This window comes from Aquila chrysaetos, chromosome Z, assembly GCF_900496995.4.
Source record: "Aquila chrysaetos chrysaetos chromosome Z, bAquChr1.4, whole genome shotgun sequence".
Taxonomy (NCBI): domain Eukaryota; kingdom Metazoa; phylum Chordata; class Aves; order Accipitriformes; family Accipitridae; genus Aquila; species Aquila chrysaetos.
In genome coordinates, this window is record NC_044030.1 from 31,618,528 (window position 1) to 31,906,885 (window position 288,358).

At 42.3% G+C, this 288,358-nt stretch overlaps 8 protein-coding genes and 1 long non-coding RNA gene across 26 annotated transcripts; 5 read left to right on the forward strand and 4 right to left on the reverse strand.

Annotated features, from left to right (window-relative positions):
* Window positions 1-34,213: 34,213 nt before the first annotated feature.
* On the reverse strand, window positions 34,214-114,615 carry GAK (cyclin G associated kinase). 5 transcript variants are annotated; one of them, XM_030004733.2, is made up of 28 exons: window positions 114,261-114,613; window positions 106,747-106,808; window positions 105,353-105,412; window positions 103,278-103,392; window positions 102,696-102,838; window positions 99,380-99,505; window positions 98,147-98,236; window positions 79,378-79,513; window positions 78,658-78,770; window positions 77,975-78,086; window positions 75,781-75,904; window positions 68,266-68,315; window positions 68,020-68,168; window positions 65,724-65,846; window positions 62,259-62,392; window positions 60,794-60,988; window positions 59,614-59,731; window positions 57,061-57,140; window positions 56,515-56,708; window positions 54,470-54,628; window positions 53,204-53,674; window positions 51,035-51,205; window positions 44,496-44,630; window positions 44,013-44,132; window positions 40,389-40,601; window positions 38,814-38,962; window positions 37,235-37,411; window positions 34,214-35,589 (listed from the first exon to the last, which is right to left on the reverse strand). In XM_030004733.2, the coding sequence occupies exons 1-28, from the start codon at window positions 114,400-114,402 to the stop codon at window positions 35,488-35,490; spliced, it is 3,963 nt and encodes a 1,320-aa protein (XP_029860593.1). In that variant the 5' UTR covers window positions 114,403-114,613; the 3' UTR covers window positions 34,214-35,487. The 5 variants fall into 5 exon arrangements, with proteins under 5 accessions (XP_029860593.1, XP_029860592.1, XP_029860595.1 ...); XM_030004732.2 differs by having other exon boundaries at window positions 53,204-53,677; window positions 114,261-114,612; XM_030004735.2 differs by lacking the exon at window positions 44,496-44,630 and having other exon boundaries at window positions 53,204-53,677.
* Window positions 114,616-117,221: 2,606 nt separating this feature from the next.
* LOC115336590 (S-adenosylmethionine synthase-like) lies at window positions 117,222-150,337 on the reverse strand. Of its 3 annotated transcripts, none has more exons than XM_030003848.2 (10): window positions 149,762-150,337; window positions 140,764-140,858; window positions 136,102-136,179; window positions 132,179-132,301; window positions 131,174-131,286; window positions 130,371-130,514; window positions 128,894-129,112; window positions 127,339-127,521; window positions 124,571-124,704; window positions 117,222-121,269 (listed from the first exon to the last, which is right to left on the reverse strand). In XM_030003848.2, the coding sequence occupies exons 1-10, from the start codon at window positions 149,782-149,784 to the stop codon at window positions 121,167-121,169; spliced, it is 1,215 nt and encodes a 404-aa protein (XP_029859708.1). In that variant the 5' UTR covers window positions 149,785-150,337; the 3' UTR covers window positions 117,222-121,166. The 3 variants fall into 3 exon arrangements, with proteins under 3 accessions (XP_029859708.1, XP_029859710.1, XP_029859712.1); XM_030003850.2 differs by lacking the exon at window positions 149,762-150,337 and adding an exon at window positions 145,277-145,524; XM_030003852.2 differs by lacking the exons at window positions 140,764-140,858; window positions 149,762-150,337 and adding an exon at window positions 145,277-145,524.
* Window positions 145,653-159,922, forward strand: TMEM175 (transmembrane protein 175). The gene is made up of 10 exons (XM_030003847.2): window positions 145,653-145,889; window positions 146,461-146,499; window positions 148,234-148,331; window positions 150,340-150,391; window positions 151,663-151,698; window positions 152,923-153,006; window positions 153,649-153,813; window positions 155,149-155,227; window positions 156,879-157,020; window positions 157,567-159,922. Exons 1-10 carry the CDS (start codon window positions 145,719-145,721, stop codon window positions 158,228-158,230), a joined length of 1,530 nt encoding a protein of 509 aa, XP_029859707.1. The 5' UTR covers window positions 145,653-145,718; the 3' UTR covers window positions 158,231-159,922.
* Window positions 159,923-164,293: 4,371 nt separating this feature from the next.
* Window positions 164,294-166,729, forward strand: ATP5ME (ATP synthase membrane subunit e). The gene is made up of 4 exons (XM_030003853.2): window positions 164,294-164,424; window positions 164,624-164,678; window positions 164,978-165,076; window positions 166,593-166,729. The coding sequence occupies exons 1-4, from the start codon at window positions 164,389-164,391 to the stop codon at window positions 166,616-166,618; spliced, it is 216 nt and encodes a 71-aa protein (XP_029859713.1). The 5' UTR covers window positions 164,294-164,388; the 3' UTR covers window positions 166,619-166,729.
* Window positions 166,730-169,600: 2,871 nt separating this feature from the next.
* Window positions 169,601-170,196, forward strand: LOC121232658. The gene is made up of 2 exons (XR_005931521.1): window positions 169,601-170,033; window positions 170,118-170,196. It is a non-coding gene; the product is annotated as an uncharacterized LOC121232658 (long non-coding RNA).
* A 4,796-nt stretch (window positions 170,197-174,992) lies between these two features.
* Window positions 174,993-197,497, reverse strand: PDE6B (phosphodiesterase 6B). The gene is made up of 22 exons (XM_030005205.1): window positions 196,675-197,497; window positions 194,188-194,340; window positions 193,762-193,851; window positions 191,996-192,136; window positions 190,844-190,918; window positions 190,692-190,756; window positions 189,560-189,626; window positions 189,367-189,414; window positions 189,036-189,185; window positions 187,898-188,041; window positions 187,243-187,308; window positions 186,486-186,632; window positions 184,802-184,909; window positions 183,699-183,808; window positions 182,604-182,691; window positions 181,926-182,026; window positions 180,501-180,608; window positions 179,681-179,744; window positions 178,857-178,931; window positions 177,839-177,922; window positions 177,401-177,557; window positions 174,993-176,263 (listed from the first exon to the last, which is right to left on the reverse strand). The coding sequence occupies exons 1-22, from the start codon at window positions 197,083-197,085 to the stop codon at window positions 176,205-176,207; spliced, it is 2,511 nt and encodes an 836-aa protein (XP_029861065.1). The 5' UTR covers window positions 197,086-197,497; the 3' UTR covers window positions 174,993-176,204.
* A 13,402-nt stretch (window positions 197,498-210,899) lies between these two features.
* Window positions 210,900-218,053, forward strand: LOC115336569 (purpurin). Of its 2 annotated transcripts, XM_030003815.2 has the most exons (6): window positions 210,900-211,031; window positions 211,946-212,063; window positions 213,526-213,662; window positions 215,167-215,279; window positions 216,378-216,590; window positions 217,823-218,053. In XM_030003815.2, exons 2-6 carry the CDS (start codon window positions 211,947-211,949, stop codon window positions 217,831-217,833), a joined length of 591 nt encoding a protein of 196 aa, XP_029859675.1. In that variant the 5' UTR covers window positions 210,900-211,031; window position 211,946; the 3' UTR covers window positions 217,834-218,053. The 2 variants fall into 2 exon arrangements, with proteins under 2 accessions (XP_029859675.1, XP_029859674.1); XM_030003814.2 differs by lacking the exon at window positions 217,823-218,053 and having other exon boundaries at window positions 216,378-217,646.
* Window positions 218,054-221,332: 3,279 nt separating this feature from the next.
* IDUA (alpha-L-iduronidase) lies at window positions 221,333-270,233 on the reverse strand. The gene is made up of 14 exons (XM_030003813.2): window positions 270,052-270,233; window positions 266,761-266,901; window positions 236,336-236,418; window positions 235,611-235,718; window positions 234,847-234,942; window positions 234,072-234,274; window positions 233,467-233,646; window positions 231,650-231,866; window positions 230,844-231,059; window positions 230,107-230,228; window positions 228,744-228,869; window positions 228,049-228,125; window positions 227,161-227,261; window positions 221,333-224,983 (listed from the first exon to the last, which is right to left on the reverse strand). Exons 1-14 carry the CDS (start codon window positions 270,171-270,173, stop codon window positions 224,883-224,885), a joined length of 1,893 nt encoding a protein of 630 aa, XP_029859673.1. The 5' UTR covers window positions 270,174-270,233; the 3' UTR covers window positions 221,333-224,882.
* Window positions 224,882-263,584, forward strand: SLC26A1 (solute carrier family 26 member 1). 11 transcript variants are annotated; one of them, XM_030003803.2, is made up of 7 exons: window positions 224,882-224,997; window positions 225,364-225,464; window positions 228,237-228,341; window positions 243,322-243,429; window positions 246,268-246,350; window positions 256,625-257,275; window positions 258,628-263,584. In XM_030003803.2, exons 1-7 carry the CDS (start codon window positions 224,990-224,992, stop codon window positions 260,146-260,148), a joined length of 2,577 nt encoding a protein of 858 aa, XP_029859663.1. In that variant the 5' UTR covers window positions 224,882-224,989; the 3' UTR covers window positions 260,149-263,584. The 11 variants fall into 11 exon arrangements, with proteins under 11 accessions (XP_029859663.1, XP_029859665.1, XP_029859662.1 ...); XM_030003802.2 differs by having other exon boundaries at window positions 224,954-225,073; XM_030003805.2 differs by lacking the exon at window positions 228,237-228,341.
* Window positions 270,234-288,358: the final 18,125 nt, after the last annotated feature.

Below are 288,358 nucleotides of genomic sequence, written 5' to 3' on the forward strand. Positions count from 1 at the left end.
ATGTATATGAGAAGCAGCCATAAAACTGCTATAATTGCCTAGTAAGAAGAGAGCATGCATAGATGACTAAAGTTCATCTAAAGGATGGAAGAGGAAGATAAGACCCCTGAAGAAGTAAACGACCACCAGAGACAAATCTGAGCCTGTGCAATGATAACATATACATTTTAGAATTGCTGACACAAGCTTTTTGAATTACTCTGCCTCACTTATGCATATGTATGTTTTGTATTGAGTAACCCTATGAACATGTATATTTACATTGTATAAATTTCTGGTAAATTGTGCAACTCTGTGCAAGTTAGGAGGAGCGATCCGCCTTGCACCCAGCGCTGTAATAAACATACCTGCTTTATAACTCTCCGTGAATTGTAGAGTTTGTTTCTGCGTGTCAATTTGGCGACCCAGGTGGGACCTTCTCTGACCGGCTGCGGGACCTGCTGAGGACAGGACTCCTCCGGGCGCCCCCAGGATTTCTTGGGAGGACTCCCCACTCACCCAGATCACCGCGGGGACAGACAAGGACCATCATCGGTGGACCAGGTATGTTATACTTAAGTAAGGAGATACCTGTAAGTCATGAGGAGACGTCTTACATGAGGTAAAGAGCATTGGTGCTCGCCCCTGGAAGTCCGGGTTGGAGTTTGAGCCTCCATAAGGTGGTGGCAGGGTGAGTTTTGTACCCTGACTATTAGTATCCTGGGTCCAGTCCTGGGTCCTCCTAGTCTTGGTGATGGGAGTGGTATGTGGCATTGCCATTATTGTCATCAAATGTAAAAATCCAGTACTGTGTATTATAATTTAACTGATATTGATCGGTGTGGACCTCTGGCAAATGGTTAACGGTTTACGATTTATGCTACATGTGAACTTGACTATTGTTCTAATTGACATATTTTGTGGTGTGAGTGAGAAGTGTTACGGGCCCTTTTGTGTGACCGAGTGCCTGCATTGTACGAGTGAGACGCAGCGCAGCTGCAAAGCGAGTGTGGAGTTCTGATCCATGGTTCCGTGTTCTCCATGAGGAGAGTGGCCAGAGACGAACGAAGCATATGACAGACTTTGGAACAGTATTATTCGAACCAAGTGTTAATTTTTGGTGTCCTATACACGGACCTTGGGATTTCTCATGTAATCCAATCTTTATTTTCAAGTGCTTTGGTTGTGAACAGGACGTCGAGTACCCAGGGTCAAGGAAGCTGGTCTGACTGGGATGAGATCGAGCGTTCAGGAAAACTTAAGCAGGTGATTTGTGGGAATTTGGGAAATATAAAGAATCAGTAGAAGGGCGCGATAAGGGCAAGTTATCTAGTTATTGCATGGGAGGAAACACAAAAAGGGAAAATATAAAAAGCCCTCCAAATGGAGCACGAACTAGTGTCTGTCCGCTTTGTAAGCGTTGTTGATTGTTTGTTCCTTCGTGCTAGATGTTCCAATTGTCATAAGTACATTATTTCCTTCAGTGGAAGGCAGGAACACTATCTTAGTAATTGCCTAGAGTTTAGTTGTATCCATTGCAGGGCAAGTACATACTTACACGACTTGCCCTGGGTTAGGTTTTACTGTTGTCAGTATAATCAGGTCATATTCCTTGGTTAAGAAAATAAGTGGACACCATGGGTCACGGACGAAGTGGTGGAATACTAAAGAAGAGCCCTTTAGGCTGCATTTTGGCCCATTGGAAGGATATAGGGGGACCGCCGAGCGGGGGTATGGATAAGAAAACTTTAATAAAGTACTGCAATCAGTGGTGGCCCTTGTATAAATTAGAAGATGGAGAGAAATGGCCCTTTAACGGAATACTGAATTATAATACCCTTTTGCAATTGATGTTGTTTTTGAGGAGAGAGGGGAAGTGGGATGAGGTCTCGTATGCGGACATGTTCTTTACCCTCCGAAATCACCCTGAACATCAAACCGACTGTGGATTGGCAGTCCCACAGGACCCAATGGTGTTAGCTTTAGAGAAGGAGAATAAAAAAGAAGGAAAAAGAAAGTTGAAGAGATGTTGCTCAGCATGTAGCATAGGGCAGAGATGTATGAAGCCGGGGAAGATGAGAGATCCTGAAGCGGGGGATCTACCAGAATATTATAAACCACCAGAAAGAGGCTGGACCCAGCAAAGGGCACAACAAGAGGGGAGCGATGGTTCCGATCCTGGAACCCCTCCAGGTAGTCCGGTATCCTCTCACACCCGGAGTAAGAAGGAGCAAGCAGTATTGCAGGCGCCCTTAAGGCAAGCAGTAGGACCAGGGGGAGATCCTATCCTGATACAAGTTCCCTTTTCCTCATTTGATCTCAAAACATGGAAAAATGTGGCGAAAAGTTACCAAAGTGACCCCGTGGGGGTAACCAAGCATTTCCAGTTTCTAATAAAACAGCATAACCCTGATTGGAGTGATATTCTGTTGTTACTAGACCCCATGATGGAAACTGAAAAGCAGCTAATCTTAAAAACGGCCCAAGATCTGGCTAGTGATCATCTTAAAGGTACGGGAGAGGACATAAAAGAACACTTTCCCTTACAAGACCCACATTGGAACCCTAATAGAGGGGTCCACATGAGGTTATTGAATGGATACAGGGACTGGATCATAAAGGAAATGGAGTCGGCCATCCCTAAAACAATCAATTGTTCAGTTTTATATGCCGTTTGGCAAGGCCCAAAAGAAGCCCCCTCGGAATTTCTGGATAAATTACAGGACACTATGAGGCCGTACACTCCTCTAGATTCAGGATCGGAGATAGGAATCCAGCAGCTAGTGTCTCTATTCATTAGGCAGTCAGTGAGTGATATCCAGAGAAAGTTACAGAAACTGAGGCTGGCAGAAAGTAGAAATTTGGAGACTCTACTAGATGAAGTGTGGCGAGTGTTTAGCAATAGAGAAGAGAAGGACAGAAGGAAAGACAAGCGAGCGTTGGTAGCAGTGTTGCAAGAGAGTAAAGGATTCAGAAGTGTGGGACCTAAGAGACCTTTGGGAAAGGACCAATGTGCGTGGTGTAGACAGAGGGGACATTGGAAAAACAAGTGCCTGGAGAGACGGAAAGGGAAAGGAAGGATACAGGCCCATGTCAAGGAGGATTGACGGGGACCTGGGGAATCTACCCTAGCGGATCCACTGGTTATATTAAAGCTAGGGAAACAACAAGGCATGGAATTTCTAGTCGATACTGGGGCAACGTTTTTGGTTTTAAATCAAGCCTTGACACCTGTAGATGATGACTTTGTAATGGTAAGGGGAGCTACTGGCTGAAGTGAAAAGGCGTATTTCTTAAAACCTCTTAAATTCAAATTAGGAAAACAACTGGGGATACACAAATTTTTATATATGCCTAATTTGCCAAAGCCTCTGTTAGGGCGAGTCTTATTAGAACAATTAAAAGTGGAAATAAGATTTGAAAAAGAAAAAGTGGAACTTCAAGTGGGAAATGACCAGTTACTTGAAATTTTGAGTCTGGCCCTCTTAAATACTCCTGTCAGCTCAGGAATACCTGAGGAAGTCCTGAACCAAGTATATCTGGGAGTATGGGCCTCAGAGATACCAGGAAAGGTGAAAAATGCTCCTCCAATAACAGTCAAACTCAGACAGCGAGTGCGGCCTGTAAGGATTAGACAATACCCCCTTAGAATGGCAGATAGGGAAGGAATCCGACAAGTAATAGACTGGTTCATCAAGTATGGACTATTAACGGAGTGTGAATTGGAATACAACACTCCTATTCTACTGGTCAAAAAGTCAGATGGCAATTATCGAATAGTACAGGATCTCAGAGCTATTAACAAAATTGTTGAGGATCTGCACCCTGTCGTGGCAAACCCATACACATTATTAACTAAATTAGTACCTGAATTGGCTTGGTTTACCGTATTGGACCTGAAAGACGCCTTCTTTTGTCTATCTTTGAGCCCAGAAAGCTGGTTGCTGTTTGCATTCGAGTGGGAAAACCCAGACTCTGGAAGAAAGACACAACTAACATGGACTGTGTTACCACAGGGGTCTAAGAATAGTCCCACTCTTTTTAGAAATCAGTTAGCCAAAGATTTGGAACAATGGGAGCGGCCACATGGAGCTGGAGTAATATTACAGTATGTAGATGATCTACTGATAGCCACCGAGAGAAAAGAACTGTGTATAATATGGACAATTAGTCTGCTAAATTTCCTCGGACTTAATGGTTATCGAGTCTCTCCACAGAAAACCCAAGTAGCTCTACAGCAAGTAACTTACCTTGGATATGAGATAACTGCAGGCCAACAGACCCTCGGGACAGTGAGAAAGGAGGCTATCTGTCAGACCCCCCTGACCGCAGACAGCTGAAGAGCTCTGCACGTTCCTAGGAATGACAGGATAGTGTCACCTATGGATATATAACTACAGACTTGTGGTAAAGCCACTCTATGAACTGTTGAAATCTAATCAAAAGAACCTTATCTGGAATAGAGAAGCAGAAAGAGCGTTCCATCAGCTAAAGAAAAAGCTAATGGACGCCCCTGCTTTGGGGTTACCAGATATCACCAAGCCCTTCTGGCTGTTCTCTCATGAGAAGCAAGGAATAGCCCTAGTAATCCTAGCCTAAAACCTGGGACCATACCAAAGGGCAGTGGCATACTTCTCCAAACAGCTTGATGAAGTAAGTAAGGGTTGGCTTAGCTGCCTGAGGGCGGTAGCAGTGGTGGTGCTGAATATTCAAGAAGCATGTAAGTTTACACTGGGCCAAAAGATTACAGCACTGTATCTCATACGGTATCAGTGGTATTGGAGGTGAAGGGAGGACACTGGCTCTCACCACAAAGGTTCCTTAAATATCAAACCATCCTGGTGGAGCAAGATGATGTGGAAATAATGGTTACTAACATTGTCAATCCAGCATCTTTCCTTAGCGGGACCACGGGAGAACCGGTGTCACATGACTGCTTGGAAATGATTGAAGCAGTCTATTCCAGCTGACCTGACCTGAAGGAGGAGCTGCTAGAAGTTGCTGAAGATTCCTGGTACACTGATGGGAGCAGCTTCGTTCCGACAAGGCGTCCGCAAGGCAGGATACACAGTAACCACTGCAGATCAGGTAATAGAGTCCAAAGCCCTTGCCCCGAACACCTCGGCACAAAAGGCAGAAATAATAGCTCTAACTCGAGCACTGGAACTAGCTAAAGACAAGAAAATTAACATCTGGACGGACTCCAAGTACGCCTTTGGGGTAGTCTGAGCTCATGGAGATGTATGGAAGGAAAGAGGACTCCTATCTACCCAAGGGAAACATACAAAACATGCTGAAGAAATTCTTAAGCTCCTGGAAGCAGTACAGCTGCCCGAGAAGGTGGCTATTATGCATTGTAAAGCTCATTAGAAAGGAAACACCACTCAGGAATTGGGCAATGCCATGGTGGACAGCAAGGCCAAAAGAGTGGCTGAGAAAAGTGATTTAGGGGTACAGTCTTTGCTCCCAGACGGTAAAAGACAAATTGATTGTGAACCCAGGTATTCTAAAGAGGATCAAAAACTAATTGAAGACTTGGGTGGGAAAATCAAAAAAGGTAGATGGACTAAAACTTCACAAGGAAAAATAATAATACCACTTGCATTGTTGTGGGCCGTAGTCATGGCAGAGCATAGAAAATCCCATTGGGGAACAGAGGCCCTGTATAAATACTTCAGTCGGCTGATATTCACCGGAAACCTGTATACCACTACCAAGCAAGTAACACAGCAGTGTGAGGTATGTTTGCAGAATAATCCCAAGACAGCCCCTAAAGCCCAGCCTGGACAAATAGGGAAAGGAAATTATCCAGGGCAACAGTGGCAAATTGATTTCTCAGAACTCCCAAGAAAGGAGGGGTTTCGATACCTGTTGGTCTTGACGGATACCTTTTCGGGGTGGCCAGAAGCATTCCCTTGCCGAACCAATAAAGCTCAGGAAGTAACCAAAGTACTATTGTAAGAAATAGTACCGAGGTTTGGGGTTCCCACAGTAATCTCATCAGATCGGGGCCCACACTTCATTGCAAAGGTTGTTCAACAAGTTAGCAAGCTCTTGGGAGTAGATTGGCAGCTACATACCCCTTATAATCCTCAACTGAGTGGTCAAGTAGAGAAGATGAACCACCTCATTAAACTGCAGATTGTAAAATTAGGTCAAGAGGCCTCAGTCATTGCCTTTGGCACTTCTGAGAATTAGAACTAAGCCCAGAACCAAGGAAGGGCTAAGCTGTTTTGAAATAGTGTATGGGAGGCCCTACATGATACAGGCTGGAACATCAACTCAAATCGTGAATGAAATATTAACTGATTATGTAATAAGCCTGCAAAAACAGCTTCGGGAGATAGAAAAGCTGGTCTTGGGAACTAGAGCCCGAGGTCTCGATGGGCCTGTGCATAGTATTGAACCTGGGGATTATGCATATGTCAGATCTTTTTCAGATTCACCTTTGGAACCGAAGTGGGAAGGCCCATTCCAAGTATTGCTGACCTCTCATATGGCAGTCAAGATTAAAGAACAAGCATCATGGATACATCACATTAGAGTGAAGAAGGCCCCTAAACCACGATGGGAATCAACACCTACTGGACCTTTGAAACTTCTCATCCAAAGACAATAATATGGGTTCTTGTAACCTTGTTGAACTGTGACTTAATAGATGCAGCCTTTAACGCAAATGCTTACGTATGCCTTGTAAAGAGCATTGTAAAATACACCAATATTAGTGATTGTTGGATATGTGGGCAAGCTGATGATCTTAATTCTCCACTTTTCGGGGTCCCTGTAAGTAACTGGATGGAGATAAATCTGTACGAGTTGTTTAACACTTCATACTCTTGTCGGACAGGGAACTCCTCATTAGAACAAGTAACCTTCAGGTTAGTATCGGTGAACCACTCTGTACAATACATAGGTTATAATATTTCAGGAGTCTCGTTAGGACAGTTTAACGGAACGAAAGAGGGCAACTGGACAGAAATAGCCTTGGTCAAGGGAGTAATAAGAGACTTTAAGGTAACCTATACAAAAACTGCTTCAGTGAATGAACAAATGTGGGCAGGGTACTTGTATGGCAGGAGCACTAACAATGTGTTACAAGCAATAAATGCCATGTGTGACCTACCAGATGGGTATTGGCGGCTGTGCGGAGATTTAAGAGCCCGAAAGCAGCTACCACGAAATTGGACAGGAGAATGTACTATGGGCTATTTAGCTCCTCCACTGCAAATGTTCCATAAGGATAGCATGAGGGGCATCGTAGGAGGCATTTGGAGAAAATTTAATAAGTGAGCTGTCTCTAATCCTCTGGTTAGTTACAGTACTGGATATCATAGTTTTGTTAGAGCTTTGCTCCCTACCCTAGGTGTGGCATAGCTAGAGCAGGCCATAGTAAATATTTCAGCAGAAATGGAAATAATAGCAAAGTCAACTGCAGATGCCATTTATCATTTAGACCAGGAGGTGAAATCCTGGAAGTGAGTAGTCTTTCAAAACAGAAATGGCCCTAGATATAATAACAGCTCATATGAAAGGGGTATGCGCCTTGATCAATACAAGCTGTTGTACTTATGTAGATTAATCAAGTAGAATAGAGGTTGACATTCAGAAGATTTGGGACCATGCCAAAGTCTTACATCAGGTATCCCTGGATGACACTTCGTTTGGGTTTTCTAACCTCTGGAAAAGGCTCACTTCTTGGCTACCTAATCTTACATGGCTTAAGCAGCTCTTTATTGTAATTGTTATGATTATTGTATTAAGATTATTAGTTTGTTGTATGTTGCAATATTTCATGTGGATGTGTAAACAAACCGGAAGTACCTATGACGAGTGGAAGAAACACAAATTACAGCAGAACATTGAAAGTGGCAAATACTTTGCCAAAACCCTTAAAGGGAATGGCATCATATAGTAAAAGAATTTGCAAAGGTAAAAGAAAAAGGGGGATTGATATAGGGAACTAACAAACTAGGGAACTAATAAGCTATAATAATTTTAAGTATTGCTTAATGATCTAGTTCGCCTTGATTATCTCTCTGTAACTTTGCTTACCAAGGACTGGTGTTTGTCAAGGATTAAGCTTGTCAGGGACCGGTACTCATCAAGGGCTGATATGTCAAACCAAGGAAGTGATAACAAGAACTGAAATATAGGTCTAAGATAACGTATATGAGAAGCAACCATAAAACTGCTATAATTGCCTAGTAAGAAGAGAGCACGCGTAGATGACTGAAGTTCATCTAAAGGACAGAAGAGGAAGAGGAAGATAAGACCCCTGAAGAAGTAAACGACCACCAGAGACAAATCTGAGCCTGCGCAATGATAACATATACATTTTAGAATTGCTGACACAGGCTTTTTGAATTACTCCGCCTCACTTATGCATATGTATGTTTTGTATTTTTTGTAAATATACCCTATGAATATGTATATTTACATTGTATAAATTTCTGGTAAATTGTGCAACTCTGTGCAAGTTAGGAGGAGTGATCCACCTTGCACCCAGTGCTGTAATAAACATACCTGCTTTATAACTCTCCGTGAATTGTAGAGCTTGTTTCCGCGTGTCAATGCCAGTCATCTAGCCTTCAGGGCAGGCACTGAGAGAAGGAGCCAAATCAGGGCACAGCTGAAGCAACAGCTTTGCTTTACACATGAAAACTGACCAAAATCCCTCCTCCCCCTAATTTTGCCCCCTTATCTTACTGTTTCCTCCTTTAATCCTACTCCACTTCTTATTCCTAAGGAAAAACTTGTGCAGCCATGCTCTTATGTTTGAAGGTCTCTCAGTGATACTGTGTTCTTCCAGGTTTAATGAGAACTTGGAAACAGCAAAGAAACTCTATCAGTGCCCCCACCAAAAAACCCCTCTGTGGTGTAAGCTGAGCCCTTAGCGGGTGCCAAAGAACACAGAGCGGTGGGAGAAAGGGGGCATGATATGAACGTCCCAACCAGAACACGCGCAACAACCATGTTTGCATCTTGGTCACCGGGGAATCCAGCAAGTGCACCCCACAACTGTAGGAAACAAGACTGCCCCTTTTCCTGCTTAGTTGCTCCCTCTCCGTGACATTAGTACGTTTGTCCCCAGCATGTAAGTGACAACGTCAGCCCCCTCCAGCCCTCCTTGTTTGCCTGATCTGCCTAGTGCTATAGAGCTTTCTTTAGTTACATGGTCTTCGTCCTACTGAGAATTTCTCATGGTGCAGAAGTCCTCTTTTCCTTGGTCCCTATGAACAATGGTGATAAACAATTACAATGCTGAAGTAAGAAAACATTCTTCCACAACATATGAAGTTACTGAAATAACCTTCCTAAGTAAGAAATCCTAGCCAAGCTTTTTTTTTTTATCTTTATAGCCTTCTTGCCTTACATCTGTCCCTCCTCTGAGCCCAAGTCTTTATTTTAAAATGAACTAACTACAAAATTCACCTGCGGGTGCCAGTTGTTCAGTAACACTGCTTTTGATTTACTTTAAGCCTAGATATTTGTTAATAGCTAAACACCACATTCTTTATGTTAAAAAATATCAACACGTAATGTAAGCACTTCTTGTTTCAGAAACCAGCTGCCTCTCCGATACTTCCCACCACAAATACTTCTTTCCAGGAGATGGGTCCTTATGTGTTGCTTTTCACTGCTGGGAAATGCCATGCTGTACCAAGCTAGCATCATAAACCTGCTCATCTCAATGCCCAGGTGCTATTCAACTGTTTAGCCTCAGAAAGAAGAAAATGAGAAGGGCTAGCAGGCCTTAAGAATGCAGGCTGTTTGCCCATTTGCTAACTGAAGTGTGCACTTTGTCAAATTCGGTAATGTAGAGCCACGCCATCACCAAGGGAGGAGCTGAACCTATACAAGGGTCCTTAATAAGCTGTGTCAGTGGCTGCAGAGAGGTCAGGAAACACTACTTGTTACAGTGCAGGCACAGGAAACAAGAACGTGTCGGTGGGCAAATTACTATAAGCAAAAGTAAGTGTGAGGGGTGAAGAAACAGTAACTTAGCTGTCTTTAGTCACCTAAGGTATGAATCAGCATCATTAAACTGCAGCATCAGTAAATTCTCAAAGAGGTTTTCAAGTGTTTATATTTTCAGGACAAATCTCTTCTAATACCCTGTAGCTAGAACTTCTTGTTTTGATAACTTCATCACCAATTAGCAGCCTGCCAGGCAGTCGTACCCCACTTTCTCCCCAGTGGGGAAGGGCTTGCTCCTCCTGGGTGGGCCAGAGTCATTCTGCATTGTACCTGGGCCCACTCTCTTCCATGCCCCGAATCAACTAGGGCTCCAAGACTATTGCTTTGGGGGTTTCCCCAGCTTGCTTCTGCAATGGCAGGGTGCTGCATTTTCAGGGTGAAGCTGAGAGTCAGTTGTTGTCTGCCCTGGGACAGCATAGGGTAGCAGAGTACTCATCCTGTCTGGGATGGTCACAGGGAGCCAAGCCTGGTGCAGTGATGGAAGCTGGTACCTGAAACAGACAATCTGCATGACCGCATTTGAGTTACCTGTCTCTGTGTTAGCACCTGCCCACTGCAGACAGGCCAAGAAAATGGTGATTTGCCAAGCAGAAAAACAAAACCATCTAGGTTTTCTACAATTTCATTTCTTAAGATGACTGGACCTCTTGCTTCCCCTGCCATTGAGGCATTTATGAAGTCTCATGGATTCCTATTGTCTAATAAGAGAGAAGTTTGCTTTACTGCTTCCAGCCTTTCACAGGTCTTCCCCACTTTACTCAGCCACCTATTTCCTCAAGTCATGCAGCATGGCTGCTTCTCTGCCATGTTTCTTTGTACTTAACAAGGGGATTAAAACATTAAGATGGACTGACACTGACATACAGAGACACTATGAGCCTGTAAGTCCTATATATAGAGGAAATCAGGCAAGGAGTCCTTACATTCGATTGCAGGCTGTTAAGCTTATCTGCACTAGTAAACTGACAAAGTTTCCTTGTCTGAGCTTTCTTTTGATGTTCAAAACAGCTTCTGGCACATCCATCAAGTAAAATGAGGCTTAAGCAAGACCTCTCCCTTACTTTAGCTATTCTTAGTGCCTATTTTCTCAAAGTGGAGATGGAGAATGAGGCTTGGGTCACAGCAACACTGAAACTGGCTGAGCTTTTAGAAGATTTTCAAAGTTCACCAGTGTTCCTGATAGCAGAAAGAAAAAAAAAAAGTTAGAACTATTTTTGTGTCCATTTTAATGACTTTTGAAAGCTTTCAATGAGCACAAGGATTACTGTAACTAAGAATCAAGAACTAGAACTGTCAGGAAGATGAGATTTCTATATAGCCCCTAGTAAGAATGGTTTTCCATTCCTTGAATGCCTCTACTATTAGGACAGGCATCAGAGTATTCCCTTTTATTGAAACAGAAGTCTTCCATTACCCACTCCATTTTAAACTGCAGCAGACTGAACTGAGAGTTCAATTATCCACATATCCAGAACATCAAAACCACACAGTATAATAGCTACAACAGGAGGTCAAGATTTTTGTCTTTGTTTTTCCCTCTGTTTTGTGTGGGTTTTTACTTGTAACAGTGATTCAGCTCAGTCCCAAAAAGCTGTCTGATACAACTCTACAAGGAAGAACTAATTATGACAAAACACATCTCTTTTTTCAAGCAAAATGGCACAGCAAAATAGGTGAAGAGGACACCCCTTAGCCACTGAAACCATCCCTTTCCCATAAAACTGTCACACTCGATCTTCCTGTTATTTAGGCTTCTTAGGCTGTTCTGAAAAAATGACTTGCAGTTGCTAGAAAGCTGCTGATTTCCACCCTCAACATCTTGGTGATCCCTTGTTCCTGTGCCAGCACTGCATGTCATCCAGCTTAGCTCCACTCACTCCTAGTGGGTTTTCCATCCCCCTGCACTGATGACTTTGTAGAGGACACTGTCATTGCACCTCAGCCCCTTTCAGCTGTGCTGCATCCGCCAGATTATCATTTGTCACACTGGGCCTCATTTCAATATTGCAAGTGACCAGCACTGCACACAGTGTTTCAAAGGAGGCCTCGATAGGTTGCTTGTGACTCTGAAGAGTCCCTTTCCTTTCTGCTGGCAATGGCTGTGACATAGCTGAAGACCTTCTCCACAGTTGTGCCCCACCAGTACTCTGATCATCTTGTAATTGGCATGCTCTCACATGTTTTGTTTCTCCTACACCACTTCTGATGTATTTCCAGCTGATAACAAAGATTCTGGCTGCTGGTTGTCAAGAGCATAATCTTATCACTTTAGGCTACTGAAAGTCATGCTGTGTCATCAGTCTCATCTCCTTAAATAATCCAGTTCTAATTCTTGTGCGAAAAATCATTAGTAAAAATGTAAACAAGTTATGACCCATTGGACATCACAGACCAGACCTGTCCCTGAATGGGCTATTGCAGTCAGCACCTACCGCCTCTGTCCTTCCTTCCCTAAATCAGGTATTCCTCAGCATCCCAAACTGAGTAACAGTAAGTCTGTCTTCCTCATTTTGTTGTTTTAACATGACTTTACTGAACAGACATTTTCTTTCTTTCTGAACCTCACCATTTCCCTTACTAGATGAGGAACATAACCCTCTCCCCTGAGAACAGGTTTCACCACCACTGTGCTTCTCTCCCTGAACATTTCTATCCATTGTGTTACCCCGGTTTTGTCCGGTCATATGTCACCTTCCTGAGTACTGAATGCAACAACAAAAATTATTCTTTGGTTTTTCCTCAAACTATAGCAATAGCAATCTTAGTAGTTAATAACAGCTTAGAAGTCCCTTATTGGCTTGCGACTCTATCATCTGGAGAAAAATGTATCAAAGTCATCTTGGTTTTCTTTAAGTAGTTGAAGTATGAGTTAACAATGGAAGCAGTCATAAAAAAGACATTTAAAAGAGGAAAGAAACACAAACACCCTTAACAGTAGAAGTATGGAAGTTTAGAGCTGCAAAGAAAGATACCAGGTTGTGAGTATGATGCTTCAGGATATATTATCTATCCAGGTACAGCAGCACCTTGCTATCAGCAGCTTGTTGCCTGCAATACTTGAAGAATATTCAAAGGTGAGAGAGGAGAAGATTTGTCATGGGAGGAAGGGGTTTGGGGAGAGCAGAACATTGTGAAACACTGACAGTCAAAAAGAATGAAGCCATTCTATGCGGGAGGCTCCAAAAACATGAAGAAATAATCAGTCCCATCACAAAGCCATGGTTCCTAGGAAGCAGGCCTTCCTTCCATATGGAAGAATATAGTGTTTCTTCAAAGACTGTACACTGCCTATGAACGTTAAAAAAAAAAAGGCAAACAAGAAAAAAACACGTACGATGGCCAAACAGTGCCATCTGGGGACTGCTGCCATAAGAATAGGATGAGAAAAAGGCTGTGAAGTTAAGCAAGGACCTGCTTTTCCCACTTAGAATGAGCAGAACTTTATTCTGTGGAAGGTTTTGATTTTTGCATGGGGACAGTCTCAGGGTTGGGCACTGACTGGCGCACACTGCTGCATTAACAGCCAGGCTGCTCCAGGAAAGGAACACCAACACACTTCTAAATGCAAGAGCCATAGTCAAGCAGCAGCTTTGTTATATTTTCTCAATACAAAGATTTTTTTCATTTGAAGTTTGTAAGGAACAGGAGACTACATGGAAGTCAAGAAAAGGACAATATGACATAGCACCAAGGGAGAAATGCATTCAGACCTTCCTGTTTTATTATGCTACCAAACAGGATTTTATTTTACAAAGCCCCCAGAGCACAGTGTTCCCCCATTTAAATCAAATATTTTCAAATGAGTCCCTGAGATTTGCTTAAGGACTGCAGTGAAATGGCAGCAGCTGACAGGTACCTTTTTGATGAGAGCAAGATTCTGCTAGAAATCCTGCACTATTTTATCACTGCTGGGAGTCGCTAAAATGAAGGTGGTCCACTTCTTGGACAAGGCACAGGTGTTTCCACTGGTGTCTCACCCTATGTAGAGATGGGACACAGCGAGCACCACCATGTAGCTGTTTATACAAGCAGGAGGAATATGCTTGTTTCCCAGGCTGGTGCAGCTGATAAAGATGGGAGCAGAGACCTCTTGGAAGGACAGTTGCATTGTTTCAGAACTGGCATTGGGCAAAGAAGGGTGCAGGAGCAAAGCACCTGGTAGTGCCTTCAGTCAGCCAGAGATCCAGTCTAGGCTCTTGCAGGAATGCAAGCTTGATAGCCACCTGGAGAATGCAGGGAAGGTTTGCAGGCTTTTCAGCAGAACATAGAAACCCCGGAGATGGACCAGATCTGCTGAGGTGGGTGTTATGCAAACACAACACAGAGTGGCTGCTTTTATCCCAAAGTCGTATATACAAAAAGAAATAGTGAAGTAACAACTGCAATAAATTTTTGCATTTCTTTCCGAGGCCTTAGATTTCTTTGAAAGATTATGAGTATTATGTTAAGGCTTTCAGCTTAAGCTGGATCAAAGTTAAAAGAGGAACCAGAGAATGTGGTCTTCAGCAAGAAGCTGTAGAAGTTTGTTCTTTTGTTTTGTTTTTTTTTTTTACTCTCTAGTAGCTCAAACTGACTACAAGATAGAGAGCCAGGCTAGTTCTTGTAAAACCAAAGTAACAAAACCAGGTTGCATCAGAAGTCTGTGCAATGTTTGGCTACCCATCTGTGGTATTTTAACATCTTCAAGCTTTCAAAATGTTCAGTACAAGTATTCCCTTCTGCTGTATTTATAGAATTTATATCACATGCTGTTTATTGTCTTTAATATTTATAGTGTATTCATTTCAATTCACCTGCTGCAATACACAGTTCATTTTCAATTCATTACCTCTAATTTCAGTTCCTTTGCAAAGTCTGCCTTCTTTTGAGCTAACCCTTGGAAGTCAGTTCTCATCTACAGACCAGGGCCTGGGAAATCTGCTTAAACAACAGCACATGCTCTGTATCCTCATGAGCCTGCCTGACAATTAGGGTCACCACAGAGCTGACATTATGCCTGCTGAGTATGGAGGGAGAACAGCAGGCACCAACCTCCTTCCCTCTTACCTATGCAAGGAAAGTAGAACAAATCACCCAACCCTGACTGCTGGAATGAAAGCACCACTTCTCCACCTTCCCACTCAGTCTGAACAAACAAACAGAAGTGAAGTTTTGGCCATCTCTCTGTTGTGGCCATCTCTCTGTTGTGGCCACATTGGCCATGGTGCACTCCTGAAGACATCATGAGCCTTACTGGAGACAGCTTTTTGTCAGAACAGGCACTAGACAACCTGCTTTTGAGGAAACTCATTGTCAGTGAAACAGAAATAAAGGCATAGTAAATGAACTTTCTCCAGCTTGAGGCAGTTTTCAGGCAGGGCATGCAGTTCCTGGCAGGCACACACATCCTCCCAGCACTCAGTAATTCCCCTCAGCTGCAGCCAGAGCCCCCCAAGGTCTTTGGAGAAGTTTCCCTCAGCATCCTCTCTAAGATACAGCTGTGGGTCTGTTCACAGGTGCTCTCAAGCCCACACAAGCTCTCTTGTACACTCCATCACTCTTCCTCCTTGCACCCAGCTCCCTGGACAGCTTGACTCCCCTCCAGCGCATTTAGCTGTTGTCACATAGGTGCTGCATCCTCTATTGTCACAAAACAGTGTTCTTTAAAAGGTGTGTTACCATAGACAAGATGTATGCCAACCAGCAAAAGATGCCTTTTGCTGATAGAGCTTCTTTGCTTGCTGGAGTTGCAAAGTCCGTGCAATGCAGGTATACCAGGGGAACTAAACTAACAAGAAAGCTTTAGGTTGGACCCAATATAGACTGTCAAAAAACCCAAGTCTTTTATTCAGTTCTTCAGATACAAAAGAAATATATATCCATTCCTTTAGGAATTAAACCATTGACCTTTTGGAATGTCAGAGAGCCTAGAAGTAGGACAGAGGGAGAATGATTATCATATCATTAAAACAGCATAACTCCCAAATCTAGTTACTGTTAGATCTGACACTAGCTGGGGAGAAGGAGGAAGACAGGATGCCGTTGTCAGAGCAGGATCTCTTTGGAGGGGTTGGGGGGTGGTTGCACAGAACATCCAGTCTGGCACAGGTTTCTCTGACATTTAGTGAGGCATTTGACTTATTTCTGCATGATACCTGAAACAAGTGGCATCCTTACTAAGGTTGTTTGCAAAATGCAGGAAGCAGCACTGACCCAAATCAGGAGGTTTTTCTCCTTGGGAGAACCCTCATAAACATGTTTCTGGGACAGGTACTCAGACGTGGCATGTTTTCCTCTGGGCACTGGAAGTCCCAGTGGTGGTGGGACGCCGGGTAGCACATATGTTGCTGCCAGAGGGGTTTGTCTCAGGGAGCTCCCTCAGCTCCAGGGCGGGCAGTGCAGAGCCCCTCACCTGCAAGGGGCTTCCCCTGGCCCCTGCAAAGCTCCTTGAAAGGGCACATGCAGACACCCCCCACCCCACCCCAAATTCATAACAGGTGTACATGCACCCCATGACAAGACACTCGCAGGTCCCTCTCCCAGCCCACTGCTCAGGAGAGGGTGCGGTGGGCACCGCTCAAGTACACCGCTTGTGCCAACTGCTCAGCAACCTTTGATCATCCATTTAAAGCCAATTTCCTCTCCAGGGCCTTTGAAGGTAAGAGAGCTCAGTCCACGCCTGGGTTTCAGGTGGTACAAGAACATCCCTTGTAACAGCGTAGGTGTGGACAGCCCTCACTGAAGGTGACACAGGGTTGCCAGTGGCTGCCTTAGCCTGGGACCCAACCTCATGGTTCACTGGTGGGACTTGGTGCTAGGCCAGGGCTTGGCCGCTGGAGGTGCCTGGCTGCTGCGCAGCGTGGAGGGCTTGCGCGTGGCAGTGGAGGCAGGTTTGATGCCCAAATGTACAAGGAGCTCTCTTCAGAAACTTGGCTTCCCCAGATGGCCTGTGGGTCAGCACGAGCCAGCTTCTACAGCAAAGGGAAAGGTGGGGAGAAGGCAGCATTTTTGGGAGCCCATTGCTAAGGTAACTGCATGTTCAAGCCAGTAGCTCCATGCCCTAGCCACTAGATTGCAGGATTACAGCTGAAAACAAAGCAGACACCTCTGAGCCACACACTACCTGGTAACGTGCAGTCCAGGCTGTATGAGCAGGAACAAGTTTTCCCAGTTTGCAGCTGAGTCTGCCTGATTCGACAATACATCGGGAGAAGCAAGGACAGGATGGGTGCTTTGCAGCAGCAAACAGTCCCAGCTGTTGCTTTCTGCGGAGTGCAGCGGCAGACCAGGGTGCAGCTGCTTGTGTAAATGAGGACCTGTGCCGTTTTCATTCTGATGGTATCCCACAAGCTGACAGTAAGTGTCCTCCCAGGACTGAACTGGAGCCATTACTGGGAGCCATCCCAACTGCAGTGATAAGGCAGACATTTCCTTTCACAAGCCAAGAGCTAGTCATCGTTTATTTATAGGTGGCTTCTGTTTGCTCAACACTGTATTGCTGGTAACCAGATGACATTTAGTAAAGTGACTTGACCCTTGTGATTAAAAAAAAAAAAAGAAGTTTCTTTCTGCCTTTACCTGTCACCTGTCCCATGTGAGAAGGCATGCCCTGGACAGGCTGGAACAGCAACAAAGATCAGCTATTTTCACAGGAAGATTTGACCATTGTACATTTCACGAAAAACTGAAATTATTTTGGAAATTAAGGACTGCTAAAGAATTTTTGTTTCTGCTTCCGAAAAAATAAAACCTGTGTTTGTACCCAGTGAGGCAGATTCCTTTACCACAAGTGGTGTGATGTATTTCCTTTGGAAGAAACTAGACTGTACAGATACTGGCAGATACATCCCTGCCCATTTCTAGGCTGCCAGGAAGCAGAGCATGGCATTTGCAGCATGAGAAAAGCTGCTTCACAGGGTTTCTGCAAACAACTTCCAGTCCAAGCTGCAGTCCTGTTGACTTGACAGCAGAGGGGTGTTCGCAATGGGGAGCTGCTGTGTCACGCTCAAAGGGGCAGAGCTAAGGCTGAATAAATATTCAGACTCCTCTGTGCCTGGTTTAGCAACTGACTCGTGCTTTGAAGGGAGTTCTCTGAAATACTTACAGGATCACCCAGAGGGGTCCCTCCAGGTGAGAGCTGCTGAATGCCAGGGTTCAAAATGCCTGAACACCTTGGTCAGGGAAAAAATGCTGTGTCCAAATTCATTGTCAAGCAGTTCCTCTTTTTTTGAAAGTTACTTTGTTTGATTAGGGTTCAGTGACTCTTGCAGTATCTCATACGCTAAGTACTCAAACACCAACACGAACCAGAGATATGAGAATAGCTTTGCACTCCTAGGACAGTTTCTGTGAGTCTGCTGAGGAACTGCTGTGTCTCACAGCACTGCAGTTTTGTCGTTATTTCATCTTCTCACCACCCTGTATTTCCAAGGAAAAAAAAAAAGCAAGCCTGTAATGCGGTCACAAGGGGAAAATTGTCCAGATCATCAGTAATGTTGCATTTGGGTTGCCAAAGCTGTGGGAACGATGTTCCCACATCCCAGGGTGCACGCAGGGAGCAGTCTCCATTTGGAAGCTGTGATTCATACACTTCCGTGCATCGTAACAGAAGTGCTTAAGGAAGGACTGGTAGTTACCCTAGAGGTCGGTTTCCTAAATGAATATACAGCACTTCTGAGATCCTGTGGTAGTGATAGTTGCAGATAACCAGCTACCAAGGCATATTTCAAGGCAGGTTTGTGTTTTTCTGCACCTATACTGCCCGAGGATGCACAGGGAGCCTTTGCATCTCCCTCCCTCCCAACTGCTGTTTGCTGATCAGCTCTCCTTTACAGGTGTACCCAGGATGGGAGAGTATCCTGTAGGGTAGTGTATTCCTACATCAAGATCAGGCTGGGAACTCATGTAATTCTTGTTTCTGTGCAACTCCTACCCAGAAACCTACTGAAAAGAGGGAGAAACAAAGCCTCTTTATTCCCATCAGCAGAAAGGAGATTTTGTAAGCTACTAGGTAACAGGTGTGAGGGGGTGGTGAGCAGCTACTACCTTCATAAGTTGGTTTGGTTTTTTTTTTTAAACAGCTCTTTGGCTTGTAGTGTTGCTTGGAACAACTGAACATGAGTATTAGCTCTGCTCCCTGGGGCTCTTGGTGATTAATCCACATACAAGGATCCAGAGCAGAGCTAAAGACTTGTCTAACAGCTTTAAGCTTTTCCTATATGATGAATAGGAACTACAAGGCAGTTCATCTCAGAGACTATTATGCTATCAGTACAGCTCTAGACCATTTGAGACCTGCAAACAGGCTCCCACAGAAAGCACCAGAACATCAACTGGCCTCAGTGCTTAATGGGAGCTTGGAAGAAAGCTGCCAAGTTGAAGAGGAGTGAGCCTCTGCAGGGATGTTTGTTGGTCTGTGCTGTCCAGCTCTCCACTGCTCTCATTTAGAGAATCCCTTCCCAAGAAGAACCTGGTGTGACGGATGCAGCAGCTTACCACACCACCTCAGATACTGTGCTTGTGCCTGCTCCCATGCAACAGTATTTTAGGCATGTGGTGAGAAACATGCTGCCCTGAGTTAGCCACATGAAACAGCCTCCTGTTTGCAAAGCAAATCCAAATCCCTAGGTCAAACACTCTCATCAAGCAGGGAGGAGAACGAAGCAGTGGGTTTCCCTAGAGGTTTTTGCTCCACCAGCCTGGTGAAAAACCCTCTAGCAGGAACCAGTTCCCAGTAGTGGAGGAGCAGGGTCACATGCACCTGAGAGAGAAATGCCGCTCTGCAATGTTAATTAGTGTACTACTCACCAACGATCCCCTGTCCTCCTCCCCAGGGGAGCTGGATTGAGATGCAGCTCATGGAGGAAGGGTACACAGCTCCTAGTAAACATTTCTGAAGAGGCAGAGGCCCCACCGCATGCCACCCAAGGCCCATCAGCTCCTTCTTGGGGTGTGGTGGGACTTGAAGACCCCAGCTCCAAGCCAGAGGCTGGCAGCAGAGCACTTTGGAGACTGGACCAGGCGGGAGAGGCCCTTTTTCCTAACTCTGAGAGCATTTGGAAAAGGAGAATTGACCTCCAGACCTGGGAAGTTTTCTTCAGAAGGCTTTCTTAGTGCTGAAGTCAGTTACTTCACTCTCCCAGCAACACCCCTGTGGGCTGCCCTGGCAAATGACCCCCCAGGCCATTTGCAAGGCAGGAGGAAGCCATCACCCACCTGCAGCACGAGGCCAGTGTCCAGGATTCACACGAGTGGGGCAATACCTCAGCTCCAGCCCCAGCATGTCGTCCAAGGAGGGGAAGATGGAGCTGAAGCCTACCTGTGATGCTCTCACCTCCATCCAACTGGGAGGACAGGTGAGGGGGGAGGTGTGCTCAGTCTCCAGAGGAGTCTTACAAGATGAACTGGGGCCATCAGGATACTACAGGAGCTTCAATTAAAAGTCAGTCACAAGGCAGCTGAGTCATGTCTGTTTCTCACAAGTTGCAAACTCCCCCATCCTTCTTGCCCTCCCCGCAAGCCAATGGCAGGGATGACTTGGGTAGCTGCTCTCTGTGTCTCCTCTCTCCCTGCTGTGATGAAGAGGAGTGGAGCTGGAGTACTGACAACCCATGGACAGTGCTGGGACATGGCCTTGCGGGTGACTGCCAGCTCTTCAGGACAGAGTGTGATGGAGCAAGAAGATGGAAATTTCCAGGCCACCATGAGGACTGGCTAGGTTTCACGGGCCATTCAGAGACGTGAGAAGTGGCTGAACTTCCCAGGGACGGCAGCTTTGGTGACCTCCGGGGGAACGACTCTTGCCAGGCCAGCAGTGACCCAGGAACTGCATCAGTAATAGCATAGAGGACAGAGATTGTATGGATAACCGTATCAGAAATACCAAACTTGGGTATGGATGTAGCAAAACTGGAGCCAGTGGAGAGCAGTAATTTGGAGGGAGTTGTTTATTTAGGAGGGAATTGAGCTGAGAAAGGGAAGGACAGGGGCACCAAAGAGGAGGATCAAGTAACAGGATACTAAGGTATGCAGTCAGGGCTTTCCAAGGACAACTGCCACACAGCCCTGCACATGACCACCACAGCCTGGAGCAGAAAAATAAACCAAACCTTCTTTCTGATCATACCACATGTGACTGACTGCAGCCAGGAGGATGAGGAGGAGAACAGGGAGCACAGGCTGGCTAGCAAGGGAGCACCCAGGACAGACAGATCAAGCATCCCAATGCTCAGACCCATTCCAGACCTGATGGCCTCAACATCTTCCTAACACCTGTCAGACTGCTAATGTTGTAGTCTTAAATCTCCACTTTTTCTTGTGGACACATCTGCATATGAGTGCATGCATGCTCCCCACCTCCCTGTGCACACGTAAGCCCTTGGCAGCTTCAGATGCATGTGCAGGGAAGCAGGGAGACCTTTATGTTGTGAGACACTCTTCAAGGACCTCTTGTTAGGTTGATCACATCAAATGTTGCAATAATATAAAACCATTCCTTCCAGGTGCAACTTCAAACTGAAACTCTAAAAATGGATTAGAAGAAAAATAGTCTCCGTTATCAGACTTGTCAGGAAAGCTGAAACAGAGGGGAAGAGGTCTGCTTGTATTAACCAGAAACAGAAAGAACAGATGACCAAAAGGAAACCTGGAGTCAAAGCCATCTGATGAGAGGAAACTGATTACAAAGCCTTTCTTAGATCAAAATGCAAACTGAAGTGTGAGCAGCAGTAAGCACCTCTTTAAGTCAGCCTTCAAATGTTCCTATTTTCATACACAATTAGCCTCACTAGAGCAGTAAGAGCTGCCTGAAGTCCCCTTAATGTAATCATAGCTTGTGGAAAATTTCCTCTTGCATCTTTGTTACAGTTTCTCCCACAACATTTCTCTCTGAATAGGTGATCATTTCAGTCAGAGTGGGAGGAAACATCTGGGCCCATCTGGCTCAACTGAAGTGCCTTGTTCCAAGAGCATAACCCATCATTTTCTGTTCAGCTTGTTGTATTTTCATTTCTGTCTGAAATTAGGACACACTTGGAAACGCTAATTATTTCATGAACCATCTAACACCAGACTTAATATATCTTTTGTTGTTGTTGTTGTTATGCAGAACCCTTACTTTCAGTTCTTTTGTCCACCAATACCAAGGTAGTGCTGTTCGGCTTATCTCATTTCACAGCCACTAAAGCCTTCCTAGCAATAAAACTGGCGATGCATATGGCAACGTGCTCTGCATATCAAACACATCTGTTCACTGGCAAATTAAGTCTCTGTGTGCTCTGGCATACAGAGAGCAAGCGAGGAGGAGGCAGATCATGCTGTGCGGATGACAGAATGGAGGTGCTGTCAGCCAGTTGCCACCACCCAGACCCCCTGACTGACAGGGTGTATCTCCCCAGGGCTCTGCATCATTTGCAACCCAACAAGCCTTGCCCCTAGCCATGCAGCAGGACTCCAAAGTACATACTTAAAACCTGTTCTGGGGCCAAAGCATACTCAGTGCTAGGCACAGACCTTACGATATCAGGCCCAGCTGCCAGGCAGCTCCTCAGGCAGAGGGTGGGAAGCTTTAAGACGTGCCATGTCCCACAGCTTAGAGCAATCGTCAGACACAGGGGAGCGGGAGGAGAGCCTGTGGGAAGTGCCAGCCCTTCTGCAGCGTGGAGGAAGGACAGGGCTGAACAGCAGGGCCTTTTGCACTATTGCATTAGGCAGAGATGTGTCTATTGCAGAAGAGCATGTAGAAGTCTTAAGCGCGACTTTGGACCATAAAGAGAACATTGTGTCCCTTGCTTTGTAGCTGTTGTGACAGGAAAAGGATCAGGGGCAGATAACAACTCCCTCTCCAAGACGTTTGGGACGGGATTTACAGGACACACAGCAATGGCCTGGTTCCTCTGGTCTCCTGCCCAAGCATGAGGTATGGCAGGGGGAAGGAGCAGGAAAGCATGGGTCTCCAGAGGGCTGGCTGAGGGCACCCAATTACTTTTACTCAGTCCCTTGCCCCATAGCAGATCCCTTCTCTCATGCTGAACTATTAAACCTGCGTTTGCATGGTTGGCTGTCCCCATGTTTCAGGCTCACACCATCACAGACAGTGTATCAGGGAGCTTTCCAGAAACGCCAAGCTCTGATCTGCCCTGGAGCCACAGGAGCAAATGCAGCAAGACCCTGTTCCAGGGGCCCAGACCTCACAAGGCAGGTGGATCTAGGACAGGGTCCTTGGCGAAGCAGCATGCAGATTCCCAGGTGTCATATGCCATGTTTCCAAAATGTCTACCCTGAAGTCAGAGGTGAAAGACTGCACCTCTGCAGCAGGTACCCAGAGGTGAAAGACTGCACCTCTGCAGCAGGTACCCAGCATCCCAGAGCCACCCTGTTCCCTGCAGCAGCCCCGGCAAGCCCTAGAGCAAGCTCCTGTGAACAGTCCTCCCTGCAGCAATGCTGAGCCAGCTCTCTTGTCAGATTTTGGTGTGGAGCCTGCAGTGGCAGCAGCACAATCAGTTCTGCCTAGCAAGGTATTTCTGCCAGCTCGCACACTGCAGCCACCAGTCTGCATAGCTGCAAGGTGCTCATGCAAAGCCCCACAGTTCCATTAGCCAGCAGTGGCTCCCACCACACAGGATGCGCCTAATCCTGGTGACTGTGCAGACCATGACGTTGCAAGTAGAGAGGAGGGAAACAGCTCGTGCCATCTCATCCTCCATGTCCCTAGGGCTGAAAGGTCCATATTGGCATATCTGAAAGGAGGGAAGATGCTAAGTGGATGTGTTATTTGCTAGAGATCAATTACGGACCAGTGTAAACAGCTGATCTCCTACTGAATTCACGTTATTATGCAATTTATTAGAGGATTATTGAGACAGCTCAGCTGGATCTTACTAGCACCTCAATATTTACTCTGCCCTTTAGCAAAAAGCAGAACTGCAAAGCAAACTTTCTTACTAACCTCGCCTGCTGGGAAGACAGCACGTGCCACAGAAAAGCTCTCTCTACTCCATGAAGGTTTATGGCGTCCCACAGACCCACACCTGGGCCCAGCTCACAGGCATAGCCCAGGCAGCACAGCACCCACACATCACCAAGGAGGCACATCTGCCCAAGCCAGGTACCCAACTGCACAGGCCGGTGTTAGCTGCGGAAGCCTGAGTTGTAGGTAAAAAGCTAGGTGGAGGTATGACTGCAGTTATACTTAACGCCAAGGGAACCACATCATCTTTCCAAAAATGCCGTAGCAAGAAAAATAGAAAAATCACTACTATTTCAGATGACTCCACACAGGAATTGCAGAGATGGCAATAAGCAGATAATTCTGGGAAAGCCACATATCTGAAAACAAGGCTCTGCCTCAGTGCACGTTCACCAAGAGCGCCACGCTGCTTTCTTGTTCTTGCTCATTGCTCCAAAACTGAATGGCTTCAGCATTGATAACTGGATGTGTAAAACAAGGGCAAACATTATCTCAGACACAGTCAAACATCTGAATATAGGAAACACACAGGCCTGTAGGACCCATACTAAAGGTACCAAACCTGAGATTTTTTAGAAGCTATCTAAATAATCAGAAGTATTGACCTCCCATTGCAAAGGCCATGGTATTGTAGGTTGTTTGAAGGACTTCATTCCTCCTAACTCTTGGAAATTCCTTACAGGGGAAGGTGGGCGTTTGCTCACCACAAACGTATCAGTGGCACACAAGAATTTCTGAAGTTTCAGGTTTTAAGAGGCCTTGGACTTGCCTTTTCTCACCTAGAATTGTAGCCTGGTAGCTCAGCCATGCTTGTAAAAGACCTCAAGCTTTGTAACATTAATTCACTATACTAGACCTCAAGTCTTGTCAGGCCTTGAACCTATCTTGGCTTGACTTCAGCCACCTCTGCAAAATTAGTTAAGATGCATCACTGCAACTTACCATAGGATTAGACACATGTTGTCTAGCTTGTCCTAGCTGCAGCAGCAAAACTGTCTAACAGCCAGTATCTGTTCTTGTTCTGCGGTTTTGAGTTGGGTTTTTTTGTGCTATTGTTTAACTCCTTTAGCATAAATTTTGTTTAGCTTGTGCAGTTGTGTTGTTCTCCCTTCCTAAGAAATCATGTCATATACAAAGAAACAGCAAACTTGAGTAATCCTGGTATAACTAACCCTGTGGACCCACAGGAGAGGAGAAAGTATAATCTATTAGCAAGTGTGGGGTTAAAACGTACAAAGATCATCTTAAAGGTACCCAAGAGCAAGAAACAAGAAATTGCCTGCTACCAACAGAGCACTTCTCCTGGCAAAGGATACAGGATGCCAATGAGCAACACACAGGAAAGGCTAAGGCAAGATTCTGACAAAGTACCTAGTGCTAGAAGTAAAGAATTGTACTTTTTAGGATAAACTTTTTACTCTTTTCCCACATTAGAGGAGCCTGCTCAGAAGCAAAGCTGTGCCCACAGATGAAGTCAGGACATGTCCAGCTTCTTGGGCTCTGAGCAAACACGTGCCTTTGTTCACACAGGGACTGGCAGCAGCACTACTCCCGTGTAGACAGCCCCCGGCACCCTTTATAATTCTTTCCTCCCAGCCACGGGCACCTTCTGCAAGCTCTCCTAAACAGGCTTCAGGAAACTTTCATTCATAAGACTCAAGCCATTTCTGAGAGAACGGTAGAAGAAAAATGCTTGGTTTTGCTCATGTTGAACTCTAGCATCTTCCTGGGAGAAAGTGCAGGGGTGGGTCTGGCAGGAGGACACATATGGGAGCAGCAGGTAGATGTGTGCCTTCTCCTGTGCATTATCCAGTGGGGATCATTAAAAATAATGCAGCCTTTGTCCAGTTAAGGGATGCAAAGTCCCCCAGTGTTCTGCAGACCTGGAGCTGGATAAGTGCATGGTCTTTTACCATCTCCTTCCTTGTTTGCTTCTGCAAAAACAACAAATACCTGTGCTAGGAAAAGTGCCTTTGGGAAATGCATTTCAGTCTATCTATGGAAAAGAATAAGTAGTATTAAATGCCATCATGGATCACAGCAATAGATCTTCCAGCCTATGCTAATCTTCCAGCAGATGCTGATCTTCCAGCATCAGGAGTAATTTTCTAATACTATTTGCATAGTGCTGAAATTAAAGCACTGCATTTATCATTTCTGAGTTGAAGCAGACACATTATACCTGACAGCAACAGAATTAGAAATTGAAGCTAATCTAATTTTATTTACCATACACAAGATGCTTGATCATATTAAAGATGCAGTTTCCAAGCATTCCTCCAGGTAAAACTCAAACTTCGCTTTTAAGGTCTTGTTGGTATCAACTCCTTGTGAACTGCTGTCTCAATAGGCTGAATTTTATACCTTCCTGCATGAGGGTAAATAAATGCAGATCAAATTTTTTTGAAGCTCCTGGCATCTTTCTTCAGACAGGATAATTCCCAGGACAGAACTTAATTCAGCACCTGAGTTTAAGTACTTACCATACTGACCAGATGGATTTTGAGGCATTCATGGTGCAGCATAGGAATACTGGTGAGAGATCAGTCTCTTCTATGAGAGCACGTGTCGAGGATGCCACCCCTGAGACTAGTGCTTGACAGTGCAGGCAGGCATCCTTTGCAGGCTGTCAACATCACTTAGCATTTTTGAGCTTCATAATGAAACTGACAGGACCTAACTAGCAGGGATCAGGAGAGGAGCAGACCCAGTGGAAGCACAGAGCTAGGGAACACTCCTTCACAGCACATGACATTCCTACATTAACAAGCACCAAGTAAAACCAGGTCTCCCGTTTCCCCCCTATTTTGAGGCACTTCCATTCTACTTTCTACCTAAGTTGTTCCACAAACACAATACTTCTCTTTCCAAAGCCAGCAAGGTTTAGGCTGGTACTCAAAATTCACAGCTATGTAATTCAGTTTGTTTCATACAGTAGAAATAAACAGATTTAGCAGTTGCAATCTTAAACCTTTGAAGAGGCTTGTCATTTAAATTAGCTTCCTGAGCATGTTGGATGAGCTGTCCCTTCGGGTTTCATCTGGCACACTAGAAGTCTGCTGAATTCATTGCATATTGTTTGGCAGGGAGGCAGCACACCGATAATCCCACCTCCTCAGAGTGCAACTTGCAGAGTGCTTCTGCTGTCTTGTTGGTCACCTGAACCATGCACAAGGAAGCAAGCAGCGAAGTTCACCAATTGATAACAGCCAAGTGAGGCCTTACTTAACATGAGTCCCTGAGCACTCACACAAAGATAACTACATAATTCTTCGGTCTGCCAGCAGCTTTGCACACCAGAGAACTTCACAGCCGTTATTTTGTGCATGCCCAGACCTTTGATGAGGAGCTGAACCCACTTCAGGAGAACAGCCACCACTGTTTTACAGATTACAGGAGATGAAGAATCCCTTACAGTCAGTATTAAAAGGGATCCTTCCAGTTCAAGTCTTCACCTACCTACATGCTCCATTTTCCCTTCTTCAGTGCTTTTTGCTCAGTTCTGCCATAGAGGGTAAAAATCTGCCAGAAGTCCTCCTCTCACCCTCACAAGAGGTGGTGCTGAGGCAGGGCAAGTCGTATCCTCTTCAGCACTCCATCATCCAGATCAGGTGTCTACAGTGCAGACTTGGAAGGCTTTGGCTCAGATTGGTACAGGCTACTCTGCACACCACAGTACACACCGTGTTCTGCACAGTGTTTCTGCTGCCTTTTTTTAATCCCCCATTTGTTCTTGCCATTGTTTGCTCTGTTTGATATTGAACTTAAGGCCATGCTATTTCTTCATAACACATTCTGCCTACCTGGTGTAATTATTTACGGACGCCTGCCAGCTTAACACTGCAGGATTTCCATCTGCTGTGGACTGTAGTCCCAACTCAGTGTTTCTAAATACAAGGCAGAGTAGCCAGAGGTTTTGTATACGGCAAAGAAAAATGCAACTGACTAATATTCTCCTTCTTCACTGCAGCAGTAAAGGCCTGGAAGTAGGTATCAATACATTTTTCAGCAGCTTTGCACTTTAAGAGTAAACAGACTAATAGAAAAACTAGCAGCATTTCTGTATGGGATACAGGGAGAAAGATTATTAGGTGAGAAAATGCTAGAAAACCTATCTTAAGTTCTTATAAACCCATCAGACTATTCAAAGTAGCAAGCAGAATAGGAAAAACATGACCAATGGCAATGGCCTTTCCCTAACAGAACTTTGCTGTGCTTGCTTCTCAGCTTGCTAATGCTTCTCTTTCCTGTGCCATGCTTATCCCACCCATCCTCCTCTGGTCACACCCATCCATTCTCCCATATCCTCCCTGTTTTCCACCCTTCTCCTTGGGTAGTAATCCTACTGCCCTATGGTAATCCTACACTGCTACGCTCTTATTTTTTTTAAGGAAACTCTCTCAATGTCACCAAGTGGCTTGTTCCCAACTGTAAATGACCTCGCTTCCCCCATTCTTGTTTGAGAGCATGGAGTCCAAAGATGCTTCTGGGCACTTTGTTAGCACTGTCCCAGCAGCAACTCACCCTTCTCCAACATTCCATCACAGACTTCCCAGATCTAGTCCTTCATCGCCACATGTCCCACTCCCTCACCCTCCCTACAGGCTGCTCATTCCTTCCTCCTGCCTCAGTCTTGTCCAGTTGTTCCTGCTCTCCTTCGCTTTGATTACTGTCATGCACCTACACAAGAGCTTCCCTTGGGGGACAGGATGGCATTGCATTGCACCAGGTCCTGTGCAAGAACCCCTCACAGCCCAATACAGGCAGCAGTCTAAGAAATTCAGCTCCCAAACCACAAAGCACACTGCAGGGACTCCCCTCCAAGAGGAGAAGAAACACTTCTGAAGAGACACTTGGTTTCAAAGAGGTTTAGTCAACCTCAACATACTGATGAGAAGCACTTCTCTAATGCTTGCATATTGTTCTGAAACAGCAGTGGAAATGCTTTGGGTATTCGGGTCATTTCTCCCTTGCTAAAGAAAGAAACATGCAAAGTCATTTTGTTTGTTTTAATTGATCACTGGTTAAGTTGTAATACATTTCAAAGCAAAATATTCTGTTCAAGGACATTGTGCCAAACATTGTATCTACTTTTAAACAAGGCTTAATTTGACTATATTACCTTTATATACATACAGGTATAATTTTCATTTCACTAGTAGCAAAATTACTCAGTACACTGCATTTCTTGAAAGACGGCAAAAAATTGGACTTGAATATCTGTTCTGTCCTTCCACACACCCCAAACCAGAAAAATCACAGGTATAGAAAGTACAGTCACAACTACAGGTATTAAAAAAAAAAAAAAGGACCTCAGAGCAAGCTAAGTCCTTATCAGAGATGACAATCGCTTCTAGAAGTCTACACTGCAAATATACAGTACATTCCACTAAAGAGTTTCAGGAGTTCTCACAATGCCTCTTAATCCTCTTTTGGTAATAAAAGCTACATGACAACATGTACCCTTCATAAAAAATGACTGAATTTGTATTTTTGGAGCGTATGTTGGAAGTTTAATGCAGTCTAAACTGCAGTCTACAATAAGCTCACCCAAACAGAGAGCAAGGAAGCACTGCAAGATTGATCAAGATCAGAACCACAGCTCAGCTGAGTCACCCTTTGCTCCCAGTCAGTGGGCATCTGGTAGCTAGAGCTACTCTGCACCAGGGACAGACTCAAGGGGTGACAAATGATACGCTCCTTCTACAGCTTTCACAGGTCAATGACCTGCTCTTGACAGAAAATATCAACTGACTCATAAAGCACAGGCAACTGTACAAGACTAATTTGAACTCATTTATGAAGCATTCTTTACATTGCAATTGTTAGACAATTAAGGACACAGCTAAGGAGCAACAAGGTTTCCACTTGTATGCTACCCCTGAAATATTTCTGTGAGCAGCAGAGAATGCAATGGCCAATGACTATGCAAACATTCTGCCGCTGCTGGGGAAACTGCAGTCTGGCCTTGGGAGGTGGAACGGTGCATATAACCCAGCAGTCCCAAAGGGCAGCTGAGATTTCAGTTATACTCAAGCTCTGCTTTGCGTTGTGCAAAACATTAATCCTATGCATCCAGCTCTAACATGTAGTCTGCATTCAGGAAGGAACCACTACTTTGTGCTTGGCAAGACAACATTGGAGGAACTTCCTAGAATTAGCAAGAAAATGAAGGTAAGCAAGGCATTTTTCACGAGCACTAGTTACCCTCACAGGTGCAATGCCAAGGACTTTGCCACTGTTCCAACGAAATGTACTTCATCAGCACTGTTGTAGGTTCTCCATTCTGTACTTGCTGAAAGAAGCTATCATTGATTATCACACTATCTGAACTTTACCTGAGTGACAATGCAGAGGAACTTTTCCTCCCAGGCTTGATGTCTGGGGATCACTATCCACTGACAATATTGAGCATAACCCCATGATTTAATAAGATTGTAAGTGCTTAACTGCTCATTTTCTTTCTCCTCCCTGCTGTTAAGTTCAAGGAAATCTGGTAGCACTAGGAAACACCAAACCAAGGTTAAAGACACCAACTAATTGCCTCCAACATGGTCAAAACACCACTTCTTCATTTGGCAGGTTCTAGCCACACGAATTCTTAACACCAATTCTTCACAGATCTCTGTTTTAAAAGTTAAGTTGCCTGACTCTCCAGATCTAACAGCAATGTAACATAAGCAACTTAATTCAGAAATAACTAGTGGAAACCTGCCCTATCATTTTATAAGCCCTACTTTATAGCAACTTCTGCAAAAAAAACCCAAGCACTTGGTACTGCCACTTGCCTGTAGCCAGTCAGTAGCACTTCTAAAAGGGCTGGAAAAGCAGGCTACAAACCAGGTTCTTTCTACTCGTCTAGACCTGTTTTTAGCAGAGGTAGGTAGGAATAGGTCAATGAAGAGAGAATTGGAAAACAACATTTGAGATGTAGGTTAGAGTCTGGATGTTCTTCTCTACTCTTCCCGTCATCTATGTTGCATTGTTTTTTTTTGCTGTTACAATAACTATGTGAAACTACTCACTTTTAAGAACTGGATCATGGTAGGCTGCAAAGAAGGCATGGTATTAGTCAGTTGTCATTAACAGACAAAGGAACTACAAGCATGGGCCAAAAGGCACAGTGACTGGCTGCAAGAGTCAAGGAGATGCTTCACAACAGAACTTCAGGTGCCATGCATGAAGTCTGGTAGACACATTGTCCTAGTTTCAGCTGGGATAGAGTTAACTGTCTTCCTAGTAGCTGGTACGGTGCTATGTTTTGAGTTCAGTATGTGAAGAATGTTGATAACACTGATGTTTTCAGTTGTTGCTCAGTAGTGTTTAGACTAATGTCAAGGATTTTTCGGCTTCTCATGCCCAGTGAGTGAGTGAGCGGCTGCGTGGTGCTTAGTTGCTGGCTGGGGTTAAACCACGACACACATCAACCCACTGGGAACTCTCAACCTCAAGCTTTGCAGTCAGCAGAAGCAGATACAAAGTCTAGCTTTCAGGGCATGATTTCAGTTCAACACTTCAAAATTTAGCTGTGCAATGAATAATAAGCATGAATAGAAAATATACATTTTAAGCCCAGAGAGAATTCACAGTATCTAATCAAGCCTCAGCTTAATCAATTTTTCTGTAGCCTATTCTAAAAGCTTTTCAGCTTGTGGACATTAAGAATACAGCTACAGTGAAATATATGTGTAAGCGTTTGAGTGCAGTTCTATCCCATACAGCACACAACCAATTAACAATGAAGTACAGAGCATGAGAAAGGCTGAAAAGCCCTCAATCCATTTTTTTAGTATTTTTTATGACTGTTTTAAGATGAATTCAAACAGAACTTCTGGACTTTTTCTTCCAAATGACAGTCTCCTTTAAAAGCAACATTAAGACTCGATATATGTTTATATAAAACTTACCATAACTTCCCTCTTCCCAGATTCCTGTAACTAAAAAATTTAATATATGAACCTTACACTATGAAACACCTTTAGTGGTCCTCATGCTGCTTTATCTTCTAAAGAAAACAAAACTTCAGTTTACTATGTTCATGTTCATCACTTGAATTTTTGAAGTTTGTTTACAGGGCCTTACTGAAATCCAACTTTTTGCACATTCTTGTATGCAACACAGCTAAATGACACAGTTACACACAAAAAAACCCCCAACAAAATAGTTTCATTGTCAAGATTTGAGAGCTTACCAAACTAAGCCTCTCCCAGATTCTTAGCACCAAAATTCAACTACATAGAAAGGAGCAGGATAGAGGAATCAGCCAGTTCCCTCAATGAGGACCAGAGCTGATTAAGCCATAAAATAAGTTGAGGGGTCCCATTAACTTGACTGAAGTTTCAGTAATCATCAATGGCTCTTGAAAGAATCCAGAGTCAAACTTCAGTATTTTCTATAACTTTCAAAAGGGGAATGAATTTCAAGATATCTTCAGTTCCAGATAAAACACTTGCACTCATGTTTCCCTGCACGCTTAAAATCACATGTAAGGTTTTTCTCCACTGTTAAAGAAACCTTTGCAAACAAGAGTAGAGAAATAAAAACAGAGAAATGTAGGCATCGTCCAGAAAATGCTACCAAACATACAAAGCAGAGGAAGATATGTTACTCCCTGTTTTCAGTTTTAATTTTTTATATACATATTTAAGAAAAGAACAGTTAAAAATGCGTCCCTCAACATTAAGTTGCCTGTATGTACTGAATGGAATGTGGGTTTTTAAAGTAGTCCTTCCTTACTGAAAGCAGCTCCCTCAGAAATGCTTTATCTCTCAGCTGTATATAGGAGTGCAGTCACAGTCATTATATACCTGTGTATGTCTTTTTAAACCTATTATTAGATATCATTTGCCCTAGAACTGTAAAAAGCCATGCAGGTCTCCAACAAACCTATCCTACCAGCAGAAGCCTTTAATTTCCATGGATGCAGACCATGCACACAAAGAATTGGTGAAGTGCCCCAAGGAAAAAAAAATTAGCTCTTACTCTAAATCAGACAGCCAGTTACCTGATTTATGAAGAAATCTACTGAGATTTGAGACTGCTTCAAAGCATTAACTGAAATACAACTGCAGCTATGAATAAACTGAAGTTGCCAGGGGAGGGGAACTTCAATCCATTCCACTCCTACCAGTTCGATGCCAGTGCCAGCAATAGAAGCCCAGAGCCTGGACAGGGATCACAGGTCAGCAGCAGAGAACCTGGAGAGCAGCACAAAGGAATTCCAGCCATTAAGTCAGCTTCACTGGGGGCCCAACTCAAATGCCTCTATGCAAACGCATATAGCACGGGGAACAAACAAGGAGTTGAGACACGCGCACGCCTGCAGGGCTATGATCTTATTGGCATCATGGAGACATGGTGGGATGGCTCCTATGACTGGAGTGTTGGAATGGAAGGATACAGGCTCTTTTGGAAGGACAGGCAGAGGAGACGAGGAGGGGGTGTCACTCTCTATGACCAGCTGGAGTGCATAGAGCTCAGAGACATGGATCTGCTCAAGCAGGTCCAGAGGAGGGCCATAAAGATGAGCTGCAGAGTAGAGGTTGTACAGCCTAGAGAAGAGAAGGCTCCAGGAAGACCTTATAGTGGCCTTCCAGTACTTAAAGTGGGCCTACAGGAAAGATGGGGAGGGACTCTTTAACAGGGACTGTAGTGACAAGAACGAGGGGTAACAGTTTTAAACTGAAACAGGGTACATTTAGGTTAGATATTAAGAAGAAATCCTTTACTGTGAAGGTGGTGAGACACTGGGAAGAGGTTGCCCGGAGAAGTTGTGGATGCCCCATCCCTGAAAGTGTTAAAGGCCAGGCTGGATGGGGCTTTGAGCAACCTGGTCTAATAGAAGGTGGCCCTGCCCATGGCAGGGGGGTTGGAACTAGGTAATCGTTAAGGTTTGGTCTATGATTCTATGAATAATATATAACCTTCCTGATCCATAACTGATCCTGGCTTCCATCTTAAAAAAAATAAATCACAGTAGCTAAATATATCTGAAGATACATACACAAAATCTTTTATCAGAGGTTAATAAGTAACTGTGTCAGTCTGAGCTTAGAGACTACAAACTGCAACCTGTGTTCATGAGTCTCTAACCCATCAGCTCTCAGGTTGGCATGGCAGTGGAAAAGCTCATCCACCACACTGTTCAGGTGGCATTAGAATCTCATGTTTTCTGTTCAGATATTGCTGAACAGAACAGATCTAGCAGCTAAATGGCTACCTCTGATGATAGTACAGATTCCCACTCAGTTAAGCATGCAAAATGTACAAAACAGCAAGATGATCAAAAATATCCCCTTGAATGTCTAACTGTACTGTTTCAAAAGACTGCTGCCGAAGCTTTAATATCACAACACTAATTTCCAACATTTTCAAACTTGATATGAAAATTGCATTTTGTTATTAGAGAGAGTATAACAGTCATTGGTCATTTGCATTCATTCACAAACTGCCTTCTGAACAGGATAAGAAAACATGGCAAGTTTTGCTATGAAGTTTTGTCTCTACTCATCTTGCACTAGCCAGTGCTTGGAAGGTAGATGAGCAGGAATGCAACAGTCTACGAATACAGCCCATGTTTTCACATACACTGATGTCATGCATATCTCAAAAATACAAGAAGTTCAGACATGCAGCAAAATGTGTTAAAGCACTTTAAATACTCTCCAGATGATAACGAGTAATGTAGCATTTACTCAGAAAAATAAAAGCAGAGTAAAATGTTTTGTGCTTACACTTCAAGTTTCAGAATAACATTATTTCTATCAGAGCATCTGAAGTCCAATGGAAGGAATGTTCCACTGAAATTGGAAGCAAAAGACACCATTTAAAGAGCTAGGAAAATAAGTACTTGTCATAGTACTGCCTTCCAAAGGTTCATAATAAATAACGAAACAGCAGGAACATGCAGACCTTAAAGTCAAGATTTGTTTCTAGATTCACAATATGTAAAAAAATTTAAAAAATCAAGAACAACCCTGGCTGACTATCCCACATTTGGTGTCTTTTTGGCTAAACAACTGTTACTTTATTGTAAGAAACGCAGGTATTGTCTGAAAACATTATTTACAGAATGATTATCAGACTGATTACATAAAATACAGATGAAAATATACACCTTCAGGTTTGAGATAAGCCAAGCAAATTCACTGCTGATAACTAAAGCACTTTGAATAAGGTGACAGGCACCAAACATCAAAATTGGATCACAAAACTACTGAAAGTAACAGACAAATTTGGGAAGGTAGAGGTAAAGCAAAGATCAATGAAATTGGAATGATTTATAATTAATACTAGTATACCAGAAATCACGGAGCTTCATTGAAATTCTGTTTTACCATATTTAAAACTGAAAGGAAATCTTTACTCCCAGACTGTGATTTCTTGAAGTACTGAGCAGCTGTTTTCTTAATGCATCTATGTAATGCTTTGTACTCTACATCTTACGAAATACATCACCACGTTTAAGTGCACGATTAGAAACTGTGCTAAAATCATGGAAAAGCGCTTCATAAATCATTGGTGCAATAAAGTCACAACAATGCTCAGGTCCAGTTTTCAGAAGTAGTTCTGTAAAAGGTGAAGTTTTAGAAAAGGGACTTTGATCCCTGGTTTTCAAACTCTGACCATGCATCACTCAATTCCATGAAGATCATTTTGGCATACTGCTCATAAGGTTGTCCTGTGGCCTGAAAACAAACAGAACGTATTAGAAGCATAAAAAATATCAGGAATTACGTAACTTAAAGATCTCACCCCTTTTACATTTGCCATCTTATTCAGCAACTTTAGACTGCTGTGTGAATATAATCTTTCAGACACACAGATCTCTCCAATCTTTTCCAAAGTTTGCCACAAGTATTTTAAACAAAGCCAAAGCCTTCGTTTCCTTACATTAGTTCAAACTTTTACTGCAATTAATAAATAACTGAAACTTAGCTAAAAACAGTTTTCCAAGCTCTTTTCATAACTAGTTTTAGTTAATATTAGTTAATGATGAAATTCAGTCATTTTTGGAATTGGTTCCTGACAGACCTTGCAGTAGCGTACAAGAAAAAGTTTAAGCACTACTTAAGATGACTCCTTTTGGATAGGATTTCCTGGAGAGGAATCTGTTGCCAATTGTGAATGATGTTAAGATTCAACATTAACAACATAGCACTTCCTGTGCATTTGCCTCCATACTCAAAGATGGCATGCTCCTGACTCCCTGTCTATTTCACAGCAGCCCTGCCTCTGGGCCAACCCAATACCCATCGTTAGTAAAGATCCAGTCCCACAAGATAAGTCATTTTAACAGGTTCTTTCCAACACAAAAGGGAAGCCCGAGAACCCTCTCCATTATCCTTCCCCTTCTCCTGCTGGTTGGCTTTTGCCAGCTGCAGTACTTTAAAGACATTTTTAGGGACTGCTTGAACTCAAAGTGGCAGAAAAAAAAAACAAGGAAGAAGAAAATACCTCAAAAAGACCTGTGTTCTGACTCTGATGTGTTAAGGGGCTTACAGAAAGCACTGAAAAACCACCACAAAGGTGGAGGAAGCCACATGGCCAAGAACTGCAAAGGATGGACTAAGAAAAGAATGAACAATGTCTTGTTTCTCTGTTATGGATACAAGATGACATAGGACTTAAACTACTGCTCACTGAACCACCAGTGAAGTCAAGCCTGAAAATTTAAACCAGGTATATTCAACACTTATCTTTCTATCTAAAACACAGCCTAGAGCAACAACTCAGAACAAGAAGCTACCTTCATACAGTGGGAGACTAACAAACAGCAACAGAATGCATTAAATACTTTAAAAAGACAACTGGAATGTCATATTCATCAAGTATTTTTCAACTGCTAATTTATTTACTCTAGCAAAGTTTACATTTTCTAGTTCCCAGTAAAGTTGTTTAGTAAAGGAGGTTCAGTAGGTTTTTCCCCAGTTTTGCTGTGGCAGCCTCTGAGTCTTCATACACTGATGATTTGTTCTAAAAGACATGAAGTATCAGCTGGTAGAAATAAAGCAGATTCCACTAATCAGCTTCCAACGTGCCAGCAGTCAGTCAGAACCCAGCATAACTGACTGGTGCTCAGTACAACCTTCACAGGATCTTTCATTTGTTAACATTTATCTGTTGAATTCTGTGCTGTGTCAGGATGACAACAAAAATCCTGTACTACCTGAATGCAGTAAGACACCAAATTCAGAAGACAATGTAAGCAAAGTGAAAAGCATCTAGGGTGCCGATCAAGAAGCAAGGCTGCAGCATCTGTCAGTGACTAGCATGGTGTAGTAAAAGTAGTTTGCATTCCTTCTAAAGGGAAGATCAGAGGAACACACTCACCTTATCTGGATGAACTACAAGCACTGCTTTCCTATAGTACTTCTTTACTTGTTCAGGAGTTACTAGATCTGCCATGCTGACTGGTTTCCACTTATTTTCCCCTTCCCAAAGGACTGTATGAAGAGTGGATATTAATGCTCTGATATTTCTCTCCTTTCCTTCAATCCATTCAAGAATCTGGGAAAAACAGAATGTATAGAACTGAACGCAGCACTGTAAGCATTCTTAGTCTAACTAGAGACATAACCATTCTGTGCAAGACTACAAGATTAAGACTCAAATACAGCTGTTTTGCTGCATTCACCCCCCAAGTCCAACTGTCTTACTACATTCTTCTTTCTGGCACCCAGATCATTAGCCATGCAAAAAGTGGTATTTTGCATCTGCCACTAGGGAGTAGCTCATTGTTATTAGTTTATTGTAGCAATTCAGTCACTGCAAGAGAAATTACCAAGATAGTTACATATTACAAAACACTGTAAAATTAATGACAAGAGAATTGACAGGAGTAATTAAAAACATCCATTACAATTACACGAACTCCCTGTCAGGGCACAACGTTAAGTTTACTAAAATTCTTACTTGATTTGTACAGAAGTTTCAGAACACACATATTAATAGTTAATGTTTACTTAAGCAACCTGCAGGGGTGCACAAAGTAAAGTGTTCTTTCAGATATCCCCATGAAAGTTGATGAGAATAACCAGCCATTTCACAGACTTTAACAGCAATATTCAAGCCCCTGTGACATAGTGATACAGTGTCTTCACTGAACACTGCGTTACGCAATATGAAAATCTCTGCCCTCTATCAGCAATGAGTATGGTAAATGAAAATCTGTATTTATCTCCATTTATGGTGATTTGTGTTAAAAGGTACCCATGCAAGCTGTGCATGCTCTCTTCAGGTAAGACACTTTATGAAAATGAATTTCAGCATCCCCCCAAACTTCTTTCATAAACTTTTCTAAAGCACCATAAAGACTCCAAAACTGGGAGTATATTAATATGTCATGTTATGAATGAGTAATACATAAAAAGTCTGAAGAGCTGATCAGGTAGCACCCCACAGACTAGTTCTATAGCCCATCTCCAGAACTGCATCTTTTAGTAATTTCTTAGGACAGCAGTAGCACTTGTTAACTGGTAAATGCAAGTAAGCAGTCACCCTGAAGACAGCTATTCTCACCTGCCTGGTTTTTTAAAGTGTAGTTCTGTATTATCAGCCAAATCCATCTTTTCTAAGGAGACCTTTGCAAACACTAGAGATAAAGAACAGTTCTGGCTTCAAGAAATGGACTCTGACAGGAAAACAGGTTCTTAAATTCTCCAAGCTTAGCTGAAAAACAGGAACTTGTGTTCCATCCACACACTTTGCGCTACTGTCACTGCTGCTTCATTGCCAACTGACTCTTGCTCATGCTAATTAACTTCTACAGTCATATGACTTAAATACAGATAAAATTTCATTCTGCTTTATCAGTTTGCTCTGTTAGTCATTGGATCCTTCTGCTCTGTTACCAGCAGTTCTAAGCATAAGCTCAGATTTGCACTTAAATCAAAATCACTGTTAAACAAACCTTGAGTTTCAAGGGATCCATATCTTTAGACATTTCTTGTTTTCTCATCTCAGCAATGGTCTTTGGTCCCTTTTTATCAGATTTAGCTGAAAATCCTTGATTAGATAAGAGATCCTCGAAGTCATTTTCTGAAACTTTTGGCTTTTGACCTATGAAAGGAGAAAAAAAAACATTAAATGAAAAGTTACATAGGACAATACATTAATGGGGGAAATATATTGCACTTAGATACACCTGCATGACATTCTCACTACCATGATAAATATCCTTCAGTGGCTTGATAAACACCACAAGATGAACAGAAGAATAGGAATAAAAGAGATCACTGACAAGCATTCAGTCCAGCAGAACAGATAACCTCATGTGCATACATGTGACTCAATACTTGCACGTTCTCTTTTTTCAAAAATGGAGTAGATTTGAGGGAGTACACATCTACCTATTCATGATTTTGGAAATGCTTCCATTTTTCCTTTGTAAAGTAATTCTAACTGCTGTGCAGCAGTTTTTCAAGTGACCACATACTCAATACTCTAGTCAGATGTATGTAGTCCACACTTAAATAGGTTGAAACTTACGCAGAATAATGAAGGGATAAGATATAAACATGAATAGTTATTACAGAACCAACAAATTTTAGAAAGCTGTAGAATAACTGAATTCTGAAGAGGCCTCTGGATGTCATCTAGTCCAATCCTCACTCACAACAACTAGTAAATTTCTCAGGTCCTTGTCCAGCTGAGGTCCACCTGTTTTCAGGGATGACAAATCACAACATCTTTTGCTCCGTTTCAGCATTTCATCATGCTAATTGAATTTTTTTCCCCCTGTTCTCCAGTCAGACTTTCCAGTGCTGCAACTTATGCCACTGCCTCTCCATCCTGTCACCTCTTTCCAGAAAGAGATCAACAGAATCATTTCAACTTACTACCTGCTGTTCACTTATACGCCAGTTAAAGGGAGGCATAATCCTAATACCAACACACCAGGAAAATAAAATTTTCAAAGAAGGTTAATGTAGAAGAGGCCATTCCCACCCCTATACCTCTAGGTTTGCCTATTTGGTTGGAACATCTTAAAGACTGGTTCCAAGAATGATTCCACCTGCTCCCATCCCCATCCCTGTTTGAAACACAAGAATTTCCAGTAAGTTTAACCTCAGTCTTGTAAGACTAGCTACTATTCTTCAGCTAAGAAAAACGTTGTATCCTTTTACCTGTGTATCACAAGTGGACTAGCATGAAGCAACATTATCAACCATCTCTCCCTGGATAGACCAAGTTTACCTTTCTAACCCAGTGATACAAAACCAGTACCCATGTGGGTGAGTGAATGTAGCCTTGAGACTTTATGCCCAGACTTGCAAATATCTGGGCCACAGTCAGCTTGTCTCTGTGGTATTCTAGTGTAGCTTTGCAAAAGCAGGACACCAGATTTGCCAAGCTCTTTTCTGATTTCTACTAAGATACAACCTAAACGTAAATAAAAGATCAAGGTACAAGAGTTTCTGCAGTTAACAGCACATCTGATTAACTTCACGCAGGCCGTTATAAGTAATGCCTTCAGAAAACTTACCAAAGCTTGGGGTTCTGACTCCTCTTTCTTCTCGTCCTCCAATAACACTGAAGTTTACTGTGTAATTTGGTTTAGCTGCTGTGCTGGATTTAGTCTGGCACTGCCATGAAGCACTTTGCGGTTTTGTGGATTTCTGCCACTGATTTCCCAACTTCTGAGATGGAACAGTCTTCTGACCAAAGCCACTACTTGAGAGCCCACCACTGGAGGAACCTAACAATAAATAACTAAATTAGCTGTTCAGCTTGGTACCTGTCACCTGTTTAATACAAATCAGACAGTTTGGTCTTGACATCTAACCACACAGTTTACAGTGATACCACTATACAAGAGAAAGTGTGTGTAAAATGAAGTCTTATAAACAAGTAACTTGGATGGCAGGAGCTAGAGCCATTGCTGAAAGTCTTCCGGTCTCTTACAACTCAAGTTCTCAACCGTCAGTTTTAGCAGAAGCATTTGCTCTTGTCTGATCAGCCAGGCATGTGTAAGGCCACAAAATAATTTGGCAGTGACAGTTCTGCCTCCCAATTCATCACACTTCAACGTCTGTTAATATGCAAAAGACACTGAAAAACTAATGATATGATGAAGAAAATGTAATATATTGAGAATGTTTTCAAATGAATGTTTTCAAAGTCTCCAGTGACTTCTTGCACTACTGCTTAAGAAAGATGAGAAGATTATTCTACAGTAGCATTATCAGGGAATGTTGCACATGAGTAAAAAGAGCACTGAAGCCTGCAGGAGATATTGCTGTAATCACTCTGGTGTGATCTATAGGCTTCTGTCCATCAACACAATATTGACTCAAATTTTAGTATCCCATTTCCCTTCATTAAACCAGTATAAATAATACTGCTTAGCAGCTTCACCCGATACTCACTTTGGGAAGAACACACAGGGCCTTTTCTCCACTCTACAATACTCATTGTAAACAAATCGATCAGAAAAAAGTTCCAACCTTTTAAATTCATTATTCAGCTGCTTGTCTCACTGATGAGAATAAACCTGAGTTGTTTTTTTTTAATTCTAAACCAAGTCACCATTAAATTGCCCTTGATTGACTTCCTTTGGAAAGATTCCTAGAAACTCAGTTCCCTTGACAAGCTGCATATACCCATAGGATAAAAAATAGCATGATAACTGAATTTAGATGCATCTAGATTTTTTGGAAAAGAAACGTTTTATACCACACTTACAGCATCCTAAAACAGATTAAGACCTCTTCATGTTGGAAGCATTCCCTAAAAATGATGGAACACAAATTCAAGACTAGCGGTCAAACATGGTCCCACACCTGAAGCCAGCCAGGAAGTGTAATATGAATGAAATATTGACACTTCAAAACCTGAAATCTTTATCACTTGGTCTTGAATGACAAACTCATGATCCCATCTCATTATTTCTTAGAGGAAGGTGAATTAGTATTTTGATCTCCACACACATTATTAATCAGCTGCTGATGATTAGAACCTAACTTTCAGCTCAAACATATCCCAAGCCAGTTTAAACTTACATGTTCTTGTTTCTATTTTTCCCCCCTTTTATTCACCCTAAAGCCTTAGAAAAAACAACCAAGCTTGCCTGGGTACACACAGCAATGTAAACTCAGTTTCCTCCTTCAGAACTGGTTCCCCACACCTCAGCTCTCCTGACAGCTCTCTTTTGTAGCTTCCACTCATAGGTATAACAGCTTACACAAGAGTATGTCTCCCCAGGGCCATGTACAAGATACCATACTATAGCTCTAAATACCACACCTCGTAAAACCTAGTATTGCAATAAGAGACCTGATAAAATCTAGGATTGCACTGTTTTTTCATTAAAACACCTAATTGCATAGTCAACTCAGTCTTCAGTCATTTCTAACCTGTGAAATTTACAGAAAAAAATCCCTGTTACTAGTCAGAGTACATGACCTTGCACAGTGAAAAATAATCTCATTGTCCTACTCTTTAAAAACATTCTACATTCATTATTTCAGTCTTCAAGGCCAACAAATTCTTCCTGTAGGACAAGCCAATGCCTCACTATCAGCAGCAACTTTTCCAACACCACACTCCTACTTTCTGGTACAAATTCATTCTTAGAAATGAAGAGTGTGAGAAAACCAACTATCACAGAACACTACTGGTATCCTACCACAAGCCTAATACACTACTACTAAATACCTTTAGCTATTGTTTCTTTTCTGCTTATATAGCATTCCCAATTAAGCAGCCTTCACCCTCATAACTCGTCTTCCAGAATAATGACTTGTATGTGAAGGCCAAAAGACTCCTATGAAAAATACAACACCGACTCTAAACTCCAGTTCTTACAACTCCCTGAAAATTCAGTTCAAGCCTGAGAAGGTTAACTAGCACAGTGGTATCTGGCTACTTTTTAATGCAGTCTTTTTTCCTATTGAAAGTTACCTGGAAGACTAATGAATTGATCTAAATCCTGCTAAAATCAGTACAATTTCTTCCACTGGTTCAGTGTGCACTATACCTACATCTCCAAGTTATTTTTGTACTGTCACACTATCTATAGACTTAACGAGTCCATATTAACATGAATTATTAAACTGGAAAATTTTTGTAAATTGTTTACTGCAGACCAGCCTTATTGATACTGCTTCAACACTAGAATTTTGCATGTAATTATGCACAGGCAACATAAAGAAGACAAACATTGTATGTTACCTTGTGTTTATATAAGATAATTTCACCAAGAAGGCACTCAATTCAATACACAATGCTAACTGCCAAGGCAACAGGATAAAACATCTGTCAGCTCCAAGCTAAGGGAAAAAACACATTTCTGCAATTCAGCAGCTCAGCAACTATGGGCTGTTCCAAATCATTCCTTGGACTCTTGGCAGCTAGTCATATTTAACAGCTACAAATCAGCCATTTGCTATGGCAGTGTGGTCCTGAAATGCAAGGACCTCAGCTCTTTTTATTGCCCTTAGTTTTAATGCTGTTTGAGAAGGCTGCAGGGCTAATTCCTGAGTCTGGCATGAATATAACATCCTGGGACAAGTGTTACTCTGCAATGTGTCTCATCTTACATAACTTCTTGTGCACACCACTGCAAACTGACAAACATTCATAATGCTCATGGTATTGGTGTACAAGTATGGGCTTGATTTGTGATCATCTTACAAATATGACAGATTTGAGTAGCAGAGCTATGAAGGCCTACTGAATTCGAAGGAAAGTACTGACTTAAAAGGACACAACTGTCACTTTGGATCTAACAAAGAATTTAATCCAGCTTTCATTTAATATCCTTCACGGCACAGTATCAATGCTAGATAAGAAACCTCATGCCTAGTTACTGAATCACAACTCCTGGTTTCTCTTACCTTCTCAACTAGATTCTTAAGCATTAAGTATTTATACTGTTTCTAAATCACAGCTGTGATTATCTTCTGAATATTATTCTGGATGTTTCACACAGTCTCTGTAAAGATTCAATCTTGTTACTTGTCTGTTCTCAGCAACTGCCTAAAGCTAGTTGTTAACAATTAAAAGGAAACATTTCCCTTTATATTAGCTATCAGTTACATTTATTGGCACAAAAAGCAAATTAAACCATAGAGGCATTAAGTATAGGCTCTTAAAAGTAAGATATTACCTGGAAGACCAGATCCAAGATTGGCAAGATCAGCAAAAGGATCAAAGTTCTGAGATTTAGCCTGGCTGAAAGACAGGCCTGAAGACACACTGGTCTGGCTCCCTGTGGTAAAAGCTTGACCTGTATAACAAGAAAACACTATCATGTACTTGGTGTATTTGGAATTTGAGAGAATGAATAAAAGTACTATTTCCACAGCACCTTGTGTAAACCTCCCCAGCATTCTGCTCCATGACATCTTTTACCTTGACAAGAATCACCATTACTATAGACAACTGAAACTATTTGGCTCCTCTGTCTTGAACTTATTCTGAAAAACTACAAGTGCCTTACTAACGGGGTATTTAAACACAAGAGCATAGACTCCTTTAAGCAAAGCAGCAAAAATGCATGAAGACATGTTGACCAGTTTCAGGTGATTAAACTGACCAGGTTTGGAGTATTTCTTATTCCCTCTAATAGAAGAATTTCATTTCATAATACCTTCAAAAAGAGGCTTCAACTGTGGTGACGCTACATTGCTGGTTGCTGAGGAATCTGCCCAAGAATCCCATCCACCCAAGAGATCTGGGTGGCTTGTAGAAGATGGTATTTTAGGTGGCTCTGGTGTCAGATTCCCTACAGAAGAAAAAAAAGAAACCCTTTTGATTATTCTTTTAAGGAAACAATCACAATAATGGATCTTTTGCCAATACCAATAGAACATTGTCAGCTACAATGCCTAACTACATGGCTTGCTTAAATTCCTCCATAACACAGTCATGCAGTCTTCAACAGGACTCAGAAGGGTTTTACCACTGGAATTCCTTCATTTGTATTTGACACATCCCATGCACTTCATAGAGAAGATACTTTCATGCACAAGCAATGCCACAAATTTAACAGCTTAAGTCTCCTGGGCAAAAGGACTAGCTAAGGGATGGCTTCAGGGCACACTGTTCCTGACAACACAGCAGGTAACCAGAAAGCAGCAGTGCTTCACGAAAATGTGCTCCATATCACTCAGCAGTCTGGGTGCTACACAGGTGGAGCCAGGTCACTTCAAACTGCAGGTTTGCCTACCCCAGGCCTCATGTGACAAAGGGAGCTGGAGTTCTTGACAAACTAATAGCCCTTTTCGGTTCAACCCATGAATGAATGCATGCAATTAAAGAGCAGGATACAGGAAGAGTGATCTTTTCTGGGAAAAGATTGAGAATCAGTAGCTCCACGGATAAAAGCTGCTTTTCTATGTGCAAAGCAAAGCCACCATGCCAACTGAAAACAGATAATGAAACAGTCACATTCAAAAGGATGCAAGTGTGCTTCCACTAACTTCTAGAAAGTGTCACATCAAACATAAGGTTATAACTGCAACCCCTGACGCTTGCAAATGATTCCCCCCTTTCTCACTCATACATAGTATGAGGTGAGCCATCCTCAGAATGAGAGGCCGTAGGTATGGAACACTCAAAGCTGCATGCCAGCCGAGCATTCCCTTTGAGCACAGCTTGTAGAGACAGTGAAGCGGGACAGCTTTTGAATGTAACAACCCCTTCGATGCTATGACAACAGTCTGTGCTATAGAGAGAGGTGATATTTCAGCAAAACCAGTATGTTTAGTGGTACTCTAAGACATTTCAAAGACCTAGAGTTTGGAAAGCTAGCCCAACCATCCTTACAAAAATAGCGACATTTTGATACTTCGGATGTTTTGACTGCTACATCATGGCTTTTCACTTCTCTCAGCTTCTCAACTTTACATGCTGAATATTGATACCAAATCAAAGAAGCTATTTTATCCTATTTGAGGAAATAATTTGAAGCAAATTAAATATCCCCTCCACCACCTCAGTCCACTAATTCTATTTATACTTAGATCTTACAGTTGCAAAGAGAGCAGACCAAATACTCTGCAACAAATGTCTGACAAGAGCCTGTATTACAGCAAAGTCATCTTTGCTGCATGTGAAGGAAAGCATCAGAATAAAATGCACAAAGTAGCTGCCAACATCTTCTGAAGGTGTAGTACAGTTTTCAGCCATTTCTTCAGACTTAAGCCTCATGCCCCTGCCTCTGAAACCATGGGAGAAACACTATGTATTTGCCTCAGTACTCAGGACCCCAGCTATCTGCTACACAGCAGTGTCACTGGCTATAAACGTCAAAGTATCCAAAAGCATCTATTCACCAGTTTAGAAATTTGCTGTACTGTATGCCACTCCCAAACGTTAAGTGGGCCTTGAATTAATATTAGTATTGATTTTTAAGCTAGAAATAATTGTGGCTTATGATCTCTGCTATTACAAGATTTTTACAGGGGCATGACGAAATTTACCACCACTTACGGAACTAACTATGATAAAACCAAGCTGAGAGAAGTAAGAATAAAGTAAACTACAGCTGAATGCATCTGAAAGATTGAGAACACACTATGTGAATCAGGTGTTTTACAACTCCTGGTTTAAGAGCAGTGAAGTTCATCACCTCCCCCACCCTGAAGAAAGCAAGGAGTAGCCTACTGCTATGTACAGCAGTAAATTTGCTATGAAAGTGCAAGCTCACATACATCCACTACACTTCTACCACAAAAATCTGAAACCTACCATAAAAATCTGAAACAATGGAGTACAATGTGCAGCACACTGAACAGATAAAATGTTCCTCCTGGAACTGTTTATTCTTATGCTATATTCTTTCTGGTTGTACAACTTGGGCATTACAATAGATTTTATCATCAAGAAATAGCATTACCAACATGATACTCTGACTTCTACATATTCTGAAGAGGTATGACAAGATCACATGCTGAATCCCTTATTTTTGTAACCTGGCACAATGGAGTTCATACAGACACTTAAGGTAAAGGAGCAGAATATCTACAGAAAGGGTAAAACATGAAGCATAGCTAAATATTCCAAAAGTTGAAGCAATTGAGATCATGGGCAAGCAGACCCATACCTGCTTGTCCCTTTAGTTCTTCTTTAATGCGCATGTTTATAATCCTTAGCCACACAGCAGTAAAGCACTGGAGGTCAGGGCATAATTCTTTACTAACGCTGCTCAAATCAAGCTAAGATGTAAGAATAAGTTGGTGGTAATCAGATCACACTTTCCAGCTTCCCAAAGTAAGAGACCTGCGTTTTACTGTATTCCAAATGCAACTTCACATTAGGTTTTATTTAACTTGTCATCTCTACAGGAAATCCTTTAATCACAGAGGACAATAGGACTTTCTGTGAACCAAGAGGCTGGTTTATTATGATGGAAGGTTTTTTAACCTTGTCTAAAGCCTGACAGAGAATGCAGTCATCACAGAAACTAACTTCTACTCAGGAGAAGACTACATTGGTCACTCAGTTTCTTTTGATCACGTTCCACATCTCCTGCTATCTTTTGCTCAGATCAGTTCATTCTCACAGAGGGAAACACATTCCTGACTCGACTTGCATTAGAGATGACCTGCTACTTGCATACCCCAATTATGTTCTCAAAAATGCTCACTGAACAGATAACTACTAAGGAAAAATGGATACTCCTCGAGCTACAAATGATAGCTTGTGTTTGCAAGTGCGGCCACTTTAGAAAGGTTATCAATTCTGGAGTGAACAGTCAACCCACCTACTAGCTTCTCTGCCAAACTACTAGAGCTTTTTGCAGAAAATTATATTACCCTGTTAATATAGTGCTGTTTAGCAGCAACTGCTCAACATTGTCATATTACAGGACAGAATGCTTTAACAGACCAGATATTCTTTAAGAACTACCTTTTCTACAAATTGCAATTACATTTTAAAACTCCTGTTTTAAATTTCAAGCCACATTGAGAAATACAAGCCTAAAATTCTAATTCTTGAATTTCTGTTCACTGAAACAGCTTTTCTCCTGGTATCTATAGACATTTAGTAATTGCTTACTACCAAAGAAAGCTTATCCATCACTAAAATTTAATTCTAGACACTTATTACTGCTCCAACAGCAGATTCAGCATATCTCATTGCTGCAGTTTATTTTGAATGAACACCAACATTACTACCAATTTATTTTTAGTGAGTTTAAAGTTGTTTCTCACTTTAATGACCTCATGTTTGCACTTTCTTCTGCTCGCTCAACACAATTCTTCCAAATATATCATTTGAGAACACACTCTCATTTGCCTTTGTTCTCCAATTACTAGTTATCATGTCCTTTCACTCACACTCACTCATTCATATTAAAAGTATTATAGCTGTTAATATTCCTAACTTCCTTGCGAAAAACTGATATCTGTGACTGAATGGAATTCTAAAGGCTCAAATAAATAGAAAACCTGTCATCTGAAAGGTAAACATAAAGGAGCATGAAATATTATCCCAATTCCTCCACTTACAAAGGGTTTGTAAAGCCTGCCTGGCAACAGTGAAATATTGGGAAATCACTGTGAAATGGTAGACTGAAGAGAAGATGGGTCCATTTTAAGTGCCTTTTCTCTACGTTGACAGAAAGCTCCAAAAATCACATTAAAATAGCAGGTACACTAATGCATTTACCAGGGTGCAAGTTATCAACCAAAATCAGAAAGAGTAAGCATAAAACAATAAGCATTGAAGTCAGATGTCAGAATATTTTTTCTTTTTCTTCTGTACTTGCTAAAATGTTACTAACAGCTGGACATTGACCGTGGTTTCCTTGAGGTTGCAGGTAAACATTTAGAGGGCAGATAAACTCACATTTAACAATTTTTCCAACTTAAATTAAGGGTTCTCTGTCATGTGGGGATTGGAGCACCTCTGATATGAGGACAGGCTGAGGGTGCTGGTATTGTTTAACCTGGAGAAGAGAAGGACTGGGGGTGGGCAATCTTATCAATGTATATAAATACTTAATGGGAAGAAATAAAGAAGACTGAGCCAGACTCTTCTCAGTGCTGCCCAGTGGAAGGACAAGAGGCAACGGGCATAAACTGAAACACGGGAAACTCCATTTAAACATAAGAAGTTTTTGCTCTAAGAGTAGTCAAACAGTGGCACAGGTAGCGCATAGAGGTTGTAAAGTCCGCATGCTCAGAAATAATAAAAATCAGCAACGACAAGGTCCTCAGCAGCCTGCTCTGCTTGACCTTGCTTTGAGCAGTTCAACTAGATAATCTCCAAAGGTCCCTGCCTCTGGAGTGAGGCAGATTTTGGCTGAGATGATGCTCCATGGATCAGTATTGATCAAATCTTCTACTGAGCATAAGAAAATTATCATCTGTTTGGTAACCTCATACAGTGACATTAATAGCGTCACACCTAAAACTGGCAACTATACAAGTATATAGTAACAGCTGTATGTTTTAGTTGTATCTACAGGACAGAAGAAAAATGTTGCAAAGAAAGCAGCAAGTGGGATCTTCTCAGTAGAATCAGACACAGTTGGAATATAATGCTTAAATACATGGCAGAGAGAGCAATCAGCTGGCCAGCCTTTTATTTCACGGAGGAAGCCCTCATCTCAGCCAAGCAAATACTGCATCTTTTTTATCCAGTTTCTCTGTAGCTAACACTTGGACTGCATCACTCAGAGGCAAGGTCAACTAGATTGACTGTCCAACAAGAAGGGGCAATTCAAAACCATATGCAATAAACTCTGGGAAGATAACAGTCTTGGATTCAGGGTGAGGAATGTGATACCACCATTTCTAACTACCTCCAATTTATAAGTAAGGGTCTTCAGCGGTGGCCTTTGTAAGGAGAGGCCTGGGCTGCTCCATGCTGGGCACAGCCAGCTCCAACAGACCCACTGCAGGACACAGCCAAGCCCCTTAGCCAAGATGGTGGTGCCTCTGGGAAAACTTATGTAAGAAATGGTAAAACACGCTGTATAGCAGCTGTTAAAGGAGTAAGAAAAGTGTGAGAGAAACAGCCCTGCAGACGCTAAAGTCAATGGAGAAGGATGAGGTGCGCCAGGTACCAGAGCAGAGATTCCCCTGCAGCCCATGGAGAAGACCACAGTGGAGCAAATATCCACACTGCAGCCCATGGAGGACCCCACGTAGGTGGGCATGCCCTGCATGAAGCCACAGCCCATGGAGAGAAGCCCACACAGCAGCAGGCTCCTGGCAGGAGCTGCAGCTGCCGCGGGACCCACACTGGAGCAGTCTGTTCCTGAAAGACTGTACCCTATGGAGATCCATGTTCTTGAAAGACTGTATCCCATGGGAAGCACCTATGCAGGAGCAGGGCAACAGTGGGGGATGAAAGAGCAGCAGAGAAGAGCTGTTACAGACTGACCAGAACTCTAATCCCTATGGAGAGGACCCATGCTTTTCTCTGAAAGTCAGATTTTAAAAGCAACACTTCTGGCTCTACCACTCTAACATTTTTGCAAGGGTATGTTTCTTTTTAAAGAATGAGCATGCTTAGAAGCTCTATTTAGTAACACTTTGGAAATAACGTGCTTAGGATGGAGATATGGGAAGACCGAACATATCACAAAGCTTTTTGTTTAAAGATTAATAGATTTTAAAATAAATGCATGAGGAAAAGGCTTCATCAAGAATACATCAGAGAAATTAAATGAAACAAATAAGATTAGAGTATTACATAATGTACTCTAAGTCCATTACCAGAATGCATTCAGGTCAAGAAGGTCCAAGCTAGCCTCAGCTTGCATTTTAAGAACTGGCTATACTATTAACTTGGCTTGCTGATTTCTTTTCCAAGGCTTCCAGAAAATCTTTAAAATCTGAATACAATCAAAATAGCATTCTGCCATCTAGAAAGTAAGTTTGCAGGTGTTTGTGTACCCTCAGTTCTAAGAGCTCTCAGAGGAAGCTCCAGCTCCTAACAGAAGGTTAGCAATGCTAGAAATCCTCTCGCATCATAAATATTAGCATGACATTATACAGCGAACCCTTGCTACTTGGTACATTTGTATCTGCATTCCCAGAAAATGGAGCTAATTAAAACAGCAGTCACAACAAGTGGATCTATTAAGACACTAATCCACCTTGACTAAGCTGAAAGACAAATTCACAGAGCAGCAGAAACCGTTGAGAAACATAACACCAGAAGCACACTTACCTAAATTTAAGAAATCTGAGCTGGAAGAAGGTGGAAGTGAATTGTGTGTGGAAGGAACTGTACTAGCTGTAGATGTTGAGCTTGGGTTAAGAAAGTCCCCAAAGAGGTCTGGACCAGACAGGGCTTGATTCTCTGAACCTGATGACATTGTGAATGGGTCAAAAGGATCAGCTAAAAAAGAAGCAGAAAACAAAATTATGACAAATTTTAGAATAAACACAGTTGAAAAAGCCTTACTCCTCTGGGGGCACAAAAAGTAGAGTTCATATTGGTAAATGCAGCAGCCTTCTGAGAATTTTTCACGGCAAAGAGTCACCATCTGTCCCTTCTTCTAGACATCTGTATTTTCATGTTGGTACAAAAAGTATTTCAGCCACACACAACATGAAAAGCTATGTCTTCAAACACAATTCCTTACCAGGGCTGCGTACATTCAATAACATTGTTAATTTCACCCATGTAAGAAACACCTCAAATTTCAGTGATCATCCGCATACAAAACAGAAGAATTACACTTGTTAAATGCTCTAGAATGCCAAACTATCAAAGAATTTAAACAAACAGACTATTAAACTACTAAAAAGGATATTAAGTAAAACATTCATACTACCACTGTGACTTGAAGGCATTGGTGACTCTGGGGCAGAAAGTGCGTCAACTCAGGAATGAAAACCAACAGAAGCAAGGCTTTCAACAGGTCTCTATTGATCACAACGAAGAAAAAAAACTAACTGGAAGCGTATTTATAGTCAGCATGGGGTAACATGTGACAGTCAGCTGGAATCAGAGCTCAAGCTCTTTCCGCTTCTGCTGCCCTCTACCGTCAAAATCCTCAAGAGCCCAGGGACTCCTGCCAGATTCACTCAGAAGCTGACGAGAAGGAATAATCCTGCCATAGTGCCCTAGCACATCCTGAGGTGATGACCACATTGTACAGGACTTGATAACACTTCAAAAAACAAACCCTGGAATGTCATCAAGCTATCTTACTATAGCATCACACATACACATAACCTCAAGTACAAGTTTTGATGTGCAAACTGAAACACAACAGTAGCCAAATACTCTCACTTCTGCAATTATCTTTCTCTTACCCAATTCAAAGGTAGAATGAGATACATACAGGAGTACTGCCCAGGTGTTTTATGGAGTAGATAAGAAATGCATAGTTAAAGAAAAAAAAAAAAATAAAGCTTCTCCTTTATGTAAAAAAGGTAAATTAAGTGATTCCTCATTGACCACAGTAACAAAGTTCAATACTGACTTGCTTCAAAAGAAAAATATTTGAAATCATCTAAATGTTCTACAAAAACACTTTCCAGCAGTATGTAGATTAAAACTTTTAGTCCAAATAAATTATCTTTGTGCAAATAAGCTAAACCTTGTAACAGTTTCCCAGATTATTTGACTAATATTCCCAAAAATCTTACTGTTAACTTCAGGCAGAGAATTGCTATTCCCAAAAGTGTAGTCATGTGACAGAGCTAACTGTCCATTGGTAAGAGGAACAGAACCTCTAAACTAAAACGCCTTGTTTTAAATACCAAGTAGATGGCAGTATAACATTCTCCTTCAGTGTACAGACCTGCCAACAACATCAGTAAAACCAGCAAGAAAACATCTTTTAGCAGTGCCGTTATCCTTCTTGTTTGAACAGTAATCTACAGGATTACCAGTTGCCTAGCAGTCTTACATGATTAACACTCAAAAATCCCACACAGATGTTTGACCTAAGCAGCACAGCTCTGTACCACATCTAATGCTATTGCTTTACGTAAAGTGCAAGAAAGCAGTAAGTTATCTTGCTAAGGCATAGAACTGTAGTAAGTTATTTACACATGGTTTTAGAAAATGATCTAGCATGTAACATTTGTAGGGGAAAGCTATGGATTCTTCAAGAATACTGAACCTACTTTAAATTAAAAATTTGATACTTTTCTGTTTACATCGTTTAAAGCTAATAGGATATTGGCAACATAACAAAATACCTGGATAATATACAGCAATTTCTCTCTTTCATGCAGTAAAAACACATATTCTATGCAGATTCTTGCTATACACCAATACGTCTTCAGTGTACAGATCAAAACATGGTGCTCAGAAGCACAATGCAAGCAGCAGTTTTCATCTGCAGGCCAGCCAAAGAGTACTGATGTTAAATTTACATACCTGAAGACATGACTGCTGTTGAAGATATACCCTGAGTAGCAGCTGGACACTGACTGCTGAAAAAGAAATCTGCTCCTTGTCCAAGAAGATCTCCAGTGGGCTCTTCTGAAATCTGTGATGCATTACCCACAAATAGATTGTTCAACAAGTCTGCATTACTTGATGAAGAGTTTATTTCTGAGATAGGTTGTTTCTGTTCTGGTGAAATATCAGAGTCTAGTCCCAGTAAGTCTACATTCTCTTCAGGAAGAGATTTTTGTAGCAGTGCAGATGGAGCTTCAAAATTGGCTTCAAAAAGCAACTCTCCTTCTGGAGGAATAGAGTCTTTTTCATCAACAATTACTGCACTTTCTTCACCTGGAAATGTAGGGAATTCCTCATCTGATGGATCACTCTCCTCCCTGTCATCAGATAGTTGAACACGATCATTTTTAGATGAACTGTCGTCTATTCCACTTTCTGGACTTTTTCCTTCTTGAATAAAAAGAAATAACAGCTTTAGATTACCAGGATTCTTCTGCCAACTAGGATAAGACAGACTTATATGGTGAGATCATATGAAATCAATCCTTAATTAATCAAAGCTCACAAAAGAACTGATGAAAAAAACAACTACTAACTGTTGCCTACAACCTCTTTGTACAGGGCAGGCAAAGGGACAGTTCACTACCCCACTTGCCACTCTGCAAGGGCAGGTATTATGAATTTTTCCAAAATGAGACTGACTTGGACATTCACCTCAGGACATCATACCACTTATGACTTAGAGGATCACTCAGTAACTGTCACTCCACTTGATGACAGCATTCAATGACAGCATAAGCAGTTACTGACATTTTTGCCAACAAAGGAGAACCCAAAAAAATGACTTACGCACTATAAAGTTAGATTTTCTCAGTCCATATGTACTGATCTGGACCCCACTGGCTAGTCTACTTTGTTTCCTCTGTTCCTCAGCCAGCCTAAGTGGGGCTGTGGGAATGCAAAGGCTTCCTTGCAGATCTTTAAGGTTAAGATTTTTTCAGAAAGAGAAAAATTTAGCTCAGCATTTAAGTTACACACAATACAAAAAACCATTACTTGGTGCTTATCCAAATGAAGCAGAATGACCACTCATTAACCTGCAAAGCTCATTCTTTAAATAGTTTTTTCTCATAGTCTGGTGAAATAGTGACTTTTGCTGCATAAGAAGGCTTAAGCACTCATTGGAAGGTGTGTAAGGCAACAAACATACAACAAATAGTTACTTCAGAAGAAAACCTGTACCTTTCCAGTCCAGAGAATGAAAGAAGTTATTTGCATCAGTACTACTGCTGTGTGGGGATTCTGTATCAGTAGGTACACTTTCTGAAGACTGCTCCAGCTGGGATGCTTCTGCTTCATATTGTGCAGTTGAACCTGGTTGTCTAGGCAGCTCTGGTTTCCCTATAAAACGGATTTTAAGCCAGAACCCTTAGAGAGAAACTTCTAAAACTCAATCCTGGTCAGAGCAGCTGGTATTTGACTTGCAGACTGACTGCTATAGCAAGACAACTGTATCTAAGTACCTATTACTGTACAAAGGCAAATTCCCATCCTCACCCCCCCATTTGAAATTAGCATTATTAACTTTGTTTCAACTGCAAAAGCTGGTAAGACCCTATCTTCAACTATAACATTAAATTAAATCAGACTCACAGCAAAACACTCAAAAATTCTATTTACATTTGTAGGAAAATGTAATTAACACCTCACTTGTACCAACCATCCCCTAAAATACGCAAGAGCTACAAACAACAGCTGCAATAAGGAACAGAACATCAGAAAATAGCAAATGCAACTACAGAAAAAACCCAGAGTATAAAGCCGGAGAAGAACATGGAGTTGTTAAACATCTCAAAGGAGTTAAGTAATACACTGTGTGCTGCGATTAACTACTTCTTATATTTCTTATTTTACTAGGATCAGAAATCAAGTGACTCTTGTGTAAGACTGAGTTTGGCTGAGTTACCTACTGCTGTATCATCTCTCAAACAGGAGGCTTCCTCAAGGCAAATAAGACAACCCCCTAAATTATTAAGTGTCCATCCACTGTTTGAAAAGAATGGGATGAATGCTTGGGAGAAAGCTACTTGTCTAAATCTAAATACCAAACTGGCAGAGCACTTTTTCACCCTCCTTCCATGTACTCAGTTGTAGCTTACAGAGATGCTGAAAAAATAGTCTCAGAAAACATACATGAAGATTGTGATTAATGAAATACTGAAAATTCAATTTTAATTAGGCAAGTTTTATAACATCAGTTCACAGCACTTCCTCTTACCCTATTCCCTTCCCACCAGCTTTAAGAAACATTTTCAATGGAACTTGAAACTCTTACATTTCATTTATTAATCAGAAAATGCAAGTGACTTAAAAAAATAGAGTAATTTTTACAGATCCTTATTATCAATGAAACACCTTAACTTTAGTGAGCTAAGACTTGTGTTCACAGTAAGATTTTTCAAATCTGTATAAACTAAGTTAAATAGAAAATGACCAAAATCATAATACAAAGTAAACATACTCTGCTTTAAAAAAAAAAAAAAAAGACAGCAGCAACTACCTTGTATCAAAAAAAAAAAAATGTAATTAAGATGTACCATATCAAGAGCAGAAAGTGAGATCTCATGTATGGTGTACTAAAACCACCACAATAATCTCCATCATGCTTTTTATTCTGGAAGCACAGAGAAGGCTTAAGAGCCTTAATGAAAATGTCAAAGCTAATTACTGATACCAGGAGAAGAAGATACTGAATAGCATTAACTGGAATTAATGCAGGCATCTACAGATGAAGCACAGAATACATAGTATTAAAAAAATTAAATGTCTGCTGGATCACATTAGGAAAAGTTGAGAAATTGAATTACAACATTACTTGGCTATATATAAAAAGGACCTCAATTAAACCATTTTTAGTTAAGACCATTTGTGAGGAATGCTCAGATGATTTTAAGTGAAGTGATAATGGTGCCAGTTTAGCCAAATATAGTTCTTTCAAGACATTTTGCCTACAAATCCTGGCTGTCACAATCCTGTTTGCTAAAATCCATGCAAAGAGCATATTCCTAGCTTTAAAGCAAGCAAATGTAAGACAAGGATAATTATAATCCATTATTGAAGGATAATTTATACTCCTTCATAAAATGCAAATTTTTAAGTGATATTTACAAAAAACACCTTTTAATTTTTTTTCGCTTAAAGGAACGTCAGAAATTAAACAAAAGCCTCAAACACTAAGTACATTAGAAATGTTATCACGTTTTCTCGTTTTTTAGTAGATTCATTACCAAATTTTGATAAAATCTCTTGTTGTTCCTCACGGGTGGAGAATAGGATCTTGGGATTCAGTCCCTTTATATTCATGTTATCCCACGGTGGCTGTTCACAGCTAGGTCTGTCTCTGGGCTCCACCTCTACTTCCAGATTGACTTGAAATAAATCAGGATATTTTTCCTGTATGTCACAGGCATCCAGATCATACCTGCAAAGATGCATACAAGTAGATTCTTGATACTGATGGCTAACTAGATTAGATTCACTGCAGTCCAAGACAAACTTTAAAACAATTAGTATAAGGCTTAAAACATGCTGTATTTGTTTATTTTTTTCCATATATTTTAAACAGGTGGTATTTTGGTACTGAAATTTTTTTTGTGTCATGAACAAAACCTTCAGTTTCCTTGAGGTGAGAAAACAAAAGAATCTTAGAGCAATCAAAGTCAGCTACTTCCTACACTGACTATATTTCCTCCCCCCACCATATGTTTGTTTGGCAGGTTAAACAGTTTCAAAGAAAACTTCTTCAAGTCTCCTACAAAAGGGTGTCAACATACTTGGCAAATTTCACTGTGGTGGCATTTCGGGGCACAAAACCTGTATGGAACTGAATCTGAAACATCTTCATTGAAGCCATCTGTTGAAAACAAGAAATACAGGATAACTGCATAAATCCACATGAACAGTATGCACAGTGTTCTGCCTTTAATATAACGCAAAGTATTTGCAGCATTGAAATATTTTAAAGTGCTTGTTTTGCTACCGTTTCAGTTTAACTCCATGTATACTTTATCATGAGAGATTTAAATGCAGTTTAAAGACTGAATGCAGATAAATCTATTACTACCAGAAACGAACCAAAAGACCTTGAACCACATATGTCTCATCATTAATCTCAGACTACCAGTTCGTTACATATTTCCAGACCCTGTTATAGATGCTGAAACTGCATGACCTTGATTACTTTTCTGAGTAACATACACTCAGAAAAACTCATTGTGCAATACACTAAGAGATGCCACATATAAAGGAGTCCATTCAGAACAGTTTTAAATGTAGCACATTTAAAAGGACACTTTATAAGACATGTAAAGACTTCTTTTTCCTGTGCAACTTCAAGTCAACCATGCATCCCAGACAGAATTATAGGGCTTTTCCAAACTGATTCATTATAACTGTTCAACTTTCCCAACTCTTTCTTCTGCTGACCGAAAAACTACTTCCCATGCCTGATCAGCATGTGAGAGTCCAGAAAATGCTACTATAGTGAGATTCATGTAGCTCCTGGTCTTGCACAAATCCAAATTACAGCAAACTGGTAAATCCACAATGTATTTGTTCCCTGGCTTTAGTTACAACACACGTGGAATAGTCTTGTGAGTCCTTACAAAGCAAGTCATACAGTAATAGTCCAGTAAATATGATATAATAAAATTCAATTATGAAAGCTTTCCTTGTAAATAAGCATTTATTGAACATCATAAGCAGAAGTCAAGTAACACGCAAAGCACTGCCAGCAGGTTGAGGGAGGTGATCTTTCCCCTCTATCCAGCACTGCTGAGGCTGCATTTGACGTCCTGTATCCAGTGCTGGGCTCCTCAGTACAAGAGGGACATGGACATACTGGAGAGAGTTTCTCTGATCCATCCATCTCCAGTCTGAACTACACACGAAAACCTGAACACCCTATTAAATCAGTTTTCTTAATCCCTTGCTATGCAAGGCATTTCCTAGAAGATAAACTAAATCCTCTCAAATTAACTGTGAGCAAGTGGGAGACATTCACAATGCCCAGCTCTAGGCACTTTACAGCAATATTGAAACATGGTAGTTGATCTCCGTTAGAGTTCTGCAGAGAGCTTCGGGGGCAATTTAGCGTGCATAAAACTAAGGACACATGGAATGTATTTCCATTAAAGCTCCAAACCAGGATCATCACACTCTTGATGTATCACGTCATAGCAGATGGATGAGAAAATTCTCACCTTTTCCAATTAGTGAATAAATCCCAGAGAAACCATATCAAAGAAACCCTATCATCAGTGAAATGGAGATTGCACAAAGAGTATAAGCTAACCTTGGCTGAATTTTCCCCAGTTGTATGCCTTCTTCACTGATGACCTTGAACCATACACTAGTTATTTTTGTGCATTATAGAATCATTTCACTGAGCTTTCAGTTTTAGGGTATTCTGGAAGATCTGGCCCATAGCACCCTGGGGACACTAAGAAAGTCTTGAGCCTCTGCAACATGACAAGATTTGATACTCATCTTTATACATACAAAGTAGAAAAAACATAGGGAAAACCATTTGTTTCAGTAATAGTAGATACATATGAATATGCTTGTTTGCCCCAAATGTATGGAAACTGTCTGAAGAATATCTGGATCAACTTTCACAATGCTCCAAGTTATCCTAAACTTTGCACTATCCCTTCCTACCTTTTACACGGACCTCCAAGTTTAATTAGGGTTACTCATCGGGAGTAAAAAGAAAAAAGCTTCTTTTTTAGAAATTTGAAGATAGTCTTCATCAGCAAGTTTTCTGTGATCTTGCAATACATTTGCATGCATAGGTGAATTAAAAAAGGAAACATGCATTCTCCCTCGGAGAACAAAGACCCATAAGAAAATCAGCTATAAAAACTCTACCTAGCTCTAGAAACAGGGTACAAAACCACATGGATTTTTCTAGCCTGTTTTGTAAACGCAGTCCCCTGGAATTCCACTTTTCTATTGAGTGTATTTTTCCTTTGGTTGCAATTTGTGTGTATGGAATTAAAAATTTCTGGCTTATTGTGCAACTTAACAGATAATAATCACTGCCTCAAAAAACTGGCTAGAGGCTTTCCATGCAAATATAATAACTCACTACTAAAGTAATTTCCAGAAATGCTTACCAAAGCATCTACATGCAGAGCATTAAGAATGGATATACTTATTAGGCTTGAAAAGGCTGAATTCCCAAGTACATGAAAAACTCACACATTTCTTTGAACAAAGAATAGCAAATAAACCCACGTACTTACTGAGATCACAAACACAAGTATGATTCAAAACGCAACAAGAAAAAGCAAATCCTCCATGTAGGCTCTTAAATTTATCATTACCTTGGCTTGTAGTCTGCCTCCTAGTGTTGACCTGGCATGATAGATCACAATGAGAACATCTCCCTGGACTGTTATACCTAGTGGAATTACTGCTTTCCCATCTTCAATTTTAAACTCCCTGAAGAAAAAATATAACCACAGTTAATTTAATCTAAAAAAAAAAAAAAAAAAGGCAAGCTTATTACCTTATGTTTAGTTGGGTTTCTCCAAGGCCTTCAATATCAACCCATAAAAATCTGCTTCAAGTTCTTACTTAGAGAGAAGGAATTTGCTCTGAATGATCAAAACTTAAAAGCTGCTCTAAAAATAACAAGATTAACAGTTGCCTACAGCAGAGCAACAGACATATTTAGACCCATAGTTCTCAAATTAAATACGGGAGAAACATGTCTTCAAGTTGCTGCTGGGAAATGCAAGAGACAGGATATTATGAAGAAAGCTGTTCCAAAGAAAGGTGCAGAAAGATACTGTAGCTGCACTGCTGTGGTATGTTAGGACTCCCACTGAGGGACAGTGGTAGAGAAAAAAAAAAAAAGGAAAATGTTATTATAACACCCCCCAGCTGTTTCTCTTCCTGCTCTCTTCAAAGTCATTAAACTCCTTACAGGGCTTGAGTTTATAGGAAAGCTAGGAGGACTTCAGTATTCTCTCATCTTTCCTCTGTCTGCAACTATCTACACCTAGCATTGCTAGTACCATTTCCAATTCCTGTGCTGTATTACAACAGCAGACACCAGAGCCGTAGAGGGGCTAATAAGCACTCCCTTTACAGTTACCATGCCTGTGGGATCCTTACTGTTTCTGTGACTGAGACATGATGTTCAGTTCAGTACATGTACACAAGGAATCAATCTTCCCAGTTTACACCACACCGAGTGAGAAGAAAGAGGGTCTTGCTCACCTCTGCCTCCCAGTGGCCACTGTGCCACCTCACCATCATCCCCACTTTCTGCAGGAACAGATCCAAGCTGCCATTATAACCATGTTGTCTTTTCCCCATGATTTACCTTCCAAGATCAGTTAAAAGGGGATAGAGGAGCTGTTCTGTACATTAAAGAAGCTTTCTGCTCAACTGGCACATGCAAAATCATGCTTTCTCCCCACCTTAAGGACTTCATATTTAAGTTAGTACAGAAAAAAATAATGCGCTGTTTCAGAGCAAATCATAACCTGTACTTACTTCATTTTGTCATATTCTTGGGAAGTAGTGGTTACTCTCTCATCTCCCACATAAACTTCACAAAAAGGCCTGCAGCCATTACGCTGCTTACTGAAAAGAGGAACAGGAGTCATGACGATTGATCTGACAAGGATGGGCTTGCTGTGAGGAATAATGGGTTCTTCAGCCATCATGTCACACATGTATTCAATGTATCTGCCAAAACCAAACGGTACTCATTTAGCCAGAGAACCAAATTCTAAAAATGGGTTAACAGGTAGGTGAGTTACTTCTGTTCATATCCAGCCACTGAGCAGTGACAAACGCTAACAATAAAACACTGGGAACACTTAGCAGCACTTCCAGTAAACGGATTTTCAAATCCGATAGAATTTCACAAAAAAGGAAAATTAAATAGAAACATGGAGAAATATTTACAATCCCTAGCCAGCCTCTCAGTTTAAGGACAGCAATACAGTTTCTGTGCGAAAGCCTGATGGCTGCATCACAACAGAAAAATATACTGCCCAGAAAATTGAATACAGCGCTGCATATGAACTTATCTGCACCTGTGTCCCACCTTCCAGACAGCTCCAGACATTGCCTTAGGTCGGTAGCTTTACATACATTAACTTGTAGAACAAACTAGCCACTCTTTCCAAAGGCCTTAAAATGCCAAACTAGGAGAACTATTTATTTTGTATCTTACACTTAATGGATAAAAGTTGCACAGCAGTTCTGGAGCTAGTAACTCAAAGGCTTTAAGTTTATCCTCATTAATAAAAGTTATATTTAGAGGACTCATTAAATATACTCAAAATAAATCTGTACTACAGCATAATCCATCATTTATACTTAACTACTCCTTACTTCTCACCTTTCTATATCTAATCCTTTTTGTAGGAAACACCCTCACTACCAGTGTCACTTGCTACTGAGGCTTCATTGTTATAAGATCTATCAAATTAAATCAAATATTCAGTTTAAAACATTTGTCAAAGTATATGAAGGTCACCTCTGCATGCACTCCTTTAAAAAGGAGAAGGCATTCTTACCTAAACAGAAAAGATTGACAGAAATCATTACTGGTCTTTCCACAGAACTTGCAGTGTTCTGACATAGTGAATGAAGCCCATTGTAATAAACTTTTAAAATATGGAATAAGTCTTACACATGTGGAAGAGGATTTTATACTTAAGAGCATTCAAAAGCACTGCATACCCTTGTTTTCATTCCTAACATTTCTTCACTACAGGTCATATTCAACTCACTTTGAGAAGAACATCATGAGTAACTTAAGGGCTCACAGAATTCAGAACTACTTTCTCTACTCATGATACATCTATTTTTCCAAGTATTTTGCTGTTTGAACACAGACACTATTGAAATAGTTTATCCTCCTAAAAAGCATCCTGTAAAAATAGTAGCATATTCATAACTGCATAAACTACTTGCTTCAACAGTACCCTACAGACTGATACTGTACCTTTTATGAGAAGGCCAAATGCCAGGAGGACAGCGTTTCATACTGAACATATAAACTGCAGCTTCAGCAGTAGTGAAGAGACGACAGAAACACAGAAAAGAACAAACTACAACAGCAGACGCTGCTCTTCCATCCTACAAGAAAAAGTGTAACTTTGTTATTAAACCTAGTGGAAAAAGCATTACAGAAGTTACTGAAGAATATGCTATCTCCTTATTTAATGTTAATGAAATCCTAGGTCTAGTGCAATCACTAGATTTGAAGTTTGTATCTGAATGTGAAATGTTTTCATTCAATTTTCACACAATACAAAAGATACTACATATTACCTGCTTGCTCAAATGTAATTGCTTTACTTTAACACTGTTTGAAATTTTCAATTGACATTTATTACCTTACTGTCTCTAATATCCATTTTTAAGTTTGTTTCCTGGCTGCTACCTGAAACACCAGTTCAGTGCTATTTTTGGCTGGACTTCTGCTACAAGAGAAGTCCTAAGATTCAGAACAACTAAGCCACACTAAACACTTTAGTCTTCTGACTAAGACTGCCCGAGATTTGTGCCAAGCTATTAAACTAAGAGAAGGAAATTAAAACAATGAACCTCTTTCCGCAGGGACCACAGCTACACACATCCCATACTCATCCCTACACTATAGAAGACTGAAGATTCGGAAGAGGTAATGGTTGACAGAACAGAACCTCTCAAGTTTTTTTTACTAACAACATGGAACAGATTTTTTTGTAGTCATTTGGCATGAGTGTGGAAGTGAGGAAGAAGGAAATGTTTTTCCTCAACCTGTTTTAACAGGCATTTCCTTCAAAGCCAGGCTTCTATTCTTACCATTACTTAGATCAATGAAAAGAAGGTCTGCCAGCTCCATAACAGCGAGATCTTTAAAGAGCAGTTCAACAGATCAATATTATTACTGCTGGTGTAACTAGCAAGCCCAATGATTTCCAGAAGTCACTGAACTAGTCTATGATTCTGTGGGCTGGACCCTGCCTTTCAGTTAAATTTCACACAGATGGAACAAAAACATGGTCCCACCCTGAGAGCCTACACTTAGGACAAAACATTAATGAATACAAGGGAAGAATGAACCAATACTGATCAGCACAACAAGCAGTGACCTATGTACACTTGCATTACAAAGCCACTTCCACATTAAAGCACCACACCAAGCGGAGAAAAATCATCGTACAAAGAGGTCAGCAAACGAGTCACAGCAAACCCTTTGCAACCATGGCATGAAGTCAGAGGACAACTTTACAAGACTTTAAAGACTACTTTACAACCAGAAATACAGCATTCAAAATAAAGAATATCTTATTCATTAGTAAACAAATCTGATGACAGAACCTTGCACTTCAGAAAGAAGTTTGATAAGTTGAGAATGAGAGCAAAAGAAACACTCCCATACAACGATGAGATGGTAAGAATTTCAATTTTTCCTTGTATGGTTTTACAAGGATGATGATCTTGGCTACCAAAATAAACAATCCTCAGGCATAAACAATCATTAAGGCAGCAATAAAAAAAACCCCAATTATTGGAAAAAGCTAGATTTTGAGCATAAGTTTTGTCCCAAAGTCTCAAAAAACTAGAGGAGTTTTGTGCCTAAACTATTTTGAAAAGAAATAACCTTCATAAAATAAATAAAACATAACTTTTCCTCATGTGTGCATAATTAGCTTAACTTGGTTCATTTAAACACAGGTCAAATAAAGCTATCTGAAGGAACACTTAAGCACACTGAAAGAGCTGCAGCATAGCCAGTTGCAAGTCTCTTTGCCATTAAGTTCTTAAAGCTGTGCAACGTTTCAAGGATGACCATCACTCCATGGCCCCAAATAATTACACAGAACAAAGTGTTACTGCAGATGTCAAGGAGCTACTCCAGCCGCTGGCATATGTAGCTACAGTCTTACAGTATCAGCAGAACAGGATACCAGTTAGAAACGGATCCCCGTCATTGCCAGTCCAGAAAGACTTAACCGTAGCTGAAGCGTGGAGCTGCCATTTAAATCTTGTTTTCAACTGCTTGCTCTCAACTGGATCACTCAAATTACAATGTAAAAAGTTAGCAATTCACTGCATTATTGCAAACCTCCCCAGTAAAGATCAAAAAAACAGGAAGCCCTACCTGGTTCTGAATCCCAGCCATTTAGAGGCAGTTTCACCATTACAAGAAGCAACTCTTATGTTTTGTTATCCAAGAAAGTGCATTAGACTAAAAAAAATTCTATCTCTACCAGACAAAGCTTTCTTTTTAACCTAGATTTCCTAGCTTTTAAATCTACAAAAATTTCCAGCTAGATGAATCCAAGACACATATTGCAGCTATCATTCATTTCTAGTAGTTCTGGTATATGCTCTTCACATCACATCTGGCATGCAGCCATATATACACAAGCTTCCCTCACACCTGAAGGAATGAGTTAGGTACCTTAAAGGAAACATTTCAAGGGAAAGATGTTACAAAAACTGGTGCTAATTCTTCACATCTGCTTCTTACCTACTTGATCAATCATGTGATACCAAGATACTGTAAGTATCACTTTAATATAGAATTGTATCCCTAACCTCACAGCAGCACTGAAAATCCCATCAGTTTTCAGGAGCTGGCATTAACTGATTTTTTCCTCATAAAACTGTTTAAAGAAGTACACTTCGCTAGATTAACAAGTCTTTAGATTCTGATGGTGATATTCCATATAGACTACTATAGCACATGAAAGGACTGGTTTTGAATGCTTTCCAGCAGCATCATACACATTGTAACAACTGTCATGTTTATCTTTTTACTGAGCAGGAAAAGAATGTCAAAATTTTGCATGCAATTCTCTTACACAAACATAATAGTAACCTCATGTTTTCAAATCTTGAGCATAGTAACTATTCTTTAAATTCATTCCTCCCCCCTCCCCCCCGTTGGACATGAGGTGGCTCCTTGAGAGTTTTACTGCTTTGGGGGGTTATATCAAGGTTAATGATACATTAGAGAACAGTGAAAGTTACATAGCAACCTGCCACCAGCAAAAGCAAGTGCCACCAAAAGTCTCATAGTCAGTTTCTGCAATTCTGCAGATACAGATTACATTCTAAATGGACAGTAGTAGGAAATGCAGTGTATACCCAGCTGTCACTCGGAAAACATGAACAAAAAATAGAGCAAACACTGAAATAGTAGAGCAGATTCTTTCTCCCAAAGGCTACTTTGCCTTAATCCCTCCTATATACTGCCTTCCATGCTACACGCAAGTAAGCAAGGGCTACATTACCCTACTAATTTGCATAAGGAGAAAATTTATGCAAATAACTTTGCTAAGGATGGAATTGCCCCCAAGCCTCACAGTAAAGCAAGCCAGTAATATTCACAAACTGAGTGGATACTAGCATCCTTATTCACAATTTAAAGCTGGATTGAGCAAAGCACTTCAGACTTAAACCAACTTCTTACAAGGCAGTGCACAATGCAAACATTCTTCTGGTCTTGTTTTAGCCATAAATGCATGTTCTTGCATATGCTATAAAGATTCTGAAGATTTGGTGCTCGTCTTGCTGGCCAGCCACATTCAGAAACCTGCAATGAGAGACAGCAGAGGTGAGAAATGAGATTAAGTAATCACATACATTTGCACAGCATAAGCTGTGTATATGAGGCAATTTTACACTTTAATGCCACCTTCAGGTAGAAATTATGCAAGATGCTCAAGAAAAGTAGTCTCACCACTTTATGGTGTGAAGTGCAATAAAACTCCAGTCCTGTCTGCAGTCTGCTTCACTAGAAGTAACAACTCAGATTACTATCTGAAATTTTCTTAGAGTAAGGAACAAAGTAAAACAGCTTTCAACTTATTTGTGCACATATTGTTAAGCAAAAAAAAAAAAAAAAACCAGGAAGACTTGGTTTGCTTTTACATTTGTCCTTTATTCAAAGAGCCTCTACAGTTAAGTAATATTCCTTCTGCAGTTAGTGCTACAAAACATTACTGAATAATCAGCTTCACTGCTGAGAGTCTATATTCTTAAAATCAGCTGTCCAGTAAGAATGCAGAATATGAAACCTGATCCTTGAGCACATGCAACACCTAAAGATTAGATGTTTGTTAGATGTGACCAAGGAAACAACTTATAAAGCAAGATTTTTCTATTTCTTTTTAGCCAGGACCACAATTGCTGAATGTGGAAGACCAAATTCTGCTATCAGCAACATGTTTTCTTACCCAGATAAAAAAGTTCAAGGGTTACTCTGAGATGAATTACCTGAATCGACTGAGTATCACAAAAATTTCTCAATTAGATTGTTTTTGTGCGAAGCTCAGGAAAAAACGCTGAAAGAAACGGTCTGGTATACAAAGTCTCCTACAGCTATTCACTGTATTCTAGTATTTTAATTAAAAAAGAGGACAGTTTCAGAAAGCATCACTTGAAAGACTTAAATTGTACATTCTTTTGTTAGTGCAAGCTTATGCAAACTCACCAGTGAACAAATAAAAGCTAAGGCAAGCAGTCCTTTATATTCCTGTTCACCACAGGATTCAATGTGGGCTTCAGTACACCTCAAATATTAGAATAGCAGTGAAAGAATCATATTGCAGCATTATACCTACAAGCTAGAAAACAATCTACAAAAGCAGGTGTATTCAAAAAAGCAAGAAGAACTGACTTTTTTCTGATTTACCATTTACTTTCTGCTCAAACACTAGTTTTGTTACAAGATGTATACCATACAACATTACCTTCTTTTCCTTCGGCTACGTTTTAAGCTCAAAATGTTCTGATCATCAGCAGAATGATGGAAAATGCACAATCTGAGCAACCTATTCCAAGTAGAACTCAAAACTAGCAGAGAAGAATTCAAAACTACCATTAACTTTAACCAAGGGTACAGAAATTTGTAAAAGTTTCATACAGATAGGATACAGCAAGAAAGAAAGAATATATAATTTCATAAACACCTACTAAGCAAAGTGTCAGAATTAAGAATTTCAGAAGCTACTTTTCTCTGATCAATTTTAAGGCTTGCCATAATCATCTTTTGCAGGCACTAAGGAAAAACTAAGCTTCCTTAGCTTCCTCCATGGCTGCTCTCATCCATCACTGAATAATGAAGTTAAGTCAGTCAGTATTGCTCATTGTGCATCTAGATTTCAAAGATAGACAGGGGAAGTTTCCCTAATATATTTAAAGAGTTTGTTTTCCAAGTAGAATAGCTGCCTTTTTTTGCTTTTAAACAGAAGACAATGTTTTGCAGAAACATTCTAAATACTCCCAGCCAATAAAGTGGGCAGGAATCTACAATGTTCACTATGTCAGCCTCAGTGGACTTTTCAGCAATCTAGTGCTCAAAAGCATTGCTGAAGATTTTGTCTTGAGGTACCTGCTCCAAATTATCATGCAGAAGGTTTCCTGTGTGATTAAGCTTTGCCTTCCATGTTGAACAGCCTCTGCCTGAACCTCATACTGAACCAGATGCAGATAAAAGTTGATTGCTTCCACCCAAAGAGGCAGTAATTGTTTTTTCAGGTGTGACAATACTTTGTCTTTAACTGATTAGTCTTTAATCAGTTAAGTTTGGATTGAAAGACAAGCACAATATAGGTTATTCTTTGACCTTATGTTTATACTTACTCTTTTGTCATCTTTTTGATTATGCAGCCTACTTTAACATATTTCACAATAAAAAACTGAAGGTATAACCAAGACATTGTGTTGAAAGACCTTTTACAGAAATACACAAGAACTATACACACCCTATTATGGAATCTTGAAGGCCTGTATGTTCTTGGAGAGAGATTGTACACAGCGTAGTGGCCAGGATGTTTAGAGTCCAGACATAAACGCACATCTTCTATGTTATTTTTGATGGCAGATTCTACACCTTCAGCTGGAAAGGACATCACTGAAGACAGAACAACAAACACCAGATGAAGTATTTACTTTTTTCATATATTAAGAACAATCAGAAATTATTCTTAAGACAGACATAGCTATCATACCAGCAATTCTGGAAGTGATGTATGATATATCCAAGTCTCCTTTTGCATAACTGAAACAGAACACATTGGAGTTAATACTATGAAATGGAACCATTCAAGCCATAAGTCTAAAACCCACCACCACGAATAAAGTTTCATTTCTTCCAGCTGAGGCTTGTTACCTCATGCTTCAGACTAGAGTTTTCAGACTAGATGTTGTATTTGAACAGTTACTCATTTACATTGGTTGCAACAAAACCATCTCTGGCGATTTTGTACAGATGCCTTCAATGTTTAACTCATTCCTCTAGACCCTGCTCTTACTGATAAAGGTTCATTCATTGTAGGTATCAGTTTGAAAGCCTAATGAGGATGCATTAATATCTTTAATGAAGGACATCATAATGCTTAGAACAAAGATCATGTGTTGAAACATTACATTTTAAATTATGTAACTCTGGCATGTTACTCTCTGGCCCAGATGGCCATGCTTCCCAATTTCTGGATTCCATATGAATAGAGAGAACCTGAATCTCTTTCCTCATTTAAATCTTTCCTCCAAAAATTCACTTCCAAAACTCCCATAGTAAGCAAGCCCTTAATCATTACTTATCTCTTTCATATGTAGTTATGCACAGTCTTAAAGAGCAGCCTTTTTGAAAAATAATCTATCAGTGATTTTTTTTTTTTATTTAGCTCCATTCCCTTCATCTCTCCCTAATCACCCACATTATGCCAACAATTTACTATTTTAAGACCACTATTATTTCTTTGTTTCTGGGTTATCTGCTATGTAGCAGGACAAAAAAGCTCAAGAAAAAGACTGAAGAGCCCGCAGTGCAGCCCAACACCCCTGAGTATAATCACATAGGTCTGCACTCCTGATTGGCAAAATAAGAACAAACGTCACCTATAGAATTTGATTCAGACACCCCTAACTTAAATAAGTCAGTAGCATATCTCCAAAATATCAAAATATCATCACAACACTATGATGCATGTTTAAGGAATGCAGAAGCACTATCAAAGCAATATTTTTATATCGCTGCCAAGTTTCAAGACACTGCTTGAAAGAGCAGACCTAGGACACTGCACTCAAATTCTGAAACATCAAGAGAACATTATGCTTTGATTCTTTACTGCTTGCTAGTAAACATGAAGGAGGCTGGGGAGATTCATAAAAGATTATTGAATTTACAAGGATTAGGAAGAGGATTTTAGGTAAGGCAAGAACAACTGTTCTGAAAGCAAGGACATTAAACAGTATTTATGCAAAATGCCGTAATCACTGTCCTAACAACGATAATGACCCAAGGTCTTGAGAAAAATGGAAATCACCACAAGGAAGTTTGAGAGTTTCACTAGACAAAGCACTAAAAAATTCAGCCTTCAAAAATCTTGCATAAGAAGGTAGAAAAAATGGCCAACTAAACTCTATTTCAAAATTTTTTGCACCTTTGGAAGGACATAACTTCATCATGTAGCTCAAGTGGTAACACTGTTGCAAGTGAACTTTACATTCACAGATAATCATTTCTTACTAAAATTAGTGATGAACATAGTCCTTTATATGATTGAGAAGTGTCAAATGTTATTTGTTGCTTACACCCACCAGCTTCAAGCAACAAAACATGCAGATCATTCTAATGATATCAACTTTTTTGATATCAAGATAAAGAACCACCTAATACGATAGCCTGAGAACAAAGAACCATTATCTCTTCAATGCTGTAACACTGAGGTTAAGCAGCAACTTGAAGCCTGTTAAACTGAAAAAGCTTCAGAATGTTTGTGCTGTCTTAATTAACATGTAGCTGCTAAACTGCAAAATCAACATAGGTATCCTACAACATGTGACCTTCCTTGAACTTCATTCTGAAGATTTCAGAGCTTCAGTAGTAAGACTTGAACACAACATACTCTGTTTTTAGTGGAGTGTTTCACATCAAACTGGTAACTGAGATTGCTTTAAATGGCAGGAAGGTGAAAAAAAAAATGCATATTCTTCACACTGGTAAGCATTCCTACACATTTCAAGATACAACCCTGTAAATAAATGTCAGGAATAAGGTCTTTCCTTTCATATTGTTAACAGCAGAAATTTCATTTACATAGCGATGTTGCCGGGAGGTGGTAAGAGTAGAACATGCAAACAAATCAAGAGATTGCATGGAGCACTTCTGGCTTGTGATCCATATGGAAAACTCGGTGTGCTTTTTAAGGCTCTAATTAAGCCAAACAGAAAAGTACTTTGACACCAATATTTAGTCACTTTTCTGATGATACCAGGCTCCTTCAAGGCTTTTTAGTGAGAAGTCTAGTGGGAAATGTAGCAAACAAAATGTGAATTCTCATTTTGCAGAATAAATACCTAAATAAAATCAGAAATTTTAATTAGATATTAAAAACTTTTCACTGTGTATATGGTTGGCATTATTAATCTTGTCAGAGAACAGCTGCATTTAAAAGACCATAACTAATATTAAACAAAAAGATCATTCCAGCAAATTAAGTTAAAAACAATTAAATTAATATTAACAATTAAATTCACAAAATAAACTAGTTAGCATGCAGCACAAAATTCTGCAACAGTGCATAGTTACCTTGTATTACTAACAGCTGAAGATGGGAAAGAATAAAGAATGACAGACTGACCAGCACAGCTACAATGTGAGCACACAAACCATTATCTTCAGTTAAATAATGCTCTAACACTAAGCAGTCTTCCTCCAGACATCTCTACACTCACAAGAGTAGAAAACCACCACCATTTTTGCAGTTTATTTTTTAAAAGCCAGGACGAAATGCAGCACTGAAGTTCACATCAATCTGTTCCCGCTTGGGTTTGCTTCACAGAACTGAATTCATCATTCAACTACCTAGTACAACACAAAGGTCCACGAAATAAAACATTAATGCAGCAAACCAGAAACAAAATTACCGTAGAAACAAAGAAAGCTAGCAATAAAAGGCACCTGATTGTTCCCTAGATTACTAGATCATAATCTCTTCAGTGAAAGAGAATGTTCTGACAAAGCAAAACAAAAGTGATCATAAGTTCAGCATGCTGCTTTCGATACCAGTGAAGACCAGATACTTAAAACATTTATGTATGTTTTTTGGCAGGGCATCTGTAACCTGCATGGATGCAGACCTCAATAAGCATAAAAGCTGGTCAAGGGCACAGCAGCATCACGAGCAAGAGGTGGATGAGCTGAACAGAGGTATGTTGAGGCCGCATGGCTGCAGACTGAGTTATCAGGCACACACGGGTACATCTGCTGGAACAAAGTTCCCTTTGATGCAGACGCTGCTCTGCCGTATTCAGGCCCCTTCACAGAGCAACATGCATCTGCTCTTAAGTGCATGTACACCCTAGTACTTTCTTTTAGGTCAGTTTGTATCAATAGAGGGCTGAACCCCTGTTGGTCTGTGTTCTCTCTCATGTAGCTATAAACTGATTCTGCCTGACATGAATCTGCAAACAACTGCAACACCTGCAAGTGAGGTGGCCTGGGGGACAAAGAAGATGGCCTTCATTCACTCTTCTGTTCCTAGTAGCCTGTGACATGTGTTTTAGTTTTCAGACTTTATCACTTATTAGGATAAATAAGAGACCAAAATTTGAATTAAGATAAAGGCAGCTATGGGAGAGAAGAAAAAATTAACTTTTTTGTAGCAACTACCGAACAGTAACTCTTCCACTGTAGTTTGGATTCAGTGAAAAAGAAGTCTGTCTGCAGAAAAAGGAAATAACTCCACAATTCAGAAAAGCAATGGTAAGTAGGAAGGAGAGAGCCTACCTAATGAGATGACAGACTCCAACACGATGAATGCTTAAGTGTGGTGAGGAAAATGCACAACAAGAAAGAGACATTTTAGTTTTTCCAGAATGTCTGCTTCTCATGTTTGTTGAAGAGTTTTGGAAAGGCAGTCAAGGATGCAAAAGTAGAAGAGGTATTCCCATGTCCCTGATGGTACCAGCTGTAGCCACAACACAAGTTTGTAAAGGCAGAGAATGACCATGACAAACAGATATGTCCTATAGTAGATGCAAAAAGAGAATTAACGCTTCAGCTTGGTTAAAGCATAAATAGTTTAAGAATGCACAAGCCCAGTGGTGGGACTCTCAGCAGCATAGTGAATGTTAAATGCTAAGAACGTTAAATGTTAAAGAACCTGAGACTACCTTACGTTCTGCATAACATTAAGTATTGTTCACGTTAATTCATGTTTTGCTATTTCAGTGACCTGTTAAATACAGTTAAGATTCAAAATATTCATAAGACTTATCAAGGAATGGAAATTACAGAACTAAGGGCCACTAAAGAATATTGGCAAATTACAAGTGGAAGGAGTTTCTCTTTCAGTATTGATTAAATACCAAAAGAAAATAAGTACTGAAGTAACTGGTTCTCACTAGCATAATTATGTACTCAGTGAATTCCCTCCTCTTCTTTCACTCCCCAACCCAATGGCCAAATTCACTTAGGTAACACAAGAAAACAAAGTTGTATGAAGATAGAGAGTCCTCTACAAAACCAAGATTTGCTTGCGTTAGTGCAGAGCTTAAACAAAAATCTGACAGTCTCACATGCTCTGTCAACAGCGGTGATGCGCACAAGTCACCTAAATATAAACCCTTATTCAATCAGCCCAGTCCAAAACATCTGTGAGGGACTGATCCCCTCATGATGAACCTTGGGACTTTACACTGTCTGACAATCCTCTGTCAATCCATCACAGCCCATGGAAGTACTGCATCCCCCATTAGCTGGAGAAGGTCTGTGGCTCATTGATCTAATTTGGATATTACAATACTCCCACCCATTAAGAGCTACAAACCAAAACCACATCAAACAGTTACATTCACAAGCTACTCAATTCTAGTAAAAATCCACATGTGATGTTCTGTAATTAATACAGATAAGATGTAAAAGTAATAAGCTTTTCTTTGACTAATACTTAGTATGTTCCACAAGACATGCACTAAAATGTCTCCAACAGCACTCGCATTCCTGACAGAGGCTCAAACACTACCACAAAGTAAAGAGTCATGCCAGATAAGGTTTGAAGCAGTTTAGAGGATTCTAACAGTTCCTTATGTCCCATGTAAATTTAAAGCATATATGATCCTGCCATGGGGCTCTGTGTAGGACTCAAGAGCCTCAAGTTCCATCTCAATCATACTTTCCAAGTTCTGTCAAAAAAGGGATTCTAACTAACACGCCAAGCGTATTGTTCAGACACAGAACACTAACTAGGAACTCAGAAGTAGCATCGTAACTCTAAGAATAAGAGAGATGCAAGACTTATTTTGGGCAGTCACCATAATCTAAACAAACAATTGTAAAGAAGATCATGGGAACTAAACAGCATCTTTTCGGACAGCAAGAACTCACTGTCCTAGACTTCAGAAGCTACCAGATGAGCTCTGCAGATGCAGTTGGATGTACAGTTACTGTTTTATTCCTTGCACGCTACACTTAGTATGGAACCAAAGGAAATCACACAAAGCAAAAAGCCAGACACCTAGTAGGTAAGAGAAATTTAAAATAAGGTGCAGGCACAAAATAAGCCATCCCATATTGAAAAGTCAATTTTAGACAGTCCTAATTGACCACCAGAAAAGGGGAAAATGGCACAAGATGAAATTCAAAAAAGTAATTAAACTTCCAGTGGCCTTTAAGGAAGAAGCCACTTGCAAGAGCAGGAAAAGAAAACTTCTTCAAACATAACTGACTGATGGAGGCATAACAATTCATAAAGTCAAGTGGACACAAGAGCCCAAGAAAGTGAAGTGCAGGAGTGCTTCAGAAGCACGTAGTGTACAATCAAAATATAGTACAAGTAAGATCTAATACAGGAACACAGGCGTGGGAAAGTAGGGCTTATAACTTTGTCAAAGGTAGAGAAGAATTTAAGTGTTATCTGTCACAAAGGAAGAAAAGTAATCTCTGCTGCAAGACTTAAATCTAAGCAAAACTGGCAGAATTTAAGACAAGGAATTAAGTACCTTCACGTTTATAAATAGTAGAGCTGTCAAAGACAAGGAATCTGCAGAATATTTCCATGTTTTACCACACAGGAGATTTCGTTTAACAAGATACCACAAAAGGAACAGAAGTAGGACTGAAGTGGAGGGGAGAGGAAGATCAGTTCCACAGAAGGTAACAGGTACAAGGAGGTATAGAACAGAGGTCTGCAAGACAGCACATGCCAAAGAAATAAAATTGGGAGCAGTCACTTAGAAGTTGTAGCTCATCATGCTACTTCATACATAGAATTCCTACAGTTCTGCTAAGCTGCTAACAAGTTACCACTTTCATCATGCAACAGTTCATTTCCCTTGCACACCTCCCTGTCTTCTCTTGTCTCAGTGTGGTTTCCCTGGGGTGAAAAGTTTGATTCTAGTGTGCCAAAAGCTAAAGAAAGCTTAAGGACAAACCAAAGCTGCATAGCTTTTGTGACCTTTAAAAATAGAGGACCTGGCCTAAGCCACACATAGCAATTTCAAACAGTCTAAATGTAAGAGCAAACAGCTAAAAATGCAGCTGAAGGGTCTACAGATGTGCAAGATCTACAGATCTAACTTATCTGATCATTACAAAGATTTTAGAGCAGCATTACACAGAAATTACACTCAGTGACAGAAAAACATTTTGCAAGCAATAGACTTCACAAGCCATAGCACAGTATTCCAATTAAAGGGCCACAAACCCTACAGTGAAGGACACAGTTCAGTATTCCTTAGGAGGCTCTTGTTCAGTCATGGTATTCAGCAGTGACTTACCTGCTCTTCCTATAATTAAGAAAAACCTTTTACACTTTTTGATTATGAGTTTAAAAAGTATGAATCATACAGATTGATTAATATTGATCACATAGAGGTACTAGAAACATTTTGAATGGGACTGAAAATTTGATTAGAAAGAAATAAACACAGACTAGGTATCTGAGAAGACATACATAGAAACAGGAGAGTATTCTTCCATGTAATGCAGGGCACAGGAGACAAACAATGCAGATCCTCTCACTTTGCCTTGAGGGCATAGGATTCCACCTGAAAACTAAACTGGACAGACGAGCCCATACACTACTTCCCTGCAGTTTTTCTCACCTCCATTCCCTTTCACTGCTCCGTCTTTTTTTTTTTTCTTTTCTTATTCATTGAGGCCCTATCTACTAATTCAATTCATTCATTCTGAACCATGATAGTCTTAGTCCATACCTCTCCACCCTGCTCCAGCCCCCACCTGCTTATCTATCCCAAGCTTTCAGTATCTAGAATACAGCAGGTAAAGTAGTACTTAAGGACAGGCTTTTGCCCCCAACATTCTCATTTCCAGTAAATGATTGCTAAATTAACTTTTGTATTACTATCATTCATAAAATCTCAGGGCTAGCTACCAACTATTAGAGCTCATACTTGGAAAAGTATGCTAAATTTGATAATTTCTGGAATAAGCTCCTGACCCTTCATTTAGAACTCTCACCAGCAAAATTTTAATTTTTTTTTTTCTTTTTTTTACTCACTTGGCCACAGACTGGATAACTTTAGAAGATGTATCCTTAATATTAGTGAAAAATCGCTCTGTTCCACCCCTCAGAATATCAAAGAACCCTCCATAAGTCTGGTCACATTCCGCAACGGTCAGGCCTAGAGTAGTTGAATAAAAATAATTGCACTTTAAGTTGTATCCTGGAATGGGCTCCATACCAAAGCAAGTTGCCTACAAAACTGGAAGTGAATGCACATACACGCTACACCTTGCTGTTCTGAAAGTAAAGCATTTATTTCAAATTGCCAGTAGAGCAAAATACTGTCTTTTTTTAGTATCAGCCTCTTAAAGTGCAGCTTATCGTTAGCATATCTACTTAAGCACCCCCAGTAGAGACATTTTAATATAGGGCTTCAAAAGCAGCTGGCATAATTAAGTTACTTTAAGCACAACATCCCAGCTAGCACAGCATCCCAGCACAACATCCCTATTAATATGATTGTATACAACAAACAGTACTCATTCTTGCAAAACAGATGGCCAGACAGCCTTTTGATTATAATCCTATTAGGAAGCTGGATTCTTCCGCAGAAATTGATATACAGATAGCATTACTCTAATAAATATTACCCAATTTTAAAAGTTTCCCTGGAACATTAATATCCTTTGTCTCATTAGCAATTCAGCATAAGTAATATCAAGCAAGAAATATCGAGCTGGAAAGAAAACTGAATACAGTATGAAATATTCCCTTGATGTCTTCTACATTAATTGAAATGTTCCATATTCACATATGATACGTGACAAGATGGGTGCAGAAATTGCCTTTTAATAAGAAATTAGATGCAAATAAACCTATCAAGCTTCTCATTTTCTTTACTATATTAAGTGCAAGTATTTTCAACTGAATGAACTCTGGAATATCCATTTTTACAGAATGGGTATGTCAGCTTTTAATTGTGTCATTTTGGAGACGTGTTTTGGTTGACTCAATTTAGTACTGCTAGTCCAACTACTGTTTTTCCTCAGATGGAACCACAACTCCTTCTCCTCACCATTAATGTCCTATGGTGCAACCTTCTCCCGAAGTCCTCCCTGCACAATCCTCCCATAATTAGCTGGGCTCAAGGCAGTGCCAGCTATGGCTATTTCTGAAAGTACTGAGTTTAGGCTAAACTGAATTTAGGCTGCTGTTTTTTCCCTTTGAGGCTGTCAGCCATGAGTCTTTTGGAAGTGACAAAACTAAATAGCTTTAGACTATGATCACTGTCAGATGCGCTTCAACTATCACAGAAGGTCAAAAGTCTTTTGGGGGGGAAGAAAGGAGAAATACTATTTCTTCCTCATACAGGCTTTTCATAGGCCAAAATAAATACATGTCAGGTGAGTGACTCCTTAGCATTAATGAACTAGTGTGATCCATAGTCAAAATCCCTGCAATTGCTTCTGCATTTCTTTGTTGGACTACCTCCACCATTAGACACCAACAAGCATGTTTTAGCATAAAGTTATACCAAAAGACAGAAAATGGCTGCTATCTTTTGAAGTTGTAACATATCTGATGTCAAGCAGTTGTTCTGGGAAGGCAAAGACAACTGTCACTTTCTTACACCAAATAGTCAATATTGTGCACAAACTCAGGGTATGTACTGATTTCGGTAACTTCTGCCACAATGTAACAAGGTTTCAGTTAAAATACAGCACTTTTCTCAGAAGACTTTTAACAGTTTAAATTTAAACTCCTCTTAAACTCTGCTTTTTACACAAGACCCTTTCAAATATCATTGCCTCATTGAACCGGAAAGTTTGGGGTTTAAAATAAGTTATTTTTTATTCATTTGTCATAACCTGAAGAGTACTTTCTCTAAAGCTCTTGTTCTTAAGAACATTATTGCTTCTTGTATCCACCACTTTCATCAAGTTTTAGTTCACTTATTTCAACTCTCCCACCTCTAGAGGTCAATAATACATTTTAGGTTCAATTATTTTACACAGGAAACCAAATTTTATCTTGCCCAGCAATGAACTTGAGAAATTCACATTTGCATGTCTCAACATACAACCAAACCCTGCGAAACATAAAACAAGGTTAGAAACAGTGATTATAAATACAAAATAGCTAGTACTTGTGCAAAATGTCTAAAACCCCCAAATGATTTTTTTTTTTTTTCCACATATAAGATATGCAATTGGTTTTACTCTAGTATGATGTCTCTTTCTGCACTTACCTGCATTGTACATATTGTTGAGCTGTCCTGCAGGCTTGGAGCTCTGTGAAATGGAGGTCACAGATGTCCGAGGCTGAGTATTGTTTCCATAGCCTCCATTTTGTTCCAGGAGCTGAGAAGATTAATAATCACTATGAGTAATTTCTTGCCAATTTAGCCAACTTGTCATGCTTTGTAAATTACTTTTACTTGGTGAGAACAGGCAAGCTGAACCTCAGGAGAAAGGCAGGAAGTTAAGATACACTAATTGATTCATTTGTAGTTTTGTGTAAATTAAGCATCGAACAGAAGACACTAAGTGGGTTTCAAGTCAGTGCAGGCAGAGTCTTCGTATACTAGATTTTTCTGTGCAAGTAGTCAATTATGATTAAATGCAGCATGTCAAACAGAGCACTTCTGTACTAAAGAATGACCCAAGACCATGAGAAGTTTTTCAACAAGCAGAACTGAACTAGTTTCCTTTAACGTCATGCAAGCTCTGTGCTTTAAAAGGTGTACTTTCAAAGATCCTACAAGTGATACAGATCAATTCAATTGAATTTCAAAACAAGTTAGTGTGAAACTTTCAAAAGACTAAGGCACAGGGGACCTCTTCTGGCATCTGTTACTAAACTCACACTCACTGGATGAAAGATGAGAGAAAGGAGACCTAACCAATAATACTCCTTATGAGACATCTTTACCTCTGTGATGGGGGATTTAGGATTCACATTCCTAGCTGCTGCAATCTCCTGCAGTTGATTCACAAGTTCAGTTATTGACAATCTCTCCTCTGGGTTCACCTTCAAAGTGGAGCCTAAAAAAAGAGATTCAGACAATGTAACAGAAACCCTTCAGAGCCCTTCTCCCAGCAGAGATTAATAATTTCTTCACTGCGCTCCAGTGCAATAGGCAATCAAACACGTGAACAGAGTGGAGCAACTACAAATATCATTGTCATAACAGGTATCCACGAAAAAACACCATTTAGGATTAAAAATACTTCAAGGAATATATTTGAGGATCAGTTAATGAATAACCTCAGAAGTAACTTTATATCTAATACTGTTGGAGTTAGAGACATTCTTCCAGCACTGTAATTGAAGCTTCCAGTGTTCTATTTGAAATTTAAAGAAAACAACTTCTAAAGCAAATTCAAAGAAACCAAACCGAGACACTAGTTGCTCCTGTGGACTAATTCAGATCCTAAACAAGGCAGGCAACAGCACTAAAAACCCAAAAGTTTCATTTAAAATCCCCAAGTTTTTTGATAAAAGATTAAAAATTTTCATAAAACAAGAAGTTGTTGCAGTTAACCTTTTTCACCGTCACATGTCAACAGCATTTAACTGTCAGTAATACAACACTGTCGATAATAAGATGTATCCATAAAGACACCAAATTAAGTAACACTGTAAACTTACGAATGAGATCATGAAACACAGAATAGCGGGTGTCATTTTGTGGCATGACATATTTTCCATTGACTATGCGAAGTTTAGCTCCATCTTCAAATGGATGTTGCCTAAAGCACAGCAAGTACAGGATACACCCCAGAGCCTACACAGAGAAAAAGGCAGAAATATTTCACAGAATCATGGAATCATTTAGGCTGGAAAAAACCCTTAAGATCAGAGTCCAACCATTAACCTAGCACTGCCAAGTCCACCACTAAACCATGTCCCTAAGCACTACATCTACATATCTTTTAAAGACCTCCAGAGACGGTGACTCAAAACACTTCGCTGGGCAGCCTATTCTAATACTTGATAACCCTTTCGGTGAAGAAATTTTTCCTAATATCCAATCTAAACCTTCCCTAGCACAACTTGAGGCCATTTCCTCTCATCCTATCACTTGCTACTTGGAAAAAGAGACCAACACCCACCTCGCTACAACCTCCTTTCAGGCAGTTGTAGCGAGTGATAAGGTCTCCCCTCAGCCTCCTTTACTCCAGAATAGGCAACCCCAGTTTCTTCAACTGCTCCTTGTAAGACTTGTTCCCTAGAGCCTTCACCAGCTTCATTGTCCTTCTTTGGACACACTCCAGCACCTCAATGTCTTTCTTGTAGAGAGGGGCCCAAAACTGAACACAGTACTCAAGGTGCAGCCTCACCAGTACAGAGGAACAATCACCTCCCTGTTCCTGCTGGCCACACTATTTCTGATACAAGCCAGGATGCTATTGGCCTTGGCCACCTGGGCACACTGCTGGCTCATATTCAACCGGCTGTCAACCAGCACCCCCAGGTCTTTCTCTGCCGGGGGGCTTTCCAGCCGCTTTTCCCCAAGCCTGTAGTGCTGCATGGGGTTGTTGTGACCCAAGTGCAGGACCCAGCACTTGGCCTTGTTGAACCTCATACAGTTGGCCTCAGCCCATCGATCCAGCCTGTCCAGATCCCTCTGCAGAGCCTTCCTACCCTAAAGCAGATCAACCCTCCCTTCGAACTTGGCATCATCTGCAAACTTACTGAGGGCACACTCGATCTCCTCATCCAGATCGTTGATAAAGATATTAAACAGAACTGGCCCCAGTACTGAGCCCTGGGGAACACCACTTGTGACCAGCTGCCAACTGGATTTAACTCCATTCACCACAACTCTTTGGGCCCAGCCATCCAGGCATTTTTTTACCCAAACAGTATACAGATGTCATGGTGGCATCACAGCAGGCCAAACATTGGCAGTGTCAGTTGGTGACAGCACCAGCTGTCAGATGAGCAGCCAGGTGAGCAAGGACAGCGAGGGGAGGGCACAGAGGCTGGGGCTGCCCATGGTGATGGAGAGTGGCTGCTTTGTGCTACAGCTGGATGTCTAGACAGGGAAACAACTGGACCACAGCACACTCCCATCCTCTTCCTCCCTCCTCTGCCACCGAGCTGGAGAGTTGCCAACAGTCTACAGGAAAGATAACACCAACCCCTACCCCATGGTGGTCTTACAGGGAGCTAGAAGCTCCTGAAAGCCACAGGGAAAGGGAGGTCTGTACCCTTTTTCACTGGGTACCGTGGGACTGAGCTCCTGGCCCTAGCCCTAGTGATGTAGTGGCCTTGTCAGTAGGCAGAATGCTGGTGGTGGCCAGCATTTTTGGCCCAGGATGGGTGTCTCCCAGCCATCAAGGAGGCATGGAATGGACAACCTTGTTGTGAGGCTGGTAGATCCCCAGGCAGGGAGGATCTGCCAGTGGCAACAGAGTGGCTGCTTCAGTTAGTGGTTGTCCTGTCTTTGACAGCTGCAGCCCCAGACAGGGACATGAGCAGATGATGGCACACTTCTGTCCTCTTCCTCCTCCACCACTCAAAGGAGTGTTGCAACTTTATACAAGGTGTCCTGGGTTCAGCTGGGATAGAGTTAATTTTTACAGGAACCTGGGAGGTGGGGGGGCATAGCCGGGGCAGCTGACCTGAACTAGCCAAGGAGCTATTCCATACCATGTGACATCATGCTCAGTATATACATGGGGAGTGGGCCGGGGGGAGGGCTCTCCTGCTCTCGACTTTCGGTGGGGGAAGTGACGGAGCGTCGGGTCCCGGGTGGTGAGCAGTTGCACTGTGCATCACTCTTTTCTGTATACTCTTTCATTAGTACCGTCGTTGTTGTTGTAACTTTTTTTGCGTTGTCCCAGTAAACTGCCCTTATCCCAACCCTCGAGGTTCCAGGGTTTTTTTTTTCTTTTCTCTCCTCTGCCTCCCCCCTATCCCACCGGAGGGGGCGGGAGGAGTGAGCGAGCGGCTGCGTGGTCCTTTGTTACCGGCTGGGCTGAAACCACGACAGTCCTTTTTGGCGCCCAACGTGGGGCTCGAAGGGTTGAGATAACGACAGATCTGGCTAGAGCGTGTTGAAACAAATTTGTCATACGCATTCCTTATATTAGATAAATAGATGTTAGTCACAATGTTGATTAATTTGTTTACATGGTGGCGTTTTGTAAGTCCTTATATGCTCTATGTATTGCCTGTAGTTACGTTTCTCACCTCTGGGAGAGTGATTGGCATTATCATTTTGCTGTACTGGGCAATGTCGACTTGTGAAATGATTACATCACTGGTCATGAGGTTAAGCTGGTATCTGTATGAGGCAGTGATATCATTTCCATACTTTGGGCACCTTCTATCGGATTTTATTGGTAATTACAGCCAATCCATGGGGAAGTCAGGGGGGATACTTCCCCCCATCCCTTCACCTCCCTTTTCTCCTTCCGACTAATTACAACAGCTCTTGAGAACTTTGAATATCCTTGGGATGCACAAGCCAGTGTGCTGTTAGTGCTATGCCTCCTGAATATGTTTCAGGTCTTGTTTAGGGCTCCAAAAAGGCTCTTTAAGAGTACCACCCAGAGATCTGCCCCAAAGCTGGATATTCATGGGTGGCACGGCATGTGGGAGGATATGGGCAGGTATCTAGAGAACTTCTCACCCCCAGTGGCTTGGAAGTTCACTCCCGAACAACTACAGAACCCTCATGAAGTGGTAGAATATTTGAAAGAAAAATGCTGTGGCTATTCCAAAGACGTACAACTCGCTGCACTGTGCTGGGCCCTGGCCAGTATCTACCAAACACTGCTTGATATTAGGCAGCACCCTCAGGGAGAAAAGGGGGAAAAGATGGAAAACAGGACAGCAGGCACCATGGCTACCCCTACCCCGGCAACAGGCACCGTGGCTACCCCTACCCCGGCAACAGGCACCGTGGCTACCCCAACCGCAGTGACAGATACTGCAGCTAAACCAGAGAACCAACCTGTGCCAGTATCAGTCGCCCCTGTACAGAAAAAGAAACACACAAAGAAATCAGTTCGCTCAGTGAGAGATGAGGATGAACCAGGGTCATCACGAGAACAGGAGGAAGAGGCAGAACCTGAAATAATCACCCGATCTCTATCCCTGAGTGAGTTGCGTGACATGCGAAAAGATTTTAGCCGCCACCCAGCTGAGCACATTGTTACCTGGCTGCTCCGATGCTGGGATAATGGGGCTAGTAGTGTGGAATTAGAGGGTAAGGAAGCCAAGCAGTTGGGATCTCTGTCTAGGGAAGGGGGCATCGACAAGGCGATTGGGAGAAAAACACAAGTCCTCAGCCTCTGGAGGCGACTTCTGTTAGGTGTAAAGGAAAGATACCCCTTCAAGGATGAAGTTACATGTCACCAAGGCAAGTGGACCACCATGGAGAGAGGTATCCAGTACCTGAGGGAATTAGCCGTGCTGGAGGTGATTTATAATGATCCAGAAAATGCGCAGGCACCCATAGACCCAGATGAAGTCCAATGCACACAACCCATGTGGCGGAAGTTTCTACGAAGTGCACCACCAACCTATGCCAACTCATTGGCAGTAATGTCCTGGAAAGAAGGCCATGGACAAACGGTGGATGAATTGGCTGTCCAACTCCGGCAATACGAAGGAAGTCTCTCTTCCTCCCTACGGGCCTGTGTCTCGGCTGTAGAGGAATTGTCCCGAGAGTTCCAGCAATTCAAAGTGGATATGTCCTCCTCCCCACCTGTACAGGCCCGCATCGCAGCTATTGGGAGTAAGCATTCCTCTGCCCAAGAGAGAGGAGAGAGAAAGTACACACGACGGGCTAACCTGTGGTTTTACCTGCGTGACCATGGAGAGGACATGAGGAAGTGGGATGGAAAACCTACCTCAGTCCTGGATGCACGGGTACGGGAGTTGCGAGAAAAAGCAACCAGAAAAGAGGATTCTTCTTGGAAAACTGCTGCTCCAGTTTCCTGTGAGGAGTCCCCCAGACGCAGTAGATGGGCTGATCACATTTCTGATCCTCTTGAAGGGACTTCTGATTCACGTGTGCGAAAAGTGAGTAACGAATATTCTAACCAGGATTAGAGGGGCCCTGCCTCCAGCCAGGTGGAGGAGAGGGACAACCGAGTCTACTGGACAGTGTGGATTCGATGGCCTGGCACATCAGACCCACAGGAATATAAGGCTCTAGTAGACACTGGTGCACAATGCACCCTAATGCCATCAAGTTATAAAGGGGCAGAACCCATCTGTATCTCTGGTGTGACAGGGGGATCCCAAGAGCTAACCGTATTGGAAGCTGAAATGAGTCTAACTGGGAATGACTGGCATAAACACCCCATTGCAACTGGCCCAGAGGCCCCATGCATCCTTGGTATAGATTATCTCAGGAGGGGATATTTCAAGGACCCAAAAGGGTACCGTTGGGCTTTTGGTATAGCTGCATTGGAGACGGAGCTGTCTACCCTGCCTGGTCTCTCTCAAGACCCTTCGGTTGTGGGGTTGCTGAAGGTTGAAGAACAACAGGTGCCAATTGCTACCACGACGGTGCACCGGCGGCAATATCGCACCAACCGAGATTCCCTGATCCCCATCCATAAGCTGATTTGCCAATTGGAGAGTCAAGGAGTGATCAGCAAGACTCACTCACCCTTTAATAGTCCCATATGGCCCGTACGGAAATCTAATGGGGAATGGAGACTAACAGTAGATTATCGTGGGCTGAATGAAGTCACGCCACCGCTGAGCGCTGCTGTGCCAGATATGTTAGAGCTTCAATACGAACTGGAATCAAAGGCAGCTAAGTGGTATGCCACAATTGACATTGCTAATGCATTTTTTTCCATCCCTTTGGCAGCGGAGTGCAGGCCACAGTTTGCCTTTACTTGGAGGGGTGTCCAGTACACCTGGAATCGACTGCCCCAGGGGTGGAAACACAGCCCCACTATTTGCCATGGACTGATCCAGGCTGCACTGGAAAAAGGTGAAGCTCCAGAGCACCTGCAATACATTGATGACATCATCGTATGGGGCAACACGGCAGAAGAAGTTTTTGAGAAAGGGAAGAAAATAATCCAAATCCTTTTGAAGGCTGGTTTTGCCATAAAAGAAAGTAAGGTCAAGGGACCTGCACAGGAGATCCAGTTCTTAGGAGTAAAATGGCAAGACGGGCGTCGTCAGATCCCTATGGATGTGATCAACAAAATAGCAGCTATGTCCCCACCAACTAATAAAAAGGAAACACAAGCTTTCTTAGGTGTTGTGGGCTTTTGGAGAATGCATATTCCAAATTACAGTCAAATTGTAAGTCCTCTCTACCAAGTTACCCGGAAGAAGAATGATTTTAAATGGGGGCCTGAGCAACGACAAGCTTTTGAACAAATTAAGCGGGAGATTGCTCATGCAGTAGCTCTTGGGCCAGTCCGGGCAGGACAAGATGTTATAAATGTGCTCTACACTGCAGCTGGGGAGAATGGCCCTACCTGGAGCCTCTGGCAGAAAGCACCTGCAGAGACCCGAGGTCGACCCCTGGGGTTTTGGAGTCGGGGATACAGAGGATCCGAGGCTCGCTATACTCCAACTGAAAAAGAGATATTGGCAGCATATGAAGGAGTTCGAGCCGCCTCAGAAGTGGTTGGTACTGAAACACAGCTCCTCTTAGCACCCCTACTGCCAGTGCTGGGCTGGATGTTCAAAGGGAAGGTCTCCTCTACACATCATGCAACTGATGCCACGTGGAGTAAGTGGGTCACACTGATCACACAACGGGCTCGCATAGGAAACCCCAGTCGCCCAGGAATTGTGGAAGTGATCATGGACTGGCCAGAAGGCAAAAATTTTGGAATGTCGCCAGAGGAGGAGGTGACACGGGCTGAAGAGGCCCCGCTGTATAATAAACTGCCAGAAAATGAGAGGTAATATGCTCTGTTCACTGATGGGTCCTGCCGCATTGTGGGAAAACATCGGAGGTGGAAGGCTGCTGTATGGAGTCCTACACGACTAGTCGCAGAAACTGCTGAAGGAGAAGGTGAATCGAGTCAGTTTGCAGAGGTGAAAGCCATCCAGCTAGTGTTAGACATTGCTGAAAGAGAGAAATGGCCAGTGCTCTATCTCTATACCGACTCATGGATGGTGGCAAATGCCCTATGGGGGTGGCTACAGCAATGGAAGAAGAGCAATTGGCAGCGCAGAGGTAAACTCATCTGGGCTGCCGCACTGTGGCAAGATATTGTTGTTCGGATAGAGAAGCTAGTGGTAAAAGTACGCCACGTAGATGCTCATGTACCCAAGAGTCGGGCCACTGAAGAACATCAAAACAACCAGCAGGCAGATCAGGCCGCCAAGATTGAAGTGTCTCAGGTGGACCTGGACTGGCAACGTAGGGGTGAGCTATTTATGGCTCAGTGGGCCCATGATACCTCGGGCCATCAGGGAAGAGATGCAACATATAGATGGGCTCGCGATCGAGGGGTGGACTTAACCATGGACACTATCGCACAGGTTATCCATGAATGTGAAACATGTGCTGCAATTAAGCAAGCCAAGCGACTGAAACCCCTGTCGTATGGAGGGCGATGGCTGAAATATAAACAGTGGGAGGCCTGGCAGATTGACTATATCACACTCCCACGAACCCGCCAAGGCAAGTGCCATGTGCTTACAATGGTGGAAGCAACCACTGGATGGCTGGAAACATATCCTGTGTCCCACGCCACTGCCCAGAACACTATCCTGGGCCTTGAAGAGAAAGTCTTATGGCAACACGGTACCCCAGAAAGAATCGAGTCAGACAACAGGACTCACTTCCGAAACAACCTCATAGACACCTGGGCCAAAGAACATGGCATTGAGTGGGTATATCACATCCCTTATCACGCACCAGCCTCCGGAAAAATCGAACGATACAATGGACTGCTGAAAACTACATTGAGAGCAATGGGGGGTGGAACTTTCAAACATTGGGATACACATTTAACAAAAGCCACCTGGTTAGTTAATACTAGAGGATCCACCAATCGGGCGGGCCCCGCCCAACCAAGACTTCCACATACTGTAGAAGGGGATAAAGTTCCTGTAGTGCACATGAGGAGTATGTTAGGAAAGACAGTCTGGGTTAGTCCTCCCTCACGCAGAGACAAACCCATCCAAGGGGTGGTTTTTGCTCAGGGACCTGGGTATACCTGGTGGGTGATGCAGAAGGATGGGGAAGTTCGATGTGTACCTCAGGGAGATTTGATTTTGGGAGAGAATAGCCAGTGAACTAGGCTGTATGATATTTAACTGCTAAATAACCTGCCAATGTATGTCATTGTATCTATAGTGTCTATATGCCATATCAAGGGTATTACTGTAAGAATTACCCAAATGACTGAAGAATGGACTTTGAAACTGAGCCAAGAACAACAGTGATAGAACTTGAACTGGCGCCCAGCAACTTCCTCAAGATCAACATCTTCGACCTGCAGACCAAGGGTGTGGGTTGCATCAAATGTACCAGCCAGAAGTTCCAGAGACAGCATACAACAACCCAACACATCACACCATCTCTCTTATCCTGAAGAAGTGTTACAACAGATGGAGCCTCAAAGTCATGGACTAAATAAAATTGATGGACACATTGGAGGGATAACCCATTGACTAAGGGAATACTATTTGTATGTGTGTGTGTGTGGTGGGGGGTCCATATACATATATATCTATATATAAGACAAGGAAAGTTGTAATGAACGGGTTAACTTTGTTCATGAAATCGCATGTGGAGGTAGGGATATTCTTCACTTATCTAAGACCATGAGTACCGATGATTAGCATATGTAGAGAAACGTTTACAGAGCATGAATGGGACTTGAGTCACCTAAAGAACAGCTGAGGAAAACTTTGGCCTTCATCCCAACAACCACCAGAAGGCAAATTACGACCACTTAACACCTGATGGCACAAGATACCGAAGATACCAGCCAGCCTTCAGGTATCAGGGACTAAAAAGACTGTATAAATAAAGAGGCTCTTCCCCTGTTTGAGTGCGAGCTTGTGGCGGAGCACTGTCTCCCCGGCCACCCAGCGCTGTTTTGCTCTTTTATCGCTTGCTAATAAATTCGATCTTTTATTTAATACAAATTGGCTCCTCCAATTTGTCACGAGCGTCTATAACAAACTTGGTGCCGTGACTCGGATCCAGGTTCTTTGGTGCGGACCCTTGCAAGCGGGGAGGCGCCCTATCCCCGGATAGCCCCGTCTTGAAGAGGTGCCGCCGCCATACCCTGGACCCACGAACCCCTCTAAATTACGATAACTGAGCAAAAGAACCTGCAGGACCCCTTAAATTTTGTGCATGAAGACCAAACGAAGACCCCGGGAGCGAGTGAGTATATAAAGCGTGAGCCGTTTGGTTGGGGTGGTTATCCCGAGGTGCGATTGTGTGAGAGGTCTCTCTGAGATCACACGAGTGCGGACCCTCCAGTAGTGCAGTTCTCGTAGCCCGCGAGGGAGCGAGTCACGACCGAGGGGAAGTGAGTGTGTGTGTGTGGATAAGGGCACCTCGGAAGATGGGACAGAGGAAAAGCAAGCCCTCTGGACCCATGGGAATGGGGAAGGGAAGTAAGTTACCAGACATACCCCCGGACAGTCCCCTAAGCCTGATGTTAAGATATTGAGACAGTTCACCAAAGAAAAAGGATAGGTCTAAGGAAAAAGATGATTAGTTATTGTATTGAGATTTGGGGTGGAAAACCTCCCAGCAATCCTCATGTACTCTCGCCTGTGTTCGGGTCCTCTGAGGATTGGGTGTGTCAACAATTAAATATATGGGTAAACAATAAGAGACCACCAGCCAGCCCAGAGGAAAGTGAATATGCTGCCTTATGGATTTCCCAATCCTGGGAAATGTCATTCCTCTTTGCCTTAAGAGAAAACAGACCAGATAAACCTCGAAAAGATGATGAGGACCCCCTTTGGCCCCCTCCCTATGCCCCTCAGGCCCCTCCTCCTCAGGACCCACTCCAAGGCCAGGAAATAGCCCAGGCTCAGGAAGGGTCAGATTCGGAACCTAATTCCTCAGCCCCGGCACCCCCTCCCAGAAGGTCTGCACGTAATAAAATAATACAAAGAAAGGAAAGATTGTTCCTTCTTCGGGAAATGTTGGTGCCTGGTGAGGATGAACAGGGGGGACCGGGAACGGGGTATGTGGCAGTCCCCCTTAATACAGGGGATGTAAGAAAATTTAAGAAGGAAATGGGGAATCTGTTAGATGATCCCCTGGGGGTAGCCAAAGGGTTGGATCAATTCTTGGGACTGAATTTGTACACGTGGGATGAATTACAGTCTATCCTGGGCATATTATTTACCGTAGAAGAAAGGGACAAGATTAGGGGGGCTGGGATGAGACTGTGGGACCAGCAACATCAGGCTGGCCCAGCGACGGATCAAAAATGGCCCTTAAATCGGCCAAACTGGAATAATCAGGATCCGGCTCACAGGAAAAAGATGATACCCCAATGGAATGGCTTGATTGAACCATTTGAGGTGGTTATTAAGAACCCAGAGATTCCAGTGAGAGTTAAACAATATCCCTTATCTAATGAAGGGAGAAGGGGACTAAAACCTGAGATTAAAAGACTATTGGGAAAGGGGGTACTCGAACCCTGCATGTCCCCTTTTAATACCCCGATTTTACCAGTAAAAAAAAATCCGATGGTACCTATCGGTTGGTGCATGACCTAAGGGAAATCAATGGACTGTCAACCGGTTCCCGGTAGTGGCAAACCCACACACCCTGCTGAGTCAATTGGGACCCGAGAACCAATGGTATAGCGTAATAGATCTTAAGGATGCATTCTAGTCATGCCCTCTAAAGGAGGAATGTAGAGATTATTTTGCCTTCGAGTGGGAAGACCCAGACACTCATAGGAGACAGCAGTTAAGGTGGACTGTACTCCCCCAGGAGTTTACAGAATCCCCAAACTTATTTGGACAAGCCCTAGAACGGGTTCTACGGGAATACCAACTGCAGGATGGAGTTGTACTAATACAGTATGTAGATGACTTATTGTTAGCAGGAGAAAATCAAGAAACAGTCAGAAAAGAAAGCATACGGTTGTTAAATTTCTTGGGCCTTCAAGGCCTCAAGGTATCACGGCCAAAACTACAGTTTGTGGAAAAGGAGGTGAAATATTTAGGACACTGGATAAGCAAGGGGACTAAGAAGTTAGACCCCGAACGAGTAAATGGAATTTTATCACTGAAAGCCCCGAGGAGTAAACAACAGATTAGACAATTGTTGGGGCTATTTGGGTATTGTAGACAGTAGATTGAAAACTTTAGTGCGAAAGCACGATTTTTGTATCAAAAGTTAACTATGGATGGGTTGCTTAAATGGACCCCGGAGGATGAAGAGAGATTAGAGGGTCTCAAGGCCGATCTAGTTAACGCCCCTGTCTTGAGTCTGCCTGATGTGAGGAGACCCTTTTATTTATTTGTGGCCACTGAGGAGGGGACAGCATACGGAGTTTTAACCCAGGAGTGGACAGGGAAAAAGAAACCTGTAGGGTATATTTCCAAATTATTAGACCCCGTCAGTAGAGGGTGGCCCACCTGTTTACAAGCAGTTGTTGCTGTAACCCTGATAGTGGAAGAAGCAAATAAGATAACGTTTAGAAGTGAATTAAGGGTATTCTCCCATAATATTCGAGGAGTTCTCCAACAAAAGGCTGAAAAATGGATCACCGATGCTAGGCTTTTAAAATATAAGGGGATCCTAATCCATTCCCCTAAATTGGAGATCGGAACAACGAACTTAAAAAATCCGGCGCAATTTTTGTATGGGGGTCCTGAAGAAAAATTAACACATAATTGCCTTCAGACCATTGAAGAACAAACAAAAATTAGGCTAGATCTGGAAGAAGTAAAATTGAGAGAGGGAGAAAAGTTATTCGCTGATGGGTCATCTCGAGTAATAACAGGGAAAAGGAAGTCAGGACAAGCAATAAGAGGGCCCAAGCGAATAACTGTGGTACATGTTAAGGGACACCAAAGAAAAACAACCCCTGAAATTCAGTGAAGCCAGGTGATATGGTATTAATAAGAGCCTGGAAAAAATCCTCTCTCACTCCTAGGTGGGAGGGGCCCTTTCTTGTTTTACTTACCACAGAAACTGCTGTCCGAACTACAGAACGAGGATAGACTCATGCAAGCAGGATCAAAGGACCAATTTGGAGTTCTCATTGAGAGGTGACCAAAGACCCTGACAGCTTGAAAATCAAGTTCCGAAGAAAAGTGGAGGAGTGATACTGTCTTTTGTAAAAATCCTCACTGTATATGTTATCTTTATATGTTACAGGTGTAAACTTTGTAGAGAAAAGTGGTGGACACATTGCTCCTATGGGTATTCCCCTAGTGACATTTGCCACAAATGTTATAATTACGAACAGGAATTAATTGAGCAAGCATTATGTATGGGAATATCAACTGGAAAAATTATAAAAGACTCCAAAGAATGGTGGGATATTTTTGCTAAAGGCATAAACCCTGAGAGGTGTTGTCTTTATGTAAATGTGTTATGCCCAACGAAGACTGAAATAGTGCAAGTATCCCGCAGACGAACAGTGGTCAGAGTGGGGTGGGGAGCTTGGGAAGTGAAGGATACAAACTGGGACGCATATAAGTCAAAACAAAGTAAATATAAAGGAGGTTCCCCTGAAGAATACGACTGCTGCTGAGAAGATAGTATACCTCGCTGCTCTAAGCAACAGAGTAGGCAGAGAAGAGGGCAGAGACGTACTGCTGTGGGGATTAAGGTTGATGAACTACCTCCAGAGAAGGCTCACGGAGCCTCTTGACTTATTACTCCCAAATAAAACATCCTCAGAGCTTCCCCAAAGTCTCCCATCTCTCACCAGGGATGAAGACAAAAATCAAAATGATTATCAGCACCTTCGGAATACCTGTCGCAAGGGTAAAGGGACACCACTTTTCTCAAACTTGAGATTAAGCACTTGAATGATAGGACTGTTACTAATGCTAATAGAGACAACCCAAGGCAAAGGGAACCCCCACCAACCTTACAAATGGACGCTCTATAGGTGGGAGGATCAAAAAATACTACAGCAAGTAATTGCTGCCAGGGTCCCAAGCTTTAATCAATCCTTATGTCAGATCATACCCAGGAATCCATGTCTACATAACTTAGGCTTTTAGTTTTGTCCCAGTTCTAACCCTGGAAAGGAGTATTGCAACCATCCCGACTCTTACTATTGTGCTTATTGGGGTTGCAAAACTATAGCTTCTGATTGGATTCCTAGGTGAGGTACAGATAAATTCCTATCTGTAAGGTGGGGGCCTCATGGATGTACACCTGCTTCGCATGGTTGGGATGGAAGCCAAACAGGACTATAGAGTGGAAATTGCCCATATATTTATATTAATGCAACCAACCTGAAAGATCCTGCTTGGTTAACCGAGGGAACATGGGGAGTCAGACTTTGAAAACCAGGCGCAGATTAAGGGGGAATAATTACGATAAGGAAAGAGCTGGTGTAGGACCAAATTCAGTCCTCACAGAGGAAGATGATAGTAACAGTATTGTACAGACTGCTACTATCCTCCCTAATATAGACATCACTGAAGACAATATCTCAGGCGTATCAACAAGAATCAATCCATTGTGGGATATGCTCCAAGCCAGTTATCAGGTACTGAATGCCACCCACCCTAATATAACTAAGCATTGTTGGTTGTGTTACGACATTCGACCACCCTTTTATGAAGCTATTGGGGTAGACAGTAGATTTAAAAAGTCCAACGGAACAAACCCAGCTCAGTGCTTATGGAATAAGGAATCTGGACGTAAACAAGGGATAACAAAGTCCCAAGTATCAAGAAAAGGAAGATGTATAGGGAATGTCCCAAAAGACAAACGACACCTGTGTAACACAATTCACAAATCAAGAGAAATAACAGCTGAGTGGTTAATTCCTACAGATAATACTAAGTGGATTTGTTCCCAAACTGGGCTTATACCTTGTATATCCCTAAAGGTTTTTAATTGGATAACTAAATATTGTATACAAGTAACTGTAATACCTAAGCTTATTTACCATCCCGAAGATTTTGTTTATGACTATCAAACTACTCAGGCCCATCACATACAAAAAAGTGAGCCCTTGACAGCCCTCACGGTAACAACCCTCATAGCAGTCGGAGCCGCTGGAGCTGGTACAGGAATAACCTCCCTCGTACAACAAAATCAAAAATTTCAATCCTTAAGAATAGCGGTCGACGAGGATTTGGCTAGGATAGAAAAAGCCATGACAGCCCTAGAACAGTCTGTTAGGTCTTTATCAGAAGTAGTATTACAAAACAGACGGGGCTTAGACCTAATGTTCATGCAGCAGGGGGGGTTATGTGCAGCCCTACGGGAAGAGTGTTGTGTATATGTTGACCATACTGGAGTAGTTAGAGATACAATGGCCAAGCTACGGGAGGGGTTAGAAAAACGGAAGAAAGACAGGGAAGCACAACAGAGCTAGTATGAGTCTATGTTTAATTATTCACCCTGGTTAACCACCCTATTGTCAACTATTACAGGACCCCTTATCTTGTTGATCTTATTTTTGACTTTTGGGCCATGCATTTTTAATAAGTTGATCGCTATTGTTAAAGGGCGCTTAGAAGCTGCACACTTAATGCTGTTACGAAAACAATATGAACAAATAGAGGATGAAGGAATTAATCCTATCCTCGGGCGGACAAAAGAAGTATTAGATCGATTTAACGAACAAAATCAGGATAAAATAGAAAAGGGGGGATTGTAATGAACGGGTTAACTTTGTTCATGAAATCCCATGTGGAGGTAGGGATATTCTTCACTTATCTAAGACCATGAGTACCGATGATTAGCATATGTAGAGAAACGTTTACAGAGCATGAATGGGACTTGAGTCACCTAAAGAACAGCTGAGGAAGACTTCGGCCTTCATCCCAACAACCACCAGAAGGCAAATTACGACCACTTAACACCTGATGGCACAAGATACCGAAGATACCAGCCAGCCTTCAGGTATCAGGGACTAAAAAGACTGTATAAATAAAGAGGCTCTTCCCCTGTTTGGGTGCGAGCTTGTGGCGGAGCACTGTCTCCCCGGCCGCCCAGCGCTGTTTTGCTCTTTTATCGCTTGCTAATAAATTCGATCTTTTATTTAATACAAATTGGCTCCTCCAATTTGTCACAAGCGTCTATAACAAACTGGTCCATATACATATATATCTATATATAAGACAAGGAAAGTGGTAGTGGTTGATTGGAAAATGTAAAATCTGGGCATGATGTAAATGGTATAGAATAAGGGGTGGATAATGTCCTGGGTTCAGCTGGGATAGAGTTAATTTTTACAGGAACCTGGGAGGTGGGGGGGCATAGCCGGGGCAGCTGACCTGAACTAGCCAAGGAGCTATTCCATACCATGTGACATCATGCTCAGTATATACATGGGGAGTGGGCCGGGGGGAGGGGGCTCCTGCTCTCGACTTTCGGTGGGGGAAGTGACGGGGGAAGTGATGGAGCGTCGGGTCCCGGGTGGTGAGCAGTTGCACTGTGCATCACTCTTTTCTGTATACTCTTTCATTAGTACCGTCGTTGTTGTTGTAACTTTTTTTGCGTTGTCCCAGTAAACTGCCCTTATCCCAACCCTCGAGGTTCCAGGGTTTTTTTTTTTTCTTTTCTCTCCTCCGTCTCCCCCCTATCCCGCCGGAGGGGGCGGGAGGAGTGAGCGAGCGGCTGCGTGGTCCTTTGTTACCGGCTGGGCTGAAACCATGACACAAGAACATTGACCCAAGGATAAAGAAACACCTTATCCTGTACCTCTACACCTTATCTCATACCCTGTGATAGATAGCATCACGGTCCTGCAGGAAGCTGGAAGGTCCCCATAGCCACAAACAAACAGAACTCTGCAGCACCCACCATCTTTGTGTGAAGCTTATCACAGAATGGAAAAAAGTTTATAAATACAAATTTTCTGATTCATGAACACATTGGCTGGTTCTTCTTGTTTATGCTGTCTTTAATTCAGGCAATGTATTTAAAGCAGAATTTTAGACTATGAAATTGATTAAGCTTCCTAATACTGCTTGCAAATCTCAGGTTGCTATCATCAACTGCTGACTCATGCAACTCTATATATATTCCCAGTGCTTGAGAGATAAGCTTCACACTCCTTTAGAAATCATTAGTCATGATGTTTCTCTGAGGACAGAACATTTAGTAAAACATTCATTTGCTTGGCATGTCAATTACAGAGCTCCAAGTAGCAATACTGCTGCTAAGTATGTTTCTAAATAGGTTTGTGGGGTTCTTCCCTTTCATGGAAGTTTTCAGGTTCAGGGATTCTCCTATTCCTATCTTTTTAAAAATCATTACAATAAATCCATTTTATGAATTTCACAGTATACAAAAATAAGTAGTCCTGCAACACTGAACACGTTCAAGAACAGGATTTTTCTTATAAAAAGGCTCAGAAGTTTTATTTCATCTTCATCCTGTGCTTCAAGAAGACTCATTTTATTTGTGGGGACAGAATTTGGTCTTTTGTATTTCCAACAGATACATTCTGTTATGCAATGCACTGGCTAGGTAAGCACTTAAGTGTTACTCAATTTGTTTAAATGACACTAGGAGGACACATCATCCCTAAAACACTTGTTTTGATAGAGACTGGAAGAAAATAAGCTGAAATTACAGTCCCTTTATTTCCTACAATCAGAAGGCTATTAAACTCTTAAAACAAATAAAGTTTAAGATCATTTTCAGACAGGTTCATTCAAGCCTCATAAATGACAAAATCGGGACTACCACATCCTGGGAACTTTCAAGTTCCTTGGTGTGCCCAAACTTAAGACCTGTGCAACCTGACAAGGGAACACCACCAAAGCCAGAAATCAGTTTTAAATTCTAATCTCTGAATAGTCCAGGTGTTATGGATAGTTAGGATAATTTCATCTGTTACATAAGTTGGTATATGTATTTTCATATAAATTAACATATGAAATATACTGGCACAGTTATACTATTGTAACAGTACCATGTTCTTCCACCTGGCCTATAAAAGTTTGATAATAAAACATCCAATACCTCCAAGAAAATGTTTGCTCAGACTGGAAAATTCCTCCTCAAAGTTTCTTCTGAACCCCACCTTAGTTGCTTAAGTGTACAGGCTTTTATAGCCCCCACAAATAAAACAAGACAGTGAAGACATCAGCTAAGAAACGTGCTCACTGCCTCCAGTCCTCTGCGTGCACCATCCCCAACTGTCCTTGGTTGTCAATTCATCCCACGAACAGTTTCAAAGATTTGAATGTTATTAAAGTCTCAAAGGTTTGAGATTTAGTTACTCCAAAACACTTACTCAGTCTCTCAATCCAGGGCCAGAAATAAACCTGCATATATTAATTCTGTATTATTGTATAGCAAGTACATTTTTGTCAGTTGATAGTAAGCTCTCCGTAATGTATACACTGAAGGACCATATAGTCCACATTAATTAATCCAGCAGGGGAGTACAGGAAATACCACCTCCTCTGCCACAGAAATGCCTGTTTACAAAGAAGTAAGGCAGATCATAATTTAGTTGGAGGAATGAAACTACTCTTTGTGCAGTCCAAGACACCACGCACATCAGAAGACAGTATCCACAGCCACACGGCGGAGAAAAGCACAAAGGCAAGCAGCTGAACGCACAGGAAGTGAAGAGATCACTTAGATTTGATCTTTGCTTTAATTGCTAGAAAATGGTTTTCATTCCCTCTGCTTTATCTGTAACTTAGGATTATAACAGTGGTACATTTTGAATATTTTAAACACAGATTGTGATTCATTTTGGCTAAAAGGCAATTCCAGTTGCAGCAAGGCAATTCCGCAAAGCCAATACCATCCACATAGCCTCAGCATCGATACACTTAACAGTGTCGTGGTTTAACCCCAGCCAGCAACTAAGCACCACGCAGCTGCTCACTCAGTCCCCCCCCACCCAGTGGGATGGGGGAGAAAATCAGGAAAAGAAGTTAAACTTGTGGGTTGAAGATAAGAATGGTTTAATAGAACAGAAAAGAAGAAACTAATAATGATAATGATAACACTAATAAAATGACAGCAGTAATAATAAAAGGATTGGAATGTACAAATGATGCACAGGGCAATTGCTCACCACCCGCTGATCGACACCCAGTTAGTCCCCGAGCAGCGATTCCCCACCCCCCCTTCCCAGTTCCTATACTAGATGTGATGTCCCATGGTATGGAATACCCCGTTGGCCACTTTGGGTCAGCTGCCCTGGCTGTGTCCTGTGCCAGCTTCTTGTGCCCCTCCAGCTTTCTCGCTGGCTGGGCATGAGAAGCTGAAAAATCCTTGACTTTAGTCTAAACGCGACTTAGCAACAACTGAAAACATCAATGTTATCAACATTCTTTGCATACAGAACTCAAAACATAGCACTGTACCAGCTACTAGGAAGACAATTAACTCTATCCCAGCTGAAACTAGGACAACAGAAGAGCCCATTTCCCCAAGATGTTGCCCCAGAGCTGCACAGTCCCTTCTACAGAAGCTACCTGGGTCAGTCTGAGTGCTCACATGCCAGCAGGTAAAAAAGCAGCATGATAAAGTGACCAAAAAAACCTAGTAATAACTTTTTGACCTGCTGAATGAAGTTCTGAGATTCCAAATAAAAACTTCTAAAGTGCCGGTATTACATTTTCTCAATTTGTCTTTTGATACACTGCCAATACAGATAACAGCTGAACAGCTTGACACCTGCCTCTGCAAAAAAGATCCAATAAACTAAGTCCCTAAGCACAAAGTCACTGGGCAGTACCTCAATACTATTACACTATTACACAACTGAAAAAAGGTACAACTAAGGATTTAATACTTACCTTTAATTCTGGCTACAGGTTTTTCTAGTGAATGTTAACAGTTTATCATCCTTTCTATACAAAGCATGAATAATTTCTGCATCATTCTCATCCTTGCTATTTGTCAGTATTTTATCTAAATGCAATACCTATATATAACCATTTTGAACTCAGCAATAGGCTGTCCCAGGATTACATGCATGGCAGAGCATGAAAGGCAAGAATTTGAATCTAAGGACTGTAAGTATTCTGGCTCTATGGTGGCAAGCTCCAACTAGGCAACAGTTCTAGTGAATGTCAAAGTTCAGCATTGTCTCTCACAGTGGAAGTCAAGCTGGATCTGGGAGAAAATGTCAAATACTAATCTCATTCTTCTAATATTTAGATACACAGTTTTTACTTTGACATAAGACAGTCTATCCTATGTTTATTTTGGTGCCTTTATTTATTTAATCAACAAATTAACATGAAGACTGCAGAATCAGTTTCACTATGACATAAGCAGCTATGAGTCAGCAAGAGAAAGATTTCTTACCCAAATGTCCTGTTTTTCACCAATTGGAAAATTTGAATACAAGTCTATCATTTCTGGTGTCCTGTACATTGGCGTTGTATTCCTTGTGATCTGCAGAAGACAGAATTTCTTGAAAGAGAAACTTGAATAATAAGCTCTAACATCATTCAACCAAAGAAACAGCTCTCCATGTAGAATGGATAGCATTCTCACTTTGAAAATAAATTTCAGAAATACTTGTCAAGGCAGAAGCCATCAATTGAATCCTGCAATAGTCACAACAGCTTTGATATAAGGCCAGATAAAGACAGCAGTACTCAAATAACATTGTGATATTCAAGAGTCCTTCCAAACTGCAAAGCATGTAAAGTAAAACGACTGTTCTACAAGAGGCAAAAAGGGATATGGACACAAATACAGAAAATCAACAATAAACCAAAAAGTTAATTCATGCTCCAGTGTGTATTCTTCATTTCATCACACTTAATGACAGTGCAGACATATCCAGACAGTTAAGCTATGTTCACAAGGATCCCTGAAGAAACCTTTTCTACTATCTTTTTGCATAGACTACACAAGACAGTGGTACATCATCTTTTCTTCTCCAGAAACCAAATGATTGCTCTCCAAGGATGCTGGACTCCAAAACAGGGGGAGTTTAGAGAGACTCGTGATATCAGAAGTTGAAGACCCAAATTTTAAGTGTCACTGTATTTCTCCGTACTTAAAGGTCTGAGTCCAGCTGATGTATTACATTAGATTTACCAGCATTACTCTCAAGTCTAAACTAAGAATAAATGCACTTTGCAAAAACACACTGCGTGCTCGACACCATCACTGTAGTCCTAGCGGGACTGCAATACTGCCTATTCAAATTCTGCTGAGCAGACTTGTCACTTCTTTATATATCATTCAACTGAGAAAAACTGATGAGAAGGTGGGAATCACTTTGGCATAACCAATTTTTAACTTCCTGTTAAGAGCACAGTTAGAAGAAGCTCTAGTAATCGCTTCTATTTTCACACCAGATTGCAGAATGGACTCCACTCCAAGTTGAAGCAGTGTTTGTATATGCAGCTACAAAACAGTGTTTGAACTCTGGCAACACAAATACAAAAACAAAGCTTTACAAACACTACAACTGAAACAATCTTCAGTTGTCTTAGAAGACCCCTGAATCAATATTAGATTAATAGTAACAGTTAAACAAATCCACTTTTAATATAAAGATTAATCACATTAAAATAGTCTCACCTCTTCTTCAACCAGTGCTCTCTTTTGTGCAGACCAGTTGTAGTCAGGGTAGTAAGCTATAGTTGTAGCACTACCAAAGTCACAAAGTTTAATCGTCCCTTGGTTACTAATAAGCAAGTTTTCCACCTTCAAAAAGAGGTAGAATAATAAATTAAAGATGTCTTTTCTGTACACTAACACACATGCTTTTAAACATCAACACACTTGTGCATATATATAAAAAAATACTCACTTTAGCCCAGAATGTTGTTTACAGGAGCACAAAGATTGGAGACAGTACTGTAGATGTATATGGTAGCAATACAGCCAATTTTTAAAAGGAAGCACCAAAACCACTATGAGCAGGAAACATTCAAGAGAGCATGAAATAAACTCCAGGAAGAAAAATAATCTCATTAGTGCCTAAGAAGAGGCCAGTTTTTCAGAGGAACACTTGCAAAAGCAGTATCTTGGAATCCAAATCTTTTCATGCTTAAAACTGAACACTGTTAGCTTAATTGCAGTGGAGTGGAGGTTAGGACTGCTGTAGACACAAAACAGGAAGGCACTACTAGAGAAGCAGGCTGCTGGGGGACACCCAGAAAGAGGCAGCCATGACACTGTGCAGAGACAGAAACCAGCTATTTGAGGACCATGTGCTGCCCAAATAGTTCATCGTCATCCCTCCCTTTTTCTACTTCATAAAGTCTTACCTTCCTGGATTGCTAAGCAAAATGGGGAAGAAACTTAAGGGGAAGGTAAAAGTTGGTATTGGGCAGGAGTATTGTGAGGTCATAACCACAAAAGGGCTAAAAAAGAAAATTTGTTTCTCTGTATGAAGCCAGGAAAAGGTGTAAAAGTTAAGAGGCATATTAGTAACATTACAACACTACACTGCAGATAACTAGGTTTGTCTTCCCTTTCCCTTTGAAACCACATCTCTGGACTTCCTTCTGTAAAACCTTAGTTTTCAGAACATCTTACTAGCCTCCCTTACACAAGCCCCTTCCAACTTCTTCTGCGATAAAATAAATTTTGACTACCCCGCAGGAAGACATAAGCTCTGTTAATGATGTGATAAGAGTATCAATCTCAACGAGCAATCTGAATTCCCTTCTCTGTTGGATGACCTTTGCTTATCTCCATGTACAATAAGAACAGTGGGCATTCAACATCACATTAAATTTATACACTAAAAATAGTCACAGTAAGACCAGAGATCAAGCTTCTGTGCACACATGTTCTGGTTTTTGTGCTCTGGTAAAGGTTGCTAATAACATAAAGCATTCCAGCTGATTGTTCAGATTTTAACAGGCTCTATGACCTATGTTATGCAGACTAGCTGTGCACTGCATGGCAAACCCCGAAAAGATCAAATTCAGACAACTGAAATACCAGAGCAGCACTGATATTTTACAAATCGCCCTCTATCTAGCTTGGAATTTCTACAACTCGGAAACTAGCTGGATTCTTACAGTCCTGTACACACACATAAGTGCAATCTTTGTCTAAAGGGGTTCAGGAGCAAAGAATGCACTACACTGACAAGCAAGAGAAGGAAACCACAGGAGGATAGAAACAGCCACCACTAAGAAGTTGAACTTGTTTTTAAGCTGCACTGTAGAATTTCATGAATCCTTATTTTTTTAGTCAAAATAATTGAGAAAAACCTGTTAGGACTCCACCCTACCACACCCTTCCCCAAATGCTACACTAGCATCTCAGGTCTCATTTGAGGTAGGCTCAAAATTTTGACCTATAGGTTTTTATGCTGCTGACCTAAGTTCAGCCCTCTGGAAAGGGCAGCACAGTTAAATGAACCCTATTTGGCTCCAAATTGTAGTAAGGTCTCTGCCTGTTGCAGCACAACTATCATTTAATCTTGCTTTGCAGCCCCTGTAACATGAAACCAACATGAAACCAAATTCCTGCCTTTTTCCATATTTTATCCCTGCTGGGAACATACACTACTTGACAAGAAAAAACAGACCTTGAATTACAGCATTAGCTCAACTTCAGTGGAGCTGGCTATGTAAGAAATTGTACATTTATTTGTAAACAGTTTTTACCCCCTTTTCAGAGAAGAGATGCACCTTTTCTACAAGTTTTTCTAGGGGCTGGTGCATAGAAATTTCCATGAAGAATAAAAGATTTTATTCTAGAAAGTAACACCAAGAAAGGTCTATCCCAGCTTGGTTAAAATTTCTTTGACATGACCTAGAAGCCTGCTCAATGGTACTGAGGAGAACAAAACAAAACAAAAAAAGTGCTCCATCATCAAAACTACTTTTTATATTAAGGCGCTATACTACTGCCTAACATTAAAGCTTTCAACAACAGTGTTGAAAACACTTAGCACACATTTACTTTCAAAAAGTGGTTTAATTTTCCTTTCCCTGAAGTAATCAAGTACATGCTTACTTAAGGTGGAACAAATTTTCCTTTTTTTATATTCAGCTAGGATCACATCAAGCAGAAAACAGACATATGCGTGAAATTCAGACACTGTTTCAGGAATAAGAATCTTCTTTCTCTTATTTTGTTTATGTTTATAGAGACCACCTCTTTCTGCTAGGTTCAAATGTATTTGTAGTACAGCAGAAAATCACTGATGATTAGGGCTCCTTCAGCGAAGGTATAGCGTACATGTAAAGGTGAACCCCTGCTTTCAAAATACAAAATTCAAACACAGATTAAGTCCTTTCAAATCACCAAAGTTTCTAAGGGGATAACACTTTGTACAGCATAACCCTATAGCCTCTTGGTAAAGGCTAACAGAATGAAAAATTAAGAAACAAAAAATCTATCATTAATTATGCCTATCAAATTTTAAAATTCAAGTTAAAAACAAGCCCTAAAATGCAATACAAGTTGTTAGTTCTAAAACTAACAGCTTACTACACACTCAAAGGCTATGTAATCTTTTACAGAGAATCAAACATCACCTTGTCTTCTCATTCAAAGCTTTCTCTTCTATGTAGAAAACCTGCTCACCCCAAAACTGCAACTCACAAGTCGTAATTGGTTATTTTATCAAAAGCAAACTACTTAAAGACTAATTTAATCAGCAAACCATGATATACTGCTTTTCTGTCAGCTTGTTCACATAGAGTACAAGTAGTACTAACCACTAGCACAAGGAAAAGATGTTGTTTGAAGAGATAAGTATTTCAGTGATGACCTTCACTGACATCCAGCAGCCTTGGCAAGGCGATACATGTAAGCACTACACTCAAGAGCATCCACTGTATTTGATCAACAGTCTTAACACTGATTCAGCCCCACAGGTTCCTTTGCTGTTTAAAAATTCACTCTTTATTTAAACATTGTAACACACCTTTAAATCTCTGTGGATAATAGGAGGCTTCTGTTTATGCATATGCTGCACTGCTCTGCAGGTCTGATAAAAGATCTTCAAAACTGTGTCACAGGAGATAGGTCCTCTGGATTCAACTTTCTTTAAGAATTCTACCAGCTGTCCTGCAGGAAATCAGAGAAATTCATATAAGCATACAGAGAAGACCACAAATTCTGAAAGCTTGGCATGAACAGACAAACACTTTCTCTTTTAGGAAGATTTACAGTCTTGAGTTGTAGCATTAGGTGGATATTCTGCAAAGGGCAAATCCACACTGACTGCAGTGCCAAAGGAAACAGTGCTCTAAGGAACTATTCTTCCTCTTCCTTCCTCTGACTGTCTCAAACACAAAGAACTTAATGATTATCCCATATTTAAGATGAGGTTGAACTGTAGTCTCAAAGAACATGATCCTTATCCTATAAAAGATGAGGTTGAACTCTAGCTCCACTAAACTATGCTATCTTTAAGAGGCTTTCTAAGCTTCTAAGCTGTGAAGCAACCTGTGCAAAACAGCTGCCAAAAGCAATGTGCACTGCTGGGAAAAGAAAGAAAGTTTACCTTTACACAGCTCTGTAAGCAGAAGAAACTCTCCCTGTCCTGTGTCTGATTCTTCTTTTCCTATAGATGCAGCAGAGCAGAACTGGACAATGTTGGGATGACCTGAAAGTTTTTTCTGCAGATAACGCGTTCAAGGAAGACAACCACTGAGTTTATTGATACTACTGTACACAGAAGTTCACAGACATCTCATGTGAAATGTTAGCTTAAAACAAGAGAGAGCATTACAGCTGCAATTAAAATACTAAAGAGAACTGGGAAATCCATGCCTCAGCTGAAAAAAAACAGACTTCAAGGGAAGCCACTGAAGGTAATGTAATAAAAATTCAAAATAAAACATTAAAAAAAACCACTTGTGATTAAGGCTCTGAGGAGACTGGACTTCAAAACAGGCCTAGTTACTTCTTTTTGTCTTTTGACAATGACTGCAAGGCATTAGCAGAAGTACCAGAGAGACCTTTTAATTATTAGCTGCTTCTCGAGCTGGCTGATCAAGAAAGGGCTATTGTATCAACACCTATCTTTCCAAAGCAAGTATTAAGTATGTTATGTTTCAATTTTTAGTAATTAAAATGAAGTTCAAAACAAATAAAAGCTCTAAAAGACAGAGGAACTTATCCTCCCATCATTAGTAATAATTCTTCATAGTACAACCTTTGTCATGTTTCACTTCAATTTAAAAAATTCAAGGTATCATTTCTGAACTACATAAAGGGGAGTAAAATGTAAGTGATCTCAGTTCCTGCCAATGGAAGTTACATTGCATTATGCCTGTTTGTGTTAACCCTGATGTGCATCACCTGGGTCATATACCAAGACTCATGCCTATGAGACAAACACACATTACTTAGAAGATGCATTCACCAAGTCCGAAAAGAAAAAAGCAAAGACATCCTAAGTACAACAAACCTATTTAAAAAAAAAAAAAAAAGGGCAAGTTGGATCCACCAAATTAGAATGAATCCAAAGTACTATTTTATATCTTATATCTCCACAACCTTTTACTCAGAGCTGCAGGAATTAATTTCATTTCGCAGTTATATCTTGGAAAGTTAGCAACAGTTAACTCTCGTTCATGTTGTACATCTGCTTTAATGCACCTGAGCTGTGAAAAAACATCTAAAGAACATTCAGTTCTTTACTCTGGGCAAAATATAGTCAGAATAGCTAGAAAATACATAGTGCTATGGTAGTCCACTCTTTGCAAGTGTACTTCTAGTGAACAGTGTTTAGTGTAAGATTTTGCCAAACATTTCAGTAATCATGAAAAGAACTATCTGAATAGCTTAAATTAAGATCAGTGGTTTTGCCTGGTAACTCAAAATTAAGCTGAATACTCAAAATTAAGCTGAATAATCAGAGTGGAAAACAAAACAACAGCATACCACAGCTACTCACTGACTCTTGAAACAAACTAAGGGTCTTAGAACAAATGCTGGGGAGCAAATACTGAGTTTACTAAAGCCAAAGACTGAAAACACTCTGAGATAACATTATACCCTACCATCTAACATCACTGAAGATGAAAAGGACAGCAACAACACTGAAAAACGTCTGCTTCTTGTTTGTGATGCATGTATTCTACTGAAATTCCTTCCTTAATATTCAGTATTACTTTTTAAAGTCAGACACATCTGAGGCAGAAATTAAGAAACATTGAGAGTAAAAGCAAAATTTTGAGTAGTTAAAAAAGGAATAAATCCAGTGCATATAAGGGAAGTCTACTTAAGACCTAAGTATCATCTGAATAGTCAAAAGGTCTCTTGACCACAGTCACAGGACTGCAAGAAAGCCCAAATAAGAATTTCACTTCTTGCTAGACAAAGTACATGACAAAGTCTATACTACCTACAAAAGTTATCTGCACACATTAAATTCCTGCAATTTTTGAAGAACTGAACTTGCTGGATGCCAGTGCCATATTCATGACAAACCAGGAACCCACACCTTCCTCAGAATGTCAGTCCTCTTAAGCAGGAAAGAACTGAATCTGTAGAGCAATCCTCCGTTTCTCAGAAATGTTTGATATCAGACAATTAAATCAAAACATTAAAATATGTTCCAGAAAAGGATACCATAAAGCAAACTTCCTGAATGATGGCTTTGTTCTTTTCTTCTTCATTAGATAGCAATCGCTGTCAGAAAACAGAGTAATTGACAATGTACAGTTATTAAAACTTACAGAAAAACAGTTCACAAGTATTTTTTTCCCAGAACAGAAAGGATAAGCTACAGTCAAAAACCTAAGGAATTGTGATGGGGCAGTAACCAAAGTGGGCTTATTGTACATTTGGACATACTGGCATAAATAAAACATCAGATTTCCAGCTACCTGTACTGTTCAGGTTTAGTGACAACTGAGCAGTTGTAACATTTGATACTCGTCAAGTAACTGTACTGACAGTTTTCTGTTGTATAAAACACTAAAGTCTCCTGGCTACAGCATTGCGCACTGACAAGGAAAGATTCATCTTCCACCTCAAATCTTTAGGAACAACCTTCAATCCACTCCAACCAAAACTTCTCCAAATTATGTAGCCCAACTTTTTCAATGGTACCTGGGTAATCAGCAGCAAAATCAAGCATTACTATTTCCAGTATTGCTTGGATTTGGAGTCAACACTTCACTAGAATCAATCTGAGCAGTTGCTACAAAGTACCAGTTTTACAAAACAGAGGAAGCACAGTAATGGTTCACCTTTTATCTGATATTTTCAAACGGGGGTACTTCTAGATGACATTTTCAACACATACTATATGGGTTTTGTCACATGTTTTGTTACTGTAGGATGTAGTATGAAAAGGAAAAAGACCAGACCAAGTAATTACTAGTGGTGTAATGCCATCTCACCTCTCCCACCCCTCGTACTACTATCCTTTTCACTTTCCAAGATAGATGTCTTCATACTGATACAGCCACAGAACATCCCTACTCCAGAAATGAAGCCATCTTGCGGTGAACACAAGTAATGTAATTTTTTTTGCAGCAAAATATGACAAAGTAAATTACCTGGCTTTATTGTCCCTTCCATAACACTTCAGTTTTTCAGCTGTTAGATGATTATTATAAGCTTTCAGAAAACAAGAATCCAGAGGAGTGTCTCTGAGAAGTGCCAGGCTGAATGTTTGATCAATGCGTCCAAGTGTGGAGCATTATTTTTAATACTGATAAAACCCACCTTGGAAGTACAAAGGTAGGCTAACTGGTAAGCTAAATCTGCTCCTGAGGAGTGAAAATATTCCTGTACCCCACTTCAGGTAACTAGGAAAGATTCTTTTTAACCATGCAACAAAATGCTTGGGGGCAGGGTCATGAATTTCTACACCAAATACAGGTAGTGTGGTACAAACACCACACTACCATACTGGATTTTTCCAAATGACTTGTCAGTGGCATACCTCAAGGACTAAGTGCCATCAAGCAAAAAGACAGGCCTTGTATACCTGTAGTGAATTAAATTCAGTTTACCTTTAAAGCATAATCTTTGCCACTTCCAAGATCTTGAGCTTCATAGACAAAAGCAAAACCACCTACAAAAAAAGCAGATTAAGTCAGTTTTAATTTCAACATTCAGGCAAATAATTCTTTTTAATCTAATGGAGTTTGAATTTAGATACTTTCTGAATGTAAGAAGTATACATATTTTTCAGTGGCTTACCAAGAGTATGGGTAACCTACATACAAGAGCTAAAATACTCTCGTCCTTTCTTTTACACACGCCAGAAGCACACTGAGTTTGTTACTTTCCTGCATTTTGTTAGTCTGCACATGCAGATTTCCTATGAAGCAATTTTTTTTTTTTTTAATGCAGGTCCTTATAAAACCAAGATCCAGTACAGCCAATATTGCCTAATGTTTTTAATTAAACTACTTCTTGGTTTTACACTGCTATGCTTCCTATAAAAATAGCAATAACCAAGGGGGACAAAATGTTAAATATACACCTCCTTATACTTTTAGAATAATTGCCATGCTTCGGGCTTCGTGTTAAAAACAGAAAGTGTTTTCAAGCACTGAAGCGCACACTTCCAATAAGGGTGGTGCTGTTACTAAATTGCAATTTGTCATTCCATACAACACTTTTCCTTCCAAATCCTTTTGTCAGAATATCTGTTCCATCAAATACTACCAATATGCTCAAGAACATTGTACACATTTCTACAAAGTGAAAAAGACTGAGAAAAAGTTACAGGTCTGGTAAGTTTTCTCAATTGCTATATTATGTAATCTAACTGCATCAAAAGAACATATTTGTACAGTTCTACTCCATTTTAAAGATACTGGTATCACTTCCATTTCTTCTGGGAATGTCATCCTCATGGTTACACGAACAGTGTGGTTGCATATATGCTCTCCAATTATTGTAGAGTATCTCTAGTAGAGTAACAGCCAAAGTGACAAACTTCAATGATTTGCCTTTCTACTCCTATAATATAAATTCTGTTTTCATTGAACTACCTAGCAATGTTCTCTAGCAATGATTTGGAGAATAAGGACAGAAAATGTCAGTGAACTACAAAATTTTGCTGGTCAAAATGTCTAAGAATAGGATAACTAACAAATGAGCCACCACAGACAAGAAACAAGTTGACAAGGCACTTTTTTAAAAAGGTGCAGGATCCAAATCAGTACGGTCACATTAGTACCCAATACCTTCTCTGTAGATGAGGAATATTAACATGAGGCTGAAGTGAACACAGTGTTTGCTTTGTGCAATTCAATCAAATACAAGGCTTTTCAAGAAGTACTCTGAAAAGTTTTACATGGCAATTAACCATCACAGTGTTCTCCAAGACTCCTGAATGGTACTGCCCACACATCTTGTTCCTTTGCCAGTAGCATCCACAACATGAAACAAATAAATGACAGGCTCCTGGATATTGCCTTTCCTTTTGGTATCTAAAGGGCAATTATACACAAAACCAGCAAAACCATGATCCCAGTTGCAGGGAGGACAAGCAAAGCAGAGTAACTAGTGCACCATAGAAGAGTTAAAGTCAATGAGAACACTGAAGACAACAGACAGCGAGGGCTGCAGTTCAGTCCCACCATACATTACCCATGTATGCACTGTCCTTATCCATTTACTTTGATTCATTCTGTAAAATCAGGTTTGGTACTTCCCACAACAGGAAGTTCCCTTAGCTTTTCTAAAGCCCCCGGTGCAAGTGTTCTGATCAGCAATTACAATCAGCATTTTGGGCACTGATGGGACAGGGGCTGGAGATAGAATGAAGTCCACACTTACCGCCACCTTAAGAGTATTACCTGAAGACAGTTTCTGAATGAGAACATATGCAAGAAACACATGGTTCTGGACAGTGCTAAGCAGCTGTGACTACCGTTTACAGATTTCATGGAGCTGGTGAAACAAGCAAGAAAATCTGCGAGTCATGCTTCCATTGAAGCTGGGTGCTGGGAAACCATGGTTTTTGACTGCTCTTTCCAACCAGCTCCCTATTCATACCTAGAGGCATGTCCCAGGTTTCAGAGTCCACTGTTCCAGTGAGTTGCAAGCCCCTACACCAGTGTACAATCACTGGACCACACAGCTACTGCCTCCATGTCTTCATCCTACACAGATCCCACAGACATTCTACACAGTGAAAGTACTGCTGGCCCTACAGAAGAAAGTCTTTACATTCATCTTGATAAGTATTTCTTTGATTTTATTCTAGTAACCCTGCAAGCCGCATCCTGAAAATATATGCTTCAATTTACAAAATGAGGGGCTTCAGCTCAGCACAAATTTCTAGTACATAAAATTACTGCACAGTTAGTTTTCTGTAAGGCACTCGAGCAAAATGGTGACAGAGGCACCGCAGATTACAGAACAATTATTCTGCAAGCTCAGCTCAGCTGAGTACACTGCCAAGGGTTCTACCAGGGTTGGAATGGGGCAAGTGTACTTTGCATTTCAGGTATACACTTTGCTAGTACCTCTACAAACACAAATGTCCACAGACCTACATACATGCACTCCAAAACATAACTATGCTTCATTCAAATGCATCAAATTGCCTCCTGGAAAGTACACAGGTGAAAGCACCTATGCATCAGAATTAACTCAAATCAATTCAATCCACCATTTTCAAGCATATATCTGATTAACAACCAAGCTGATCCAAACTCTGAAGAAGGCCCCTAGAAGCATTGCTACATTTCCAACTATTTCAACAGGTCTGATAAGCCTTCCTGCAAGCTCTTCCTCCAACATACAAAATGCTTACAATATAGACCAAGTTGCACATTATCATTAAGGTTAATCCTGTTGACACTATAAGTACAAAGGAGTAAAAGGAAGAATTAGTTTACCTGACTAAAGATTATAGTAAGTCTTCAAAAAAGATATATTTCAAATTTCCACAGAAGTGCTGATCATCATAGTCCTCCCAAAACTCTAGACATATCCACAGTTGCCCTAAAATTTTCTCTCTCAGTTCCCAAATAATCTTGAAATACATGCCTAAAACTGAACCACATTATGAAAACTACACAAGTTCATTTCTTGATGGAAAAGCCTTTTTTTTTTTTTTAAACACTCAGAATTACATTACAACCACCTCAGAAAATGGTTCCTTACAAAAGATCTAGTCAGAGTTGTGAGTGCACTGCACATCATTTGTACATTCCAATCCTTTTATTATTACTGTTGTCATTTTATTAGTGTTATCATTATCATTATTAGTTTCTTCTTTTCTGTTCTATTAAACCATTCTTATCTTCAACCCACAAGTTTTACTTCTTTTCCCGATTTTCTCCCCCATCCCACTGGGTGAGGCGGGGGAGTGAGCGAGCTGCTGCGTGGTGCTTAGCTGCTGGCTGGGGTTAAACCATGACACAGAAGAAAACTGGTTTTCTTTTTCTGTAAACACAAACTTACACAGAAGACATTCACTATAGAGCACCACAACAACTCATGAAAATGGAGCAGCTGAAGTACAACAGTCAGTCCTGGAATCAGTCTTGCCCCATAGCAGACTCAGAGAAACACAGTAGAGCACAAAGCTTACCAGCCCCACCTTCCTGGCCCACGCTGAGACCACCTCATGACTTCCTTTGCATTAAGAACTAACCCTACCTCAGTTGCTTTAATAGCAAGCACTCTACACTTGTCCTTACACCACCACAGGCATTGGTCCTGTCAGTACTTCTTTTTTTCCAGTCAAGAGATTTGCCTTCTCCCTCAAGTTAAACCTAGGCATCACGTAATATTGATTAAGTTCACTGCACTATAAATCAAATTGGATTTAAAACTTTTTATTTTTAGCCTGTCCCTGTTCTTCCCACCTTCACTGATTTTTTTTTTCAGACAAACGATTTCAATAAAATGACAGTTTTCCTATTTTGTCACCTAGTGAAGCATCAAAACTGGGACATCAACCACAACATAAAACTGCTTGCTACTGTAATGCATTGTTTCATTACATACTTAACTAGTCATGAGAAAGGGAAAAGCAAAAATGAAAGCCAGCAGCATCTAGCATCTGAAAAACAAATTTGCAAGGTTGCTTGTCTTTGCAAATATGCCTGCTTTCACGAGCAAGAAACAAGAAATTTCTGAAAACTACTGTTCAGCCTGCTGTGGTCACTTGCTCTCCTCACTCTGTCCCAAGGTCAAATGTGCAGGCTATATCAATCATTGAATCAGTTGAGGGACTGAGATGGTCCTTACTATCTGGCACAGGTTAATACAGGAATCCTGACATTCCTGAACAAAGGTGAAGGACAATCCAGGATGTCAACTGAAGAAGCAGAAAGTCAGCATAAAAAAGCACATACTTTTCACACAAACAGCAAGGAATCTGACAAAGACTAAAGTTTAAGCCACCCTCACCTAACCCTATAAAAACCAAACATATTAGCAAGCGTTTGGAGAACTCTTATCACATGTAGCTGGACTACGCGTGTGCAGACACCCTGGTGAGAGCAGATGCCCATGTTGTAATGGAGACAAATACAGAATACTCAGACAGACAAGTGACTTATGGCCACAAAAGAGAGTGCTCTCTGTCACAAAAGTGTGACGTAGTTACATTTACTAATATTCACTAATTAGGTACACAATCAATGACTATTCTACTTAAGCAAAACTGTGTCTGTGAACTTAACCAGAGGACCCAAAAGAACCACAACACCTGAAGCCAGCATCATATGAAGGGCAAGTAGGGATTAAATGTAAAGGCCCCAACCCATTTCCTCTAAAATTTCTTAACTGCAGTGAGCTACTGAAATGCCCGAGTAGAAAATACAGGAGACCATGTTCAGCCCATCCTGTTGATACACTTAGTCTGTTTGTGCATTTGGAGGTAGTATCAGTGCTAGAGATCACCACCAGCCTGTCCCCCCCCGCCGCCCCCCGCTTGCTCTCAGCTTCCTGCAGCAGCACACCATGTTTTCTGTTAGCCCGGTCCTAGCCCTAGCGTGGCACCTCTGCAAAATGAACGGGGAAATGCATCCAAATGAACTGTGCAGCTAGCGTCTCAGCTTACAGCATGGCCCAACGTGTATTTGCACCAACACAGGCAGCAAGCCACAGAGCTGGAAAGAGTTGCAGGGTGCAAGAACAACTGAATTTATGCCACCATGATATGATACTGCATAAGGGTAATCCACAGACTCTGTTCACACCAACCAAACCCAAAGCAGACCCTATGACCTTACAGAAAAGGCTACGCCTCTGCATTTGCAGATCACTCACAGTTCACCATGGATTTGAAATCTAAATTCAGAAAGTAGCACTTGACTTTCTAGTAGGGAATTTGGCATGAAAGAACTCATTTAGAACAAAAACAGATTCTGTATTTGTAAGCATGGAGGGGAATGCTTATAAGCCACTATTATGCAAGCATGTATCAGAAGGTGTCAACCAGGTTCAGAGCTCAAACACAAACGCGATTTGAGCAAGAAAATAAATGATATGCTAAAGACAAATTCAAGTCTGAAGACAGCAGGAGAGGCTGGACTTCTATATTTTATACGTATTTTATATTTATACTGAATATGCCCTAAAGGTTGTTTTAGCCCAGCTATGTTGGCTAGGAAGTCTTACTTTCTAGCAAAAGCAAGCAGTTAGGCCCAATTTTACTTAGTGAAATACAGAGAACACAACATGAAATAAAACCGTAATAACGATACAAACATAGAACATGAAGCAGTGGTTACAAATAAATTCGCAAGAACACTAGACTTAAAGCATGCGCCCTTTTGCTTTATATCATCTAACCTGGCATCTCTCCCCTTACGTTTTAGAAAGCCTGTGTCAGATCCTGGGAAACAGTGAGCTGCTGCCAAAGTAAAGTATGAAGTACTTGTTTCAGAACCCAGAACTAAACAGCAGATACGTCTCAAACGTAGCTTCCTGCCCTTCCTTTCCTTCGTTGCTCTCTGGAAACTGCTGTGGTCACTCCTGGCAGGAATGTCACAGTATCAGCAGCACCAGCCAGTTCCCTTAGTGTTCACCTTGCAGTCACACCATCTTAAGTGCTTACGTTTCACTCACAACTCTGACTAGATCTTTTGTAAAGGAACTGTAAGTAAAGGCTGAAGGCAGAATAGGACTTGACATTTAGTACTGTTTTAAATGCAACTTACTACCTAAAAAACTTCAAGGTTTTGTCTGAGATCACAGGCCAAAAGTGCTGAAGCATTAAAGTCACAACTTATTTGCCCTTAAGAAGATAAAACAGTGGTAAAGACCAATGTCCTGTTGTTTTACACAAGCCAATTTTTGTAAGTTTAACCAAAGCAGCTAATCTTGAAGAATCAAATTTTCCTTCCATGCTGGTCACTTAAGATTGCAACAAAAAAAACCTACACAAGCAAAAAAAAACCCAACAACAAACCCCCCCCCCCCATAAGTCTATTTATAAAACTACTTAAATACAAGACAATTAAAAGAAGCAACTACAGAAGATAACTTCAGCAATGAAAAGGATCTCTGACTAGAGCTTTGGGGTATTTAACCTAAATAACATCACCCACCTGTACAAAGTTAATGAATTATGTAACTGCATTAATATGGACAAATTCACATCTCAGTCTTTTGAGACAAGCTTTCGATGTCTCTTCTGCTTGAGGAAATAAAGTAATTGCTCTGACCACGAGCGCAACAAGATCCAAATTTCTGCTGATTTCCAAGTAATTTGCACACACCAAACATAGCACCTATTTTAAGACAGACTAGCAAGTCTACTACCGTGATGCCGACCCAAAAATTCACTGAAACTGAAAACTGCCCAGACAGTTAATTCCTACGCTCCAGCTAAGCCTATACGCAGAATGAGACCAGCCTCCTGACATTTGCGTTTAAAGTTACCGTACTTTCCTGCATTTCACAGTTTTCCAAACAACCCAAAACGGCACAGGCAAACTTGGACCTCTGCATATTACTATGCATTGTCGTTTTTTAAAAAAATACATATGCAATCCAGTATTTCCATGAGGTCTCAGTCAGATCATAAGCGCCTTTGAGAGTTGCGTTAAGCGGTGAGAGCTTTCTAAATCATAAAGCGAGGTGAAGAAGTTACCACAAAACACGCTGGCTCTCCGAGCATTCCTGAAGCGGGCAAACACCGCCAACACCGCGCACCGCTGCTGTGCCGGGCCCTCCCGAAACACCTCCCGCGGCTCTTGCGTTAACTCGGTGCACCCGTGACCCCGAACTGAAGCAGCAAGGGGGAGGCAGACAAGCCTTTCCCACCGGACGTCTGCCCGCGCAGCAGGAAGCCACCGGCCCCGGCCCCGGCCGGGCACCACCGCACGCCGGCCGCCCCAAGGCCTGCCGCCCCTCGCCGGGCGCGGCCTGCCGAGAAGGAAGCCCTCCCGGCCGAGGAGGGGCAGACGGGGCAAGGGGGAACGGGAGGCCCGGGGCCCGAGGGGACGCCCAGCCCAGCCCAGCCCAGCCCAGCCCAGCCCAGCCCCGCAGCGGCGGGTCCGCTCCGCCCCGCCCCCGGCCTGCCGCCGCCGCCGCCTGCTCTTACCCTCCGCGATGACTCGCTTGATGCGCAGCTTCATGTCGCCCATCTCCACCGTCTGCCCCACGAAATCGTTCTGGTCGCGGCTGGCGGCCCCCAGGGAGCCGGGACCCGCCAGGAAGTCCAGGGCGGACTGGAAGAGCGACATGGCCCCAGCAGGCGCTGCCCGGGGGCGGGGGCCGGCGGCCGAGGCGGCGGGGGGCAGAGGAGAGGAGCGCGGCAAGCGGGGTAAGTAGGGGCGGCTGCGCCGAGCTACCGACCACAGCGGCGAGAGGCCGCCGCCTCCTCAACCACCGTTCGCCCCGCTCTCGGCTGCTTCCGGGAGCGCTACGTCACGTCGGACCTCACGGTGCCACCTCCGACCGCCCCGCCCCTCCGGCCGCCGCCGCCGCAGCCAGCCAGGGCGGTGGCCGGACGGCCCCGCCCCGCCGGAGGGAAGCCCCGCCCCCGGCGGCCGCGGGGAGGGGCGGTGCTCGCCTTCCCGCCTTGCCTCCCGAGGGGGCGGGGCGAGGGTGATGCGGGGCCCCGCCGCGGCGGGGCGCAGCGGGCCTGCCGCCGCTGGAGCAGAAGTGCCGGGGGAGCGGGCCGCGGCGGCTGGGCCGTCCTCGGGGATAGGAGCTCGGGCCGGGAGAAGGGACGTCGTTCAGCAGGCAGCAGGTTTTTTCCCGCTGTTGCCACTCAGCGGCTTGGCAGTCACCAAGAGGTAACGTGCCTCGTGTCAGTAGCTCGGGCCTACCTACATAGGCGGCACTCGGGCAGGACGCGCAGCTTCCGCCAGAGAGTGCTGCTGCAAGCCCGGCGGGGTCCGCCTGCCCTCGCGGCCTTCCAGCTCCTTCGCGTTTCCCTGCAGCCCTGACAGGCCAACCCCCGCCCTTCCTGCCTTCCCACCGCCCGCACCCGAGTGCACAGGAGGAGGTGGTGGCGGCGGCGGCGGCGGTGCCTTCCCGGTGTGTCACGGCACGGCAGGTACGTGAATGTCGCCGACTGCTGTAATCCGCGTAGAGCGTTAGCCTGGGCGTTCAGGTGCGAGGCTGACTTCTCCGTGTGTTCGCACCGGCAGATCACTAACGGGCCAGGCCTACCTGCTGCTATACGGCCGTGTGACCTGCGACAGCAGATCACTAAAAGCAAGGCTGCTTCGAAACCTTTTGTTTCAGAAGGAATACCGCTAGCTAGGGCTCTCCTTCAAAAAGTCGCATCTCCTCGCTATTGCAGTCTGCTACCTGACAGCAGCCATCACTTTGAGACGATCCCAGACACCCCCAAATTCTGTAAGGTTTCAGGTGGCCATGCTTACGTTCTCCTGCAGAGAGGAGTTTTACTTCCCCGTCAACTTCCATGAACTAAGAACTTGCAGTCCTTCATGCTGCTGTGTAAATTACAGGGGCATGGCGTCTTGTGCTTCCCTCACTGTTCTGTAATGGCTTACCAATCAAGAAGTGTGGTGTTAAAGGCCAGTAGATTTGTACAGAGATCCCATGTTTTTGTATCACTTATTAAAAAAAAAAAGTTTAAATTATCAAAGTCAGATTATATGGAGAACTTCCTTCTATCTGTTACAGCGGTCAGCTGCTATTTTTCTCTTGCAATTCTCCCTATAAGAAAACCTCTTTTGCTACCATGAATCATACTACCATCTCCACTTTGAGAACAGCACACTCCCTGTTCACAGCAGGAGCATCCTACCTGCAAGCCCACTTTGGTTTGTGACTTTTCCAATTATTTTTTTCAGGCAAAGGCTGGAATCATTTTGGATGAACAAACACTGATAGTTAGACATGCTACACCATACTGTTCTGCTCATTGTCCCTTGTCCTGTCATTCACCTACATATTCCTCTTCAAACACTCATTCATACAAGGCCACTGGAAAAGGAACAGGATCTTTTATAAGGAATGACAGAAGCAATCCTTCTGTGTTTGCAGGTCTAGATTTTTTGTTAGTAACTTTCTTACTCCCAAAAGGAGGACTCTTGTCGCAGGTGGAATATGAGGCAACTAAAACTCATACTTCAGCTTAAATGAAGACAGGTTTCTGGCATACCTTCACTAACGGACTGAGTGACCTGGGCAAAAATGACCTCTTTTTTTGGGTTGCTTGTGGGGTTTTTTTTGCCAACCAGCTTTAACATGGCCCTCTTCCAGTGCTAAGCCTCACATTTACCTCAGCACAGAAGAGTTGGCCCAAAGGCTGGAAGAAACAGCTGAGGATGACAGGGCAGCAGGACTATTTATTTCTTTCAGCAGCAGTACAGGCTTATGCCTGCTTGAAATGCCCTTAAACCTACTGTCTGAGAATCTTGGTTCTCTATCAATGTGTACATTTTTAATGTATGAAAATTAGCAAATAAAATTAAATCAGTGAAAAATGACTGTATTTAAAACTTTGCAGTTTTACTACTTACGCAAGAGAGATTTGACTGTTGAGAAAGGATCTCGGCACAAATAATCCAAAATTTCAGTCCAAAAATCGTATGCAGATAGGCACCAAGTGGGAGGTCTGGTACTAAAAGCTTGACCTAAAGATTTGTACAATTCCTCTGGTTGCTTGAAATTGCTCAGATAGCACAGTCATAGCCTACAGTGGGAGTTTGTCGTAAGAAAGATTGCAGGAGCAGTAACTATCTGTTACACATGAAGGAAGTGTAAGAAAAAATGTAGGATAAGAAGCAGGAATGTTATATTTGAAAAAATCGGGATGGATTTGGCACTACAACTACTGCAGGTATGTGAGGAAAGCCTTGATGTAGATGCAGTTTTTCGGGCCAAAAAGTTTAGAAGAATGCCTGGGTAATATTTTACTGACCTGTCTTTTTAAATATTCAGGACTATACCAGAAAGGTCAAGCAGACCACTAAGTAAGATGCAGTTTGAAATCTGTGCAGCTGTCTAGAAGGCTCTCCATTAGCGGGGCTGACCTTTTTATTTATTGCTGAGACGGAAGTGTGGTAAAATGCTCCAGTTTTCAACAGTACTTGGCAAAAAAGAGTAATGTTGTATTTTTATTTATGCAGCTTGAGAGGCCTATGGATTTTTTTTGAAGTTGTTAAAGGCAGTAAGGCTTATCCATTTATAAGCTGGCATCATCCCTGTTGAAAAGCACAGGAAAACAAGGTTGTGCCATCTGTTACTAATTTGCATCCCAGTTCTGACAGCCACACTGGACTGCTGCAGGATAGTTGAGCTCCTGATGAAAAAGCTCTGCTCCAGCCTTCCTGTTTTAACTCTCATCCAGTTCTCTTCCTTCTACAGCCTCACCCAGGATGAGGCAAGGGTCATTCTGTCCAAAAATCTTGCGTGAGGAAGGTGGTAAAGAAGGGATTTCCTTTTGTATTATAAGGTCAAGGCAAGGCAAAGCTATAAGCTTAGGAATTATTACATGAAAAGTTCATTCTCTCTATTAGCATGTAATAAAAGATATGCACTTTAATTTCCATTCCAGTAATTGCTTTCAGCTCCTTAGGAATAAAATTAATTAAATAGTAATGAATTAGCATTCTACTTTGCATTTCTCTATATAGCATTTAATCAAAATATAGCTAGGAAAACAGCATATATAATAATGTCTGCATGGCTCTAGGTAGGGTTTATTAGGTTCAGCACAGCTGAAAAACTATTTCAAAAGTACACCTTGGAAGGAAGATTAAATACATCTCCAGGGTTTGTATTTTTTAGTGCAGCTGCTCTTGTGATGTACTCCAAAAGCATAAGTCACAAAGCTAATCCTGACACAAAGCAAACAGAACGGGATTGACCTTTCTTAATTTAATGTCTTCATTTTGCATGCAGAGACCCTTCATCTCTTCTGAGACCAGAAGTATACAAAAAGCACTTTCAGAGCCGAGCTGGCACTTCTGTTTCATTCATTTTCTTCCCTAATTGGCTAGTCTAGGTTTGAGTGAAACTATGCCCCTTTGAAAGATTTAGGTTTAATTCTGCCTCATGCAATCCAGGAAGAATCATCTATTGGCTTTTGGAAGTGCCCATCCAAATTCACTATTTGAAAAAATCATTTTCTAGAACAGCCACTAATACCTCCACATGTTACAGTGTACAGTACACCCAAGTAATTTTCTGCAATACAGATTCTTCATTCATGTAGCTTTTTTGTATTAGTTGAATATCTGTACAGCCTTCTACTTTGGATGAAGTTGCAAAACACAATGCATAAACTATTGTGGTCTTCTTCTGATGTGCAATTATAATTTTTTTCTTAGACTATGAGCCATTATATTCTGGGAGATTTTTATAACATAGCATAACCACATATTTCAAAGAAGAGCCTGTTCCTTTGATATTAAAATAACAAGTTTAATAAAGCAATAGTTGCAGCATTTGGAAGTAAAAATATTTTGATTGATCCTTGTGTATGTAGGCTACATTATAATTTAGCTAAACTTTCAGCAATAACTGCCATTTTAATGCTTATGGCTGATTTGGGCACCCTTTTTTATTTTTGAGGTTCCAGCTCTATTGATTGATTTCTAGAATGATAATGCGAAAACATGCCAATCGTTCAAAGAAAATTACTTCACTGCTTTTGTGGAGCAATAGTTTTGTCTCTGACTTCGGATTAGATGCTACAAATTTAGCAGAGATAGCTTTTCTCTGTTTGCTTGTTTCGAACAAGGCATATGTCTTTTGCTGTTCTTGAGAAAAAAGTTTATGTAGGGCAAATTAGCTACCCTATGTAAGTAAAACTAATTCACTAGTTATTAGAAGACTTGCTAAAATTTGTAGGCAGTATCTCTGGAGATTGGATGTATACTGTACCTGTTCCAATCTGTGGTTAGGGATTTCTTCTGCAGCTGGGGCTCCTAGCTACTTTGAAACATAAATCAACAACAAGGGGAAAGAAAGATTTGTCATCTGGAGACAAAGACTATCCAACTCCTTGAAGAAAAAGTCTGTAGCTTTGATCTCAAGTCTATTTATAGGAAGCCAGAGAGTAAGGTGAAAGTAGTGTTGTAGAAACGTGTTATTACTGTCTGAAACACACAGTGGTCCAATTTGCTCCTGTAGGCTCCAGCTGTCTAACAGAAAGGCCTAAGCTCTGCTTTTTTTTTTTTTACAATGAGCAATGATTAAGAGCCACCTCCATTGAACAAATCATTTCCTTGTTAAATTTAACAAGAGACTTTTTCTTCATCAAAATGCTCTTCGCATCACAGCTTCTTACCAAAGCACTGTTCAACTTTGGAAGTATGTATGATGACAATAAAATTGATAATTGTAATTGAGACAGCTGTAAAATTGAGACTATATGCCCATTTACTGAATCCTCTTTCAAAAGGTCATTATAGTCAGTTTACTGTACAGTGATCTCTGCAATCCCTTGCCATTTAAACATTGTACCCCTGTATTACTAAATTGGAAGTTATGCTGACATTTCAAATTTTTAGCAAGCTACTTTACTATTCCCTAGACAATACCAATTTGAACAAATTTTATTAAAGGTTAATGACACGTTTTATGCATACATGGCCCTATGCATACTAAACTGGATTAGTTTCAGGTAAAGGCAGGGTCCAGGGTCCTGTGATAAAAAGGAAAATTCGTCATTAAATAGAAAACTGGAAAAAAGCCCACAAAAAAATTGCAGCTTTTATTCCAGAAATGAATTTAGTTTTTTACAGAACAAAAAAAAAAATGTGGGTTTTGTAGGTCACAAGACTGACTGCAGGGCTACTGTGCTAGATCAGGTTAACTGTACCAGGCCCGGTAAGGCGCAGCTACAGCCATACAGTGACCTCACTTCAGCTCTGGTCTGTCAAAGGAGCAGTGGATCGATTGGTCTTTACGTGAAAGCAAGCAGCTTTTGAAAACTTGCTTGAGACTAATGTTATATTCAACTACTTGCATTTGATTAGACTTACCACTGAAGCCTATATTTTTCCCTTATTGGGGATGGGGTAGCCATATTGCTTAATTGTCTCTTAAAATTCCATGATACTAAGTAAAAGCGGTTACAGCATTCCAACATTCTATCTTAGTTTATGATTTGATGATAAATTTGTTTGCCAGAATTGCTACTTTCTGTATACAAGCCTTTTCAGCTTCTCTAGTCCTTGAAGAGAAGGTAAATTATTTTGAATTCTCTCTCTCCATTTTGTGCTTTCAGCCAGAGAAGTCAAAGGAAGGGAATAATCTACAATTGTTTTTTACAATTTTTTTTAACATTTCAGAAATGACCAAATGAAACTTAATTGAAACTTTATATAGACAATTTCAATTCACGCAGACATGGAAAATTTCAGTTTGAGAAGGAGTAAATATAAATAAATAAAAGAATTACAACACAGGAGTTCATCAGTTTTCACAGATTCACCTACAAAACTGTAATGTTAAAAGCAAACAGATGACACTACCTTATAGCTAAGTATATTTAGGGTTACAATGAACAATGTTCCGAAATGTTTTTTTTTTACTAATTTGCTTGGACTAGAAGGACCATAACTAAAGCTGTAGTGATGGAAGTACTGGCCCAAATAATTATGGCAATTTGTGCTAATACTGCTTTCCTCTTACAGGGAGCTGTTGGAAGTTACCTCACCAACTTCCATCTACTTCAGTACAAAGTTAACTGGGTAAGCAGTAGTGGGCTTCCCTGGCAGAACAGGAATGACTTCAACTTCCACAACCATCTGTGCACTTAGTATCTGATAACAGCCAAAGGCCTAAATTGTTCACACATTACCAAAGACAAAGCTGAAGAGTATGTTAGATAGACCAGCATGCATTTAAAGTGTGAGGCCACTATGAAAGTTAGAAATTAAATACGAATAATTTTAAGTAAATCTATTAACTACAGAATGCCATTTAAAAAACAGTAGATACAGTCTTTTCTTGAACAGCTTGAAATTTTACCTGATTATTAAACCACCTGTCAGTTACATGAAACATTCTGAAAATCTTAATACACAAGCTTTTTGGGTATTTCCCATGTAAATTCTTCTCTCCCAAAGTGCCCATAGCATGCTGTTTTTTGATAGATTGGCCTCTTCAAATCCAGCTCCCTTAATGAAAAGAAAAAAAAAGCAAATCTTACAGTTAACTCTACTCCAATGTATATTATGATTTAGACACATCAGAGGGATAATCAGTATTATCCCTGGAAGAAAGACAATAAAACCTAGGTGTTGTTTCCTTGCGCAATCACACGGATTTACAGCAGGAAAGGTAGTGAGCTGATGGTTTCAATTTTAAAGTGACTAGAAACAGTCAGCTTTCTTCAAATGTATCAGAGATGCAGTAAGTATGCAGTTAGGCTTTATAAGCATTACAGTGCAGAAGCATTACAATTGGAATAAAGTTCAACTATACCTGTGCAAGCATCAATGTGTTTTCTGTTATTGCAAATGTAATATAGAATATTTTCTAATGCTACTGTGCCAGAAAGACAATGCTGATCTCAAAAGAAGCAGCCAAAGATGATAATCTAGCAGACTGGGTAACTGTGGAAGTTTAACTACTTATATAGATGCACAAACTCACCATTTAGAATAGGGCTTAACACTGATTATGGCTAGATAAATAATGAAGGTGAAAGTCATGATTATTGCTTTTTAGCCTGCATAATACAGCAGATTGAAGCTCTGCTAAATGATTAGCTACAGGTATCTACACAGAAGTTTCTCTTCATTTCATGAAAGGCCTGAAACATTTTCTTCTACTTGGGCTTTCTTCTATTTGGTGTTATGTTTTTTAATTATCTTTGAAAGCACACTTAAAATAGATTATATCATCACCTGCTGGAGAGAAAATTGGTGGAGGAATGGCAAAGTAAAGAAAGAACCACAAATACTAACAGGGTAATGAATACGTTTTAGATGGTGAAGAGATTACACATTCTTGCACTTACAGGGTCATTTATGAGGTACAGCAGCTAAGTTTTGTTTCAAGTAATATTTTGTGCAACATGATCATATGCTGCAATGGCTACTACAGTCATTTGTGCTTGACCCTAATACAAAAGCCATCACAATGTGAGTGCTGACTACATGAAAAGAAAGACATCATGAAGTACTTTGGTGCATAGTTGATTAGAATGGATTGCCAGCACCATTTACAGGATTTTAAAAATTGTGAGGTAACATTTAACAAGGAAGCATTCACTAAACAATGCTCATGTTTTTGCCTGCTTTCTTACTCCCTTACTGCCTTCACCACTTCCAGGGCTGTGATAATGCATTTTAAAAATGCAGCATTTTTGAGCACACCGAATCAAGGAAAGTGTCTGGGAACCACCACACAAATTACTGATGGCGATGAACTGTCATAATGACAAAGGCAAAGAAGAGATTTGATTATACTTGTGAACTGATAACACTTGGAAAACATTACGTAGCAACAGAAGTTGCCATAATGCCTTGCATTATCTCTGACTATTAAAAATATGTCAGCTCTACCCTCAGCGTGTATATTCAGGAAGCATTCTGAAAAGGAGTACAAAAGGCTGGCTACACCAGGAAAATGTTGATGTAGCTTGTCAGAAATGTCTTTCCTTTTTTTAAGGGAAAAAAAAGAGACTTCCTATTCACTGATGTTGACATTTCTCCCCTCAGAGTCAAATAAGCTCAAGATTCCTCTGGAATATAGAGACTAGAATGACATTAATAGCTCTGGATTTAAAAGAGAAGTGAATCATTACAAGCATGTTCTTCGAATAATGAGATATCTAACATGTACGTTTTAGCATTTTGGAACAAAGGTCTTAAAACTTGCATTGCTGAAAGTGACAAAGTGGTTCCTTTCTGCATGGAGTCAGCTTCTTGCTGGTAGCTATCTCAGGCTTGAGCTCCCATGTTGTATTTCACAGAGTTTAATAAGGGGTGAGATTACAGTGTGGCTACTCCCTTAGAAGAGCAAAGAGATAGTGTTTCTCTCCATTAATTGCATATTTCATGAAACTTTTAAGAAGTCCAGCCTGTCAAGTTTGGTGAAAATCAGCCAAGAGATTCCAAAGTTCTTCAGGACTGAGATAAGCCTGTACCATTAGGTCTTAGGAAGCTGTACTACAAATAGGCAAGAAGCTCTACCTCCTAAGAGTTCATATAAAACATCATATGAGTCAGTCATGAAAGGGAGAAAAAGAAGGAAAAATACTAGGGTCAAATTACAGCTCCCTGGAATGTAGGTGGCTAACTGCTGATAAGCACAGGTGCTGATCTGCTTTTCTCCTCCAGCCCTTTCTTCTCTCAAAGAAAAGGGTAATTCCCATGCTTCTTTAAGCGTAAGGATTATGTTTGCCTAAAGACCTGCTTTTTCAGGTTCAGAAATATTCCAGAAAGGAATATGGCTGGGTTGGCTGCAGGAGGCCATGTAAGTAGGATTGGATTTTCTTGTCCTCTCTGACTGTATGATACTTCTGATCACAACTGAATTTTCACTTAAAGACAGCTCATCTCATGACAGGATTTTTATTCTTTTTCTGTTTTTTAAATGCATAGAATATTTCAGTGGCTTACCAAATCTTAAGAGAGCATTTAAGAAACCTAAATTCCTTTTTAATTAAGTTTAGTTGACTTCAAACAGGCTGCAGAAGAATGCATGACAGCTACAGACAGGCTCTCAGTGTTCAGTTTTTCTGATGCAGATAAGGTAGGTTACACTTACACCTCATGAAGAAGCTAGTTACTTGAGGGTGTTCTTTTCTCTTCTGGGCTAATAGCCAAAATCCCCAGAACAGCAACAGCAAACACCATACTGTCACTATTGTGGTAGGGTGACACTCAGCTTCTGTACATGAGCAAGGGCAAATGACAGCACAGAACATTCTACTCATTTTAACGGGATTGCTTGTGAAGTGAGGGCACCAGAACCTTTCCATCTTGTGGCAGCTGTCTCACAAGTTGTTGCCACCTAAGGATCAAAGGCAGGGAGACCATTCTTAGCCTGGTACTTCTTTCAGAAAGAGCCAGTATTTCTGGTGCCTTCCAGATAAGGCAGGGATTAGGAGTCTTACACATCCTGTAAACAGACTGGAAAGCCTAACTACATCTACTGTTAAATTTAAATTTTACTTTACCAAGCACACTACCACCTGGCTAGTGAACTACAACGTAGCACACTACCAGGGTTACTGGTGTAATTTGGACCCGTCTTACTTATTAGTACATTTTGTGACCAGATTTATGAATTGGCCCTTGTATGTTGTACTGGGTACATGGGTCAGGCAAAAGCAGAAATGACAGCAATTAGAGATTTATGATGAAGATGACTTTCATGAGGTTAGGAGCCAGAAACTTTTTAACATTAAATGTTAAAGACAGCATTGAAAACATTATTCTCTTCCGTAAATACTAATAGCACACAAACCTTATGATAGCTCCAAGGCGTAGATCAAAGTTTTTCTGCACAATCTCAAGCAGTTCTTCTTCAGATCTGTCTGATGTTCCATAATGAAACACTGAGATTGCAAGAGGATGACTCAGACCGATAGCATATGATAGCTGTAGAACACATGCATAACAACCCAAACACAGTTAAAAGAGTCCTTCCTATTTTTTGCTTAAGAGAAACGAAAGGCTCATCTTATGTATCAGGGGAAGGTTTCATGCACACCTTTTCTGCATAAAGAAAGCTAGGAGAAACTTTTTTGCTATTTGTCTTTTATGTTAGAAAGTTATCTGTTTTCCTTGGAGAATGCTCAGCCTGGTCAAATATCAGACCCAAGTGACGTTCCTTAAAAGCAAAAGAGGTACTTTCTAATCATCCTCAGATACCGCCATTCTGTGTCCTTCAGCCTCAGCTAGACAAAAGGATTTCATGCCTTTGAGACTGGAGACTCTGAGATCTACAAATATTTCTGGGGTTTTTTTCTGAGGCAGAGAAAAGATTATCTAGGACAAGATGAGAAAAGGCTCCATGTTCCTAAAGCACTCAGACTTGTATTCCCAGAGTAAGTTATTTCTGTGCACTCCCTGGAACTTCATCCAATATTTCCATTTGCTTTTTAAAACACAGCTATCAGAAGCAGACAAAGTAACCCAGGAAGTATTCCCTGTAATTTCACTTCGTTCAAAGGAGGACAGAGGAGCTCTATAGCTCCTTTCTGACATCCAAGAATCACATTAGCTTTTTTTTACCACAGCACTGCACAGCACAGACAGGTTCTCTGGAAATGTATTTGCTTTTATCATTCAGTCCCTTTCCAAAATACAGTCCTGCTGCAGTATAGGCTAACATACACTTCATTTTCTTCCATCATGGTGTATTTGGATGAAAATATGTTTTGCTTTCACTGGTCTTCCTCATTGTGTCTGCTTTCTACAGATTTCAGGAAGTAGTAGTCCAACGGCTCAGATCTATTTATATACTTATTAGTAACCAAGAATTGATTTTTGTTAGAAACAGCCCTAATCATGACTGTCTTCCCCTTAGCTAATTATGAGATCATGCTAAGTCTGTTTTTCATTAACAAATAAGCTGACAATTCTATACCACGCTAAATAAAGCCTACATGGTATCTGTGGTAATATACAGCTGATAAGCCTGCAGTTCTCTCCATTATCCATTTTGCCCTTTCAGTATGAAAAGGTGGTTAGCACAAAAACAATATCTATAGCAGAACCAGATCAGTTGTGAGTCTCAGTGCAGGCTGGCAAGGTCTTCCTGCAGCACACAGACACTAATGGGCTGGAAACACTTTGCATTTCCACTTGATACATTTTTCCTTTTGTTAATCTTTAATCCAGCCTTCTATCTTCACAGGGCATTTGCTTTTCTGCTCTCCCATCCTCCTCTTCACCTCCCATCTTACCTTCACTGCTAATATCTGACATCTCCATAGTTTGCTGTTAAAAAAATCAATCTTGCCTTATCTAGAATCAGGCTTAGGTATTTAAGGAGGGTCTCTGGGAATTACTGGAATAACAACATTCCCACCTAACTCAGGAATTAAGACAGCAATGTGTTCATAAATGCCAGTCAAAATGTGCATACCAAGAAATCAGAAATTTGTCTTCTGTCCCCTCAGAAAAAAAAAAAAATCAACAATTTGTGAACCATCACTATTTGTGCTTGGCTTATTCCCAATCTACCCTTTCCTTGACTAACTCCAAATCTTAAGTTTAATCAGGTATCAAACACAGCACAACATCTAAAGCAAGGGGCCTTGTTCCTAATTGGGATGTTTGGATAATATGATGTCATTGATTGTAACCACATCCAGTGGGCCTCTCCTCTGATACACGGAGAAAGTAAAAGGTTTTAAACACACCTCTGCAGCAAAACATCAGCCAGATCACTGTACTTTTTACTGTAGTAATTTGTTGCACTGGGTTAAAGTTACTACACAGCAGCTACTCAGAATAAGTATGTGTATAAACTAGTATTGCAAACTGCCTAGACAAACTTCAATTGTTTAGCATTCATATTGGGTTCATGTTTAATGATGAAAGTGTCTAGGGGTCAATAAAACACATCTTTCGACTTCTTAGACTTATATTCATGCACAAGGAAGGAAGTGCATTTCTTCTGAGCATGTAAGACTGATGAAAGTTCTTGTTTTAAACTCTTAAAAACAATTGAATTTTGCTTTTAATCACACCTTACACCATAGTAGTATACTAGGAACACACAGTAGAGAACTCATGGTAACTTTAAGGTAATTTCAAATACAGTTTAATATGGTTTAATTTACAACTAATATGACCATATAGTACAGCAGGTTGCACAACTACGTCTAGACACTGCTAACATAACCCTATAATGTACTGTGCAGCCCAGGTTGGAGTACTGGGCGTGCGTGTGTGTGCAGAGGATCACTAGACTTGCTGGAAGTAAAAGCAAGGATGATGCAAAGAAGTATCCAAACCAGGGATGGCAACAGAGTTGCAGAAAGAATACCACTGTGAACACACTCCTTGCTTCAGGACCATCCTGGCCTGTGTCTTTGGCTTTCCTCATAGGGGGACCCCTTAATACCACACCCCCAAGAGGAACTTCCTGGAGCCCCAATCTAGTATGAGAAGAGCTTTTCTGAAACTGGAGCGGGGCTGTGATCGTAGTATGTGTTCTGAGGGGGTGACCACACATGAGACAGAATTTCTGTTATGGTGTATTACTTTCACGGTTGCTTTTACCTGGATTAGTACTCTTTTACAGAGACCAGCTTTCACCAGAGATTTTGCGATCCAACGAGCTGCATATGCTGCAGAACGATCAACTTTGGAGGGATCTTTTCCAGAGAATGCACCTCCACCATGGGCTCCCCAGCCTCCGTAGGTATCAACAATGATCTTTCTGCCAGTCAGTCCAGCATCACTCTGCAGGACAAACAATTGAATACATTCATGAGACACAACAGTTTACCCAGTCCCATACTGGGTTATTGGGTATAGCTTTGTTTTGTATTTGCCACAGATAGACCCATTGTTCACAGTGTTCACCTTCAGATGCAACTGTTTAATTAATGAATAAGGTCTACATGACTGGAGTATTTTTCAGAGATGTATTAAGCCATCTGTGCTGTAGTCACTTTTGAAGACTGATAAGAATGTGGCACAACATCACAAACATTGCACTCCCTTCAAATAAGCAATCATTAAATACTGTCTCTGGATTACTGGCCAATGACTTCACTCAGTAACACTTGATGGAGGCCAAGAATTTAGAAGGACAAAAGCCCTCCTGAAGAACAGATCACATAAGACCTAAAAGGTTAACAAGCTTCACTTAGATACACATACTAAAGCTGCAGCTCAGTGTTGCCAGCACAAGAGTACTGAGTTCACCTTAATGGTTCACAAGTGGCACAAGGACCACTTGGTACCCAAGTGCCCCCAATAATGGAGTCCCACCCTCTTGCATGGACTTCTGTCTGCCTCCTACAACTTGATGAGCTGATCCAACTTGTCCAACCAGCAGAGAATTAACTGCCTTTCTGTCAGATTAGCAAAGCTGGTGATGGCAAGCTGATAAATGAACTCCAGAGTGTTGAGAAACTCCATTCTGAAAGACGATAAACTGTGTTAATCCACTAAACCCCAAGTAAGTAATACAGGAATAAAGCTGACATTTATTCTTCAGTGAAAGCAGGATCCCTACATCATTCCAGTGTGATCATAAACACACCTTGTAGTTTTAGGCCTTCATGGAACTCTTTATACAAAATTAGACAGTTTTGTGTAACAAAATGTTTTACAATTTCACAGCAATGACCTGCTTACCTAGTACCAGCACCTGGAAAGCAGAACACATGTCAAATTCTAATGACTATTGAGACTTAATACATTTAAGATCTCCCTTGAAATTAGTTCAGCTTTCTGAATAATTTCAATGTAGAAGATCAGATCTGTTGTAATTTCTGTTTTGATTTTATTGTGAAAGTGAAGAGATACTTGCAGTTAGGCATTTTAGCGTGTAACTTAAGAGCTGGCTTTTGGTCATTTAAAATACTTTCTGGAAGCAAGACAAAGATCCAAGAATCTGTACATTTGGCTGTCTACGCAGGTACAGCTTCAGTTTGCTAGCTGTCCAGTAGGAAAACTCCAGCAAAATGCTTGAAGCTTCCCTGAAAATGTACAGGCTTTCTTGGTTAAATCAGTTCATTGCACTTTTGTTCAAGAGAACATTTAGAAGCATGTGGCAAAGTAGAATACAAGTCTGTATAGGCCGTCCTCTTTCAAAGTACCATACCTTAGGACCACCTTCTACAAACTTTTCACTTGGAAGGAGATGATAAATTGTGTCCTCATCAAGATACTTCTCTGGAATGACTTCTTTAACAACTTTCTCCATTAGCTCCTTCTGTATTTGTTGTAGAGGTACGTCTGGGGCATGATGTACTGAAATCACAAGTGTGTGCACTCGGATGGGCTCCACTGCGCCATTACTTTCCCTGTATTCCATTGTGACCTAGAGAGGACAAAAAAGGGACAGTGAACACTCAAGGCCAACAGCATCAGTTTGAAAACTGACAATGAACCTCACAGTTATTTTCTGCAGAAAAGAATAAACAGATAAAGGCAAATGGGATGAAAAATTATGGATTGTTGCCAATGCTTAAAATCACTGTAAGGAAAAAAAAAATACAGAAAGTACTGAAGTACCACTACCAAAAGACTTAACTGAAGGATATTACATGTATCACCACAGAGAAGGAAAACAACAACAAGAAAGCTACAGAAGCCTAAGATTTTACCAGCAGATGATAAAATCATTCACGGTTTCGCATGTTAACATAACTTCAAATATTGAATCACCAAAGTAAAGCCAAAATAACTTTTGGAGGACCCTGCTAAAATGAGCAACTGTAGATCATGATATGATAAGCTTTGCTACCTACTGCATGGCTTTTATGTACACGCAAATATATACTGGCATTGCTCCATTCTTAGTATAGGTTTTCTTACAGACTAAGAAGGCCTTTCTCCTTTCCCACCCTTCAAAAATTCTTGGATAGATACATCATAAAGAAATCAGTCTATTCACATGTTCTATGCACTGCTGACAAAAGGTAGGGACACAATCCATGTTGCACTGCAACAACAGCGGCAGTATAACTCAATGCAGTTCATCCCCACTAAGCAACAGAAATTAAGACTGAAACACCTTGCTGTCTTGGAAATGCCACACGTATGGCTTTCCTTTCCTCTCCTGCAGATTTCACAGCCTGGAAGACACAGAACTGCCTTTGAGACTGCCAAAGTGCCTCACTCTTATAGTAGGCTCAGTGACTCATCCACTCAGCTCTGCAACACAGCTGTCAGTGGCTCTGACCACTGATCAGACACAGTATACGTGAGGTTTGAATCAAGAACAGCTCTGTTTTAACTGAGAAACCACAGCACTATCCCAGTCCATGCTTCTGGAATGCTGATATTTATTCGGAAAAACCAGCTGATTGTCAGTAATTTGTTAATCTGCTTAATCTCCAGGGGAGAAGAAGCAAAATACAAGTGTTAGTTTGAAGAAACCTGCTAAGACACTAATAGAACAGTTTAAACAAACCATGTGTGCTACTTACAAATGTACCTTATGAAACTCACACCACCGTGGAACATGAAAATGACAGCACCATTTTTGACAAACATGAATTTAGATTTAGTAGCAGACAGGGTAAATTATTTCTATTGTTTCTTACCCTTACAGTTTATACAACTACGTTACGAACCTGTGTTTTCCCATCTGGTCTAACCCAGGGCCATGTTCCATTCCGTTCCAGAGCCTTTATGCTTGCGGTCAGTTTGTGTGCCAGGAGGAGTGTTAAGGGCATGCATTCCTCAGTTTCATCAGTGGCATAGCCAAACATCAAACCCTGCATTGAAAAACAGGGAACTACATTGAAAAACAGGGAAATAAGCCACTCATTTCCACGTTCTCTTTCCATTTCTGCACCTGTCTTTGCCACACAGTACTTTAAAACTGCCCAAACCTAGAAAGAGACAGCAGTAACATGCAGAGTGAATACACTTCGACATATAGCCAGCCTGAAATAACATTTGTGTATCTGCAAGCACAATCACAGCCACAGCACAGTCTGGTTCCCAAGAATGGCTCTGCCTTAAGCATCCATAAGAATCCATTACAATGCTTAATAGACATAAAGCTCATAAAGACTGCTCAGTCTTCTCCCCATGCATGACAACTAAAATAACATAGCATTTGATGCCTAAGAAGTAAAACCAGGCTACTCAAAGGACTTGAAAGACTAGAAACTGACACCAGCTGATAAAAAGCTTAATTGTAGCTCTATCCAGTAAGGCCACTGGATATGGGAAAAGCCACTTTCCCTGAAACTAGTGAAAGCTGTGTTACTTTTTTTCACTTCTGATGATTAAGAGAGTGCACAGTGTTAAGCTGCTAATTCTTACACTTTGCACAATAGCTTTTAAGGAAAGGCTCTGGTCCAATGCAATTCTAACTGCTTGTGCATAAACTAAATTTGAGTAAGTGCCTGGAATTAAGTCCCATTACCTGATCCCCTGCTCCAATGTCATCATCACTCTTGCCATGGGAGACGGCATGCTTGATCTCTTTACACTGTTGTTCTAAGGCCACTAAAACTGTGCAAGTCTTATAGTCCAGTCCTAGTGAAGGGAGTTTTGTAAAGTTAGGTCATACATTCTTGAGAGTTCACAGACTGGTAGAGAAGCTTTTAGGGATTATCTAGTTATCTTGGCTAAAACTTTTAAAACTCTAAGCATGTAAGCTTCCTATACAACATTTTGTATTGCTAATAGAAGCAGACAATCAGCACATTTCAGTAACAGTCCCGGGTTGTGGGCAAGTTAGTGGTATTAGTTCAGACTTGAGCTCTTGAAACTGAGAGGATAAGTGTAATCCTACAAGCTGCCCCACAAAAGCTTGTTACATTGCTTATGATGACTAGGGTTCAAACCATTTAGGTATTAAAGCTGGGAGAGGACTGTGGAGAATGTTACCAGAAACTGGGATTCAGTTTTTCTTGTAGTAGGTTCTAGGGTTCAATAGAATTAGAGAAAAGCTGTATATATCATGCATGAAAAGGGAAGACTGAAGGGGAATAGTCATTTAACGGGTTCAACTGCTGAAAGGAAGCTACTTTGGGAAATATTTTAAGAACACATAAATAATTCCCTTGGGTGTGAACTTCAAGTGTCATAGGCTTATGCACCCCAAGGACAAGGAACATCAGTGTTAAAGCTTTCACTGTACAAACCTGCAGATCTAACCACCTTCTGACATTTGTGCAAACACTAGTTCTTCTGCATCAGAGAACCAAGAGGTACCTGGCACTTTCAAGAATAAGTCTTTTACAAGTATGCCACCTTAAAACAGCTCCTTCAGTACCAGGCACTGAAAAACGCATATCAACATCTGTGCAGTTTTCTCCAAGGCCTGGATACACATTTCATTTTATTTTCCGGAAGATCATAAAAATATTACTTTGGCCACATGCAGAACAGACCCAAGAATGAACACATGAAGGATCTCACTCACCTTTGGAAGAGTCATCATACCCTATCCTCTTAAGGGTCTCTCTTACAATTTGTTGGTAATCTACTATAGCTTGGGATGTGATCTCTCCACAAAGCAAAATCATTCCAGTTTTTGCTACACACTCTGCAGAAAAAAGATGAAACATCAGAATTTTACTGCTGCTATTTTACAGTTACACAGGGAGATCCTGCAGATGGTTCTATGAACAAAGGATTAGTCATAGGGAAAACTCAATGTAAAGCCTTAGCATACCTATAGGTCTGTGTGCAATCACTCTTCTCTTCAGCTGATACTGAACATTAAAATGGCCGCAAGTGTGTGTGGGAGGGTGTCCACCTTACCCAATTACCCTATCTCCACAGTGGCCAGCAGCAAACGTCTATAAGAACATGTCAAATATATAGTGCTATTTCTCCAAATATATCCCTGGTCTCCAACAATTTCAGCTCAGGGTCTTCCTGAAGCTAAGGGGACATCATTTATTAACAGTGTTACCAATCTTTGACAGATTTTTGTTACAGTAATTCACCCAGTTGCCCCTGGCAACCATGAAAACTTTTAACATCTACAGGATCCTGGAGCAAGAAGCTACGCTACTTCATTACAAATTTTGTGCAGAATCATTTCATATTTTATTCGTTGTTTCAAGCATCCACCTGGCCTCCAAACTTTTCCATTTTATGTTAAAACATAGAGCAAACAATCACAAAAATTCACCACATCAATACGGCCTACAACTCTATAGCTCTATTTCATATTCCATTCAATCCTCTCTTTTCCAGGCTGGGAAGGCCTAGGCTATTCACTGAAAGACACTGTATGGCTATGATCATATTCATTACTCTTGCCATACAATCTTACTATAGCCTTTTTTGGGGATGGGGAAAGAGAAACAGATTGCATGCAGTATTCAAGACAGGCAACCATGGATTTATATGACTTAATGATGTTCTCAGTTCCACTCTTCATTCCTTTCCCAGCAAGCCCTAACAGTCAGCTTGGGTTTTTACTGCTACTGAGCACCGACTCTTTTCTCAGAAACATATGTCTATTACAACCCCAAAATCCCTATTCTGAATGCTTGCAGTGAACTGCAAACCTTACTTTCTCTACATGGGGCTAAGATTGCTCCCTTCCCCCTTGCATTAGCCTACACTAAATTTCATTCATCACATTTATCTTCCAGTCACCACTCATTTGAATAATTTTATCTGATTTCAAGATTAAGTATTACAGAAAGGAATATAAAATTGCACAAATATGGACTGCAGCATCACATAAAGACAATCAAGCCATCTTTAACTGGCAGCTAACCTTAGATAATCTAGACAAGCAGTTGAGAATTTAGCATAGGGCAAGCTTTCTCTGCTTATCTGCAAGAGGAATTAGTCTATATTGAACAATTAAGCTACATCCTAGCTGGCATGGTATCTCTGAATTACACTGTGGACACAGTGAGAGTCCATAATAATGCAGTAGCCCTAAATGTATACAGCACATCAACCCCAGGTTATTGTGTATCCCCACTACAGTGCAGGGTATCCTGGTACCTTTGTTTTCATACCCAGTCTTGTGCCCCTGCTCTACTGACCAGCAGCGCTGTTCCTGTCTGCCGCACACCAGCAGACCACCTATGTGTGCAAGGCATGCATGGTGCAGTGAATCCTGCACAAGGGGAAGAGACCGTATGTTACAGGTGGGAGGCAGAGAAGAACGGCTCTTAGCTTTTCCGTTGTGGTCATTACAAAAACGGGAAGCCTTTCTGGAAGAACACAAAGTTGGGGACCTGGGGCTTAGAGAAGTGGAAGACTAAGGCTGCAGTCACCACCAACGGTCTCTAGAAACTCTTCCAGACCCATTACAGCTAAGCAAAGCTTGATGGTGATGCAAGACTTCACGACATGATGATGCTTTTTTAGTATCAGGATAAGAAAGATTCATCTTCCTACCTTTGACTGCTTTCTGTTCTGACTGAAATTTAATTCAACCAAAAGAAAACACAGCTCAGGAGCTGCACTACAGCTGTAACTTACAAGTGAGCCCAAGCAACACCCCCATCTGCTCTACCCAAGAGAAAGTTACTGTATTAAGGTTTTGGGCTCTTCACTGGGGGGTGATTTCTTACATGTTTAAGTATCCGAAAAAGAATATTTTGAACACCATTAGTAGGTTGAAACTTCCACCTTCTCTTTTGTACTGTCTTCTTTTATGGGTAGTTAAAATTTGTCTCTTGAATCCCATTTGTTGGGCACACTGGGAAGGACTTTTTTTTCAAGAAAGCATTTGGCTTCACTTAGACAGGAAGTAGAATAATTAATCTGCCTTCTGCTTTATGCTACTTGCAGCCAGTATTCTCTCGCTTGACTTTACTGCTACCCAGTTTGTTGGCAGCACAAAGAGACACCAGCTCTATCCTGCTGAAATGAGGTAGTGCCAGTGTAATAATTCAGAACTTCATATGCAAAACTTGCTGATCCAAAAAGTCCAAGCAGTAAATAAAACTCAGAGAACCACAGATACATTTTTCTAATGGTAGAATCTAGTTTCAACATGCCTGTGAACTATATTTCATAGTTTTTTAAAATACAGTGTTACAGTGACTTAGTACTTACATAACGCTTTGAGATTTTTTTTTTTTTCTGAAACTTTGAGGCAAAGCCTGCACAACTAAACAGAAATTCTAATCTTCACCCACTAAAACCTGTACTGAGTGCCATAACTGCTTTCTGTTCTCCATGCCACTACTTTTTTAGCAAACTCTGTGTCTGGTCAACCAATTTATCTTTCCAGACTTATGCTTTAATGTTATACAAGTTTTCTGACTCCAGACAGCAGTTTTGGTATGTTTTTTTCCCAACAGGTTACAGAAATCAGGCATTTATCTATGTAATCATGTCACATCTCAGGCTTCTTTTTTGGTAAGACAAACTGATCATGTTTCTCACATCTCTTATGACACATTTTTCAGTCCTTGTCATTTTTGCAGCATTTCGCTGTTACCATCTCCAGCTTTTCAGCAGTTTTGGAAGCATAACTACCTGCAATACTGAAATACATGCTTCATCAAGTCTAACACGTATGCTAAACCCTCCCCCCCAAGTCTCCTCACTGCTCACATTTATGCATCAAGGATCACATGAGGTTTTTCAGATGAAATCACTGTAGATCACTGTATTTGTGGGATGCAGCTAGTGCTCTGTGCTGTAACTATGGCCTCGATGGCTTGTTCTAAGAAAAAAATGACTGCATTCAGAGATCTCTTTAGACACATTCCCTTTCTGTGTCCATTCCCCCTTGGCAACCCAGCTCATTCCAATTTGATGATATGTTAGCCTCTGGAAGAGGTGATGTTGCTAGTGACAACATTCATGTAGAACACAGGGTAGTCCTAATAGAAAGTCCCACAAAAAAGGCAAGCCACTTTGATCAGAGTCACATTCAAATGAACTGTGCATTTACCTTCCTGTGAACCAAGGGCATCACCCTGCTTCTGTAAAGGCACATTAAATATCTATTTAGCACTTCCAGATTTTGAGTTTTATTAACACCTTTTACTCTATGAAGAAATGCATCTTGACATATATCTTTCCTCAATTCTCTTTTTCCCTCATTTTCTTAGATTCCTCATTATCACTAGCCCTGTCAACAATAGTTTTCCCTGATACCACTGGCCTCTCCTGATCTATTTCTTACATTTCATTATTTTTAATTGGTACTGGAGTACTACGTATTTCATTTTTTGCAGCTTTTTTCCTGCCATCCCTTCTCCTCTGAGTCAGTGTGCCAGAGCTGGCCTCTTGACTGACTGTGGAAGTGTTGACTGCCAGCCAGCTTTGCAAGAATTTTGGATCATGGGATGTTATATCAACATGGATTACTTGTTGTACTTCATTAATTTGTTTTTCTATCTGTATTGTACTTACCACAGGCAACCTTGGCATCTGGATCAATACTGAGATGAGCATCTAGAACAGCATCACTTATCTGATCGCACATTTTATCTAGAATGTAAAAATAAGACAGACATAACATTTCTTTTTGTGATAAAAACAAAGAAGTGATTTCTTAATAAAACTTCACATAACATTTCTTTTTGTGATAAAAACAAAGAAGTGATTTCTTAATAAAATTTCATTTCCAGTGTGTAAGAGACTTCTGTTTATAGACCATCTGCCAAGAGGCAATTTTAGCAACTTATATTCTGATAGGTATGCCTTACTCTGTTTTCACTCCTCTCCTCAAGTCAATCCTAACTGACATTTTACTATCATCTACACAAGCCAGCAGCCTCCCAGGTGAGGGGAAAATGAAAAAGGCCTGCAAAGGCATCCTGAAATATTAGTTTCAGGAGAACAGAAGATCCAGGTAGTAACGTTGGAAGAAGTATTTAAGCTAAGACCTTTCTGTAGGGGTCTTGCATTCTTGCCCTCCCTATTTTAAACTTTGCACTGCATTTTCTGTGTGAATTACCAATTTTGATCTACATCTTATAACTGTCAGAGGTCTGCACTCAAGGCAGTGTTTATCCCTTCAGTATCTGCAGTGGGGATCTCTGAGATCTCATCTTTTTGGATGACAAGAGGCATTGCTCTCCCTACAAACAGGTTCATTAGACTCACTCCTGCAATTATCCACAACCGTCTGGCTTATTTGAGTTTAGAAAAGCATCTGCAAACATTCTCTTAGGGACAAACATTGGCCACTCACAAGTTTCCACTGTTATATTTCTGAGTTTTGGTCTTTTTTTTAGGACAAAAGCACTGGAGAAAAAAGGTTTTCCCTATTCTGTCTTTAGCACCTATGACTTATTGTCCAAGTAAGACCTGAGTATGCCAAACGCATTTGGTTTGTTAAAAGTTAACGAACAATTTAGGAGACAAATTGAGATTCTTTGTCTCATCAGGGTAACTGAACCAGGTAAAAGCAATCCATACTATTTCTTCAAAAGTACAGGTTTGAAAGCTTGCATATCTGCAGAACCAACATGAGGAACGTGAATTAATCTTCACCCACCACCATTACAAAAAAGGGTATCCAAAATACGTTCAGCCACACAACTACACAGCTGGATCTACAACACTGTCTATCAATAAGCCAGGTGCCTATATTGTTTGCAACAGCCTCTATAATTATGTATGTAGTTGCCAATCTAAAATAACTTCTCTTGCAGGATTAAGTACCATTACATACATGCGTAGACTCAAGGGCCCAAAGAGGAAGTTATGGAAGAAGCATAACTGAATGTCCATCTTAAACTATTTATTTACTTTTAAAGATAATCTGGTCTGGAAGCAAACAAACATCACAATGAAATTATAAGGTAAGAGTAGGATTATTCTGTACCCTGAAAGATCTGTAATTCAATGCAAAGATTAAGCGCAAATTGAATTTTAGTATGAGAACTGTAGAGTAATATCTTCCAGTACAATCTAAAAGAATGGAAAATTGAAACATGCTAGCCTGTAGCTTTGAATGGATAAGCCATTGTACCATCAATACTAACTCACCAAATACAAACTAAAAATAGGCTAAAACCAAAGCACAAGTGCTAAAATGTATGTGCCCCTTTTATTCAAACAGGCTACAGTGATCTCAATGTCAGCATGAGGTTTGTTTATGGAGGTGCACAGGTCTCTTCTTCACTGGCACAACTTTCACAATCTGAATCAGCGAATTCTGTACCTTTATGTTTTTTGTGTTTTCCCCAGTCAAGCTGTCGTGGTTTAACCCCAGCCAGCGACTAAGCACAACGCAGCCACTCACTCACTCCCCCCCCCCACCCAATGGGATGGGGGAGAAAATCGGGAAAAGAAGTAAAACTCGTGGGTTGAGATAAGAACGGTTTAATAGAAAAGAAGAAACTAATAATGATAATGATAACACTAATAAAATGACAACAGTAATAATAAAAGGATTGGAATGTACAAATGATGCAGTGCTACAGGCTTGGGGAAGAGTGGCTGGAAAGCTCCCTGGCAGAGAAAGACCTGGGGGTGCTGGTTGACAGCCGGCTGAATATGAGCCAGCAGTGTGCCCAGGTGGCCAAGAAGGCCAATCGCATCCTAGCCTGCATCAGAAATAGTGTGGCCAGCAGGAGCAGGGAGGTGATTGCTCCCCCGTACTCGGCACTGGTGAGGCCGCACCTCAAATGCTGTGTTCAGTTTTGGGCCCCTCACTCCAGGAAAGACATTGAGTTGCTAGAGCATGTCCAGAGAAGGGCAACCAAGTTGGCGACGGGCCTGGAGCACAAGTCTTATGAGGAGCAGCTGAGGGAGCTGGGGCTGTTCAGTCTAGAAAAGAGGAGGCTGAGGGGAGACCTTATCGCTCTCTACAACTACCTGAAAGGAGGCTGTAGTGAGGTGGGTGTTGGTCTCTTCTGTCAGGTGGCTGGAGATAGGACAAGAGGAAATGGCCTCAAGTTGAGGCAAGGGAGATTTAGGTTAGATATTAGGAAAAATTTCTTTACTGAGAGGGTTGTCAAACATTGGAATGGGCTACCCAGGGAAGTGGTTGAGTCACCATCCCTGGAGATATTAAAAAAGCGAGTGGACAGGGTACTTAAGGACATGGTTTATTGGGCTTGGTTAATGGTTGGACTCGATGATCTTGAAGGTCTTTTCCAACCTAAATGATTCTATGATTCTATGCACAGTGCAATTGCTCACCACCCGCCGATAGATGCCCAGTTAGTCCCTGAGCGGTGATCCCCCCGCCCCCACTCCCCAGTTCCTATACTAGATGTGACATCACACGGTATGGAATACGCCGTTGGCCAGTTTGGGTCAGCTGTCCTGGCTCTGTCCTGTGCCAACTTCTTGTGCCCCTCCAGCTTTCTCGCTGGCTGGGCATGAGAAGCTGAAAAATCCTGGACTTTAGTCTAAACGCGACTTAGCAACAACTGAAAACATCAGTGTTATCAACATTCTTTGCATACTGAACTCAAAACATAGCACTGTACCAGCTACTAGGAAGACAATTAACTCTATCCCAGCTGAAACCAGGACACAAGCTGAAGCCAAACATTTAACTGTGCATTTCATAAGCATTTGCAAAGTAAGTCAAACAATTTAGAGGCTTGAAAAAAAGAAAAATGACAAAAAGGCGTGCCAACTTGATAGCTGTAAAGCCTGTCTTCAGCTATTTGTGTTGCATTGATCCCCAGCTCAAGCATTATCTTACTGAAATTTCTTGCTAGTATATTTACTCAGAGAATCAGAATCCTGGTCAGTTACTTAAATTATATTGCACCTTCACTTATAAAAATTGACCACAGTTTGAATACACAAGGACATAAGGTGAAAGACAGAAACATGTGGTCATAATTTCAGACCCAGAAATCATTTGTGCAATCAAGAATAAAATCAGTAATGCCAGGTTCCAAAGTTTGTCATTGGGCTAGTTTGTCAACAACCCTGAGGCGAGGCAAACTGAGTCCTGAAGATTGCAAAATTGATTCACACTAGAGGGACTGATACTGGAGGAGGAATAGCATAACCTGGAACAACTGATAAGTTTTATTGCCGTCAGCTATTTGCACCATTACAACATATAGTGCAGTGTTTTAAAGCAAACAAGTAGTTGTGGTCATTCAAGATAAGAAGTTACATGCTGCAGTGGTCTTGCAGCTGTTGGACTGTTCAGTAGAGGCTGAGCAGACAGACTGATAAAACTGGTCTCATACCAGGTGCCATTCCCACCTAGCGAATAAGAATCCTGAGAATACAGATACACAAGAAAAACTCAGCTGCAAACCCTCAGTGTTTGACACCACCCTCATTTTCTATTAGGTTTTTTGTCTTTCCTTCTACTATGCAAAAAAGTACGAGGTAATGCTATTTTTAGTCTTGACATTAAAATGCTCCATTTGAAGGTTCTGCCATAAAAGGAACTGTTGTTACCTTTACTGTAAATTCGAGTCACTAGTATGTCTGCTGGAGGTCCGAACTTCCTCCAGTCCATCAGTTAACACAGCTTCTAGATACATATTTGCGTAAACAAAGCTGTGTGAAAAATAGCTGAATTTAATGAACAGCAATTAGAGCTGAAGCACTGTCTTGCAGTCCCAGACCTGGAAAATACAATGGCATTGTACAGCCTACCGTGTACATGAACTTGTGTTAGGGAGAGCAATGTGGCAAAGAGGCATATGTAGTATTATAGCAGTATCTGGAAAACAGCTCTGCTGAAAATCAATGCTTAGTATTCCAAATGTTTCAGAGACTCAGAGTTCAATGATCACCTATAATAAACATGTGCATGAAGTAATATTTTTTCATTACAGAACTAAAACTGGAATTGTAATTCCAGTATATGTGGCAGCTCCAAGTCTACCTGTAGGAGACCTCTCCATGCTTTTTTCTCTCAAGCAAAAGTTTAAAGTTGTCTATGCCAGATTATATTGCATACTAAACAAATAAGACAAATTCTTGTCTAGCAAACAAAGACACTAATATGAAGTCTATTAAAAATAATTAATTGGTTCTTTCTTTTCTCCATTGGGGGACATATGACTGAACTTTCATCAGATAGCATTCTTTGGTGCAAGTATTAATAAAAGCAAAGATTCAATCAGCATTTTTACTTACCAGAATGTCCTTCAGCAACAGATTCGGAGGTAAAAAGAAATCGTTTTTTCTTTTTTTGAGGTATGAATTGACATGTCTCGGTATCTTTAGTGAGCCTGCAAATGAGAAAGACCCAAAGCAACTGCACTACAGAACAAGCCCAGGCAGAAGTGGAAAGGTTAATGTACCTATGCAAACAGCTGATGTAATTGCTTCTGCATGTTTGTTCCTCAGAAGTTAATAGATTAAGACTGATCTGTGTGGATTTTACAATGCACTGCTACAGAAACTCCTTTCATAAGACTCTGGTGTTTGGTTAACCATGGTCCTGCTAAACTCTGCAGAAGTGTTATCATTATGTGAAGGGTGAACACAGCTAAGCCAGAGTTCAGTGCTTTTGCACACTTCCCCAAGCATCCGTTCTTACTCTTTCTTCTAAGTGCTAATTAAAAAGCACTTCAAGATAGTAACATAGCATAGAGATACTATCTGAATTTGTAAGGGCAAACGACGCTTTCTCCTAGGCATAATATCCATACGTTGTACTCAGCTGCAATAGTGAACTGTCCAGAAATGTATCTCTCTTTACGTGAGAACAGATGTTCGTAACAGCTCCAGGTCGTAAGCTGTGGTCTTCTTCCCAAATACTATTTGTGTCAGTGGCTAAGTGAGGAGCTGTAGAGCAACCAACAGCATGCTCTGAGAAACAGCTATGAAGATAGTGGGTTCATAATAAGTTACTTTGAATTCTGAGACTAAAAGCTATGCCCTAGCCCAACGAATCTTAAACTTGTCAATGGTCAGGCTCTCACAATTCATTTTACAGACCCCTTTTCTCCTACCATTTGCCTTGATGAAGAGATACTAGTAGGAAACAGCTGGACTCAAGTATCCAAATTAAGCGAAGAAGCGCTGCCCCCTTCGAAGTGCTGTTCACCTTTGGCTTATTTCAGAACGCAGTGCAACAGCACACCAAAGCACCCGAGTACAGCACAGTGTCGCGAACCTAACTAGGAATGATAACAAGTGCATCTGGTCTTAAAAACCCTTGTCCTGCTGAGGAGCTCTACACTGCTGCAATACATTATGTTGAGCTCAGCTTCTCTAAATCAGTAGTCATTTCTGAAAATGTTGCTCCATAAGCACAATAAACAGTAACAAGAGTGGTACAGAGATGCAGGTACAACTGAAGGCTTTACTACTGGCCATCACAAGCAAACCACATCTGCTACCAGGCCACCATCTCACAAGAGACTGTGTGTTCATTCTGCAAAGAAGTCCTCACTGCTAGGGAGCAGCATGCCTTCACTTCAGGACACTTCCCAGTAGTGAGGTATATGAGGTAATAAAAGCAGTAATGAAGGCAAAGCACTTGCACAAATGAGACAAAGCCAACCCTCAAAAATATAAAGCAAAATTGTAATTCAGCTGCAAGAATGACTGAAGAAGGCACTGCGTAACTGTGGTAACTCAAGTGGTGTGCTGCAACAGACGAGTCACCCTCGGTGAAAACCACCACTCTACAGAGTGATACATGAAGAGGTGACTTGGTTGGAGGAAAGAGACCATCTGCACCCCTTTTGGTTTTGCTTTTGCCTTTTTTTTTAATCCTAGGAACAAAAGTTTTCAACACTAACACCAAAAACCACCAGTTCTCAGAGAACAATGATTGCTTAAGTGTATGTGAAGGACAGCAATAAAAAGGAAGACTTTAAACCACAGTTAATGATTACCAGAAGTGCCCTATGAAATCCATTAACTCATCTATTCCATTGCCTTTCTTTAGCCTGAGAATTTATTATGATACAACACAAAATTAAACTAGTCATACAGACATTTGTGTGCCTGCAGGTATTTCAATTCTGTGTATTAAATATGCTCTGAGCTCAAGTTACATGTTCCATAAAACACTTCATACAAAGCATAGAGAAACATTCATATGAAGAATTTCAATCTCCTCCATCGTTAATCCATTATGCTGCATTCTAAAGTACTTGTGCTTTACATTGTATCTTATACACTATTCTCATTCAACATGTGCTCCTCAGCGTGTTTTATAATGCAGGGTATACGTACACTCCAACCCCAGCCTTGAATGTGAAAGAAAAAAAAAATAAAGGAAAGAAAATACAAAGAACAGTCAACATTTGTAAGTGAGAAACCAAAAACATGGGGGCAAGAGACACCAGAGCAGAGGGAAGAGGGGCCAGGGCAGGACAGAGGTGAAGGCAGGAGGATGCTGGAAAAAAAGGAGGCACAAGAGAAGTTGCCTGAGCAGGACTAGAGCAGACAGACGCCCATGCAGGGGAGATGCACAAAAGAAGACACAGCCAAAGGACTGAAGCTAGGTAGCAGGGAGGAAAGGTGTCCAGAGGGAAGTTGGGGTGTTTTCTCTAAGTGATCTTTTGTCTTCTTTATTTTTCAATCCTAGAATCAGTTATTAGAATTTTGTTAATTGGCAATAAATAGAGACAAATTCCCTGCAACAAAACTGTTCCGTTGCCTGTGATAGTGAGGCTGTGTTTTACAAGGCAGCTGTCTCAGCCAAGACTCATCTATCACTGGTGAATTTGTTCAAGGAATACCAATTGCTTCTGCAAGAGTCACATTTTCCTTTGCCTCTTTTGCTGATGTTTCTTGACCAAGTGTAAAAAACACCATCAGTGTCTCCAGATTCAGGAAGCTGTTATGGAAAATGGAGAGATGAGCTGGCAGACCTTTTAAAAATGGGATCACTTCAGCAGCTGAACTTTCAATATTGCTCTGCATCCCAGGACGTCAGGAAAAAATTACTGTTGGAGCCACAGAACTGTACCTGTCCCAACTGAAGTCCATGCATATTCTGCTTATGTTTGGCACACCAGTTCAGTGTTTCAGCCAAAGGCTTGCCCCTTTTTGTTTTACAGATTTATTTTTGCCACAGTTCTACTATTTTCTCTCATTGTCTATACAATACTTCAGTTCAACTTGCTTATGAAAAGAGATTGAGTTCTGAGATCTCACAGCTGAAGTGGCTCTTGTGTCTCAGCCACTTCTTCTGTAATCAGTTCAACACTGTGTGCTCCAGCTCAGACCACTCAGGTCAGCCCCAAATGAAAATGTCCTTAATTCACATATCTGCCTCTGGAAACTTCTGCAGAACAAATGCTGTCCTTATAGGCAAATGTATTCAGGCCTTTTTCTCTGGACTGTTTCTGGCACTCCACCAAGATCTCCCAAGGTGATTTCCAAGCCCATTCTTTGCTAAGGCCCATTGCTAGTGCTATTGGCTGCTGCTTTTTTCCAGGTGAGGCCTCCCAGCTTTTCAGCTCTTTCCTCCGGCCTCTTCTTGCTTCTGTGTGCAGCCAAGATTCTCAGCTTTTCTCACATTCTTCTTTCCAGGAAGACCACTTGAACTGTCAGGCATATCACACTCTCAGGCTGATCAGTTCTGGCGTATAGGCAGGTCTACAGCATTGACCCACTTCCTTGCAGACCACAACTGGTTTAAGAGCTGACTTCCACCAGATGTAGAAACACCTCTCTTGGGCAGAGTCTGGAGCACAGCTGAGTGATTTCAACAGGTTTCTCCAGCTATTGACTAGATTGTATTGTATTATTTCTAACTCCTACTCATGAATTTCAGAGATTTCCACAGCAGTTCTAGCATATCTGCTGGACTCTTCCTTCCCAAAAGTCTATTACAAATTCATGCCAATTTGTAGTACGTACTCAGCTGCATATTTCTGATCTGGTGTCTGTACTCTTAGCTTCAGTTCCTACAGGAACTGAGGAAAATTGGTTACCATTTACTGGAGGCAGCATCCTGTACTACAAGAATGCAGTATCATGATGTTTTTCCATCTAGATCATCTTGGATATCTAATTCCCATCAGTAAGCTGAGCCAACTGTTTATGAGTTAAACTGCATTCTCAATGTATTTTCAGACTGGAACTTGTGCAAACCTAGAACATCTTCATCCCATCAGCGTGTGTTTTTGCTCTCTGCAATTTGAGTTCTTCACACGATATTTGAATTCTTGGCCTCCTCTCTGGATTTCTCTTATGAAACCCATTATTTAGTGAATAGCCTTGCTAGAAACCAAAAATACAGAGTTTATGATGGCAAAGACACTGCCATGCAAAAACCTATCACAAATTCAGGTATGTTTCCTTTGGAGACTGTGCTTCTCTTTCAGTTACAGCAAAAGACTTTAAAAATGCAACCATTTCTCTGCAATAAAACCACTTTGCAATCATGTTTGAATCACTTCAGTTAGAGCACAACTTGACTGAAAACTATAAGCCCTATATATTCGAAAGAGACTATCATTATAGTATGAGGTATATATGTCAACAGAATAAAAACCTGAACATAAACCAAAAGCCTCCAGTTCACAGCTCCAAAGGACAGAAGGCACATAAAACAAACGCCAAATGGCTTCAAGAGATGGGAAGTTTGTTAGGCTGGTAAACAAACAAACAAAACCAAAAAACAAAATTAAAAAAAAAAGTTACTTTGGAATTCAGATATGGATTTTAAAATATGACTTACAAGCGGAGACCCTCCAGACACTACAGCCTCTGGTAAGTGTAATATCCTTGGTGTATACACATTAGCTGTAACGAGCTTTGGTGGCGCCTAACACACCATTTATAACCCTATTTCTTCCCCCGGGGCCCACCAACTCGCGTCGCCTCCAGCAGCCACCAACTTTAAGATTTCAAGACACCAGCACAGACACTTCCAGACGTAAGGAACACCGCCCTTTCTTCACGCGTTATCTGGTGACTTCCAACAGCGGCACCGGTTACCCCCGGCAGCACTCGCCCACCTCCCCGCACAGAGGCCCAGGCGCCCGCAAGTCCGGTCAGGCGCCCGGCGCTTCCCGCCTCACGGAGCGCCGCGGGCGGGGGAGCACGGCGGGCGGGGGAGCACGGCGGCCGCCCCGCCCCCGCGGCCGCCCCAGCCGCCGCCGGCGGAGCGCAGCGGGGCCATGTCGGCTCCGCGAGCCGCGGCGCCGGGGCCCGGCGGCGGCGCGGCGGAACGCGAGCCGGTGCCGGTGCGCGGCCGGGGGCTGGAGCTGGAGCTGGGGAGCAGCACACAGACGTCGCACCGGCTGCTGGCCTACAGCGATGCCCTGCTCTCCATCATAGCCACGGTGATGGTGAGCGACCGGCCCGGCCCGGCCCGGCCCGGCGGCGGCGCGGGGCCTGCCCGGCCCGGCCCGGCCCCGCCGCGGAACCCGGGGCGGCAGGGTGGCGGGCTGGCGGCGCTTGGGGCGGGCCGGCGCCGCGGGGGGGGGCCGGCAGGGCGGCCAGGCCCGGGGCCCGCCGTCGGGCGGGCTGAGGGAAACCGCCCCCCGCCCCCGGCAGCCGCAGCTTGTCGGGGGCCGGCCGGATTGCGCCTCTGCCCTGCCCGTGCGCCTGTGCGCCCGCCGCTTTCGGGGGGCCTCGTTCGCCCGTTCCCCCCCCCCAGCCCTGCTTCTGCAGCGCTGCCGCAAGCTGTGGGAGCCGTGTGCCGGCGAGCGCGGCGGGCCGTCCCGGGGCCGCGGTGCTGGGGGGAGGGAACGGCGTTGTCCCTGTGCGGCCGAAAAGTGACTCTGTCCTCCAGAGCTGCGGGCTGTCAGGAGCTACGTGATCCAGGAGTATTCGCGGCCGCCTCAAGCTTTTTAGGTTTTAATAAGGCTCTCAGTAAGGAAGAGAATGTCGCGTACTAATAAGGTTTTGTCATTTCAGATTTTGCCCGTGGCTCACACAAAAATACATCCTGATCAGGTATCGTATGCTTTTTGTTTTGTTCCTTCTCGTGTCTTTGTGAGTACATGTAACATCTTAATTTAGCACCCTTGCTTCATTTCAAGTGCCAGACTTTCAGAAAGCCCAAGCAACCAGAAAAAAAAAAAGCCAACAAAAATTTCCCCGGGGGCGGGGGGCATAGAACTTGGGGTGAAAAACTTAAATACTGAAGATCTGTGTAGTCTGCAGAAGTTGTGATATAAAGCCCTGAATGAGCCATATATTGTAGGCCATAGATTTTATCCAGTTACTTTTGTATGAAGAACAAATTGCCCATCTGACCAAAATATCTTTCAGAAAGCATCTGCTCTTTTTGGTAACACATCATCACTTAGAGAAGCTGCTTATATAGTGCAAGCTGAATACTGGTTTTAAAATCAGGTTAAATAATAAATGTAATCAGAATAAGCAAAGGAGGAAAAAGACGAACACAAAAAATAAACTAATTCTGAAGGAAACAGGAATGTTAGGAAACACAAATTAATCATTTGAGAAAGTTCACAGGTTTTTTAATCACATTTTATTTTTTGCTCTTAAAAACAGACCTAGATGCAAATATTCTGTCTCATTTAGTTTAGGAAACTCAAGTATGATCCATAAGACAGCAAATATGTCACCTAAGTATTTAAGCTATTGTGATGGTACGTGCAAAATTTGCTGTGGTTAAGCCCTCCCCTTCCTCATTGTTAACAATCATCACATGAAAACCTGTGTGATGCTTCTACTCCAGAAGTTAGTGCTAAGAAAATAAAAGAGGTATTTTGTGGCCAGCCCTCCTCTGAAATGTATTATCACAATAACAGTGATGAGAGAGTGCATAAATGAATTGCAAGGTGAACAGAGCATTGGGAAGCCCTTTTACAGATTGAAGAGATGTGTTGCTCCATCATATGCTGCTAACTACACATTTCAGCATACTCGGAAGTGTCTAATAAACCAGTTCCTCTGCACGGTAGTAAAAAGATTGTTGGAAGAGAACTGCATTCTTGGCAGTCATTTGCAAAAAATCTCTCACATGACTGCATGTCCTTCCTCATTTACAGATACTGCTAATAATTTCACAATGTAACGTTGTCGTGGTTTAACCCCAGCAGGTAACTGAGCACCACACAGCCACTCACTCACTCCTCCCCCACCCAGTGGGATGGAGGAGAGAATCAGGAAAAAAAAAAGTAAAACTCGTGGGTTGAGATAAGAAGAGTTTAATAGAACAGAAAGGAAGAAACTAATAATGGTAATAATAACAATAATAAAATTACAATAACAAAAGGATTGGGATATACAAAACAAGTGATGCACAATGCAATTGCTCACCACCTGCCGACTGGTGCCCAGTTACTTCCCGACCAGCGATGCCCCCCAGCCCCAGTCCCTCCAGTTATTATACTGGGCATGATGTCACATGATACGGAATACCCCTTTGGCCAGTTTGGGTCAGCTGTCCTGGCTGTGTCCCCTCCCAACTTCTTGTGCCCCTCCAGCCTTCTTGCTGGCTGGGCATGAGAAGCTGAAAAATCCTTGACTTAGTCTAAACACTACTTAGCAACAAATTATAATATCAGTGTGTTATCAACATTCTTCTCCTACTGAACCCAAAACATAACACTATACCAGCTACTAGGAAGAAAATTAACTCTATCCCAGCGGAAACCAGGACAAACATTTAACTTTCTGTTTCCTTTCTCTGTCTCTGGGCGTCACTTTCTATTTCAGAAACTCGGTGAAAGTATTCAGCAACTTCTTCTAGCAAAAATTGCAGTCTACTTGATGACCTTCTTAATAGTCACAGTGGCATGGGCAGCTCATGTCAGGTAGGAACACAGTGTTTAACTCCAAAGTGAAAGAAAAACCATTGTTTAAAAGGACAGGAGTTAACCATGTGACTGATACATTTCTGTCTTGCTGATATATTTCTGAATTGTCTTTTGTTGGGTTATATAAAAAAATCATTGTAAAGAAATGCTACCCGAAGCCGTGAATAACTACTCTTACACCACCGGCACAGTGATACAGAGAAAAACAAGCATTATATACTTTTAAATTAGAGTTACTCTTCATTTTATTTCATATTCTAATTATGCTGAAAAAGCATGACTTTGTAACTTGTGTTCTACACAAATGGAGGAACTGATACAGTACATCTGGCCTAAAACTTGTCTTTCTCAGTCCTCAGCAGTGCTGGTCACAAAATCAATTGTAATGTTGCAGATGCTGCATTTTACAGAGCTGTGGACACCACCACCTGCCCGTGTAGTGGTAGTTAAAAGGAAATTGACATGCAGGCATCATACTGGAATCAGGGCACTTTTTGTTTGAATTTTGAAATTTACAAATGTCCCTATACTTTTTCCTTAAGTAAGTGGATTGACTGCATTCTAATAGAGGTGTGGAACCTGTAATTCAATACTTGAAGCTGATACTTCACATCAGTGCTTTTATCACATTGTTTTTCTTTGCTCGCATAAGTAAATGCTGAGGCACAGTCTTTGAATACTTTAGGGTTTTGTGGAGGGTGATCGGTTCTATCGATTCTAAGTGACACTTCCGTGGATCAGGAATTTCATTAGCAAGGTGTGGGGCAGTTTGGAAGAAAAACTTACTTTCTTTGCATAATAATAACTATGCTGTATCTTAAGGAGAAGTCATTTTAAGCCTTAAAGTTCTGAAAGTACTCTGGCCTTAACAGCATGAACTTGCCTCTGTTCTCCCAAGTAAAACTCAGAGAAAATAAAAAAATAGCTCTTCACAATGGCATATGAGACGAAGAAAAATCTGAGACTCTGGGTGGACTCTGAACATCTGGATCTGCTCTGGAAGATCTGTGCAGTGCCACCACAGGGCTCAGGTCCCTATACAGCATTGCTTCGTCTGACAAGCTAAAAGTCAGTCTGGTGCCTATATGTTTTTTATTTTGTCATCAGAGTCTCAAATGGACTTGTTCATGTTCTTGTGTGAGCAGTGAACAGTGCCTGCTGGTGAAGGTCTGCCTTTGGTCATGCTTCAAAAGCATTTGCTTGAGCAATGAGCACAGGTTGTCAGTCTTCAGTTGGTTCTAGGCCTTGCCTGTGTTTAAGTAAATAGGTGATTAATTGACAGCTAATGATAGTTGCCGTGTGGCTCCCAAGCCTTGTGCAGCTCACTTGCAGTTTGCTGGCTGTCCTGTCCTGGGTGTATCAGGTGGCAAGAGGTAGAGCTGTTCTGAAACAAAACTGCTGTGGGAGAAAGCAAACCAGTAGCCTACCCTGTGACTTGGCTGCATTTCATCCTGTAGTGAAGTGGCAAGTCCTCCAGAGAGTCATCATCAACTGCTGCTCCCGAATCACCCCCATATCTTCCATTTTCCAAGAAATTATATCAATTTGTAGCTCACTGCCTTGTTAGTTTTTTGATATGTGACTTGCTGTGTCAGAACTGACATCTGGATCACTTCTTCATAGATGAATTGGCTGTTAACAATGGTGAAATTTACTTCAAAGTAAATACATAATTTCAGGTGTAGAGGAAGGATAGAGTAGGGGGCGGAAAAAAAAACCAGTTTGCTACATCATATGCCACTTGTCCTTCAAACAGAAATGAGGTTCTTAATAACTGCTCCATGATTGAACTTGACTGTTCATATCTAACTTTTCAAATTTTCCTTACAAATTACCTCCATGTTTGAGCTAATGAATTTTGGTAGCACTGGGACTACTTGTATAAATTATAGAGCAAAAGAAATCGGGTTCCCCTATAATATCATAAAAGTACAATTTGTATATGGCATTGTAAAACGTATTTTGGGAGCTGGCTTGTTCATAATATCTTGTCTTGCCTTGACAGGTTGTTTCAGGTGATAGAGCTTATAGATGATGTCCTCGCTCTTCTAAATCTGGTGAGTCTTCTCAGACAGGCTGGATGTTGAACTAGCAAGTACAGGTCACTTTTTTTTAAGTCTGTATGTACATATCCAAAAGTTTCTAATTTAAATAGCATAATTCTACCAAATATCCAAGTCAGGAAGCTACAGAGAGCTTGAATTCCTCCTTGCCAAAGTGGCTGATTGGTAACTAACTTGCTTTTAACTTCCACATGTTTTACTGTAAGCCAAAAGAAGCTCAGCATCAGGTTAGTCTGAAGTTCATCTGAGGGAACTGAAGAGGCACCTATGGCAAAAGTTTTTGACTCTGTTCATCTGTGTCCACCTGAAGTATCTGTCCTCCAGGCTTAAGAAAATTAAATGCTATACCTTTTGTGGCAAGAAGTCTTAGTGGTAGGTTTGAATTACAGTTACATGTTCAGTCATTTCTCTATTTAAGTTGCTCAGAAATTCATTCTGAAGCTTATTTGAAACAGAGGATTATATGATCTTTCAAAAACTACCACTGAGAGACCAATCTCTGAATCAGTGTTTTGAGCTTTACACTTGCCTAAATCTTATCTCTTAAAAACTCTTCATTTATTTCAGTATGTTTTTTAACGAGCCACCCTGTAATATCTCGGTTACTAATAGTTGTAATGGGATGCTGCAATAGTGAACGTATTTTTGCTTTCAGCTAGAGCTTTGTATTTTGCTATATTGTTCAAAATTCTGTTCTCTGACAGTGTGCAACCACACAGTTAATTTAATTTTGTTAATAAAAATAGTGAGTTTAAACTCCATTAGATAACACTACAGGAAATTATGTTAGAGGACTAGCTTAAGGCATGTAATTCTTATCTAATGTAGCTTTCAAAGCAATGCATTTCTTTGTGCTTGAGGTGGTTTTTATAATTTGCCTTTTTTATATATGAAATACTTGTGATCAGAGATTAATGTTTTTGACAAATCAGAAACACCTCTTTAGGAGGTATGGTACTTTTGGCATTGCTACTTTAGGAAGAAGTTTGTTAACCGCAACAAAACTTTTACCTGTGGTATGGGTTACAAAACTGTAGTGTTTTCTAAATAAGCCTGTACAGTTTGGATAGCAAACATGGAAGGTGTGTATAGAACTAGCCATTTGTTACAGTCAAAGCTCAGCAACTTCAGAAATGTGGGTTTTCTTCATGATGCAGCAGGAGCATTTGATCTGTTTGTGTTGCATTCTCTAGACATGTCTTTAATGAAGAAATTGCTTGCTTTGTATTTTACCTAGTGTTTCAGTACACTTTTTTATTTTTTAGGCTTGTATGATGATCATAACTTTCTTGCCATACACAGTAAGTACTTTTCTAAAATTTGACAGTGTTTAAATTACAGGGTTTTTTCCTTTATTTATTTGGAAAGGCTTTACCAAAGTATTCAGAAACCCGTGAAAGTGTTTTTATAGTATAAACCCTGAATCCTTTGTAATAGTTAAGCCTTACTTTTTTAAAATTCGTGAGGACATGTTATAGCCTTCAATTACTGCATGTTATAGACCTGGCAGAAAATGGGTATTCTAGAAGAAAAAATTGTAATCATGGAAAGTTGTAGTTTCCCAATCATTTCTTTTTAAATAGCAGCTGTATTGAAAAATGTGGAAGTGGCCTGATGAGAATTTTGCATTTTGTAAGGCAACTAAAGCTGTGTTTCAAACTCCTCTTTAGATGACAGAAGATTTTCTTTTTGTAATCTAGACAGAGTTTTTGGTATCACTTTTGACTTACTTAGCAAGGTTGAATCTGGCAGCCAATCATTCATTTTTTAAATCTGCAAATTTGATGTTCTGCACAATTTCTGGTCAGATGACCTTTAGACTTAGCAAGAATATTTGCAACTGAACACCATATTAGCAGAACAAAACAGTTGCTTAAAATACATCTTGACTTTTATTGTATATGTAGAACAGATTTATATGACAGGCACCTGTTTTTCTGTGGATATATCTGTGTTACATATTAGTCTGCAAAGAATAAGGCTGTGGTCAGTAAAATGATCTTTATGAGCAAGAGTACATACTTTTTACTTTGCCTTGAGCTGAAATAATTTTTGGAAGGTTGTCAATGTTACCCTAATACTACTCCCTGTTTTCCCCCCTGCTAATGAAGCTGCAGAAATTAATACAACAGGGAGCCATGGAGGTAGAGAAATTGAAACATTCAAAAAGGTATCCTAGTATCAGGAATTTTCACAGCTATGAACATCTTGTCTACTGAAAACACTGTTAAACTTTATGCTCAGCTACAAGCCAGTCTGTAGTTATTATGCAGATGTAGTGTCAGAGAGGTTAAAGTTTTGCGGTATCAACATATGAGAGCAAAGCCACCTCTCCAGATGCCTTTGGTTGGGATCCCTGCATGTATTTGTGGCTTGAAATTGCATTTAGTGGAATTATGTTGAAATGCAAAGTGTTATTTAGGTTTTTGAGTTTCAGTATTAAATGAAGAGTGCTTCCATTTCTCTACTGTTATTCCTACTTTGCTTCTTAATTAAATATTTAATGTAGTTGCATTTTTTTCCAGTTTTCCTTAATGGCCTCCTTTCCAGAGGTACCTTTTGGCATTTTCCTGTTCAGTGTCTGTGCTGTTGTCATTGGCCTTATACAGGTATTGGAGCTATCCATTTACATTTTCACTTTTAAATAGGTTTTCTTAGGTAGAACTAAAATTACATTTCTTAACTGTAGGTATAAATCGCTAAATGCCTCTTCTGTTTGTATAGCATTCTTTTTCAAAGTTGTGCCTGTTGTGATATTACAGTATCTGTATATAACATGAAAGTTTGCATTGCCACTGTCTTGTGAAGCTGTTTTATGCAACTAAATCAGCTCATCTCAAAGTCCACAGAATAGTAACTCCTTTCCCACTCTTTAAAAATGCCTTGGGGAAATGCAGTTGACTTTTCCTGCTGAGGTTCTTACTGAGCCATGCAGCGATAGCTGAGTGAACATGGGCTTTCAGCCTCAGTCCAATGGCACTGGTTTTCTCCTGGTGCAGTGCCTTGTCACTTTCTGTTCCTTATTGTTGAGGTCTTCATTCCTCTTCATATAAGGTCATGACAAGCTCTGCAGAGGAGACTAAAATCTTGACATGCAGTGTATTGTGAAATCTCAGAGTTTCTAAGACCAGCCTTCCATGTGGGAGTGAGGAATAAGGTTGAAAGTGTTGATTTATAGTTTTATGGTTTTGTATTTGAAATGCTGCATATAATTGTATGTAATAACTTCAGTGATGCTCTTCTCCTTGCAGGCTGTGATAGTAGTGTATGGATTCTATCACCCACACTTACTGAACCAACAGATACAGGTGTCTGAAAATCAGAATTTCTATAAAAGTCATATCTTAAAGATTATCCTAAGAGGACCAGTTTTATGCTTTTTAGCAGCCATCTTTTCTTTTTTCTTTATTCCTTTGGTAAGTTCTCCCACTTAACTGAAAACTTTGATGCAGCAGTTTGTATTAGTTGTATTTAGGACTGTGTATTAAAATAATGATGTCCATGTTAAATATGCAGACTTTCTCAGTTGCCAGTTCTCTGGTGTTGTAATCACGGCTGCTATTTTGCATTGAAGGTGTTCAATTCACAGATACCAATCTGTGATTTGATCCATGAGTTTGGATAGTTTTGAAAGAATATTCTGCTACAATATTTGCTTTCCTTGCTCTGCCTGATTTTTTTTAATGCTTCTCTTAATTAGAAGCAGGTCTTCTAAACTGTAACTTAGCATCTTGCTCATCATAAGTAAGTGAGATAATGTGGCAGGTTACATGAAATAAACACCACATTGCACAGACTAAAGACAAATTAATATAATTGCTGCACTAACTCAGGGTGTAAGAGCAAATAGAATAAGCAGATCAGTTAGCCAACCTGCATCTCAAAACATATGTTTTTGGCTAAGGCCTGCTCTTATACAGCCTTTTTCTCTGCCATCTTTATTAAATGGCAGTGACTTGCTTGTACTTATTAATAGCTTTTATCTTTCTCAGAACCCTGCTTGGAACTGAAACCTAGTTTTTTGACTTATCCTGAGCTTCCTTTCCTCTGTCTTGTTCTTTAGGAAAAGGTGGATTTAACTGAACTTTGAGAAAGATTCCATGGGAATTAGCAGTGTTTAAATAATCCCCAAATTTGGGAGGAATCAGGTTGCTGTTGATAAAAGGGACAGTTATGAGTTCAAAAGTGAAAAAGCCTCATTTTAACTGAAAATACATTTTCCTCTTAAACGCTTCTTCCCTCTTCTCCCTCACCTTGTTCAGTAGTGCATTTTCTTTTAATATGAATAACAGTGAAATGAGTCTCCAAGTTGCTGTTGTGCTTAGACCTGTGCAAAGCCTGTGAACCACTTAGGACCCACTGAGGTGTCTTTGGGACACAAGTAGTAGAATTAAAGAATCACAGAATATTTCAAGTTGGAAAAAACTCATAAGGATCACATGGGATAGTTCTCCAACTTCCAAAGAAGTCATTACAGCATTTTTGTTAGCAGAATTATTTCCCTTCTTGTTTAAGCTTGCTTCATTATTGGTACTAAATTACCTATCTAAAAGCAGTATTAGGTTGCACGTGCAATATTCAGGAGGTGCATGTGCATCTCAGGTAAGCGTTTTCCATGTCATAAAGTCAGCATTTGTTTTTCTCAATGATATTACACCTAAAGATTGAGAGTAATAGTTTCATACTAAACTTGGAAGGTAATTTATATTTTGATAACTAAATTTAAACTGTGTTCATTTTCCTCTCCATAGTCTTATGTACTCCTTGGGCTCGTAATCATTTTTCCGCATCTCACTCGATTCATTACATGGTGTAAAACCAAGATTGTTGGTGAGTAACAATATCCATAGGAGTATGTTCAGATATGTTATTAGGTTGTCAACATGTTATCCAAACAGCCTGGAATTAAGTAATTTTAGTTCTACTTCATTTTCAGTCTTGGAACGTAGTGATTTGGGGGTTTATTGCCATGCTTGCAAACAGTTTCTGCCTCACTTCCTGGTTTCCCTTAATTTGTGACTAGATTTATGTAAGGCACAATACGTTCAAAGGTCATTTCTGAGTTCAAAACCTCTCTGGTTTGTCCTGAATATGCACGTGCATGCACACACACACAAGTACATGAATGATGGCAAGCAGAGCACCTATAAATCAAACTTTTTCAGGGTAATTAACTGTTTAGGGTGTTACATCTCATTAGTCTAACTGCTGTGGTCTAAAGATGTGCCTTCACACATGGCTTAAGTCAGCCTAAATCCATGCTTCCTTCCCTCACACTCCTTGGTTATGTTCTTTCTGCCCTCCTTGTGTCAGCACTAACAATTGCACAACCACACCAACAGCCAGAACTGCCCTTAAGCTCTGCTGAGAAGGAGGTTGCCAGTGCCAAAATAAAGGAGAAGGTGGTATCATGCAACCTACTCAGCTAAAAGATGGAGTGTCCCTCTTTGAGAGCAATATAAACTGACTACAAAAACACTGAACAGATTACGTCTTTGGAATTGGCACTCCCGAGGTGAGTCAGAAGAATAACACCTTTGTGCATCTGGTGCTACTGTTCTGCCTAGGACAAGTCTGTCTGTCTATGCTGCAAGTGGGAACATACTTTTGACTCCCCCATGTGGCAGCAATAATAGATGGGGAGGCAGAAATGCTCTGAAACAGCTAAAGCCAGGCTGTCAGAGCCAGAGAATAAACACATACAAATATTGCCTGTGCCTGCTGCAATGGGGGACTGCAATTTGCAGTCATGTCTGTGTACGTCTCACCCCATCAGATGGCTGACATAAATTACTGCTCAGTTGACTGATTTGTGATTACACGTGCTCTTCATTCAGTTCCTCTCCTTACTTCCTCTGGAAGCTGTGAGCTTTTTCCTCGTCCAGTCTATACTCCTGAAGTGGTGCAGCTTGGCTAGCTGGGCAGTTCAGCATTCAGTCCTTAGGGATGTGTTTGACATCATTGCCTATAAAAGCTCCAGAGCCCCACCTTTTAACCAAAGACTGGATTTATTTTAAAGCAGGGCATGTGATGTCCCAGCGCAGCCCCCATGCTCCAGTGAGTTTTTTCTCCCATGCAGTATAAGTTCTCCAAACTGTCTTCGAGGAGCTACAGCTATTAGGGCTTACCGAGGCACAGCACCTGATTTGTTTAGCTCAAATATTTTGTTCAACAGCTTTGAGTCATTATTCACTTGGTGGAAATGGTCTGTCGTACAGTTTAAAGGACAGGGCTTTTTTGTCCCTGAAGCATTTGTTGAACTGAAAGCAACATGACCTTCAGGGAGAGGCACAGCTGCCGAAAAAAGTGGAGTGACTGAGCTGTGTGGGTGAATGGCACCCTTCTTTCTACAGAAAGATTTTTGGCAGGTGGGGAGAAAGAGAAAGGGAGGTCACAGTAGGTTGTTTAACTACCTCTGTCTACCTTGTTTTATACTACCTGATTTTGTCTTTCATTAGTAAACATTTGGATTTGTTTCCAGGTCAGAGAGATGAAGAGGAGGAACACCAGAGCTTAGAAACCTTTACTTTTTACCTCAGTGAGCCTCTGAGTAAGGAACGGGTAGAAGCATTCAGTGATGGAGTCTATGCTATTGTAGCAACCCTGCTCATTTTAGATATATGGTAAGGCTTTGTGTTGTCTCTTACGCTTTGTGTTGTTAATATTAACTTTTGTCTATATGTAATATTTGAGGAAATAAAATTAACCAAACATCATCTTGGACTTCTAAAACCTGCAGTGGTTACTTCTTGGATTTTCTGGAAAGATACAGAACACAAACAAAAGATATTTCTAACACCCACATTTCAGCAGTAGTGATCATCAGTGTATTTAATGTATGTTGGGCTGGGGAGTCTTGAAGAACAAAGTTTCCTTTTTGCTTAGTCATGTTTTCAGATAAAAGGCTTTTATCAACAAAAGCTGTTTAGTCACTATGGCAACTTTATTACATTAACCTAAAGGAATGCCAACTTACTTTCAGATTTCCTTTCAGATCTAATTTATTTGCAGAGCTGTTATTTGAAATGCTGTTTTTAAGTTACAAATTAGAGAACTACAGATTGGATGCCTGTTGTTGCCTACTTGCTCAAAGCAACATAGTTAGGTGTTGCTCCAGGTGTGTTTTTATAGTAATAGTATGCAAAGTAAAATAAGCTTTCTCTCCACAGTGAAGACAATGTCCCTGATCCCAGAGAGGTTGAGGAGAAGTTCCACGGCAGCCTTCTTGAAGCTTTAAGTGAATATGGGCCAAACTACCTTGCCTACTTTGGCTCATTTGTAACAATTGGTCTCCTGTGGTTTGTCCATCACTCACTTTTCCTTTATGTGACAAAAGCTACACGATTAATGGGACTGCTTAACATACTTTCATTGGCCTTCATTGGTGGGCTTCCACTAGCTTACCAGCTGACCAGTGAATTTGCAGAGAAGTCTCACAATGAAATAGAAGCCATTCAGGTCAGCTGTGTTAGCACTTTCTTTGCCAGCATATTTCAGTTTGCAATATGGACTACAGCCCTCCTCCATGAAAGGGAAACTTTGCATCCTTTTGCTAGATACGGTGGCAAGGAGCATGCCTTCATGTTTGCCAAGCTGGCACTCTACCCTTGTGTAAGCCTTGGGGTCTTCTTCCTAACATGCTTGTTAAGTGAATTTAGCACAGCAATTTTCCATCTTATGCAGATTATAATCCCATTTGCTTTTCTTGCCTTGCGCATTTTTGTTAGAATTTCTTTAGCTGTCATAAAGTCCATGATGTCTCTCTCCAGACGGAAGGTTGTATTGTTAGAAGAAGAGGAGGCATGTTTGTCTCCTACTGAAACACTGTCCTAAATTTCCACACAGTGGATGTGAAGTTACAACATTAACTTCAGTTCTTCTAACTCACATTATCTTCATGTGTGGATTATATTGATCTAAACCAAAGCCTGTGTTGGCCATAACCAGGGCATATTTTAAGTTTTAGCTGGTCATGCTTGAGACTCTTTCTCCAAAATCTGCAATTGAAAAAAATGGGTAAATAGGGGATACAAAGAAAAGCATGTTCCCCTTCCTTTAGAGCTACCCTTTTGGAAAAAATGCTGCTTGATATGTAACTGCAGTGATGATCAATCAAGAAGTGCACAAACATGCCCAGAAAAATGCCCTTTTTCCTGAGATACGGCAGTCATTATGGCAGCCAAACACAGGTATAGAAGCTGGTTGTGCTACTGTAAGACAGGGAGTGAGGCTTGGAAGACATGGAGACCTCTGGATGTCTGGTTGGTGCACCATAGTAGAATGTTTGTGCATATAGGTTGCTGATCTCTGCCCCCCCCCCCCCCCCCCCCCCCTTTTCTTTTTTTAGTGGTTACACTCTCTTCTCCACAGTCACAAACTTGAGGTAGCATTTTGAAAACTACATGTGTTCCAGTGGCTCTGAGTGAGTTCAGATGGGAGTTGCATTGTGACCCATATGCAATCTTCCAGGCTACCTGAACGCAAGTTCTTCAGGCATATCTGTTCTTTTAAAAAAGGAGGTATTTAACAAATGAGGGTTCATGTGGCTATGTATCCAGGGTTTGAACTAGCTTTGATATCTCCCAGGGAAGAGATTCAAAGAGCTGTGTGGGACTAGAGGTAAATCTATTTTCAGTTCTGAAGCTGCTGCTCATCTGAAATGAAAGGTTTGGATTTCTCAGGCTTTTTGTGTCTTTTTTCATGCCTATTGAAAGGAACATCCTTCTGTTGTTCTGAAGGTATGATGTCATATTCAGAGAGAGTATGAGACTTTCCTGCCATGTGTAAGAGTTCCCCATCAGGTAAGGGAGTTGAGTTTTTCACTAAGTAGAGGCTAAGTGATCTCACAGATTTCTGAGTCTCAGCAAGACAGCAAAAGAAACTAAGCCTGTACAAGTTCCAGTCCATGGCATGTTGAATTTTTTTACACTTACATGCAGTTTGATAAGCTTTATGCCTATCAAACGTTACCCTGCAGAGAGCTGTACAGAAGGAGTGGGCAAAGTCATCTAGTCTCTGGCTGCCCTGGAAAGCTTTACATTTCTTTTTGGCAGAGCCATTAGTTTGTGTCTTGAATTGTCTTAGTTTGTGATAACTTTAATGCCATATTTAAAGGCATTTGAGGGATTTTGTTGTTCCTCTTAAAAAAATTTTAAACATACCGAGAAAGTATGCCTGGAGAAATTTTTAGTGAAAACAAATTGAGATATATCAATATATTTCAGCTGAGATCAGTCTTGAAAGCACTTGTGCTTTTGGTTTGAAGCACCTTGGTACCAATATGCAATTGTTAGTATGACATGCTTCTTCTGAGAGAGTACGTTCAGATATTCAAGGGGTGTTATCCCTGGTTGAGGTTAAATGACTTGCAGTAGGATTCTGCATTGTGTTGTGTATCGCAGGCTTTTTCTGATATTTAATAAAAGCACTTTTGTTTCTATATGGTTTGTTTCTAATGTGTGGCTGGCACATAATAAATAGTAAATATGTGTATTTGTAATAAATTTCAGTCAGTGAAAAAACAAAGCTTCTAGCCCTTTTTTTCTGCTCTGCGGGTGAGACATAAATCTGATGTCTACAATTAAAATTATGTTGGACATTTATTTTTTTTCCTTCAAAATCATCGAGGTCCCTTCCAACTTCAACCATTCTGTGATTTTGTGTGAAACACCCAAAAGCTTTTGATGTGATGTAAAGAAATGTTGATTCTACTTCTGTTGGTACTTGAAGAAAATGAGACCTGAAACTGAATCTGACCAAGGATTTCACTCCAGTGTTTACAGGGATGGTTTGAAGAGCAGTGATTTGCAATGTATAAATACTACAAGGAACTATATTAGCTAACTAATGCATTTTTCCTTTTTTTTACCCCACTTGCAAGTAACTAATTTGTTCTGCAGAAAGAACAATTCTTTTTTTGCTTGTAGTCAAGATGCCATTATTCAAACCAAATTTAATAGTATCTCAGAACCTAAACTTGAGGGCAAACTTGACCTGAGGTTTTGTATAAACAGAGCTGGTTTAGGATCATTCTGATAGTTTTGGTAAGTTCTGGAGAAACAAACTGCATTTCAGAACAAAGCATTAATTTGAATTGTGTGATTCTCAAGTAGAAAGAACATTCCCAAATCTAACTGTAACTAGCTGTTCTTTGCAGATGTACTAATGACCACATTTTTGTGTCTAGAAGAATTAAAGTGAAACACTTATAATGACTATAATAATCCCAGAATCACAAAATGGATGAGGTGGGAAGGGACCTCTGGAGACTGTCTAGTCCAACTCTCCTGTTTAAAGTAGGGTTAGCTAGAGCTGGTTGCTAAGGACTGCATCCAGTCAGACTTCGAGCATCTGCACAGATGGAGACACCACAACCACTCAACAGGTCAACCTGTTTGTATGTCCAGTCACCATTAGAGTAAAAAAAAGGGTTCTTTTTCTTTTTTTCTTCCATTTAAAAGGAATTTCCTGTATTTCAGTTTGTGTCCATTGCTTCTCATCCTGTCACTGGGCACCCCTGAGAAGAGTCTGGCTCTGTCTTTGCTTCTCCCCATCAGGTATTCATAAACATTGGTAAGATCCCCCCAATCCTCCTCTTGGAGGCTGCATAGTCTGGCTCGCTCTCTCTCCTTGTATGAGAGATGCTGTAGTACCTTAGTCCCTGCATCACCTCCATCGCCCTTTGGTGGACTCGCCTTAGAGTCCATGTCTCTCCTGTACTGGGGAGAGGAGAGCTGGACAGAGCATGCTGGATATGCCCTCACCAGTCACTGCCCTTGACCTGCCAGTGGCACTCTTCCCAAGTCCAGGAGGCTGCTGGCTTTCTTTGCCAGAATAATAGTTTTAATTCAATAGAATCTCCTGAAAGCAAAGAAGTAAAATTGCAGTAAAACATTGCAGTAAAACTTCCCTTCTGATGACATTGATACTTTTTGCCTGTGGTTCTGGTACTGGCGGTCAGGAACAACTGCCTCCTAAACTGAACAGGTCAGGTTGGACAAAACGTGGTCATGTGTAGAAGGGTATCTGAGAAGTCCATTGTTTCTCAGGTCACACTTGTGATTCCATAATGATGGTTGTTTTCTTTGTTCAGACCAGTTGGCCTTGTCAATGGATTCATGTTCAAGACTAATCCATTCAAACCATTAAAAGATGGTAACAGCCACTTGCAGCACTGTTGTCTCTGCCTTCCATAACAAATATTACTAGCTGAAAAATTCTGTTAAAGACTGCTGAAGGATGCAGTTTCAGTTTTGAGCCTTCAGAATAAGGATGGGCGTACAGAGCTCTTAATTTACTTTAGAAGAGTAACAGTCATAGCTGGAGTTCTTTGCAGAGACAGGATTTGATTTTAATCACTGTAAACATTTTAAATGGTTTACAACTTCCATTTTGTTTGAAAATAACTGAATTCATGCAAATAATTTCTTACAGCTTATCAGGAAGCTGTTTCTTATGATGACGCAAAATTCCATACAAGTTTGGAGCAGACATAGTTAAAGCTATTGTTTGGCATCTCATAAACCAAGAGCAGCTCTTGCAATTGGATTTTTCAGTAAAATAAAGTCAGTCACCAGGAATTTTGGACTTGCTGGTTTGATTTTTCAGTGTGAGGGCACTTGACAGTAGTGTGCAAAGCTTAAATTCACTGTAGGAGCTTGGCTCGCAGCCTTCAGCTTGGTAACCTGTGGGGTTGTTCGTCAGGACAGTGTCAGGTAACTGTGACCTATTTGTTCGATACTACTGAATGGGGCACAAAGATAAATGTTTTTGTGGTGGGAAGAAAACATGCAGATCGCTTTTAATGCCTATAATTTGAGATTTTATTGCAGGTAACTACATGGTGCCATTGACGCCTCCTTTTCTTCTCCAGGTGTGACGGTGTAGCATTACAACTTGTAGTCCAAGTTGCCTGCTGCATGAGTAGGGGAAGACCAGAACATCTGTTCTATCTGTGTATCATCAAAAGAAATGCAGAGCAGTAGTGATTTTTCCTTAGAGCTTTACTGCTTTCTGTTTAAACATCCAGCATAGGGATGACATTCAATTAATTGCTCAAAATCATTAAAAAATGGGGCATTTTGTTGCTTTGAATAAATCAAGCTCAATCAGTAACTCAGTAAAGCACTTCTGCAAAGCAAAAGCTCAAAAAAATGAGTTAGTGCCAATTTGTAAAGGCAGTGGCTAAAGAGCAGAATCTGCTGTTACTGACATACTCCTTCTGTAGAATTGATTTTTTTTAGAAAGATGTGAAACATGCTTCTTTTTTCTCACCCTGTCTTAGGAGTCTGGAACTTTTAACATGTGGGACTTGCTTCCTTTTTTAGAAGTAATTTGTATTTAGCACCCACATTCATCTGAGTGACAAAACCAAATCAACACTGAATTTGTTAGCCTAGGCCATCAGAAGGTGTTTAAGGCTGGTGGTACACAGAAAAGGCTAGTTAGATGGCTGATTAAAGTTAGCTGTATTTCAAAAGAAGTGATGCGGCAATTCAAGACCATCACAGTTTGCAACTTTTTTCTTTGTAGTACTAAGTTGAAAAACACTTCTGGCCAATATATGATCTAACTTGAATTATTTGCTTTTAAATCTAGCTTTTAAAACTAAATACTAGCATCTGGAGAAATGCCAGACTGGGTTCTAGTTTTGCAAGTGCCAGTCTCCAGTCGGCATGTGTTCTCTTTGCAGATCGGCGTGAGGACTCCTAGTTATACTACTGCTGCTTTGTGTTTGGGAGATTTGTACCATTTAATTAAAATCATGCCACTGTTGGGTATTTTAAGGATTTTAAAACTCTCATCTGGACATGCATGGGACAAAAGCAGCTGAACAGGCAATCACTGTGCCACTAGTAACTTTACTGGCTTGTTCCTGACTTGGCATTAAGCTTTGTGTCAAATTACTGTGGCATTAACAACCGATATTGGTGTTTGGAACTAAAGTGATCCCCACCTATCAGTGGCCTCTCATTTTTAATGTTCCAAGTGTGTCTCAGAGTTCTTGCTACTGAAAGTAAAAAAAGAAATGTGAAAAAAAAAGGGGGGGATAGGTTACATACATTCCACCCATGAAAGCACTTTTGGGTCTTACTGATATAGGACATACAACAATAATTAAAAAAACTTAATGATGCTACAAACGAATGGAATACTGAGAATCTTCCAACAGGCTCCCTAGAGAGAAAAACGTTTCAGACCTCTTTTAGTCAGAGTTTCAATTACCTGTGGCGTGATTAGCAGAAAACAGCACAGGCAATTAGCTTCCAGGGATTTTTAACAGCCATATCCTTACCCCTTCGCTGCGTATGTTTAACTTTACGCGAAGATCTGTAAAACGATGGCACTAATGACCAGTCAGCGAAGACTCAGACTCCTCGATTTTCTGAGAGAGTACGAAACGCGATCCGGGTTTGTCAGCCGCCCGGCAGATGACAACGTGACTTTGTCAAGGCTGAGGAACCAAACGCAGGGGGGTGAATCGATACTTCGTGGTCTTTGCTGCCGGCTCCCTCGCCCTCCGCATCAGCCGCGTCAGGCGCCGCTGCCGCCGGCTCTCGGGGACCGGCGCCCGCCGAGAGGAGAGCGGTCCCTCCGCCCGGCCCCCCCGCCGGCCCTTCCCCGCCCCCGCGGACAGAGCCGCCCGACCGGCCGCGGCGCGGGAGGGCGGCGGCGGCGGCTGCGGGACACCGACTCCGGCGAGCCCGCTCCCTCCCGCGGCGGCCGCGGGCACGGGCCCTCCCTCTTCCGTCACGGGGGCAGGAGCACGGTCCACTGTGTGACGCGAGGGCTCCTCGCTCCGGGATGACGTGCAACTAGACGCTGAAATCCGGCGCTGGGCGGCCAAGACGGTTCACGCACCGTTCACCGCCCGCCGCCGCCCGGACGGGAGCCGTGCTTCGGTAGCCCCGCCCCCGCTGGGCGGAGCTCTGCCCTCTTTCCGCCCCGCCGCCGCTCTACAGGCGTCACTTCCGGTCGCCGCCGCCGCCACGATGATCCCGCCGGTGCAGGTCTCGCCGCTCATCAAGGTGAGAGCGGGCGGCTCCCCCGCTACGCTCTGGGGCGGTGGGGCGGCCGCCGCTGGCCTGGACGGGGCGGGCGGGCGGGCGGACAGTGGTGGCGGCGGCGGCGGCGGCGGCGGCCGGGCTGGGGCGGGCGGGGCCGGGCCGGGCCTGGCGGTGCGTGTGAGCTGAGCGAAGGGCGCGTCCTTGTCTCTGCCTCCCGCAGTTCACCCGGTACTCGGCCCTGCTGGTGGGGATGATCTACGGCAAGAAGCGATACGGTGAGTGCGGCGCCCCGGGCGGCCTCTCCCCCTCCCCCGCGCGGCCCGCAAGGGCACCTTGAGGCGGGCGGTGCGGGCCGCGCAGCCGCGGGCCCGGCCGCCATTGCCGCCCTCCCCGCCGCAGCGGGAGCTGCCCAGGCCTTGCCGAGGTGGCCCTCAGAGAGGGGCTTGTCGTACGAATCGGTGACTTCAAACCAGCAAATGTGCCTTTGTGCCTGCGAAAGGGTTTTCCTTTCCGAGTGAGCTAGCAGGTGCTGGGTTCTAGGAACTGTGTTTTAAAGCAAATGTGTCCATGACAGACTACCTAAAGCCTATTGCTGAAGAAGAGAGAAGAGTAGAGGCTGAAGAGAAAAAGAAACGTGAAGAACTTGAGCGGATTGCAAAAGAGCTTGCAGAAGGTAGTCCCTCGGTGTAATTTACGCATCCTATGCCAAAGCGTGACCACTGGCTTGCAGGTGGACTGATGTTTTACTGCAGTGTTTTTAGGAGAAATTTAGGCTTACAGCCAGCGGGCTGAAGACCCGTGTGGGTCTGTGGCGCGGTGGTTAGGGTTATGTGAAAGGTAAATAGTGCTGCTGTTTGACAAGCTCTTCAGAATGTAAGCATCATTGGAGGAAGGGTTAAAAACACTTTTGCAGCTGAACAGGACTTGTTAAATGGTTATCTGAATTTCCACTGAGAAAACAAACAGCTAAAAGCTGCTGGTTATTCTGTGAGGAATAACTGGAACTGTATATTAACTGTGTCCAGATGTCCCTTATTCAGCTGGATGCAGAAAATCCCTTTTCTCCATGCAATATCAAAATCTTACAAATGTGCCTGACCTAAACCAGAAGTTGTAGGCAACTGCTTGTAATTGCACTCAAACTTTTAAGTGGTATTAGAGGTCAACATCATTTGTTGTATCTCTCACGTGGAGGGAATATGCTGAAGGTGATCAACTGGGATTAGTACTGTTTTTTTCTCATTCCCTTCCACTCTCTAGTATTCCTGCTGCAGCATGCTTTACCTTGTCCTTAGGATTATTTTTGGGGTCCCCTGTGCATTTCTAACAGAGGATTCCTCCCCTCTAGCTTAAACTCACCTAGGTTTTTTTAGGTGGACTTACAGTTAAGCAGAACTTGGAGAAAGTTAATAACTCAAGCTGTTCATGGTGCTGCTACACACTTAGTAACTATTGTCCTGGGAAGTAGTGACATTTGCATTGTTCTAAACAAGACTTAAGATTGAACAAACCTGTAAAATTAAATGAACTAGACATATGAAATCAAATGTGCAAGTTGGTGAATTGTATCACTTAGTAGAGATAGAGCTATTTTGCACAGCTGTTTTACAGTCTTAAATATATAGTATCCATTGGTCATGGACTAAATAAATGGGTCTTTTGGATTTTTTGAAGTTTAGCTGAAACTTTTTCTATTTTTGGAGATAAGAGGCTGTACTACCATGTTGCTACTTCACTTAATAATGGAATTCTGTGCTTGGTTCTTTAGAATGTTTAGTATATTTGAAAGAGGCACACAGATGACCGTTCTGCTTTCCCAACAGTGCTTTTGGTGTGATTTTTCCAGTTAGAAAAGCATTTGTTAAAACTTCATTTAGTGCAATGCAGTTGTTGAAGATTGTTCTTTAAAGATGGATAACTGGATCTATCTGTAATAATAGCTTTTTCTGGCCTCATTCAAATTGTCAGTTCAGAAAACTGTCATTTACTAATGAGTAAGCCAGAAAAGTGCCTTTACCCCAAAGCAATGAAATACACTTCTGTTGAATAAGCAGGAATCATAAAAACTGGCTAGATAGAAATGGCATACTTAAAAGGTAGCCTTTGATCCCACTAATGCTTTGCATGTTTTAGTACTGCATGGGAGTGACTAGTAGTCCTAACTACATATGTTTTTATTTCCCTTCTAGCAAGTGAAGAGTCCATACTGAAATGAAGAAAAGATTGGATCTTAATTTCACATGTGGGAATACATGGCTAGGCTCTGAACTGTTAAGTGGTTGGCGGACTCTGCATGGTATTCTATCAATAAAGTACTTAAAACATTTCAGTTGGTATTTTTTGAGTGAATTGTACAGAACAGCAGCAGCAGTACTTAGAGAATGTGACAGGAAGCATTTGTCACAAGCTAGCCATTGCTGCAGCTGAAACACCCTGTTGTATTCCTCCAGCAGCAGCCAGTCACTACACCTATTACTCATAGGTAATGTTTGTGATCAGAAAATACGTAGGTATGGGCATGTGGGGGAGGCTGGTGTGGCACTGGCTGCCTGAACCTCTTTATTAAATGGCTTGACCAGGGAGTTGGTGTTATCTTTTTTCAGCTGTGTTACCACAGTGGATTATTGCACAATTCTTGTATTTGACAGTGCAGTCAAATTTGATTGTGACTTGTCAAGCCATGCTGAGATCTGAGGAATTGGTGCTGACTCACTAGGCAGATATTTCTAAACACATACCTTTTCAGATTTAACAAATGGTCAAGTGTTGTTCCCCAAAACCAAGAACAAGTTACAATCAAATTGTAGTTTGCCTCATAATTTTATAAGTGACTGGCTATGCAGGTGACTGATATTTAAAAAATTAGTGGCCCTTAATGTGAAATTGAGTCTGCCTTTAGCATGTAAGCTGTTAAGGCACCTCCTCAGCTGTACAGACCTCAGGTGTCCTAGAAGAAGGTAAAAAGCTGATCCCTGTAGATTGTGGTGTTGAGTGACTTGGTTTGTGGTGTTGGTTTTCTCACTGTGAGAAATACTGGTAACTCCAAGATTCAGGGGGTCTGATTTCTTATTTGGACAATGGCTAGCTTCCTTTTTTTGATATTGCAGATTAGACAGCTGAAGCAGTGATTTCAGATCCAAATCTTTCTAAGTGATGGCAATCTTTCAGGAAATGTTGTCTTACATTTTTATTAAACTAACTGCTCTTAATAAATAAACAGTCTCTTCTAGATTATGCTTTGGAAGAAAAAAATTCTTGAGTACCAGTGCACATTCTCGACCAATAAAAGAAGGCAGTCTTAGGGTGTTTAAGGAAATGAAATTAACAAATTTGGATTTAAATTGAAAGTGTAACTTCGTAATAATTGCAGGGGAAAGGGATTAAGATGGGATAGTTTCAAGGAGAAAAGGGGAACAGGAAAATCAACTACATGTTGTCATGATTGGGTTTTTAGTTATTTCTTGGCATGAATGTACACCTCATGGTATTGAAATGATTAGGTGATGCTAATGTAAGTAAAGATCTAGACTGCCAGTTAGTTTAAAATTCTATTTCTGTAAAATAGAAATAATGCATCATGTCCTGACCTCTCAGTGTAGCAGGACGTGTTGCATAATTAAACAATATTCTTCCAAAAGCCTCTTATTTTCAGGAGCTGGAAAATAGATCTGAATTGCCAGAAACTTTTTTTTTTTTTTTCCCCAGCACTGGTGCTCAGCCCATGTCTGTGGTGCTAGTCTGTAAGCTGTTATATGGGTGGTATGTGAAATAAGTGCTACTGAAAAATGACTGAAACTGAACACTTGGGATTCAACCGCTACTCAGTGCTTGAGCAAAATGTGATTATAACACGATACTTAACTTACTTCAAGCTGAAATACCTTTACTGCTGTTCTGTTGAGGGCTGGTCATAGAGGTTGGTACTGCTTTTATCTTTGGGTTGCTGGAGCTGAAGCCAGTTGCTAGAACAGCTGTGGCCTGCTGCTCTGCCGAGGGCTAAAAGTGCTCACCTTCACCTGCTCCTACTGTGCCACCTTGTTAAAGTGTGGGGTGTGCCAGAGAGGGGGGAGGGAGTTCTATCTGTCCCCTCCTTCCACCGTGGTGTTTGTTTATGATTTTGTCCCCCCTGAGGGCAGCATGGCTGCTCCCAGCAGAGCTGAGCCTGACCTTGGTGAGTAAGTGCAGCGCATTTCACAGAGCAGGATCCCAGCCCCTGCAGCAGGGTAGGAGGTCTCTCTTTGTAGAGGACACAATGCAGTGGCCAAACACAGGGCTTTCTGCAGCACTAGCCGTCTGGAGTTTTGCTGTCTTGCCTAGCTCTAGGACCACAAATGACTCAATCTGAACTCTCCTGTTGCCTTTTGCATTGTCCCTTCGTCACCCTCCTTCCCCTGGAAGTTGTCTTTCATTTGGGGCCCATGTCTCTTGTAACCTAGCTGATAAATGCTGGGCTGGTTCTAAATGTGAAGGGGACGGGTACTTGCTTTGCAGCCAAGGATGTCTGTCAGATCTGTAGGGATTAGGGTTCAAGAATCCCCCACATAGGATGATGCAGAAGTGCCACCCTTTCCATATAGTCCTCAAAACCTGGCTGCAGGGCCAGGCAAGAAATCTGTCCTTGTAAAACCTCTTACTTTGGGATGAACTCCTGTGTGGGTGGGAAAGGTGCTGGAAACCTCATTACAGCCATCCCACAGTGTCATGGTTTCAGCTGGGATAGAGTTAATTTTCTTTCTAGTAGCTGGTATAAGTGTTATGGTTTGGATTTAGTAGGAGAATAATGTTGATAACACACTGATGGTTTTAGTTGTTGCTAAGTAGTGTTATACTAAGTCAAGCATTTTTCAGCTTGTCATACCACCCAACCAGCGAGTAGGTAGGGGGTGCACAAGAAGCTGGGAGGGGACACAGCCAGAACACCTGACCCCAACTGGCCAAAGGAATATTCCATACCATATGGTGTCATACCCAATATATAAACTGGGGGGGAGCTGGTTAGGGGGCGCGGGTTGCTGCTCAGGAACTAACCGGGCATCAGTTGGTGAGTGGTGAGCAATTGCATTGTGCATCACTTGTTTTGTATATTCCAATTCTTTTATTATTATTGTAATTTTATTATTATTGTCCTTATTATTTTCTTTGTTTCTGTCTTGTTGAACTATCTCAACCCACGAGTTTTACTTTTTTCCCTGATTCTCTCTCCCATCCCACTGGCTGAGGGGAGTGAGCGAGTGGCTGCTTGGTGCTTAGTTGCTGGCTGGGGTTAAACCACGACATGCAGTGATCAGATTATTCTTCTGCCACCCCATTCTGGCCAGGCAATAGATGATTATCAGGTTCAAGCCCAAAAAAGCCAATGCTAAACAGCTACAGTAAGTTTAACACTATTTGCAGCAACACTAAGGTACCTGTGAACACTAATACATATTACAGCATCAGCTAGGAAACTTAATGTGCAAAAGGACTGAAATGGACGAGTAGAATTTTTTTTTTTTTTTTTTTTTTTTTAAGAGAAGGCCAAGAGGTGAACTAATTGTTCTCTTCAACTGAGGGAGATTCTGGGGAAAACAGCCTTATACTCAGAGGTGCATGGCAAAAGGACTGGATGCAGCAGACATGGGTTGCAGCAAGTACAGAGAAAACTCTTGACAACCTGGGTGGTCAGACTTTTAACAAGAGTCCAGAGATAATTTTTTTCTTTGATTCTGTGACAGGCTTGGTTACTTTGTTTCATACACACGTCCTATGAATAGGATTCATACAGGTGTTTGGAGCCAAGGATTCATTTTTTTCGTTGATAAAACACATGGAAGAGAGAGGCAGGCCCATGGAAAGTAAAGATAATCTGTCTGACTCTGTGCACAAGCAGTTTTGGAAGCAGTCATCCAAAGGTACAAAAGGAAAGAATTTGGCTTTGCACCTGTGGCAGACTTAAGAGCACTTAACGTGGTTGGGTAGCATTGCTGAATGGTGGTTTCTTGGGCTACGCATGATCAGGCTGCCTGCAGTTGAGGGAATTTGGTCCCAGTTTTAGCCCCTGCAATCCAGAGAAAGCTGATGGACTAGCCTCTAGAGGAAAGGGGGAATGTGAGAATGGACTGCAGATACATCTAAAGACTGCTGCAGAAAGGATGGGCATAAATTCTTTCCCAAACTGCTAGAGATAACAAGAAAAAATGGGGAGGATGTGTTAAATAAGCCTTTGATAAGTATCTGCTGTCACTGAGAAATAAGTGAGGCCAATTCTTGGCCACATGACTGCATACCAAGCCAAATATTTGTCTGCAGACTTGATGAAAATTGTGTTTGGCAATGGATTTTGAGATAATGGAGAAAGAGCTGTGTTATTTGAGCCTAAGGCTACTGCAACCCCCAGCAGCAAGTAATAGCAACAACAACTTGTTGAAAGGTGCAGAGGAGAAAGCGGGAAAGAGAGAGCATCTGACCCCAGTTGGCATTACACAAGTGTAGGGTGCCAAGGGGAAGAAAGCAGGGAGAAGAGAAAGCAGATAGCTCTGTTGAAAGGCAACTTTTTCTTGGAAAGAGGTGAAAACTGAAGCAGGAAGTCAACCTGAGACCTGTTGCCTGAAAACAGAAAGATGAGGAAGGAAGCAATAAGAAAATGCCTTTTCTCTCAAAGAGTATGAGAGAGAAGATCCCCCATGTTTGCTCTGTAGCCTGGAAAACACTGCAGCCACCTTTTCTTCTGCTGGAACTAGGTTTGTCTGACTGTAAAAGGAACTATGCCTTAAGCCTTATTGTTTCTTATGTTTGTATCAGACATATAACTAATGATTAGAAATTGGTTTAGATATGATTAATAGAATGCAGGTGCTTATAAAACAATATGCATAAGCTGCTTATTTGTCCTATGTGTCTCCCCCTCCATGGCTGGCTTGAAACCCAGTCAAGCTGAATCAACAGAAGAAGGATCCTACATCTTAGACCTAAGACATGGGAGTAAGTGATTAACTTTAGAACAAGATAAATTAATAGAATAGCCTGAGTGATTTTCAGAAATTCAAAGGTGATCATTGATGTGTAAGAAGATAAGTGATTGTGGTGACCGAAGTCCTTCTGCCTACGACCACTAACTTCAATTCTCGCGTCCCGGTTCTTCTGATGAGATAAGATGGTGAATGATAACAACATGGGAACAGAGATCGACTGGAAAATTACAAAGACTTTGGACTGGGACAATGGGTGGTAAAAAGGTATATAAGATTGGGAAGTTTTTGGAAGGTTGCCATTCACCGTGGTGGTGGCCCAACTCTGAGTTGTTAATAAAGCAAACCTAGAGAAACCCATGACTGAAAATCCTTTAACGCTGACTCCTCAGTGCTCTGCTGCAGCTTGAGAGTGAGTTTCTCTCTACTGAATGTTTTTCCTAATCTTCCCCATACCCCACCTTAAGGTTTTGTGGAAGGAGTAGAGGAAGAGGTACAGAGAAAAAAGATTTTTCCCTTGCAAACATTTGTGATAGATGATGCAAGCCACATTCAGCCCAGACAACAATAAAAACTTACTTGGGTCCACTACTCTCTGGGCTCTCACAGAGGTTTTCTTACACAGCATCTGGAGCTGCCGGAAGGACAAAGCCTCTCTGCAGAGTGACAAGAATGCAACCCATCTGCCTGGAGGTTGGAGCTGGGATCCATACCCCCACCTGTGGTGTTCAATGCCGTCTCTTCCTTTGAAGAGCTGAGTGGAGGCTGAGCTGTTTCTGTTCTGCCTCCCTGGAAGGGGAGCAGCACGTCCCAGCCTTAGCTGGAGTCAGACCGTGGCCAGCTGGGAAAAGACAGTGAGCATTTCTCCCAGGTCCATGAGAGGTGCCTGAAGACAGGACCATGGTCTCTGTTTTCCCTAGCAGTTTTTCCCTCTCTGCAGGAACTGCTACCCTCACAGCTCTGCCAGCAGCAGAGAGCTCGTATGTGCTCCCACATCTCTGGTAGTGCCAGGTCAGGCACCTCCACTCACAACCCACCACCAGCAGCAGCAGCCTAGGCTCCAGCAGAGGGAACAGCTGAAGGGCACCCACATGCTCTTTTTCAGTAGCAGAGCAAAGAGGTCCTGTCTTGAGTCAGCTTGTCCTACCCCTTCCATCTGGGACAGCAGATGATGGCCAAGCTGCAGCATTAAAAATCCTTTGGCAGCTCCCCACTCAGGCAAGCCCTTTCTCCTGCATGGAGGGAAAATTTGCTCTCACCCCTTGAGCTCCTCTCTGAGAAACCTCCCCTGACAGTCTCACAGGGATATTCATTTCCCTACCCACCCCTCTCCTTCAAAACCAAGAACAGAGGTCTGTTTGCATTACCTCCTTCAGTGAGGCACTTACAAAACAGGCCCTGGCTCATCTCGCACTGGACTTGAGAGCTGCATCAAGCCAGAGGTGAAAACACTTCCCTGGGGTATAGGCAAATATGTCAGAAGCAGAGCTAAATTACTATACAGCACTCAACAGGGAGCTGATTGGTCAGGAGACCTCTCCTGAAATGGTATTGCAATGACATCACTTTTCTCGCAGGCCTGGGAAAATGATGGAAAAATCTGTTTCTTGGCCCTTTCCTTCTCCATGTGCAGTAAGTCAGCTGCCAAGAGGGAGCACTGTGAGTAGAAACTGTGCCAGGTTTCACCTGCGTCTAGCTGGCTAGTATGGGAAGCAAATTGCGAGTGGTGTGGTTGTGATGGTGCAACAAGATGTAGAAACATCTGTTAGTAAGGGATTGCTGATCAGAAAGGACAGTGGTCCCAATCTTTTGGCAAAGTGACTATGTGGTTAGATGTTACCATTTTGCAAAAAACACAAAAAAATTAATTTCATCGCCTGGCCTGCGTAGTACGAGAAAGAAAGTGTTCCCCTCAGACACTCAGCGTGTGTTAGGCAGTGGGAGTGAGAGCCACAGTGAGGGGCAGATGGGAAGGGCAGGCTGCCCAGAGTTTGGGGCTGTACATGCTGTGGCTGGATGTGACCTGTGTGTCAGACGAGAAGACAGCGGGAGAAGCAGAGGAAGCATCTCATCACAGCATCTCCTCAGGTGTGGGGAGGGAAGGGTTTCCTCCCACCAGCTGCCCCTCTCTGGGGCATTGCATTGTGCCATTAATGCTTTCCCTGGATGAGCCAGCCTGGTAGGTGAGGGGTCAGGGCCTGTCCCCAGGTACCATGGATGAATGACAAGTGCTACTCTGTGCTTAACTGTTGTATAACCTCAGACTACAGCTGTATGTTGTGTCGCCGGTCCTCTCTCCCCACCCTGCACCTCCTCTCGGCTCCACCAGTGCAGATATGCTGCTTGCTTGCAGACCAGCAAGGATCACTTCTGCCTCCTGTCACAGGTCTTTCCCCTCAAAGGAGAAGTTACCGACCGACTGTCCAGCAGGGATGCAACTTCTGTACAGAATACAGGCAAGAACTCTGCAGCCCCTGAGATTAAGCCGCAAGGAAAAAGTTTTACCTACAGACCGTATCCTAACAGAAACAGGTATAGTGCAAGGGGAAAATAGAAGGAAAATGAAGTTCTTGGCTTACTGTTTCTCTTATTGCCCTCTGGTTGCTGCATGTGTCTTCCCACAGTGACATGGGAGGCAGTGAGCTGCAGAGCAGCTAGGACACGCGACCACTGATGTACAGGAATGGTCCAATAAAACGGCCATGGGAAACAGAGCTGTGTGCTCTGCCTGGGGCACCTGAAGTGCCACGAGCAGACGGGAGAGCGGCAGGAGGGAGACGCAGGAGCTGGAGGGGGAGACAGGGGAGGTGCTTGCCCTGTCCCCACAAGTGGGGCACAGCTTCCTGCGGCACACACGGGACTGCAGCAGGACTCCTGGGCTGCCCCAGCACCACTGTTGCAGAATGGAGCCTTGGGGATCGTCCTGCTCCCATGGAATTGGGCCACCCTTGAGAAACTGCCTCCTCCACTGGCACCCCACCCTGCGTGCCCACGGACACCCCGCTGCGTGCGTGCATGGTCCCCCTTGGAAATGCACGGCAGAACACCCACTCTGATGCTGTTTGGGGCGAGCTGCGCTCCCAGCTGCATGCAGGCAGGTGGGGCACAGCTGCCCACAGCCCCTGTGGGCTCACCACCACTGCTGGGTGAGCTGGGCAGGCACCCCGTGCTCCTTGCATGAGAAGCACTGCTGGAGCACCCTGCGGTGGTCTGAGCACCCTGCATTGGCCACTGCGGGCGGGAAGATTAGCCCTCTGGCTTTATTTCTCAGAAAATGTTTGAGGACATTAAGGATCTTTTCTCAGCATTTAAGTGTACAGTGGCTTGTGGTGATCTTTAAAAGCCCACTGCTCACCATGCTGCAATACAATAACCTTGTGGCATTTTTCCCGCTCTAAAAAATGACTTGTTTGATTTCGTATGCTGTATGATGAAAGCCTCCTACATGGTTCTTAATGAAACTGAGACATACAGCATGAAGTCATTACTAGTGGCATATTTAGCTTCCATGCAAGTGGACGGGCTTCTGTATCTTCCTGAAAGACAACTTGCTGCTCACAGAATTCCCACATAGTGATAGAGGATTACATCTTGCTTACTGCACTGAAACATGGATAAATGATCACCAGGTATCACCATAGCTCTAGTTTTCCTTTTACTGGCAGTATTTTTGTAATGCAAAACAAGATACTGAAGGGTAAAAGCACTGAAGATAGCAGGAGTAATAGAAGAAGAAGAAAATCCCCAGCAAAACAGATCTCCAAACACTTAAAAAACAAAAGAGAAAGAGAGTGAGAGGAGCAGAGAAAGGTGTCTGTACTGCTACAAGAGTGTAACTGAATGTTCTAATATGGTTGCATTAATAAGCATGAAAACTAACTTTCATCTGAAATAAGAGTACAAGTCATCAATCTTTCAAAGTCTGGAGGGGAATCTAAAACCTGGACATCTCAGAACAGGAGGAGGAAAGGAAGGAGGGTTGGTACTGAACGGAAGAGGACTGCATTAAATAACATTGGCATTATGAGGCAAAACAGAATAAATTTAGGAGATGCCACGATTCAGGTTGCTTGGGTAACTGGAACTGGAACTGTAGTGGGTAATGATGACACTGTCTTCTTACAATCACTTGTTACAGAGCAAAGCCTCAGTTAGTGCACAGTGTGGATCCTGCTCATGAAGATGGCAGCCTCTGGGTGTTGCAGGAATGGCTCCATGCTTTAGAGCAGCATCCTATCCAGATTCTTGAAGTGAGTGCAGAACTATTATCACTGTGAGTGTTTTTTGGATTTACATGGAATCATAACTTTTTAGAGCAGTTCAGAGGTTTACTATGGTCAGTTTTCATGCTTTATTCCTACCCACAGATTTCTTTCTGATATCCCAACCGGTACAGGCTTAGATATGATAAATTTGGCTCTTCTTCAGTTTTCCTACTCTGAGGGCTATGGTTGCATACATTGTCAATCACATGGGGTTGTATGGAGCAGAATATGAATTCAACTGGCCCCATCAGCTTTGGGGTAAGAAGTGTTTCAGTGCAGGAGAAATGCTCTTCCATAGTCATGCAACCTGATTTATTGGGCCAAACGTTGTTCTGACTTGCCATATGCCATCTGACATCAGGTGCATTAAATGGAGCAAGAGACAGGACAGAACTGGCTCCTCACCATCAGGAAGAGATGCAATTAAGGCAAACAACATCTAGCCCTTCCCTGGTTGGTCATAAGCCTAATTAAAGTAGCAGAACGTCCAATCAGGAATGTATTTTTATGCCATGATTTGGGTTTTTTAATTTTATTTTTAAATCATGGACATTCTTATTTTGGGGCATATATTGCATTGATAATAGGTCTAAAGTATGCTACAGGTTTTGGAAGCTGGAGCTGTTCCTCCATTACAGGTTATTCCACCTGCCATATAAAAAGAAACACAGAATTAGAGGTACAGTCATAAAAGTCCTTCTCAGTCATTACAGGAGGTTTTTAGCATTTTTAAGTTATCCAGTGATCAATGTAGGTCATACCTATAGTACCCATATCTAGAGCTGTCTACTGTGCAAAGTAATCATACATGTAAGACTGCTTGGAAAGAGTGTTTACAGTTAGTAGGAACCTTCCTCACTTAAATACTGATTACTTGGGAAAAATTCTTCACAAGTTTTCCAAATCACAGATAAAATACTTACTTTTGATATTTTAAGTTAATTACTATGAATTAAACTGAGATAAGACATCTAGATGGCTCTAGTAATTTCTACACTGTGTCAGTTGAGGAATGTCACCCCATGGGCTGTTGGGATTTTGGTCCAGTTTGGAACAAAAGGAGACTTCAGATGTAGACTCTGTGGAGTAGAGGCACCAAGTTCTGACGGATGTTTCCTCAGACACTTGGAAGAGGCCAGGAGAGCGTTCTGCTTCCACCTTTCTGAGAGTCAAACAAATCCTCAGGCTATCAAGCAAGATTTCACCCAATGGCCACTGTAGCTGATGGATTTCAGTGGTACCCAGGCTGGGCCCACAGAAGAAGAAAAATGGATTTGGCCAAAATAAGTACTACTACTACTAATAATGCTTGCTTCTAGGTAGTACCTAATCTGGGCTAGAAATGGGATGAACTGTAATTCCTCAACTGTTCCCCCTAGGAGTGTGTTAGCTTGTCTTAACTTCTGCTTCATGATCCTTGGGACAGAACATTGACCACAGCCCCTGTGTACAACGGGATGTCTCCCTGCTCTTTTCCAGGGACATACGTATACCGCAAAGGACTGTCTGCTGTCCCCAGCTGCATGGGCACTTGTGCTGAATGTAGTTTCACTGGTTTCTCAGGCACTAGCTCCTGGGCATTTGAGCAGGTGGCCTTTTTGACTGCCTGTCATGGTGTCAGGTTTGAAGACAACCTGTCTTCAACCTTGCCAGTGGAGCAAGACTGAGGAAACTTGTTCTGGGCTTTTGACTCTGCCATGTCAGCAAAGCTTTCTGCAGATCTAGGAGAGCATCACATAAGCATGTTTTTGAGTTAGGAATGAAAAGCTACATATTGTTTCTGACCTTTCTTTGCAGCCATCTTCTCTTCCTCTTTTTTCTTCTCTTCCTCCAGAGCTTTCATTTTTGCATCATACTCATCAGCACGGGTCTTCCACTCGTTTCTGTTGTTCAGCAGCCCATCAAGCATAGGCTGAATTTCCTCGTGGAAACGTGAAAATTCCTAATGAAAACACACCTGTCAGTGCAATGCAGCGCAGAGGCAGTGCTTGTCCATCATACCCTAGGACAGATCCCGACACCTCACCTCCCAGGCTGGCTCATGCAGGGAAAGCATTATTGGCACAAAGAGGGACCATGCTGCAATACTCCAGAGAGAGGGAGCTGTTGTCTCCTCTACTTGTCCCTCTCACCCTGACTGGTGTTGCTGCACCGGGACTCACTCACCTCAGATTTGAACCACTGTTGAGAAGGATGGGGTGTGCAAGGGTGCGCTTGGCTTACCTTATAGACAAACGTGCACACAAAATCGATGAAACCCACTTGAAGCTTCGGAAGCTCAGCAGCTTTCCTCCTGTCCATCATGGGCTGTGGGAGGACACAAGTTCACCATGATTTATGAGAACACTTCACGGAAAGACACACCTCTATTTTTTCCCCAAATTGCCTTGTTGTGCCAGCCTGGCTGTTCTGCCATGCTGTTGGTAAAGGCTGTCCATCACAGCCCTCTTCCTCTGCTGCAGAGGAGTGAAGTGGGCTCATTTCCTTTGCCATTTTAGCAGAAATTTTAGAGAGCTGTTTCAGTGTCTGTGGATGGGGAGTAGTACAGGGAGTTTTTGCCCTTGCACCTCTCAACCAGATACCTGAGAGAAGGTTCATGTTATAAAGTGCTGAAGACGTTTTCAATTCTCTAAAACATAACTGAACATGAAATTATATTCTTACATGGCCTTGCTGCTTACTATATCATTTGTGATGCCTCTGTGGGTATAGGGCGTGTATGAAAGTCTACTTAACGAAAACCCAAATCACATAGTTGGAGGCTGCATTAAGGAATGACTCTTGGCTCTTTCAATGGCAAATGTAAGTATTTGTTACTATAACAGAAAAAATATGTTCAACCCCACTGCTTTAACGCATTTCCATTTACCAGAAATAATTTCTGGACTCTATGAAGTTTGTGTTTGTAGTTTTTCTCTTTATCGGAAACTGTGCTTTCCTCTACGATGTATGTAATTAATTTTCCTTTTTTCTGTAAGGGACCAACACAAAGTCTCCAGGGGGACAGTCACTCCATGCTGGTTCACAGCCATTGGGACCCATCTAACTATATAAAGAGCTGGACAAGAGGCTCTGTCACAGAGGGTCTTCCCTAGCTGAGTACCCACTTTTCCAATTGATTTTGGCAGGCATGGTGATTTCAGGAAGACTCACAATGCTCTGAGAGCAGCATTGCTTGTAGTAAGTCTCTGCTGAGACTTGCTATCTGAACTGAACTGTCTGGCTCTCACATGGTACTTACAATAGGCTGTTGCTGAAGGACGCTTATTTCTAAGTCTCCTTGCTCCCAGAACTCAGCTGCTACCAGGAGAGCTACCTACATTGCCACGGAGGGAAAAAGAAAAGTTAGCACTGACTTCAGCTTTACAACTTGATGTGCTTCAGGTCTCCACCATGAAGCAAATCTCACTTCTAGCCCCTCTGTCACTTTGTGTCCAACCCCAGCCCCAGCCTTTCTCCTGGGAAGGGCAGCAGTGGCAGTGGAAGTGCAGCCATGTAGTGACAGCTCAACAACCTTATTGAACTGGAGCTCATTAGCCCACTGCTCAGCTATTAAGAAACACTTCCAGTGTGTCTTCCTCAAGGATTTGCCTCTTGGTCACAGTTGTGGCTGCCTATTATGATTTTCTCAGCTGTCCTTTCTCCATGCTGAACAGGAAAGTGGGGTTTATTTCTTTTATCCTCCTTTAAATTGTAATGTTTCCTACTTAGCAACTGCTCAAGTACAGTTCAGGAAGGAACTCCTGAAGGAAATCAAACAACTGAGCAAACAGCAGGTATTGCTGTAAAAACAAAAGCAGCCATACATTACATGCAAAAAACCTCAATGTAACCAAAGCAGCTAAATACTTGGGTTTTCTTCTTTTCTTTTTTGGTAAACATGAATTTTCTACAGAATTCACAACTACAATCTTAAAGATTGCTTTATCCATCAAAACCATATTTATTCTAAAGTCCTTTTGGTAGTTTTGGTAGGAGACTTTGATTCAGCTTCTAGCAGCTTAGGAAATTGCATTACTTTGAAGTATAAGCTAGAAAAATCTAACTCTATATCAAGCACCTGACCTTACTCTGGACTTCCCAAGGCTTTGTGATTGCTGACAAATCACAGGCAGTCATCATCATGGCCCTAAAAACAGGAAAGAAATTAGTTTCTTCTCTACAGCCTGCACCCTATCCCTTGCAGGCTCAGGATGCTCATGCCCCAATACTGTGCCAGGTATCCCCCAGTCCCTGCTGAAGTGATAGATAAAGACAGACAGGTTGCTGTAACAGCCTTGGATCTGACTGGGACACTCATCAAGGATTGCTCTCTTGATTAAAATGGATTTATGCTAGGGAACTGCTTGCTTCTGGCACTAGGATGTTTGCTGCTTTAGTCATTGCTGGGCTGAACTTCTTGACTTTACAGTAACATCGCTGGCTCCCTCATGGAGGTGTAGCAGCGCAGACTGCAGTGAGGTGGTGGGTGCACTTCATTGCCAGTGCAAAGCATCCTGCAAAGCACCTGTGCAGTCACAACAACAGCATTGTGCAACTCAGGTTGGTTGCCACTGGGAAGAACAGCTCATGAACTGGATTCCTGTAGATCTGTCATTGCAGACTGCCCCTGCTTGTGGGGTGCAGGGTGGTCTGGTAGGAGTATATGGCTAGAAGGGATCCTGCATCTCGTTACGAGTATATGACCAGAAGGACACTCCAAAAGCAGTGACTTATCGGGATGAAGAACCACTTTAAGCTTTTTTCCCCTGCTTTTCCAGAAGATCACATTTGAGTGGACAGTAATGTATCACACGCTGATTTTGCACTCAGTGCAGCACAAGGCATGGTGTGGAGCTCTCACCAGGTGACCACATCTCTCACCTTTCCAGAGCCAATTACTCACATTACAACCTCTTTCTTTGTTGTCTCCAGGGATAGGTATTCAGTCCAGGCAGTCATGCTATCGTATGTCTTGGACTCATCAACAATCTTTTGAAACATTGTTCTCTTTCTTTGAGGGGAAGAAAGAAAAAAGAAAAAGCTCAAAACCAAGCAAACAAGTGTGTTAAAAACAGATGGCTGATCCTGGTATTGATAACCCTTCCAGAAGGATTTCTAGATATTGTTGTCCTGGCATTTAGGTCCTCAAGGAAGCCCCCAACAAAACCAGGCACCATCACCTGCTTCTCTTAAGTAGGGGAAACTATTGTAAACGACTTAAAAATAAGTATAGTGGTGAGACATGAACAGGAACTTGAAAGTATGAGCTACTGCAAGTCATGTCAGCCGAGAAATGCTTCCACCTTTGTTGGCAGAAAGCTACTGGCTTTATATACTTAGTCTGGCATTGTTAACCTTATTTATATACCTAAATATATGTAGGAAATTTGGCGGAGGTGTTTATGCACAATGCACCCATGTTTTGAGTGGTGTGAAATCCAGAAAAATCTGCTGTTTCAATGCTAGCAGAGCATTTAGGCCAGATCCACAAAGTGACTTGTGTACATGTTCTGTCCATATCATTTTGCCTGGGTCTGATCTCAACCAAGCCTTCACTTGCAGACCATGGACCAAGGAGGGCAAAGACTGGCTTGTTCCCACCTGGTAAGGAAGTAGTGGTATCTGCTCCCATACAGCCACCCGACATCTGGAGTAAGAGGACTGGGTATTGCACTCTCCCTCGTATTCCTCTCTTGTGGACTGTTTATATTTTGCATAATCTTTCTTCAGTGCAAAACACAGAAGCAGTCTCTGGTCTCAGCACTGTATTTTGAAAGCACATTTTGAAAGCTCCTTGCTAATTAGGAAGTCATATGTTGTTGAAGTCCAGCTTTATGTCCCAGGAAGCCAGTGCATGCTGCTCCAAGATGTTTGGCATTTTGGGCTTTTGGGTGTGAAATAGACTATGACCTGGATATTCACCTACAATGGACCATTTGTTATTTGGGTTATGCTGCTCACCCAGAGAAGTTACGTAGCCCTGGCCACGCCATTCACCATTTATGAGTATATTTAGTGCTGAAGTGCTAAGTAAAAAAAAAAATCAGACTTCTCTTTCTGTAAGGGGATCATATAGCACAGCCTTGTTGGAAATAAAGGGTTAAAAATTCACGTATGTAATCTAATGAGTAAAAGTTAAAAATTCTTTTCAACAATTTGAGCTCACCCCACCAGCTCTGATGTCAGTATTAAAGGGAGCCTCCCAAAGGCAGTGTCTGTGAAGAGGATTGCTGCACGGGGAAGCTCTCAGAGCAAAGCATCTCGTTTTGCCTTTGTAAAGTACCAGCTGCTTTCTGCCCTTCACACACAGTGTACGTGACTGACTTACTTGAAGTAGAGTGCCAGGTCTGTTGCTATAATGGCAATTTCCATCAGGTGAATCATGTGCTCATGCTGTCTGCGGTTGAGGTTCTGACATATATTCAGCGACTGAAAAGCAAAGGAAATGGAGCTGCAAAATCCAAGCGCTGTGGTGTTGTGAGTTCCTTGCCACCTCTCTTTCTTGAATGAGCTCACCTTTTTTTTTTTTTAATAGATTTAGCTTGCTCCCCTAAGGTGCAAGGGTTGTGAGCCCCGTCCACCATATGTTGGTGCCTAGCCTCCCCTTTTGTTCCCTGAACATGGTCAGTGTCCTGAAACTTGTTGCACAGCATGTGCCCAAACCCTGTCCCCTGGACCCAGTGTGAATTTGTCTGAAATGAAAAGTTAGCTGGGGGAGTGTGTCAGCGTTGGCCCTGTCAGTAGGGCTACAGGAGGACAATCCTGTATTTAACATACTCCTATGGGGATAACGGTATGTCTTCTGAGGAAACCAAGTCATGCATTTAGGAAGCCCATGCGTTTTGGTACTGAGTGAACATAGAGTACTTGAGGAGTGAGGCAGCTGCAGTTTCTCAGGTATCCAAACCAGAGAAAGGTCTTGTGCTAAGCTGACAGCTCTGTTTTTGCTGAAAAACTTCCCTGAAAGTAAATTATTCATGTCCTTACATTACAGTTCATTACCAACCTCTTCAGAGAGCAAGAATTTTCCAAATTCCAAGTGATGTCTCTCTAAAATTGAGGATCCGTGAAGTTTAGCTAAAGGATTTTGAGATCTGGTTGCATACAGGAAAAATTAAAGATGTTAGTGCAGCACTTAAAAATAGAAAGGTGTCCCATTTTATGTTTAATTTTGTCAAACAAAGAAGTTCATCTCATTTGAAAAGGCTTAAGAGTAATATTTTTAATAGCTAATGACATCAGTCTAGTAAAAGACTTTTGTGACACAGCTTATAACTATTTGGACACTGTATAAAACAGTCTTCCCACTACAAATTTCACCCAAAATGTTTTTTATGACTGGACTGTTGTTACCCAGCATAGTAAGCTTGTTTCATTCCTGAATAAATACATGTTGATATCTAGTCATAGGAACAGAAAAACCAGCAGTCCTTGGACACTTTCCTAGCTGAAAAGCAAGACCCTCTTGTGCCCAGCCAGCTTCACTTGCATGTTTCAAAAGCTCCAGAAAACAGTAAGAAAGTATAACCAGCAAGCATTGCGGAAGAGCTGTGATCTGACATTACTTTAAGTGAGCAACAGTGACTTGACCAATCAATGAAATCATGCAACTGTTTTTCTGTAGCTAGTAACTACCTACTGAGAGCAGCACTCTCACACTCATAGGTGCTTTGTTTCTGCAGGTGGTGAGGACAGTGCCATGCATGGTGCTTTCTCCATAGATACCTTCCAGGAAAAAGTAGGCTTCTTATGTCCAGGATGCTCCTGGTGGCACCCTGAGCCTCCTGTCATGCTCAGGACACTAGATGCCTGTGCTGCACTTGTTCCACCCTGTAATGGTAATGTAGTGTTTCTTTAACCAAAGGAGGTTTGCTAGGAGTTAACGAAAGCCCCAGAGAGCACTGCAAAATTTCAGTTTCCACACTGACCAAAGCATAAGCTCAAATGCTGTAGCAAGCCAAAAAACAAGGTTATTTGCAAAAGAAGGTTGTTACCTCTGTGTATAAAACAGAGCTGTACTGGAGTTTGGTGTGATCACAGCCTGATCCCGCTCCACACGAGAGCAAGAGTAAATGGTTTGAAGTGGTAGGAAAGTGCTTACTTCATTTGATAAAGGTTGTTGGTTCCCCTGTGGTCAATATCGTGGCACAGAGCAGCAGTTACCATTGCAAGGGCTTCAAGGTCTGAGTAATAACGCTTCAGTTTGCCAGTCTGGAGGGTGAGAATTTGCATGACATCTGTCAGTGTCTCTTGCAGGAAAGGGTACTGAACTGTGACTGCTATGTGCTGGGGATCTCCTCACTGAAACAGTCCAGGAGAACTGAAAATACTTGTGAAGCTAAATGCAATACATGGTACACTTAGGTTAAAATGGGAAAGCAGCTGGGAACGAAACATTTCAGACTCAGTTAGGCATGCATGTTGTGCATATGTGCTCCATGCCCACCTGCAATGCTGGCTACCCACTGCTACAGCTGCCTTGTGCCCTAGGGACAGGTCCTCACAAGCACCTCTCCAGTCACTGGACACAAAGTAATTTGCGAAGGGGCTCTGCTTCTTTCTGAGCAGCGAGGCCTCCAAGCTGAATTGACCAAAGGATCATCCAGGAGTGTTAGGCATAATTCTGTTGCCAGCTGTGTGGGCCAGACCATCTGCACTGGGTCCTGGTGCTGGTCCATCCCTAGTGTGGAGCAGCAGTATGACACCTGTTTTTCTTGTTGGGGCACCTGTTGGCCCGAGAGCCTGTGAGAAACGGCACTTGCCACATTCATACTAGTGATAGACTTACACCTGTACCTGTCCTGCCTGGAAATGGAAAGTGTGAGGTTGTCTCCATCTCAGCCAGCTAACTTCATTCTGGCTCTTACTGTCAGAAACCACTGGAGGAAGGGAAGTCCTGTAGTTTCTCTCCCCTACCCTGTAGAAGGATTTAATCTGGAGGCTATTCAACACCACACACATCTGTACCCAAGAGAATTAAAGCACTCCATTCATTGGGCAGTATTGGCTGCGACTTTAAGTGTAACACAAGGATTGTCACTTAAGGCAAATGGAGACCTTATTTAGCAGGACCTGTGCCAGGAGTGACAAACTCTTATCCTACACCAGGATTCAAAGGGAGCCCTGCATATCTCCAGGGCACAACAGAAGACCTCTTGTAAATAAAGCCATACCACAGAATTAACTGGGGTGGTGTTACCTTACCATCAGGAGAGTGAACATCGTCTGCGCGACGTTGAAGCCATGGCGCCAGTTGTGGTAAGTTATTTTCCGATAGCCTTTGCTGACTGAGTACACAAACCTTACCAGAACCTACAAATTGGAGAAGAGGATGTTAGTTTGTGTGATGAAGCTCCTGCCTGTTGCTCTTGCAATAAAGACCATGTACAGAAGTCATGGATGAGTTTCAGACAAAGTCTACAGAGATGGCCCCAGAAAGGAATCGGAAGCTGTAATACCATCAGGCTTCACTGATGGTGTTGTTATAGTTAAGCCCAGTGGTGAGCTAAAAGGGACACTAAAATATAGCTCTCTGCTTTCTAATTTTTTTTTTTTTTTTTTTTTAAGAAAAATAAAATCACAGAGGTGTCTGTGGCGGAAAGAAGAAACAGCAATGTCTAGAGGAAAAGAGATTTCATCCTACTGTTTGTGAATTTATTGAATTTCTGTGTTTCTCTATGTTATCACTCGTAAGATTTGTCCCTCCCATGTCTTGCGATTTACTAATACTGATAGCTGATCCCTCTCTTCAAGAGATATGGCTCCATAGATGGAGAGATGGGTAGTGTTTATATCACCTAAATAATTACAATATCGGGCATTAAATAGCAAACTATTTTTCACCTCTACATTCTACTTCTCTACGTGTGCTACCTCTTGCAGCTATATAGGTTTTCTCATCAGAGAGCAAATTAATCATGGATGAATTTTCATTTTTTAAAATCTCTGCTGCTTAGCGTGGCAGCAAAGAATGACTGCTTTTCACACTTGTATCAGGGGTTAGTTGTTCCAAAGCAGATATTTTGAATACTTTTTGACATTGACATGCTATAAGTAAGAAGCACAATAGTAATTCCCGTTCAGTACACTTCGCTTCCTTCCTACTTCCCAGCCTGCCTTTCCAGGGTGAAAACTCTTCCTGCAGTTACCTCCAGATCCCACTAGATGGAAATAAGCTTCACATGATGAGCTGAGAAATCCCTTGGGGAGCAGCAGAGCTGCAGAAACGAAATGCTAGTTTCACACGTCCTGCAGCGGTTTGAACTGTGGCAAAAGCCGTGAACTTGCACATCAGGGGCTATGGGGGTCCTTGTGCCCACAGGGTCACACCGCTCCTGTCGCCAGCAGTCAGGAAGTTGGTACCAACTGCACCAAATGAAGTCACGTCCGTGTTTGCAGGGGGAAGAAAAGCGGAGGGACCTGCCAGTGTGGGTTTCAGTGTATGTTGGCTGAAAGCTATAGGGTACATACTATATAGCAAACGAAACGTGCATATGAGTATGCACTTCCCTGTGTTGCGCCTGGAAACTGTTTTTACACTGTGGCTGTGAGTGGCATTAGACGCAGCAAGGGCAAGCAATTTTTTGCAGGGTGTAACCCCCATCTGTATAGACCCAACAGCAAACCCACAGCTGCAGCAGACAGTGCAGAGCAGAAGAGGCCAGCTTCATGCTCCAAACCCGCATGTAGGGACCAGGGGCTTTGAGAGGGGGTCCCTGCCCTCAGCGGGGTGAGGGGGGTCAGGACACATGCCCCTCTCCCTGCAAGCCCCTGTGAACCCAGACCTCCAGCCACTCCATGAGCTGTGCAGGGCATGCATGGGTACCTCAGCCACACAGCGTCTGCTGGCCATCCAAGATGGGAGTCCCTACGTGTTGCCAGCTCCTACCTCCTGTGGGATCTGGAACTTTTTCACCACGCCGAGCTCGTAGTACATCTGAATGCCGCACTTCACCAGCTCCAGCTCAGTGCAGTCAAAATCAGAGAACCTGAACTCATAGATTTCAAACTTGGTGGGCCCCGGGAGTTCTTCTTTCTGGAAGAGAGGTAGGATGGTTTGTTGCTGTGCTACTTATGCCATCCCTAGAAACACCTGGAATGGGTTTTCCCTAATAGAAATTTATCAGTCTGATGCTGCTAGGAACTTTACCTCTTAGAATATAACACATAAATAGACTGAAATGCAGCTTTTCATGATAACCCCATTAGTGGGGGAAGAGGGAGGGCATTTTTGGTCAAGTGCAAGAAATATTGCTTGTTTTCTGTTAAGCACTTTTCTTGTTGATTTGATGTAGTTTGACAGGTCTTACAAGGGAAGACTTACAGCCCTCCATATTTACTCCAGAGAAGAACGTGCGTGACAAGTCAAGGTGGCTGATGTGTTTCCAGAGGGACTTTGAACCCCTTGAGATAAAGTGGCAGAGAGCAGGTACTCCCCAGAAGATGGGGAAGGCATTCGCTGCCACCTGATAGTAATAACCTCAAACTCACAAAGCAGAGGAGGGCAGGGTATGCTTTGCCTTAGCCCTTCACCAAGTGCCCTGTCGATGTGTACCACTGTGCCAACACTGGGAAATCTTCCCTGCGTGCACTCAGGCAATATTTGTTTGCCAGGGCTGTCCATTCGAGTGGTACATTGCTCTTACCAGGATGCTTGCCAGCTCCTCTTCCTCACACTCGCTTGGCTCTTTCCCCAGCTTTTCTCTTGTTGGCTGCAAAGAGCATGGATGTGTTAAACTGACAACCAAACCCCAATGGACTTTGCACTGTGCAGCTTTGGGGCAATCTAGGGCAGCTCTCATATGCAAATTGTGTTTCCTTTCTGGACCTTACTTCTATTTCCGGTCTTTCAACCCATTCTTCCTGGTAAAAATGTTCTCCCTCTCCTTGATTTGGGTTTGTATTTCCCCCACTTGCAAATGTCCCCCTAGAGCCAGTGTCCCAGCTGGGTCCTCTAACTCCACATCCTCTGCACTAAGGAGGTCTTGGGGACATAAATCAGCTCCTCTTCCACCCCTCCAGCCCTGCCCCGAGTAGCACCTGCGTGAGCCCACCTCCAGGGCTGGCTTTGCTGAGGAAATTAGAAAGGACACAGCGTGGCAACGTGCCGAGGTGGAGGGCAGACCACAGAGCCAAAACAAAGACTTGTTCTGCTGTGCAGTAACTGGGGCCCAGGTGTTACCTCCACATGATGGTGGCTGGAAGCATTTCTGTGGGATGGGAGACCTATGTCTGTGCCATATGTCACAGGCCAGGCAGGCCAGTACACCTGGGGGTGTGCTGCACGTTGCAAGGCATTACCAGAATTTCCTGTATTTCATCCTTGTCACATTTCACATGGTAAAGCACCATATCCTGAGCAATGTCCTTCCGGTTCTCCAGCTTGTTCATCTTATCATATGTGTCTGTGTTGAGTACAGACCAACCCAGGAACTGTGTCAAGGACTTGGTGAGGGGAAAAGAAGGAAATGGTGAAATAAACAAAACATCTGTTCCTCAAAGACACAGAAATATAACACTGCATGATATACTTTTAGAGAAACACAAGCTCCACTTTGGCCACAAGTCTAGCAATGAGCAACTGTGTGTTTGCTCCCAACCTCTACCTGCTCCTCAGCACAGCAGCTCCCCAGCTGTTGAATCTGCCTAGGCCTCCAGAGCATCCATGCTGTGGAGGTTCGAGGACCCTCTGTCCAGTTCAGCATATGGAAAGCTATTTCTGTGTTGTTGCAAGTGTCACCATGCCTGTGGAAAGGCTGGTGTCACAATGGTGACAGCAGGTCAGGAACCCTTGTATCAAGGGAGAGCAAGGTGGTCTCATCACCTTTCACATATGTTTACTCACACGTGGTGTTTGCTCTCAACTTGTTTGCTGTCCAGCAGCCAATTCAAACTGATTTTTTTTTTGGCAGTCTTTTTGATTAATAAGAAAAGTCTGTTTCAGCAAATGTTCTGATTGATAACAGATGCCAAGAGCTGAATGCCTATATTGGATTGAAACTAGCATAGCAGCGTTTCTAAGCAGCAAGCTGCTGTTGGTAGATTCGATACTGGCCACCCTTTGTATCTTAGCTACACAGATAATTCCTGTGTAATTTCTCGAGGGAGTTGCCCAGCCAGTGTGAGCCAGCTGTCATGTATGTGAACACAGGTCAGAATGGTCATGTTAGAATATGATAACTGCTTATGGCTAGGTGTCCAATCCAAGAATGCTGAAAAAAAATGATGTGAACACAGCTGGGTTTCTAAGACAAAAAAAAACCCCAGTATTTCATATAGTTGCTTTCAAAACTTTCAAGCTGATGCATAGCACCTCTATAAGCAACAAAGAAACTTACTTAGCTGCAAAAGACTGGGGGATGCTTTGCCCTTGTACAATGAGCAATAGTGACCTCTCTCAACCATATGAACTACTTCCAGCCGCAGCAAGAAACTATACCTCCATGAGAGTCTCATCCTGTTCATCAAACGGTTTCCCATCTTTTCTGTTATAAAATGTGACAACGCCAACAATTTCTTCCCTTTTGTTGACTATTGGCATGGAGAGAACGTTTTTGATAGTCCATCCTGATTCATCTAGAGGACCTTCCTTGAAGCAACAGCAAGCAGAAAGAAACCATATACTTAATGTGTTTTCTAAATACATCAGCACTCCTGTTTTACATCAAGACTACAGGCTAAAGAAATATTTACATGCCTAATATTGACTCTAAATTACATTTCTGCAAACAAAGTAGAATCCTTGATGGGACTGGAAGTTTTCACGGTACCTGAAAGTTAAACATCTCATCTGCAGCAGCATTCATAATGTTGCAAATCTAGGGGATCACACAAAAGAAAAAGTTTTACAATATGGGCAATGAGAAGTTTAAATACCAAAACAAAAAACTGAATTGATGAGAAAGCAGCATTAGTATGACTTCATCTCAGAAAGCCTTGCTGAAGCATAAGCTAAGTACTTACAAATCCACTTTCAGCCACATAGGTTGGCAGTCCAGTAACTAGTGCCCAGTGATCTGGGGTAGGATTTCTGAATGAAAGAAAAATGCATAAGGGAAATTAAGGATATATGTTTACTGAAGAACAATCATGGAGCTGAAATGTATCCAGCTGATTGCACAATCCATGTTTACATGCTTCACTCTCTAGTTACTAAACAGTCATGTTACTTTCAAAGGACCCCTGCGTGCGAGCAAAAATTTTTCACCTAAGTAAATACTTTTCCTGCAAAGATTCAATACAGAATAACTCATAAAATATCATAGCCTGCAGAGATGTAAGTCGTTCCTGGGCGTGGGGGCCATGTTTCAGACCTTCAGCACAGAGAAAGATAAAAGGAAGTTCCCAGCTAAGAGTGTCTGCCAGCCTGAACTTTTGAACACTGCTGTACCTGAGCAATGGGGGCCTTTCTTGCAGCACTTATGCTGATGCAAAGTGGTGTGACCAGAACTGGGCAAAACTCCTGTCATGTCAGATTTGTCCGGGGTGCCCAAGGCTCCTCTGAAAAATTCAGTGGCAAGAAGAGAGGGTGGTTTTCAGGAAAAGGAAGTCTCAACGTGGCATCAAGAGAGGAGGAAAGGCCAGAGGTAGCCTTGAGATGGGGTCAGTGACGGGAGGATAAAAGAGAAGCAAGTAAGCTGGAAGACAGGCAGGCTAGCAGGACTGACCGTGAGAGGTCGGGAGGGTAGCAGAGGGGTGAGGGGCAGGGCTGGGACAGCAGGTGCCTCAACACAAGGGCAACCTGGATGGGCTCACCCACTGACACAGAGAAGGCACCAAGCAGGAGTGATGCCTCAGCCTAGCAAGGAGAGTGCCAAAACTGCAGACAGTCAAGGCAGTTCACTTCTGCGTCTAAAAAGAATCGCTGGTTGCAGTGACTTCTGGAGCCTGACTTGCAAGCCAGGATCCCAATACCCTGGAGAAAATCTTTGTGCCACAGAAATGTGAGTCAAAGCACCAACTTAATTCTGGCTCTCTTACTCAGTCTTCTATTGGTCCTTTGCATATCTCCTCTTGAATGTCTTTAAATCATGGGGAACCTTGGTTTTAGCTACACTTCATGTCAGTACCTAACATACAGAAACTGGGCACTTACGGGATGACTTTAATGTCTTCTTTTCCATGTAATATATAATCGATGACCTTGTAGAAGACTATTTCCTACAAATAAAAAGAGTGGTGTTAAAAGTAGTGGTGTGTCAATCCAGCCAGACAGGAAAGAGTTTAAGAAATCTGGTTCTCACATACTCGGCCATCGGGGGTGCGAGGTCCTGAGTAGGGGGGAACTTCTCCCAGCTGGACTGGCCACAGGTCAAAAAATTCCTGGTTTTAAAATGAAAGAAGTATTTTTAGAGTAGAAAAGTGCATTCTGTTTTGAACCTCAAAGTAACCAGTGCTCTACCATGCTGGTTTTGCTACTGTGTAAACAAGGCATGAAATAATACGACTAGGAAGCAGAATGGTATATCTAAATCGGGAAGTGTCAGGTGCACTATAGGGCTGTATATAGTCATATACTGCCTATACACAGGATGCTGCTTCAGTCAGTGAACAGCACAGGCTGTATTCACAGAGCAAACGGCTATGTCAATATTTTACGTGTTCTTCATTTTCCAGAGTGTGGCCATAGAGCTGATCTACTACTTGCTAGCTTGCTAAAGTGAAAGAATTTTTTTGTTTGTTTTTCCTAGGCTACATTATAATGCTGATGAAAGTGTCTTTAGCACACTAATGATCTTTTAATACACCTCTTCACAAGACAGCTTGCTATGAAGGCTCTGGCAACGTGGTGGACATCAAAGTTCATGGTAGCCTCAGCCAGCCTGGCCACGGAATAAAGCAGGGCTCCAATGACAAGAATGCTGTGTAACTCCCACATAAAGCTTGCCAAAGGTGCAAACAATCAGGCCAAATCAGAGCTGCACAGGTAACTTAGCTTCTGTCAGCCTATTTTTATGAAGCCAAATTTCACCAAAAAGCCTGGATAACATGCACATGGATGAGTCCTTGAGGAAGGTGGCTGCTTTGTTGTTGGGAATTTCCACAGGTGTCTCACTATACTTCTAATAACCACAAACTTTGTGAGGCTGTGCTTACGGTGTAGACTTTGACCAGGATTGACACAGTCAGACATGTTTGCCCTTCCTTTGTCTTCCCAGCCTCTGGTTCCTTCAACAGTCCCATTCCAGTGATAAGGTCTTCCCTTTCCCTCTCTTTTCTTTATCCCAAGCTCTTTATTTGCACAATGGAATAAAAAAATGCCAAGCAAAGCAAGAATAATGACTCAAAGCTAGATTGCACTTTGGCTGCCCCAGTAAAACTTATCATCTCCACACATCACCCCTCAGTGGATTGCAGCAACACAGAAAGCTGTACAACACACATATGAAGAATGCTTACCTTCTGCTTCGTCATGTCCAGGAGACCTACTGAGTACCGGTCACAGTTCAGGTATGCTCTCACTGTGTAAAAAGCTTTGTGGAACTGCCTCTCGATGTCTGTCAGTTCCTCAAAAACCTTATTAGCCGACCACAACAGCACCTGCAGGATAAAATCCAAATGTAAGCATAGCCTCTTCTTGAGAGCTGGGCTTCCCAAATGTGTTTAGAGTACCAAGGAAACAATTGGGGTTTTATACTACAGTTCCTGAAAAGTGCAATAGCAACCTATACTGCAAAATGTAAAAGCATTGCTTATTCACACTGGGAATTCTTAGAGGAAGATGCACTCTGAGGAAGACTCAGGTCATCGTGGAGTGCTATGTAAAAGTCCAGTCTTACAAATATAGCTCAAAAAAGTAGTAGTGCTAGATAAAGAGATGGCCCCACTTACATTTTATACTCATAAGTAAAATCTTGCATCCAAAACCAGTTAACACCAAAAGTGTTGTAAATTCCAGAGGCTGGAGTTGGAAATACCCAAATTAACACTTTCCTCAAAGCCTTTGCACAGCTGCTTTGCGTGCACATCAGCCTATGGTCCTTTTCCCCATCCTGCACCCTGCAGGTGTACACTTAAGAAAGCTGTTGCTCTTAGGCTCTTTCATTTGTAAAAATGAAGGTTATGCAGTGGATTAGGCAAGTATTTCTGGTGGCACAAGGAGGATCTTTGTGGGCCTAATGAAGAACTTAATTTTCTCTGAAATGGTAAGAAAGCCATCTATGCAATTGCCTAGCTTAGCTAGTGCGTGTGTGCCTGTATGTTCTTTGCTTTCTGAGCCCAGGAGACATGAGGAGCAGTGCTTCAGAAGCACTGAGAGCTGCTACCTGAAGCTGACTGGACCTGTGGTTTGAACAAGAAGTACCATTACGTGGCCACGGTCATGAAATGTATGTCTCACCTCTTCACTGGGCACTAGTAGATATTTCTGACAATTCTGAGCTGCACTGGTCTTTGTTTCTAACCCATAAATTGGGACAACTGTGCCACTCCTATAAAGTCTGAGATGTTCAACGTCACTGGCCTCCGAACATCCTTTGGATAGTATAGTGGTGTTGTCATACAATCCGTTAAAGGAAAATGAGCAACGGTTTATTTTTGGCATTTTACATCATGCAATAAATAATGCTGAAATCCACAAACCCAGTGAGGAGGATGGAAAGAAACACCTGAAGAATGGTCATTTCATGGAATGATGTAAAGGAGTTGGGCAAAATGCGTTATAAGGTCTTCTGATAAGACTCTTACACGGTATCTAAGCACAAGCAGACTGAACTGTCTTTGCACAAACCAATTTACTTACAGTATTCCCCCAGTCTTTGCAGTTGGGATTTGCAATATTGAAATCCTAGACCACCTCTGAGAATGTCATTTACTCACTCTGTACTTTGGTACTTTTAAGTCTAACACAATGAACCATATTAACTCTCGCAAAGACCTTTAGGTCTAGATGGCCAAAGATCTTCCAGTTGAACTATTGGTAGAACTAGCAGTGTGTCTTGCATCTCGTTCTCACTTTCCTCCCTTTCTGTGGGACTTGCTGATGCAGCAGTGATATGTGAACACAGAACTCCTGGGTTCAGCCCCAGACGAGAGCACCCTGTGGGAGACATTAGGCCTTCCACTTCTTGGGTCTCCACTTTATCTTCTAGCACCTTCCTTACCTCCTGCAGTCCTACTGCTAAACCCTCAACAGTTGTTTTTTTACTCTGCATTTTCACTCTTACCTGGCCTCTTCGAGTCTCACAATTGTGAAGATAACTCAAGTGATAAATTTTCAAGTTCAAGGAGGCAAAATTCAAGTACTTCAGAAAAAGCTGAAAAGGCAAACAATGAGATTGAGCTGAATGTAGTAGCAGCCTCGTGTATACTGGATTTCATAACACGCCTTTAGCAACGTCATTGTAATTCCCCTGGATAAATGCTTTGCTTTGCACTGGTGTGAGATGAGGCTTATCTCACTGTAACTTCTCTGAAAGATTTCTGAGATAAGTATACTCATAATAAGCCTCTTCTGTTAGAGGGTGAGTCCCCTGTGGGGAAATCTGCACCAGTGGAGCTTCACCAAATCACACAACCCTAGTGTAGAAAAGTCTGTGTTACGTGGCAAAAGCGACAACTGCTTGATAGAAACTGAGCTACTGACCACTTACTGTTTCATCAGAGCTGGTGAAGTGTGGGCCGTTCAGCTTATTAATAGCCACAATGACAGCAACTAAATCTTTGCCATTCAAGATGGGTGTTGCAAGGATGCTTTTCGTAGTGTAGTTGGTGAGCTCATCAACAAATGGACTGAACTGGGCACACTGTTCAATAGAGAATTTACAAATTAAGCTTTTTCCACAACATCTGTAGTCTTAAAACCAAGTTAAAGCACAGCTTCTCAAAGTAAGCTGCCTAAAGAAAGTTTTGCTTAAAAAATTATTGAGGGAGAGAAATTAATTAGCAGAAAATTGGACAATGTACAGGTGATAAAACTAGCAACAAGAGAACTGGCTGTGGCTTCTGACTGCAACACATGCACTTTTTCACTTTCTGCAAAGATCTTGCAAATCATAAGCTTTAACATGTCAAACTCTGTCAGAACAAGGAGGGTCTCCACTGGTCATGCTCAGATCACTGACATCCTTCATAGCACCTCCTCCAACCTTTCCTCTGACTTCTCATTAACGCTGTGAAGTGGGTACAGCCAGTTACCATGCAGCACTATGTAGCTACAGCTTATAGACCAGTGCTGTCTGGTACAGTCACTGGGAAGTTCACTCACCCTCATTTTTCTTTTGCTTTTGCCTGGGCCCTGAATCTGCTGTCAGCTTGCAGCCTCCATGAAGCCATCTACGCCTGTTTCTCTTGAAAAGGTTCTGTCAGGTATTTCCTCCCACATTGCTGGGCCTTTGTGCATGGGATGGTAGATGGCAGGGAAGGTATCCCAATGGAGGATGCAGCTGGCACCAGTGGTGCATGGTTCCTGGCACTCTCCCCCTGTCCCTGAGAGCAACCCATCTCCTTCTGCCCCAGGATCATTCTGGCAGCAGTTGCAATGTGCAGATAGCACTGTTACGGACTGGGCTGCACAGGGAGTCGCCCATGAGGGAATCACCATTCAAACCACTGGGAGAGTGCTAGGTCATGCTGTAGGGGCAGTCCAAAGGGAACGCATCCAGTTGTTCCTTATGTGAATGTCACTGTCCTGCTATTGCAAAAGAAAACAAAGCAGAGAAAGGGTAGTGCAGGGAAGGCAGGTGGTCCATCACCTCGCCTGCACAGGGCCTTATTGACACCATCATCACCTGTCAACAGGGAGTGCAGGGATGGTCCTACTGACCCAAGATATTCTCTCTGCTCAGCTGAATAACTTGTCAGCTACAAGTCCTTCTAGTTGTGTTAGAAAAAGGCCCAAAGGTCTGATCAGATTCAGAAGGGTGCACCAGAAAGAATAATCAGTCTCTAATAGGTCTTCTCCCCATACCTCCCCCACTGCTGGCCTTCCCTGCCAATGGGGTAGACCAAGCACTTAGTCTCTGGGTCTCCTTCAAAGGAATTGCATTATGGCAATGCCCGAAAGCACTAGAGTTGGAGAGTAGTACTTGGCTCACAGCACTGAAATCCTTCCATATTCTTGGAGAAATGTCTGAAGCCAGAAAGATTTAAAAAGTTTAAGTCACATTCTTATGCTCCCCCCCACCTGCCTGCCCCCCAAAAAAAGGTTGCAAAACCACATCAATGTCTCAGTACGTTCTGTGGAGGACAAGGAAGTTTTGCTGAAGCATTTGGATATGCTCGTATTGAGCAAAAAATGGATGGATAAACAGATGGTCTCTTTGTAACTAGCAAACAATAGATAGAGTAATCCCAAATGCCATAATTGGGTCACATGGATTTTAGTTTTATACCTATGATTAGAACAAGCCGATTGTTATTGCTGCCATTCAGGTTCACGTGATTCAACCCAGGAGTATGGGGGGTAAATATTGTCATGAAGGCACAAAAATAAAACACTAAAATTCCTTGGATCCCTCCTGGTATCACAGTGTGCAGTGTTTGCTGAAAGAGTTTTTTTGGTCAAAGTTTGTCTCTTGCTGCTTGTGATGAAGATCACTTGTACACAGATTGCAGTTAACCCACCTGCTCTGAGGTCCACTCCCTCTGGTTGATAAAAATGCCTCTAAATGCCCTTGGCACAAGCTTCATCAGACAGCAAACATTTTCAAATGTCATGTGTGGTAGAAAACCCTTTCTGGATATGTCTCTCTTTGCCAATTACTTATGGAATATAAATGTATGTGGAAAACTTCATGTCCATTCAGTGCAGATCTGACTGTACTGCACTCTCTCTTCTCTGCTGGACTAGATGTGAGTTTGTTGTTTGTTGTTTTTTTTTTAATTAGACAGGCAAGGTGTGACAGTGCACTTGTTTGCAGGCGTTAACACCTAGTGTAATTAATGTACTTAGCTTCATCTCACTCCATAAATGAAATTGGAAGCAACTTGCTACTGGTGGTTTGGTTTCCACTACACAGCTATTATACCACACGAGGTTTGACCAAGCACCAAGATGCCCTGCTACCTCTTGACCCCTTTGTACTAGTAAGCATGTGAGCCTTTCTTCTACCAAATGAATGAATAAATGGCAAACCTACCTCACTGACATCCTTGATGTTCATGGTTTTCTTGGTTTGTGCAACATAGCCCACAATGCCTATGTCCAGTGGATAGACAATCTCGCAGTCTGGGGAGACCAGGCATTCCTCCAGGGTGCTTCCCTCTTGGATGTTGAAAAGCCTTGTTGCCAGTTCAGGCGTGCCATTTCTCTGCCTGTACATGAAAAGACTACAACGGTCAGCGTGAATAAGGGACCTGATTCTTCTCAAGGTCTTGAAAACAACTTTCTCCATGTTGATGCTTTCTTGCATGTCTTGGATCAACTCAAAAAGGATTTCACCCTCATTGCTATCCCAGGACTCTGTTCTTAGTTTCTTCTCAAAGTACTGCTTTGCAAAAGTAGGGTTGCCATCAAGAAACTTCTCCACGTCGTCTTCACTAATGCTCATTGTGAATGCCCTGGGTTTTCTGGCAGGTAGTAGTCCAAAGATCTGGCCTATGCAAACAGCACTCTAATTTCCAATGTAGTTCCTAAATTTTTGTAATAGAAGATGTTGCTTCTAGAATGACCAAGGGTGAGGTAACGCTGCAAAGAGAGCTTGTCATCAGGAAGAGGTATTCCTTTATAGTGCCGAAGGTGAGTCTGTGGGAGGACAGATCTTCTCAACCAAACAGATTAGATGACCTCTACAAGAGCTTTGGGTCAACTTTCTTCTTCTTAATCTATATGCAAACAAAAACTGAGTACTCACTCACAATATCTGAAAACACTCTCCTTTCTCTTGATAAGCAGAACACTTACTGAAACAGTTATATTGAGGCAGCAGCAACAGGGAAGAAGTGCATCTCCTAACATTGAAATAAGCTCTTTAAAGTCTAATTAAATATATACTGCTTGGGCCTAATCCTTGGCTAACAAGGTGAGCATCTTATTATTTCTGCTCTCCCAGCTCCCTGCAGTAGTAGGAAGTGCAACCTTCACAAAAGAGCACAGTGGTCAGAACAAAAATAGTGAGGTAACGCTGCTCTTTCAGGGCTCCCTCTACTATTGCGTGGTTCTTTATCTGCTGCTGTAAAGTCTGTTCTCAAATGGAAGCACCAATCCTGAATGCTTTAGTCCATGATTTGAACTTAATTTGCAAGGTCTGAGGCCTTTTCTTCTTGCTAGTAAGAACCAGGAGAGGAAAACATGCCTTTTAGTAGCATCCCTTTAGGAAGGAGTCTGGAGAGCTTCAGGTTGCAGTGTCTGGGTTGAAACACTCTGAGGAATCATGGGAAGCCCTGCAGACACAAAAAAAAACCCAAAACACCCAGGAAGGTAGAAAAATTTCCCTCATCACTATCAGTGGAGAAAGGGTAGGAATTATGGCTGTGAGGGACAGAAGTTGTTCCACATCGATGAAGCCACCAAGCTGTGCAAACAGCAGGCGAGGGTCAGCGTCATGCTGGGAAGCAAAATGTCACAGAGGCCACTACTCTTCAGGGAAATTAAACAATGCACAAGAGTTTTTGTCAGTGGGGAACAGGGGTAAGTCCCATCCACTGCATTGCTGGAAGATAACCACGGCTCACCTGCTCAGGGAGTAAAGATCCAGCTTGCCTGTGCCTGTGAGCATTGGCACTACTGCCAGGAGTGGTGTAAACCAGTCCAAGTGTGAACGCAGGTGCCTGGGAGGAGGGTGACAAGAGAAAGAGCTCTGGTGGCAGTGTTAGAAATGCTTATGCAGGTAGGTCTTCAGGTCAGGAGGAGGACAGGTCAGGAGGGCCTTGGCTCCCATCAGCAGGGAGGACAGAACATATAGCTGCTGATCCACTCGTGTCCACCCCTGAAACAGGTGAATACCCTCACATAAAGGCATGGGAGTATAGGGGAAGGGAGTTAAGAGGGAAATCCTTCAGAATTCAGGATTCAGAATCCTTCAGAAGACTTCAGAAGATTGCAGGGAAAACAGTGGAAACCAAGAGGAAGATCTACAAATCTATTATTTATAATTCTATTTTCTCCTGTTACCTCTTTCCCTGGGTCACTGGAGATGCAGTGTGAAGTTGCTGGGTCAACTGGTTGAATATCTTAGATGCCTTTATGCTAGCATGGCAGAGACATGCTGTGGTAATTCTCGTAGTCAGGCTATTAAAATAGAATTATTGGTCAAGAAGACCTGGAGGAGGTGATGTGTGCCAGGGGTGCATACACTGCCTCCAACAACAATGTTCCAATGGAGGGACAAGGACCTGCTCAGCACTAGCATGGTAGGGGTCTGCTCCAGGTCTCCAGAATGGGGGTGGATGAAGCCTTTTTGTGAGCAACAAGTGGGACTGTCCCAAGCACAGGTCTTGGTGGCAGTGGGGAATTTTAATTGCCTGACATCTGTAGGGATGGCAACGCTTCAAGCTGCAGGCTGTTCAGCAAGGTCTTGCATGTTGCAGCAGTTTTCTGGATACAAAGGGTGGCAGAAAGAGCAAAAGAAAATTTTCTTTGGTTTTGACTGGCAGCAAGGGAAAGAACTAGCTGAGGACTTGAAGGTGGGAGACAGTTTAGGTGAGTGAGACCATGAAATGAGAGTTTGAAACTGGAAAAAACAGGCCATTTTGCAAATTATGTGTTCTTGTTGATCTTAAGCAAGAGAAAAACAGGCAGAAAGTGTGTAAACATGGCAAAATTATTGAAGATTAGTATAAAAATACCACGAATGAGTAAAAATGGAAAGTCAGAAAGGTCAAGATCCAAAATGAGATTAAATTAGGAACATGAAAGACAATGAGCATTTTCTGTTGTCATATTGGGAAGAGTAGGAATATCAAGGAAAGTATTAAGGACTGGAGTGCTTAGAGGGTTGTGTGAAGTAACGTCTAAGTTGTTACCGGCTTTTTCTCATAATTAACAGAGGATATTCTGAGGTTCTGAAATGCTGGGAAAAGGTAGATGTAATGATTCATTCAGCAAAAGAGAACAAAGAAAGAACTGGAGAATTCCACAACAGACTGCTTTAAATATAGCTTCTACAAAAATACAGGAACAAACATGTTTCTGTAAATAACTAGAGGACATAAGTAAGAGCAAGTGTGGTTTTGTCAAGAGCAAACTCTGTCATACTGGCATAATTTCCTCCATGTCAGAGTAAGAAGACTGTGGACAGAAGGAAAGTAACAACTGTCACGCTCTTGACTCATGAGGAAATGACACACAAGATATTCTGTCTCTTAAGGTGAGGGCTTAGATGAAACAGTTAAAAGGTGGTGGCAAATCTATTTGGAAGATGAAGAGTTGTTAGTAGCTTACTAATGAAATGTAAGAACTTCTTGAGTAGGATTCTCAGTGGAGGCTGTATTAGATGTAGAGCATCTCAGTATTTCCACTGATGGGCGGAAAAATGCATATTAAGCCAGCGTATGAGCCACAGTCAGGTGTCTGTAAATGTGAGCACCAACTTAAAACTAAATTGCAGACAGTAGTGTACAGAAGAGGACTAGAAATCACCAAGGATGCGTGGAAAGACCTACTTATGTGGAGGACAGTCACCTGGTGAATTCATGGGGATGAGTCACTATCTGGGCTTATCACAGGCTGAACATGTGTCAACACTACCAGGCAGGAGGACGTGTACATCCATTAGCATGAACCTTCTATTGCATAACAGATTATGCCAAGTTGTACTAAACAGATATGTCACCTGGAAGACAGCGGGAAAATGTGACCTCTGAGGAAAGACTGAGGTTTGTCATGTCTCTTTTGAGTCATCTCTTTCCTAAAGAATACAGTCCCCAATTTTATAAAAGGCTACTGCTAAGAAAAAGGGAACAGTTTGTTCTCCATAGTCATGTAGGACAGGAGATTTCAGATCTGCACTGAAAGGGCTTCCACAACAGTGGGAAGAGATGGCTCTTACCTTATCTTAGATACCCCTGGAAACAGAAACACCATTCTTTTTCCCAGTGAACACCTCCTGTCAAAAGTGATACACATGTAATGACACCAGCCTGGTGGAAGTGGTAGGGACAGACAACTTCTTACAGCTGAAGGGAAATCCATTTTTCTGTGGGTCCAGCCTCCCACAGTACATGGGCTCTCAGATCAGTTATATGTGAGGAAACCATTGCTTGGACACCAGGAAAAACTTCATTTGCAACAGTGTAAACCTGCCTGATGGGAGTAATTTTATTGATGATTAGGCCCAATGAAAGCCAGAGGCATCCTTCTGCCTTCCAAAGCCTGCACCCCAGTATCAAACTGGGCCCTTCCAATGTGCTGTAAAGTACAAGTCTTGTTTCATCCCACAATGATGGGGAGGGAAAAGGACTGAGTAAAGTAAAACCAATTTAAAAACTTGCCAGGGGACTAAAGTATTTTGGATTCTGGTATCCCAAAGGAATGAAGTTTCCTATCACCTGGACTTTGAAGGAGGTCTGAAGTGAAGTGTAGCTCCTCTTACAGTTGAGCATACTGTGCCCTGGCAGTTTTGCTGATCTAGTGGACTTTCCTTGTGCCAGGTCAGATTTATGGCAGGAGATAAGGTCTCCTGGGAGCTCATAGCCACTTCCCTGAATTATTTCAATGTCCAGGAATCAGGCTGTGTGTGAAATGGATATTACAGCACAGAGCTATACAGTCGAAGGAGGTACTCAGGATGCCCCATGTCTGAACAGAAGGTCCTTTGGGCTTGGTAACATATGGTGTTTTCCAAGCTGTATGGCTTCACTCTTTATGTATAAGCTGACATAAATGGGTTTGGTGGCTGTATTAAGGAGTACGCAAATTGTTGGATGTGCTTTTGTCTTGTGATTTGGAAGCTGAAAAATTGCAAATGGGTGAACTATTCCTATTGAATCAAAGTTGGCACTCTTTTGGATCCAAATCTCCCAGATATTCACGCTTTGTTTGGTATGAAATGTTCTGTTCAGTTCAAGATAAATGTTTTTGTTTTGAAACATTTGTAAGAAAAACAAGCAGTGTCCAACAGTGACACTCCAGGGTCAACATATGAAAGATCCAAGCTCAGTTCCTTCCTCTGCATGCAGGATTTGAAACTTAACAAGAAGATTTCCCCTTAACAAGGGGAAAGAATAAAGGTCATAAAGTACTGAAGTTTATAGCTACAGAAGTGGAGAAACTGAGGCACTATTGGTTAAGCCAAGCCAGGGCTGTATAACTGCAGTGCAGTTGAAACCACGTAGGAATGGCAGGTGGAAATCTAAATCATCTGTGCAAAGGAAGCCAGCAGTGCCAGAGCAAACCCCTTGGAGAAGGGTGGTGGACTGACATACCCAGAATTTAAAGCATGGTGCAAAGGCTGCAGGTGTTCCCTAGGCCTTCAGGGAAACTTAGGTGGCACCGTGAAAGCCATTGCTGGTATACCAATGATAACTGAGGTGGATACAGTCTAAGCTTGCAACAGGATAATGCTGTTTGATTGGACTTAGGCAGACAATGGAGGATTTTGGAGGAGGATGAGGTTGCTATTTTAGGAAACTTGCACTAGGCTGTCACACAGCGTAATAATAACTGAGCACGTGTGGTTGCACACATTTGTTTTTAATAGCTTTAAAACTGAATTGCAGAGTTGGCATAAGACTTCTGCTTTGTTGGATGTTGGTGGATGTCCTTTAAACAGTGTTTCAAATGGAAACCTCAAATGCTTAAGCTGCCCTGAAGGCTTGGCTGGTGGCTGGAAAATGAACTGGAGTCTCTGGGAATAAAATTCCTCCCCTCTCAACAACTCATATCACAGTGTCTCCCCAGTCCTAGGATGGACACTACTAAAAACTCCAATTACGAAGTAAAATCATCCAGCTGATGTGGTGCAAAACATACTGCCCAAGAGAAGCAGTACTGTTAGAGCCATTTATGTGACTGTGTCCAAAGCAGATGGTGCAGATACTACCTGAAAAATAGAAAGGGTGACGGCAAGTGTTGGGGATGTTAAGTCTGAAGATGCTTTTGCCCCTCCTTCATGGGAACAATGTTTTCCTCCTAACCAAGAGGCTGTGGGGAGGGGAGCTGCAAGTGCCTAATTTGATTAAACATTATCCTTACAGGATGCTGTATTGACAGCTACACTCAAACCTTTCTGGCCCACTCATCTGTTGGCATAACGAGATTGCAGCTTATCTGATTTACCAAGTAATATTCTCATGCCACCTGCTTGTATCCAAGAATAAGCTTAAGTCAAAATTAGTACCTGGACACCTCTCAGAAAATTTTGCTTGCATTTTGGCCAGAATGTTGGCTCCATCTTGTCATGACCAGGTAACATCAGCCCTCCTCTTATTAATTCTCTTGGAGAATTACTTTAAAATTAGCATACTAATTTAAGTATTGCAGGTGAATTGCAGGAAACAGAGATTTGAATCTGAATGGTTCTCACAGAGAGGAGGTGGTGCTATGGACACATACATAAATACAACGTTTTACTTTAGATAGTAGTGTGTTCTGAGTAAGCAACTATCAATAGGCATGCTGGGTTAGCTTTCCAAAATGTTTTCAAGCTCCATAAATTGGTAAAACACAGAAATGTCTTCAGCTTAACGTGAGGCTAGTTCTCAGTTAATTGTTTTATTTTATTTCTGAAAACAAAACAAAACAAAACAAAACAAAACCCCAAACCAAACAAACCAACTCCTCCCAAATGCAGAATCTTCCAAACTTTTAAAATAAATGCCAGGGGGTTTTTTGTTGGTTTTTGGTTTTTTGGTTTTTTTTGTTTGTTTTTTTTTTAATAATTCCCTAGTGTTCAGAGGAGGTATAAGAGCACCTGCTATACTGGAGGTACTTCACTCAAGGGAATAGTAGTGTGTAAGAGGCTGGACCCTGCACTGCCCAGTGCTCCAGGATGAGTTCTGGGTTTCAGAAAGTGGCAGCCCTTCCATTGCACTCTATCACATAAATCCGTTTGGGATTTGGCATGTCTGGCTGTTGTTTTTTGAGAGACATCTATGAGAAAAGGTATCTTTGCCATGCCAGAAGACTGGAAATGTACCTGAGTCAGGAGTAGGTCCACCAGACCTGGCATGGTGATGTGCCTTGTATATGTTGTAAAAGTGCACAGATTCTCTTCCTCTTAATTTTATGTAGAGATGGCTCAGTTAAAAAAATTACGACAATACAGTTGCAATGGCAATTTCTCCAATAAGACTACATGAGTTTATTATCTTTCAATTGACAGATTGTATCCAAAGCTCTTAGCACAAATCACTGAACCTTGAATAAGAAGATTACTTAGTTGATCAAATGTCCTGTGAAGCTGAAGAACAAAAAAGATCATTAAACTCTTCCCAAACTCTACCATGTGCACTCCTTGTCCAACCACCTTCCCCAAATACTCCGGGCATGTAATTAAGGAAAACGTGATGGTAGGACAGATGAAACTTTAATAAGGAACACTAATAACACAACCTAGGTGCTCAGATCTACCCAGAAATAGATTTGCTCTTGCAGTGTCAGCGGGAAATAATGAAGCGGAGAGAAGAGGCTCTAAGAAAAGGTTTGCATATGTCTGCAGAACAAGAGGGCAGCATCCCAGATGAGTGAAGTAATTTGTGGGAAACATGGACACAATGGGAAAAAAAAGGCAGAGGATAGGACTGTTTAGCAGAAAAGAAGTGGAGCAGAGAAACTGACTCTAACTTCAAGAGTAAAGAAAGAGCAGAAGAGATGATAAAGTAGTGAGGAAGAAGAAAAGGGCTATTGAGTCCATAAGAAGCTGAGGAAAAAGCCAAGGGCTGAAACCTGGGAAATAATATGGAGACCACGGAGAGTACAGTGATTAAGAAGAGTGGCGATGAGCCCGGAGGGCCATGGGGGAAAAGCCAACAGAAAATGCCCATCCATGCTTCTGGAATTGGTTATTGAGGAAAATCCTCGGGCCTCTCATCAGGGAAGATCCAGGGGACAGAAGCATTTCTGCAAGCCAGGGAGGCTGTTGGGTAGGGGTAAATCAAGGCTGAAAGGGTCCTACAGGGAGTATTTCAGAGTTTGCTTTTGGCTATTCAGATAGGAACAGGTGATGCTAAGTGATTCTCAACACAACTGCACCAAGACAACTAAACCAGGCTGGGAAGATGCTCAGAGAAATACACGTTCAGGTGAGTTTAGAAAGAGGCTGATGGCGCACTGACATAATGAAGATGGAGGTGGCTCAGGGACAGGCCTTGCAAGGATGAGTTGACAGTGCTGGGCACAGGGATGCAATCACAGAAAGTGGCTTTAACTCAAAGGACAGACTACTGTGAAAAACTGGGGAAGCAGAAGTATGGTACTGAGTGTAGCCACCATGGATAAGAAGAGGTCAAGCCAAGAAATCATGAGAAAAAGCTGGGAGAGACTCTGTAATCTCAGTGCACACAGCAGAACAGCGCAACATTGGCAGGTACAAGGCTACAGCAAAGCAGCAGCAAGTACTCATATTCCAGAGACCAGCAACAGGGTTAGTCATACGTGTCTTTTACTGGTCATGACAGGAATGGCCATAGCTCCCCATGGTGGGGGCTGCAGGCACAGAACTGCAGGGAGTCTTGCAGAGGTTTTGACATTATTTGGGCACACTACAGTCTGTCTCCTCCTCCTTCTCTCCTTGCGGGCAGTGGGATGCTTAATGTCCAATTCCTGCAGCAGAGGTTGCTGCAGTGATGGTATTTTTAATGGGCATTAGTAACTATTTCTTTCAGGCAACACTGCAGTTTTCAGTGTTTCCAGCTTGTTGCTCAGTCTGAAGTGAATGTAAGCTTGGTCTTTGGGACAAGTGTATTCCCACTGCAAGTTTACAGATGTGGTAACACTTTCGTACCCTGAGATTTGACTGGAACCTCTGGGCCCTTCTGTAAAATAAATCGCTTTGCTATCTGAGAGCACTCGGCTGGCTGACAAGAAGTATGCCATGGTGAAAATGGCGAAGTTTCCTATCCATGGAAGATTTACCCTATCTCAGGTCTTGCAGCTTCAAAGAAAATCAGCTGTTTAAAGCATTAAAATAAACAAAATCCTCTGTGGAAAAAAAAAATAGTAGTAATTTAATAATCTTTGATAGATTAGAAAAAAACTCACAGTTCTTTTCCCTTTTTCAAAGCAATATAATGAAGTCCATCCTTTTCTCCCACAAAGGAAGCAGAGATAGAAGGTGAAATGGAGTTGTATGTGAAAGCCTTTGGCTTATTCTCTAGCTCTGTGGCTCACTAATCAGCCTCACATTCACATTCACAACTGCCCTCTCCTTGGAGTGCAGAGAGGTGCTCTGACCTAAACCTTCCCTCCTTAGTCTGTTTCTGCCTTCTGTTGCAGATGGAAACTGTGTCCTCTAATGCTTACTAAGGCCAGGTGCCTGGCTAATGGCCTTTGGCTGCATGCACATAGAGATTCCCCTGGCTTTGGTAATTTGTGCTTCTGGTTTTAGCTTTTAAATCCATCATGAGGGCCAGCATGGACATCCTGGCTTATCCAGAACTACTTGAGTTCTGTGCCAGCAGTATCACTTTTTTAAAGCACCTTGAGATGCATGCCATGTAAGGACTTGTAAATATCCTGTTGGAGTAATCTGGAGCAATAATCTGGAGGCAGCACTTACTGTCTGCAATATGTAATGGAGGACATATATTCTGCCGTTACATCATGCTTTGCAAAAAGTGAGAGCCTATAGATTTATTCCTGCATTTTTGGTGTTAAGCTGCTTTTGTTGCATGAACAGAAAAGGAACTGGACCTAGAATACTACATGCATGATCTATCCTATCTTCAGGGATATTCACAAACCCTCTGTGCCTCTTGTTTTTGCAAGGTATCCTGGGAATAACACCAGGGATTAAATAAGCCCTGGTCTGTTACCTTACTGCAAAATGTGGCAGGGGGTACTTGCTGCCTCAAGGGAACAAACCCCTTCTTCCTGCCTTGCCTTGGGAGAAGAATAGGATCAAGCCATGGAGATGCCCCACAGCTGTTTTTAAGTGCAAAGACCTTAGCCCCAGGCAGCTGAACTCCCCTCATGTCTGCAGATGCCACGCTCTTTGCCCACTTTGAAAAGGCAGGCTCTACAGGCTTCCTGTGCCAAAAGGGCTGATCTCTGCCCTTGAGGAGCTGGCAGGTTGGCATGAAAAGAAAAATATTGTATCTTTAAACAAATGTTGCAACTAAAATGAATAAACCTGCCAATGTCTGCAAATGGACCAGTTCCATAGTAGGAAATACTAGATACGTATATAGATATGTCAACAGTATGCCTAGTAGTAAATAGTAGAAAACGACCACCAAAATGTCCACCTCTTTATCTGATGGTCAAAAAAGGTCTCTTTTTCATCAGGTTGTCTCAAGCTGGATGCTCTTTTGGTACAGAATAGCAACAGGCCATTAGGGAAACTGTCATGGCTCGGAGAGCGAAATCCAGCAGCTCACTGATCAAGCTGCAACCATTGTCCACACAGTTGTGCAGAAACCAGGACATGGCACAAAAACTGATCTGCCTCTTTGGCTGGTGGGTCACTGTATGTTAAAGTCCCACTTCAGGAGAGATTTTAGCCAGCTCTGCATTCATGCTGTGCTGCCAAGGCAGCAAGGTGCTGAAGGGTTTGGGAGAGAGGCTGTAACTTAGTTTTGCTGCCAAGGCCTTGACAAGGGCCCTAAGAAAACTATTCCCCCCAGGCTGGCTATTCATCACAGCAGAGGAGCTGAGGCTCCTCAACTCTTCCCACTTTGAGCAGCCTCCTGTTTTCACTTGCGAACTGGGGGAACCTGTGTGTGTCTGAGATGTGTTGTGCGCACAGGAGCATGTAAGTCCCTGCTCTACCAATTGTCAGTCAATATGTTTAGCAAGAATGACACTATCATAATTCAGAAAGGAAAGGTGTCTTTCAGTTTATGTCATTTAAAGCTGTGAGGTATTTGAATGGCACCTTGAAAGTCATAAGTCAGTGATTTATGATGCTTTTTTATCTAATGATGTAACACACCCAAGAACCTTATCCTTGAACCACAGAGGAACAAACTTCAAATGATTTCCTCTTCATCTGTATTGCATCACTCTCTTCATTGGGAAAGATCAGCATATCTGAGCAAAAGTCACAGAAACTGAGAACCTCTTAGCCAACAGCCTTCTTGTGGTGTGCCCCTATGGGAAAGCCTTACTTCTCCTGCCTCCCACCCTGGTGAGGGAGTAGAGCAGATTATCGCTGTCCTTTCAGTCCTTGGCAGACCTGGGACTGGGACACGGGCCCTCCAGCAATGCAGGCACATGTGTGTGACACCCCAGAAGGAAGCCCTGCATCCTCAGCAGCGTGAACTAGATCTAAAGCCAGAGCAGGAAATCCTCCCGACTTACAGTGCAATAACCACTACAATGGGTGTCAAGGGTGACTCAATGCATTTACATGTAGTTGTTCTCCAGCACCCTGGTAAACAAGCCCACAACTTCATTGCCTGCTGGACAGCATAGAACTTAATGCCTGATGGAAGAGGCTATTTAGAGATCTTGTACTGGGCCATCGGCTGCTGAGCTAGCACATGTTGCTAAATCTGAGCCGGTGGTGCAGTTGCAGTAATTCCCAGAGCAGTTTACCCAATGCTTATTCTGATAATAAGGCAGAAGGAGGGGGGATGCTAGGGGTATGAAATCCAAAACTGCTGCTGCTGTATTTCATAGGATAGGGCAGAAGATAAGATTAATCATCTCGTCTGCATACCTGTTTTACTGCAGGCCATTAAAACTACCAGTTAGTCTTGTGCTGAGTCCAGTACACTGAATACATTTTATTTGGTGAGGCCACCTCTTCTATTAAAAAACAGCCAGTTTGGATGAGCAGGTCTGAACAGACCCTTGGATATCTTCTTTAACAACCAGACCCTGCAGTGCACCTTTGTTTTTATAAGATCCGTTTCATGTTACATCAAATTTAACAGGCTCAGGAATATGCTTCAGTGCTTTGATGGCTCCCTTTTTTTCCCTATGCCCAGCACAAACTGCTGTAATACTGTGAAAATGAAGGTTAGTTTGATTTTGTTTTCTTCTTGCTCCAAACAGCAGATAATGCAGTGACAGATGTTATGGTCACCAGCCAAAATCTTGTGCTGTGATTAGCTATTATTAGCATGTCTCTAATCCCCAGGGTATTAAGTGGTCACCTAAGCATGGCTTCAAGTGTCACCTATGTCTCACATGGACACAAACTAATCTGTTTTGTTGGAAACAGATGAAGTGATAAGTGTTTCGAAGCCCTTCTAATTTACAGAAAATACTGCAGTTCATTCTCTCTCAAATCTCCATGTCAGGGTGGAAAAGCACACTTCTGCACTCGGATTCAGTGTCAAGGGCAAGTCCTTTGAAAATCTAGTGGGCATCTAGCCCTCAAAGACCAGTTTAAGAAGTTACTTTTTACATCATTCTTTAAGTGGTCAAGCATTTTCAAGAAATTAAATGGGCTTTCTGTTGATTATCCTTTCACTTCTGAAAGAAGTAAATGCTGCTGGTGAAGAAGACACAAGTACAAGAAGTGTGTGCCAGGGGAGCTGAAGGTAGGCAGCACAGTGTGTGTGCAAGCCTATAGGTAACGAGCTGTGCCTGAATTAACAGAGCTGGTTATCCTCATCCTTAGTGCTGGAGGCCGCCAGCCCTGTGCAATCCTTTCAGGGACACTGCTCGTCCCTGGAACACAGTACATATGGTGAGCAGACAGCTGTCCCTGAAGGATTAGTTCAGCAAATGGCTGTTTGGCATCTTTCTAGAAAATCAGGCCAAGGGGTCCAAAAAGGACAAGGTAGATCCACATGGCCCAGGACATGAAGCAGCTGGTGGCTCATCGCAGCAGCTGGGTGTGTGCCATCTCCCCACACCTCCAGGTCTTGGTGTCCCTGGATAAATCCAGCCAAAATGCCCAGGGAGAAGAAGGGGCCGTTGTGCGTAATACTGGCCAGCCCCAAATTCTTCCACCTGCCCCAAAGCAAGCCACTTACAAAGAGCCAAGTGCGCGTGGCTAGGGAGGGCATGGAGGCTACACCCAGCCCCTCCATCAGATGGAGGGAGGCATGCTGTGGCACTTGCTCCTGGTCACCCCCAGCCTGGGACAAGGGTGCTCTCACCTTCCTGTCCCAGTTACTAGCAGGTCACTCCCCTATGAACTTGCCCAGGTTGCCTTTGAAGCCACGCAGATGGTGTGAATGGGGTATGCTCAGTCCCTCTGCCAGACATGCGCATGCAGAGCATCCTTGCCTCCCTCTAAAGTGTAAGTGGAAGCTGCACACAGACCAAATCAAAGTTTCCTCTGGCAGCAAGCAAGGACTGTCTTTCCCAGATAATGGCGAACCCTAAACAAGCTGCCTGGAAAGCAACACAGGTCACACCAGCTACAGGGTGAAGTTGCATGCTTCCGTTTAGGAATTCCTGGGCAAGTGGCTGTAAGTGGTCTCTGCAGCAAGTCCAACACATCCAGAAGGCTTTAGCCTTTACTCTGAATGTCCAGATTGCTGGATCGGTACCAGTGGGAGAAGTAACTGCCAGTGCTGGCAACTCTTAGATGAGTGTCTGAAGTCTTCAATCTCCCCGCTGAGCCTGGGTAAAAAGACTACATGAGCAGCCTTTGCAGTTGGGGAAATCCTTTGGGCACTTGGAGAAATTGTAAGAACAGCAGGCACGTTTTGCTACCAAAAATATTTTTCTAGCCATTTCTGCCTTCTCATCTTTTTTGTGCTTTATTGTACCCCCATGGAAGGCTTCTAGGAAGAATATCTTGGGAAGGAGAGAGCTATAGTATTTATGTACCTGGAAATGTTGACAAGATGAGCTGGGAAGAATGTGTATAAAGATGTTTCAGTGCTCAGGAGAACTGGGAACTCCAAGATTTTGATAGTGAACATGAAGGCAAAAATCTTTATTTTTGCACTTTTTTCCCCCCCAGTAGATAATACATAACATTTTTCTACTCTTGCAAGGATCACCTTAATTTGATGATGCAGATATTGGAAGAGCTAATCATATATCTACCCCATGTAAGTTGTCAAATATGAACATGTGCCTATGCAGGTGAGTATGTATAGTCCATGAGTTTCTCTGGTTAATGCTCTGTGCTTATTCTCCTAACACGTGTTAGAAGCAGAAAGACTTCAATGAGACAAAGGTGCGGTACAATCACATCAACAGACTTATTAGCTTTCTGGGCAGCTTTTTCCATTATGTAAAAGCTGTGGTTGTATTAGTATAGCAGTCAAACCCACCAGTGTGAGGATTACAGTTGGTTTTTACATAATGGATTATCCAAGATTAAGCGTTTTATTCAGGCACACGAGCAAAAATAACCAATTAGTGACTTTGCAGATTCATTATTTAAAGGCAGCTGGAGGGCAATTGACACAAAACTCTCCTGCTGACTGCAGCCCGAAGACTGAAGCAGAGTAGTCTCAGGGATCTCCAACATCTCTACCCCAACAGGTAGGTCTCTCTTCAGCAGAGGTGGGCCAGATTAACATCTCTTGCAGCAGGGAAGTGCAGCTTGCGTGGCAGCAGCTGGGAACAGAGTAGCTGCTCGGGTGTTTGGAAGCCCTGGGTTGGTAGCTCAGCTTGGATCCTGCAGGCAAGTTTCAGGTAACTGTTTTATTTTGGCATCAGAACAGGTATTCAGGATCAAATACTCTGCAAGAAGGTATATGCGAGTGCTCTCTTCCCAAAGTGTGAAAAAAAAATACGCTGGGATAGAGATGAGATGGGATACCTGAGGAGAAAAATAAAGCCATGGCCACCTTGTGGCTGTGCTGCAATGGCAGATCAAGCCTCTAGAAATCAAATATTATTTGTCATGTTTGTAGAGGGAATGGTCTGAGGGCTGACAATACCAAGATGTATTTTGCCATTAAAGCAGGCAGCTAGGAAGAGCCTGTTTCAGTGATAAGGATTGGCCATAAAGAACACAGCTTTGCAGACTTGAAAGCAAAGTGGACACTCACCATGAAATAATTAGAAACAATATCTTTACAACGTACAGTGCTTTACCAGAGCTCATCAGAACATTATTCTTCTTGTGAAAACAAAAATTCAAAAAATTGCAAATTTTTATCAACTCTTACCAACCTTATCCAGAGTCTGGCTTGATTTATAATGTAAAAATATGAACTGCAATATTACTACTGGTAAGCAAAATATACTTGCAAATAATTGCCACTGATGCTCAGTTTTGGCTGGATTTAGGCACCACAGGGACCCAGTGGTTTCTCAGTGGAGGAGTTGGTAGTCTACTCAGCATGGAAAGTACCTATTTTTAAAATGAGGGGACTGTATCTGTAGGCACAGCACTAGCTACCCACATCTACTGCATGAAATAAAATTCCACATTTGTTTTTGTCTTGCAGAATGAAATACGCACAGTATGTTTTCCTGGCCTCGGTCTTCTCCACTGTTGAATACAGCCTAGCTCAGACCTGTGCAGTGGAGTCTTTCTCTGTGAAAGACAATTTTGATCCAAAAAGGGTAATTATGGTTTCTTTAACAGTATTTGTGAAGAAGCTTCATGTATAAACTGTTTTTCCAGGTTATGGGTTCTGTTAATCAAAAGGGCTTCCTCACCAAGAACTTAACTTCTTTTGTATGTTCTCTCTCAGACACTGTTCTTGTAGTTTGCTTTTCTCACTACTGTTAATCTTCTGAGCATTATGGTAAAACCAGCCTTGAAAGTCAGGGATGCTATTCTGTTAGGCATTGTCTTCTGTTAACTCGAAGCTCAGTACAGATCCCAGCTTTGAGCAGTCCGGTGAATGAAACAACTTAGATCCCCATCAGATAGAAAGCCCAAACACATGGCCTGGGGGACTTGCATCCACAACCAGCCATTCTTGGGAGTCACAGCAAACTGAAAATTTATCTAGCTGGGCACCCTGAACACAGACTGACTCTTGTTTAAACACAGCATTTAATCTGCTTGCCTCTGAGGAGGAAATCAAGAAAGGATTTGGAATTGGAAAGGTCCAGAGAGGTGTGCCAGTACCTATTTTGACTGTCCCTCAGCAAACATCACTTCCAGCTGCAGCTGTGATGGGGCCAGCACCTCCTCTATATCCAAGATTGGCTTTGCTGGAAACAAACCCGTGTCTGGGGAGAGCTTTGGGAACATCCCAGTTTTAAAAAGTCAAAGTTTTTCTCAGGCTTCTATTTGGGAATTATGGACTCTGTTTCGGGCTGAAGCATGTAACTTGCCAAACAGCTCTCATTAGCTTCACTGAAAAATCAAATTTAACACAGCTAAGTTCTGCTTTCCTCAATATTTCTTCTAATAATATTAACTTTTGAGGGCCTTTCTGTCAGTCACCTGCTTAGATCTTGTGTTCATTGTACTAGATACTGCTTGTACATTTTCAGGGACCTATTTTTTCCTAGAAATTTTCTTCCCCTTAATCTCACTTCGTTTCCCCCCTGCTGCTAGTCTCCCCAACACATCCTTTCCTCTTCATAGTGCACAGAGTCATCGCTTTCTGCTGCGCTGGGTAGACCCTTTTCACTGTGGCCCCCGGCAGCCACAAGAGTGTCTCCAGCCAGCTTGCTAAGGTCTTTGTGACTGCAGTTTGGTATCGTCAATGGCATCTTCCACGGAAAAGCAGGGGCCTGAATGGAAACAGGGAAGAACCAGCCTGACTCCCAGCAGGCATCTTGGGATGGGAGAAGCTTTCAGTGTGGGGTCACTGTGACAGGAATGTCTCACATGACCATGAGTCCATGCACACAGAAGTGCAGAGCTGCTAGACCCACTCCTCCTGGCAGAGAGGCAAGGGTTCATCAGGCGGCGTAGCAGGACCTGTGTGCTACGTACCCACCCAAACTCAGACTTTCTCCACAGGCCAGGCAATGGGTGGTTAGAAGGGCACTATGTTTACAAAAATGCTTTTGTGCTAATCTTGCCATGGTGGTTAATCCAGGTATTAATAGTCTTTCATGTTAGTATGCAGGGAAATGGTATGCCCTGGCCAAGAAGGATCCAGAAGGCCTTTTCCTTCAGGACAACATTTCTGCTGAATACACCGTGGAGGAAGATGGCACAATGACAGCATCTTCCAAAGGCCGAGTGAAGCTTTTTGGGTGAGCTCTCTTGACTTTCAGCTCTACCTGCTGCCATGAGGTACTAGAGGAGGGTGACATGGATGGTGATCTATCCTGAGCACAAAAAAAGGCCAGGTTTTCTTCATCAAAAAGGGAAGCTCAATCAAGGTAATACGTTAGAAGCCAGAGGCTAGACACTTTTGAGTCCTGGGTTACTTCTCAGCCTGGCTCTGGTCTGGGTCCCTCACAAAACTGCATAAAGTCAAGTCAAATCTTGAAGGATGGAATGATTAGGTAAATGAATAGCAACCAAGTGAGAGGAGCTAGCAAAGCCTGTGGGGCTGCAAGGGCAGGACAGCTCTCATTTCACTGAGAGGTTCAGGGGAAGGAGAGGAGTGTAAACGAGCACTACTTTCACAGATCTTTCAACACAGTGTTAGATGGACTTCAGAGGAAAACATGTGGTTAACTCTTGGATGCCATTGTAATGCCTGAATAGACAGAAGGAAGCTTAAGAGTTTTGCCTGTTGCTCGTGGTTACTACAAGGAATTACAGCATGTAAAGCGATTAAATAGTTTTCTGGGTGTATGAAAGAAAATCTGGGGCTTCCAGTAGGCTAGCACTAGTTCTGTTGTGCTTTAACTACCAAAAAATGTCTAACTGCATGAATAACAAAATAGAGGAGGTGGCTGTGAACCTTAAAAGTCTTAACAGCACAGCACTCCAGGATATTTTGGGTTGGGGCAAACGAAGCTTTGCAGACATACTACGCAGTGCAGCTGGGAAGATTCCTGAAAGGACTCTTCAGAAAGCAAGTGGGGTCTCAAGGCTGCCAGGAATTTTTTTCTGCAACGGCAGGGTAAAGGGAAAGCACAGCCTGTGCAAGGAAAGGAATGAAGACCCTTCCACTGTTTCACAAATCCATGTAACACTTGGCAAACTGTGCTAAGATGCGGGTGGTATTCAAAGCAAACATATGCCAACCAGAGAAGGGCATTAGAAGAAATGGATGATGAAAATGGGCTGTTCAGGCACCTACAGAGTTCCCACAGCCTGTGTGAAGGCCTTTTACTACCTTGGAGAGCAGGGTGGCTGTGAGCCAACTCCCCACTTCCACCCGGGGACACAGCAAATGAACCGAAAGGAGTCCAAATGCAGGTCAGCTCACTCTGCAAACTGCTAACAGGGAGTCAAGAAATTACAGCCATCATTTTGCTTGGTGGCTGTCTGCTTGTACAGAAACAGGTGGAAAAAAACCTGCTGATCTGAAGGACGGTCAAGGCACTGCCACAGCGTAGTTGCACAGCAGAGGGGGTGACCAGACAGCAGCAACACATTGTCAGTGATGGGGGGGGGTGTGTGTCACAGATTTGCATTACTTAATGACAAACAGTGACTTTGCATTAAGAAAGGCCATGCCCATGCCTGAGGCTGTTGTGCTGCACCATAGCCTGGTTCTTGCCCAAGTCCTGGATGAGGGACACCCACTTGAAGCTCACATGCTGCAGGGTTTTACCTTCAGTCTCATGGATCTTGTTGCAGGTTCTGGGTGATCTGTGCTGACATGGCTGCTCAGTATACAGTACCTGACCCAACCACTCCAGCAAAAATGTACATGACCTACCAAGGCCTGGCCAGCTACCTCTCCAGTGGTGGTGAGTGAACTTCTCCAGCCCCACAGTGCTGGTTGATAGCTTACAGCTGCCCAGATTTCTGTGTTTCAGTATATGAGCAGGAAAAACAGTTGAGCTCACATTGCTCCAAGCGGAGACTAAGCATCCTTTTCTGGGGGGACGCTTTATCCAAGCAGTGCTTTTTATCTCCACAGAAGAGGCAGGATCCAGAGACTCCCCAGAAACCCCACCTACAGAGCATATATATTAACAGGGAGAATGCAGCTTAGAGGCAATGGGCCACACACATAGATTTTTGTACAGCCAAGTGGGGTGCTGAACCTAGGGAAGCAATATGTCCTGGGCCCCGCAGTGGGCATTATAAAAGTGCTGAGGGTCAATTGTCCTTGTACTCCTCACAGCTAATGGAGGCAATATATGGACCCACATCTGCACTCCAGCAGCAAGGCGCAGTTCTCCTCAGACAGACACAGCTGGACTCAACAAAATGGAGCTGTTAACTGAAGTCCCCGTTGCAGAAACTGCTTGTGCTGAACCTCAGTTATGCAGCCTGCACACCCTGTACTTTGTGCCTGAGTCTCCCACAGCTGTGGGACTCCAGCTGTGGAAGTTGGGCAGGACTTGGCCTGCTAATGTGTCAGAAAGAAGTACATACATTTAGTAGTGGCAGATAAGCCACACCAAAATGCTTTTAGTTGAGCAAGGCTGGAAAACAGGACCCATGTTTTGCTGAGGCTTCTTGTATAGGAAATTTAATCTGTATGGCCAAAGTTTAATCTGTATGCCCTGCCCGCCCCCCATGCTTGAGTGAGAGACTTAAAAGCAATTTTTTCTCATTGAAAACCTCGAAAGCCCTCATCCTCCTAATACTTCTAGCCTAGAACAAGAAACCAAAGGTGAAATGGTCATGGGGAACAACATGGTCTCAAGATGCCCTGTGCTTGTCCCAGTTCTTCACTTCATGGTGCGGAGATAAGCTGGATGTGGGAAGTGACTTAAGATCCTTTGGGAAGCTATCCCTGCCCTGTGCTGAAGTGAAGCATTTTCCTGCAGGATGACTAGATCCTCCTCTGCTCTGTTTTGCCCACCATGACAAACATGTGTGTTTTGATGTTTCAGGGGACAACTACTGGGTGATTGACACTGACTATGATAACTATGCCATTACCTATGCCTGCCGCAGTCTAAAGGAGGACGGGTCCTGTGACGATGGCTACTCCCTGATCTTCTCACGCAATCCCCGTGGCCTCCCCCCAGCTATTCAGCGCATTGTGCGTCAGAAGCAGGAAGAAATCTGCATGTCTGGCCAGTTCCAGCCTGTGCTTCAGTCAGGTACTTCAGGCTAATTAGCATACTCACTGAAATGGCTGCACTGGCTTGTAGAGTAGGTGATCACATTTACTATAAATGCAACAGAACCGTAGGAAATAAGTTGTCTTTTAGTACCTTTTTTAAATGTTGTATCTAATAAGAAAGTAGCTGCAAAGGGAAGACCATGCAAGGGTGAGAGCCTGTTACAGGGTGATTCTGCAGCCTTAAGTTTGCCCTTACAGGAATCCTGTTTGCTGAAACTGGCACACTACCAAAGGAAGATCAGCTTTGTTACTCTAATAGATAGGATAGGGACGGGTGTTAAGAGCCTGGTGTTTCTGCACTTGGCCACCTGGATAACAGCACCTTACCTTAGGTCTGTGCACTGTCCTCCAGGAAAGGAGGGGAAGCTGCCTCTAGGAAGGAGCACCCTCACTCTTCTTAGCTCCACCATGATTTGTGTCCTGGACAGTCCTGGGAGTAGCAGAGATGAGGGACCCTGAGCAGCTGTTCTGACTGTGTCTGCTGGCAGTGGGAGTCAGCAGTTGTACCACATACAGGCGAACAGAGTGTGTCTAAAGCCCATTTTGAGAGAACTTTTTTTTCTGGAGGCATGGGAGCTGATCTTCTAGCTCATAGGCTGTCCATGTGATAGGCAGATAACTTTTTAGGTCTATGCTGGAGGCAGAAATTTCTCTCTGTTGGCAGCTGAGTGCCCACACCCTTGACACGCACACTGCCTTGCTGGAGATGGACCCTTTACTAAGCCAGGCCCGAGGACCTGCACTGGGGGATTGCCGCAGTAACAACACACGTGTTCTGCACTGCTAGACAAGAAATAGCAGCTAAAACCTCCTTAATGGCACATCATTGTGTGAGGCAGTCCTCCACTACAGAGCAGGTGCTGGTATCGTCCAAGGTTATGGGACTGGTATGGGCATCCCTGCCCCATGCCCCTCCATATTGCTTACTGTAGCAGGGGGAGGGTGGTTGGTTTGCGGGGTCATGCCTAGGCACTCACGTAAGCTGAAAACTCATGGCTAGCTGTGAGTAGCAAAGGCTGCGCAAGTGCTATGCCAACAGACACAGAGCAATGCGAACAGCAACTTTTGCACCCACCCCCCGCCGGCTCCTGATCTCGTACTGTGATTCAGAAGTACTCTAGGAAGGTTGTAGTTAGAGCTTCACTGAAAACTCAGCACTTCTTTGCGAATGTACTTCCAAAGACTAAGTTTACTTTTCTTTCTTTCCAGGGGCCTGCTAAAAGTACACTGCTGATCCTATCCTTAAGCACAGAAACCAGACCTCTTGGTCTTGAAGTTGCCACTCAGCTAATAAAAAAAGAAAATCATAGTACGGACTAGTGTGTTTTTCCTGAAAAACACATGAAAATGTTGGGGGTTTTGTGAACTGTGTGGAATACAGTATTGATATTTGAATTTTCAAGGGAATACCTAATGTGGCATTTGTCAATAAATGTTTTTTAAAAAGACACCTCTGGAACTGCTTTTTGTTACCTGCTCTCCTGTCTGAGAGCAGGAAGAGCAAGGCTGCTTGCTGAGGGGAGACAAGACGGCAGCCAAGGGTGGCCCTGGCACAGGTGGGGCAGTGTCCCTCCCTGGCACCAAGCAGGGGGAGCAGGGCAGGTGTGGTGACAGGGACAGGTCTCCTGCAGTGCTGCTCATCAGGCAAACGCATGGCGACAGGGCAGGTCTGGGGTTCACCTGAAGTCCAGCCAGCGAGCAAGGGCAGCAGGGCACAGGGCAGGGCACAGGCATGCCTGCAAGGTGGCTCTGGCCAGAAACGGGACTGGAGAGCAGGTCAGAGGCAGAGTAACCTGCAGCAAGGTTCCCAAGGGGGCAGAGGCCTGGGCTGAGCTGAAGAGGGTCTGTGGACCACAGAAGGCAGGTGGACGTCACAGGTGAGGCTGCACAAATCAACAAAGGCTTGTGGGTGCCTGCAGGGGCCTGGCATATACAACGTACCTCTCCAACATTTCTACTTAAATTCTGAAGCTAAGAAATCCTGTTGAACAACAACGCTGAGATGAGGCCGACAGTGTGATTGTTATAAGTGGCGACGACAAATTATATGCCAGCCTGTGGACAGTCCAATCAAAATTTATTGAAGCAAACAGGCAAAACAGCGCTGGGCGGCCGGGGAGTCTCTGCTCCACCAACAGGCGCGCACCCAACCCCTTTAGAGTCCCCTTTTTATAGCCCTTGGTTGCCGGGCTGAAGCCCAGAGTCCCAGCCTGCGTGGCCTTGTTCAGTGCCTTCTGCGATTGCGCGCGTGGTTGCTAAGGGGGTTGTGGGATGAAGGTTGTAGTCTTCTTCTGTGTTTCTTGTCGTTTAGAGCATGCGTGCCTTAAAATATTTCCTTATTAGGCATTGAAAGCCGAGCTATCCCGTTCACTTATCAGGACCTTATAGTTACAAAGTTTCCAACTGCACCTGTTTGCAGGAGCTAACACTGCCTTGCAAAAGCGAACACACTGTGCAAGGCTTACAAAACCGGTTTGATTAACAAATACATAAGATGAATTAATACATAAGATGAATTTATCACAGTGATCCTTGCTGCCTGGTAATATCTTAGGGTTGTATCTCGTACATCTCAATACTCAAAAGTCTGCACAGAGTATTTCTAACTAGCCCCTAAATCACAAATGCAATAAAGCAGGTGTTCCTTTCAACAACACTAGGACATTGCTTTAAATGAGCAGTTACTCCCCACTGCCTTCATAATCCAGCCTCCAGTATCTGAGAGGTGTAGAACTGAAAGAGAACTGACAGCTTTTATGGCCAAGAATTTCCTAGACAGATGGAACCAAAAGAATAGTATCTAGACAACTCCATGTAGAAAAAGGGTAACCCGAGTCAACATTTTTTGACCTATATTTCCAACTGCTTTTAGTAAAATCACATTAACTTTTAACATTTCCTATGAATAAAACTACCAGTCCAGAATACCCCCAGCACCTGCTGAACCCTGCAGTTTTTCAGCAGCACAAAGTTTTACAAGTCGTGATTACCATCCATAGAGAGAAGATCAAGCTGAACAGGCCCCGCTCCTGGGGCTTTCAAAAGATATGTGGCACAAGGTTGATACTGAGTGAAGACCTTCAGAGCACTACTCTATAAACAACTTCTGCATGATGCTTGCACAATCTTATCTACAGTATCCAATGATTATCTATCATCTACTGCATCTGTTGAAAGGACCATAAAAACCCCTGACTAAAGACTATTCTCCAAGGCCAGAGACATTTTCCCAGGGATGCAGGAAAGTCTCTCAAGCTTGTGTTTCCCAGGATTTCCAGGTGGGACTCCTAAGGCTCTCAGCCAGCATCAAATAAAGGTGTTCCTTGCTCTTCTGGTCTATGGAAAGCTACTCTGATGGGGAACAAGATGGTGAACTACCATCTAAAGCTAAGGACAGAAACGAAGAGCAGCAGCAGGCAATGCAAACAAAACCCACATAGCTAGAGACTACTGAGTGTTGAAAAAATATCAGCCTTTTGTGCTGGACTAAGTGCAAGGTCAGTACATTGATTGAAGGTTCACCACTTGCCCCCCCTCCCATGAGGAAGTATTGGGGTGGAGACCTGTGAACTTAGGACTTGTATCACCAATGATTAGACAATGCTAACCCTTAGCTGAAGGAGCCTGGCCTTTGGCCAGGACATTCAGATCAATACTACCAGTCCTACAGAAGTGGGATTTTTAATGTCTATGGTTATAATAAATGTATGACTAGAGCAGATGGGAGTTACAGCAAGAAGGATCTACATGCAGAACCAAGTGCATCCTTATTGTATTTGGTATAGTCTGTCCAGACATGTTAGGCAGTGAAATCCCTCCTGAACCACACAAGGTTGGGCCTCCACGTTCATAGGAGGATAGCAGTGGTTCTGGGAGAACACACCATGTTGTTATGCCTGCCCCAGGAATCTGCCTTGTTCTTGGAGGAACTGGGGGAACACATTCCCATCAGGACTGCATGCAGACCCTCATCACATGATCTGGCAAGTTAATAATCAGATGGGAGTTAGCTCATATCCATTTTTCTCCACTGACTGCAGGAAATGTGAAAGACGAGGTAGGGTAGGGCAGGCAGCTACGAGTGTATTCTGATCTGACTTATACTTCCCTTGTTATTCCACTGAGTTCAGCATAAAATGCCCAGGGCATGTCTGGAGGCAGACACACTTCTGTCAGCTGTTTGAGCTGGCTGATGAGAACCAGTCTATTTTTCCTGGTTGTAAGTGCATGTATAGGTCCCAAGTCATAATCTGTCCCGCACAAACTTTCCACTAAAAAGAGAAGAGAAAAAGCTGTTTACGAATGAAAAGGACTGTTGTTTTGCCCTCAGAAGGTCCTTTAGTGCTGGCAGAAAGGCTATGACTGTGCAACAGCAGGAGGAACCCCGCAAGGATATTGTCCTTCACACACCAGTGAACCTCCTCCCAGCAAGGACACTGCAAGTCCCGAGAACCGATTCTACGATACCATGTTGAGTTAGACCAGTTTTCCCTAGGCTGTGGTAACTGAGGCAATCTATGCATTTAAGTTCCTACTTCAGCCTTGAAATTTCTTATGGTCACGCTCCCTTCATGCTTCATTTTAATGTAATGTTGGAACTTGCACCAATCAAGCTATCTTTTACATCTTGAGAACAGGCCCAAGATTAAGTTGTTGACACAAGAGTTTTGAGCAGTTTCCAGAACACAATGATCAAATCCTGTTTTTACAGGCTTCATGTCAAAGATTAAAAACTGATTTTATTGGGTAGCACAAAACATGGTAACAAATGCAGTATATACACAATTAGACTATATAAAACACTCCTTTGAAAGGTTCTTCCCTAGCATTCATCTTCACAAACTGTTGCAAAACTGTTACATAGCCTCAGAAGCTTTTGCTTGAAGAGCAGGCAAACAATTTCATCTTGCAGTTGCAGTCAGATTTTCCCATCTGGATTTATGGCCAGCAAAGACAAACCTGCTATCCCACTTAGCGCTATGCTCATTTGGCACTTCTGAAAACTGAAACTGGGGAACTGGGGTGGGGGGTGGGGGCTGATCACTGCCCGGTAACGGAGGGGATGGTAGAGTTAAACATGCAATTTTGGAAGCCCTATCAGACAGAGTCAGTGACAGATGGTTACACAAAACTCAAGTATTAAATAGCATTTTTCTGTAGACGTTGAATTATAAAAAAGACAAGGGCAGCCCAAAAATTCTATACTTTGTTGGAAATAAATTCAAGCCTGGAAATACCAAATTCTCTTCTCTGCTGCAACTATTTAGACTTGCTCATTGCTTAAAGGAATAAGTTTATACCAAAGCAGCAAAGAAGAAGAAAAAAAAAATCTTGCTGAATATTCAAAACTTGTTTCCGAACAGACAGTGCACCATTTTTTGTCAGCTCTGCTTTCCATGCATATTTGCCACTGCCAGGAAAATACCTGAAAAGGCACTGTGCCTTCCACACTTTGGATGATGTTTAATGTAAAAACCCTAAAAGAGGGACCTAGTGACAGATTTTCAAAGTGGCTGGACTTGACTCTAAGGAACTGGATATTATTTGCGTCTACAACTTGCTAAGCTCTGCCCTTGCAAATAAAATTTCTGCTTTTTTGTGGCTTCAATAAACAAGACAATAATGTATGAAATTTTACTTTGAAATTTTAGAGAAAACAACACTCTTACTTTGCTTTTTAACAAGACCAAAAAGTAAGCATGAGAATTACAAAACCACTTCAAAGAGGCAGCTGCAAGCATCATGTCTGTCACTGCTGAGAAGCAGAAATCCTGGACCAGCAGAACTTCCAGCCTAAAATCTTCTAAAAGATAACAACTTGCCCTAAAGGAAATCACTTGCCATAGGGACAGACTTCAATACAGTGAAAGAGTAAGTGAATTGCCAATCTCTGTTCTGCACCTTTGCAAAAGCCAAACATTCTACCAGGACTCATCAGCTCTGCATCATTTGCCTCATATATGCCATCACTGACTTCACTTGTGTGAGGTATAATTTGTCTGCTAAATAAAGCAGGGCAGTGATTTTTGATCTTCTATTTTTTATGATTTGCACACCTATACATTTTCTACTACATCCCTGTGTAGCAAAATCAATACTCTTCACAACAGCTATGCTTCACTCTTTTTCAAACACCTGTAAATAGCGCATGGTCCTTGGTTTGATAAAGACTGCTATATTCTGATTGCCAGTGTGGGAAAATTTTAAAGCAGAAGGCTACTTAAATAGGACATCCTAAGGGGGACAACTGTCCTCTCAAGCTCATGTATCTTCCCCCGCTTCAGATGTACTGAAATCTCTCTGTACTTGAATATTTCTAAAATTCATTTTTTCTGTTGGTTTCACTTCATATTGGTGAAAGAATGTCTTAACTGCTAGATTTTATTTAACCAAATATTCTGATTCTTCACTTAGGGGCAGTTATAACAGCTTTGAAGTGTATTTTTACTATCTCCATCCAAGTAGAACTTCTCACTAACTTTTCTGAAACTGAGAAAGTTCTCAATTAAGTAGACTGTGATGGCCCTTTTCTGTTCTGCACAAGCCTTTATGGGCAGATTAGGATGTGACAAGTGCTCTTTATTCAAACTTCAGTGAGGCAAGAAGTATTTCATCTGAATTCTGCAACAAAACCTATCTTTTAAGGCTAACTTTCTTCATAAGCACATGAACAAGTAACCAGAAGCTAAGGAGATGCAAGGCCTCATCTCATATATACTGACTTTTTGTATATGTTTCTTTTCTGTGCGGTAAAAGTGAGGCCTTTTGAGGTAGTCATCTCTCACCTACTGTGCGAAGTTGTGGTTTTTTGTTTGTGACCTGAATGTTTCATCAAATACGCAGTCTTTGTTGTTATGTTGGTGAGGTGGCTGATGTCAGCAAAGAGAGCAGTAGGGGATTTGTTTGTGTGACAAAGTTGCTCTTCTTATGGAAAACAATCTGGCTGTTTTCACTGGCATCACCCTTCCCTCTACAAGCATTTTAAAGGCACAGTTCAAACTGTGCCAGTTGTGAAAAGGGGAGAGTAAAAAAACACCCCTGCAATTTCAGTGAACTTTGCTGTTACATAAAGTGTTTGGCAGCTGCAAGGACAGCCAGAGATGTTCTGTAACCCATGATCTGGGGCTACCACACGCTTGTGCACATGCTTTGCAAAGCACAGAAGCTCAAACTCTTCTTGGTGATTTCCTAACTGGCTGTCAGTAGCAGCCCTGTTGTTACATTCATGAATGTGTCCTCCTGTAATACCAAAACACAAAAGGCTATAACTAGCATTTCAGCTTTCTCCTGGCCTCCCAAAGCCAAGCCTCAGGTCACTTACAGTCTGAGAGGGGTGGCATGCTGGGGAGCGACATTAGCTGTAAGGACTGTAGAAGGGCAGGCTAGGTGACAGCAATGGAGAAAAAGAGGGGCTTTCAGGATTACAGCCTCCACCACAAAGAGGCAGTGGCTTACAGCCCCAGTGCAAACAGGTGACTTGGGCAAAAGCAGAAAGCAGAAAACGCAGGTAAGTATGGAGGCTAGAGCTTCCTGTGCCTTCTTCCCCTTTGAGGATGAGCTGCTATCCCTTCCCCTGCCTGTCTGAGGGGAATAGCTCTGGCATCCAAATAACAGCCACAAATGCAGGGAGCGCTGGGTGGAAACCCCTCTGTGAGAGGGTGAAGAGCCTCATACATCTGAAGACATGGCAAGTGCTCTGAAATAACCCACTGGAGCATGTGTGACTAACCAGCAGGGAAGCAGGGATCCTCCACTTCATACTCCGGACACCTCTGGTTGCTGTGCGCTTTTCCATCAAACCATTATGTCAAGACAGCCTGGCAGCTGAGGCAGGCAGTTCACTCTCAGATAGGTCCTCCTTCTGCCTTTGCTGCCATCCTCACTCATACAGTGAAGCGATGGTCCTGTTCCTGCTGCCGTTTGTGACCTCTATAAATCTTCGATTGTCCTGGCCATTAGCTCATTGTAAAATAGGGAATAATAAACATTTATGCCCATAATTCCTAGTTACCACGCTGTATCCCAGTCCTACAGCAGCCTCTTAGAATTGTACCACTTGAGTTGTCAGTTGTGGCTGTTTGATAACGCTGTCTTTTGAGCTCTGAAGAGTTAATAGGGGCAGTTGCTTCTATCTTGCATTCTTAACTTGCTTCATCAGCTCCTTTCAATACTCCCTCCTCAGCTTGGGAGGAGTTTATTTTTCTGGGGAGTTGTCATTTGCAGGGAGCATACACCACTCTGTCACCAAGCCAGGCGCCACTCTTCAGAGTCACTTGAAAGCTTCAACATACTCCACAGGAAGAGAGGACAGGCCTGCCTTGCCCCAGTAGTCAACGGCACGCACTCTGTAAAAGCCGGAGACCGAGCTTCCTGCAAATGAAAAGGTTAGAAATGGTCACTGTGAAAGGCTGACACCTGTGGTGCTTGGAGGATGTGGAGCAGGCACAACTCCTATAAAATGTAGGTTTGTGGAATGGGCTGGGGAAGTGGTGAAATCAGTTCTGCACCCTATGTGTGTCTGTGCCTGTCTAACTAAAAATGATTATAAACTCCTCATAGCCAAGTACTGGCTCTTTTTCTTTGTTGGACCAAGGACCTCCTCTCTCCTCATTAGGGTTTGCAAGTACAGCTACAGGACTGCTGTCCCAGCAGCCCCTTTGGAAGAAGGCTACAACATCTGCTGCAACCCACAACTAGAAATTTCCTTTTTTCTGACTTACTTTTCTGCCTGAATTATGCCTTTGGAACAGGTTATGTGGGGACAGGATCAACAAAGAAGCAGAACAAGAAACATGCAGGCTGACTGAAAACCCTCTGTTCAACTCAGGAAGCAGCACCACTTGCTCCAAAGGTATGTGAGTTGATGTTCTGTGGCTCTGTTCGTTTTCATCCTTGATCCGGTTCAAAGAACACAGCCTTCACTAGCAGAGTCTTTAACCTCACAAGCAATATAAATGGTTTTTTTTCTCATTTATTTACTTGATTTTTATGTGTGCTTTACTATTTAATTTTTTTTTCTAAAGAGTAAGAATGCTAGAAATAATAAATGAGAAGGAAGTACCTAGCAATAAAGGCTGCTGAGATGTGAGATTTTTTTCAAGCAGTCTTTTCTTTTTTGTTTTTGAAACAAACAATTAAATCTGGTAGGTTCCCCAGATGTGCAGCACTAGATGATAATGAATCCTAATTTCAAAGATTTGCCTTAGCCATGATTTACAGTCTTTGCTTACCTGTGTAGCCTTCACATTGCAATAATAGCTCTGAACTTTATTGTGCACCCACTGCTGATGCTAGGCCTTTCCCAGGCTAAGATGAGCTTGTGTTTCTGGTGAAAACCTCTCTGAATGGTTCTTTATTAGTATCACTTTGAGGCAAGGTCTGTCTGTGTTTCACACAGCTCTGATCAGTGCTTATTAGTAATACTTGTTGGACAGTCACATTGAGGCTTAGACCAGATTTGGTTAAAAAAGCCCCCCAAGAAACACCCCCCCCCCCCCCCCCCCCCCCCCCCAAACATCACTACTTTCTTTCAGTGTTTTTCATCTGGGTATGTTTCTATTGTCTCTAGGCTGTACTTGAGAAGAAATGGCCACAGGCTCTGGGAGAAGCTTTGCCTGTTGACAAAGACGAAACTCGATGCCCTGTAATGTGAAACATGTAAGACTTAGGCAGCCAGTCAGGGCTAAAGAGAAAGCTCTAGGAAACAGCAAAAAGAGGGCTCTGTCCTTGGCTAGGTGTTCAGATAGCCGGGACAAAGTGTCCTACAGGAGGACCTCTTCTGTTCTTACAAGGGAGCACCTCAGTAGCTTAAGATTGCCAAGCCATAAAAGGGTATGGGAACAGGGACAGGTGACCACAGTGAGAGCAGAATTGCAACCTTCCCCTGGAGCAGCTCAGAACACGCTAAATGCAAGCCAACCAACCCCTCCATAGAAGGTGGACATGACCTCCCACTTATTTGCGTGTTGATGCCATATCCTTAGGCAGTCTAGTACCTCAAGACTCAGTGGTATAAAACAAGTGTTACCAAGGCAGTTTGCTCCTACTTCCCTACCCCAGAAGCATTGTACAAATTTAGGCAGAGACATGGCCAACACCTGTGGGACTAAGCCCAAACCTTAGACTTCCCTTGCTGTGAGCCCACTACCAAGAGCACAACATCAAGCTCTGGTCACATGGAGCAATTTTTTTTGTTCTCATTTTTGCATGCTTCTACACCAGCTACAAGTAGAGACAAAAGTGCTGCTTTGCCTCTCAGGGAGCTTGCCAGGCCTGCAGCTGGGTGACTTTCGTGTCTGTGACAAGGTATTTACTCATGGCAATACTAATAATGTCCTCATGACTATTTGTCCATTAGTGCTTGTCCTTGAGAATAAGGCTTTCACTGAGAACATGGTCCTAAAGGAAGGGACTTGCTCTTATTTGTGATGGCAGTGTATGTCACTAGCAAGCTATGTACCTTCAGTAGTTATTAAATGATGTTTCACATACTCATGAGTGGCACTACTAACATGACGAATTACATAATATGCATATTCTTGCCATACCTGGACTGTAGACCCAGAGAGTGAATATTGTGTCTTTGACATTAATCCGCTGATATGCTTTTCCATCTGGTGAGAACTCCACTTCAAATGTCTTTATACATCTAGAAAAGAAAACCACTTAGCTCAGTAAATACAACTGATAATGCAGTGAGCAATCAAATCCTAATCTCAGGGCCATTTCAAGAAGGCCAAAACCAGGAAATATTCAGTTGACTCATTCCTACCAAATGTGGGATAGCATGCATTGTCAGTATTAGGAAGAACTGCAGCTCCAACAGCCCACAGAAGAACACCCAGACTGACTTGCTATATTGGGTATTTGCAGCATCACAAACTGTTAAGCATCTTTTACTCCCAAACCAGGGTTATCAAGCCTGAAGCCTCTATGAAGACTGGCTTGAAAAGGAGCTAAGTCAGTGCTTCCTGAGGGAGTCTGGATGTACACTGGGTCATCTCTGACAGTTCACCTACAGAGGGTTTCCAGTCTAGTACAGCTTGTTGGAGCAAGGAACTGGAGGTTTTCTCTTCCAGCTCACATCCCTTACAGGTATGTGCAAGATCCCACTTAGGCACTTGCTGCTAATACAACTTTCATCATGGATCTTCCTGTCTGCTATGCTGAAGGCAAGTCCCTCAAAAAGCCATTGGATGGTGGTGAGCAACAGGCAGATTCCCTTGCTCAGACCACAGATTAGTCAGGGTTGCTCTTCGTAGTTACTGCATGTAGGTCCTACAGTTCATTTTGTCAGACAAATGCACTGTAGCATCTCTAAAGGAGCAAGTAGTCATTAATTTGTGAACTCGTTTCACTTTCTAGGACTGGTGGCAGCTTAGGGAGTAATGTTATGATAACTTGATTATATCAGTTTTATTTTTAAAGCTACTTACTTTGAATTTACACAGCCATCGTCCCACAACACAATGACCTGCCCCTTTGTGAGAGGGATCAAACGAACACTGGTCACCTGTCCAAAGACACAAGCCCATGTAAGAAAACTGTACAAACCAATCAGCCAGGTCAGATTTCTGTGTTCATCCTTCCTTACTAATTATTTGCTTTGATTTTTTCCATTGAGACTGGAGAAGAAACCTAAATTCCTGTCTCTGTGGCTTTGCAGCCTATGTCTCCAACCTGTCAACCCTGCAGCGTACCTTCAGAGGTTCTGGGCACCACTATGAAAGTGAGTGGGACTGAATGAGCAGATACCGATGTCTAATCTATGACAGCCATGATCCCATTTTATTTTTAGCTATCAATTATTAACTGGAGACCTGCTGTCACGCCTGGTACCACATGATGCAATTTTAAAAAAGATACTGCACTTTCCAGTACTACATTATTATTTTCCCACTATGGATAAACTTGCATTTATCTCAGTGATGGCTCCTATCACTTGCTGTGGAATGCTTTATCTTGAATTATGCCTTGGACAGTGTTCTCATCAAAGGATAGAAGAATTGTTTATTTACTAAGTGTTTTAACAAATAATAGGCCCAAATGCTAGTCCAGCTCTTCTTAGTGAGACTTAAAGCAGGAAGCAGTTTCTAATCTGGTGAATGTGACAGTAGAATACAACGCGTACTTGATCAGGAACAGATCTGGGTCTTGCACAGATGTGGATCAGAAAGACTGAGGGAACAGGAAAGTCTTGCTTCAGTGTCAGGATGCCACCTTCAGGAAACGGGAATGGGCCTGTTGCCACCGGGTCCTGTGGAGCCAAAAGAGAAGTGTTGTGAATAATCTTGCATTACAGCACCTGAAGGCCAACTGTTACATCAGTGTAAATTGACTGTGTATTTACTTTGGGACTGTAAATTTCCAGTAGAGTTGGTGCTAATAAGTGGCTTACAGCCATCAAAGTTCTTCAAGCTGGGAGACTTCTAGCTTGCCTGTTTTCCAGCTCTTCACGAAATGGAGGGTTTGTCCATCTCACAAACTAGGTTGATCACAAACGCCCTTTAGGCACAATCTGTCACTTTTAGTAACCTCCAGTGGGTGCCTTTCAGGCTAGTGGTCTTTACAAACCACACCCCTGTCTCTTAGCTATGGATTGCCAGCGTGCAGTGAAAGCTATTGCTAGCTACAACAGCTACTCAGCTAGTGTGTGAGGATGAGGTTTTACCAGATGGCCAAAACTATCTAAAACCCTGCTGCTGCCCTTTGAAGATCTGATGACTCCTATAGTATCCCAGCAGCCTTAGCAATAGTGGGTTATGGTGACTGGGAAAGGAAGACATAGTACTGTACACCAAAGTCAGAAGGCAATCACCGTCTATGGGCCCTGAAGGGGACAAAGGTGGCCTCCTTTATTTTAACCCGTGGGTCTGAATGCATAGGGAAGCTATGGGAGAGGGAGCTAACGTGGGGAGAGGACACTTACTCCTCAGTCCACTCTGGGGTGCATTCAGAACTGGTGAGGATGAGGGGAAACTGCAGGCCTCCCTGTGAGCCCCTGAGAGATGTCAAGCATCTTCTGAACTTGCACTGGGTAGTTTCCACCTCAGGGAGCTGTTTGTTTTCTGTTATTGAGAGGGATTCATTTCAACTCTCTAACACAGCAATTTGGCCCTTCTGTAACATACAGAGAGCCATGTGACTTATTTGGGGAGACAGAACAGAAAGGGTCTCCAAGCTCATTGAAGTTTCAGAGAGAAAGTGGAACTTACTCGGGAACAACTCTGCCTCTTTAGTTAAGAGTAGGCTAGCAGCAAAGCTGGTCATCTACATTAGTCTCTTGTATAACATAAATGCGAAGGTATCAGTTGTGTATCACCTACATTTCTCTGCGTGACTTCAAGTGCATTTTCACATGCATACAGGATGTGCATGACGGTGGGCTAAGGAAATTTTGACTACCTGAGCTGATTTCTTGTCTCTTTAGCTGTAGTTAACCAATTCACAAGCACTTTACCCATACAACACTTCAAGCAAACACATGGTCATACCTCAGCATCCCTTATTTGCTGGAACTGTTCTGGGGAAGGAAAGTCAGGGCTTCCTAGCTTTTTCCACTTCAGGTAGGGATTAGTTTGGTTGTTATCCAGGTAATATGTCACATACACCAGCTCTTTAGGAACACAAATGAAAGAGAGTAAACTCTTTACTTAGATTTAAAGATGAACAAGAATAAGTTTAGCAGAAGCTGTTTAAGTCTACCTTCTCAGAAGTGATTTCAGCACTTTGGCGCCTGCTTCCACTGGCAAGTCATGAGGCTAGCACTCTTACAAGGCTCTACAGTTTTTATTTGCCAAGTTTAAATTTCAAGCTATTACTTCCATAACCTGAATTGAAACCCTCTTATTTATTGCACAGGTGCTGCATTCATTTATTGGACAACTGCATCAGTTGTGTAATCATGTGGTCATGCTGGCTGTCTTGGAGTCATTCCAGTAAGGGAATTGTTGCCTGGCAATATCCAGCCAAGAACACTGAGACCAATAGCTTTCCAAAAAAGTAGCACTTGCAGCTGCCATTAAAGGCAGGGTCAAAGTGCAGACATTAGGAAAGAACCCTTTCCTAGAAGAGCACCATCATATCTCAGAAAATCTGGGCGTGCCCAAAAGATGAGAAAGTTAACAAATGAAACTCACTCTTGCAATGAAAGGCAACTCAGCAGAAGTGTTTCAGCAGATGTTCTATCCTAAAGATCAATTATGTGAGTGCCTACATGATGTTTGTTTACCTCTAAGTTTGGGGAAGTGGGTGGCGTTCACTGTGACGGTGCTGATGTTGGATGAAGTCCTGTTATCCTCACTTGAATACATCAGTAGAGTAGCTTGCCAGCTGTCTGAGGGTTGCATCTCACTTGGGGTGTGCACAGATGCCAGGACACCAATTGTGCTGTTTTGAGTGCTTTCGCCTTCACTGCTGTTCACTTCTGCAAAAATCTGCTTTTCTCCTTTAAAAAATGTGACAACTCTGTAAGCATCACTGCTAGTCAGTCCTGTACCAGTTTCTGATACAGGAAGGGTCAAAACATGGGGATCTATAGGTTGACCTATGTTCTAGCTTAATTTATCAGGCATAGCATTCAGTCAGGCTTATTTTATAACAGCAGAGCATGCACTTACTACAGCAGTTCTTATGCTTAGAAGTTCAGCTAGCAAGATCTAAGCATGTAACAGTGAGTTAGAATCTTCCTTTATTATGCTGCATGGGTCTTCCAGCTGTGGTGATTTCTTAAAGACATTTACAGCCTCATGTGATGGCACAAGAGGGAGGGAAGTACCAGTCAACAAAAAGGGAGTGGCTGGCATACAGAGGGTATAAACAAAGCAGTAAATTAAATCAAATGGATAACAGACTGTCAGGAACTGAGCTATTAATTTCTCAGAGGAAATGAAGTTTCATTTTAACACAGCTAATAAACAGAGGGTAGGAGAAACCTGCTTTTATCAATGGTGAGATGGCTGGAATAATCTCTCTTAGGCAGGAAGCTCCTAGGTAGAAAAGGTTATTGATGTGCTCTTTAATCAGTGGTTACTATACCTAGCAGTGCCAGCAAGCCCATGACAGTCAGCACTGGTTTCCGCACCATCTGGACATGAGGTGGCTTTGTATTGTTCATCTGAAAACGTGCTGTCAGAGTCCGCTGTGTGAAGTAATGGGGGTAGTAGCTCAAGAAGGCGTTGTCATTACTTAGCAGTGTATAGTTGATGGTGTTGTTGGCCTTGGCAATGAGCAGGTTTTGATGTTGGATGATTACCTGCAAAGTCATAGAGAAGATGGAACTTCACACTGGAGAAAATCCAACAAATACACAATGTCTGTATTTTCTTTAAAACTTTACACCACATTGAAAAGAGCTGTCACTCTGCCATTTAGAAAAGTTTAAAAAATTAAACTGTTCCTCACAACTCTTGGAAAAACTAATCTTTAGGTGATACATTAACCACTGGAAAATTTAAAGTACCCACATAGTTTTGCCAGTAAAAAGTCTCTGAAATAACTATTACTAGTATTCTGCATAAATTATGAATATATTTCCTTGGCTACTGCACTACAAATGATGCTCCTCTGTCTTGAATATTAAATTAGTAATCTGGATTTATCATCTGAATTAAATCTAAATGATTCTGCAATTCTGGAGTTACTTTGTACCCATTACACAAGTGTCTGGGAGCTGGTCCTGGATTCTGTTCCGCAATGACTCATTTCATCACTTGGTGCTAACATGGAATTAGTTCTCCCAGTATTTCACTGGTTGCTGTGCTGCTTTCCCACAAAATGTCAGAGCTCCCAAGCTCTGTTTACCAGATTGTGCCTAAATATCAGAATCAAACAGAACTTCAGAAGGCTGACAACTGAATAGGTCTCATAATTCCATCCCTGAAGGAACACAGGGCTCCAGCTCCTATCCACCCAAGTATTAATTTCCCATTGGATGTGTCTTTTTTTCTCCCTTCATATCACCATGCCATTATAAACACTGTTGTTTGCTCTCACAAACTCCCTGCAATGCAGTCAGTGACTTGTTGCTTTGGAGAAGACTGCTTCTGTATGCAGCCTAAAGGAGCTGGGACCCTTTGTCTCCACAGGAGCAGCTGATAAGATGTATCTTGTTTCTGGGTGATACACATGCCCCCAGGTTTGGGAATTACTACTTTGCACATGAGTGCTTGGACTCTGGATGCTGTATAAGGTAGCAGCTCACAAAGCAACAGGCCTGCAGTGGGAACTATTGTTATGCAGCAGCAAGAGCTGAGCTTGCTCTGGGGCCAGGCTACAACTCCTGCAGGGGCAGGAATGCTAAGCATTCTCTTCTTCTGCTTTTCTGATCAACAGCAGTAATTACTAGCAGTAACTAATAAGACCACGTTTACAGTCATTATCCAAAACCAAAGAATGGGCTTATGCTGAGAGCTTAAGGTACTTCTTAATTATACCTGGTGTCTCTTGATGAGATAAAGTTATGAAGGAGCTGGGAAATAATGTCTCACATAAGTGAGGTGATAGCTAGCAGTAGTGAGATAATAGTAGTAGTATTACATGAAGAGAGGATGTGTGCGTATAGTCTTATCAGGTGGATCTAACTGGGGGACTGTATACAGTATCTGACACATTCTCCAACACATGGAAGGCTAGTTCTCAGTTGAGGGAAGATGAAGAAAATTAATACAAACTAAATAAAGCTACAGAAAACAGACTATTCAGGGAAACTCCAGCTGTATCAACAGGGAGCTCTCCTTTTGTTGGATCTATTGTTCTGAGTAGCTGCTTAAGAATTGACTGTAAGTCTACTTTTGCAACTGTGTTAACGCATCAGGTGACCCTGCTGTGACAAGACTGTCAATGAACTGAGTTACCTTTAAAACCATAGCTGCATAGGTCACATCAGCTCGCCACAGTTGTGGAATGGACCATCCAACCATTGGATCTGCTTCATCGTTGTATATGGCAACAGAAGCAAAATTTGGAAACAGCTTCTGAATTTGTTCAACTGCTTCTACTTCCTGTTGCAAGATGTAGACAGAACTCCCACCTCCCTGCAACAATATTTCATATCTGCTTAGTGAAAGTGAGCAAACAGTAGTAAACACACAGATGTAACATACAGACATAAACATATTCTGAAAACACATTCCTGGAGTCCCTGAGGAGCTGTGGGCCAGACAGTATTATTATTTTTACCTAATCCATTACAGCAAGTGCTGTTTGCATGAGCTCCTCCTAGAATATAAAATGGAAAAGAGGTGGAGGAGTTGTTTCCCCCTGGGAATTAGGCAAAGGCAAATTTGCTTCGAGGTGAGGTCTTGCAGCTGAACATCTTCAAAGTTTCATTAGAACAGGTAGCCATTCTTCCTGCTATAGGCGGACACTCATCTGGAAATCAACTTCATAAATGAAAATAAAATGTAACGTGGATTGAACTGATTAAAAAAATAGCCTTAAACTGAAATCTTGGACTGACCTTCTTATGGAGAGAGATGTAGTCCAGCCTTACACCAGTCTCCCCTGTGAAGAAGTTGGTTCCATTGTAGCAATGACACAGAAGACTCCAGCACATGGGTGACTTGGGTAAGGGGTGGAAGGAATCCCCAGGCCCTCCAAATTTTAGTAGAGGACTGGCTGCTCTTAATCCTTCTGAGCAAGCATCATAATAGTTGAGAAATCCTGAAGTGCAAGCAGATGCATATATTGAAGATGATAACTCAAAACAGAATCTTGATATAAAACTTCAGGGAGACTTTATTTATAACTTTATTATTATAACTTCATTATTGCATTTATTGGCAGGATCTCATATACTGGGCCTACTCTTTCCTGTGCACTGTCAACACAAGAAGATGTCAAAACCTGAGCTGCATTCACAAAAGGTCTTGTGAGGACAAGTTCCCAAGGCATGCATATGTCAATGAACAGTTTTCCTTTTACTCCACCTTTACCACCTTAACCCCAGTAACCTTAATTTATATCCAAATAATGAACTGCATCTTAGTGTAAATCCTGTTCTGTTTTCCCTGTTCTACTATCCCTGTATTTACACTGATGTCCAAGCAGGGAACAAAGTGTAGTCAGTAACATGACCTTAGAAAAACAGACTAGGTATACCTTCCACATGCCTTATCTCTCCTATCTACCTTATTTCTTCGCCAATATCTCTCCTTTCTCATTGTCACCCCCCAACCCACCCCCCACACCTGTCTCACTTTACTACACTAGTAAGCGCTCCAAAACATGCTTACCGTTCGCTGTCATAGACACATTGTCAAAGTCATGGTGGTCTGGTTCATTCCATGTTTCAAAATTCCATTTAGCAACATGCTCCAATCCGTACCTATCTGTAGAAGAGGCCTCATTTATCAGTGAGCTGCATATTCAGACAATCCTACCAATTAGTCACTGATCCAGACAATCCTATCAATCAGGGCTGCAGGTGAGGCTCAGCACCCAGAGCTACATCAGGTTATAAATATTACCTATTTTTAATCATGAGGGAAATGTGATTTTGGTAGTTTCAAAATGATCTCTTATTTTCAATGAAATGCGGCAACATTTGAAAAAGATGAAAGGTCAGAGGGAGGTGATGTGAATTACAGCCTTGTTTTTAGGGCACTCACCTAGTCATAATTAAGGTTGAGGCTTCTGTTTCATTAGAGGTATTTGAAGCTGGCATGTGGGAAGTGTTCAGGTTATCATGTCCTAGTACAACCTAGTGGTTTACAACCACAACAACATAACGAAGTTAAAAGTCAGTCCTCAGAGGCAGGCCAAATGTGCTACCCAGAACACACTACTCATTCAGGATGTTGGTCATGGATCAGCAAAAAAAGGGGCTATTATCCCAATGTCTGTTCTGGCATGGTTTTTTTCCTGTTCTGTGCTGAAATCCAGGGTCTTGAAATTGATCACAATACACAGAATCTTTTGAGGTAGTTAGAAGAGATTACAACAGAGTAAGCATTTTTTCTCTCTTTTTTTTTTTTTTTTTTTCAGCAGGGGAACTTACCTATGTATCTGCTGGCCAGAAGTGTAATTAAGTTTCTCCATCTTACTACCTGTTCTTTATCTTCAAAATCTAAAAAATATCCTGATGGATTTCCCATCAATTCAAATCCTAAAAAAGACACAAAAGATTGGTCTCCTTTTTTTTGTGAATACTATCTCCTTTTGGTTAATGAAGGGGTTATTGCATTATCTGAAACAAACTTGTTAATGAAGAAGCATCATTAAATGGTCTTTCTCTCCCGTTTCTGCATGTCCCCACCAGGAATATTTCAGATTTGAGGTTGCTCACACTTGTTACTTGTCAATGACTATAGTAATCAAAACTAATACTAAGCATCATAAATTCAGGGCTCAGAGGGAACTTTAAACAGTGCATGTTTGCAGAAATTCAAGGGAAGCTAAACCTTGAGTATCAGCTTCTCTGGCCCTTTTAGGTACAAGTTAATGGGTACAAAGTTTTCTCCTCTTCAAGAGATCTCATTTCCCAATTCATATATCTCAAACTGTTGTTGAAAGCAATGTAAAACCATCTGTGTTATCTTAATTGCCATAATAGTATTTTGCTCACACTGTTTGCATTTACATGGACATGAGGTAAAGGCAAGTAGGAAAAGAATGAATTTTCATCAAAAGCAGATTTGGCAAAGCTCTCTAAGAATTTCCTGATGATTGCACAACATGGGCACACAGATGTAGCAAGTTGTGGAGGTATGGAGCTGCCCTTACCTGGAATTAGCTTATTTTCCCACAGGCGATCCATAAGGTTATCCAAGGCAGTAAAATTGTAGTGAAGTTTCCCATTCACCACTCTGAAGAATACAGATAATAAAAAGTACAAATGTAAATATTATAGCAAAGGTGGCACTTGGTTGCAGATAATGGGTCAGATGTCTGCCTTCTTTTGGCTCTCAAAATTTTCATATAACTAGGGTTCTTGGAACTGTACACAAACTTCCTTCCTCTAAAGTAATGGGTGTTTACCATAAGCAAGTCCTGTTTCTTGTCCAATCCATGCCCTTCTCCTATTCCAGCAGCAGCAACAGAAGCAACATAATGAACTTGCTTGCTGGATTTTGAGTTTTTAACAGGATATTAAGATTTCTAACTGTTTGCTGAAGTGAAATTTACCTAGACTTTTTTTGGCTAAGCTGTTTTTTCAGTTTCCATTTGATTACCTACTGCTAGGGCAGCTGGTTTCCACCTTGTCTCATATACAGTCTTTCTTAATGTTCTTTTAATCTGCAATATTAATATAGCTTTCTTAGTAGCGCTTCTTATGGGTTTAGGTCCAGCTCAGAAATAAATTTTTATCTTTCAAAGAATGCTGAATTTATGCACACAATGCCTGTCATTTTTACTTCGTTGTTAGCATTTGCTTACTATTTCTCCTCTACTCCCAGGATCTCAGGCTGCACTCCTTTTACCCAGCCTTGAATACATGTGTTCAAAGACTTAGGAGTAGCCCCTGACACATCCCTTTGTGTTAGTGAATCTTGCAGGAGCACAGGCAGTAAAATTTGGGCATGCACCTGCATTGGCACGCTGGAGTTCCTTTTACCCAGGGGATGAAAACTGGAATTTGCAATTTATCTGTGATACATTTGAAGATATGTTTTAAATTCCTGAAAGGCTTTTCATGCCTAGTACTCAGTGAAAACAAATATAATGTAATATGTGAGTTGGTGTATGATTCCCCATAACTTCTGAATTCATGGCCTGAGTTAACTGAAATCTGACAGGACAGGACAGAAGTTTTGCCAGTATGAAGTGTCAAATGGGAATTAAAAATGAACTTCTGTTTACAATATTCTGTCAGTGTGACTTACTGCCATTTGGCCCATGTCATAGCCTTGGCCTGGTACCCAAATTCTGACCTCAGTATGCCCTGAGCAAAAGGTTTTGTAAGCACCCTTGAGATAAATCCAGCCCTGATCATATAGGAGGGCTGATCAAGGTCTTGCCAGTGCCTCTCAAGCTGATTTCTCCAGCCTTGCCAGAGCACTACACCCAATTTCTCTGGTACAGTGCAGCCTGAGCTCTGCCTCTGTGGTCTTGCCTACTCTTTCCTAGGCACCTTGCCTCTGCTTGGGTGGAAAGGTCTACAAAGGAACTGCAGATGCAATGTCCTAGGTATGACTGAAGGGGGAGAGACAATCACCTACGGTTTCTGTAACTGATCAGAGCTAGCAAGGCATGGTGGGCACACAGGATAAAAAGTGAGAATGGAGCAGTCAGAAGATCTCTTAAATCAATGCTGGGCTCTGTGCTGAGATTCACAACTTGTTCCTTTCTGTACCTTCCCATGCGTTTCTGAGCCTCTTAGATTGAGGCTCTTCCTCTCTGCTTTCTTGCCAAGGGAAGGTTTCAGTGAAGAACCTGTAACAGCAATCCCAAAGTTCTCAGAGAATTAAGAAGGGCTGGCAGAATTGCCTAGTGAATAAAGAAGGGAACTCTGCAACCGGAAGAGGACAAAACACCATCAGCATCTCTGACTATGATCTAGAAGAGGAAAACAGGACAGGCAAAACAAATGTAACATGAGCCATATCCACTGTACCAGCTCCACCTGTGATTTAACCAAGCACACAATCTTAGCCCTAGCATGGTCACACTTTTTTACCAAAGACCTGAAGCTGGCTTTTCTCTTTTAAAGTATGTCCTCCCACCATGACAAAAATTGTCACGTCTGCAGCCACTGATGGGCTTGCAGTTCCTGCTGGAGTCAAATGGTGCAGCTGTGAAAGAAGTAAATAGCAGTGAATCTTTAGTATCTGTATGAGCATTTTAGAAGTTACTGTTGAACTAAAGAATGGCCATTTGGAACTAAGGGGTTTTTTTGGCTTAGGCAGAGGTTAAAAAAAAAGTCTGACAGTCCTATTCCAAAGTTCAAAGACAAATATTTTGTTGCAAAAGGTAGCTTTGCTTCCTCAGATCCATTAACTATTTCCAGTTGTACCCTGTGTTCTATTGAAATATTTGCTTACATGCACACTTACAGTCAGTGAGCGTAAGAATGATTAACCCTACTGTCTTGTAAAAACTTAATAACACCATTTAGATAATAGCAAAGGAACTAGTCTCCTCCCGACTCCAGCCTAAGGTCTACATAGTACTGTGTGAAAACATATGGGTAAATAAGGCCTTCTAGCTGATGCATGTACATTTAACATCCCAGCACATCTACATTTTTCCTCCTGTATCAAGTAAAACATTTAAAGCAGAATGCAATTGCTAGCCATGACTGACGTGACAGTACATGAGATCCTGTGTTATGTGTATAGATGTAGAGGCATGTAGAGGCATGTCCTTTGGCCGATGTCACTTTATGAGAATCTTTTCTTGCTTGCAAATGGATTAGGCAGTATGCTCCTATTAATAAAATGATTACTTGACTGATAGGATTGCCGCTTTCTCAGATCTTGATCTTATCCTTACCCATACTACTTTTTTTATATGAAATTGATGCTTTTTAAAATAACCTATACAGGATCACTAGAATTTGGGTTGCATGGTTGCATGCCATGCAGTGTCTGGAAGCCATGCTGACTGCCACATGTGACCACAGCAGGAACCTCACAAGCTGGTATTATTTACACACATTCTGCATGAGGAAGATCAGCTCAACTGTCAGGCTGTTACCAGGAGTGCTATAAATATAATTTTAGGACACTGAAGACCAGACCAAAACTATTACAGGCATGTGACAAGGAAAATTCCTGACCCACGATAAATTCACTTGATGCTGTCAGAGTTGTTCAAAACAGCTTTGTACATCTGACGTAGGACCTGCTAGTACAGCATCACATACCTATGATTGGTCCTTGGTAGCAAGCTCACAGACTTTTACAGTCTTCTACCTTTTTTTTGCCTGCACCTCTTCTGATATCTCTGCCCTTAAGTCATGGTTTCTAGGCACCACTGTGTTCATTTGTGAATGTGCAGAAGGCTATGTCCTTGTCATTTCATTTGAGTGCTTGCCAGACTGGGATTGTTCATCATTTGCTGTTGGGTATTTCGCAAGTGGAGTAGCAATCACTGTCCTACTGGCTGTGCCTGGCTTTTAAATGTTCCTCAACCGGGCTTTTTCAGGGAGACTTGCCAGATAAGGCATTCCTGATCCTCAGTCATAACAAGCAACTACTAAAGCACATTTACTGCCATCCTGGCACCAATGCCCTTATAAGCCCCAGGCCTGAGGCTGCTGTACTCTAGAGACTGCTGCCTGCTGGTGAGGTGTCTTACCAGCCTTTGTCATGGTCTCAGTTCCAGACCCATTTGTATATGCGGACTCTTGAGAGCAATAACTGTGCTGTGAACATGCAGAGCAGTGATGAGTACAGAGGGAAGTCGCTGGCTGTCACAAAATCTTGTTGTTGTCTTCCTTGGAAAGGCTTGCTTTGTCGGCCATCCTTTGCTGAGTCAAAGGTTACAGGCCCATGTTAACAGCTTTCCACTGCCTCCCTTTACTGGAGTAAGGTTTTTCCAGTATGGAGGAAAATTCTTTTCAGGTCCATAGGCAGCTACTGGATAGCTTGCCAAAGAGTTATGAGATAATCATGTTGCACTTCTTATCCATGCCACTTTCAGCCTACTCCCATTCATGAACTTAATCTCTTGGGGAGGGCAGGGGTAAACTAGCTTTGGCTGTCAACACCCTGCATCACAGCCAGATCTGCTCCAGTTACCCCACAGCTGTGGATACTGCTCCTTAGCCTACAACTACAGCTTCCCATCTGCTGCTTCTCTTCTGCCCTGGGTTGACCCTGCCCAGGAATATAGTTGCACACCCTGGAAAGAAAGCGCACACACAGACATTGGACCAAATATCTCATCTACAGAGAAGAGAGCAATAAAAACACAGGCAGGGACTGCTTCCATTCTAGGTAATCTTCAGTCAAGTATTGAATCTCTGATAACATGTCAAGCTAACTTTATCAAACTTTATTGTAATGTACTGAACAAAATTTCCTGGGATAGGAAGCCCTGTGGCTGACCCCTGTCAGTAGGTCACAGCCCATTTAGGAACTCAAAGGTAACACGTAGGGTAACCATCAACAAAGCTATTCTATTGAAGAGAGTTTGTCTGGCCTAGGATTGATATGATCGGGAAATACCTATATACTGGAGTAGTGCCTTTCTCATCCTGATATTCTCACTCAGCTGGTGTGGCCTCCCTTTGCATTTCTGGTGGACACAGTTACCATGCATATCAGAAGCTAACATAATCTGGCTTGCTTCCACCAATGTCTGAGAACAGCCTCTCTTCTGGTAGATTGGCCATAGGGGCTGGCTAACACCACTCCCATGGCAGCAGAGCCTGCTAACATCCTCATTGGGAACTTTTTCTGGGAAAGACTGCTCACCTAGTGGCAAATGCAGCCAAGAAAAAAGGAGAGCAAACTGGCAGAAGGTGTTGGCACAGGAGAGGTGCAAAATGACACTTTAACAGTAAACAAAATTTTTCAGCACAGTATTGGCCAGCCTCAGACTTGAAAGGTGCACTCCATGAGGGAGCCACCTGAAAAAGACCCTGCTCCATGGGAGGCTTCCTGTGTTACAGCCTTAGAGAGAAGTGAAAGTGCAGTGTAAGATACTACCCTGCTATGGTGTCTTCTAAGATAATGATCTTATTACATACCACTACTCATTTGATAGAGATGCTTAGTTGTGTGCTAGACCATCTTTGTCTGGTCTTGTAAGCTGGTTCCTGCAAACATACACTCCCTTGGCCACGGTGCCAGGATGTGGACCAATGGTAACACAGTCACTGTTGTTCTGATGAGTGTAAATATGCATGACAATTAAATGCCCCCTCTAAAAAGTAAATCAAGAGTAAACAGTTGTTGCAGTAGGTGACTACTATCAGGAGCATCCTTAGATACAGTGTCTCAAGGAATTGCTTACCACCTTTCTAGAGTCCATGATGCCATTTTAGGGATCATAAAACTCCAAAACAGACACAAGTGCCCATCTAACCTGGAGAGGAGTTCAGTGTCCAAAGCCAAGGTGTTCACCGGAAAGATGTAGGAACAAACACTGATAAACTATGCCAGTTCAAACTCTTGCTGCTACCAGATCCTTCAGAAGGAACTGTCTTCAGAAGTAATTGTCTTATTTCTTTAGCCAGGACAGCAGGCTGCTGAAGTGACAGTGAAGCACATAAGCTGTGAGCACACCGTCTTCAAGATGAAGGTCAAAAGCTCTGGATAGGAAATGTCAGCAAGTTTATCTTTTCCAAGAGGGCAACTTGTTGCCCTCCAAGTCCCTCCTACAACACAAAAGGATCCTGCCTCCTTGTTTTTTACTTACTTTTGCAGCTATGAGGAATGAAATGAAGCCAGTTTAAAGTTCAGGCTGTTACAAAGGCCTTGTTTGCTCCAAAACCACCAACTGTCTACATAAGCTTCTTGTTCTGCTGAGTACTTTAAAAACCTCCAGACCTTAAAAGCAGGTCCTAAGGGACTGTGAGCACTATGGAAATGATACCTCAGAGTATGTGAAGGGCAGAACAGCCCTTCACCTTTCACCTTTCCAGAGGCTGCCTTCTCAGTAGTTACTGCTCCAGGCTTCCTCAGTGGCAACCAAAAAAACCCTACTAGATTGGTACGTCAGGTTTAAGCACAAGATCTTTAATGAATAACTATGAAATCAGCAGGCTCCTGCATTATTAATAAACAACACTTCCCCCTTCTGAATTCAGTGGAAGCTGGTAATACAGTTCTCATTCACACCAGAGCTGCTTCTACCATGTCCTTGCTCCACTTGCTCTCGCTTCCTATGATCATTACAGGTATGGTAAATAGGCTCCCTTCCCTGAAATCCCCATATCCCAAAATAACCACGATCACTTGACCTTTTGCAGGTTCATGGACACTGATTCTTTCCCCCTGGCAGTTCCCATGCAAAACACAGCCTGTGCTTTTCACACATGCTCTGCAGACCAAAAACTTCATTCAGGGGCTTTTTCAAAGTTGCAAGGCCAAAGACTACTGCACACATGCTAAAGAACTGGCATATTTTATCACTTCCGGGTTTATTTATTAGCATTAATACTTCTCTGCATTTGCTTCTCAGCTATATCAATTGTGTAAGCAGGGACTGAAAAATCTGCTTGTTTGACAATTATGCCACAGCTTCTGCACAGAAGCACAATGCTGAAGACTTCAGTCTATGCTGGGCCCATACTACACATAATTCACTCACCCTATAGCATGAATGAGTCAGCCTGGCAGTAATGGGAGGATGCATTACAAAACCACACAGCCAGGCAGCATCCAGCCCTTGCTGATGTCACAGCTTGTCACAGTTAATCCATCCACACAACCAACCAGCATGATACATGCGCAAAAAGGAGGACGGGTATGAATCTTTGTGGTTTAGGAACAAACTGGCTTCAAAAATGCAAAATAGAACATCTGTTATTTATTGGAAATCACTGCCTCTTCTACAAGCCAGCCAGGAGGCTGTGCACTCAGCTGAATCTTTTTATTTTTTTAAATACATAAAAATAGAATTGACTTTGATTTATACAGCATCTTAATTAGCTTCTTTCCTCTTTGAAATCAGCGTTATTTGATCTTTACTTTGCAAAGCAACTTGCAAAATCCTTGTTGTGATCTGGCTAAAACTCACATGCAGAGAAGCGCAAGCAAACAATGAATGCTTTCAAGCCGATGCTAATCACGGCCTATGATTTTCCATTTCTTACTCAGCCTGCTTTTGTGAGCACAGCCTCAGTCCTTCTTTCAGCAATGAGCGTGCTGTGTGTGGGGGAAAGAGAGAGAGAGGCAGACAAAGCATCAACAGCTTCCTGTGCCGAGGTGAGTTAGCTTGTTAGGAAAATATTGTTAGACTGTTGTGTCTCTTCCTCCCCCACTTCCTCCCTTTTAAAACAAATTCAAGATGTAAAAGGGAAAACAGGTTACGAAAGCATAGGCATTTAGGCAAAGGCATAAGGTATTTTAGTATCTGGCCTCTTCAGACATGCAAACATATCCATCAGATCATCTAGGCACAGATAATTTAGGCTGTTGTGAGATCTTGTTGTGACCCCTTGTTGAGATCTGTTGTGTCTACATTAGTTTACGAAGGGAAGTAATCAAATAATGATACAGCCAATCCAGTAGCAGAAATGCTTTTTGACTGATTCTTCACTACAAATTTAAAGGCTCAGTCAGTGACTGAAAGATAGGCTCAGTCACTGTATTTGAGCTGGGCTGCTAGAGGTCACCTTTCTGATCGAGTCTGATGTATGGAAGTGACTTCCTCCTGCATAACCCATGGCTACAAGTAAAATATTCATTGTGGTTTTATGTTGTCCTTGATGATGGAACTTCAAATAATGTCATCTCTAAGCAAAAGTTGTGCAAAGAGGGGATAGGGAGACTAAATCCATACTGAAGATGAAAGGGTGACTTTTCAGATGCACAAAGAGGAATGATGACCAAGTGCTAAAACTAGCTTGCTTCAAGCATGTAACTCCTTTTGGCACTGCCTGGGAAAGCTGTCACTGAACTTTTCTTTCTAAGCAGCAGCAGAACTCTTCTCTGTATGCATCCAGCATTCTAATTCAAGCACCCAGCCTAATACTGCACCTTCAGTAATGGGTCTCCATGGTACATATTTGACTTACTGGTTTCATTTCACAGTACTGTTATTGTCACTCCTTCATTTTCACATCTTTATTTTCTGTTTATGCTCCTTCTATTCTTTTGCCTGTTAACTCTATGTGGAAATATAGTCCAAAACTACATGAATCCAACTACAGCATAGGACGTAGCTTATTTACTGTTGTGTAATATCACAACAAGGAGTTGGAATGATTGCTCTCTCTGCTGCCAAATATGCAACAAGAACCAAATTCAACAATGCTCCTAGTCTGCTCTGTACATCTTGCAAGCACTCAGGTTCCTCACAGGGTCCACTCACATGCTGTAACTGGACCTGAAATTTTGCATTAATGCACAGTATTTAACTTTTTCCATCTTACAGTTCTCAAAACTTGTTTCCACTTGGTGAAATCTGTATTGAGGAGCATGTAATGGGACAACTAACAAACAGTCTAAGAAAAGAAAAACATGGAGCTAAATACTGAAGGTGTGAAGATTTGCAGCTAGACTTCTCAGCTGATGTACTTCTCTAATGTCTAAAGTGCAGATAGCACATGGTGTCTGATGAAGTCCAGATGCTCCTGGATCTATCTGCATGGCAGATGTACTTTCAGGTGTGTCTTTCTATATCAATCCTTGCCTGCCCACAGGCAACTGTATGTCTAACTTGAATATATCACTTCTTTGCAAAATGAAACATAGAAGAGGTCAAATGATACCAAGTTCATTTCCTAATTTACTGATGTTTAATTACTTATGATGGTGAAAAGGCAAAATGAATGTCCTCCACAGTCTTGCTCTTAATCTTGCAGCATTTTTGCCATGAGTGGTTTCTGAATACTTCAGAACTGACAAATGAGCACTATAGCCCAATCTGGAAAGAGCAGCTCTCTAAATGGCTGCTCTTGGTTCTTGAATGTAAAATATAGCAAGACCTCTTACAATTAAGGAGGTAAAACCAACCAATTGCATTTACAGACAGTTTTCAATGAGATGCAAACCTACATGTCTCTCCAAACTGAGAGCTGATAATTCTGTTCTGAATCTGGTTTTGGCATTACAGTTTAGGCTAGTGATGTATTATTAAATATGGCAGTGATAGCTCTTCTACTCCATGGTTTCCATGTTCATGTATAACCTTTTTTTCTTCCTCCTCCCCCCACCCCAAACAACTTCCACTAATATGAAAAATACCTCCCTTTTGAGAATAAAAGTGCATTATATTCTGTGCTTATGAAACATGAAAATTTACCTCACAGTGCAGTAAGAAATCCTCTATTTTCTTTGCATATAGAAATGGGTTTTGAATATCCATTTAAGATTACACATGAATGCAAGGAATGGGTGAAGAAGCTTCAGTATTCCTGAGAGACTATCCTTGCCACAGCAAATTTGCCTCTAAGATTTACAAATATCAGTAGTAGCATTCATCCTAAACTAATCAATAAGCAGGTTTTGGTTCCACAGTTCTGGCTGTTTAGGGATGAAACAACAGGCAGTTTTGTTTACGAGGCAGACAAGCTCAAACATTTTACGCTCAATGGCAGCTGAAGGTCTGTAAAGTCTTCCTAGACATAAGATTAACCAAGCACCCTCCATGATGTGTTTTAATAAAAATCCTTTTTCAAAGGACACAACTCCGTTAATGACCATGGACAGCTCAACACTGTGTGTAAGGACAGTTCCACACAGTGCCTATCTTAATTCCATTTAACACATTAGAGTATTTTTTTGTCTAATTGAAGTAAGTATACAAAACCTCTGAAACTGTTAAAGCTAAGTCAGGACTGCAGTTCTATTTGATCTCCACATAGTACAAGTGGCTCTATTAGAACAGAGTAGCAGGGATGAGTAAGAAGGCAGAGATTACCAGCCCCTGTAATATAAAGATTTTAAGCTTACCTTCTACCTGTGATTACACTCTACAGGACAAAGATTTTTTCCATTGCTACTATTTATTTATGTTATCTCACTGTAAACACCATTGGAGTAATATCATTGGACAGATCCAAACTATATCACAACAGAATTTCTAATCTGCTCTTGTAGAAAGCTGTGCTCCTGAGGAACTGTGCTACTGTGTGCTGATAAGAAATCTGCTGTGGAACTACTGCACCTACTTTGTGCCTTTGGTAAGTGCTAATCAATTGGTTCTATGTTTGTAGTGGGGAACAGGAGGGATTCGCACTAAAGGGTGGTCTTACTCAGTTTCAAATATATACATTTGCACTGAAATTTGCAGATCTCAAAGTTTCTCCTCCAGCAGGGACTACAGATTTTTTTTTTTTTTTAAAAAGCTAATTAATAACATGTCTCTCCCCTCCTGTAGACACATCATTTCCAGCTGCACTGGACACTTGCCACAGCTAGAGAAGGAATGTTAGGCATAGCACATACGGGCTATTAAAAGAGTGGATGCGTATTTTCAGTGCTCCCATCTTTCCCATTAAACAGCAACCAAATGTGTGCTTCTTAGGCACATCACCAGGTCACTATGGTATAAAGGTAAATTGTAGACTAATTGAGGCATGAGGGCATTTTAAATAATGCAGACATTAGGCTTAAGTGTTTTTCATAATTCACTGAATTTATGAACTTCAAACACTTGCACAGAAGGAAGAACAAGGTTATTACATTTGCACTATGTACATTTGAAGATTTGATATTATTGATTGTAGCCCAGTAAACAAATACTTTTAACTATGATTCTATGATTCTATGATTAACCTTCCCTGTATGACTAATTTATAATTAGGTTACCAGATATGAATTGTATGTAGTAATGTCATGAATTGTTCTGAAGTCTTCTGAAAGCCTCAAGTAAATGTGTCAACAAAGCTAAATACATTTTATCTCTTCACAGCATTTATTTCGTAAATACCCTCAGGTAGATTTCGCTTTTAACCTTTTGCAGTTCTTAATCCAGTTAATATTAGGCATCTGTTCATAAGGATAAACAGCAAGTCACACAAAGGAAAATCATCTGTAAACTCTTAATTACTGGTGAATGGTCACCTTTTTTTTTTTTTTTAATGTACTTTCTATTCTTAAAGACAGGTGTTTCATTGTAGCACATCTTTTGGTTATTTTGGCCAATTACCATTGTTTCTTAAATACACAATTGAGCATTTGACATGGAAGGGCAGTCCTTCTAGAATTTAGTCCTGCTTTGTTAGTGTCAGTGGAACTCAACCAGGATGCCAGGAGCTGCCCACTCAGAATTACTGCTGGCCTGAAGCCTTGATGAATGGCTTCAAGCTATGGAGTGTGAACTAGCATCTCCATAACTAAGCACTGATGAACCTTTTGCTGTCAGTACTTGTGTATGTTAACTAAAGCTTGTTCATCACAAAATGTAGTTTCTTCAAAACTAGATTATTTTCACAACTCCTAGAGACAGAATAAGAGACTGCTTCATTTTGTCACTTTTTCCCCACCTGGAATTGTCCTGTCCAGAGGTATTTAGCCTCATTTGAATGGTGCTGTGCCTAAACAGTGTTCACATATTTCAAAATTATAATTTGAAATGTCTTTCTTTCAAAATTTCAGAAAGTGTTATTTTTAGGCTAGCTTGAGGCAAAACAAAGTTACAACCCACTGTATATGGTAGGCGTCAAGTGATAACCTAAACATCCTGTAGTACTCTTAGGAGCCTGATATTGGGAAAGGTGCTGTTGGAGAGAAATGCAGAGAGGTCTTTTTCAAAAAAATGTTAAGTGGGGCAAACCCCAATTATTCTGCAAATGCTAGGATTGCAAATACTAGAAGTTACAGAGTTTCCAAATATTGGAAACATGTAAAGGAGAACAGAGTAGGCAAGCTTAATTTGGTCCTGAAGCAGATGGCATGCACATTTTAAGAGGTCATTAGAGAAGATGACTCTTGGTTCTAAGAATTAGGTAGTAAAATGAATGAAAGGGCAAATTCGAGAGACTGAGTTTAAGTCACTTTATCTTCAAGAAAGAAATACCACAGGCCTGAAAAGAAATTAAGAGAAGTAATAAAGCCATTTTCTATTCTGTGGTGCACAAGACCAAGGAGACACACTATCTTACTGCCACCAGTGTGCAAAATTTATTATGCAGATTAAGTGCACTACTGCTTCCCTTTTATTCTAAGAGCTACCTTGGGAATGGCAAAGGGACAGGAATGTTTGACAAGACTTTCTACAGGAAAGAGGCCAGAAAGAGGATTTTACTAAGACTTAAATTACCTTCTTTAGCTTTTGGGATTAGAATGTCACAACTACTGTCACCTAGTTTGAGTTCTTGGTAACAGCCAGTAGTTTTAAGAATCCATGACTAGTTTAGCATCACAGAGGTGAGATGAGCTTCCCTTTCTGTTCCACTCTCATGGTGGTGTTTTGACTTTTCATTTCCATAATTTTCACGTTTTCTTTTTATTTTTGAAGAGCAGCAAGCAACTTTTTGTGCTGGGATAAAAGATGATGTTGGAACCTGGCCCTCTGTAGACATGCTTGTGCACTGCACCCCGATGCAAGCACTCCTGCTGGCAGGGAAGGAGGAACCATCTTTGTTTATCCAGCAACACAGCCTTTTTCAGGCCTCGCACTTCCCATCTCAAATTCTTATTGCATGCATGTTGATGTTCTTCCTTGGCTGAGAAACATACACATCTCATCCCTTAGCTTGTAGGCCAACTGAATGCAGTTTCTGTGAGTCCTGGCCTTGTGCCCAATCTGTTAATCTACACTGCCTAGTAACCATTAAACATTACCTATCACCTTTGTTGAGAGGAGGAGATGGATGATTGTCATCTGGATAGGTCTGCACCTATCCAAAGAGCTAAGGTAACAGAGAAAGGACTTGGTTATTTATATACCTCACAAAGAATGAACGGAAAGTCAGTCTTTGTCCTGCTGATTTGCCTATGTTTTACAGTCTTTGATTTACACAGAAGCAACAGAGATCTTCTGATCTGAATGCGCTGACGTGTAGGAATGGAACTCTGACCTCCAGCAGTCCCATCCTATGTGCTGAGCAGAACAGTACTTATTCCAGCCTGCAAAATGCACAAACCTCAGTGCAGAATAGAACTGCAGTTCTATTCTTACACCTTGAATATGTAAAATCAAAAGCTGTATGAGGATGCATAAACCAGATCAAATCTCAGATGAGAAGCAGCTTCAAAGGTCAGAGATGTGCTAGCCTGAACTCAGCATTATTTTTGGATCAGCGTTAGTTAATTAATAATCTTATGCACTATTTAAACTCAAATCCTCAGCGAGTGCTGCATATATATCCAAGTTTTCAGAGCAGTACAAGTGACAACACACTACCAAGCAGCAAGCTCAAGATTCTATAGCTACCCATTCTTCCTTTGAGGAATATTTAGCTAATAATTATCCTTTATGCAAATAGAGCAATGCTTGACTGAAGACTTTCATTCATTCCAACGTGCAAAACCAGAGCTGAACATTCCTGTCAAAAAGCTATCCAGGTAAGAGATTTGCCTCCCTGCCACACCTCTGAACTCAGGTGTTATTTGTTCTTTGCCTGTTTTCAAAGGTGCAAAACTGCCTCTTTTCAGTTATTTTGCACACTGGTGTTGCTTTTTAAGTTTTGTCATTATTCTGTTCTTCATAAATATTGCTTACAAGGTAGATACTGGACAAAGGTTGTAAAACATGTAATCATCTACAATTGGTATGGAAGTAATCTTTCCTGCAAACCCTGGTCTAAGAGTTCAAGACTAGCCATTTGGCTAGTTTTTATTTGCACTTAAGTAAAGTGGCCTATATGAAGCTTGTCTAGTTCTCAAAGTATTACATTTTTATTAAAACTGAGCATTTTCTTAGTGATTAAATCTCAAAGAGCGTTTCCAAAATATTGTCCTTATTGTGTGTAGTAAACCCAAGATACCAGGGAAGGTAACAGGAAAGAACATGAGAATGGGGTATCAATTTGTTTTTCTCTACAGCAGCTTAATGTGACTAGACAAAGTCCAGCAAAACCACAAGGCAGAAAACAGAGCTTAGTGTTTAGCTTTGTGACTGATGACTAAGGTCTTGGAAAGCTGTCTTGAAATTTTTTTTTAAAAAACAGACTTTCACTTTGGACCAGCTACCTTTCCAAAAGCAGGAGGTCTGATTTTTAGGAATGCTCTTTGACCCCACAGAAAATGTCTTTTTAGTGGTCAAGCCCTAAGCCTCTCCAGAAGAATAACGCTGTCTTGCCTTCAAGTGCATGCCAATATTTTGACTGGCATGTTCTGGAACCCCTGAATAAAACCAGTTCCTGGAGAACCAGTGAAACTATTTGATCATTATTTCCAAGGTCTGATCATTGTCAAATACGATGTGATGGGCCAGCCTTAACAACAGCTGTTGGCTGACTGTGTGGGTTCTATTGTAGCCTGCTCATCACCTCTGGGATTGTTACAAGTCAGTGGCTGTTATCTTACTCACTGGGACACTAGACTGAGAATCCTTGGGAAAATATTAATTGAATCACAGCTGCTGGTGAATGCAGACATTTGAAAAAGAGCCTAACTTGCCTTGGAAATCATAGATCAACTTATAGTTGGAAGGAGAAGTTGTGAATTGGAGATCTTAATTAGAAACACACAAATCTAAAAGATTGCTTGACTCAAAGTAACTCCTTAGTGTAGGAGTGTTAATTTGTAGATGACTTAGACTAATGTTCTGGCTTTCCTGACTCACAGAGACCAGTAAACCATAGTATTTTTTCCTCTTTCACTTTTGGATTAGCATAATGTTGAAACTCAACAGGAAAATGCTTTAAAGCCACAGTATGCTCTCCAGATACAGTAAAAAACTAACTGAGCCCATCATGTTTCACATTATTTTCCTAAAAAGCACTGTGATGTTCTTTGCCTGTAGGCTGTAAGCTTGCTAAGTCAGTGTTTAAATAAATGGTTTTGGTTGCTGGCACCTTGCTTAAGTCTGCTTCCAAGTACATCTAGGTCCTGGTGCTCTAAAGCTGAAAATACAATAGCTTATACAAGACAGAGAGAAATGTTCATTTCACTTGTTCTGTTTTGTCACTTGATCCTTTCTAAAACTCATAGGTTATGTTGACATGTGTAAGTAATTCTGCACAAAAAAAGCAGATTAATAAACCAAAGCAGTAGGTGTTGAAGCAGTATTATATTATATGCATTTCAGGGGATCTGATTTCAGACTAGTCAGGCCCCACAGACTAAATGTCCTCACCACATCTGTTCAGATCTGTCCAAAGAACAATTGCTGGCTCAGGTTTTTATGTCACCATAAAGGGAGTGCAGTGGGATGGAGCTTCTGGGTACTTTCCTCTGAAAAAAGTCTGGTTTGCAAGCGTAACATGCCTCTGTGCATTGAATCGATGCACTGTAAATGAGGCTAACCAGGGATTTTTTTCAGAACTGTGTTATGATCAAAACCAGAACAGTAATGTAATTATAGCCATTAGAGACCAAGAGAGGTTTCTTACAGGCAGAAAAGGTTGCTGATATGAAAGATGAGTAACATGAACAGTTTAACAAGTGTTTAAATCAAATGCTTAGCTAAACTGACGTCTCTCATGTTTTTCTGTGATTTATGCAACAAAAATACAATGAAACTTCAGATGATAAATACAAAACCTGTTCTACCCACATCAGTTTTCAGCTGATTTTTCATAGGTCGAACATGGACAAAACTGCAAGCATCACATAGCTCAAACTATATAAAGGGCTCTATCCTAACTTACACTTGCAATCATTATTTAAGCAAGAGTGACTGATTCTAGTATAGAATTGTGATACACTGTCTGACTTCTGCCCCAAATAGAGCATTTAAGAGATCTCTTAGCATAGAGAGGCAGGCTCACAGAGGCAGGCTCACTGTGCCTAATCCCTCTTGGGCATTCTAGAGATACAGCTTCAGATTTTCTGGTGGACAATCAGGATGGGGAGACAAAAGGATGCATCAGAATAAAGGTTTTTGGGGGTTGTGTTGTTTCACAAAGAACAACTCATCCAGCCAGAATGGTTACATGTATACCAGCAGAAACTGTTTGCCAAGGAATCTGCAAAGAGAAATCCCACTGAAAGTGTTGTGATAAATGTTTCCTTCCCTGCAGAGAGACTTTGTCAGGCCAGTGGCATGGTACAAAGACAGGAAGAACGGTGGGACTAACGCCAGTTGGAAAGTCAGCCGTTTGTTTGGCTTGAATGGTTCTTTGCTTTGTTTCTCTTTTTCACAAGACAAACTGAGTCACTGCATTTAACCTGAAAGAATAAGTGGTTCTGCTCAAGCCGAGGCCGGGGGGTGAAGCTTTTTGCTTTTGCTCATGCAGTCAAGGGCAACTTGAAAAAATTTAACTGTGAAGATTCCAAACATCAAAATACAATTAAAAATAACCAAGGCTACTTTTTGTTGTAATGATATGGATGATACATATGTATATGAATGTGCATGCAAGTAACTTTCACTTGTATTAAACAGCTGAGAATGTTCCAATACCAAAGTCAAATGCAATGGGTAGACATATTCTATGCTATATGCTGCTTCATCTGCACATCCCTGCTAAGAACAGCTCTTTCAGCAAGTGATGGGAAGCCTTCACTTGAATAAAATGCAAACATTATGTTCTGTGAAGCTCTGGGGAGTGAGGGGGTGCCTGAAATAGGGGTTGTCCCTTTTCTTATAAACCACTTAGTATGGGCTGAGGTGAAAATGGGTCAGTGTGGCGAGCCAGTAGAGGAATCTATTTACTAACACCCCTAAGGCTCCTGAATATTGCTTGAGTATTACCACTGTGGAAGGATGGTGTTGTATCTCAGTGCCAGAATCAGAAGGCTGGAGTCTACCTATGTGCACAGGAGTAGACAGATTTGCTCTCCACCCTCCTGTCTTTAGAGATGGCAAGAGCCTTGGAAGCTCCCAGCTCACTGGTAGTCTGCACAAATGTACAGGGGATAGCATGCAGCCATGGTGGAATCCCATTTTCTTCAGGTGAAGCAATTAAGTTATTACTGAGCTACAGGCATCACAGCCTCAGAATTCTTGGGTTACACAGCTGAAAAATGTTTTGCTGGTAACAGCATCCCTTCCATTATTTGGTGTGGCTTTACTATGTTCTAAAAGCAACAATTAAACTCTAAACATTAACAGTGTCTGGAAACAATAACATCGTTTTAGAGCTGAGTGTTTTACAGCTAGCATGTTCATTTGACATGGATTCTGAAAACTTATCTAGCAGAATAAATGGTTATTTATAGGAAGGAAACCCTTATTTTCAGGAGAAAAAAGAATTGAAGAAAACGACCTCCTGTCAGCATTTGGCTGTGTTTTAGCATGAACAAATTTATTCCACCAGGAAGGTTTTTTTGACCTTTGTCTAAAATGCATCAAAACTGCTGAAAAGATACATGCTTTACCATACTAGCTTTTCTTTTTTGTTGTTGGCTTTTACAAAAAGCTACTATTCTGATTATCCAGTAAGGCAGTACAGCCGAGATATATTACTAAATTATCATTCATACACAAGATCTCTTAACAGATTTCCAGAGAAATTGTATTTGAATATCTTATGTATTAAAAACTATTATCATCCCTCAGGAAGCTGCACAAACAATGCATAGGTATGAATTTTAATGGGGGTTTTTTTGTAAATACAAATTTACTTGCAAGTAAATTGTGTGAGTTTAGAGAAAGGCAGACAGCAACCGTACAATTAAATATATGAGCCTAGTGTACAGAAGCCAATGAAATCTTTTTTATGTAGCCTATCAAAAGCACTCATTGGATATTGAACTGCCCACTAGCTTTTAAGTATGTAGAACAAGGGCACTGTATTTATTTCTTGGCTGTCTGAATTCACTTGGCTGTAAGAAGTGGGTGGCATTCAAACAGGACTTGCTGTCCTCATGCACAAGCCTCTCATTCTCCAACTAATCTAGGTAAGACAGGAAGTGTTGGGGTTTTGCATCTTAAAAATTAGTGTCTTTATTACAGTGGCTAGCATTCTGTATTTGGTAAACTTTAATCATATGTTCTTAAGTATTTCTCTTGGTGTTGTAACTTCTTTTATCTTTTCTCTCCCCTTTGCATTCTAACAAAGACTAGATCCAACCCATTTCCTGTCCAAGCAGATCTTGCCTAGTATAACCACACAGTACATTAGAGTCTGAAGTAAATTTGGCATTACTGATAAAAAATAGCCATCAGTCTTTCTAAATAATTACATTAAATTGTAATTAGTTTTCCCTTATGATGGAAATAAACCTGACTTACAAACATAAAGAAACTTATACAGTGGGAGCTAACAACTATTTAATGTAATTGGGTTGAGTAGAAATCTACTGATTTTTTGAAATATATTTAGACTACTCTGCAGGTCATTTTCAACTTGGACAATCAGTCCACACATCTCTAACAATAATCTCTTTTCTCCCTTTTACCCAATTATTAATAACATACCTGTGACACTTAAACATCCTGTTTCAAGTTGTGGTTAAACTTTGCATGGCCTTAGAAATCATGCTGTGTCATTTAAAATAATACCTGGCAACTTGTTTAAGACTTTTGCACTAGCTACAGATACATATCTTCTTATTGTTTTCAATTTGCTGGCAAAAGGTATTTGTTAAAATCTTGAAAAAAATTTGTAAGCAGGATAGACAGAAGACTTTATAACAAGCCTCTCGCTATTTGGAGTGCTACAGATCAAAAGCTTACAGGCTGTTGGTAATCTATTCTTTTGCTTATCAACTATGCTTCCAGTTGGACTCATAAACCCTTTGTTTTTTCTCAGCTTAGAATTATACACTTTAACTGGGTGCTACCAAACATCAGAATACTCTTCTTAACAACAACAAAGTACGAAATTTACACAGAGAATGATGACTTCTGTCACTAGAGTCTAAACTTACCATTAACTGTTAAAAACATTAAAATATACCAACAGAATATTGTGCCAGTGAGTGTACTTCAAGTTTTAGGAAGCTGATGGGTATGGCTTCTGTCTCTAGATACTGAAAGAGGAAAGAAACAGCTTTTACTTGTAAGTGAAGACAAGCTTTGACATTATATTGCAATGTCACAGCTGGCACCAAAAAGCTTTGTTGCAGAGATCCTGGCTGTTTATGGCACTGGGAGAGGCTGGGCTTGAGAAGTTGTTCTTTCCTAGAGATTCTGCATACTGTTGTACTAGCACACACTCTCTTCTTCTAGGTCAATATGAATCATTCCTTATCTCCCAGTACTTACATATGGGCATCCACTCTTGGAAGTCTCTTGTTTCTTTCTACTGCAAACCAGAAGCCAAGATTTGCCACTTGGCATAGTCTGTTTGACATTTTCCACCTTCCTGCTCCTATCTTTACTTTTACACTGTTTATGATAGGGCACTTACATGTTTTGCCTCTGAGTCATGTCCCCCCCTACCCCCAAATGATTTATGAATGCACTATGCTAATTTCAACTTAATTTGACAATTGAGTAAAAATGCAGAGATTGAGTTTGGTGAAAACAGTTGTGTTTATAGATACAAGAGACACCAAAAGCACCTCCATCTGGAGAATACAAATTGTCCCAGTCTTTATGTATCAGAAAACTGGTATGCAGGAGAACCACAGGAAACATTGCTGTGTTTGTTCTGCTGCCCACAGAATTATTTGTTATATCTTATTCCCCGGAGAGAAAAGCTAGGGTAACTATGGTTTTAAAGCTGAAAATATTAACATGTAGCATTCTTCTGAGATGGTAACAGACTCCATCATTGTGCATGGTTCATATGTTGTCAAAGTGGTATTTGTGAGGATATGCTTATTAATTAATGGAAGTTGCACATCAAAACAATCTACAATTCAACAGGTTCATGTTATGTAGCAGCTTCTAAGAGTCCATCAATGGTTTGTGTACAAATTTTTGCATAAGACTAAATGGCTGCTCTCCAGAAAACTCTGCTTTACAGATTCTACTAGCAAAATTTTTCTCCTGTGCATTGAGGACAGCTACAGTGACAGATCACTATACCACAAGTCAGTTCCACATCAATGACTACCAGATGCACTATTAGAAAAACCATAGCCTACCTCACTAGTAAGCGTTTATTTCACACCATCAAGTGCTGCCTCTATTCACAGAGACCTCTATGATGGAGCATTCAGAAGAGCTGATGGAAATATTTGTTGTACAAAGAAATGACTAATTTAACTCCATTTTTCCTTAGTAAAACAAACTGGATTCAATCGAATGTACTCTTAAATGTCTGCAAGAAAGGGCTCAATCTGCAGATTTATTTCTTAGTGTTATGTGTCACTGGAGCCCTGTGGTAATGTTTTTGTTGGGATGATACTTCCTTAAAGGCACAATCAGGTGACAAACTTTCAGCATTAAGTATCTGTGCTAAAAAAAAACTTCACGAACTGCAACCTAACAGCTGTTTTCATCACATTGCAGGAACACATACATGAAGTAAGCACTGAGACAATGGAAAGACCACTTGAGGCTACCAGAATGGAAAACAGCACCTCTTCCTGCTTTCTCATGGAAAGAAAGACTCATGTCAAGATTAATAGGAAAGAAGTCATGCTAGCTAAGCTGAGGAAGAGCTGTTCCTGCACCCCAAAGAAGCTAAAGAACTTTGTCATGGACTTTCTTCCTGTTTTACGATGGCTTCCCAAGTACCAGTGCAAAGAGTATATTTGGGGGGACATTATGTCTGGGTTAGTGATTGGGATCATTTTGGTGCCCCAAGCAATTGCATACTCACTGCTGGCAGGTCTGAAGCCCATTTATAGTCTTTACACATCATTCTTTGCCAACATCATCTATTTCTTAATGGGTACATCCCGTCATGTCTCAGTTGGCATTTTCAGCTTGATAAGCTTAATGGTAGGACAAGTTGTGGACCGAGAACTTCTCTTGGCTGGGTTTGACTTGAATGATGATGCCCCACCAGCCTTGGGTGATGGCTCTCTGCAGAATGACAGTCAGTCCAACACAACTGCCTTCAACCTTACAATCGCAGGGATGAATGCTGAGTGTGGAAAAGAATGCTATGCTATTGGCATTGCTACAGCCTTGACATTTGTGGCTGGAGTGTATCAGGTAAGTGGTTACTGACATTCAGAGGCAAGTTATGAAGTTCTTAAAGCTTCTTTGCATGACCTAAGCTTTGGTTTGACTCTCTTTCAATGAGAGATACAGCATCAGTTCACCTGAATCACCTTGGTCTGTTTATTCCAGGAAGCCTAACTGTAGGCACCTCAAAGAAAGCATGAGGTAGGCAGTTTTCTTAGCTACTAGCAAGCACAGGTAAAACAAGAGTTTTCTGCAAGACCATTAACATTGTTTTGATATTCTACTGCCTCTTGGCCTTGCTGCTTTCATGGGACCATGAATCCAATACAGATCTTACCATAATGGAAATTCCCAGGTAGCTGCGTACTTCAACAATGAAGAAATAATTCTGTTTCCCTAGGTACTTTAAAAAAGGTGCAGACCCACTCATCTACTTCTACGCAGGTTCAGAATGTGCTGCTCAGTGTTTTGCTAGTGGGTACTATGTTCTACCAAACTGCTGTCCAAAGGTAATTCAGAAGCAGAAAGGACAAGAGGTGAAACAGACTGACTAACATACTTTTCAGACAATGGCTATGCTGGACTTTCTGAGACTTACTAACATGCTGCCCATCACAAGGATATCAAGAGAACACAGAAGGAAGCATGATGAACATACTTACCTATTAATTGTATATATATAAACTATGAAAGAGCTAGCTATCTTCCTGTTTACTAAGAAATTTCAGGTCACATTTATGAACAACGAAATGCCCTTGTGCAGCTATATTTTCCAAAGCCATCAAAGGAAGGAGAAGCAACTAGTTAAGGACAGTATCCTGGGATCTGGGGAAGTTTGTGAGCTCTTCTGCCACCTCTGACCTTAGGCATGCCACAAAGGCTGTTTGTGCTCCGCTTTCCCTTCTGTTCACAGGTCTAAAATTAAAAGCTGTTTAACATGACAGTGCCACTAAAATAGGGATCTTAGCTGTTGTTATTCAAGTTCTGTTTACAAAGCAATGGCCGTAAGTTTTAACTTTGTTCACTTTAAGATGGGAAAAAAGAAAATTGGCTTTTGTATAACAGAAGCATTTTTGGATCCACTGCTCTTTTGCGTGGGAAGTAAAATTCAGAGAAGCCACTTCAGCAGACTCACTTCAGACCAATGTTTGATTGACCCTCTCTCAAACTCCTCATTCACCTCTTGAGTTTCTAGTATCCCACAACAGTAAAAGGAATCACACATACTAAAAGCAGACTGGAAACATCAAAGGATAATTCATGTTTTAAGATTCAAATAGGCAAATGCTATCTGCTTCCAGCTAGTTCTCTCCCACCTGTACTTAATTATTCGCAGCATCATTTAAGGCTTATCTTTTTTTTTTTCTGTGTCTCCTCAGGTTCTAATGGGAATCTTTCGTCTGGGTTTCGTATCTATGTACCTATCTGAGTCTGTACTAGATGGCTTTGCAACTGGTGCTTCCTTAACCATTTTAACAGCTCAAGTGAAGTATCTGATTGGAATAAAAATCCCACGTAGCCAAGGGCATGGGATGCTTGTTATTACCTGGACTAACATTTTCCGGAACATTTCTCAGGCTAACCTTTGTGATGTCATCACAAGTGCCATTTGTATCATGGTGCTGGTCACTGCTAAGGAACTGGGAGATCGGTATAAGCATAAGCTGAAATTTCCTCTGCCCACAGAGCTGGTAGTTATTGTTGTGGCAACACTGGTGTCACACTACGGGAAGTTAAACGAAGTGTATGCATCCAGTGTTTCTGGAGCTATTCCAACAGGATTTATTCCCCCCAAGGTACCACATTTCAACTTAATGCTGCGAGTCGCTGTAGATGCTTTGCCTCTTGCCATAGTCAGCTTTGTCTTCACTGTATCCCTTTCAGAAATGTGTGCAAAGAAATATGCTTACACCATCCGAGCCAATCAGGAAATGTTTGCTGTGGGGTTCTGCAACATCATTCCTTCATTCTTCCACTCTTTTGCGACCAGTGCAGCTCTAGCAAAAACACTCGTCAAAACATCTACAGGCTGCCAGACTCAAGTCTCTGGAGTAATTAGTGCAATGGTGGTTTTGCTGGTGCTGCTTTTCTTGGCACCTCTCTTCTACTCCTTGCAGAAGTGTGTCCTGGCTTGTATCATCATTGTCAGCCTCCGAGGAGCCCTAAGGAAGTTCCGAGATGTGCCAGCACGGTACCACGTGAATAAGGTGGACACACTTGTTTGGGTTGTTACCATGTCGGCCTCTGCCTTGATCAGCACAGAAATAGGGCTGTTAGTTGGCATTGTTTTCTCCATGTTATGCATCATTGTTCGAACACAGCGGCCACGGACAGCCCTGCTTGGTCAGATCCAAGACACCAGCTTTTATGAGGATGACTTAGAATATGAAAATCTCTCTTCTGTTCCAAAGGTCAAAATATTCCGTTTTGAGGCCCCACTTTACTATGCAAATAGAAACTACTTCCTAAAGTCTCTGTACAGATTGACTAACTTAGATCCTAACCTAGAAGCTGCTAGAAGGAAGAAATATGAGAAGAAGGAAAAGCAGCATCTGAAAAAGGGAGGTGACACAACTGCTAATGGACTGGGCATCGGAGACACCACTCTGCAACTAGTTCCTAAGCAAATTGATTTCCAAGCCCTTGTTGTAGATTGCTCTTCCATCTCATTTTTGGACACCACTGGAGTTAATACTCTAAAGGAAATCCTGAAAGACTACAAGGACTTAAACATCTCTGTTCTCCTGGCTTGCTGCAATCCCTCAGTGATAGACTCTCTGAAAAGAGGAGGTTACTTTGGGAAAGATTTTGGAAGTATGCAGGAAATGCTGTTCTACAGTATACATAATGCTGTGCGGTTTGCAAAAGACCAAAAGCTTCCAGCAGATTGCTCAGTTTAATCCCATGTCTTCCTTGATGACTCACTACAGAAGTGACAGACGGGGAAGGGCAGTTTGCAATAATTAAATTATCAGACACACTGTTGGCTGTGTACAACAATGGGCCTACAAGCCATTCTCCCGTGAAGAGCTCTACTGTTTGTCAGATGCCACATAGAACAGCCACTGGGGATGCAGTCCAGGACCAGGATGGAACATGTTGGATTATGACCTGCACCTTCACTTTAAAATGCAGGTGATGTGCAACAGGGCAGTTTGGGATTGACTTCCTCCTTGTGCCATGATCACCCAACATACACGTCGTACGACTGTTGTGCTGGAAAGTCTGCCCAGTGCCAGCTGACTCTCCCAGTGCTTTAATGGCTGGTTTGTGTTAAGAGGGTTAAGCCACCTCCATGAAAATGCAATCAATCTAGCACCTTGGACACATAATGGTTTAAATTCTGGCTTGAAACGCCCTGCCCCTTCCATCATTCTAGGTGTGCTCCTAAACAACTCCCACTGCCTGCATACAAATAAAATGTGTAAAATATTGTGGAATGTAGCATGTCTCTCCACCTTGATTACACAGGCTTAGTGACACAACCTGCCACAGAGAAGAAACCATGATCCGTCACAGGTTCCTCTCAAAACTATCATTTCCAAAAATTATTGCTGGTGTCACCTGTGTTATTGGTTTCCATCTGTGGTAATTAGTTACTGAATGTTACCCTAATGATGCTGGAAGAAATATGACTCTGATGCACAATTTTATAACTAGTAAGAGGATAAACAGGATTAAGAAAAATGAATGGCTTTAACTGGCAGTCATACAGCCACCCAGGTAGTTGTACCATCCTGTAAAAATAAGTTGCCTCTGGTGGGCGGATGCAACTCCAATTCAGGGACACATAAGGACCATCAAACATAAAACCTGTGATGCAGCACAGCATTTTCCTCCTACAACTGCCTGCCTGGGTGCAAAGAGAATCAGGAGAAAAGAAGGTAGGGTGGGAAGGTAAATCTGTGATCTGCCTAGAAGGGGAGTGATGGGTCAGTCAGAACTGCCTGGCTGCTCTTCTCTGACACAATGCTAATGAAGATTTACAGTAGCATACCTGGGCCAAGTAAAGGGAGTAACGCTTTGTAAGTTGTGTAACCCTATATGCTGGAAAAATTCCACCACTGTTTGTACATACTACAGACATTTTGGTGTTGGTTTTTTTTTCCTCCTATCATATTATTCTTTGATTTGAGGTCCACTAAACCATGTTTTCCAGGGCTGGGTTACTTTCTATAATAATTTGCATTAATTGCTGTTCATTCTGCTTTGTGTCAAATGATAACCCCAGAGTCAGTTGTGTTGTTACATATGCATAGTCTCCCTTTACAAATAAGCACAGATTTAGATTTTGATTGTAACACAGCTACTACTCAGTGTTCTGGCCCATGGCACTGGCAGAACATCCTCTCTCATACTCAAGCTTATAATTACCTGCATGAAAGGTAGGACAGCTGCCCTGTCTTTCTCTCCTTATTCATGGCTGGTTCACACACAGCACCAAGCATGGAAGGAAATTCTATCACAGCTGTGCCTCTTACAATTAGCAGACTCTAGAAACAGGTTCCATGTACGCAGAAGCCATTTCTCCACTGTGCCATTTAAAAAAAAAAAGTCAGGTCAACACATCATGTGACTTGCTTATTTCAACTTTTCAGGTCACTGAATGAAAGAACACTCAAACTGAGGTTCTCCAGGTGCCCCAGAGCCTGTCTGGCTCTCAAGAGCAACTATTTTGTTAAAGAAAAAGCAGTGCATTCCCAAAAGGCAAAATAAAAAAATGTCTTCACAGGGACTGAGAATAGCACAATTAGGTAAGTGATTCAATGCTAACATTTTCATGCACTCATTATAAAAAAGCGTATCAGCTGCACACTGTTAGTACTGCCCAAGCAGTAAAACCTGACAGAAATGTCTGTCAGGAGATTAAAGGATTGACCATTGGCAGAATTTTCCTGCCATAAAACAATTTAATTACCTTATTCTTTAAATTGCTGACTTGGTATGACTTGCTTCTTTCTGTCATAAAAGCAAACGGGCAGAGACCAAGGACAAAGTATTGCTTTGTGTCTGCTTTTCTTTGTAACCATTTTTTGATGAGGGAGTACCTCTTTTAAGGTCCTTCCAGGGCCTAGCATGAGGAAGTGGGTTTACATGAGTTACTGCCAGACAATATCAATATAGATAGTCTTAGGCTGTTGCGCCAAAGCAAGCTGTCATTGGAAGTCAAATAAAATTGTTTCAGTACAGAAGAACACACACCCCAGCAATCTAGACTTCTTTTAACTTTATGGGTCAAGCTACCAGCTGAGAACATAAAGGAAAAAATGCAAAAAAATAGCCTTAATTCTAGATCAATCTCATTTTAAAAGGAAAAAAAAAAAAAAAGAAAAAAAGAAAGAGAGATTCCAATGGAAGGTGTGTCCTTGCAACAGTCTCTGGAGAAAAATTAAGAGAGGCTGCCCTTCTCTTATCCAGCAGGCTGAGAAATTAGTCAAAAGTCTCTTTTTCACCATATTTATTGTAAGAATGGCACTGAAGGATACCTAAGCAAAGAAACTTGGCTCTGCATAAGAGGCAGGGTAAGCTTTAAGACTTTTACTAGGAAGAAACTATTGACCAGAAGAAACCATGAGAACAATTTTCTGTTTCAGTTTCATTGGCAGAGCTGGCTCATGATCAAGGTGTTGAGCAGGACAATGTCAAACACAGCAAGCGAACAGCTTTCAGTGCTATGATGTAGGGGTGCTGGGAGACTGTAAATTATTGCTAAGGAGTATGTAAAAGTAACTAAAAAACCAAGCCTTTTTCTGGCACATTTATGTTTTCTATACTGCGTTACACCAAGATTAAGGGTATGAAGACTGAAAATGTTAAAGACTGCTGATTCTCTTCTGTCCTGTTCTACCATGAATTGGGTACTGTGACTTGGAGAGAAGCTGGGGATGGGCTTCTAATTCCAGCTAGGTTAATATCAATGTTGAAATAAAATCATTATATGCCTTTTAGGAAATGTTATATCTATCATGTAGATTGACTATATTTTTTTTCACTGTGGTGCCTTGTATAAATCATGTATCCAACAAACTTTAGTGCTGCTACACAAGAAGAGGAAAGGGTTCTTAACTTGTGGACTGTGTGGGTCCCATGGCACTGGGCAAAGAGTTGGGAGTCTTCACCTCAAACTCTCCTGTTGACTAGTGCAGCATGGCCAGAATGTGTGGTCTAGGTGTCAAAATGGCTGTATTTATTGGCACTGGTAACTAAGAACCAGTGGACTGTCCAGTCCATGAAAGACATGTTAGATTCCCTCATAACCATGCATATTCCTGTCACATGACATAGAGACAAATATGTGCTTCTGGTTGGAAAATAAAACTAGCAGTTCTTTGAAAACAGTTTGCCTCATGGTATCCTTTCATGGGTGGTGAAATAACAGGATAACTTGGAATAAAGAAAAATATAAGAGGTGGGTTTGCTGTCTTAGAAAAGGGCTAAAATACTGGGATGCAGTTGGCATTGGGGGATTGGAAGCCATAATGAGAAAGACCATCATAGAAGTGAGAAGGGGAAGGTGGGAGTCTTTTATTTGAGCACATCTGCTTCTTGGAAGGAACATTTATGGCACCTTTTTAGAGATAGGACAACTGTGAGGAAAAGCAATGCCCGTATCTGTCAGCCTTTCACAGTGGTGGTATCGCCTAGTCCTCTGTTTTCTGTAAGTGCTCCTCTTCAGTCAAGTACCCACCATCTACCATCACCTTCCAATAAGTCTTCTCAACCACCAACCCCATCACATAACACAGTTTTGCTGTTACAGGGTTCTCACTCTAAATCTCTTTACGTCCTTCTGGAAATTGCTGGTTCAGGAAGAGAATTGCACATGCACAGAATTCAGCATCAGCACTGAACTCCTGTTCAGACTTGCATTCTTGCCCCTGTTGCTTCTTTCAATCCCAATGTTTGTCTGCAGGCTCCATGCTCTCTCCCTTTCCAAACCATTGCTGCCACTCAGTCCACTGGCTGTCCTTCCACAACTTAAATGTCTTCTTGTTTTTGACACATGCCCATTTTTGCAAAATGAGCAGCTTCAGCTTGGTTCTAAACAGTAGCGAAGTTTCTAATTTCTGCATGTCAAAGCTGGGCTAAATATTGAGACTAGTGGGTTAGAATCCTGCCCTTGAGGCACTACAGCTTTCCTGGGACTTCTTGCTTGACTGCTAAGTTTCTATACTCCCAGAATTTTGATTGCACCAAGGACTCAGTGCCTCACTCCCTACAAAGGCTGAGCGGAATCCATGACAGACGCATTCCTTTCCCTCAATCATTTGGAAAGCCCAATCCAACACATGGCACAGCTGAGACAGGCTGCCAGGAGGCCTTTTGGCCTCTAAGTGTAGATGTAGCTACTTTCTTTTCAAAGGTACTCACTGTTTTTTCTGTAAGTCAGTTGGTTACAGAAACCTGAAAGAGCCAAGCCATCTCTCAGGACAAACCCCTAAGACAGGGATTCCATCAGTGGTGACCAGCGACAGTTGTCCTTGTCCCTGCTGGAGCTGGGTCACTGCCAAGAGTGAGTACAAAACCTATAGCCCAGTAAGAGAGGGAGACACAGCACAGGAAATGGTGTTTACTGGGAAACTTCCACAGGGAAAGATGGGAGGGAGAAGCTGTGTTACCTGCTATATTCACCGATGGACTAACATACAGACGCAGCTCTGGCATACAGATGCAATACTCATCTGTGTGCAGGACCTCCAAACACCTTCCCAAACAAACCTAAATACACAAGCACACCCTAAAACCTAGGAAGAAAACTCCTGTTTCTAATGCACACTCTGAAACCCACTACTCCTCTGCTCACATCCCATTTCTGGAGTTTGCGCTCTCCTTCCCCTCATTGCTTCCCAAGACTTAAAACTGGTAAATTCCCATCCTCCTGTGTCTGGGACAGCAGATGCAGTAATGATGTGAATATGCTCACTGTCAATTGTAATGATTGTAAATATGCTCAGCTCAGCAACAGCCTGAGCCAGGCAGAACTTTAAGAACTATTACAACTTTTGATGGGGTTTTTATGGTTTGTCTTTCCGCACAGACCAATCACTCCTGTTCTAGGCATCTGTATTTAGTTCTTTCCACTGGGCATGAGTCTGTTTAAGCTGAGTTAAATGGGACTTGAAAGGCAAGGAATTCCAGCGTTGTTCTGACATGCATTTCCCTAGAACTAGAAATGCTATTATGCATATGAATCCTTTGGAAGAGGGTATTAACTGGTATTAACTAAAGTCACCCTGTTTTAGTTGTCACTACCTGTCACTTGATGCCGCACAGAGGTGGGTTCAGGATGCAAAAAGAAACTCCCAAATTAAGTGGAAGGAACATAGCAATAGTAATAAAATAGTGGCAGCTTTCATTTGGACCTCTCAATGAGTCAAGCTTGTTTTAAACTTTGTGGGACTTCTTTTGCTGTATCATGTCTTCTAAGTTTCGAAATTAAAGGACACAAAAGTAAGTCATCTTTCTAGTCCCCCAACACTGCTCTTACAACAGCTAATGGTTAGCAAACCACGTAACAGGATGGGTGAGAAGTCTTGTTTAGGACAGTATTGCCATGTGAAATGTTTTGGTAACGAATGGACTGAATTTATGCCTATTCCATCTCACTCCCGGCTTTTGCGAAAGACTCATCTAACCTGGAAAGGGAGCATAACACTGTGACCTACATATTAAAAGCAGACCTACGGCCAGGGGGAGCTCTAGGTACCCATGTGGTCAGCCGGGATGTGGACAGGAGCTGAAGTCTCAAAGTCTGGCTTCTCCCAGTTCTTCTCAGAACTGAGTAGTTGCTGGTATTACCACACTAAGACCAAAGTCTGCTAGACTTGAAGGAACAGCAGTGATAACACCCAGTATGAGCCTTGAAAATAGTCAGAATGACTGTTGCCTGGCATCCAGCTGAGAGCTCTCTCCATAACACTGGGCGTAGATGACCTGACTGCAAAGCAGAACTCTTCCTTGCTTAAGGAACCATTGGAGACTCCTCCAGAGCTCTCTTTTCAAGGTTGTGCCAAGCAGTATTTTAGAAAGGATGCACCCAGTTCAAAAAAGCTGCACTAGAACCTTGTACATGCAATGGTCCATGAATCCTTTGCTAGCCTGAGGACTCTCTGGAGGTCATGGTACAACTGGGAATCAAGATGCTGACGCCTGGACATGCCAGCAGGGGAGAAGTGGAATGACTGTAGCATATGACCCGAGATGGTCCTGGTAAAACTTGACCAGCACACCCAGAAGACTCTTTAGATTAAAGGAAACCTTAAACTGCTCCTTCACCTGTTTTTAGGATGTAATGCATGCAGGTTAGCCCCATCTTTCTCAATACAAGCTCTCTCTTTCTTAATCTTATCCACCCCCAAATTGATTCCCTTCCATTGGCACTTACCTGACTTCCAAGGAAGCAAAGACATGCCCAGCTTGCAATTATACTAAGATAAATATAAAAATGAGCACCTGTTGGACACTTTAATGTGCCACATTTTTCCAGATTTTGACTTGAGGTGTTTGCTTACCTGAGAGCAACTAATTCCAGTAACCAGTGAATTCGAACTTGTTCAATGCCACCATGCGGAACAGAAGAAATGTAGGCAAGGTTCATCTCTTGGTCTTTGCTCAGGTCAAATAGGTCAGCACGGCTATGAGGTAAAGGAGGGCTTCAGGAAAGGAGGGACAGAAAAGAAAAAACACATTCCAACATTAACTAGCAGCTCCACTGGGTATCCAAAGATCCCTACACTAAGTCCCTATACCACCTGCAAAATCCTCCCTGGCATGAGAAGCACTGTTTAACACAAGATGAAAGCAAAATGGAGCTGCAGGTTATTTGGGACTAACTGGCTACACATGTAGTTTGGCAAAGTGGAACACAACTTGGGTGCATCTCATTGCCATGCTCAAAGGAAAGTATTACAAGCAGTCATTGCTGCACAGACAGCAACATCAAGCAGCAGTGGCCTGAAGAAGCCATACAATGACAGTCATCTTGTCTCTGAGTAACTAATGTCTTTTAGGCTTTGGAGTGGAAGTCAGACTTCCTGAGGTCTGTAGTAAGACAAATATGGGCTTGATCTTCCTGCTGAAGTCTATGCAATGACGTCAACTCTTGCTCTGCTGTGGAAGCCGCACTTGTTAGAAGCAGAATTAGACCTCAGAGCTTCTACATTCTTCAGCCATGTTCAACTCACCCCTAAGCATAAGGAAGCACAGGGGTATGTAACTTGAGGTTTCTATGCTTGATGCTGTAAGCAGTTTAACCTGCTCACAGCTATACAGCAATGATCAAGTTAACATGACTTTGGCGTCTACTTATTCCACTGCAATTAACATAACACTGGGGCAAATTTCTGCTCCCTCTATCTCCACAGATAAATAGCTCCAAGATGATCTCACTCCCACCCTCCCCGATTCAGAAACTTAGAACGCTGCCCAGTTCACTGAGGTTGGGCAACCTCAGAGACTCTCATTAAGCCTCCTGGTAATGTGCAAATTCTGAGTGTTAAAGCATTTGTATTACAAGAAAGATAAAACAACATTGTCCCCAAGGTTTGGTAAAATATTTCCACGTGTCTTCATACTGCAAAGAGAGATGACTTGTGCTCTAACTACAGACTGTATATTAACTGTGTAAGTGAAAAAGCTTTGCCTTGCTGTGATCTGTCTTCTCTGATGGGTGGATCAGCTCTGTGCTGATTGTAACGATGCAGGGAAGAGTCATGCTGTCACCCTCTCCTCTGTGCCCCTCCACATACACATCCCACCTCCAAGGACCCCATTGAATGAACCTGCTACTATATAGCCATCTGTGCACAAAGGGGGAAAAGCCTGACCCCACCTGGACAAGAACTTGATGCAACTTTTGTCTTAGCTAAGACACTGCGTATCTATTACCCCGTCACCTGCATCCTTATTTGAAAATGCAAGTCTTGACACAGATTACATCCTTGTGCTTCATACAAATTAGCCAGCACATGTGAACTCCTCTGTGCAACTTCACTTAAAATCATTCCCCTGAGATTGCTTCAAGTCACACAAGTGAGACTGTGAAGTTACCGATTCCACTCTTACTAAAAATGTATCAGCCATTTGGGTCTTTTTAATTGTTCCAGTGCATAAGGACAATGTTAACTGTTGGTTTTTGAAGGAGTGCTTTATTACTACTCTGAGATTCAAACTTGCTTCAGTTCAAGCAGTGGCAAAGATGGAAGTCAAGGCATAAAGCATTCACATATTTTTGCTTAGTCCACACTGAATAAACTCTCTGAACTTCACTCTGCTAGAGAGAAATCTAGCAGAAACCATCACAAGATACAAAAGAAAGCTGACAGAACAGTCGGGTTTGTTCAGTATCTGCCCTTTCCTGTTCTGAGTGCCCATCCCAGTGCCTTGCATTCTCCCAGGCTTTATCAACTGCTGATCCACAGCTGTGTATTTGCCCAACTGTCTGAAACTGTGATGCAGAAAAGGAGCTTTAACAACTGGAACCCAGTTGTCTCACAGGATGAGCTTTCAAGGGAGCTGGGATCCTACAGCTTGAGAAATACCAGTGTCGGCCAAGTGTTACAACTGAGTAGCTGCTGACCCATGGAGAGCCTCTCCCTCTGCTACTGCTCCTCTGGCTTCCCTTCACATGCTTTCAATGTTTGTAGCTTTACAAAGTTTCACACAATTAAAATCATAGGTGTTTCTTGGGCTTCAGTTTAAATGGGCAAAACATACTATATTTTAGGGCAGTTTTTCATTAATGTTTCCTAACATTGCAATTAAAATTAAAAACCGAAACAGTAAAAGAAAAAAAAATCCAGAAAGCCCAAATATTTCTCTTCATCAGAATGTATATTTGGTCCTGTTCTGTTTTCTCACCAACATGGAAAACTAATGGAAAATTTTTCAAGTTTTGCTTTAGACTACCTTTATGCATCATACAAAAAAAATGCACAAATTCCTTTTTGTCCAAAGCACACACTGCTGATTCCATTCCTTTTGCATCTTTTTCCCACAACTGTTATTTAATCCACTGTATGCCTAAATGAAGGAGGTCATAATGAGTTTAGAGCAAGATACGAACATGGCTGAGGAATATACCGTCTCTTGCTTTTGAGCCTGCTAGAAGCCTTCACGTATCTCACAAAATTTGAAGCCTGTTCAACCCCAGTTAGCTCAGCAAGACTGGGCTTTCTCCAAGAAGCAAAGCACTACCAGGATATGAAGCGGTGGAGCTGGGATTTATGCATGCTCCCACCCATCCCCCTGACTTAGCTCAAACTGACTCACTGACCACATTAGGAAGATGGTGTGTGTTGAAAGTGTCTTGGAAGAAGAACAAACTCCTAGAACAAACAGGCAGGGAAGCTTTGCCTGGGCCTATTTAGGGACTGTGCCAATGGAAACACTGAAAAGGAACGGGAATAAGTTCTGAGTATGAGCAGATGTGCTGTGCTAGGGAAGAGGAAGGACTCCACGTATCCGAGGGCCGTGGAGGCAAGAGAGCAAGTCAGAGAGTGGATGTCGACTGGCCCTATCTTCTGATCCGCTTTGTTTACACTGACTGGCCACGTCCCACGACCAGCTCCAGGCAGGTAACACCCAGCGGACTAAGCAGCAACGTGCAGCAAGGTGCCGGGCTCTCCGACCCCACCGCAGCAGGCCCGGAAAAGCCCAGGTTCCTCCAGAAAGGCCGCATCCTCACACCCTGCGGATCCTCTGCTTGAGGAGGGCTAGGGGCAGCCGCCTCTCACCCCGCCTGCTTCTCGCCAGCGGTACGTGGCCTACGGCCGGGCGCCGGCCGCAGGGCTCTGCGCGCTTACCAGAAGCCAGTGCTCCTCCAAAAGTGCTCCAGGGGCCGCTGGGCTCGCCGGACGTCCACGTACACCACGTACGCCGCGCAGCCCGCGCCCAGCTGCACGGCCAGCCAGAGCAGCAGCCCCATGGCGGCACGAGGAGCCGAGCCCAGCCGAGCCCAGCCGAGCCCAGCCGAGCCCAGCCGAGCGACACCGGCGCCCGCTACCGACGCAGCACGGACGCGACGCCAGGCGCCCGCCCCCAAGGGCTCCCGCCGGCCCTGTGGTGAGCGTAGGCAGTGCGCTGCAGGAAGCGCAGCTCAGGTAATTCGGATGGTAACGTCTCCGCCTGGAGCCCAGGCGTCTCGTACTTTTGTTGTTCTGGCGCAGCTGCCGACCAGGAGTTAGTTACTACCCTGAAGTTGCTGCACGGCGGGCAGTTATTGCCGTTGCATTTCTCTTACACACCACATGAGGGAAGTATACTCTTACGCTGTTGTTACGTCCTCGTGCTCTGTGTTGACAAGCCTGTAGGGAAGAGTGTAGTACTATGTAGTGGCGTCGGTGGCCGAAACAGCCTTCCCCGAAAGAACATATTGGCAGGATTGAAACTTACGTCCGTTTTTTCAGTGTAAACATATTTATTGATCTCACTATGGCAAAAAGCTTTAAATGCACTTTGTAATATTATAGAGATTGACTTGCTAAATGCTTGTGTCTTACGACGTGTATCTGAGGACTGGGTTTTCCACGGGGGTGGGACTCTTCCGAAGGATCCCTCTCTTTTACGCATTGTACTGCCTTCGGGAATCTCGTCAAGCCTTGCCAACTAGAAGGAAATGTGGGGAATTGGGCCTCCCTTCCCACATCCCCAAATACCACAGTAGCATCTCATTTCGTGTTCATTAGTTCTGATTAATTGGGTGGATGGGGTTCTTCAGTCTGGTTTCCAGTAGAGGCTTTGGATTTAGCAAGGGAAATCGTGGGCCCCTGTAACTGTGCCCACACCAGGGAAACTGCAGAGAGCTGCCAGGCAAAGAGCTGGGCTGCGGATGATCTCCAACAAGAGAACAAAGTGACAACTGTGTTCATGGAAATCAAGGCTATCGGTCCCAGTGCAGCAACCAGTATTTGCCACCCCAAAAGCTCTGGTATTTCAGCCCCTTTCACCAAAGCTCCCCCTGAAGCAGTTGTGCCAGAGCTAGCAGGGGGGAAGTCAGACAGCTATTTACTCCTCAGCTCAAGAATATTGCAACTAGGAAAGGATTCTACACAAGTAAGTTTATCTCATGCGTAATCCTGCTTGAGCCAGGAGGTTTCCTGTCTCAAAAGGAGTGGCAAACAGGGACCATCCGTAAGAAGTTGCAAAGTGGTTTGGTTCTGATTGCTGATATGTTATTCCTCTGTTTGCAGCTTCATCTGCCTCTTGAGGCCTTCAGTTCCTGGGGAACTTGTTGTGAGCTTACAAGGCTCACAGCCAAAATTCAGGCAATAGCATTATATCCCGGAGGCTCAGGTAGGAATGGCGATCTGGCATTGTAACTTGACTCTGGCAAGGGGGATTTCCCTGAATTTCCCAGGGCTGCTCATGCTGTGGCTCAGCTTCAGTACTCCAATGCCTTGGAAGAGCAGCAAGGCCCAAGCTGAGCTCTAGTGAGGTTTCCATGCAGGATATTTAAGAGATTGCCTTATCCTTACAGGAAATGCCAGTTTGGCAGGCAGGCTTCTGCAGGGGGATACTTGTTTCCTCCAAACTCTCTGTTTTCTGAGAAGACCTGAGGAAGGTGTTAAACAGGCAGTAGACGTGCAAACTCAAGTGGGATCTGACAACCTGGGGGCCGATAGGCAGAGAAGTCAGCCCTATGCTGCTAGCTGCACCCTGAGCTGGGACAGCAACTGCCTTTGGGGTGAATGCTGCTGCCTCGGCTTCTGTGACGGCTGCAGACTTTTTGCCAGCTGTAAAGGATGGTGCATGGGAGGAAGGACCTCACTGACACTGCTTCTCTTGTTGGCTTCCCCTCCAGAGGGATAGGCTGGGGGAGATGAACATCTGACTACCAAATGTCATACTGTGGTTTGTTGCTTATTAACAGCAACCCTTCACCTCATTGCCTTTAAGTGTGGAGGGTTCACTGCGGGACAGGCACAGATACCAGCAGCTCCAGCACCTAGCTGCAATGGGCATGGAAGCTATCCCTTGCAGAGGAGCCAAAAGCTCAGCCCCCAACCAAACACCTATCAGCAAATTTCAGCAAAAAGATATTTACAAGGGAGAAACCCCATGAACCCCATGGTTTCCTGCCACAGACTGTCCCCAATGGCATCAGGAAGGCCCTGGAGACCACCCTGACTTTCCGTCAGAGACTGCCAAAACAGAGCTGTTGTGTTAAGCTTGGCTGATTTCAAAGTCACATCTGGAAGACAAGGTGTCAAACCAAAACTATGTTCATTTGGCCAGGAAACCTTGACTATTCTCAGACACGATATCAGGCATATTGTAGAAAGTCCTTAAACACAACAGAGCCATGGATGCAGATGGTGCTGTGTTGGCATTTTAAAGAAGTGTCTGTCAGAGCTCAGGGAAAGACTCTTCCCCAGGAGTCTGACAAGACCGTGATCTCCAGAGCATTTCCAAGAAGGTCTTTCTCAGACGTGGGGGTAGTGGCTAAAGAGACCGTCTCCCTTGTGTTCCACAACTTCCCCAAGGCATGGGGAAGTACTACATCTAGCACATCAACCACATCAAACCAGAAGCTGGGAGACAGAAGATAAAACAAAACCCCTGCCAGAGGAGAGACAGAGAGCTGGAGGCATCTATGCATCACCCTCAGGTTTCTCCTCCTGTGTCTGAGAAAGCAGCTAACAGTATTTTTCAAGGTAACTTTTCTGAAGAACTGCAATTCCCAGCAGATCTTTCCTGCTCACCCCAGTTGCTCTGGTGCCTCCTGCCAGAGAAAGAAAATGCAGCAGAGTTACCTGCTCCCTGTGAAGTAGCCTGATATGCCTCTGTTACCAAAACATCTGTAGGGATGCTGCACGAAGAGCAGCTGGGACCAAATGGTTTGCTTTTTCCCAACAAATGTAGCCAACTGGACCGGCGTGTGCCTGGAAGCATTTGCAGGCCAAATGCCAGGCTGCACCCATGACACCCAGTGGCCTGCTCTGCAACTCTCCCAAGCCTCTTCTCCCAGGGACAGGGCAAGTGCCAGGGTTACCACAGGTGACCTCCAGCAAGCAGTTTCCCAGGTGTTAAATTTTGATTCAGAGCTGAACACCTATGTCCAGCTTGCTGTGAGCATAGTTCTAGAAACCATCAGGCAGAGCCCTGAAAAAGGCCCTAGCCAAGGGGAAGCTCCCCTATTGCCTCTGACTTTCTGCTCATCCAAGGGCTGGGAAGTGCCCAGCAGGAGGTTTTCTGTGGATCATTTTACCCACACCTGACACTCCACGCCAAAGGACACTGGGGATTTTACAGCAGCCTCCTCCTGTCTCCCTGCACAGACTGGGAGCTCTTTCTGTCCTGAGGCATTCCTAAGGAGGCACATGGGCACAGGAAATAGAGAATGGAAGGGAAGTGGCTGGAGAGCAGCACTGTGCGCTGGCCCTTTCCAGTATGCTGAGGCTGACCCTTCCCAGCTACCTGGCCAGCGTAAAATCCTCCACTGTCTCAAACTGGGCAGATGAGAGATGTAAAACCTGTTACTCGTGAGTTAAGTCACTCCTCACAGAAAGGTTGTGCAAAGCATTTGGCTCCAGCTGCTCTCCTTGCAGCATCCCTGCAGATGTTTTGGGAACAGAGACATAGCAGGCTCCTTCAGGCATAGCAGGGAGCAGGTAGCTCTTCCTGCTGCGTTTTCTTTTTCTGTCAGGAAGTGCCTGCACAATACAGAGGAAACCAATGCACAGCAAATTGGGGGGGGAGGGGGGAAGGGCGGACTTTTCTGTTCAGATGCCTCCAACTCCTTCAGCACTTAACTGAATTATAAACTTGGCCTCAAAGAGCATCCCTGGAAATGCCAAGATTGCATTGTCACATAGCCATCTAATCATGCCACATGGCAGGAACAAGAATTTTGCTATAACATATGGAACCTAAAGCCTAGAAAATTGTCCAGAGCATGAGTTCTGCTCTTGGCCCTGGGAAGAAATGACAGACAGATATCTGGATATTTTTTGTAATGACTAAGTACTAATAATGGTGAGGCATTCCAGGGCTTAAGACAGCCTTTGCTTCTTGGATAACTTCACATTGGATAACATCATATTCCCATGTGGTAGCAGCTGGTCTTTGTGCAGATGGACTCAGCTGAACAGTTTCAAGTGTCGTGTCACACCTAATCCAGTCTAACCAGGGCTTCTGCCAAAAGGGCTGGTCCTGCTCTTCTTCCCTGCCACTGCTTGCCTACTCCTGCTGTTTCCTGTGTGTCAGGTCTGACAGCAAGGCCTCTGAAGGGAGGATAGTTCAGCTGGCTGACTTGGTGAGAAGCATTTCCTTTTTTGGGTCAGTGTGTTTTCTTGTGGACTGGCAAGCTGCAGAGACATAGCACCATGTGGCTCTGGCGCCTGGTAGTCCACAACAGAGGCACAAGGACAGGGGTGGGAGAGAATGAGACGAGCCTTGACTCAGCTGCCTGCTGTTAGACTGGAAAAGGCACAGTACGAAAACTGCACTCTGACTCGTGCATCTCCATAGCTTCCACAGCATGGGCAGCCTTTGTAAACAGCTAACTCCAAAGTGATCCTGTTGCTTGCAGGAGTCCAGCAAGCTGTATACACCCATCTAGACCACCTACTTGCCACTCTGCTTGTAATTGCCTGCAACATACTAAAGGTATCTGTTGATCAGACATATATATCTCTCATCAGGAGTCTCATCAGCAACGCAGCATGGATCTTGGTGCTGCTTTTCTTATGGAGGGCTTGTTTTTAAAGCTCAGTTTATGACAATGTTGCTGCTTTCCCCCAGGACCTGGTGGGCTTTGTGAGACCTGGGATTTCCTTCCTGCTCTTCATTGATTCATCCCCAGTCCTTGGGATGAGTACTTGAACTGGATGTGGCCTGCAGCTGACTGCTGCCTTTCCCCTCAGTGGGACAGTCTTATGCTGCTTCAAGACCTGCAGTACCTCTAGCATTAGGTTTCTGCCAACAGGCTGTGCAGATTGCAGACAGATGTAATATCTGCTTCCTGGTGGTGATTGCCTTTGCTGGTGCCTGCTTTTCTCCAGAGCAGCAGTGTTCAGCCCCAGCTAGCAGGGGGATGCAGTGCAGGTACACTGGTGCTCTCCTGAGAGGCACTTAAAAGCTTCAAGGTGCCTGGGACATATCAACCTAGAGTTGCATGGTCACCACTTAGGGATTATCAAGGGTTGATCACTTGGGTAGGAGAGAACAGGGTGCTTTACGCCCCTGTGTAGGGTGGGATGTGCCATTTCCTCCCAGGGGTTTCAGATTTTTCAGTGTCTGCTTCTTTCCTGGTTCCACACTATCATTTTTTTTCCAACTCCAACTTTTGGTCTAGAGATACAATTCTGACAAGTTTTAGAAGTGTTTTGTGGCTTTTGCACTGGACTTTCTGGACTTCATAGCTAAGGTGCAGGTCCTCTGCACTCTGAGGAGATCAGTTGCTGGTATACAACGGTAGTCTGGGTAGATGCAAATAGTTAGACTGAGAGTGATGATAATACTTCTCAGCCCTTCACAAGTGCTTTCCTTCTCATTAGTTTACCTAAGATGTGGTTAGGAGATCTTGTTATTGCCTCTGCAGAATACAACAAATTTAACAAGTATTATGGAGATGCTTGCAATTCTAGACGCTGTCCATGTGCATATCTCCAATAACCCAAAGCTGGATACATTCAAGGACAAAATAGGACGTCTCCCTGCATTAGTGGTACCTGTCATTCTACCCTGGCTTTCACCCAAGTGAATATAGCTGAGGGTTGCTCAATAAATGCTTTCTCATTTTGCCAGGGACATGGACTGTATCATCCAGATGTCACCTCCTAATCTAGCTTGATTCAACATGACTTAAGGGGGTTGCTTTGCTACAGTTCAGCAGTGTACCTCTATTTTTGTCTTCAGATGTAACCTGGTACATATAATTCTGTCATTACAAGTTTTAGGCCAGGGGCTTTACATTAACTGGACAGTGTGTTGTCTCAGGACTTGCCTTGGCCTGAGCATGTTTTAGCTGTGGTAGTGGTGGTTTGGTGGTTGGGTGACTGTTGCCTAAATTTTTTCAGCTTAGCACGGTGAATACCATCAAGGGTAAAATGCGTCAGGGTGCAGCAAGGGCCAGGTGCTCCCCGAGGCAGAGAGAGCTAAGGGGGGCAGGGGCCTCACCAGCCCCATCCACTGCCTCTGAATTGAGGAGGAGGGCAGGCACTGAAGTGGCAGATGTGGTCAGGCTGGAGTCCAGACCATCAAATCTGGGCCAGGCAAATCCGTGGGGACAGGAAAGCTCTGAGGTCAAGCTGGGAACTCAGTCTACAGATCAGGGTCCAGATCAACAAGGTCCATGGCCAGATGTAGGCAGTGCTGAGACCAGCACTTCTACAAAATAGCTACAAATAGCTACCCCTACAAATAGGGGTAGGGACTGAAGGCCCCAGGCTGAACTGAAATGGGGTTCCTGGCCCTATTCATAGGTGGGGTTGTAGGTGGGCGCCTCAGGGGAGGCTGGTCAGGGCCATTGAGGCCTGTTAGTGCACTCAGGCCCTGAACAAATGTCTGTCAATAGAGTCATTGCATAGTTCCTTACGTTAACTGAAGTTGGGAGAGGTTGTGTTGCAAACAGTGGCATCACTTATGTTTTGTTGATAGAGAGTACTACTGTGAAGGTGCAGTGTTCTTCCTGTGCTAGATTATGTACTTCTTCCTCAGGAGTATTGTGGTGCTGAGCTTGATGCTAGTGTGTGCTCCTTCTGCACTTCACTTGGAGGGAAATAAATCCAAAAGATTTTACTGCTGGTTGTAAAGTTCTGGGTTTACTCCATTGTCCCTGAGCAAAGAGCTACCCTGTGTCCAAGTGTCAAAGTTTAGCTGGAAACTAATGAAAACAAAGCAGACTTTATTAAGAAAACATAAAAAAATAGCCCCAAGCAGGGCTCAGGCAACCACCCTACAACCATCACTAGCCTACCTTTGGTGAGGAAATTGGCATGCCAAGGGCTCAGTGTGATATCCACTTTCTGCTTAGGGAGAGCTTATGTCCTCCCTGAGTCTTAGGACTCAGAAGGACAATGGCGGGCTAAACATAAGAGCAGAGAAAAGGGATAGATACTAGGAATTTAATGTATATCAGTCTTAATCTTAACTTTAGGGTGTTGATATTACTGTTACTGAACTAACGATAGCCATCTCCTGTATTTTAGTTAGACTGTGAAGACCTTTATTAGACTAATGATAAATTCTGAGCTCTGTATATAATCTGTGTTCCCTTCTTCTCATCGCAAAATTTGGTTTATAATGTAGGGAGAGTGTTGCACAGGTACCAGAACAAGTGGCCTTGATGTTACATAGCAGTCACCTTCTATACATCTATTACGACTGTGGTAACGTATAGAAGAGACAGCACTATGTTGGCTAGCTGAGGATGATATACTGCCTTGCATCCTTCTCAAGCCACCTTATCTCCTCAGTTTCCTCTTTGGCTGCATCAGCTCTTCAGGGCAAAAATTACCATTTGTGTGGCACCCACATAATCAGTTCTCTTTCAACTGCTTTAGGTCCTCTGGTGGAATGAGGGTTTGCATGTATCTACCTGTGGTCAGAGCATGTTCCACCTTTTGTTTTGACGAAGGGAGGTTGAGTGTGGAGGAAAGAACAGATTTATCCCTCAAACCTTGGACAGTCTTTAGTAATATCATTGCTCACTAGAACTGGCATAAGCACACAGGGTTGACAGGGGGTGGGGAGTTGATTTCCACAGCTCGCTTTGCCAAGACCATACAAGAAGAGCTGAAACACTGGAGGAATGTTTAGTGAACTTCTCCAAGTCTCATGCAGAGGTAAAAGATTTACCTTTTGTTGCAATTTCCTCCTTGACTGGGAGCAGCTATAAGGCTTTTCCTCAAGTTTGTGATGGTCTAGCACATCTCAGGCAGATTGTGAACATGCATAGATGGTTCCCTCCCATGTCAGACACAATAATTTCCTGGAAAGCCTTCTGGGGAACATGGTCTCTTTCAAAACTGTCTCTGCTGGGTGTTGCAAAGATGCAGCTGAAAGGAGGGCTCTGGCCTATTCTTTTTACTTCACTTTTCTGCTCTGCTCAGCAAAGCTTACTCTGTACTTATGCACAAAGCCTTTGTAATGTTCATGCAGAGTAACCTTGAAATTAGAAGGGGAAAAACACAACTCTTTCTTGCCTTCACTCGTGCCTTTGGATGGGCAAAAATGTGAATGTCCAAAAACAGGTAGAGGGCCATGTGGCTTCCAAAGAGCACAACTGTCAGGAGCTCGGTTCTGAATATGGGGAGGAAAACATGCCTACCAGGATGGAAGCGAAAGGATTCATGCCTGTGTAAGGACCAGGCAGAACCCTGATGAGTTAGCTTTCATTGGAGACCTTGTGCTAGGAAACGGGGTAATTTTGGTAGCGGTGGCGCAGCAGAAGCTGCATAGTCTCAGAAGTGGCATGCAGAAATGCCCATCACAAGTTTTGGGTCTAGTTGTAGGAGGAAATGACACTGTCTGCAATTCTCTGATTCTTTACGTGCACTGGGTCTGGACAGGAAGGGGTGGTGAATCTGTTTTATCCTCTGTCAGCACCTTCCTTCTGCATGACTGGGAATAGCTAAAGACCAGAAGGAAAACTTTCAAATTCTATGGTCCAACAGTGGTAGTACTGTGTGCTACCATTCAAAGAACATTAACCAGTGGACCTTTCACAGCATTGAATTGCACTTCATGGTGCTAAACAAGTGGAGGTTGACTCCACTCACTTGTAGCTGGGCAAAAGCAAATTCTTGAGCTATGGTTACAGTTTCCAGGTGCTCCCAGTTGCTACAACATTTGTGTCAGCTTCTGTTTTGCAGCTGACCCAGGAGAGAATATTTATTATTTATATATCTGTTCTTAATGGGTCAGTTAACTTATCATTTGTCATAATGTGTGGTAAACAGAATCCAACAGACACCTTTTTTTGTGTGAATTAGAATTAAAATTATCTGTATTCAGTCTGACAGCAAGTTTTGGAAATCTGTGGTGCTGGTTGCATTTATAACAATGATGGCTCATGGTTTGAACTTTAAGTTCAGGTTAGATGCCAGTCAACATATTAGTTAATACAGATTTGGAAGCCTGCCCCAAAAATGGAAAGGCAAAGGATTTACACATTCTCACTTGTTTGTTCCACGGAACATGGATTATAACTGATGTTTTGTGTGGGCTGTGGAGAGGCAGAGACAAAAATAATAACAAATCGCAAAGTCCTCTAGAAAAATCAGAATGGCTGCTCTTTGAGTCCTTTAAAAAGCTTTCATTGGCTCATTTTGACTAAACAAGTCAACCCAACTGTACTCAATTAAAACTGCATCTCTGTTACAAAGCTATTTGCCACTTTGACACCAAGTATAGCCTTAATTTCCATATTAGACCTCCTGTGGCTATCACATGAGCTCACAAGGCAAGCCATTAGAAGCTCTTCCAGTTAGAAACCGTGTTAATAATTGAGAACGTAAGTACTCTCTGAGCACTATGCTTGTGAAGCAGGAAAAGAAAACTAAGGGCATTGGGCCACTTTCAAAACAAGGAATAAAGATGTTTTCCTCCGCTGTATGGTCTTCTCAGCTGTAGGTCTGTATTGCTCATAATCAGTCAAGAAACCAAAGTTCAGAAATAAGTGCTCTGGGTTTCATTCTACCACTGCTACGGCAAACCTATGGTTTGTCTCTAATCCCTTTTATATCTGTCTTGTATAAGCCCTAATTAATGTTTAATTCCTTACCAAAGTCTTCCATTAGGGATTCACTTTATTTCTGGGAGGCACAGGGCCATCACAACTAACATGTATCATTTGTTTGACAGTTTTATGGTTCAGTTGGAACAATTTGCAAAGCTGTCCATCAGTATCTTCCCTGCAGCTTTGCAGCCTTTCTATTTTAGTCATGAACTGCAGAACAGAGTAACAGGCCACTAAATGATACTTAGAAACTGAAGGAATAAAGTTCAGGAAAGCCACTGGAAGTACTTTGCCTAATGATTTATTAATTTGTTTTGTTTTGCAAAGGCTTAATGCTAGTCCATGAGAACAGGAGCTGTGCTTCAGGGACATCGCCTCAGCAGTACAGGACTTGGAATATTTTTGTGTCATGGGTTTACACAGTTCTCCCCATCAAGTAGTAGCACTAACTGTCACTTTGCTGAAGCTGGGTGGGGGATGACAAACACCTGTGCTGTCTTAGCATGGGCTTGACAGTGCACTGTGGAAGGCTGGTAAAAGCCTTTTTACAGTCCTTGAGTGTTTGGGCATCATCTGGTAGGGGAACAGCAGGAGACAAGGGAAGAGATGTCAACAACTTCAGCTGTTGGGCAGCTCTACAGGTGGATTCATTGCCTTGCAAAACAGGAACAAGTCTGTGCCCTTACCCCTCAAGGGCTGGACAATCCCTAGCTGTCTGTGAAATGGCTGTGCCTCTCCTCTATGCTCCCCAAAGGTCTCTTTAGGTACTTGCATACAATTTTCGGGCATATCCCCTCCCTCTCACTACCTGGCTTAGACTCATAACAGACCTTGTATCTTGACAGATTTGCCTGTGGTCACAGTTGTACACAAGCCATAAATAAATGGTGACAGTTTGTGATAATCTTCCCATTTCATTGCCATTCCAAATGACAGTGCGGGATATTCATGCAGCATTTCATACAGCTTCCCCAGGAAGCCCATCCTTCTTCTAAAAGAGCAATGACCAGTCCCAGGGCAACAGCCTCTTGCCAGCTGTTCCACAATTTTATACACTATTCTCTCTATAGGCTTTTTGTAATGGCAGGAGGAGCCTGGTAAAGCACAGAGTGCACTCATGTGAAAAGAAAAGCTTGGGATTTGCACCTCAGACTTGTATTCATGCTTAGCCTGATACAGAATGAGAGAAACAAGCCCTGAAAAGTATGTGTGCATTGTGGTACCAAGGCTAAAGCAAGATGGACTTGTTGGGTTGCTTGAAAGATTGTTGCTGTGCTTGCCCACAGGTTTCAGTCCAATGAGAAGGTGTAGGTTATACTTGTAGGTAGATAATTAATGGGAAAATTTCTCAGGCAAGGTTCTCCCATTTGCACAGAGGTGGAGTGAATGTGCTCAAGTTAACCAAGTACTCATTTTCAAGGAACAGAACTCTTAAAATAATACATGTTAAAACTGGCGATTTTTGAAGTTCAAACAATATATTGAAACAGAACACAAGGTCCTCCAGCCTCAGGGGTTTGCAGATGCTTCCTAAACAGACCTTGTGACTTCTTTTGCACAGTTAGACTTCTCAGTTTTAAAGCTTTCTGAAAATGAACTGGTAAACTCCTTGAACTAGAGAGCAACTGCTGTCCTCCAAAGTCCAAAGCAGCTTTAGGAGCTCAACAGATCTAAGCCTTGCACACTTATTTGGGATTTTATGGGCATATGCTTCTGTACCATTACACACTGTGATGCAGCCTGATCTGGACTGGACAGGATCATCAGAGGGTTTAGATTAGCAGAGTGCATCAGTTTCAAGCATGCCTTGCAACTCTTAGGGCCTTCCCAACCTATCAACATGACTAGTAAAAATTTATATGCATGCATACACACACAAACACACAGATACATGTTCCCCTCAGGGGAGTCAACTCTCAATTTCTTGTCAGTCAGAGGTTGCTGTCTACAAACAGATCTCCTTGGAGTGATGACATCCTGTATTATCATTTTTCTACATGGTGGCTTAATTTTTCTTCATGGGGCATATTTTGCTGCTCCCAGATTTCCATGTTACTCCTCACAGTTTCCATCTAACCACAAAGGATGAGAAAGGATGATTTTTGGGGGGAAAAGGCAATGTGAAGGAACAGCACTGGAATCTCTACTTTCCAAACCATATCCTCTGGCTTGTATTTTGCAAACTTCAGCCACACGGATTGGAATTTCTGCAGAGTCATTGGAATTTTGGGGTTAAAGGTGGAAGGATGAAACAAACTATGGAAACAATAGAAACAAAATAGAACTCAGTAATCTTTTTGATAGCTGTTTTTGTGACAAATAACAAAGTATTCTGTGGGTACAGGCTACCAAGGCAGTAAAATCTAGAGATGTTTATTAGACTGGCTTTAAATTTTAATTCCCCCCCCCCCCCCCCCAAATTAACCATTTTATTTTCAAGAGAAATCACTTTGAAAAACACAAATTAGGATACTTGAAAAATTCCTACTGGCCATAGAGGTGGCCAAGGAAAATAAGCTGTCTTTGCAAAGAATGTGTCTCTTCTTTCCACTTTTGCCTTCTTTCAAACTTTGACCTTGCCTGAATTGCAAGGCTTCTAGTCATCGCTAAACTAGGGGGTCCTGTTGGCTAAGCCAGCAACATTTTAGTTCCAGCAGATGTTAGCTGTCATTGCTGCTCACTCCTCATGGGTCTGCTCGGGGAATTTCACCCTTTGCTCATTCCTGTCAAACTGCAGCTCATTGACAATGTAAATATGTTAGACAAGCACTGGCACGCTCTTGACTGTCTTGGTGCTGATGTTTGACATGGCACCAACTTGCTGTGATGCCCAGTAGATCACAGTTGCCACTTTGTGTCACTTCTTGCTCTTCATCATGTTTTCACTTAATGTTTGCATTTGTGGCCTTGGAACTTTACAGCTGAATTTGCACCCCTGAAGCCAAGGGGTGTCCTGCGAGTTTGTATTTACCTTCTTCACTACTTTTGATTCAAAACTGCTGCATGTTTTGTAGTATGTATGAATGACAGTTGAAATCTGCCTGGCCTGTTCTGCACATTCCAGCTCAACACATGCTTCGGCTTCAATCATGACTGGACATTTGCATTCCTCCGTATGCAGGTAATGCAGGCTGGTTTAAAATGCTCTTAATAATGCGCTATTGGATGTTCTGCCAAAAAGCAAATCACTGCAGTTAGTTACAACACTCTGCTGCCTGACTGTGTTGCTGATTACTGCCATATGTTTTGCACTAATTTTTGCTTCATTAGATATTCATATAGATGAATGACTATATGAGCTCAATATAGTCATGAGCTCAAATACAATATATGTACAATATTCTAGTTACAATGCCTTAAGGCACGTAGCACAGAAAGCTAACATAGGACCTGCTGCACAGCCTCTGGAGGCCTGCAAAGGAATTGTTGTGGTTTTCCTCACTTCTGTCACCCAGTTTTCTCCTTAAAGAGAAGCAAATTCTTCTCATCATTCATGTAAGTCTGCCCTAATTATTATCCATCTGAACATCTGCCTTGTTACTGAGTACTTTGCAAATTTTGGGGGGTGTCAGGTGGCACAAGTGTACAGCAAATGGAGAGTCTCTACCAGTCTCACAGTCTAGAGAAGATCTAAGAGGCAAAGCATTGTTACCCTGTTGTGCCAGATGAAACAAGGGGAGGAAAAAGGGTAGGATCTGTCTGGCCTAACCTAAGCTACCCAGAAGGCAGAGTTATCTAGTACCTGCAGAGCAGGTTCTGAGATGTCCCTGTTCTAAGTCAAGCTCTGCAACAGCAAATCTTCTTCCACTGATAACAGAGAAAGCCTTGAAATGGACACCTCATTTCTGGGTAGCTAGAGTTAGATGGAATTAATCCCCCTTTAAACAGATTATCTACTTCTGTCTGAAGCAAAGACAGGAATATCTCAGCTTTGCCTAAACCTAAGACCACATCACAAGGACTGTGGCATGGCAACTGATCACCAAACACCCCTGTCTAATCCCAAGCCTATGCACAAAACTTGAAGCCTGTCCCCTTCAGACACTGCCTTGCTCATAGTTAATAATCAGTGGCAATACTTGTATAACTAAAGCAGATCATGTTTTTAATTAGTTTTTCCACATTCTCCCTCAGTCACAATGCTGATTATGATGTTGCTGTTATTCTCCTTTCTTCCTTCCGAATGCTCTTTCAGAGTACAACAGAAGAGATGGTTTCTGACCGTAATGACATCAGGCTTTCTCCTTACAGTGTTTGGCCAGAGGCACAAGAGGTATTGATGGCTCAGCCTGTCCTAGAAATGTCTGAACTCATAAAGTTCACAAAACCATGCATTAAATGCAGTGTACAGATCTCTGTAGCTGTCAGACAGTCATTTAACAAAAATAAAGCATTGCTACATAAAGAAGAAAGTCACTTAACTTTGCAGATGACCTCCATGCTTCCCTCACTAATATGAAGGTGTCCATGGGAGAGATGGGCAAGTCTACCAACCTACCAAAAGAAAGATCCTGCCACTTGGCTCCTGTTAACCTGAATGCACCCATTTGTTCTTTCAGTTACAGAGTTACTGTTTTCTTAGTGGGATTGCTCCTCACATAGCAGAGGATAGATTTTTTTTCTTCCTGAATTACCAGAAGATTTGGATCTTGTCATCCATTTAAATGGGAATGGGCAGCTAGTCTCCTTTGGCAGCCTTGAAGTGCTCTCCTTCCAGATGCAAACTTAGGCCAACCCCAAAAGGTTAAAAAATTGTAACTCAGGCATCCCTAAGTAACATGTTTCAGGACCACTGGAGTGTTGGTCACTTACACTACAGTGTCTTTGTTCTTTGCGCCTCTGCAGATGGTGATGGATTTACATTCTGTTAGTCCCACAGCTGTCTTTCTCAGTACACTTTGTTTGAGAGCCAGCAATTAAGTAATGAATAAAGTGGATTAAAAATATTTTCAGCTGAAGTCTGGATTTTTGGCTAAGTGGTTCTGTTTGCAGAAGGATGGCACCATTTTCTAAGGGTAAAAGAGTCCTCTCCCTGCCCTTCACATAAATAAACTGAAAATTGAAGTATTTCATGTAGGAGGCATGTCGTGATGAGATTTCATGGGAGATGTCACTGGGCCGCTTGCTCTTCTGAGGCTGCTGTATGTCACTACAGTCATAGCATGCTCCTCCTCTTCACTCCAGGAGCTCTGTCAGGGAGTTTAAGTTTGGCCCAATACTTCTTTTCCTCATTTTTCATTTTTTACCTAAAAGGAAATTAAAATGTCATGTGAAAATGTGCATGATTTTCTGACAAACTGTAGAAATGGCTCAGAAAAATAGCTCTGGGCTATTTAAAACAACACTGCCAAGACGTGTTGGCACAATCTGAATACAAGTTCTGTGGCACAGTGCAGACTCAGTTTTAGCACTGAGGTAACAATTTTCTCATTCAAAGAGGACAAAATTCACCAGAGACTTGCACCAGTTCCTTCTGGAGAAGAAAAATGTCCCCTGAGAAGAATTCTGACCAAAGTTCTCAGCTGATGGGAAATCCAAGCACACTTAATGTTCTTTATTGCATGTCAAGGATCTGACATCAGTGCTGCTCTAAACCTGCATACTTTGATAGGTTTTCATGGAGTCAAACAAAAAACACAATTTACACAATTTCTCAGTTCCACATGGAATTTTAACAGGACCATTGAGGTCTGACTGACTAAATTCCTGCCTGCTTCTGTCATTCATTTTGCTCCAAAATTTCTCAGGATTTCGTGTCTTTCGTTTTTGCCAGAAGGGCTCCTGCTGACCAATTTCCAGTGAAATCTGATGAAAAACAGAAATAGGGGCATAGTTTCAGGTGAAATTATGATCGTGAATATGCCTGATTGTCCAGGTAGTATCCTTTTGTGGTTAGTGCCCTGAAGTCAACATTTCCTGTTCAATTTTTGTTGACTCCCGTGATTGCTCAGTGATTTGGCTGTTCCAGGTGTTCATGTGGCCATGGAGATTTTTTTCCTCCATGCCTTGTCTGCTGTGCTAGTCTAGAGATTGACTCCTTTGAAGATGGGCTGTCAGTGTGTTTGTGCAGAGCTCATGCAAAGCTGATCTTTTTGACACTGGAATATTTGGCTGCCCCTGCATTACAGGATGGCATCTTCAGTGCCCACTGACTTTGAGAAACTCCAGAAACCTTTAGTGATGGGTTGGGAAAATAAGTGGAGAGATAAATATTGCTTTCTCTCAGACCAAACATTTTTATTATTGCTTTTGTTATTCCAGAGTGAGGATATGGTCTTTAGGAACAGAAAGGGAATAAGCCAGGTTAAAAATACAACATTAATACTTAGTAATCACAAGGAATTAAAACTCCTCACAAAACCAAGCACAGATAATCCCAAACAAGATAGTTTCTTCAAAAGCCACAGGACACTAAGGATGAGAGCATCTCACAGACTCAGAAACAAACAGGATTACTTAACCCTCCCAGCTCCCTGGCTCATTTTAACAAAGATGGGAGAGTGTGAGTTCATAATTTTTTTATATTTTTGCTCAGCTATTTTCCATTCATTTGACTGAATATGGCAAATTCCCACAAAAACTTTTAGAGGTATGTCTTAAATATATGGATCCCTTACAAAATACTGCAGCACCTATCTTGCTTCCAGAAGGATATTCTTCTCTGTCTTCGAGAGTCCCCTTTACCATCTGCAAACACCCTTGCAGTGTACATGAAAATGTCGTAATGTCCTGGGAGATGTTGGGGGGCTAGACATGAAGAATTTTTAAGAGAAACATTTGTAAATCATTCCACTGTTCCAGAATAAGGAGTAAGGACTGAAGTCTTGACAACTTTCAAGCAAAGTTTATGGCCTCTTTATGATCGGTGGAGAAGCTGTGTCCTTCAACATTTGCATCACCTGGGAAAGTGTTTCAGATTTCAGGCAGAGGTGCCATAGCTATTATTAAAGGGGCATTGGTTTAGTTTTATTACAGGGGAAATCTGTGAAATGAATGTCAGAATTCCTGCTGATAAGGATTTTTCATCTCATGCATTTACATGTTCTCTCAAATTGCACTTTTTTTTATATTGGCTGGGGTGCCAGCTGGGAGCTAGACTTTCAGCGTACCCAGTGCATTGTCAAGGCTTTCCTCCAACATCAGCAAGGTACAAGAGTTTACTTAGGTGTCCAACCTGGCAAAAGCTTTTCTCTCACTTAGCTTCTCTTCCGTTTCTGTCCTCTGACAGAAAATTAGTGGCAGAGGAATGCCAAACTGCCTGGTCTAGCTGTGGTGCATTTCTGAGGTTTCTATCCCAGGTGGAATCTGACATTTAATGAGACATAAATGGATACAGTGTTTGTTGCCATTCAAGCGCTTGTTATCTCTGCTGCACTTGGATATGTGGTGGGCTGGAAGCTTCCAGGAGATGCACCTACGTTGAGAAGATTTATCCTGCATCTCTCTTCTGCTTGTCCAAGTGTTTGGTGTTCTTCCTACTCCAGATTTTGGGATAAAAATTGGGAGAGGTACTGTATTTTACTTATTTCCTGTCCAAGGGTTGTATTTTCTGTATATGTTGCTAGCGGTTAAAGCAGGAATAGAAGAACTATTCTTTATTTCAGCCCAGCTTCCTGTTCAAACAATATTTATGTTGTCACATATTTTTTCTGTATACTCACTGACCCCTCCAAAGACCAATTTACAATGAATTTTAAGGGTGATTAAGTTTCTGCAAATTTTATGTGAATCAAAAACTGCACAAAGGGAAGAATCCAAATGAGATTTCCACTTTGCGCCATCTGAAGGAGCAACAGACTATATATCTCATAGAGCCACGTGGCCAGTCAGCACATATGCATTAGCCCACTAATCAGCATATGCATAGCTCTTGCCTAGCTTCTACACATGCTCCTTTGTACCCCATAGGGATCTAAAGGGTAGCGGGAGGAATGGTTAAAGCTGTTGAGGTATGGGAAGGTTAGAGACAAAAGATGCGTGCACAATGAATAAGGTTTCATTAGTCCTCCAGCTCACTGACTAGCCTATTTCCCTCATGGTAACTATGATCCTTTTTTTCAGTTATTAGTATTTTTTTCCACACTAATTAATTTAAGGACACCCCCCCCCCCACCCAGTTTCCAGCCACAAAGGTCCCCGTGGATTTTATTGTTTCTTTGGAATACACCCATGAATTTGCAAAACACTTGTTAGGTTTGAAATCTCAGTCCACTAGAATACGGCCTCGGAGAAGTTATTCAGCCAGCGTATGAATGTGTTCATGAATTGTCAGATCAACAAGAGCACCATTTGGTGTGCTTCACCTGTGTGGCTGTGTTCACATGGTGCTTGAGTTACCAGCTCCTCGCAATGGTCTATTATTTAATGAACTCATCAGGGCTAAAACTGGGCATTTGCATTGTCATTTTGAGCAGCCTAAACATCAGTTC

What these genes read in the sequence shown, in the direction of transcription:
- SLC26A1 (XM_030003802.2), top strand. Translation starts at nt 225,045, where the DNA reads ATGTGGAGCAGGCACAACTCCTATAAAAT. An exon ending in AGGCACAACTCCTATAAAAT is followed by an intron (nt 225,074 to 225,363) that starts GTAGGTTTGTGG and finishes CCTTTGGAACAG; the next exon opens with GTTATGTGGGGACAGGATCA. An exon ending in CAACAGCTTCCTGTGCCGAG is followed by an intron (nt 243,430 to 246,267) that starts GTGAGTTAGCTT and finishes CTGCTCTTGTAG; the next exon opens with AAAGCTGTGCTCCTGAGGAA.
- IDUA (XM_030003813.2), bottom strand. Translation starts at nt 270,173, where the DNA reads ATGGGGCTGCTGCTCTGGCTGGCCGTGCAGCTGGGCGCGGGCTGCGCG. An exon ending in TGGAGGAGCACTGGCTTCTG is followed by an intron (nt 266,902 to 270,051) that starts GTAAGCGCGCAG and finishes CCTTTCCTGAAG; the next exon opens with CCCTCCTTTACCTCATAGCC. An exon ending in AGCAAATAAGGGATGCTGAG is followed by an intron (nt 228,870 to 230,106) that starts GTATGACCATGT and finishes TTGGCTCCACAG; the next exon opens with GACCCGGTGGCAACAGGCCC.
- TMEM175 (XM_030003847.2), top strand. Translation starts at nt 145,719, where the DNA reads ATGTCGGCTCCGCGAGCCGCGGCGCCGGGGCCCGGCGGCGGCGCGGCG. An exon ending in CCATCATAGCCACGGTGATG is followed by an intron (nt 145,890 to 146,460) that starts GTGAGCGACCGG and finishes TTGTCATTTCAG; the next exon opens with ATTTTGCCCGTGGCTCACAC. An exon ending in CAAAAATACATCCTGATCAG is followed by an intron (nt 146,500 to 148,233) that starts GTATCGTATGCT and finishes TTTCTATTTCAG; the next exon opens with AAACTCGGTGAAAGTATTCA.
- LOC115336590 (XM_030003848.2), bottom strand. Translation starts at nt 149,784, where the DNA reads ATGAAATGCAGCCAAGTCACAGG. An exon ending in AGATGCCAAGGTTGCCTGTG is followed by an intron (nt 132,302 to 136,101) that starts GTAAGTACAATA and finishes TTTTTTCTGCAG; the next exon opens with AGTGTGTAGCAAAAACTGGA. An exon ending in GTAAAAGAGTACTAATCCAG is followed by an intron (nt 124,705 to 127,338) that starts GTAAAAGCAACC and finishes TGTGTTCTACAG; the next exon opens with CTATCATATGCTATCGGTCT.
- GAK (XM_030004732.2), bottom strand. Translation starts at nt 114,402, where the DNA reads ATGTCGCTCTTCCAGTCCGCCCTGGACTTCCTGGCGGGTCCCGGCTCC. An exon ending in GCTTACAGAGCTGTGTAAAG is followed by an intron (nt 102,839 to 103,277) that starts GTAAACTTTCTT and finishes GATTTCCTGCAG; the next exon opens with GACAGCTGGTAGAATTCTTA. An exon ending in CTCAGATTTCTTAAATTTAG is followed by an intron (nt 44,631 to 51,034) that starts GTAAGTGTGCTT and finishes TTTCTTCTGTAG; the next exon opens with GGAATCTGACACCAGAGCCA.
- LOC115336569 (XM_030003814.2), top strand. Translation starts at nt 211,947, where the DNA reads ATGAAATACGCACAGTATGTTTTCCTGGCCTCGGTCTTCTCCACTGTT. An exon ending in ACAATTTTGATCCAAAAAGG is followed by an intron (nt 212,064 to 213,525) that starts GTAATTATGGTT and finishes CTTTCATGTTAG; the next exon opens with TATGCAGGGAAATGGTATGC. An exon ending in GGCCGAGTGAAGCTTTTTGG is followed by an intron (nt 213,663 to 215,166) that starts GTGAGCTCTCTT and finishes ATCTTGTTGCAG; the next exon opens with GTTCTGGGTGATCTGTGCTG.
- ATP5ME (XM_030003853.2), top strand. Translation starts at nt 164,389, where the DNA reads ATGATCCCGCCGGTGCAGGTCTCGCCGCTCATCAAG. An exon ending in AGGTCTCGCCGCTCATCAAG is followed by an intron (nt 164,425 to 164,623) that starts GTGAGAGCGGGC and finishes TGCCTCCCGCAG; the next exon opens with TTCACCCGGTACTCGGCCCT. An exon ending in TGCAAAAGAGCTTGCAGAAG is followed by an intron (nt 165,077 to 166,592) that starts GTAGTCCCTCGG and finishes TTTCCCTTCTAG; the next exon opens with CAAGTGAAGAGTCCATACTG.
- PDE6B (XM_030005205.1), bottom strand. Translation starts at nt 197,085, where the DNA reads ATGAGCATTAGTGAAGACGACGTGGAGAAGTTTCTTGATGGCAACCCT. An exon ending in GTGAGACTCGAAGAGGCCAG is followed by an intron (nt 192,137 to 193,761) that starts GTAAGAGTGAAA and finishes TTTATCCTGCAG; the next exon opens with GTGCTGTTGTGGTCGGCTAA. An exon ending in CGATGTTCACTCTCCTGATG is followed by an intron (nt 183,809 to 184,801) that starts GTAAGGTAACAC and finishes CTCACCCTCCAG; the next exon opens with ACTGGCAAACTGAAGCGTTA.